Below are 288,358 nucleotides of genomic sequence, written 5' to 3'. Positions count from 1 at the left end.
TGAGACAAGTGGATCACGAGGTTAGGAGATCAACACCATCCTAGCCAACATGGTGAAACCCCGTCTCTACTAAAAATACAAAAATTAGCCGGCCATGGCGGCAGGTACCTGTAATCCCAGCTACTCAGGAGGCCGAGGCAGGAGCATTGCTTGAACCCAGGAGGCGGAGGCTGCAGTGAGCCGTGATCGCATCACTGCACTGCAGCCTGGGCGACAGAGCGAGACTCCATCTCAAAAAAAAAAAAAGATATTCAGCCTCATAAAATACGAATGCCAGTTAAACTACACTGAAACATCGCTTTCACCTATCAAATTGGCAAAAATCTAAGAGCTTGGTAACATATCCTGTCACTAAGGCCATCAAAAACAGACCCTCTCACACATTGTTGGTGGAAATGTAAATTGGTCAAATGCCTGTGGCAATTTAGCAGCATCTATCAAAATTATAATGCATGTACATTTGCTCCAGCAGTCCCACTGCTAGACATTGATTTTATGAATATTCCCACATAAGTGTGAAATGATCAGGGATAAAGTTATCTATTCCAATATTGTTTATTAGAGGGTATTTTGAGTATATTCAATATTTGATAAAGTAAATTTTAAAATAATTTAATAAAAACCGTTTTATTAAAATATTTTATTGTGGTAAGAACACTTAACATGAGCTCTACCTTCTTGACAAATGTTTTAAGTGCATTACGCATTATTGTTGACTAGAAGAAAACTCTGTTTCTGAAATAATAAAGGAAATAAATTGTTAGAAATACCCTAGAGAAAGATTCTGGAGTGAACCCTCAAAACACTGTCATTTTGTAACTCCGGCTCTCCATCTCGGTCTGCAGTTTTAAAATGCACTCCCCACAAAAGCCTGAGGGCTGAATGAGAAGCTACTTCTCCAAAAGCCCGTGTCCCTCAACAAACAAGCTCGTCCCCTGTGGCAAGGCACGCCCTCTGGTTTTACTGCTTATGCAGAGCTGTTGCTGAATTGACAGATGGTGCCGCTGTGAAAATACAGCCACGTGGGAGAGAAATAAATCAATAAGAAAGAAGACTGAAACACTCGCTCCAGATTCTTTTTTATTCTTGTGAATGCGAATCAGAATTTTCTAATAAAAATCAAATTTAAAAAATTTATGGCAGGTGTGCTACATATTGAGCAACGGTTTCAGGAAAATATCAGAACTGGCTGTGGCTAAAATGAAAAACATTTTACAGGCTGTTTGTAAAAGCTGATCACCCCCGAGCCTGGCCAACACAGTGAAACCCTGTCTCTACCAAAACAAACAAACAAACAAACAAACATTAGCCAGGCGTGGTGGTGCGCAGCCTGTAATCCCAGCTACTCAGGAGGCTGAGGCAGGAGAATCACTTCAACCTGGGAGGTGAGATTGCAGTGAGCCGAAGTGGCATCACTGCACTCCAGCCTGCTGGGTGACAAAGTGAGACTCCGTTTCCAAAAAAAAAAAAAAAAAAAAAGCTGGTCACCTCGATCTTTATCGCAATGAAGAAAAGACAAGACATTTTTTAACAGCCTTCATCCCCCTAATTAGCTTATTTTTTTATTAGGCAGTTAATTTGAAAGCTTTATTTAAACGTAAATTGAGTGGATCAGTGTGGAAAGGTAAGTCAATACACAGCAGATTAAAGATAACAAAAAGAAACAAGTGACCTATATTTTCAGAACATTTCCAGAATGATCGTTTGTTTTGTTTGATCAGTGCTAGAGAAAGAAGTGGCTGGAAGTTGGCGAAAGAACAAGCGGGAAACTGTAAAGCTGCCTGTCTGAAATCTGGGTTTTTTGTGGTTATTTGGGCCAGGCTGACTTCTGGTTGCCAGCACTTCTCACATCAAGCGCCCGGCCCACCACAAACATGCACATCTCGCCACATGCCAGTGACATCACATGCCCTGCGGTGGGTAAGCTTTCTTCACTTTGTCTAAATCTTTTGGAATCACAGCAACCAATTGACTGGATGTGACAGTTTCTGTAATTTTTCATCGAGCGACTGAAAAAAAAACCCCTGACGTTTGAAAAGAGCCACTTTTAAAAAGTTGTAAACAAGCGTGAAGAGGCTTTCCTGGGTCATTAGCTGATTTTTATTTTGCAAAATGCATTCCCTGGAGACTTTCTAAGAAACTACTGTGCTTAATACCAAACTCATAAAAAGCTAGAAATTAGCTTTGATTAAAAATGGCCATTTTTCAATCGTCTAAAGCCAGGATTGCTGTAATTTATGAAAATATCTGTATAAAGTATTTAAGATATTATGGAATAATACATGAAAATAATATATAGTTATAGATATACTAAGCTCAACAGTACCAACAGGCTAGCTCCAAATTTCCCCCAAAATCTAAAGTTTTCCTTTTTTCGTACAGGAAGTTGGAAAAGAAACTAAAAATAGAGCTTTATTTTACTGAAAGGCAACCAAGATTTTACTTACTATTTTTTTCTTACTTCTGGAATATTCCATTTAATATTGGCAAAATGCATATTTCATAACAAAAGGAGAAACAAAAGAAAATTATCATGAAAACAATGCCTACATGAAGTTAAAATGCTCCCTTCTAAAACACTTTGTACCTGTTTATTCCCTCTCATAATGCAAGCTTTATTTCAGGAAAACCACACTCAGCTCCATCTCTCTGTGCCTAGGAGGGCTGGGTTGTCAATGTCAGGGAGGAGAAGAAAACCCAAGACAGGTTGAGCTGAGGTCAGGTACTTGGAGATGCCAAAGCCTGGTACAAAGTAGAAAAGCAGATTTAAGGATGGCCTGAGGTCAGAAAATGAGTCAAGAGCCAGATACACCAAGTTCAAACCAGGACAAGCCAAAAACCAGAGCCTTTGTGACAAATCTAAGAACAAATGAGACAGGGATATATGAATAGGCAAGTTAAACGAGACTAAGAAGCACATCAAATGGGTGTAGCTAAATCTACACAGACACTTTGTTCAGTGGCAGGACCTCTTCCTCCACCCGCAGGCTTTCAGCAGTCTTAAAGGAGCAGTATTCTGAAAATATTATGGAAGGGACCAAAACAACTAATATAAGATGAAGACTTGGTTGTGCAAAAATGCACCACAAATCCCCAAAAGGACGGTCTACAAGGAGCACACAAGGTAAAGATTGCCATTGCTATTGTTAGAACAATAAATTATATGTGACTATTATTTAGCACCCTTGAACACACAAAATAAGACTGATGTAACATTTAGCCCATAATGTATTCATTCAAAATATTTATTGAGTACTTACAGCCAGGCGCTGTGCTGAAAGCTGGGGATAAAAAGTTAAACAAAATATAGACTGTGCTCTCAAGAAATTCACAGAGCAAGAGGAAAGAAGCGATTTCAATACAGTGTAATAAGTACATTGCAAGGGGGAAATCATGGGGTGTTAAGACAGAAGGACGATGAAAGTTTCCAAACGAGAGGAAATCTAAGCTGAGAACTGAAGGAGTGACGCAGAGGCGGCGGGAGAACTTCTCTCCTTTATGTTTAATTACTGTCCAGAGCCATGGAGAATTTAGAGACAACACAAAAGAGACAATTAAATGAATGAAGGCCTCAAAAATATGACCATCTGCAGGGAGTGAAAGCAGTAGCATGGTCTGATCTTGAGTACTGTTAAAAGTAGAATTTTCAAAATGTTAAACAACACGTATACAGAAGAGCATATGTCAAGGTTATTTTTAGCTCGTTAATGAGGGAACAAACAGAATGTCAAAATGATTCAAAGGCAGATACAAGAAACGAATGTACATATTTTCTATCAAAGAGAAGAAAGCTAGAATAAAATTATTAAATACTAAAACTCATCAGTGTTCTACAGAGCAATAAACTGTCATCTTTAGGGTTTTTTTCTCTGGTGAACAGAAATAATTGGCATTATTATTAGACAAAAATAATTTTTATTATATCAATTTATTACATATTAACATCTAACTTTTGTTGTAAAAATGCCTGGGCCCTATTCATTAGCTAATAGGAAGTTAAATCAAATTGTATTTGCCAAGAGAGTCAAGTGATCCTTACACAGGCTTGTTAGTGAACCCCTAGCCTAACAATAAAAGTCACACCACCATCTTTTTGGCTACCTTCTATGCGTTGGATCATTTTGTTTAGTAATCTCCAAAAATGTTTAGCCTCTGAAACGTACTTAGTATGAAGACATCCCACAAGGAGAGTTGTGACCTTCCTCAGTCTCCACAAACAAATAGACTAAACGTTATAGGAAAATAGATTTCTTCTATCTGATTCTAAGGTGTAAGGATGATAAGAACCACCCACATTCTGGCTGGGCGCGGTGGCTCACGCCTATTATCCCAGCACTTTGGGAGGCCGAGGCGGGTGGATCACCTGAGGTCAGGAGTTCGAGACCAGCCTGGCCAACATGGTGAAACCCCGTCTACTAAAAATGCAAAAAATTAGTTGGGCATGGTGCTGGGCGCCTGTAATCCCAGCTACTCGAGGGCTGATGCAGGAGAATCGCTTGAACCCGGGAGGCAGAGGTTGCAGTGAGCTGAGATTGCACCACTGCACTCCAGCCAGGGTGACAAGAGCGAAACTCCATCTCAAAAAAAAAAAAAGAAAGAAAGAAAGGAACACCCACATTCCAAGCAGTGTTGTTACACTGTTTTTCTCATTTAATCATCTCACCAATCCCATGCAGTAGGTGTGACCACATTGAATTTGCATACTTGAGGAAACAAAGGGTCACAGAAATTAAATAACTTGCCCAAATATAAATTTAAAAAGTTATTTGAAAGGGCAGGTTGGCAGTATCAATCCGAATTTAAAACATGCATATCCTCTGACCCAATTCATTCTTTAGAATCTATCCTAAAGAAAGGTTTACTACTGGGTACAGTGGCTCACGCCTGTGGTCCCTGGGAGGCTGAGGCCAAAGGATTGCTTGAGCCCAGAAGTTCAAGGCTGCAGTGAGCTAGGGTGGCGCCACTGTACTCCAGCCTCGGCAAGAAAGCAAAACCCTGTATTAGCAAAGGAATAGGAAAGAAGGAAGGAAGAAAGGGTGACAAATCTGAGTCATCATAAGAGGATATGGTTAAATAAATTAGAATATATCCACATTATGGGATATTAAGCCATATTAAAAATGAGTTAGATAAATCCATACTTACCTCCAAGATATACTGTTCAGCAAAAGAAGCAACTTTCATGATAATATGTACATGTAAACAAAAATATGCTCTAAAAGCTGGAAAGGATGTAGCTCAACTGTTAACCGTGGTTACCTCAGGCAAGGGGGGGAGGCGTGGGGGAAGCAGGGGAAGGTAAGGGTGGGAGGAGGAGAGGTTTGTATTTCACCCTATAGTCGTATATTTCTAGAACCATTTATGATGGCAATGTATTACTGACATAATTGTTTAAATAATGAATGATATGGGTTGCGGAAGGATAACTTGCTGGAGATTACCCAAGCGGTAAAAGCAATTTACATTGGGATTCAAACTCAGGTCTGACTAATTTTTTTTTTTTTTTTTCTGAGACGGAGTCTTGCTGTCACCCAGGCTGGAGTGCAGAGGCATGATCTCGGCTCACTACAATCTCCACCTCCCAGGTTCAGCCATTCTCCTGCCTCCAGCCTCCCGGTAGCTCATTCACGAAGCCATGCGCCTAAGCCGGCCCTAATTTTTTGTTAGTAGGAGACGGGGTTTCACCGTGTTAGCCAGGATGGTCTCGATCTCCTGTTTTCCGTGATCAGCCATGCCTCGGCCTCCCCAAGTGCTGGGATTACAGTGAGCCACGGCCTTTTTTTTTTTTTTTTCTGGGAGCCCAGGTCTTGCTGTCACCCAGGCTGGAGTGCAGGGGCATGATCTCCCGGCTCACTACAATCTCCACCTCCCAGGTTCAAGCAATTCCCCTGCCTCAGCCTCTCGAGTAGCTGGGATTATAGTGATTGCCACCACTGGCTAATTTTTCTTATTTTTTGGCTAGAGGTGGGAACTTACCCATCATTGGCCAGGCTGGTCTCAAACTCCTGACCTCGTGATCCACCCACCTCGGCCTCCCAAAGTGCTGGGATTATAGGCATGAGCCACCATGCCTGCCCAGGTCTGACTAATTTTTAAAACAGTAGCCTTTGCAAATTATCATTTACCTCACTAATCATCCAGAACTGCATTTGCTACACGAATGTTCTTGAGGACGTGTTTGCCACATCTGTCAGGAAGAAAATTTCTTTAGAGTTAAGGGTTGGGGACCTGCTTTGTTTCTCCTAAGACACTGGTATGGTTTGTTTGTTTGTCCCTCCAGGACAATGAGAATTCCATACCAAAATATACCTGCTTTTCATCTTGATCACCAAGAAACTCAGAGTCAAATCTACCACCTATCTCTTATAATCTGGTTTCACGGTAGGTCCTCAGCCTGAGGAACAAACTAGAAGTGAGTGAAAGTAAAGTCCAAGTCCACGTCAAGATATGACTGCCGAGTCAGGCTCAGCCTATTAGACCATATCTCCTCAATTGCCTCGGAAAATGTCAGGAGCCATACTAACAGCAAATTCTCAAGCTTGAGTACGCTTAAGAAACACCTGAGATTAATCATTGAAAATACAGATTCCTGGCCAGACACAGTGTCTCACGCCTATAATCCCAGAACTCTGGGAGGCTGAGGCGGGTGGATCACAAGGTCAAGAGATCGAGATCATCCTGGCCAATATGGTGAAACCCCATCTCTACTAAAAATACAAAAATTAGCCATTCATGGTGGTGTGCGCCTGTAGTCCCAGCTACTTGGGGAGGCTGAGGCAGGAGAATCGCTTGAACCTAGGAGATGGAGGTTGCAGTGAGCCAAGATCATGCCACTGCACTCCAGCCTGGTGACAGAGTGAGACTCTGTCCTAAAAAAAAAAAAATACAGATTCCCAAGATGTACCCCCACTAAAACACTTGGACATGAAAGTTCCTAATAGACAAAACAATGGAAAAACCCTAAATGTCCATCAAGAGATGAACAGACAAACTATGATACGGTCATAGAGTGGAATACTACAAAACAGAGCAACAATAAAATGGAAAAAACTACTGATACACACCCAACAACACAGATGAGTCTCACAAACATTGTGCCTCCCCATGATGGCTTTCCTACAGTGACAACTCTTATCTGGATGGCTAGGATCCTGTATGTGCCTGGCTCCCCATCCACCAGTGCTGACTTAGTTCCTGCTGCTGCTGAATGTCCAAACTGCCAGCCACAATGTGGCCCTACCCTTTGAAGAGACCAATCACTTTATAGCAGGTTGACTACATTAGACCCCTTTTATCCTGGGAAAGACAGAAATTCATCTTGCCTAGGTGACACAAATTCCAGACATGGATTTTTCTTTCCAGTCCTCTATGGCTTAGGGAAGCACTACTATTCTGAAATGAAATCTCTCATGACAAAGTAGAACCAAAGGTCCTACCTTACAGCAAAGAAGCTGTAGCGATGGTACATCACCTGAGATCCACTTACCAAAGGGGCTGCAGCAATGGTACATGACCTGAGACCCACTGGTCTCTCACAAACCACATCTCCTAGAAGCCACTGGCCTGATAAAGCAATAGAATGGCCTCTTAAAGATATGGCCATTTAAGAGCCTGTTTAATGGCCTCTGAAAGCAGTGGATGCTTTCTTCAAGCTGGGGCACCAGCTTGAAGATGACACCTTGCAAGGGTGGGACATCATCCTCCATGATGTGCTACATATCCTAAATCAACAAGCATTCTATGTTCCTGTGGTCTTGGTAGGTAGAATGCATGGTTCTAGGAACCAAGGAGCAAAAATAGGAGTGGCCCCACTTACCATCACCCCCAATCACCCACTTGAGGAATTTGTGCTTCCTACCCTACAAATTTAAGCATTGTGAATCTTGAAGTACCTATACCAGTGGTGGTAACACTTCTGCCTGGGGACACATTCAGAATTTCACTGAACTTTAAGCCATGGCTGCTGCCTGGTCGCTTTAGAGTCCTCGTGCTAAGAGATCAGCAGACAAGGAAAGGAGTCATCATATTAGCAGGGGAATTTGCCTCTGAGCATCAGTAGAAAGTAGGTAGGTAGGTAGGTCTGCTGCTACATACATGTGCCATATGTTTGGCACTCAGGTAATCCACCGGAACAGCTCTTGGCATACCCATGCCATGTTTTAAACGTAAATGGACAAGCAGAGAAGATACAGCCTGAGATAAGCAAGATAACCAGAGGCTTACACATTTCAGGGGTGAGCATGAGAATTACTTAACTGGGCAAGCCTCACAGAATGGCAGGAATGCTACTCGAGGCAAAGAGAAATCTAGAATGAGTAGCAGAGGAGGGGAAGGAGGAGTATCAGCTACAGCCTTGAGGTCAACTATAGCAGCAGGTACTCTAGTACATCCCACTAACACTTCCCTTGTAAGTTCTTCAGGGAACCGGACCAACCAGAATCCTAGATAAGCTGTTTCCAGATAAGACAAACTTCCTACTGTATAGGAAGTAAATGGAGCCAAGTCACTCAAGGGGTGGACTGTAGTGGACACTGTGGAGCTCACTCAGGTTCCCTCTGCAGGACCATGCATCTATCCTCTAGCTGCTTGAAATATAAGCTGCTAAAGTCTTCCAACTCTGTTCCTTATTGGGCATTGCTCTTAACCACAGGAAACTGCCTTGCTCAACATTGCTATCTCTTCTCAGGGCAGCCCATGCCAAGTGTGACTGGCTTATAGCTATTAGTCTTTTAAAAATTGAAAGCGGGCCAGGCGTGGTAGCTCACGCCTGTAATCCCAGCACTTTGGTAGCCAAGGCAGGCAGATCATGAGGTCAGGAAATCGAGACCATCCTGGCTAACAGGGTGAAACCCCATCCCTACTAAAAATACAAAAAAAATTAACCAGACATGGTGGTGAGTGCCTGTAGGCCCAGCTACTCGGGAGGCTGAGGCAGGAAAATGGCATGAACCTTGGAGGCGGAGCTTACAGTGAGCTGAGATCACACCACTGCACTGCAGCCTGGGCAACAGAGTGAGATTCTGTCTAAAAAAAAAAAAAAAAAAAAACTGAAAGTTTCTCTTCTTTAAAGAATTAAAAATAAATAAATAAATATTTAAAAAAAGGCCAGGCACAGTGGCTCACACCTATAATCCCAGCACTTTGGGAGGCCAAGGCAGGCAGATCACCTGAGGTCAGGAGTTTGAGACCAGCCTGACCAACATAGTGAAATCCCATCTCTATTAAAAATACAAAAAATTAGCCAGGCGTGGTGGCATGCACCTGTAATCCCAGCTACTCGGGAGGCTGAGGCAAGAGAATTGCTTGAATCCAGGAGGCAGAAGCTGTGGCAAGCCGAGATTGCGCCATCGCCCTGCAGCCTGGGCAACAAGAGCAAAACTCCGTCTGAAAAAAAAAAAGAAAAGAAAAAACCCTTCAAGCAGATTTCTGGGTAGACATTCTCAGGGTTTAACAAGGAAGTGGGCTAGTTAGTTGTTAATTAGTTGTGGTAGAGTAGAGTAGGGGATGTGGTTATCTCTGTACCCAAGTTTGACTTGAAAGGCCACACGGGCAGATGTTTCCAACTCTTGAAGATTCCCTCAATCCACCTCTGCAGATGCACACCCTCCACCCCAGTTCACCAGCCTTGCTGGTTTGGGTCCTCAAAACAAGACGTTCTGCCCTCTCTTCCTTTTCATCTCCTCATACCCAAGTCCTGGCTCTGAGGGATTTTGACCCTGACCTCATTTATTTGATCTTTCTCCTTATCTTAAACTTGGTAACTTGTAAAGTTAGAATCTCTGTTTGCTTGCTCTGTCTTCCAAAGCCTTTCTTCTTAGGGGTTAAACATCAAGTGGCTCCTAAATATACCTGGAGCTTACAGTCCTCCTCCCTCGCTGGAAGAGGGTTTTAGATGACAGTGATAAGGGGGATAGCATAGCTCTCAGCTGTGGCTGGCCTTCTTTTCAGCATATGTGTGGTCCAGCTCCCACAGGTGCACGGCCCTGAGTCTCAAAGTTACAGTGCTCATACCCAGTGTCTGATGAGGACGGACAATCTTAGAACTCTCTAAATGCCTTTTGCTTTTCCTGCAAATGACTGTTGAACTCAATCTATTGGCAGAACGTAGGAAACTGAAGAGCCTCAACCTCAGAGAGATAATTATTTAAAAGCTAGAGCTCATTCCATCCTTAGGGTATGATATGAGTCCCTTATCTTTGTAACTTAATTAGCTGGAATCTAATGAGCTTAATTGATATATTAGAAACAGAAAAATAATCACTAATATGATTTATTACAGCTTGAATTGAAAGCCTAACTCTGTTCCTTCTGAACTATAATTAATTTGGGTTTGTTGTTAAATATGAGTAGATTTTGAGTATATCAAAATACATTAGAGGCCAGGTGCGGTGGCTCACGCCTGTAATTCCAGCACTTTGGGAGGCTAAGGCAGGTGAATCACTTGAGGTCAGGAGTTTGGAACCAGCCTGGCCAACATGGCAAAATCCCATCTCTACTAAAAATACCAAAATTAGCCAGGCATGGTGGCATATGCCTGTAATCCCAGCTACTTAGGAGGCTGAGGCAGGAGAATTGCTTGAACCCAGGAGGTAGAGGTTGCAGTGAGACGAGATTATGCCATTGCACTCTAGCCTGGGCAACAGAGCAAGACTCCATCTCAAAAGCAAAAACAAACAAAAAGAAAACAAAATACACTAGAGATCTGAAGACAATGAGGTTGCAATTAGGTATGCCAGGGGGCGCTATGTCTCAAAGTTTACGTTTTACTCTTACTTCTGGCTTGGGACAAAATTTTGAATGAATTTTTTTTTACCATAAAATCGTGTTTTTTAAGGGTTTTACATTTTTGTTGCACTCTTCCCATTTTTTTCTTCATCTTCTGTTCATCATTGGCTCATCTTTTCCCACTCCTTTTCACTCTACACTACTTCTCTCTTTTTTTTAATGTTTCTCTTCCTCTTTCTTTAGTAGTTTCTCTCCTCATTTAACCTTTCCCTAAATCCAAGATGAAACTTTTCCTTTTTGAAATGACGTATATGCTAATTACTCTAAGGTAGGATATACCCAAGGTATCAAGAGAGCACATGTGCTGAAAATGATATCCATCAACATGCACAGAGACCACATTTTCTGAGCCAAAATTGGCATATGTGTTCCAATAAGTATGAGGCTGTTTTGGGGAGCAGCAGAATAAAATTTTTAAATTGAGACTTAATACAATAAAATTCAGTTCTCATAGTCTCGGTACCTGTATCATATGAAGAAGATCTCAAATGCAGCAGCTCGTGCACTTAAGAGACTCCTCATATAGCCCACCATGATGTTTCTTCACTTCTTGTACCTAAACCTCCTGACATGAGTGTCCTTCCTCTAGCTTATACAATGAAAATGAGTGCATTATATCTACAAAGCCCTTATTAAATTGAATATATTTACCTTGGTAAGAAGGGACCTCTCTTGGTTGCCTTATTGGTTCATTGGCATAAATTGGTTTACAGTGCTCTCTTTGGAGGCTCAATGAGCATATCCAGAATATGAAACTGATATATATTAACTGGGGAAACAGAGAAGATGGGGGTACACAGCAGCAGAGGACAAGGCAAGGCCAGTTGGGGTGCCTAACCATGAAACCAGGAGTGAGGAAAGGAAGATGACCTTGGGAGGGGACTGACCTGGCCCCAGAGACCATGTCACTGTTTGGCCAAGTTGCAGGAAGAAAGTTATTTGTTTTTCTTTTTTGCCCTCTCCATCTCTACCTTCATCTTTCTGTCCTCCTATCTCGTCTCTCTGTGCCTGATTTGTGTCTTAGAAAAAGAGGTCATAGATTTACAGAGTGATGGAGCTGGAAAGGGAACTCCAGAGTTATCTCCCCCAACCTCTTGAATGAACAAATAGTTAAGGAGCCTGGAACCCAGAGAAGTAACATAACTCACCCTGCTACAAAGCGGCAGAGGCTTATCTTGAAAGTAGCCCAACAGTCAAGGCGTTTTCACCAACACTGTGCTGCCTCTCTCTGGAAGAATTTTGAGGACAGTGAGAAAATAGTAACAAAACATTATACCCTGTCAGGAGAGACAAAAGGGAAGAAAATGAGTGGCTTATAGAAAAAAGAAGAGGGGGCCAGGTGTGGTGGCTCATGCCTGTAATCCCAGCACTTTGGGAGGCTGAGACAGGTGGATCATGAGGTCAGAAGTTCAAGACCAGCCTGGCCAACATGGTGAAACCCCGTCTCTACTAAAAATACAAAAAAAATTAGCCGGGCGTGGTGGCAGAAGCCTATAATCCCAGCTACTTGGGAGGCTGAAGCAGAGAATTGCTTGAACCCAGGAGGCGGAGGTTGCAGTGAGCTGAGATTGGGCCACTGCACTCCAGCCTGGGTGACAGAGCAAGACTCTGTCTAAAAAAAAAAAAGGGGGGGGTAATAGGAAGAAGAAAATAGAAAAGGAGAAAAACAAGATGGATGGAGAGGTAGAGGCATGATGCCACCTTCTAAAAAGCCTCTGCTAAACTATTTAAAATAATGCTGTGGATTCCACTCCTTAGGTATTTACCCCAGAGAAATGAAAACCTTACACTAAAATATTTGTATAGTTAGGTCCATAGGAACTTCATATATAATATTTAAAAACTGCAAATTGACCAAATGTCCATTAAAACGAAAATGAACAAATTATGATACATCCATACCATGGAATGCTGGCCAGAAATACTACCGATATAACCATGAACATGAATGAATCTCACAGACATTATGCTGAGCAAAGAAAATCAGACCCCAAAGAGTACATACTCTCTGGTTCTGATTATGCAAAGTTCTAGAACAGATGAAAGTAATACGTAGTGGAAAACAATCAGAGAACAGTAATTGTCTGGAGTAGGTGGAAGATGGTGATCCTGATAGGGATTCACTTGGAAAAGGCATGAGGAGAACTTTCTGGTGTGATGATAGTGTCCTGTATCTTGATATGGGTTTGGGTCATACACATGAATACATTTGTCAAAACTCATGGGAAAATACACTTAAGATCTGTATATTTCATTGTGTATACATTTTATCTCAAGAGAAAAAAAACCCACCAAAAAAACTAAACTCTAGTTAATGGTATGCGTGTCCAAGTGTTTAGAGCTGAAGCTACTTGCTTTGAAGTGCATCCAAAAAATAAGGTGGATTGATGGATGGAGAGATAGAAGATATGGGATAAATTAGGTATGTATATTAAAATGTTAGTTTTATAGTCTAAGTGGTGGGTATATGGGCATTCATTATAAAATTCTGTCCACTTTTCTGTACATTTGAAATATTTTATTTTAAAACGTTAACAAAAAACTTAATAGGACATAGTACATGATATGGTTACAAATCTCATGTCGAATTGTAATCCCCAGTGTTGAAGGTGGGGCCTGGTGGGAGGTGATTGAGTCATGGGGGCAGTTTCTCATGAATGGCTTAGCACCATTCCCCTAGTGCTGTTCTTGTGATAAAGTTCTCACGACATCTGGTTGTTTAAAAGTATGTAGCACCTCCCCCTTTTCTCTCTCTCCCTTTTTTTTTTTTTTTTTTTTGAGACAGAGTCTCACTCTGTTGCCCAGGCTGGAGTGCAGTGGCGCAATCTTGGCTCACTGCAGCCTCTGCCTCCTGGGTTCAAGCAATTCTTGTGCCTCAGCCTCCTAAGTAGCTGGGACTACAGGCATGCACCGCCACGCCTGGCTGATTAATTTTTGTATTTTTAGTAGAGATGGGGTTTCACCATGTTGGCCAGGCTGGTCTCAAACTCCTGACTTCAAGTGATCTGCCTGCCTCGGCCTCCCAAAGTGCTGGGATTACAGGCATGAGCCACCATGCCCGGCCCCCCTTTTCTCTCTTGCTCCTGCATCTGCCATGTAAGATGTGCCTGCTTCCCCTTCACCCTCTGCCATGATTGTAAGTTTCTTGAGGCCTCCCCAGAAGCCACTATGCTTCCTGTACAGTCTGCAGAACCATGAGCCAATGAAACCTCTTTTCTTTATAAATTACCCAGTCTCAGGTATTTCTTTATAGCAATGTAAGAACTGACTAATATGGTACATAAGAAGGAAAAAAGGTTAAAATGTCATGCATGAGGATTTTTAACTGGAATCGTCCCTTACCATAGGTGTGGAGAGAGATAATGAGGATAAGGAAGGGTGGGATATCAGAAGATCAGACACTTCCATCTCACCGTTTTATTTCAGTCTGCTCTGTTTGTCTTTTACAAATACACAAACAGTTGGAAGCTCTAGAACTATCACGTCAAGCCTCCTAAGCTCCTCCTCCAGTCTTTTTTGCATACCTTCCTACCTGCCTTTTCTGCCTTTCTCATATTCTCCGCTACTCACGGGCAAACTGTGATTGGTACAACCTTAATATTTTATCAATTGTCATGACCATGGATGATTCACTTTTCCAAGTGATCTGTTTGCTACGTGAACTTCTGCCCCAGTCAGACACTGAGTTCTAACAGCTAGTGTAGCAAACAGTTCAGCATGTGGATCTGAACCTGAGCTGCTCCTTGTTGAGTTCTGATGGGCAGAATTACCTCGTGGTTTGAGTTCTGGGACGTGGGACTTTCAGTGCGAAAACCAGAATGAGTTAGTCATCCTATCATTGGCAGCTGACAACTCGCATTCATAACAGTTCAAGTCTATTTCTAAACTAAGATAGTGAATTAATTCGATGTATTTTACATTTTACTTAGTGTCGTATATAATTTTTTTAATGTGTAAATATCTGATAATGTTTAAATCAAATTCTGTAGATAAAATGCCCTGAAACACAAAGTGTCTTACCAAAAATTGGCTGAAAACCCACATATTATTTATGATATAGTTCATGAGAACTAACAAGTGTAAATAAAGCACAAGAGTGTGGTCTGGCCTTAGGCGTGTGGTGTTCATTCGCAGGCGGCCCCAGGCCCCACATGGGATGCCTCAGGCTATGAGCCCAGACTCTACGCTTGGGCTGTTACTGTTCTGCACAGCTCTGCTAAAAAAGAAAATATACCTTTCCTTTGATTGGTATTTTTCTTTTTCATTATAAATTAAGGCAGCAGTACTGATTTCTAGGAATCAAATATAAAAAGCATTCTCTTCTCTTTAAAATCAAACTCATATAGCTAGTTATGTGTATTGTAAATATTCAGTAAATAATGACAGGGATGACAGAATTCAATGTAAGCAGATAATAGATCTTTCCATTAAATTCCTCTTTCGCCCAGGCTGGAGTGCAGTGGCATGGCCTCGGCTCATTGCAACCTCCGTGACCCCTCCGAGCCCCAACACCATTTCCAATGGTTCTCCTGCCTCAGCCTCCCGAGTAGCTGGGATTACAGGCACCCACCACCACACCCAGCACATTTTTGTATTTTTAGACAGTACTGGGTCTTGCCATGTTGGCCAGGCTGATCTCAAACTCCTGACCTCAGGTGATCCACCTGCCTCGGCCTCCCAAAATGCTGGGATTACAGGCATGAGCCACAGCGCCTGGCTGAAATGCCTATTTGAAACATACCCTACCTTCTAATGAAAAAGAATTACTAACTCCTTACTAATATTAGACACTTTTTCTGTGGATTATGGTAGCAAGTAGTACTCATGTAAAAATATCTGGTCTCCTGGCTTTATTTTTAATTTATTTTTTTTTAAGACAGGGCCTCACTCTGTCATCCAGGCTGGAACGTAGTGGTGCAATCACGGCTCACTGCAGCCTTGACTTCCTGAGCTCAAGTGATCCTCCCACCTCAGTCTCCCAGGTAGCTGGGACTATAAGCACACATCAGCACACTGTTAATTGTTGTATTTTTTGTAGAGACGAGGTGTCACTGTTTTGCCCAGGCTGGTCTCAAACTTCTGGGCTCAAGTGATCCAACTGCTTTGGCCTCCCAATGTGCTGGAATCACAGGCGTGAGCCACCACACCCGGCCATCTCCTGGCTTTAAATATGTTAAGCGAAATACACACTTTGAAGGAATCTGTAGATGCTCCTGTACTTTCCCCAAGCCTGGATGTCATGGATGGTTTCTTTCCAGTAGAAGACCGATAAAATACTCAGGGGTAAAGGACATAAGGCACCTGAATGCCTGGTGTGCCTAAGACATCCACCTGCCCTGACTCATTTCACATGGAACAGCAGGACTGGAATGTAAATGAGAATTGCATAGTGCCTGGCTTGTAGCTCTCCTGTGGAACTGCCCACATTTGGTTTCTCATCCATCACACCCTGAATGTGTGATGTTCCTTTATGCCTCTGAGTTTGTAGGTGCTGCACCTTCTTCTTAGAAACCTTGGCCACCCTTCATCTGCTGTGCAAATCCCTAGTCATCCTAAAGACTTACCTTAAACACCTCCTCCGTGAAGCCTCCTTAAAGTGTTCAGCTCGTGCAAGCAGAATGAGGTGCTTTCTCTTCTGCTCCTCCAAGTTTCTTGATCATTCTATTATAGCACATGAATAACACCAAAAGTATCTGTATACATGTCTTTCTCTGCACTAAACTGTAACTTCGTGAATGTGCACATGGTAGACATTATGGTCAGGAAGCTGCAGGAATGAATGATTATATCTATTTATGTTGGTCCTTTTTCTCCAGTTCCTAATTATATGCCTCAAGAATGTGGGTACAGGTTGTTCTTACTCATTTCCTACACCTTGCTAGTTATAACACATTATCTTGTACATAGGCAAAAATAAAGACTTGAATGAATGAGATGTCATAGCAATAACCATATCTGCAAAACTGACAAAACCTTATTTCAACTTCTCCTGTGCTATTTTAATCCAGAATCCATAGTATTTTTCACTCAAAAAGAAAAGTACCAAAGTTCTCAAAATAGAAGGAAAGAATAAAGAAAATAATAATAACATAAAAGAAATAAAAAGGAATAAATAACAATCACGAAAGAATTTTCCAGATTTATGTAAGATAAGAGGAGACTAAGATCCAGATCACTGATGGCTTTAAAAGTCACACACTCTGTACTGACATACTAGAGGTGTCCAGATTTTCAGGTCCTCAGGAACAATTTTGACACCCAGGCCTCTGGCCAGATTGAACGTAGGTGGAGCCTCTTTATGTTATCTCTTCTCCACATCCTGGCCTTTTTTTTTTTCCGCCCCCATTCCTTAGATATAGTGCTGAGGGTATAAACTGGCAGCCCAACCCACAAACCTGTTTACTCACACAGTGGTTTTATGTTTTTAAATTAGCTGCCAATATGGAAAGAGTGGGGAAGTTCGCATAAACATTCCCAACTTCAGATTGCCAACTTCCCTTAGAAAATCACATCTGGCAACGTGGTAGAGGCGCTTATTGCTCTAACCAACTGATGCATGCTTTCTCAGATATACCTACTGGATTAATTTATGGCAATAAAATTTTTTGTCTTTAAAAAAAAAGTAACCATTTTTAATGACACTGAGCCTTGCCCCCAAAGCCATAAGGAGGTCACCAGTGATCTCCTAAGTACCTAATGATCCCCTGTCTTTTCTCAGTTCTCACCTCTGAAAGCTACCAACATTCTATCCTTCTTGAAACCTTCTCCTTCACTGGCTTCCATCAATTTCTATTTTCTGGATGGCCTGCCCCTCTCTGACTACTCCTGTATTTTCTTCCTTTTTTCTTTACCAAATATAGAAATTCCCTAATGTTCAGTCCATCCTCAAACCTCTTTCCCATGGCTATTCTCTTTTCCAGGAAATGTACTCACTACCATGGCTTTAGTCACACAGCCTCTCTGCGGGTAACTTTTCTCTCTTGAGCTCAAAATCCACATTATCAATGAACTCTCACCATTTCTTCCCTGCACCCCATCCTTTACTCGATATTGGCATGTCCAAAAATATTAGGCTGGTGCAAAAGTAATTGCAGTTTTTGCCATTAAAAGTAACTGCCAGGAGAATCACTTGAACTCAGGAAGTGGAGGTTGCAGTAAGCTGAGATTGGGCCATTGCACTCCAGCCTGGGCAACAGGACGAGACTCTGTCTCAAAAAAAAAAAAAAAAAAAAAAAACACCTTTGCACCAGCCTAATAAAATATCCAAATGCAAACCCAATGAGGTGAATGTCAACTGTTTCTGTCTGCCCTGCATTTCTGTTTTCACTGGAGATCTACCAGACTGTCAAAATTTCCTACCTGGCCTAAATGGACGGAACACGAACCAAAGCTTCACCAGCAGTGGTACCCCCATCTTCCTGTCCGCAGTGATAGGGCCGAGGAGTAAGCACCTGCCCTAAGTGGGATTTGGCATCTGGAGATGAGAGGGAGTCATCTTAGATCACGAACTATGAAGATGCTGCGGCTGTCTTCCTGGCCACATGGAAGCTTCAGAGGGAAGGCATGGCACCCAAAGAGAAGCAAAGCAGAGCCTCTGAGTGCCTAGGACCAGGAGTGTCCAAAGCCAGACGCAAGACCCTGGGTCTCACAATTAGAGCAGTAACCAATTCCATTTGTTCATAAGCTAGTTTGATTGCATTTTTGTCAGTCATCAAAAGAGCCCTCTTGGCCAAGCATAGTAGTTCACACTGGTAATCCCAGCATTTTGTGAGGCTGAGGCAGGAGGATCGCTTGAGCCCAGGAGTTCAAGACCAACCTGAGCAACACAGTGAGACCTTGTCTCTACAAACAATTAAAAAATTATCCAGGTGTGGTGGTACGTATCTGTAGTCCCAGCTGCTCAGGAAGCTGAGGCAGGAGGATTGCTTGAGCCCAGGAAGTCGAAGCTACAGTGAGCTATGATTGTGCCACTGCACTCCAGCCTGGGCAACAGAGCAGGGTTCTGTCTCAAAACTTACAAACAAACAAACAAACAAACAAAAGAGCCTTCTTTTATTACCCCATTCTCCCAGTGTATTAGTCCATTTTCATGCTACTGATAAAGACATACCCAAAACTGGGAAGAAAAAGAGGTTTAATGGGATTTACAGTTCCACATGACTTGGGAGGCCTCAGAATCATGGCGGCAGGCGAAAGGCACTTCTTACAGGGCGGCAGCAAGAGAAAATGAGGAAGAACCAAAAGCAGAAACCCCTGATAAACCCATCAAATCTCATGAGACTTATTCACTATCATGAGGATAGCATGGGAAATATGACCGGCCCCCATGATTCACTTACCTCCCCCTGGGTCCCTCCCACAACACATGGGAATTCTGGGAGATACAATTCAAGTGGAGATTTGGGTGGGAACACAGCCAAACCATATCACCTAGTTAGCAGGTCATGAAAATTGAAGACATCTTTAACTCTCTCCTCTCCTTTCCTCCAATATTCAATTTGCAACCAAGTCTTCAAATTCCATTTCTATAATCATTGCCACAATCCTACTCTCTTCTCAACCTTATTGCTACTATCCAAGCTAACAGCCTCATATACCTTTCTAAAGACTTTTGCAGTAGTCTACTAACTGGTCTCCCACCTCCAGACTCTACCTACCCCTGAGACCACTGTTAGATCCATTTTCCTAAATCATAAGTCTAGTTACCTAATCCCCCTTTTAAAAAGTTTCCATGGGTATCCATTGCATCCAAAATAAGAAAAGATGTCTGTCTTCATTTGCTGGGGCTGCCATAACAAAGTACCACAGACTGGGTGACTTAAAAACAACAGAAATGGATTTTCTCACATTTCTGGAGGCTGAGACCAAGGGGTCTGCAGGGTTGGTTTCTTCTGTGGCCTCCATCCTTGGCTTGCAGATGGCTGTCTTCTCCCTATGTGTTTTCCTGGCCTTCCCTCTGTATCTGTCTGTGTCCCAATTTCCTCTTCTTAGAAAGATACCAGTCACATGGAATTATAGCCTATCCCCAATGGCCTCATTTTAACTTAATTACCTCCTTAAAGACCCCATCTCCCAATGCAGTCTCATTCTGAAGAATTGGGAGCTACAACTTTAGCACATGAATTTGGTGGGGCAATGGTGGAGAGACACAATTCGGCCCAAAACAATTCCTCATTCAGATTTCTTTCTTTTTTTTTGAGATGAAGTCTCACTCTGTTGCTCAGGCTGGATGGCAGTGGCATGATCTTGGCTCACTGCAACCTCCACCTCCTGGGTTCAAGTAATTCTCCCACCCCAGCCTCCTGAGTAGCTGGGATTACAGGCACCCACCATCATGCCTGGATAATTTTTGTATTTTTAATAGAGATGGGGTTTTACCATGTTGGCCAGGCTGGTCTTGAACTCCTGACCTCAAGTGATCTACCCACCTTGGCCTCCCAAAGTGCTGGGATTACAGGCACGAGCTGCCATGCCTAGCCTTCTCAGTTTTTCTTTTTTTCTTTTTTTTTTTTGTGTGTGTGAGATGGAGTCTCGTCCTGTCGCCCAGGCTGGAGTGCAATGGCACGATCTCGGCTCACTGCAACCTCCACTTCCCAGGTTCAAACGATTCTTCTGCCTCAGCCTCCCAAGTAGCTGGGATTACAGGCGCCCACCACCATGCCCAGCTAATTTTTGTATTTTTAGTAGAAACGGGGTTTCACCATGTTAGCCAAGCTGGTTTCGAACTCCTGACCTCATGATCTGCCCACCTTGGCCTCCCAGTGTTGGGATTATAGGCGTGAGTCACTGCAGCCAACCTCAGATTTCTTCATATGACTCCAAATGAACATTTTCAACCCTACCAAATTTATCTGCTTGGAATATGCATTCCCTTCCTATCTCCATCTCATATCTCTGTTCATCAGAACCCTTCCCATCCTTCAAAGTCCTTCACAAATGCCCTGTCCTCTAAGCTGTCCTACTTTCTGGATGGGACTTTCTCTTCCATTCCTTTTGAGCAGGACATCCTGCATCCTCACATTCCTTTGCCTTCCCCTGCCTTGGGAGTAAGACTTCTCTCCACTTTAGGTCTGGTGGAGCTGCCAGGTAGAGAACCCCTGGCCACAAGTGTGAACAAGCTCAGCCAATCATAGCCGATCTTCTGGAGATTTGCGCACACCAGACAGAAGGTGGTTGGAACTGAGTCATTTGATGGTGGCACCCTTGACGGCTCTTGCGTTCTTCTTGCTGCAATCCTCAGTGCTGCCTGGCTTCTGTCATTCTCAAAGCATCTGTTAAGCTCTGTTTTCTACTCAGTGAGTTACCCAGAAGGCTTTCAATAAACCCATTATTTTTTCTGACTTGAGTTAACCAGTATTCATTTCTTTCATGTGCAACCAAAGAACCCTATTAATATACTTTGAAGCCCCAGAGTACAATGTTTTTTCATCTCATAACACACCCTATTTCTGCCTTGTACGGAATAGCTTCCGTGATTTTTCCCCCACGTTACTTCTTTCCCCCTTGCTTTTTTCTACATTCAAGCAGCTGGTCCACTTTGTGTTCATTGCCTTAGGAGGATGTAAGACAGTAGAAAAGAGAGAAGAAGAAGTTTCCTAGTAACAGAAATACCCTACAGCACAGACAACAGATTTGGAAGCAAACATTATTTGTAATAGTAAGATTCTAGAACTCACCTGCCCAATCTTCCTAGACCAGAGGATTCTCAGAGTTAGAAGGAAGAAGGAAAGATGGAAGCAGATTCAGAGAGCTAAAATGCTCACTGGTCCTGAGAGAAGCAGCGTTTTCTCCTGCGCCCCTGGGAGAAGCTTAGGGGAGTAGCAAGACTCCATAAGGAAATGGATGAGTGCTGTGTTTATGCATGCTGCAAAGAGGCGCACTGGTTACGTGCAACCCAGAAAGGCCTAGAAGTAGCAGAGAGAATCAAAAGGTAGGTCCTGAAGGGACCTTGCAGAGGGAATGAGTGTGTCCCCATGACTGCCTGCACGAACACATAATACGCAACCACAGGGGCAGCGATGTCTCAGCAGATCGTGCTGACAGATGACATTGAGGACCAAAAAGCACCCCCTCCTGATGGCTTCAGATTATGTAAGCCCCTAGAATTAGTCATGACCCAAAAAATGGTGAGGACCCCAACTGAGCTTATTCCAACCTGGTAAAAAGTAGGGCTCAAAACAGATATTAAGTTGTTAAATAAATAGAGAGAGAAATTGTTCTTTGTTACCTGGGTTGAATACTAAGATTTTTTTCCCCCAACATATTTATTTATATACCAGTCTTGCCCTTCCTGTTAGATGACAACACAGCAAGGACTGTCGCTCTCTTGTCTTTGTATCCCCTACAACTGCTGTCACAGGAACTTATGCAAAGTATACATTCAATGACTATGTCTTTAAGTTGAATTGAATTGAATCAAGTAATGACTCAAACTTGAAGTTTACAACAGGGTTAGATTACCAGTATCGATGGGATGTTTATTCTTGGTTTATGGGAAGAGTGCTGGATATTTTGCATATTTTTATGAGAAAGTGAGAGTTGTATCCATGATCTGGAAACATCAATGGAATCTGCTTCTACAGCATAACGGGGGTTGTTTGGCCCTAGTGGTTAGAAGGGATTGGTGATGTCTCCCATTCATGGTCGGAGAGTGCTTACACATTGGCAAAACAGAACCACAGAATTTGAGAACTGGGCAGGATATTAGCCATCATGTAGCCAACAACTTGACTTATTAGTGGGGAAAAAACTGAAGCCCAGAGGTATGACAGTTTACCCAAAGTAACAGAATCAGTGAGAGAGGTGAGGCAAGTATTCTCCTCACTCTCCATTTTCCCCATCTGGCTGAGAGTCCATGTCCTGCCCTTCAGCCAGTCTCTTGCAGACCCTCAGCTCATTCTTGCTTCATTGTTTTCATTGTCCATCCTCCCCAGCCACCTGGCAACACCTCAACTCAGATCGAACCAAGGTCTCTGATCTTTTTGTACACCCGGGCTGCTGGGCTCTGCTTGAGAGTATCAGACAACCTCACAGACTGGTTCCACTAGAAATCCATGACTACCAGACTTGACTGGGCCCTCGATGCTGCCAGCAATCTATATCAGTCTTTCTCTGTCCGCGCTCTCCGAGTTTCCATTCTAGTTATTTCACAAATTTGTCTACTGTCCTCAAACTTCCGGTCCCACTCCATCGCCCCTTTTCACTCAATCCTACTAAGATGAAGTCCTCTGAGGGGAAAACACTCAGATCCCCACCACCAAGCCTACATGTATATCTGCATCCACACTCACAAGGAGCACGCTTCCCCTCGCAGTCTGAGGGAGGCCTTCACTCGCGCTCTGAATTCCGTCCCCGCCCAAAACCCCTTGCCTTGCATTGCCCCTCTCTCTGCTCCATCTTTTGCCTCTGAAGCACTTGCTTATCTGCAGACGTGAGTCGATGCACACAGATGGTTCCTATTTTAAAAATCAAACACACTTCCGCAGCCCTGTGTTCCCCGCTGTTCTCTTCCCACAGCCGCCTCACTTCTCCCCTCCTGAGTTATCCACTCTCGTCATCTCCATTTCCCACCACAGTCTGGCGGGTGCTTCTGGTCAGCTAGAGTTGCTCTCACCTGGGACCTCATTGTTGTCTATGGTGAGCGTGTCGGTCCTCACCTTGCTGACAGCATTTGACCCTGTTCAGTGGTCCTCTTCTTATTCTATTTATTTATTTATTTAGAGGCAGAGTCTCGCTCTGTTGTCCAGGCTGGAGTACAGTGGCATGAACACAGCTCGTTGCAGCCTCTATCTCTTGGGCTCAAACAATCCTCCCACCTCAGCCTCCCAAGGAGCTGGGAGCAGTCGTCCTCTTCTTGAAAACATTCTCTTATTGATTTCTGTGACTCCACATTCCTCTGATTTTCTCAAACTTCTCCAGCCACATTGTCAGCCTCTTTTTCAAGCTAATTTTCTAATATCCATTCCTTAAAGGTGTCCCTTGGTGTTGGTATCTTCTCTGATCACCCCCGATACTGTCCCTAGGCAATTTCATCCACTTCTTGGCTTCAATTACATTCATATTGAGGTCTCCCAAATCCATACCTGCCAGTCCTGGCCTGGGTCCTGAGTTCTACATCTGTAACTCTACTGGACATCTTCACATGGCATCCCCAATTCAACAATGCCTAAAACTAGACTCTTTATCTCCATGTCCCCCCACCAAAAAAAAAAAAAACCCAAAATCCTCCTCTTTTTCCTCCCAGTCAAAGGCAACATCACCCACCCAGTCATCCTCCTGAACACCTTCTACCCTCATGGCTCCCAAATGGAGTCAATCACTGGACGCTCTCAAGTCAACTGTAAATCTTCCTCAAATCAGCCTACCCCAGAGAGAAAACTGTAGGGAAATGGTTAAACTTGCAGTTAGACAACAGGGCTTCAAATCTGACCAGATCTGACCAGGCACAGTGGCTCATGCCTATAACCTCAATACTTTGGGAGGCCAAGGTGGGAGGACTGCTTGAGCCCAGAAGGTCAAGACCAGCCCGGGCAACATAGCGAGACCTAAATTAGCTTGGCATGGTGGCACGTACCTGTAGTCCCAGCTACTCAAGAGGCTGAGGTAGGAGGATCATTTGAGCCCAGGAGGTTGAGGCTGCAGTGAGCCATGTTCGTGCCACTGCACTCCAGCCTGGGCAACAGAGTGAGACCCTGCTCAAAAACAGACAAACAAACAAATCCCAGATCTACTTACTTGGCAATGCAAGCAACTTAGCCTCTCTTTGTTTCTCCATTTGTAAGATGTACATGGTGATAATAGAGCCTTCCTCGTGTGGACGCTATGAGGACTTACTGAGCTTGTGCATAGAAAGTACTTAGAAGAAAGCCAGGCACGGTGGCTCCCGCCTGTAATCCCAGCACTTTGGGAGGTCAAGGCGGGTGGATCACCTGAGGTCAGGAGTTCAAGACCAGCCTGGCTAACATGGTGAAACCCCGTCTCTACTAAAAACACAAAAATCAGCCAGGCATGGTGGCGGGCACCTGTAATCCCAGCTAGTCGGGAAGCTGAGACAGAAGAATCACTTGAACCCAGGAGAAGGAGATTGCAGTGAGCTGAGATCCGGCCACTGCGCTCCAGCCTGGGTGACAGAGCGAGACTCCATCTCAAAAAAAAACAAACAAAAAAAGAAACTCCCTTTCATATATTCATATGTCCTATAAGTTCTGTCCCTCTAGAGAACCCTGACTAATACAGATTTAGCCTCCCAACTTGGAGAATGCCCCATCCTCTCCCTGTCCATAACATTTGCCACTGGGCTTTGTCATTGTCTGTTTTGTGTGTTTCTCACTGCAGATGATGAGCTCTGCTTTTTTTTTTCTATCGCCCAGGCCGGAGTGCAGTGGCGTGATCTTGGCTCCCTGCAAGCTCCCCCTCCCGGGTTCACGCCATTCTCCTGCCTCAGCCTCCTGAGTAGCTGGGACTACAGGCGCCTGCCACCACACCCAGCTAATTTTTTTTTTCTTTTTTTTTTTAGCAGAGATGGGGTTTCACCATGTTAGCCAGGATGGGAGCTCTGCTATCTTTTATAATTGTTTTTATTGCCTGTCTCCACACTAGAGTCTGAGCTATTTGGGAGCAGGGACTTCATTTGGTTCCCATCACGTCCCAAGAAGCTATAAGCATGCCTGGCGCACTGAGTACCGCCTCAGTTAATATTTGTTAAATGAACTAAATGATGCCTAGGCTATTATTTTCCCAACACAGATGTCAGGTTTTTAGGTTGAAAAACATATATTACAATTCATTTTGGAAACTGAACGCCCAGCAAATCTTCTTAAAATAATATCATCTGTTCTTGTTCAGAGACCTCTCACCTTGAGAAACCTTGTACAATCTTCTCAGATGACTTCTCTGTACTTGATCATCTCTACTCTAATATATCTTCACGGAATAGGCTCCAGGGACCCCTAACCTTGAAGAAACCTTAGTTCATCTCTCTATAGAAAGATTTTTCTATCAGAAAGCCTGTGGGCTACTTTAACTTCAAATAATGACCTTAATCACATTTGACAATTCTTTCTACTTAAAATTATTTATGAGATTCAAGCGAGCAGTTAGGAAATTAATGACAGAGCTCACTTTAAATGGTCTTTCCTTCCTAATGCTTTTGCTATAATGACTTGCAACATAAGGTTGCCTTTGTTGGTTCTAGAAAGTAAGAAAAAGGCTTTCCTTCATTTAAAAATGTTATTTTAAAAATTTCTTTCCTTAAGCTAAAACAGATGAGATTCAGAAAGGGCATATGTCCCTAATTATTATGATTAAGCATTTATTCTTTTCACATTAACGTTTGGGCATCTTTTGGTCACCCAATCCTGTTCTATCTTCTTCTCTTTTTTCGCTTTCCTGCCTGCCACATCTCCTGATGGCAAAGAAAAAAAAATAATTCAAAAGAGAAAAGTACACAATATACACAGATATACATATGTAGAGAGAGGGATCTTGCAATATAATCATATATGGGGAAAGAAGGATTTGCAGCAATGTCAATATAATCTCTTAGTGTATATGTGTGTGTATATATGTATGTTTATATGTGTATGTGTGCATGTATGTGTATATATGTATATATAAAGACTCAGTTTCAACATGTATATCAATTTCCAGGGTCATCTTCATAAATGAGTAAAATTTTAATAGCTGCATATGAACACATGTGTGTATGTGTATATACACATGTATATACATGTATACATGTATAAATATATACACATATATTCCATATTATGTGCATATAATGCATGTATATATACATATGTATACCATATAATATACATGTATGAAATACACATGTATTTTATATACATATGTATACTATGTAATATATGTACATGAAATACATTTATTTTTTATATATATACTATGTATTATACATACATAAAATACACATATTATATACATATGTATAATATGTATACTATATACGCATACTGTATACTTTATAATACACATATATTATGTTGATATATGATATATATTTATATGTGTATTACATAGTATACATATGTATGTATACATGCATTATATATACATTTACAAATAACAAAGACACATTTACATATATACTGTATGTGTATACATATACACATATACATATACAAACAATATACTAATATATTCATATTATTTGTATATAGATGTGTGTATTATCTGTGTATATTATACATATATAATACGAATATGTGTGTGTATATAAACCCATATGTTCATATGCATCTACAAAAATGTCATCCACTTATGAAAATGACCCCGGAAATTAATAGATGTACTAAGTATTTCTGCCCCTTACAAAACTACACTGCCATACACATTTGTTTGAATTTTTAATGTTTAATAACTCCAACGTTTCTCCAAAGGAAATGTTAGTAACCTTTTTGTTTGGCCTAAATGTGATACTTTTCCTTTCTTCCCAAAAACTCTCATATTAAGCCAAAGTAAATTAAATGCCCTCCAGATTTGGGGCTAATTCCTTGACACCACCTGAAAAACCAGGAGACACCCCAGCATGCTTGAAGCAGCCCAGAATTCCTGCTGGGGTGCATCTTGCGCTTCTTACACGGTGTGCTCTCCACCTGAGCCGGACAGGTCTCCCCGCAACACTGCACTTCGTCCTTGTCCCAGGGGACATGCGGCCTTTTCAGAAGAAGCTAAGGCCTTTCTTACTTACCACGGTTGCGAGAAGAACTTGACAGCTTTCTTTTCTGTGAACTTCTGGGCTTCCCTGCTCTTCCAAAGATCGTTCTTTCGCCATGCCCAAGAGCTGGCACACTGTCCACCGTGAGCTGTGTGACACAATCTGCAGGAGGTGGGGAAGGCCATGCCGAGGCTCTGTCATTTTGATAGAGTTTTGGAAAAGACGTCTCTTGTCTCTGCTATTCTTGGGAACGTGATGTGTGAAATGAAAGCAGAACAGTATATCAGTAAAATAGGCACTCTCCACAGGGGTTTGACAGCCACCTTAGTAGATAATGTAATAACAATGTGGCTCACACTTGTAATCCCAGCAATTTGAGAGGCCAAGGTGGGCAGATCGCTTGAGTTCAAGATTAACCTGGGCAATATGGCAAGACGCTGTCTCGACAAAAAATTTAAAAATATTGGCCATGTGTGGTGGTGTTCACCTGTGGTCCCAGTTACTCAGGAAACTGAGGTGGGAGGGTCACCTAAGTCTGGAGGTAGAGGCTGCAGTGAGCTAAGATCATGCCACTGCACTCCAGCCTGGGCAACAGAGCAAGACTGTCTCAAAAAATAAAAATAAAAATAAATAGCTCTGCTAAGCATAGAAAGTGCTCCAGGGAGTACCCGGATTCAGTGTCGATAGAATGTCCATGCCACTACAAAAATAGGAGAGACAGTGATTACAGCACACACAGCACAGGAAGCAAGGAAAAGCACTTACATTTGCCTCTGTGGAAGGAACCAACAAGGCCGTGGGAAAATGCATAGCAGAAGGCAGACGCACAAACCCCTGGGAAACTGAGAGAGCAGCAGGATGACCTAAAGAAATCCAACAATGAGTATCAAGTGGTAATTTGACTTGAACAAATGTAATTTTTAAATAAATTAGCAAAACCAGAAAGAGAAAAAAAGAAGGAATGGAGAAGCCAGATATCTCCTCCCACTTGCTAATGCTCGACTGTCAACGGGCGGCCATCCCTCCACTCCCTGTTCCCCGTAAGGGCTGCCCTCCCGCTGAGTCCAGCTCTTCAGGAGGCAGAGTGGAGCTTTCAAGTGTTTCTGCAAACTAGAAAACCTGAGTTTCTACCACATTTTATTATTAATTAGACATGCTAATTAATCCAAAGCACATCACTTTCCTTCCCTGTACCTCAATTCCTCTCTGTCAACTAAGGAATTTGGACTAAATTATCTCTCAGATTCCTTTAGCTTGACTGTTGCATGCTAACTTTCTGAGTCACCTTTCATAAATGTGGAAATCTAAAGCCACTATTGTTCCAGTCTTGGATCCATGTAGTAAAAATGTTTGACCAGTTTAATTAAAGTATCTTTTCTACCAAACACAAACGTAGAAGTTTGGGAGAATCCAAAAGTAGATTTACCAGCAGTCAGTACTATGGAAAGGGAAGATCTTGCAAGCTAATATCCTAGTAACTAGATCTTAAGTGGATCTTAAGAAAAAGGAGGCCGGGCATGGTGGATCACGCCTGTAATCCCAGCACTTTGGGAGGCCGAGGCAGGTAGATCATGAGGTCAGGGGTTCAAGACCAGCCTGACCAAGATGGTGAAACCTCCTCTCTACTAAAAATACAAAAATTAGTCGGTTGTGGTGGCAAGCACCTGCAATCCCAGCTACTCGGGAGGCTGAGGCAGGGAATTGGTTGAACCTGGGAGGCAGAGGTTGCAGTGAGCCAAGAGCACACCACTGCACTCCAGCTTGGGCGACAGAGCGAGACTCAGTCTCCAAAAAAAAAAAAAAAGAAAAAGAAAAAGGAACCAGGAAGGGAGTTTGCAGAGCAGCTTATCTCACTTTAAGAGTTCTGGAAGCAACAGAAGTTACTATTAACAATCCCTTTTTCCTGGCACAGAGTTTGATTGTTAGGACATTCTGGGAGAGACTGGGAAGATGGATCATGGAAGACTCTTAATTCTGCGTGTGTGTGTGTGTGTGTGTGTGTGTTTATAATTATTTTTTTGAGATGGAATCTTGTTCTGTCACCCAGGCTGGAGTGCAGTGCTATGATCTTGGCTCACGGCAACCTCCGCCTCCCGGGTTCAAGTGATTTTCCTGCCTCAGCCTCCCGAGTAGCTGGGACTACAGGTGCATGCCACCACGCCCAGATAATTTTTGTATTTTTAGTAGAGACCGTTTTCACCATGGTGGCCAGGCTGGTCTCAAACTCCTGACCTCAGGTGATCTACCCACCTCAGCCTCCCAAAGTGCTGGGATTATAGGGGCAAACTACTGTGACCGGCCTGTGTATCTCTATGTGACTTAAGTCACATGTTATCATTGGATTCATTAAAATAAGTTCAATAAAATTGATGAAAGGTAAAATTTCCACAGTGAATGTTTATCAAACTTCTTTCGGGTTTATTTTGCTTAAGGGGGAGCTCTCTAGTGTAATCCTGTTGTAACCAAGCGAGTTATAGAGAAATGCCACACTTTGAGACAAATTATGGAGTCCTTTATTAGCTGGCGACCGAGAGGCAGCTAGCGCTCAAAATTCTATCGGCCCCGAAGAAGGTGCTAGATTCTCTTTTATACTATGGTCTAAATAGGAGAGGGGGGGTTAACTGAAGCAATTTTACAGAAGAAGAATAGGCAAAAAGTTAAAAAAAAAATTGGTTATAGAAGCAGTTACAAAATAAACAGTTCCAGGTGCAGGGGATTAAAGTATCAGTAAGACATAAATGCAGGGGCTTTAGGTACCTTCCACCGAGCCCATTCCCAGGAGCTGCTGGTACAGCCTGCCTCAGTCTCTTATCAGCAGGTGCATTCCTGGATGTGCGTGGAGTCAGCGTGCACTAGTTATTCCCTTAAGGGGGATAAAGGAGACTGCAAGTGAAGAAACTAAAATGGAGCCTATCCGGCTCTCTCTGCTAGGAGAGAGTCACTCAGGTTAAAACAAGGTAGGTTATCTCAATCCTGCACCTCTTCTCCCCTGTCCACTAAGAAGAAAGACAAGATCTTAAAGATCACAGCTCTATCCCACTCTGCCAAAAAGAGGGGAAAACCATAATTATTCCCTCAGGGAATTTTCTCAGTGTCTCCTCTGCATTTCCTTCAGTCAGCTTGCTTACTCCATGGAAATTTGCACTTCCCAGTGGTTGTCCAGAAAATAGCCATTATCTTACTAAGGTCAGAAATATGACAGAAGTTTTTGCCTAAGCAGAGTAAGAGTCAGAATGATAAACAAAAGGGATAATTGAAATTCGCTAACTAGTCTTTCAAAGAGAGCCTTAAATGAATTTGTCCTCCTCTGCCCTCTCGCTGATTTTTATAAATTGTTGGCAATCTTGCTTGCCACCAACTGTACTAAAGGGGAAGAGGGGAGGGAAGGACTTACCAGAGTTAATAGTACTAATATTTCTACTACCTGGCATAGCAGAAGCTACTAGAGATCTCTATTTTCTGTTTTCTATTATTACCCATTTTCTATAACAGAGGTCAGCCTGTGTGCCAAATCCAGCCCACCACCTGCTTTTGTAAATAAAGTTTTATTGACACTGATATGGTTTGGCTTTGTCCCCACCCACATCTCGTCTTGAATTGTAGCTCCCATAATTCCCATGTGTTGTGGGAGGGACCTGGTGGGAGATAATTGAATCATATGGGCTTTTTCCCCCACACTGTTCTCATGGTAGTGGGTAAGTCTCATGAGATCTGATGGTTTTATAAGGGGAAACCCCTTTCACTTGGCTCTCATTCTCTCATCTGCCATCATGTAAGATGTGCCTTTCACATTCCACCATGATTGTGCGGCCCCCCCCAACCATGTGGAATTGTGAGTCCATTCAACCTCTTTTTCTTTATAAATTACCCAGTCTTGGGTCTGTCTTTATCAGCCGCATGAAAAAGCACTCATACAGACACACAGCCACGAGCATTCATCTGTGTAGTGTCTATGGCTGCTGTCGTATGGTTAAATATGGCTGCCATCGCAGGGTTAAATAGTTGAGACAGAGGCCATGTGCCTCGCAAAGCCTGAAATATTTACTAACTGGCCTTTTTACAGGAAAACGATTGCCAATTCTTGTTCTATAATAATAGAACACACAACTTTAAGCAAGGTGCATGGCTGCCTAGAAGACAGGACTTACTTTTCCAGCCTCCTTGAAGCCCTGTCTTGTGTCTAAAGATTACCAATAAAACGTAAGTGGAAATTAAGGGCCAGGCGCGGTGGCTCATGCCTGTAATCCCAGCACTTTGGGAAGCTGAGGCAGGCGGATAACCTGAGGTCAGGAGTTCGAGACCAGCCTGGCCAACATAGTGAACCCTGTCTCTACTAAAAATACAAAAATTAGCTGGGCGTGGTGGCAGAAGCCTGTAATCCCAGTTACTCAGGATGCTGAGGCAGGAGAATCACTCAAACCTGGGAGGTGAAGATTGCAGTGAGCTGAGATCATGCTATTGCATTCCAGCCTGGGTGATAAGAGTGAAACTCTGTCTCAAAAAAATAAAAAATAAAGTAAGTGGAAATTGTGTGCAACTTCATCTTGAACCATAAGATGAGCTTGAGAATAGCAGTCATGCACAGCAGAGAAAAGGGGTGGGAACTGCTTGGTCCCCAACACCATGGAGCACCATGTTAGACTTGGACATTTTGCCAGGATTTCTAAATGGGAGGAAAATAAATTCTTATTTTGGATTTGAAATCTCTCACAACTAAATATAATCCTAATATGTTGGGCTATATCCATTTTTAACATAAAATGTAGCGTAAGCTAAAAATATTTTTTTATATATCTTCCTCAAACAAAAACACATGGCATCGGCATTCAAGTCAAAGAGACGTTACCAGAGCTATTCAAAATAATTCCAAATAAGTGACCTCCAGACCATTCAGTAAAAGCATCATTATAGAGAGGTGGGTGTGCTCCTCATTTGCGTCTTAAGTTTTGTTTCTACATGCTCTAATTTCTCAGTTTATCATCCTCATCCTTAATTGGGTGAGGACAGCATGTTATTTCTGGGAAGTATAATGACTATTAAAGTTGTCACGCCCTACGTAACTGGGAATGTCAAATTCAAAATGTGTGCTTTCCTAATGTGTCATGACAAATTAATAGGCATTCGTCAGGGGAGAATCAGGTCAGGTTGGCTATTGGTTGACTCTTCCTTCTTGCTGTTATTGTCTTTTTGCCTTCATTGGTGATTGGTAAAAACTGTTCTATCACAACAGGCGAGAAAGCTGTGCCTGGTGACACAGCAGGTGTGGGGCACATGTCTTAACAAAATGCCTTTTTATTAATTTAATTAGCACCTGTGATCACAGGCTGGTGATGCAAGAGCGAGAAGCCAACACATGGACTCCACAAAGGCTGCCTTCCGCCACAGCAACCATCACTCCAGGACTCATTCTTCTCTGTCTTCCTCCAGTGCAAAGTCAGGTGTCACTCACTCCTGTCGCCTGATCTCTATTACATTAAAAAGGTGCAAATATGGGCCTTTCTGGAAATGTGACAATTTGATGAAATATTTTGTTTTCACTTGATGAGGAATGTTTCATAATTTGAGAATAAATGTAATATAAATGTTTAGAGTAGAATCATAGAATTTAGAATGGTGGAAAATATCCTTGAAATCATTTAGCCTCAGCTCCTCACTCTCTGGAAAATAAAACTGGGGCTCAGAAAGGTGAGGTATTTGCCCAAAGTTATGGAAAGATCTGGATTAGAAAACAAATTTTTTATTTATAATCCAGGACTCTTTCCATGAATTGGGTATATTTCTCACTGTCACCCAGGCTGGAGTACACTGGTGTGATCTCAGCTCACCACAACCTCCACCTCCCAGGCTCAAGTGATTCTCTTGCCTCAGCCTCTCAAGTAGCTGGGATTACAGGCATGCGCCATCACACCTGGCAAATTTTTGTATTTTTAGTAGACACAGGGTTTTGCCATGTTGGCCAGACTGGTCTTGAACTCCTGATCTCAAGTGATCTGCCTGCCTAGGCTTCCCAAAGTGCTGGGATTACAGGCGTGAGCCACCCCACCTGGCCAATGCGTTGTTTTGTTTTGTTTTGTTTTGTTTTGTTTTGAGACAGTTTCACTGTTGTCCCCTAGGCTAGAGTGCAATGGCACCATCTCGGCTGACTGCTACCTCCACCTCCCATGTTCAAGTGATTCTCCTGCCTCAGCCTCCCAAGTAGCTGGGATTACAGGCACCCGCCACCACACCTGGCTAATTTTGGGTATTTTTAGTAGAGACGGGGTTTCGCCATGTTGAGCCAGCTGGTCTCAGATTCCTGACTTCAGGCGATCTACCCGCCTCGGCTTTCCAAAGTGCTGGGATTACAAGCATGAGCCACCACACCCGGCCTAAGGCGTATTCTTTTAGTGTCGAGCTTTTTCACTTTTTGAGGGAATGTGACACTGAGTCTGACTAGGTGTGTAACGAGTTTTGGACCACAGGGACTGTTTCCCAGAAAACATGTACTTCCTCCTCTCATAGCATGTTGGGCAAATTAGGATAGCCACAGTCTAAGCAAGGTTATCAATAAACAGATTAAATGTTCAAAGGTCGTGCTATCCCAAGGTAATCAGAAAGACCTAAAAATTCAGTAATTTTGCTAATACATGAATTTGGCTCTGCCAGGAAAATCTCTTAGATTACAATCACCCCAAGCATCCACCCATTATCAAACACAGCTTTGCTATTCTCTTATTGTAATTGAGTGCTCAGTAACAACCCTAGAGTGATTTTTAAAAATTGTTTTTATTGGCCAGGCACGGTGGCTCATGCCTGTAATCCCAGCACTTTGGGAGACCAAGGCGGGTGGATCACCTGAGGTCAGGAGTTCGAGACCAGCTTGGCCAACATGTTGAAACCCCATCTCTACTAAAAATACAAAAATTAGCTGGGCGTGATGGTGCATGCCTGTAGTCCCAGCTACTCAGGAGGCTGAGGCAAGAGTAAGACAAGAGAATTGCTTGAACCTGGGAGGCAGAGGTTGCAGTCAGCTGAGATCATGCCACTGTACTCCAGCCTGGGCAACACAGCGAGACTCCATCTCAAAAAAAAAAAAAAAGTTTTTATTGTGAAAAATTGCTTAGTTTCAAGTGGTAGTAACTTAGTTCAAATTGGCCCAGACCAAAAATAGGGTACAAATGATTGATTCATATAGCTGGAAGGTCTAAGGATATAATAGCTTCAGACAAGGTTAGGTCCAGGTGTTAAATGACGTCATTAAGAAGACGTTTCCGTCTTTCCACATTACCTCCTCTGTGTTAGTTTCCTTCTCAACGAGTCTCTCTGCTTGTGATGACAAAAAGACGATCATCACTCTGCCAGGCATGGTGGCTCACGCCTGTAATCCCAGCACTTTGGGAGGCCCAGGTGGGCGGATCACCTGAGGTCGGGAGTTAGAAACCAGCCTGGCCAGCATAGTGAAACCCTGTCCTTACTAAAAATACAAAAATTAGCCAGGTGTGGTGGTGCTGTAATCCCAGCTACTTGGAAGCTGAGGCAGGAGAATTGCTTGAACCTGGGAGGCAGAGGTTGCAGTGAGTCGAGATCGCGCCTCACTGCACTCCCGCCTGGGCCACAGAGTGAGACTGCGCCTCAAAACAATAAATAAATAAATAGTCTATCACCAGCTACAAACTTACATCCTACTCACTTAGCAAGCTCAAAGGGTTCATGTTCCCATTTGTGGAGCTGGAGCATGTGGTAAGAATACTTGAACCACACGAACTGAAATGGGTCCAGTGGGGAATGCCCAGTGGCATGCTGGTGAATGTTTAACAACCAGCTTTGGGGTTGGGGGTGGGGTCCTCATCTGTAATGTATGTTAATTTTCATGGTGGAAATGCTGTCACCGTGGCAGATTTCACACCACCAATGTGGTCCCTGAGCACTGGATTGGGAAGAGATGTGCAGGAGTAGCCATGAGGTAACATTTCTACCATATAGCTAAATGTATGGTCTCAAGATTGTCCATAATAATAAAATGTAGCAAAATAATCAGGAAGGGATGACTTTTGAGTATGTATTACCTTTGTTTTTAATATAATTTATTAAATCACAAGTTTATGAGCCAGGCACGATGGCTAACTGACGCCTGTAATCACAACACTTTGAGAGGCCTAGGCAGGACGATCACTTGAGGCCAGGAGTTGGAGACCAGCCAGAGCAACAAAACAAGACCCTGTCTCTATAAAAAAATTTAAAAACTAGCTGGGTGTGGTGGTGCGCAGCGGTGGTCCCAGCTACTCGGGAGGCTGAGGCAGGAGGATTGCTTGAGCCCAGGACGCGGAGGCTGCAGCGAACGATGATTGCACCACCGCACTCCAGTCTGAGCAACAGAGTGAGAACTTGTCTCAAAAAAAGAAAGGAGAAGTTTTTAGAATTTAATGTTAAATAATGACTATGTATGGCCAAATTCCTGAAATCTTAACAATTGGCTTTTATGAGCTGGTGTGAGCAGATCTATCATACTACTGGCAAATGCTCCAAAAGGAGGTTTCTGTTGTTAGAAAAAGGGAAAATGAATGCTGAGCCGGCAAAGAGAACGGAGGTCTCTGAATTTCTGTCATTTTTATTTATTTATTTATTTACTTACTTATTTTTAGACAAAGTCTGGCTCTGTCACCCAGGCTGAGGTGCAGTGTTACGATCTCGGCTCACTGCAACCTCCGCCTCCTGGATTCAAGTGATTCTCCTGCCTCAGTCTCCCTAGTAGCTGGGATTACAGGAGCCCACCACCACACCTGGTTAATTTTTTGTCTTTTTAAGTGGAGATGGAGTTTCTCCATGTTAGCCAGGCTGGACTTGAACTCCTGACCTCGGGTGATCCACCCGCCTCGGCCTCCCAAAGTGCTGGGATTACAGGTGTGAGCCACTGCGCCTGGCCTTGAATTTCTGTAATACTTAATCATGACATGTGTTACCCTATGGTTATACAGTCAGTCCTCTGTTATCTGTGGGTTTGGTGCCAGCAGATTCAACTAACCTCAGATCAAAAATATTTGAAAAAAATAAATGGTAATAATAATAAAACAATAAAAAAAAATAAATTTAAAAGCACAGTATAAAAACTATTTACATGACATTTACATTGTATTACGTATTATAAGTAATCTAGAAGTAATTTAAAGTATATGGGAGGATATGCACAGGTTATATGCAAATATCACAAAATTTTATATAAAGGACTTGAGCATCCATAGCTTTTCGTATCCCTGGGGATCTTATAACACATCCACTGCAGATACCAAGGGATTACTGTATACTCTTATTTTGTTATAAAAATATTTGTGGGTGAAAGTTTTATCCTGTGAAATGCATTATTGGCTCCTCGGTATTTATTTTTATCTCCAACAATACTGAACATAGTATTAAGCACGTAGAATGTATTCAATGAAAAAGTGTATTGACATGAAAGACTGGATATAGGGTAACACATTACTACCTACTAACAGAACTTATTTTATGAAAAGACAAGGGCGGGATAGTAAGTTACATTTAAATGATATTTCTAAATCCTTGAAAGTGCCTAAAAATGGTTTAATCATTTTGAAATCTTTTTTTTTTTTTTTTTTGAGACAGAGTCTCCTCTGTTGCCCAGGCTGGAGTGCACCAGCACAATCTCAGCTCACTGCAACCACCACCTCCCAGGTTCAAGCGATTCTCCTGTCTCAGCCTCCTGAGTAGCTGGGATTATAGGTGCCCACCACCACACCAGCTAATTTTTGTATTTTTAGTAGAAACGGGGTTTCGCCATGTTGGCCAGGCTGGTCTCAAACTCCTGACCTCAGGTGATCTGCCTGCCTCAGCCTCCCAAAGTGCTGGGATTACAGGTGTGAGCCACCACACTCGGCCTGAAATCTTATTGATAATGCAAATTTAATTTTAAAATGTTTTTTACAAAGACAGTATAATGGTAAGAAGTAAGTTAGACTCTGTCCAAATTAACTCAAATTTTATATTAATCAGGGCCAATATGTGAGATTTCACTATCAATAAGACTTTACAGTAACACCTGTCTTCATCAGTCCCTTAGTACCATTATCCACAGTAGGAAAGCTGACCAAACTTGATAAATTCACAGAATTATAAAAAGGACAACTTTAAATTACATGGCCTGACTGAGCCAATGCCTTATGTTGGCTGTTGGAAGACAGATCACCTGTTTCTTAGGACAGAGCCTAAGGTCGAACCTTAATTCCAAGTGAATTTCCAAGTTGAATGTGGAAGTTGGCACTGAAACTGTTGGCAACCATTTTACTTACCTTTAGAGGCAAAGACATTTTCCTGGTAAGAAAATGGAGACAATTATCATTTAATCATCTTAATTGTTCATACCACACATTAGAAAAAGTCATAGAGTCTCAAATGCTATAATTATAGTGTCTTATTCAGCCTTTCTACTACAGCTGTTCCATAGACACCCCCCCATCCCTCACTAAAATAGCTTCATAAAATTATGCTGTTCAGCTTTTGGTTAGAGTTTCCTAGTTTAAAGGAGATTTATACCATGTATCCGAAGTCATCTCCTTTTGATTTTTATTTCTCAGTCTTGTTGGGCCAGCTGCCTTACACAGATGGAAATTTGGTGCCTGAAATAGGCTGCGTCTGTCATGGTACCTGCCGGCACCATTTCTTCCTGTTTCATGTTGAATTGCATACATTTTTGCCTCTGGGCCTCTCTAGCCACACTTCAAATTATACCTAAATTTAATTTTAATTCCAAACACAATCTCTCAGAGCAGCAAATAAAAACAAGTAATTAGAAGTTTGCAAGTTTGTGATATAACAATAACATAGAGGAACAGAAAAATGATGTAAATGTGGAATTTAAGAAAGACTGCGCCAAATTCACAAATGCTAAACCTCCCTCCCCCCGACTCGAGAGAGAAACAATATTTTTAAGCCATTGTCAAATTGCCCTGATATCCCAAGGACTTACAGAATGTGATTTAGCATAGCTAACTTTCCAAAACAATTAAACTACTATGCCTTTAAGAATCAAAACCTTAAAAACCTAATCACTCTCATTTGAATGCTTTCCAAGATGTAATGTATTAAGTTTTTTGTTTGTTTGTTTTGTTTGCTTGTTTTTTGTGAGACGGAGTCTCACTCTGTCGCCCAGGCTGGAGTACAGTGGCACCATCTCGGCTCACTGCAACCTCCACCTCCCAGGTTCAAGCGATTCTCCTGCCTCAGTCTCCTGAGTAGCTGGGATTACAGGTGCCTGCCACCACACCTGGCTAATTTTTGTATTTTTAGTAGAGACAGAATTTCACCATGTTGGCCAGGCTGGTCTCAAACTCCTGATCTCAGGTGATCCACCCGTCTCAGCCTCCCAAAGTGCTGGGGTTACAAGCGTGAGCCACCGCGCCTGGCCTGTATTCAGTTTATAAATATAATTTAATCCACTTCTTAATGACTTGCAGTCATCCTTATGAACACTGTTCCTTGAACTGCATTGTAACAGCATGGAGAGACAAAAATAAGTCTTAAGAATTTCCATTCAATACTACACGTGTTTGTTTGCCCTCTCTGTGCTAGACATGGTCCTGGGTTCTAAGAATAGAGATGAATGAAACCTGGGCCCTGCATCCAGGGTTTCCCATTCTCACTAAAAGAACCTGAGCACAGGAAATGTACTGTGAGAGGTGGCAGATGACTGGCCTTGGACCGGTAAACGAGAATCAGATCATGAGTGACTCTGGATTTGACCCTGATCAGGTTCAAAGGATCCCCCTAAGGCAGTAGGAAGAATAAACAGGCAAGGGGCAAAACTGGAGACCATGGGGTAAGTTTGGACAAGGCTATTCTAGTCCAGACAAGAAAGGCCGCCAACCTGAGCCAAAGCCATAACAGATTTAAGAAGCAGAACTGACAGGATCTGTGTCCATCTTAATGGAATAAAAAAGAAGGAAGAATCTAGAGTGGTTTCTAAGACTCTTACTAGGTCAACTAGGTAGATGACACCATTAGCCAAAATGGGAAATTCAGAAAGAATGGGCACAGCAGGAAAGGTACTGAGTTTGGTTTTTCATTTATTTATGCAACAAGTATTGACTGGCTACCTGCTATGAGCCGGTCACAATGGTTAGCAAAAAGAGAGAAGATCCCCAACCTCCTGGAGCTCACAGGAGAGAACTGACTGAGTAATCACGTAACTATACGTATATACGTCCCCTGTGATGATCGCTAGCGAGAAGAACATGGTGCCGTGAAGGTTTGTCATTGCGGGATTTCACCTCCTTGAGGGTCAAGGGAGCTTCCTGAGGACTTAGTGTCAGAGGATCGGTGTCAGATGGGAAAGAGGAGCAGGAGTTAGCTAAGAGAAAGAGGGAAGAAAGACATTCACAAAGGAAACAATGTCCAAGGGCCCTATAGTGGGAGTGTGGCATTTTCAAGGAACTCAAAGAAAACCAGTGTGGCTGGAGCAGGGAGGCCAGGAGATAACGCCAGAGAGATGGACAGATGCCAGACCACAGAAGGCCTTGGAAGCAGGCCCAAGGGGCAGCCCATCTGCACCAACATGGTCGTCCTGTTGTTAAGACACCACACACATCCTACCAGTGAGTGAATAGCTGCTGCCCAGAGCTACCCCCATGTGTTCCTCCTAGTACTCCACACACGAATCCAGCTGCCCAGTCCCCGTCTGGACTTCCCCAAGATCTGGCAAGCAGAAGAGTACTATCTGGCATGATATGGGGGCAGGAGCCGTTCAGTGCTGCTCCAAGATGCTGGCATGTGTTCTGATGGATCAGTACCCGTGTGATATGCTTGTTCACTAATTTAACAAGAACAATGAGACATCCTTGAAGTAGGTGACATGATCAGATACATGTTTTGAAAATACGACTTCAGAGGCCTGGCGTGGTGGCTCACGCCTGTAATCCCAGCACTTTGGGAGGCCAAGGCAGGTGGATCAACTGAGGTCAGGAGTTTGAGACCAGCCTGGCCAAAATGGTGAAACCCCATCTCTACTAAATATACAAAAAAAAACTAGCTGGGCATGTTGGTGTGTGCCTATAATCCCAGCTACTCAGGAGGCTGAGGCAGGAGAATGCTTGAATCTGGGAGGCGGCTGTGTCAGTGAGCCTAGATCATGCCACTGCACTCCAGCCTGGGCGACAGAGCGAAACTCCATCTAAAAGAAAAAAAGAAAAAGAAAAAAGAAAATGCCACTTCAATTTATAGGTGAAGGACAGATGAGGGGCCAAAATGAAGGCAGATGGACCAGTCAGTGGACTATTGTTCATCTTGATTTCTATTAGGGTGGTGATCATGGTAGACATGGAGAGAAACAAACAGATCCAAGAGATAATTAGGGAGAAGAAATCTCAATTTTTTTTTGTTTGTTTTAGCGATGGGGTCTCACTATGTTGGCCAGGCTGGTGTCAAACTCCTGGCCGCAAGTGATCCTCCAACCTCAGTCTCTTGAGTAGCTGGGAATTACAGACACAAGCTACTGCACCTGGCCCCCAGCAGACTTTCTTAGAGAAAGTGGCAAGGTGATTCTAAAACTTATAAAGGAAGACAGAAGGTCTAGAATAGCCAAAGTTATTTTTAAAAAGAAAAAGCACATTGAAGGGCTTACACTAACTGATTGCAAAGACCAGTGGCTGCCAGGGGCCAGCAGGCAGGGAAGATGAATTGGAGCAGCACGGAGGATTTTTAGGGCAGTGGAGCTACTCCGTATGATACTCTAATGGTGCATGTGTGTTGTTATATATTTGTCCAAACCCACAGAATGTACAGCATCAAGAGTGAACCCTAATGTAAACTATGGACTTGGGGTGATAATGATGTGTCGATATTGTAACAAACATGTTGATAATAGGGAAGGCTATGCCTGTATTGGGGGGCAGGGAGTATGTGGAAACTGTACTTTCTGCTCAATTTTTCTGTGACCCTAAAACTTTTCTTAAAATTGTCTATTAAAAATAACAACGATAGAGTCTCTTTGTAGAAAAAAAAAAAAACAGTTTAGGTCATGTGAGACTATCCAAAATAAACAGAAATTCTTCTGCCCTCTCCTGCCCCAGCCTGGTCTCCAGAGAGAAGCAGTGTTTGCGTGGAGCAGCCTCCTTTCCCAAGCCTGTCACTGCAGAAACCAGTTCTGGCCGCAGCACACAGAGCTTTGTTTCCTGTAAAAATGCTCTCATACCACGTGCACTGCTCTGCAACTTGCTCTTCTTTCTCCACTTCGGACTGCCTACCTCCTCTTGCTCAGTCTTCTGAATCTCTGCCCAGGGTTTACACGCCCAGAGGTGGGTTCCGAGGCCACTGCCCAGGCTCACATTCCAGCCCTGTGGTGTTGGGGGCTGAACCTGCTCTGTCCTTCATCTCCAGGAACAGAGCAGATGCAATAGTCAGTGGTAGGGGGTGAGGGCCAGATTTCAGTTTTCTCTTCTACAAATAATGGTGGTGTGTGTGCATTTTTGTAAGAGTATTTTTGTAAAATAAATTCATTAAAACAGAGGAAAAATGATAAACTGGACTCCAATTTTTTTCTCTTCAATTGCCATTTTTAAGAAAATGAAATACAAACTGTGCACTCAGGAAATATTTGCAAAACATACAGTATCTGATACTTGTATCCAGAATATATAAGAACTTTTACAGCTCAATAGCAAACAGACAAACCAATTTTTTAAAATAGGCAAGATATCTGAACAGACACTTCTCCTCAGAAGATATACAAATGGCAAATAAGCAGATGAATAGATGCTCAATGCCATTTGTCATTAGAGAAATGCCATCCAAAACCATAATGAGATACCACGGCACAACTATCAGGATGCTAACATTTAAAAGACTGACCGCAAGTGTTGGTAAGGATACAGAACAGCTGGACTCTCACACATTGTCCATGGGATTGTAGAATGGTACAACTGCTTTGGAAAACAGTTTGGCAGTTTCACATACTCTTATGAATCATAAGACCCAGCAATTCCACTCACAAGATGCACTCAAGAGAAATGAAAACGTATGTCCACACAAAGACTTGTGGTTAGCTTTATTCATCATGGCCGCAGACTGAAAACAACCCAAATGTCCAACTAGTGAACAGATAAGCAAACTGTGGTATATCTCCACAATAGAACACCACTCAGCAATAAAAAGGAACGGACTGACATGTGCAACAACATGAATTTCAAAAGCATTATGCCAAGTAAAAGAAGCCAGCCACGAAAGACACATACTATGCCATTCTGTTTATTTGAAATTCTACCCAAAAAAAAAAAAAGTCAGTAGTTGCCAGAAGCAGCTGGGACGGGGGAGAAGAATGACTGAAAAGGGGCACAGGGGAACTTTTTGGAGTGATGGAAAGATGGAAAGATTATATATATATATACACAATTTTTTTTTTCGAGATGGAGTCTCGCTCTGTCACCCAGGCTGGAGTGCAGTGGCGTGTTCTCAACTCACTGCAACCTCCACCTCCTGGGTTCAAGCGATTCTCCTGCCTCAGCTTCCTGAGTAGCTGGGATTACAGATGCGTGCCACCATGCCTGACTAATTTTTGTGTTTTTAGTAGAGACAGGGTTTCACCATGTTGGCCAGGCTGGTCTCGAACTCCTGACCTCAAGTGATCCACCCACCTTGGCCTCCCAAAGTGCTGGGATTACAGGTGTGAGCGACCACCCCTGGCCCAGATTCTACATCTTGACTGTGGTAGTGGCTATGTAGCTGTGTACATTTGTCAAAATTCACTCAACTTTACACTTAAAATTGTTAAATTTTATTGCACCTAAATTATACTCCAAGAAAGCTGTCTTTTTTAGGTAAACAATACTTAAAGGTAAAATTTATGGGTTGGTAAATTCCTATAAAGTGATCTTACAGACGGGAGGGAACAAGAGTTGTTAAGCGACTGACTGAATGGCAAAACCAGGGGTTCAAATAATGAATTCTAAAGAACAGGATTTGTAGGATGAAATCATGAGTCTCCTCTGTGTCTGCTGAGTTTAGGAGCCTCTGAGATTCCTAAGAAGAACAATCAAGGCAAGTGCTTGGTACAATGGTCTAGAGCAAGCTTGTCCAATCCGCAGCCCACAGGCCACATGTGGCCCAGGACGGCTTTGAATGTGGCCTAACACAAATTTGTAAACTTTTCTTAAAACATTATGAGATATTATTTCTTTCTCTCTCTCTTTTTTTTTTTTTTTATATTTTATGAGATTTTTTTTTTTTTTTTTTCTTTTTTTTTTTTTTTTTTTTTTAGCTCATCAGCTATTGTTATTGTTAGTGTATTTTATGTATGACTCAAGACAATTCTTCTTCCACTGTGGCCCAGGAAAGCCAAAAGATGGGATACCCCTGGTTCAGAGCTTTGAAAAAGTCCTTAGGTTAATGATATAAGTTTGTGAGTCATCTGCATGTAATCGAAAGAACATAGGGTGAGAAAAGTGAAAGCCAAGACCAGGCCTTCTGAGAAACACCAACATTTAAAAGCCAGGGAAAAAAAGATGAGGCTACAAAGGAATGAAAGTGGCTGGCTGGCTCTTTTATCAGGATGGCAAAGCAAGAGAGCTTGAAACCCTTGGGGAACAACTGGGTGGAGATTCCAAGAAGACATTTAGAGATGTGAGTAGGAACTTGGAAGAGAAGCCAGTGGAAAAAAAGTAGATTCAAGACTCATTCACACATAGGTAGTGAGGTAAAGCCATGCTGGGAGCCCCTCAACAAGAGGGCAAACAGAAGAGACAATCCTGGAAAACACTAAGTTGTTTTTGCTGTTTTTGTCATTTTGAGACGGAGTTTCGCTCTTGTTGCCCAGGCTGGAGTGCAACAGCGCGATCTCAGCTCACTGCCACCTCTGTCTCCCGGGTCCAAGCAATTCTCCCACCTCAGCCTCCTGAGTAGCTGGGATTACAGATACGTGCCACCACGCCTGGCTAATTTTGTATTTATTTTTTTTTTTTTTGGGTTTCACCATGTTCGCTAGGCTGGTCTCGAGCTGACCTCAGGTGGCCTGCCTGCCTCGGCCTCCCAAAGTGTTCAGATTACAGGCGTGGGCCACCATGCCCAGCTGAAAACACTAAGTATTAAGGAGCAGTTGGAGGATATAGAGATTTGGGAAAGAATGGTGTTACCAAGATGAAGGGAATAAAGAATTTAAAGAAGGAGGCAAAGCGAAACTGAAAGGCTTCAGAAAGATCAGCTAGTGTTTGAACTGAGAAGTCTCCTCTGGGTAATTAAAATATTATGTTTACGTGTTATGGTGTGTTATGTATGTTATGTTATATATGTTATGTTATTGATATAATTTGGCTCTGTGTCCCCACCCAAATCTCATCTCAAATTGTAATATCCATATGTGTAGAAGGGACCTGGTAGGAGGTGATAGGATCATGGGTGTGGTTTCCCCCATGCTGTTCATGCCGTTCTCGTGATAGTGAGGGAGGTCTCGTGAGAGCTAATGGTTTTATAAGGGGCTTCCCCCTTTGCTTGCTCTCTCTCTCCTGCTGCCTTGTGAAGAAGGTGCTTGCTTCCCCTTCTGACATTGATTATAAGTTTCCTGAGGCCTCCCCAGCCATGAGGAACTGTGAGTCAAATAAACCTCTTTATAAATTACCCAGCCTCAGGTTTTTCTTTATAGCAGTGTGAAAATTGACTAATATAAATATGTTATGTTATGTCATGTCATGTCATGTCATGTCATTATTCGGGGGGACATTAGCAAGACCAGTTTTAGTGAAGTGATGGGGTAGAAACTGAACTCAGGAGGGTTGAGGAGTACATGGGAGACAGTGGCTCTGAAGCAGACAATAGCTAGGGAGAACACAGGGCCAAGGTAGGTTCTTCTATTTGTCTTTTTGGGCTTCTGACTTTTTGTTTATTTATTTATTTATAATTATTATTACTATTTTTTGAGACAGCATCTCATTCCATCGCCCACACTGGAGTGCAGTGGCACAGTCTTGGCTCACTTCAAACTCTCCCTCCTAGGTTCAAGCAATTCTCCTACCTCAGCCTCCCGAGTAGCTGGTGTTACAGGAATGCACCACCACACCCAGCTAACTTTTGTATTTTTAGTAGAGATGGAGTTTCACCATGTTGGCCAGACTGGTCTCGAACTCCTGACCTCAAATGATCCACCTACCTTGGCTGCCCAAAGTGCTGGGGATTACAGGCATGAGTCACCGCGCCTGGCAGACTTTTTGTTTATTTGTTTTTAAGACGGGGTACGTTTACACACATTTACGGAAAGGCAGAAACAACAGATAGCAAAAGGTTGATCACAGAAAATAGAGATGGGGATGTGGGTGGAATGGGAGCTGCAGGAAGATGAAAGAGAATGAGAGCTGGAGCCCAGATGGAGGAATTATCAGTGGACAGGAGACAGACATGTCTGAGGCAAGACTGGAAGCTTCAGTTTTCCCAAGGAAGTAGAAGGTCATCTACTGAGAGAAAAGTGGCAGGAGAGGAAGGCTGCTTTGAGAAGAGTAGCAGAGTTTGGACAGGCCACCCTGGAGAGGAGAAACTAGAGTAGTCCAAAGACACAGGGAGGGCAGGTGCCCACGATGCTCTGCCAAGTCCCCCAGATCCTTCACCATCTCAGTGTTCACGGCCCACAGCCACCACCTGCACCTATAAGCCCTGGGCCTGACCCCAGGCTATAGGAGCCCATTTGCCTGGAAAGCTGGAAGTGTGGAGGTATTTAAGAATCCCAAGGGGCAGAGGCAGACTGGAAAGGTGGTGATACGCTGAGAAACAAGTGAGAGTCAGAGTTTTGGTAATTCTTAATGGGACAGTGATTAAGAGTGTGAGCTCTGGAGTCAAACTGTCGGGTCCAAATCCTAGCTCCAACACTGACCCTGGCACAGTAGGTGACCTTCATCGGATCTTTGGCAAGATATTTAACCTCTCTGAGCCTTGATTTCCTCACTTGAAAACACTGGCAAAGTAGATTACCTTCATCGGATCTTTGGCAAGATACTTAACTTCTCTGAGCCTTGATTTCCTCACTTGAAAACACTGGCAAAGTAGATGACCTCCATTGGATCTTGGGCAAGATGTTTAGCCTCTCTGAGCCTTGATTTTCTCACCTGAAAAATGGGGATAATTTTTTATTGTGGTAAAATATGTAACATAAAATGTACCATTTCAGTTATTTTTAGATATACAGTTCAGTGGCATTAAGCACATTCACACTGTTGTTCAACCATCACCACCATCCATGTCCAGAACTGCTGCATCTTCCCACACTGAAACTTCATACTCATTAAATACTAACTCCCAATTCTCCCCCTTTCCCCAACCCCTGGCAACCACCATTCTATTCCTTTTTTTGTTTTGTTTTTAGACAGAGTCTCCCTCTGTTGCCCAGGCTGGAGTGCAGTGGTACCATCTCAACTCATTGCAACCTCCGCCTCCCAGTTTCAAGCGATCCTCCCACCTCAGCCTTCTGAGTAGCTGGGATTACAGGCGTACAGCACCACACCTGGCTAATTTTTGTATTTTTAGTAGAGGCGGGGTTTCACCATGTTGGCCAGGCTGATCTTGAACTCCTGACCTCAAGTGATCTGCCTGCCTCAGTCTCCCAAAATGCTGGGATTAGAGGTGTGAGCCACGGCGCCTGGCCCTCTATTTTCTGTGTCTATGAATTTGACTATTCTAGATACCTTGTATAAGTGAAATCATACTGTATTTGTCCTTTTGTATTTGGCTTATTTCATTTAACATAATATCCTAAACCTAAAGACTCATCTATGTTGTAGCACGCATCAGAATTTCCTTCCTTTGTAAGGCTGACTCATATTCCATTGTATAGATAGGCTGCATTTTGTTCATCCATTCAGCTGTTGACAGACACTTGGGTTGCTTTTTCTGTTGGCTGTTGTAAATTATGCTGCTTCTTGGAGGCACAAGTATCTGTTCAGATCCCAGCTTTCAGTTCTTTTGAGTAGGTACCCAGAAGAGAAATTGCTAGATCATATGGTCATTCTACGCCTAACCTTTTTGAGGAGGGAATAATTTTTCAAACTATTACAAACATATTACGTAGTAGAGTCATTGCTAGTGGTGATGGGATGTTGTAGGAATGAGGAATGGGATGGCTGGAAAGACAGGAAAGTTGTGATGAGAGGACCGAATCTTGCCTTTTAAACTTTCAGAGGAGGAAGACTTTTAGACAATGATGAAGAAAGGTTCAGAGTATGATCATAAGCGTAGAGGTAAAGTCACTGGAGCTGAGGCTGAGAGAAGCTCAGGACACTGCACAAGACGAGTCATCTTCATACACTCTGCAGTCCCCTAGGAAAATAGCAGGATGAAGAGAAATGTTGAGTTTTGGAAAGAAGCAAAAAATAATAGATGCAGTTAATAAATGTCAGTGGTAAGCGAGGAAGGTAGCATAATTCTTAAATGAAGAAGACATGAATGAGGGGCAAAGATGAATGCCTTGGAAATAACAACCCAAAATTAGGATGATACAGAAATCCTTCCTGTCCTGTGGCCAGCACAGCATAGGAGTTTGAAAACTCAGCTCTCAGAGAACAGTAGTGGAAGCAGTGTTCTTAGGGAAGACTTGGGTTTCAGTTAAAACAAGGAAGTATGAAGTGCCCTCTCCCAAGAAGATGAGCATGTGGGAAAAGAGGAAATCAGAAGGCCCCTCAGATAGAGTAAAGAGGCGTTGGTGGCATGGTGCTTGCTCTGCAAATGGAAGACAAGACAGCAGAGAGCCAGTTGGCTCTGCATTTTGAACTGTGAGCAATGGTAGGCATGGTAGCAGAAAAGTGGCCACTCAGAGATGTCCATGGCTGATCCCTGGACCTGGGAATATGTCACCTTACATGGCAAAAAGGACTTTGCAAATGTGATTAAGCTAAGGATCTTCACTCTTGAGGAGATTATTCCAGATTGCCTGGGTGGGCCCAAGTAATCATAAAGGTCCTTCTAAGTGGGAGGCAGGAGGGTGAGAGTCAACAAACATGTGATGCCGGAAGCAGAGGTCAGAGTGATGTAGGGCAGTGAGCCAAGGAGTGTGGGCAGCCTCTAGAAGCTAGAAAAGACAAGGAAATGGATTCTCCCATGAAGCTCCCAGAAAGACCATAGCCCTATAGATAGAGTACGGACTTCTGACCTCCAGAACAGTAAAATAATACAGTTGTGTTGTCTAAAGCCACTGCATACATGGTAATTTGTTACAGTAGCAGTAGGAAACTAATACAGTGGGGGAAGGGATCAGAGCCTTTCTTGGATTGGCTAGCCTCAAATCCTCCCTCCAGCCGTGACCCAGTTCCATGTGGTATTAGAAGTCTGATGAATTTTACAGTCCTGCCAGATATTCAAGTAGCATATTAATGGAAAGGTGTTTTACCCTGGGTGATCTTCTCCTGGTGGACACAGAAAAGATATTTGTTACTTCTAAGACTGTATTAGTTATCTATTGCTATGTAACAAATTACCCTAAAACTTGGTGGCTTAAAGCAGTAAACATTTATAATCTCATGTTTTCTGTGGGTTGGGAATTTGGACATGGCTGAGCTGAGTGGTTTTGGCTCAGAGTCTCTCTTACAGTTTTGGGCAGGAGGTCAGCAGGGGCTATAGTCATCTGAAGGCTTGACTGGGGCTGAAGAATCCACTTCTAATATGGCACCCTTGATGCAGGATTTTTTGCTCCTTAGTTCAGCTAAAATTCAGGTTCTTGTCTCACAACCACGAAAAATTAGGCATGTGGAACATCGAAGGTTGAGGAGGGCAGATTTATTAGGTGAAAAGAAAGCTCTCAGCAAAGAAACAGGATCCTGCCAACAGGCTGCCACATTACAGACTGAATACCAGGCCACCACGCTCGAGCTGGAGAGGCCAGGCTCCTCCCTCTGCATAAGCCATGAATTCCTGGTGGCTCCACCCCATTCCCCCAGTGCAAGTGGGCCTCCAGTCTGCTGTAGGAATGCCCTGGCAAGATCCTGTGCAGGTTCCCTTATCTGCCTCCTGAATCTATCACCCTCACATGACTGTAGGCCTTGGTTTCTCACCACATGGGGACCTCCTGACAACATGGCAGCTAACTTCCCTCGGAGAAAGAAATCCAAGGAAGAGTGAGCAAAAAAGAAACCATACTGCCTTTTGGCACTATGTTCTCCCAAGTGTCCAAGACTCACATCCCTGCTTCCATTTTATTCTGCTTACTTGAAGCAAGTCACTAAGTCTAGTGTACTTTCAAGGTAAGAGGAATTTGGTTCCACCTCTTAAATGGAGGAATATAAAAATATTGTGCAGCCTCGGCAACATGGCAAAAACCCATCTGTACCAAAAAAAAAAATACAAAATATTAGCTGGGCATGGTGCCATGTGCTTATGGTCCCAGCTACTTGGGAGGGGAGGATTGTTTCTTGAGCCCAGGAGGCAGAGGTTGCAGTGAGCCAAGATCACACCACCGCACTCCAGCCTGGGCATCAGAGTGAGACCCTGTCTTAAAAAAGAAAAATACTGTGTATATGTATTAAAGCCATCATAAAGAACATTAATTCCAAGGACTACTATAATTCAAAGATTGAAGTCTCCATTGGGTAGATGGAAGTGATATGCAGCAGATACAATATTATACAAGTTTGCATCTACAAATCATGTTTTTAAACGATAACACCTGATTTTGGCAGAGCCCACATCATCGCTGACATTAAAACTAGACAAATAAGCAAAACTCTTAGCATTCTTAGTTTTCTTGTCAATACAAATCATGATTTTTAAAAATCGATGGGTTTAGAAAATTCATCTCTTGGCTGGTCACAGTGGCTCACACCTGTAATCCCAGCACTTTTGGGAGACTGAGGCAGGCAGATCACCTGAGGTCAGGAGTTTGAGACCAGCCTGGCCAACATGGTGAAACCCCATCTCTACTAAAAATACAAAATTAGCCGGGCGTGGTGGCACATGCCTGTAATGCCAGCTACTTGGGAGGCTGAGGCAGGAGAGTCACTTGAACCCGGGAGGTGGAGGTTGCAGTGAGCCCAGACTGCGCCATTGTACTGCAAGGTACATTGTACTCCTTCATACTGGGTGAAAAGAGCAAAACTCTATCTCAAAAAAAAAAAAAATCATCTCTCAACAAAGTACTATTTTCAAGTAATCCTGTTGAAAATACTTTTAATATACCTTATGTAATGATTGTTAAAATCATCCTAAAATATTGAATATCAGATGGTATTTGCAATTTGGAGGGTTTCTTTTTACATTGTTCACTAGCACTTGAACATCCTGCCTATTAAATTTGTGTAAAATATAAATACTGGGAACTTTAAAGCTGGGCTAAAGTTGCCTCAGAAACTCAGAAATTCTTGAGAAACCTTTTCTGTAACTTTCTTTGTTTTCATTCTTCTTTGACATTAATATGAATCATCAGTTTCAAAAAATCGCTTGCTGAGATCTGATTTGACATCATGCTTTTATTACAATAATTATTCTATACTCAAATGTTTTGGCTAAAAACACTTGATTTAACCCTGTTCTTTCTCACACGTATATCCTTAACTATTTCATCTATCTAAACAGCTAGAAATCTTAATTAAATCATGTGAACACAGCAGTTTTTCTTCTATAATAATTCCATTATATTTAACCTCCCTTTGCTTGTTTTTAAAATAAAGTAGAGAGTTATTATTTTATTGCTCTTGGGAGTATACACGTTAAGGTCTTCTTAGTGCCTGGGTCCAGCGTTGTGCCAAGGGGATGGCCTCTGTCATTTGATTTCAGAAGAAATTCTCCACTATTCTGAATATTTGAAAGGTAATCAGGAGGAGTCATGGTCTTGCATTCCATAATTTGTCTTAAGGTTAAATAAAAGTAGTTACTCTTTTTTGGAACATAATACTGGTCCAAAACATTTGCTACGCATTATCTCATTTTGATCAGCACATCAAAACTGTCAGGTAGGATCATGACAATCATTCTCCTTTGAGGGCTCAATGGATAGTGACTTGACTAAGATGGCCTCGACAGTGTTGAAAATATCATTTAACAGTAGGGGACAGAAAAACCCTCTGGGTTTTTTATTCCAAAGTCCTAGATCTTTCCACTGTAACAGGATCATGTAATTCATACTAATATGTCGATCACAGTTCTCAGAGATGTGCTTGGGGCATTGCTGCATAGGTGACGAAAGGAGACCAAATATCCCAGGGACCCTAACAGATAACTGTGGGGGCTAACCAAGCCTAGCATTCTGCGTCCACTCAGGAGACAGAAGCAACACAATGGAGAAGAAGTGGAGCAAAATGGCCAAATAGAAACCTCTACTGATCATCCTCCCCACAGGAACACCAAATCAAACAGCTATCCACACAAAAAAAGCACCTTCATAAGAACCAAAAACCAGGTGAGTGATCACAGTACCTGGTTTGAACTTCACAGCCCTGAAAAAGGCACTGAAGAGGGTAGGAAAGAGAGCCTTGAATTGCTGACATCACTCTTCCCCACCCCCTGGCAGTGGCCACAGGGCATGGAGACACAATTCTGTGTTTGGGGGAGGGAGAGCACAGTGATTGTGGTACTTTGCATTGGAACTCGGTACAGCAGAAAGCAAGACAGGGCTGAACTCAGCTGGTGCTCGCAGAGGGAGCAGTTACGCCAGCCCTAGCCAGAAGGGAATTGCACATCCCAGCAGCTGGAACCTGAGTTCTGGCAAGTCCCACCACTGTAGGCAAAAGTGCTCTGGGGTTCTAAATAAACTTGAAAGGCAGTCTAGGCCACAAGAACTGCAATTTCTGGACAAGTCCCCATGCTGTGCTGGGCTTGGAGCCAGTAGACCTGGGGGTCATGCAACCTAGTAAGACGCCAGTTGAGACAAGCCAAGGGAGTGCTTGGCATTGCCCCTCCTGCAACCCCAGGCAGCGCAACTCACAGCTCCGAGAGGGACTCCTTCCTTCTGCTTGAGGAGGGGGAAGAGTAAAGAAGACTTTGTCTTGCAACTTGGAGACCAGCTCGGCAGGATAGGGCACTGGGCAGAGTCCTGAGGACCCCATTCCAGGTCCTAACTTCTGGATGACATTTGTAGACACACCCTGTACCACAAGGGAACCCACTGCCTTGAAGAATCACCTCAGAAGAGCAAATCTAACAGTTACTGGCCTTAAAAAGGAAGTAGAGAGATAGATAGGGGTTTATTCAAAGGCATAATATCAAAGAACTTCCCAAACCTAGAATCCTGCTCAGTCCTGGCAGGATTCATCAATTGCTGACCAAAGAGCTCTTGGGTCTCAAATAATCAGCAGTGAGGGTGAGATTCAGAGATACGCTGACTTCAGGTGTGATCCGGCATACACCCAGCTTTGCTGACTATGGGGACTCCTCATGCCTGAGAAAGGAGAGGGAAGACTAAAGGGGACTTTATCTTGCAGTTTAGGTACCAGCTCAGCCACAATGGGGTAGAGCACCAAGTGAGCTCTTGGGATCCCTAATTCCAGGCCTTAGCTTTTAGATGGCATTTGAGGAAACCATTGCCCTGAAGGGAGAGTCCCATGCCTGAGAGCAGCCCCCAAAGGCTAACTGAAGAGTCCTTGGACATTCAATGAAAATTGATAGTAGCCAGGCAGTACTCACCACAGGCCTCAGACAGGGGTGGCCATAAGGAGAGACTCCTCTGCTCGTGTAAAGAGGAGGGAAGAGTAGGAAGAACTCTGTCTTATTCTTTGGTGCCAGCTCAGCCACAGAATAGAACACCAAGTAGATTCCTGTTTCTGATGCCAGGCCCTGGCTCTAAGATGGCATCTCTGGACTCACCCAGGACTGAGAGGAACTTGCCACCTTGAAGGGAAGGACACAAGCCTGGCTGGCTTCACCACCTACTGATTGTAGAGCCGTACAGCCTTGGGCAAGCATAGTTGGTAGCCAGGCAGTGGATACTGCAGACCTTGGGAGAGACCCAGTCTGAACCAGCATAGTTCTAGGTTTTGAACATTGCAGCCATATCTGCATTAGGCTGGCCACAAGGGCACTGTGTCACCCCTCTGCCACCTCCAGCAGCTCAGCACAGAGTGAGGGACTCTATTTGTTTGGGATAAAGTAAGGGAAGAGAACAAGAGTCTCTGCCTGGTAATCCAGAGAATTTTTCCTGATCTTACCCAAGACCACCAAGGTGGTAGGTACCTCTACAAGTCTGCAAAAGCCTCAGCATTACTGGGCTTGGGGTGCCCCCTAATGCAGACATGGCTGCAGCGACCAAAAACTTAGATCACAATACCCAAGTCCCTTCAAATGTCTAGAAGGTCTTCCTGAGAAGGACAGGTACAAACAAGCCAAGACTGCAAAGACTACAATAAATACCTAACTCTTAAATGCCCAGACACTGATGAACATCCACAAGAATTAAGACCATCCAGGAAAACATGACCTTACCAAATGAATTAAATAAGGCACCAATGACCAATCATGGAGAGACATATATGTGACTTTTCAGATAAAGAATTCAAAATAGCTATTTTGAGGACACTCAGTGAGATTCAAGATAACACAAAGAAGAAATTCAGAATCCTATCCGATAAATTTAACAAAGAGGTTGAAATAATTCAAAAGAATCAAGCAGAAATTCTAGACTTGAAAAATGCGATTGACATATAAGGAATGCATCAGAGTCTCCTAGCAGCAGAATTGATCAAGCAGAAGAAAGAGGTAGTGAGCTTGAAGACAGGCTATTTGAAAATACACAGTCTAGGGCCAGGCAGGGCGGCTCACGCCTGCAATCCCAGCACTTTGGCAGGCTGAGGCAGGTGGATCACCTGATGTCAGGTGTTCAAGACCAGCCTGACTGACATGGTGAAACCCTGTCTCTACTAAAAATATGAAAAAATGAGCTGGGCGTGGTGGCACATGCCTGTAATCCCAGCTACTTGGGAGGCTGGGGCAGGAGAGTCACTTGAACCTGGGAGGCAGAGGTTGCAGTGAGCCAAGACTGATCATGCCATTGCACTCCAGCCCAGGGGACAAGAGCGAAAATCTGTCTCCAAAAAAAAAAGAGACAGAAAAAAGAAAAGAAAATACACTGCAAATAAGTCAAAAGAAAAAAGAATGAAGCATGCCTAGAAGAGATAGAAAATCACTTCAAAAGAGCAAACCTAAGAGTTATTGGCCTTCAAGAGGGAGTAGATAGATAGGGGTAGAAAGTTTATTCAAAGGGATAATATCAGAGAACTTCTCAAACCTAGAGAAAGAGCTCAATATTTAAGTATAAGAAGGTTATAGAACATCAAGAAGATTTAACCCAAATAAGACTACCTCAAGGCCTTTAATAATTAAACTCCCAAAGGTCAAGGATAAAGAAAGGAACCTGAGGCCGGGTGTGGTGGCTCATGCCTGTAATCCCAGCACTCTGGGAGGCCGACGTGGGTGGATCACCTGAGGTCAGGAGTTTGAGACCAGCCTGGTCAACATAATGAAATCCCGTCTCTACTAAAAATACAAAAAATTAGCCGGACGTGGTGCCAAGTGCCTGTAATTCTAGCTACTTGGGAGGCTGAGGCAGGAGAATTGCTTGAACCCGGAGGCAGAGGTTGCAGTGAGCTGAGATCATGCCATTGCACTCCAGTCTGAGCAACAAGAGTGAAATACCAACTCCAAAAAAAAAGGAAGGAAGGAAGGAAGGAGGGAGAAGAAAAAGAAAGAAAAGAAAAGAAAAGAGAAAGAAAGAAGGAAAGAAAGAAAGAAAGAAAGAGAGAGAAAGAAAGAAACCTAAAAGCAGCAAGAGAAAAGAAACAAGTAACAACAAATAACATACATATGGCCAGCAGCATACTTCTCAATGGAACATTACAGGCCAGGAGAGAGTGGCTTGACTGACTTACAGTGCTGAAAAATAAAATTTTCATCCTAGAAGAGTATATTGAGTGAAAATATCCTTCAAACATGAAGGAGAAGTAAATACCTTCCCAGAGAAACAAAAAGCTGAGGAATTTCAGCAACACCAGACCTGTCCTACAAGAAATGCTGAAGGAAGTTTTTTGGGTTTTTTGTTTGTTTGTTGTTGTGGGATTTTTTTGTTTTTTTGTTTGGTTGTGTTTTTTTTTGTTTGGTTGGTTTTTTGGGTTTTGTTGGGATTTTTTTTTGAGACTGAGTCTCATTCTGTCACCCAGGCTGGAGTGCAGTGGCGTGATCAACCTCTGTCCCCCAGGTTCAAGCAATTTTCCTGCCTTAGCCTCCCAAGTAGTTGGGATTAACCATGCCTGAGTAATTTTTGTAGTAGAGACAGGCTTTCACCACGTTAGCCAGGCTGGTCTCAAACTCCTGACCTTAGATGATCGGCCCATCTCGGTCTCCCAAAGTGCTGGGATTAAAGGCATGAGTCACCACGCCTAGCCAAGAAATGCTGAAGGAAGTTTTTCAATCTGAAAGAAAAGGACATTAATGAGCAATGAGAAATCATATGAAGGTACAAAACTCATTGGTGATAGTAAATACACAGAAGAACACAGAATACTATAACACTGTAACTGCAGTGTGTAAACTACTCATATCTTGAATAGAAAGACTAAAAGATGAACTGATCAAAAATAATAACTAAGTCATCTTTCCAAGGCATAGACAGTACAACAAGATAGAAATAGAAACAACAAAAAGTCAAAAAGCAGGAGAGCAAAGTTAGAGTTTTTATTAGTTTTCTCTTTGCTTGTTTTTTTTGTTCATGCAAATCAGTGTTAAGCTGTCATCAGTTTAAAATAAGAAGTTATAAGATGTTATTTGCAAGCTTCATGGTAAGGTAACCTCAAATCAAAAACATACAACCAATACACAAATACTAAAAACCAAAAAATTAATATATACCACCAGAGAAAATCACCTTCACTAACAGGAAACAGGAAGGAAGGAAAGAGGAAGAGAAGACCAGAAAACAAACAACAAAATGGCAGAAGAACATTCTTACTTATCAATAAAATTGAATGTGAAGGAACTAAACTGTCTAATCAAAAGACATAGAATGGCTGAATGGATAAAAAACAAAACCTAACAATCTGTTGCCTACAAGAAACACACTTCACCTGTGAAGACACATAGACTGAAAATAAAGAGATGGAAAAAGATATTCCATGCAAATGGAAACCAAAAAAGACCACGAGTAGCTATACTTATATCAGATAAAATAGATTTCAAGACAAAAATTATAAGAAGAGACAAAGAAGGTCACTATATAATGATACTGGGGTCAAATCAGCAAGAAGATGTAATAATTATAAATATATATGTACCCAACACTCAAACACGCACATATATAAGCAAATATTATTAAAGCTAAAGAGATAGACTTCAATACAATAATAGCTGGAGACTTCCAGAGAGAAAAACAACAAGGAAACTAATCTATGGTACAGACAAAATGATCCTAACAGATATTTACAGAACACTTCATCCAACAGCTGCAGAATACACATTCTCCTCAGCACATAGATCATTCTCAAGGACAGACCATATGTGAGGCCACAAAACAAGTCTTTAAAAATTCAAAAAGATTGAAATTACATCAAGTATCTTCTCTAACCACATACAATGTAATAAAACTAGAAATCAATAACAAGAGGAATTTTGAAAACTATACAAACACATAGAAATTAAACAATACGTTCCTGAATGACCAGTGGTTCAATTAAGAAATTAAGAAAGAAATAGAAAAATTTCTTGAAACAAATGAAAATGGATACACACATACCAAAACCTATGGGATATAGTAAAAGCAGTACTAAGAATAAGGTCTATAGCAACAAGCACCTACATCTTAAATGTAGAATATTAAATAAACAAGCTAACAATATATCTAAAATAACTAGAGGCTGGGTGCAGTGGCTCATGCCTGTAATCCCAGCATTTTAGGAGGCTGATACAGGAGGATCACTTGAGGCCAGGAGTTCAAGACCAGCCTGGCCAACAGGCAAAACCCCATTTGTACTAAAAATACAAAAGTTAGCCAGACATGGTGGCACATGCCTGCCATCTCAGCAACTCAGGAGGCTGAGGTGGGAGGATGGCTTGACCCCAGGAGGCAGAGGTCACAGTAAACTGAGATAGCACCACTACACTCCAGCCTGGGCAACAGAGCAAGACTCTTTCTCAAAAAAAAAGAAAAAAAATAGAAAAAGAACTAGAAAAACAAGAGCAAACCAAACCCCAAATTAGTAGAAGAAAAAAATAATAAATGTCAGAGCAGAAATAAAATAATACAAAAGATCAATGAAAGTTGGTTTTTTGAAAAGATAAACAAAATCAACAAATCTTTAGCCAGGCTGTCCAACAAAAAAGAAGAGAAGACCTAAATAAATAAAATCAGAGAGGAAAAAAGAGACATTACAACTGGTACTACAGAAATTGAAATCATCATTAGAGACTGTTGTGAGCAACTATATGCTAATAAACTGAACACATTTGAAGAAATGAATAAATTTCTAGATACATACAACCACCAAGATTGAACCATGAAGAAATCCAAAATCTGAACAGACTAATAATGAGTGACAAGATCAAAGCCATAATAAAAAGTCTCCCAGCAAAGAAAACCTTGGGACCTGATGGCTTCACTACTGAATTTTATCAAACATTTCAAAAAGAACTAATACCAATCCTACTCAAAATATTCCAAAAAAATAGAGGGGGATAGAATACTTCCAATGTCATTCTACAAGGCTAGTATTACCCTGATACCAAAATCAAAGACATATCAAAATAAGAAAACTCCAGGCCGATACTCCTAATGAATATTGATGCAAGAATCCTAACAAAATGCTAGCAAACCAAATTCAACAACACATTAAAAAGATCATTCATCATGACCAAGGGGGACTTATCCCAGGGATGCAAGGATGACTCTATATATGCAAATCAATCAATATGATACCTCACATCAATAGAATGAAGGACAAAAACCATAAGATCATTTCAACTGATGCTGAAAAAGCATTTCGTAAAATTCAACATCCCTTCATGACAAAAGCCCTAAAGAAAATTGGGTATAGAAAGAAAGAACATACCTCAACACAATAAAAGCCATATAAGACAAACCCACAGCTAGTATCATATTGAATGAGGAAATACTGAAAGCTTTTCCTCTAAGATCTGTAAGATGACAAAGATGCCCATTTTCACCTGTTCAACATAATACTGGAAGTCCTAGCTAGAGCAATCAGACAAGAGAAAGAAATAAAGGGTATTCAAATTAGAAAGGAAGAAGTCAAATTATTCTTGTTTGCAGATGATAAGATCTTACACTTGGAAAAAAAACCTAAAGATTCCACAAAAAAACCATTGGAAATGGTAAACAAATTCAGTAAAGTTAAAGGATACAAAATCAACATAAAAATCACTAGCATTTCTATATACTAGCAATGAATAATATGAAAAAGAGATCAAAGTAATCCCATTTACAATAGATACAAATAAAATAAAATACTTAGCCATTAACTTTACCAAAGAAGTTAAAGAGCTCTACAATGAAAACTATATAACATTGATGAAAGAAATTGAAGAGGACACACAAAAAAATGGAAAGATATTCTGTGTTCATGGATTGGAAGAATCAATATTGTTAAAATGTTCATACCACCCAAAGCAACCTACAGATTCAATGTAATCCCTATCCAAATACCAATGTCATTCTTCACAGAAATAGAAAACAACAATCCTAAAATTTATATGGAATCACAAAAGACCCAGACTAGCCGAAGCTATCCTGAGCAAAAAATAAAACTAGAGGAATAACATTACCTGACTTCCAACTATAGTACAGAACTATAGTAACCAAAACAGCATGGTACTGGCATAAAAACAGACACATACACCAATGGAGCAGCATAGATAACCCAGAAACACATCCAAACATCTACAGTGAACTCATTTTTGACAAAAGTGCCAAGAACATACTTTGGGGGACAGGGCAGACTCTTCAATAAATGGTGCAGGGAAAACTGGATGTCCATATTCAAAAGAATGAAACTAGAACCCTATCTCCTGCCATATATAAACATCAAACCAAAATGGATTAAAGACTTAAATCTAAGACTTCAAACTATGAAATTACTAAAAGAAAACATTGGGGAAACTCTCTAGGACATTGGACTGGGCAAGGATTTCTTGAGTAATACCCCCATAAACACAGATAATCAAAGCAAAAATAGACAAATGAGATCACATCAAGTTAAAAAGCTTCTGCACAGCAAAGGAACCAATCGACAAAGTGAAAGGACAACCCACAGAATAAGAGAAAATATTTGCCAACTACTACCTCACAAGGGATCAATAACGATAATATGTAAGAAACTCAACTCAATAAAAAAAAAATCTAATAATCCAATTAAAAAACTGGTAAAGATTTGAATAGACATTTCTCAAAAGAAGACATACAAATGGCAGATAGGTAAATTAAAAGGTGCTCAACACAACTGATTATCAGAGAAATGCAAATCAAAACTACAATGAGATATCATCTCACCCTAATTAAAATGTCTTTTACCCAAAAGACAGGCAATAACAAATCCTGGTGAGGATGTAGAGAAAAGGGAACCCTCATATGCTGTTGGTGGGAACGTAAATTAGTTCAACCACTATGGAGAACAGTTTGGAATTTCCTCAAAAAGCTAAAAATCGAGCTACCATATGATCTAACAATCCCACTGCTAGGTATATACTCAAAAGAAAGGAAATCAGTGTATCGAAGAGATATCTTCCTTCCCATGTTTATTGCAGCACTATTCACAATAGCCAAGATTTGGAAGCAACTGATCTGTCCATCAATAGACAAATAGATAAAGAAAACAAATGTGGTATATATAAATGATGGAGTACTATTCAGCCACAAAAAAGAATGCGAGCCTGTCATTTGCAACATGGATGGAACGTGGATGGTCATTATGTTAAGTAAAATAAGCTAGGCACAGAAAGATAGACTTTGCATGTTCTCACTTATTTGTGAGAGCTAAAAATTAAAACAATTGAATTCATAGAGGTAGAGACTAGGACAATGACTACTAGAGGTTGGGAAGGGTAGTAAGGGTAGAGGAAGTGGGGAATGGTTAATGGGTACAAACATATAATTAGATAGAACAAATAAGATCTAGTATTTGATAGCACAACAATAATTTATTGTACATTTTAAAATAACTAAAAGAGGGCCAGGCACAGTGGCTCATGTCTGTAATCCCAGCATTTTGGAAGGCCGAGGTGGGCGGATCACTTGAGGTCAGGAATTCGAGACCAGCCTGGCCAACATGGTGAAACCCCATCTCTACTCAAAATACAAAAATTAGCCGGGTGTGGTGATGCACGCCTGTAATCCCAGCCACTCAGGAGGCTGAGGCAGGAGAATCGCTTGAACCTGGGAGGTGGAGGCTGCAGTGAGCTGAGATTGCACCAATGCATTCCAGCTTGGGCGACAGAGAGAGACTCCATCTCAAACAATAAAATAAAATAACTTAAAAAGTATAATTGGATTGTCTGTAACACAAAGAAAGGGTAAATGCTTGAGGTGATGAATATTCCATTTACCCTGATGTGATTATTACGTATTGCATGCCTGTATCAAAATGTCTCACGGACCCTATATACACCTACTATGTACCTACAAAAATTAAGAATTAAAACAGCATAAAAAAAGAAACCACAGGGTAGGTTAAACAGGAAGTTGAATATAAAGAGTTATTAATTATTATGAAAGAGGCCAGGAACAGTGGCTCACACCTGTAACCCCAGTGCTTTGAGAGGCTGAGGAGAGGAGAGACGATCACTTGATGCCCAGAGTTCAATACCAGCCTGGGCAATGTAGCAAGACCCTGTCTCTATAAAAATTTAAATAATTAGCCAGGCATGGTGGTGCACACCTATAATCCCAGCTACTCGGGAGGCTGAGGTGGGAGGATCACTTGAGCCCAGGAGTTCGAAAGTGCAGTGAGCCGTGATCGTGCCACTGTACTGCAGCCTTGGCAACAGAGCAAGACTCCATCTCTAAAAAAAATTTAAAATTAAAATGATTTCTTAATTTAAAAAATTAAAGGTTGACTATAAGACAGAAGCAGACTCTATTTGTTACCTTAGGGCAAGGCAATATACCAAAGGCACTGCAAAAAGGAAAGCATATGTCTAATCCTCAAAGCACCTGGAATCTAGACACATAAATCAATGGAATAGAACAGCAAACCCAGAAATAGAAGACCACAAATATACTCCACTACTTTTACCTTTTTTTTTTGAGACAGAGTCTTGCTCTGTCGCCCAGGCTGGAGTGCAGTGGCATGATCTCAGCTCACTGCAACCTCTGCCTCCTGGGTTCAAATGATTCTCCTGCCTCAGCCTCCCAAGTAGCTGGGATTACAGGTGCCTGCCGCCACACCTAGCTAATTTTTGTATTTTTGGGAGAGATGGGGTTTCACCATGTTGATCAGGCTAGTCTCAAACTCCTGACCTCAAGTGATCCACCTGCCTCCCAAAGTGCTGGGATTACAGGCATGAGCCACCACACGCAGGCTTATGTACCACTATTTTTTGACAAAATTACAAAAAGAATCCAATGGAAGGAGAGTTTTTTCAGCAAACATTGCTGGAGCAATCGGATAGCCATAGGAAAAAAAAAAATGAAGCTAGACCTAAACCTTACACATCATGCAGAAACTACCTCAAAATGGATCCCACAGTTACATGTAAAACATAAAACTCTAAAACATTTAGAAAAACACGTAGAAGAAAACTTTCAGGACCTACCTAGAGCTGGGTGAAGAGTTCTCAGACTCGACAGCAAAAGCACAATGCATAAAGAGAAAAAGTGATGAATTGCACATTGTCAAAACTAAAACCTTTCACTCTGCAAAAGACCATATTAACAGGATGAAAAGACAGAGTCTAGAGTTTGGCACAGTGGAAATACAAACAAGAAGCCATGTGTATCAAAGAGGCCCAAGCAAACAACCATGAGCACACAAAGGAGAACGAGATTTATTTCAGCCCAAGGACTCTGCAAAGTCTCATGAGATGCGAACTGAAGTAGGATTTGAAAGTGAAGTAGGATTGCAATAGATGAACCCGGGAGTAAGAAGCACATCCAGTGGAGAATCAGCAAAAGCTACATGGAAGGAAAGTGTAAGGAACACGTATGCAGTGCAAAGGCCAGTACAGGTAAAGGAGTGAGAGAGGACAGGATGGGAAGTAAGCCTGGAAAGGTTCCTGGGGACAATGTGTGGGGACACAGCTCTGCTCCCAAATAGCTTGCAGGTACAAAATGATAATTACAATAAGAGATACAGGTAACTCTGGCAGGTTTGAACTCTAGGCTTTCAGAAGAATGAGATTGTTTAGCCAGGGGCTGTCCTGAAAGATTCCATCTACTCCTTTGGAAGAGCCTGGAGGCAGCAGGACGGAAAAGGCTGGACTGCCTCTGAGCCTGCGCTCTCCCTCTTCTGCCACCTGTCCAGGCACAGGCTGAGATACCTAAGTCAGTCTTTTTCCCGTGGGAGCCTCTCCCTTGCTTCTTCCCCCAGTCTTCCTCAGACTGACGGCAGAGCTGGAAAAAGCTCACCTGTAGCACAAATTCAATGGGATTATATCCTGCTCTGTGTAAGGTAGAGCCACCCTTCCTTCCCTTGTCTAATCTAAAAAGCTTTTTTCTCACTGCAGGGAAGAAAAACAAGAAGTAGGTCAGTTAGCAAGTAGTTTATGAAGTGCCCACTCAGGAAACACATCTCGGTAAATGCTTGACTATTTTTCAAGCGTGTATGTAACCTGGGATTTAAAAAATCACTGTATTTTGACCATTAGAGTTTTATATTCACTCTTTACATCGACTCACCTTATTCTATCAGGAAAACTTAAGTGTCTTAATCTTCTGTGGCTCCAAGTAAATTTCTGTCCGTTACCGGTTTCTTCCAGGTTGCCTTGCCGGTACCTCCAAAATACAAGAGCCCTTGCACTGTCCAAGGAGCCTTTCTTTCAAAGGCAATTAAGTTGGCTGTCGTAACATAACCAGGGACTAGATTACTGAATATTTACCCATTTCTAATCCTTTAGTAAAAGGTTAGAGCTGTCGGAAGGAAAGAGGTAGGGAAAAATAAAAGGAAATATCACTGACAAAAGAATCGAGAGCCGGGCGTGGTGGCTCACGCCTGTAATCCCAGCACTTTGGGAGGCGGAGGCAGGCAGATTACAAGGTCAGGAGATCGAGATCATCCTGGGCAACATGGTGAAACCCTGTCTCTACTAAAAATACCAAAATTAGCCCAGCGTAGTGGTGTACACCTGTAATCCCAGCTACTCGGGAGGCTGAGGCAGGAGAATCGCTTGAACCCGGGAGGTGGAGCTTGCAGTGAGCCAAGATTGTACCACTGCACTCCAGCCTCAGTTACAGAGTGAGACTCCGTCTAAAAAAAAAAAAAAAAAAGAAGAAGAAGAATGGGGAAGATGGATTGGCTTCCCAACCAGGAGCAAAATTTGAGTATTTCTCTTGAATATTTAGTTGCCAGCCTCCCACCTACATTGTCTCTCCTGCTCTCCTACCCAGTCATGCAAGAGGAATCTTTGAAATTCTTGTTTTCATGTTGGTATTTCTCTCTTGATTAACTGTTAAGGTCACAGAAACAGATTTGTAGGCTGATGGAGTCCTCAGAGGAGCCAAAACCAGAGGAGTTGTGGTTAATGGCACTGACTAAGTTTCTGGGACATTACCAGCAAAGATAACATACAGCTCTCATTGTTCAGTGAGAGTTTGATTTCTGAACTTACTGTCAGCAGAACTAGCCAGATTTCAACTGCAAATTAATCCAGATTTCAACTATAAATTAAACTTATATTCTTTAAGGTCAGGCACAGTGGCTCACACCTGTAATCCCAGAACTTTGAGAGGCCAAGGTGGGCAGGTCACCTGAGGTCAGGAGTTCAAGACCAGCCTGGTCAACATGGTGAAACCCCATCTCTACTAAAAACACAAAAATTAGCCAGGCATGGTAGTGAGCATCTGCAGTCCCAGCTACTCAGGAGGCTGAGGCAGGAGAACTGCTTAAACTGGAAGGCAGAGGTTGCAGCGAGCTGAGATTGCATCACTGCACTCTACCCTGGGTGACAGAATGAGACACCGTCTCAAGAAAAAACAAAAAACAAAAACACCTTTATTTTTTAAAAATGGTCAGAGAAATTAGGCAAATTCTAAAGAGGTCTCTTCCCTTGCCATCCCATAGACTAGCAAAAAAGTACCTTTTCCCATAGAATGGCGGTATAATATCTTTCTCGTTATTATCTGTTAATTGATGACATCAACCTGCCAGCTCCTTTAGCTCCATTTTTCCATTCCCAGAGTGAATATCAAGTCAAAAGCAACTGACCCTACAGACCAAGAAAACAAAGCTCTAAAGCCATTGAAATTTCTTAAATTCTCTGTGAACATTATCTAAATACTATCATTGTTCTTTAAAATACATCATATTAACAAATGGTGTTGACGGGCTATGCCATGTTCCTGGCATGAATGTAATATGACCTGGAAAACACACTTCATCATTCATGACTAGAACGTTCTCTCTGATTTACGCCAATAAAAACTTGGAATAATCCAAGATATACTTTACAAGTATTACATGAGAGCATGCATGCAAGAATCGTGACTCAAACACTTAAAACCCATTTTTGGCAATTGAAAAAAGAAAGTTCGGGAGGAGGAGTTTGTCAGACGCCTTTTGCTCAGTGTTTATTAAGAAACACCAGGATACAGTGAGGGCAAAGAGGCTGAGGAAACTTCAGAGAGAAGATGACATTGGATCAGGGACCTGGGGAATTATTGAGATTTCTTCAGAGAAAGAAAAAGGAAGGAGGACATTTCCAACAAAGGAAAACCAGGAGTACCCAAATGGCCTGGGGAGCATCTGCTAGTTTCAAGTGTCTGCAGCACAAGGTCTAGGAAGAGACGCGGCAAGAACAGACACGGAAAAGGGACTGAGGTCTCAATGTGAAGATGATTATTGAATGTCTTGTCCAGTATGTGAAACCATCAAAAGTTTGTTTTGTTTTTTTTGAGAGAGAATCTCACTTTGTCACCCAGGCTGGAGTGCAGTGGCACGATCTTGGCTCACTGCAACCTTCACCTCCCTCCCGGGTTCAAGCAATTCTCCTGCCTCATCCTGCCTCAGCCTCTGGAGTAGCTGGGATTACATGTGTGTGCCACCACACCCAGCTAATTTTTGTATTTTTCAAAGAAACGGGGTTTCACCATGTTGGCCAGGCTGGTCTCGAACACCTGACTTTAGGCAGTCCTCCCACGTTGGCCTCCCAAAGTGCTGGGATTACACACGAGACACTGTGCCTGGTCCCATCAAAAATTTTTGATAGGAAAGCTATATTAACAGTGATAATAACATACTAATGTTTTCTATGTATCAAATATCCAACACCAAGAAAAGCTATAATTTATTTGTTAAAATCTCCTGTGAAGTGTGAACTATTCCCTGTTTTTTGGTCTTGTTTTGTTTTTTTGAGACAGAGTCTCACTCTGTCACCCAGGCTGGAGTGCAGTGGCGCGATCTTGGCTCACCGCAACCTCTGCCTCCAGGGCTCAAACAATTCTCATGCCTCAGCCTCCCATTACAGGCCTCCGCCACCACGCCCAGCTAGTTTTGTTTTGTTTTGTTTTGTTCTGTATTTTTAGTAGAGACAAGTTTTCACCATGTTGCTCAGGCTGGTCTTGAACTCCTGAGCTCAGGCAATCTGCCTGCCTTGGCCTCCCAAAGTGCTGGGATTACAGTGTGAGCCACCGTGCCCGGCCAGTATTTCCATTTTATAAGTAGGAAACTGAGTCATAGATTAAATAACTTGTCGAAAGTCAAACAGGAAGTAAGCAGTACAGCCAAGATTTAAACCTGAGTGCTAGCTCCAGAGCCCATGCTGTCCTGCTTCTTGAGAAAGTCATTACCATATTTTAGAAAAATAGCTTCATGGCTATGTGGAGGATGAATTGGAGGAGACCAGAGGCAGGGAGACAGCGAGGAGGCCTTTCGGCAGTCCAAATGAAAGCAAATACAGATACAAACCCGATGGGATCTAATAAACAAATGGATATGGAGCGGGGACAGGGCAGAACAGGAAACAACTGAGCTGCTAACTTGAATAACTGGGCAGTCCTGTCATGACTGCAAGTTTCCTGAGGCCTGCCAGCCATGCGTACTATACAGCCGGTAGAACTGTGTGTCAATTAAACCTCTTTTCTTTATAAATTTCACAGTCTCAGGTATCTCTTTATAACAGCACAGGAACAATGATGTCAATATCAGAGACAGAAAAACAAAGGAAAATATATGAGATGGGTCAGGGGTAGAATAAGGAATAATGGTCCTTATTTGAGGCCAAATGGTTTGAAATATGAGGGACGTTCAAGTACAGGGGTCTGGCAAGCAGCTAGAAAATCAGACCTAAAGTGTGGGAGAGGTCAGGCTGAAGACAGAGATGGACCAGATACTCTTGAAGGTACCAAACATTAGCTTCAGCTCTCCTCACCAGCAGGGGGTCTTTCAAGCACCTGGCAAGGGCCTTAGCAATACATTCATGTTGTCATGTTTCTTTTTTGTAACAATTTCAAAAGTAGGTTATTTTTGCTGTGATTAAGACTAAGATTGTTACCTCTTTCCACCCTAACATCTTCTTCACACTTCCCGCCAGGTCAGGTGGCACTGGAGTCCTCTAGACATTGCGGGGGGGGCTGTTTAGGGGCAAGATAAGTTTGAGATACCATATAGGTTGGGCTTCATGGGATACATTTAGGGGAGTTCCATGTGTAACTAAGTTATTGCTAGCCATCCTAGCATAGACGTCTTCTTAAAGAGTACTCCTGTGTTAAATTACATAAACTTCAAGCACCATGAAACCTTGAAGTGTCCCTGAATAAAGTCAAAGATGATAACTTGACATAGATGACAAGTGAAACTGACAAGATCACACAAGAAGAAGATATAGCAAGAAAAGGTGGCCAAGAACGGAACCTTCAGGAACCCACATTTAAGAGGAGGGTGGAAGAGAGCCAGCTGCAGAAAGATTGATCAGCTAGAAGAGCCATGAGGGCACAGGAGTTTGGGAGTTAAAGGATGAGTGGTTTCCAGATGGAGGGGCAGGTAGAACAAACATCAAATGCAGGAGAGGAACTGTTGAACTTAGTAGGTGGGTAGAGATGGGCTGAGTCACTAGGAAGTAGGAAACTTGAGGCAATGAGTATAAATTACTTTTTTTTTGAGACAGAGTCTCACTGCATCACCCAGGCTGGAGTGCAGTGGTGTGATCTCGGCTCACTGTAACCTCCAACTTCCGGGTTGAAGCGATTCTCCTGCCTCAGCCTCCCGAGTAGCTGGAATTACAAGTGCATGCCACCACACCTGCCTAATTTTTGTATTTTTAGTAGAGATGGGGATTCACCATGTTGCCCAGGTTGGTCTTGAACTCCTAACTCAAGTGATCTGCCCACCTCAGCCTCCCAAAGTGCTGAGATTACAGGTGTGAGCCACTGTGCCCGGCCAAGTATAAATTACTTTTTAAAGAAATAAAATGCCATTTGCTACATCCAGGACATTCCACTTAGTTCTTGTGGTGTTTAATTTTATGCATCAAATTGGTTGGACCATGGTGCCTGGATATTTGGTCAATTATTCTGGATGTTTCTGTGAAGGTGTTTTTCGGATGAGATTAACAGTCATTGTTTTATTTGTTTGTTTTATTTATTTATTTTTGTTTGTTTTTTCTTTCTAAGACAGAGTCTCACTCTGTCATCCAGGCTAGAGTGCAATGGTACCATCTCAACTCACTGCAACCTCTGCCTTCTGACGCCTGGCTATTTTTGTATTTTTGTAGAGACAGGGTTTCACCGTGTTGGCCAATCTGATCTCAAACTCTTGACCTCAAGTGATCCACCCACCTCAGCCTCCCAAAGTGCTGGGATTACAGGCATGAGCCACCGTGCCTGGCCTCATTGGCGGACTTTGAATAAAGCAACTTGCTATCCATATGTGGGTGGGCCTCATCAAATTGGTTGAAGGCCTTAATAGAGCAAAAGACTGATATTTCTTGAGCAAGAAGAAATTCTGCCAGCCTGATGGCCTTCACACTTGAACTTCAACATTGGTTCTTCTGTGAGTGTACAGCTTGCCAACCTACCCTGCAGATTTTGGACTTGCCAGCCTCCATAATTTAATACAGTCCTGTAGGGATACAAACTTGTTCAAGTATGTCTTTAAGAAGCTTACCCAGTGCAAGGGGAGAAGTGGAATTCACATCGGGTAGAAGAGCAGGAAAGGTTTCACTAAAGAGACTGCATTTAAGGTAGGCCCAGAAGGATGGGTTATATTTGGGTAAGCAGTGACTGGAGAAGAGCAATTTCTGTGGAAGTTACAGTTGGATGAGGAAACGCATGGAGCCTAATCAGGCATTCATAAGAATCTAGTTTGGATCTGGTATGATATGTATAAGAAACCAGAGGGAATAATCCATTGGAGCCAAAGTGTAGAGAATGCTTCAATATTAGGAATGAGGTGTTTGAGATTCTTTTAGGAAGCAGAGAATTATGGAAGGTCTTTGAGAAGGAAAGTGGAATGACTGAATTTCATAGTACAAACAATCCCAATTAGTGCATGAGTTGGGTTCTAACCACTTTCAGTATACTATGTGTCACGCACTGTACTAAATGTTGTAGATATAGTGACAAAAGACACAGCACCTGAATTCAAGGAGCTCACAATCTGTGAGGGAGTAGGAGATAGAGAAGGGAAAAATTATAATGCAATATAATAACTACATGGTACAAAAGAATTACACAAGAAGGACAACTAATCCAGATGTAGACATGGGGTGGGTTGAGATATGAAGGGTCATAGAAAATTCCCTGGAAAAAGCAATTCTAGGCTGGGCTCAGGGGTGTATTGTAGTCCTCGCTACTCAGGAGGCTAACACGGGAGGGTCACTTGAGCCCAGGAGTTCGAGACCAGCCTGGGCAAAATAGCAAGTCTTGGTCTCAAAACAAAACAAAACACCACAACACACACACACACACACACAAACCCAGAAATACACAACAAGGAAAAAAAGTAACCTGGGCAACATTGCAGGAAAAAAAGAAAAAAGAAAAGCTGGGCATGGTGGCACACACCTGTGGTCCCAGCTACACAGGAGGCTGAGGTGGGAGGATTACTTGAGACCAGGATGTCAAGGCTGCAGTGAGCTGTGATCAACCACACTTCCAGCCTGGGTGACAGAGACAGACTCTGTTTAAAAAAAAAAAAAGAAGAAAGAAGAAGAAAGAAGAGGAAGAAGAGGAAGAAGAAGAAGAAGACGACGACGACGACAATATTTTAGAACACTTTTCTCTGAAAAATATCTCATAGAAACTAGGTTGAATCATTGGAAAATACATTGCTATTTCATCTGATCCAAATTGATACAATGTTACGATGGTGTTTAGGTCTCCCAGGTCAGACTCAAAAGCTTAATTCATGACTATCTTACACCAGTATTTTCTGGATTCCAAAATAAGAGGCCTAGAACTGGCAATATGCAAGATCTGAAATCAGACAGGTTAAATTGTTAAATCCTTCTTCTCCTTTTCTTCATTTTCTTCTTTAGATTAAGCCTCCTCCTCCCAGAACCTCTGGCCTAAGGCCTTCAGCCTTCCCTGAGGCACTCAGTGTTTTTCCAAAACTTGATTTGCCCCAACCTTTCTGTGTTTAGGTGCTACTGATCTGTGTTAAAAAGAAGGCGACCTGGCCAGATGAAGTATGGTAATCCCAGCACGTTGGGAGGTCGAGGCAGGAGGATTGCTTGAGCCCAGGAGTTCAAGATCAGCCTGGGCAACATAACAAGATCCCATTGTTTTAAAAATTTTTAAAAATTAGCCGGGGATGGTGCTATTCAGGAGGCTGAGATGGGAGGATTGTTTGTGTCCAGGAGGTCGAGGCTGCAGTGAGCTGTGATCATGTCACCGCATTCCAGCCTGGGCAACAGAGTGAAACCCATCTCAAAAACACACAAAAAATAGCAACCTGATTGAACTAGTAAATGCCAATGTGTGAACGACTATCAAACCCTCCTACCTCCTAGAGCTATTTGCATCTTTAAGAAATGATACTTAAGAATCTTTGGTGGAATTCCAGGCAATAAAAAGGCCTTTGTGTATTTGTTTAGATACGCAACTTATAAGTCAAGAGTTGAGAGGATGAGGTCTACCAATACTATGTTTCCCCTTCAGACAGTTTGTGACTTTGGTAAGTAAATTTCTGTATGATATTTTATATCTAGTTACCTCTATTATTAAAATCTTGTTTATTTGGCATTTGATGGACCAATATTAGCTATGAAATCCCTTCTAATGAAACCAAAGTAGGGGATTAGGCCAGGTTACAGTAATGCCTGTAATCCCAGTACTTTGGGAGGCTGAGGTGGGAGGATCACCTGAGTCCAAAACATTGAGGCTGCAGTGAGCCATGATCATGCCACTGCACTCCAGCCTCAGCGACAAAGTGAGACCAAGTCTCAAAAAAAAAAAAAAAAAAAAAACAAGAAGAAAGAAAGAAATTAAAGTAGGGGACTTAAACACCTGCTTCTTCAAAAAGAATTTAAAACTCTACAGAGAAGAAATTATTCAATTATTTCATCTCTTTCCTGCTTCCTTTGGATACTAATCTAGTTGAATTACTCTGTATAGTTATAGCATATATGTAACTACTTTTGTAAGCAGAACTAATGTTTTTTTAAGAATCACAAGTAATGTATATTTCATGATTTGGATTAAACAAACAAGTTTAACTGAAAAATTATCATTGTCATCATAGGTAATATTTATTAAGGATTTAATGTACAACAACCTTATATGAGATATTATTAATTTTTTGAGACAGAGTCTCACTCTGTCACCCTAGGCTGGAGTGCAGTGGCACAATCTCCGCTCACTGCAACCTCCGTCTCCAGGGTCCAAACAATTCTCTTGCCTCAGCCTCCTGAATAGCTGGGATTACAGGTGCATGCCACCACGCTCGGCTGATTTGTGTATTCTTAATAGAGACAGCGTTTCACCTTGTTGGCCAGGCTGGTCACCTCAAGTGATCCACATGCCTTGGCCTCCCAAAGTGCTGGGATTACAGGCATGAGCCACCACGCCCAGCCAAGGTACTATTATTATCATCCCTATGTCATAGATGAAGAAACTGAGGCACAGAGAGGTTAAGTAACTTGCTTAAAGTTCCCCAGATAATAAGTAGCGATGCCAGGATATAAACTCTGGCAGTTTCATGTTCCCTCCCTGCTGCTTCCCACCTACTTTTGATTCAGTAGATCTGGAGCGGAGCACTCGGAATTAGTAAAGTCCCCAGGTGATTCTAAAGCAAAGCCAGGTTTGAGAACCATCCTGTTCATTCACTTTGCACTGGATGGGTAGTTACTTACCTGTGTCTTAGAAATAGTAGTTCATATGGTTAGTCAAGTAACACCTGTACACTTTCATTTCAGTAGTAAGCAAATTTGCTTGGAATCTGCTTCAGTGTTCTTCGGGCACAATGCTGAGGGGGCAGGTGAACGTTAGGAAATTGTCTCTCACCCCACGGCACAGACCACCTAGTTTAAAGGCACATGTGAGCAGGCAAATCAGGGAGAGATCATAAAGCTTGGGTAGAAGGTGTAAGGTGGGCTTCCTGGGAGGGGGTGTGAGCTGGATCTTGAAACGTGAGCATGATTTGGAGATGGAGGAAAGAAGTGGGGAATGGTCTCTGCTAAGGGAACAACTGAAGCAGGCCTTCATAAATGGCGATTCACAGCTCATCTGTGGGCGAGTGAGTACAACCAACAGGACTGGATGGCATTGAGAGTTCCTTCTGGGAAGTGGCAGGAAATACATTTGGAAAAGCAAGTTAGGGCAAGATCTGGTAAACCTTAAGTGCCAGGTCCAAATTTGGATTGAACACTGTAAACAATATGGAACCACTGAAGCTTGAAAAGGCAAAATTATAATGATGAAGGTATCGGTTTAGAAGGAATCATCTGCCATCAGTCATGACACAAGGGGAAGGATACAGAAGAGATAAGAACCAGGAAAAACATTTGAAAGGTTAGAGGATCAACATAAGTGTGGGAGAATATCTTAGTAAAGGAGTGGATATACACAGAATTGGGAGTCAGTGGGTCAGGTTATGCCACTGCTCAGGCTGAGTGATTTGGAGCAAATTGCCTAACATCTCTGAGCCTTAGGTTTTCTCATTGAAAAATGAGTATGGTGATGGTAATGACTGACCCAAAATAGGCCAAGAATTTCTCTAGGGTGGTGACAGCTCTGGGATACAAGGTGAATGGGTTAGGATTTTGAGTCTGTTTCCAGGTCTATATGAACTAAAGAATGTGTTATGGGCCGGGCGCGGTGGCTCAAGCCTGTAATCCCAGCACTTTGGCAGGCCGAGACAGGCGGATCATGAGGAGATCGAGACCAGCCTGGCTAACATGGTGAAACCCCGTCTTTACTAAAAAAATACAAAAAACTAGCCGGGCGAGGTGGCAGGCACCTGTAGTCCCAGCTACTCGGGAGGCTGAGGCAGGAGAATGGCATAGACCCGGGAGGCGGAGCTTGCAGTGAGCTGAGATCTGGCCACTGCACTCCCCCGGGGGCGAAGGCCCAACGCGGCTTCCAAAAAAAAAAAAAAAAAAAAAGTGTTATGAATGGCAACAGAGACATCCACTTTGTGGAAGATGAGAAAGGGAGGGGAACTAATGGTTGGTGAATGTTCCACGAATTATGTGGGAATTACAAAGAAATTACTCTTCACACTCTTATGAAGTAGGTATTTTTATCTCAAATTAACAGTTGACCTTACTAGAGCAAAAGATAGTAATTTGAGTTACTGGATATGACTCAAATTTGAGTAGCTAGATACAAACCAAGGTTCGCTAAAATCTAAAACTTGGGCTTTTCCAACTACCACATCATACTGTTCTAGATTTGAAAGTTATATTTTATTTCTTTGCTTCTGGCTTAATGTAGTCTGTTGAGACTGTTTTGAACTTTGATTCTGACATCTATCAAATTAATTATCCCTCCAAACTTTGGGTCATCCAAGAGGGACATCAGTTTTGCTGAGCTGGGGGAGAAAGATGGAGGCAGGATGTTTTAAAGTAGAAAAGAGCGGCAGGTGGCCTTGACCTGTGAGGTAGGAGACAAGGTTATCTGAGCAAAGTAAATGCAATCTGGATGTTAAGTGGACATAAAAGTCGATGGAATAAATTTGCTGCTAAAAATGATCGTGTAGGCAGGTGGAGAGTAAAGAATAGAAAGGAGTTAAGAACCAGGAATGGAGGCAGTGAGAAGAGGGAGGGTGGTGTGGGTGGACCAAATACTGCTATTAAGGAAAAACAGAGGGTGGAGGAAACAAACAATAAAGGGAAGGTTGACCCACTCAGCCCTTCTATTCAGCTGGAGGAAGTCACAGAAAAGGAGGCCATATTGAATGGTAAGATTGGAGAAGACTGGTTAGGGAATAGGAAGCTTAAGTTGTTGTCTAAAAAACGCAGTTTCCAGTAAAAGGAAGAAATTGGGACTTTTTTTTAAAAAAACCCACATATGTACACTGGAAAACATGGGCCACAGGGATAAACCTTCCATTTTTACTTCCAACCTTACCATGTGCTCACAAAAAAAAAAAAGCGTTAAATACATCTAAGTTTTGACGAGGTTATTCAAAAGTGTAGGATGTAAACCAAGAATTGTTCACACCCCAACATCCCGCACAAATTAAGGGATTACATACCTGAGTGACAAGTACATACAAATGCATTACTTCTAGAGAGACTGAGATGTGGATAAAAGACATTTCAATAGAGGGGATCACATACACCAGTGGGATCTTTCTTCAGAGACAAACCCACGTTACGCAGGAAACAGTGTGGACTCTGGCGACGGCCCTCTGCTCTGGCTGAGGATTTCTGTCCCAGAGTGGTACAGGAATCTGTGTAGTGTTTTCGTTTGGAGAAAACAGGAAGTTACACTCATTACATCTTTTGCCCACATGATAGAGTTCGAAATCCCCCCGGGGTTGTTCATGGAATGAGCCGCTCTGTTATGCTGTGAGCCGTGGTATTAATAAGCCACCCCTCACTAGATGTGGGGGTTCCACAACGCTTCCTCCACCCGTCACCACAGCAGCGGATAGGATTTAGGTTGAATATTCCAAATAGCCAATTATGACAGTTAATTTCAAATGAGATGACTTCGAACTACACGTGAAAACAATACTACTTTATATCACGACTCATGCCATCCGTGTATGTAATCAAAGCCTTCTAAGTCTTGATTTGTCCTTACAAAGACGAAGGGTAGAGTGAATATCAACATTTGCCAAACAGGAGTTAGTGAAAGTCTGAAAGGGAAAGCCTAGTTAGGTTTTATCTTAGAAGTGATTTTTAAAAAGAGACACGCAGATAAGCTCGAGCTTTCTGGAGCCGATTCCTAAGGCCTTGCAGGTGTTAAGGGGATCGAGAATTGGCTGCAGGTTCCTCGGAAGTCTGCGCCGATTCGGAGGGCCACCTGGCCACCTCTGACTTTCTGATCTAGGGTGCATCCCCCAGTCCCGGTCGACAAAGGTAGGGAGTCAGGTTCGAGGCCAGCTGGGGGGGGGGGGGCGGTGTGCGCCCCGGGGGGGGGCGGGGGGACTGGGACCCCCTCTCCTTCGGGGTGCTTCAGGCCGTTTCTCCAGAGGCTGGTGGTGTCCCCGACCCAAGCAGCTCAGCCCCGCTCGCGAGGTCCGAAGTGGCGGGAAGGGGTCCTCCGCGGCGGCCCCAAGGCGAGGGAGGCTGTAAAACCTGGTGGAGAATCCGGCGCCCCGGGTCGGGGATGGCTTGGGTGTCCGGGGCAGGGGCCGCGGGCTCGCAGGTAGAAGCTCCCCACGCTAGCGGGGGCCTCGGCCGCGGAAGGGGCGCCCCCGGGGCCGCCGGCAGCGGCGGGCGGGCGGGAGGGAGCTTTCCGGGCCCCTCCCGCGCCTCGGGCTGGCGGGGCGATGGCGACGACGGTTTCCCGGCTCCCCCGCCCCGGACGCCGATGGCGGTGCGTTCCGGCCCTCCCCCAACAGCTTCTCCCCCGCGGTCGCCGGAGCCGGTGAGGCCGAAGAGGGCGGGGAGCCGCGGAGGGAAGGCGAGAGGGCGGAGGTTGCGTGGTGCAGGCGGCGGCGGCGGGAGGAGGAGGGCCGGGCGGGCAGGGGAGGAGGAGGAGGCGGGCGCCGTGTCGCACGCAGCTCCAGGCGGGGCAGCCCCGGTGGCTGAGGGACGCAGCCAGACCTTGGCGGGACGGGGCTTTCGCCGGGGCCCAGGCCCAGCGACCAGGCGGAGGCGTCGCGGGAGCCTTTGGGGCACCACAGAGATGCGGGTGAGTGTCGGCAGCCGCCGGGGCCGAGAGGAGGTGGCGGCGGCGGCGCAGGCCCGGCCCCGAGCCGCGGTGTCGCAGTGACTTGGGCCGCGGCGGCCGAGCCCAGGCGCCTGGCGAGGCCTGAGCAGCCGAAACGCGGCCGGGCGGAATGGCGGCCGGGCCGGGGGACTCGTGGGCGGAGGACGCCGAGGGCGGCAGGAGAGCAAGCGGGGCCGGGCCCTGAGTCACCCCGGACGGGCCGGGGAGGCCAGGCCTGGACTACGCACTGGGAAAAAGCCCGATTCATCGCGCCTGGAGGCGGCGGCCTGGTGGCGCCGGCACCTTTCCCCGCCGCGACCGGGCCGGGCCCTCGGAAGCTGGGCCGACGTGTGGCACGGGGCAGCTCGGACGTCCGCGCCTCGCCTCGTGAGGCGACCTCCGCGGGACGCCGGGACCCGTGCCCTTGCCCCCTCGCGCCCACGCTTCTCCCCAGCGCTGCTTTCCGGCCGACGCGTGCTCCCCTGTGAGCCCTGGGCTCGCGCGCAGGAGCAGCCGCCGAGCCGGGCTCTCTCGCTTTCCGGTTCCCTGCCCGCGGCTCTCGGGTTCCCTGCCTGCATTGTTGCGAACGTGCAGGGCGCTATTATTGGGTAACAGTCGCCCTTTTGCCCCGTTCTCCTGGGGCTATAGGCCGGGGCATGCGCGCAGGGATGCGAGCCCGGCGGCCGAACCGGACAGAGTGCCCCGGCGCCCGCCTAGCGCTCGCGAGTCGGGCCGGGCCCTGCGCCGCGGCGTCGGCGCGCCCCCGGCCCCAACGGGAGCGCGCGCCCTGACCCTGAGGGTAAACGTGTGCCCGCCAGGCTGCTGGGACTTGGGGTCCTCAGACTCGGGGGTCGTGCGCTTTTTTCCCCCCAAGATCTGAAAGGCCTCTGTTTCTGCCGCCCGTGCAATATTGTGTAGAGCAGACATAAGATAATTAAGAGAGAGAGGAATGCTTGTAGACATTCCTTGAAATGAATCCCCAAAGTTAAGGTTTTCTCTCTTCCTGGCTTTGCCAAAAAGAGGATTCTCTTTTCCGATTGGGTCACTCTTGGTTGCTTCTGGTTCGTAGTAGGGGTTAGTGGTAAGTGCGCAAATACTGAATTGCAGTCTACTTAAATATTTATTTGCCCAGTGTAATTGCTCTTTCTTGTAGTAGCATTAAAATCGTCAAAAGTTCTGAGTGGAGTAAACGATCACACTTTTTGGAATGCACTTAACGAAGCGGCAGAAGAGGAACTAGATTCCTTTTTTACTTCAAGCCTTGAGCTTCTAGGACCTAAGTATATCTTAACGCCTCGCAGAAGTGTGTGCAGTTTTAAGTTTAACACTTCATTTCATGGTGCACCCGAAAATGTACCCGATTTTCTGAAATCTTGTAGAGTGTATTATGTAGTAAAATATGTAATGATGTTTAAAATGTAAGACCAGTCATTGTGTTTGGAAAAAATATTTGGAGGTGAGATTTTTCTTTGTTTAAAGAAGGTTTTTGGATATTGAAAAATGTTTTACTTGAAGGTTCTATTTGTTGTTTTCCATGGTGAGTCGAAATAGTTGCGCTGCATTTCAAATTCCAAAGCATGCAAACACAAGACTGCCTCGCTTTAACTCTATTATGCCCATTTTTGGAGGTTTCAGGAGAGTGTTCCTTAAGCTTGAGAGGGATGGCTGAATTGCTTTCTAAATACGTTAAACTTCTTTTCTCATTGACTTTATCTTTTACAAACGGTTTTGTCAAAAAAACAAACTAACTTTAGGTATGCTAGGTTTTTCACCAATTTATGAAAGCCTCCCTCCCTGAGAGCCACATGCTCAGGTCCTTATAGGCAGCCCCACCCCCCACTCCTAATGTGTGTACCACATCAGAAGACAGACACGCATGCCTGAGCTGATTCTGCATGGTTTCCTTAGATATTGCAGTTCATTAGACTCTTGCCACTTACTGAAAGTTATCTTCTGGCTGTAATTAACTACAGTACAGCCTTATTTCCCATACATTTCCGATTGTGAATTCCTCCAGCGCAGGGGATATTCCTTATTTGTTTTTGCGTCCCGAGAGTAACAGAACTTGGTTATGGTGGTGCCTCAGTTGCTTTTTTTTTTGAATGAATTAGTTTTCTGGAATAATTCTAACTTACACTTAACGTTTGAAAACATGCCCTGATTTTTGGCTACAGAAAACACAGTCCTTGCACTTAAGGGGGTTAAGAATGCAAGCTTTATTGTACACTTCTCGAGTAAAATTGATCGTCTCTCTCATCCCTCCTTTTCTACCCCCCCCAAATCCACTTCCCTTCCCCCCGCAACACCCCAGTACCTAGTACAGGGCCCTAACAGAAATCTGCCCGGGTTTTCTATACCTATGGAAGTCCAGGAAAGTGCCAAGAAAACACGTTGTGAAACTTTAACGTTTTTTCTCCTTAAAACTAGTTTTAAGGTGTGGATTTTAAAAATTTTTGTGTTTGGTGCTTCTTTGGAAACTCGATCAGGTTTTTCCCCCCAGGCTGAGTATCCAGCCTTGCCTTTGAAATGAAGCAGTTTGGTAATTAAGGCTCCTCCTTGTAGATGAGGCAAGCCCCATGGTTGTGCTGGAGTGGGTTAGGAAGTTGCTGTGGGAGGAACCATCTCTGGGTCTCTGAGGGCCTTTCATCAGAATGTCATTCCCAGTATACCCAGAGGCGTCGTGTCCGTCTTTCAGCATGGAAAATTGACATGAATGTACTTTAAATTGAGGAGTTGTTGCTTGCCATTCTTCAAATTAAAAATATTAGGGCCTTAAAAACTTAAGAACTTGGTTTTTTGTTTGTTTTGCTGTTTCAGCCCTCCGTAGGTCCTAAAGCCATGACCTTGAGTCATTCTGGAATAAAATGTCTTTGAGGGACTGAGCTTCATTTTGAACTTGTCTTTTGGGTATGTCTGGGAAAAGGATGTTAACCATTTTAAGGGCCAATTCTAAGTTTGCCTTGCTTTTTAAAAACATTTGGTAGTTTATCAGTGTGTTTGTTTTGCTTCCAAATGAAGAAATGAGCATTAAATGAAAAATAGATCCAAAAAGCCTTATGTTTACTACTGAGGACATAATTTCCTGTTTGTAGGAAGTTTCCTGTTTATAATATGAACATTTAGTAAACACACTATAAACAGAATTATTATAACATTTAATGACTTAAGTTTTTTATTCACTTATGGAAGTGTTTCACTTCTAAAAATTCTGTGAGGGAGAGAGATTTAAGTCATTTATTTTTGCTTAGGTGTAGAACATGTTGCTTGGGAGAGAAGACATGGAGTCTAGTTCAAGCTTACCTTTGCAGGGCCTATATTTCCTCATTTGTAAAATGAGATGGTTTTTAATTGACACTGCTGATTTCCTCAGGCCCCGAAAGTTTGTGGATTCCGTGGGAATGCTACAACTTTCAACATTAACAGGATTTTGGAAAAACAGTCTTAAAGAACATCAAGTATTGTATTCGTGTTTGAAAAGTAGGGTTGTGAAGCCTCAGTTTGATAGTTAAATTTTTTCCCTTGGGAAACTTGGACCAAGTAAGCACTGTTCTGCTTTTCCTAGTGTTCCTCCATGCTTCAGCGCCATTGCAGTTCCATTCTGAATCTGACTCTGCCTTTTCTGTCACCTGACGGCACACACGTCACCATCTCTGGAAAGCTGGCCCTGATGTCCTGGTCTGGGTTAGGAGCCTTCCCTGGGTTCCCATGTCGTCCTGCCTATGTCGCGATCACAGTATTTAACCTTTTGATTATACTTGGTGGTTTCTCTCACCAAACTGACCTCTTTTGGGACAGGGACACTGTGATATGCATCTGTCCCCAGCGCCTAGCGTACTGCATGCGTCAACATTCACGTACATCCTTCCAGTGCCCTCTGAAGCATGGGTACTATGGTTTAACCCGCTTTACAGAATATAGGTGAAGGAGCTGAGACTTTGAGTGGTGAAGGTCAGGGCTAGGAAGGTCGTCAAGCCCGAGTTAAACAGGACAGGGTAGCTCCGGAGCTCAGGCTTTTAACCAAATGTTCCCAGAGTGTTTGACTAGTTTATATGAAGGTGGAAGAAGACTAGAAGAGATTAAAATGAAAATGCTTTAAGGACTGATATCTGATCATTATGGCAGAATTCATTATGCAGAACTGTGATCCACTACCAAGAATGAGCTTATTCTTCCTGGTCTTTTAGTAACATTGTGGGAGAGTGATTGGGCACTGATAGCATAGACACGAACAGTTCTGGAACTTTGGAGCTACTGTTAAATTGGGTGTGATGTTATGACTCATTGGCCTTGCAAAAATTTGTAAAACCATTCAAGACTGTTTAAATCTAACAAGCGGCAATTTTTTTAAAAGTCTGTGTCAGAAAATACTTTGGAAAATAGATTGTATGAAATGGGTGCAGCCATTAAAAATATGTATAAAATGTGTATGTATTAGTGAAGTTTTGTTCTTTTTTTTTTTTTTTTTTTTGAGACAGAGTCTCACTCTGTCGCCCCCGCTGGAGTGCAGTGGTGTGATCTCGTCTCACTTCAACCTGCGCCTCCCAAATTCAAGCGATTCTCCTGCCTCAGCCTCCCGAGTAGCTGGGATTACAGGCGCCTGCCACTATGCCCAGCTAATCTTTTGTATTTTTAGTAGAGACTGGGTTTCACCATGTTGGCCAGGCTGATCTTGAACTCCTGACCTCATGATTCACCCGCCTCAGCCTCCCAAAGTGCTAGGATTACAGGCATGAGCCACCGTGTCCGGCCGTGAGGATATTTAAAGTAGTAAAAATGGCTGTCATTTTAGGTGGGTAAACTTGGGTGCTTTTAAAATACTTTTTGAAGAAAAAATTTAAGAACCAAAAAATTAACAGCCTGGCGATCTCAAGATGGAGAAGACCTAGATATAACACCAAGTGTAGGAACTGTAAAGGAAAAGATTTGAGTACTTTAGAATAATAAAACTTCTCTGTGTTAAAATTCCATAAACAGAATTAAAAGGTGACTGGCAAACAGAAAAATATTGTAACTTACAAGCAAATTTACTTTCCTTACTGTAAAAAGACGGCATGTGAACACCACCAACAAAAGAGGCCTCGCCCCCACCCCCGTGGAAAAAAATGGGCAAACTGGTAATTTATAAAAAGAGGAGTAGGAAACATGAAAAAACTTTCAGCTTCACTATCTGTACTCCCAGAAATGCAAATCAGTGAGATACTGTTGGGTTTTTTGTAATTGGCATAGATTAAAAAATAAACTACTTATGGTGAGTGTATGGAGACAGGAGCTCACTCATACCTTGCTAGAAAGAGTGTAATTTAATATGATTTTTGGAGAGCAAAATATGTAACAAAAGCTTGTAAAATATGTGTGTGCTTTGAAATAGCTATTCCATTTCTAAGAATTTAGTCTAAGAAAATACAAAAGAATGATTAACAGATTAATATTCTGTCCAGGATATGCTGTTATTTAACTAATACCCTCTTAAGCTTTTGTTTTCGTTTTTTTGCTGCTGTTAAGGATGATTATTTCAGCATTTAGATCAATTTTTACTTTCCATAATACTGAATTTAACGAACATTTAGTCAGTATTAGTGATAAAATGTAACATAAAACAACATATGTAAGTAATATCTAAACTTTATTTTGGTGTGTGAATATATGCATTTTTTAAAAAGATGAAAACCAAAATGTTAACATTGATTATCTCTGAGCAGTGAAATTATTTTTAGTTTCTCTTAGCAGTAGGTTATTTTTAGGTTTTTTTTTTACTTTTTTAATTTTTTTCCTCCAACTTTCTACAGTGCACGTGTGTTTATAATACAGTGGATTAATTTATAAAATCAAATCCCAAAACAGAAGAAGCAGGGGAGCTACTTGCAAGGAAGACTTTTCTGCTTAGTTTAATGCTGAAATCACTTCGTGTTTGCTGTACTGGCAGCCCCTTTCCAGGTGTGTTGATGTGCAGGGTTAAATATCTGACTTTCGTTGGGCTGTATTTCCAGCGGTCAGGTTCTCCTTTGCTGGACTAATCTTCTCATTTATTTCCCCATATGTTAATCCTTCAGATACTTTAGTCCCCTCATTTAATGCCCTCCACGAAACTGTCCTAATCTCATGAAACTGATTTATGTTTTGATGGTTTATTATAACACTAGATTAGGTACTAATGAATTGTCTTCAGTGTGGAAGTTTCTTTGTTTTAGTAATAGTTTGAACTTTCTTTTTTTGCTTAGTTCACAACTCCTAGTGATACTAGATGCGTTTTAAATTAATGTTTAAACTTAATGTCATTATGCTTAAGAATAAGAATTTGCTAAAAATTAGAAAAAATATTTTGGTCTAGTTTGTGCCGTAGCTTGGAAAATTCAAAGGCTACTATCAATTTTTTAAGAAATGTATGCTAAATAATACAAATTAGGAATACTGTTGTGATTATGAGAAAATAGTTGTACAGAAATGTGTCACCTAACACTGCGAGGGGGTGCCTTTGCTATGTCGAAATTAATTAAATGCTAACTAAAATAGTGACGTGTGCATGATAGGCATCCGAAAGTCAGAATGGGGGAAAAAGGCAGACAGCTCAGACCGCCTTTTCTCAAGGCAGGAAGGAGACTTTGGTCAGACTGGAAGGAAAGGTTTGGAATCCTAGATGATGTCGATAAACCAGACTCTTTGATCCCAAGGGGAATTCAGGGAATAGACATGGAGACTAGGCCATTTCCCCCTCCCCAAACTTGAAGCTTTAGGAACTTGGAGACTTTGGTGTAGGGGGATGGTGGAGAAGGAAAATTCCAGACTGATTCTTCTGACTTCTCTCATCTTAAATATTTAAAATATTAGAAGGTTTACTTGCCATTTTATCTTACATACAATAATAACCCTTAGTCCAGGTTGAGCATCCCTAATTTGAAAATCCTAAATCATCCAAAATCTAAAACTTCCTTAGTTACCAACATGACGTAACAGGTAGATCATTTCACCCCTGACCTCATGTGATGGGCCACGGTCAACATGCAGGTGCACAACAGTTTATTCAGCGTCCCTGAGGGGAAAATAAAATTACCTTCAGGCTGTGTGTGTAAGGTGTATGCGAAACATCTGAATTCCCCAATTAGATTTGGATCCCATCCCCAAGCTACCTCAAATATTCCAAAATATGAAACAGTCTGAAATTCAAAAGACTTCTGGACCCAAGCATTTCAGATAAAGGGATACGCAACTTGTGTTCAGTGCTTGGTGTGAGCCAAAGACTGTGCCGAGCTTGCTTTGTGACTGCTTGCCCTCAGCTTTCTGCTGCTTGCAGATACCTCACATGGGACAGAAGGCTGTCTAATGCAGTCCTGGTTGAGGGTGGACTTTGACACACAGCATAGGAATATATTACATCAATCATCAAGTAGAGACTACTGAAATGAGAGTGTCTCCTATTTGATGAGTTGATGAAAAGCTACTTGGGCACTGCGTAGAGTAGGTCCTACCAACAAGGGACTCAGAACACACAAGGGAAGCAGGGTTAGGAATGCTGAAGACACATACTGGAATTGGCTCTTCAGTAGTGCTTTTGTTACATGTTCTGTGTATAGGGGACTTTGCCCTACACAGGGTTTGTGTGTTGCAGGGGCGGGGTGGGTGTTTAATGTCTGCAGTTTAGCTGGGGCATTACAGGTGAAACGTATGTGTTCTCTCTTTTGACACTATGAAGGTTTTGTTTGTTTGGGTCACTGTTGTTTTTATAATGGAGCTCTGCGTTACCACTCTACTTGTTAATGCATTTTCAGGATTTTTTTTTTATTTAGACCAATATTTGGCTATCCATGTTCTGTGATATGTAAGGAATGGGAATGGGAGGGAAGCTTTGTGAATAAACTTAGGAAATGCCAAGTGGCATATTGAAGGGCCTTTAAAATCTTAATGTGCATTGCTGCTGTTACAGAGAGGTATATCCAATAGGGTATGTGTATAGGTATACATACATACATTCATATATATTAAAAGGTACACTCCTAATTTAAGAAGAAATTTCCTTTGAAGGAAGAAAGCTCCCCTACCATATTACATGTTTTGTAGAACACATACTGATTTTAAAATCATGGAATGTGGAAAATTAGTTCCTTACAGTAGAGATTTGATATGGAGTGAATTGATGTGTTCATTTTTTTCTCTTGAAACGAGCACCTGGAAATATTCGTGGTTCTTTGTAGCACAGTGTGGGAAGTGCCATAGAGGCCAGGATCCTAATGAATATAGTTGTAAGTTTAGTGTCTAGGAATAATTTTTGCTTCACACTAGTCCTTGTTTAAATCCTAAATACTACGAGAGGAATTAGATTAAAATTTTAAGGCATATGGGAGACAACAAAATCAAAGCCTGTGTTATTTACATGTTATTGGTGGTGTCATATGTTGAGAACACTTTTAATTTTTTTAATAGTAATTTTGTTTTTTAAGTTCCAGGGTACACGTGCAGGCATGCAGGTTTGTTACGTAGGAAAACCTGTGCCATGGTGGTTTGCTGCACCGATCAGCCCATCACCTAGGTATTAAGCCCAGCATGCATTAGCTCTTTTCCCTGATACTGGTCCCCACACCTTCCCCGATAGGCCCCAGTGAGTGTTGTTCCCTTCCCTGTGTCCATGGAGAACACTTTTTAAACCTGTAAAGTAATGGTTTAACTACAAAGTTGTTTCACATTTTTTCTTTAAAAATCTAAAAACTTCCTGAGTTTTAAAAGCATCTCAATACTTGTCTTGAAGGCGCTCTTAGATTTGTACTTGATTCATTAGATTGGTTCTCTTGCATTTCCAATTCATGGTTTCCAGAGGGTGAACGCTGTTCTCAGGATGTCTTGCGTTAGATGAGTTTGGGAAACCACCAGGTTTCTTCTCCAGAGTGGCCCCTTCTGAGGAGAGGCCACATCGCCCATTTCCCAGACTTGTGGACCAGGTTGCCATTCTTTTTTCTTGGGTGACCTCTTGAGGTTAGGGTTCTGTGCAGAATCCTTGCTGTTCTAGTTCATCTTATCTTTTCTAACTCTTCATGAGCATTCAGGAGACAGCTTTAACTTGATCCTCTCTTCTAGTCTTTGTTGCTTTGGGGTTTCTCAGTTTCATTCAGGCCAAGCAGTTCTCAGCAACTTCAGCTGAGAGTCTTCCAGTCCAGCTAATAGCCTTCAGGGCTTTTTCATTTGACTAACCTGCCCTTTCTTCCAACTTGACTTGCCCCAAACTGATCTCTTTTGCTCCCTAGGCCATATCCGACATCTCTGTTTCTGGCGTTATGTCACAGACACAGATTTCCGACTTGACTTCTTTTGTTTATTCATATTCAGCAATCTACCAAATCTGTCTAGTTCCTCCTCCATAACGCTCCGTGTTTACACCTTCCTCTTTGGCCCTGCCGTCACCAGCTTCATTCTGCCCTCACGCCTGGTGATGCAGTGCGCTGCTAATGCTGCTTTGTTCAGGACTTGCCTGGCTTCCTTGACTACAGAGGCTCTCCAGGGCAGGTATCAGGCTGCCAGCACTTGATGGAGTGGGCTCTGCTCTTCATCTTTATCACCCCTTCGCCACAACCATCCTATCTCATCTTCATAAGCTTAAAAAAAATCCTTAAAGTCTAGCTATGTGTATCATGCTAACATGCTTTTTTAAAAAAACTGGCTCTGCTGCACTTCTCACTTGAAAGTAGCTCACTTGAAAGTAGAATGTGATTTCTAGTAACAACGTTTAGCAGAATTTCAACAAAGCAACCAGTTTGTGGAAGTTCTGTTAACTTTGAGGTTTTGCCGTAATAAATTATAAATGTTGGAATTTTTCTATTGATAAGGCTAACTTATGGAAAACTGATTAAATAATTCACTGATTGTAACCAGCAAACCATATATTACCATAAAGTTTTGTTTCAAAAATATGGATGTTGTGGAAGATGAGTATCCACGTCGCTTTTTATGGTAAACATATAGGTGAGCGTGTATGTGTGTAACTAGGGTGGTGATTCCCTTAATAGTTATAGGAAAAGTGATTCTAAAAAGTATTCTGATGCCTTTCTTGGCGGCAGTGAATGAAACTACAGGTTCACATTAAAAAGAGTACCTTCCCCACCAAAAATGCAGAGGAGGATTTGTTTTACTGACAGTTGAGTACAGGCTAAAGTGTGTATACGCACATACACACACTGTGCTGTGTGTGTGTGATGTGGCCAAAAGAAAAATAGTCCTAAAATGGGCATCTCTTTATTCCATTGTATTTATATTTTTCAGAAGTTTATGTATTTGCAGTTTTGATATGTACATTTTATTTTAGAAAATTGAAGTTTGTGAAGTTCAAGTCTTCTAAAGTAAGTTTATTATATATGAGTTCTTGACAATAACAAAACTGTGGGAAAAGCTGGATTTTGTGTTGTTAGTGTTCTTTACCTTTTTAAAAATATTAACTATATTTTCAACTGGGAACATGGATTTATGGTTTTCAAAATAAGCTACTTGAAGTATAAGCTTAAAAAGCTTGCTTGAGAAAATACACAAGTTAATGTAAATTGTATGGAATAAAAAATATGGACAGACTGTTGTTGAGACTTTCCACACGAAACTTAGGCTGGGCAGTGCAGACTATGGTACTGTCCCAGCCACAGCTAGGGTGGTGACAGAAATCAGTAGCAATCTTAACATGCAGGATTTTCTTTATGCCTATTTAAGGTATGGGTTTTGCCAGGCGTGGTGGCTCAGGCTTATAATCTCAGCACTTAGGAGGCCAAGATGGCTGAATCGCTTGAGCTCATGAGTTCGAGACCAGCCTGGGCAACATAGCGAAACCCCATCTGTACAAAAAATGAAAAGATTAGCTGGGTGTGGTGGCCCACACCTGTGGTCCCAGCTACTTGGGAGGCTGAGATGGGAGGATCACTTGAGCCCTAAGGGAGATGTTGCAGTGAGGCAAGATGGCGCCATTTCACTCCAGCCTGGGTGACAGAGTGAAAAATAAATAAGAAAAATATGGGTTTAAATTAATGTTAGCTCTTGTCTTCCAGGCTGGAGCGCAATGGTGTGATCTCAGCTCACTGCAACCCCCACCTCCCAGTTGGTTTTCAAGCAATTCTCCTGCCTCAGCTTCCCGAGTAGCTGGGATTAAAGGCGCTCACCACCACGCGCGGCTAATTTCTTTTGTATTTTTAGTAGAGACGGGTTTCACCATGTTGGTCAGGTTGGTCTCGAACTCCTGACCTCAGGTGATCTGCCTACCTCGGCCTCCCAAAGTGCTGGGATTACAGGCATGAGCCATTGCCCCCTGCCCACATTTTTCCCTTTATTATAGGTATGGCCAGATTGTTTTGAGACAGAGTGGGAAGCAAAATTTAAAAAGTCCCCTCCCCAAAAGAACCCTGCCTCTTATTGAAGGTTATCATCGAGTGGCAGATTTCTATGAGCTCAGAAGACATACTCAAATGATTGAGAAACTGTTTTTCCAAATTATTTATTCTTGGCTGATTTAAATGTACACTCCTGTGCATATATGTTTCTCCTCATACTCTCTCCCCAGTGTCTATAATTTCGGAAAATACTAAAAAGTTCTTAGTACTTGATGTTGTAATAGCTAGTAAGGAAATTTTCGACAAGATGCTTTTCAGCAAATGCAGCATTGAACATATGTGCAGAGAGTGGGGGTGCAAATCTGACAGGTGGAACCACAGGTGTGGTGGGTGACATCAGTCACTGTGAGCCTTGAGTGGTTCAGGGACCACCGGGGATGTGTGTCGGGAGCATCTTACCTGAAAGAGGTGTCGCTTAACTGTGCCCAGTTCCTTCAGGAGAGTGGATAAAGTGATAAATTGTCTTTAAAACAAAAAACATAAAAGCCCTAAATCAAATAAAGAGCATAGTAGCGCCGTTTCTCCTTTCGAACCAGTTTGTAGTAAAATGGGAAGTATATTTGAAAGTTTGCTCAGCTAGGGAAAGTTGCTGATCAGAATTTTTGACTCAGGATTAAATTATTTTAGTCAAAAGAAAAATAATGAAAAGGGGTGTGTTCTTGATGAACAGATTCGTGTGCACTTAGTGATACACTGGCTTCCAAAATCTGCTTATTGAGCAGATACTTATTCAAGGCCCCACACTCACCTGCAGGGCAGACGGTTCACCACACATGAGGGAAATTCGGAAATTAGTTGAAGAGGATTGTGGGAACTGTGAGTTGAGACTGTTCATCTCAATGGGAGTTAATAGCGTTTGTGGTTGACTAAGGGCATCTTTTACGGAAGTGGACCTCGTGTGCACGCCTCACTGGGAGAGGGAAAGACCCGCCAGGAGGTGCACATCTGGCCTTCCACGCTCAGTGGCCTGAGGATGTTTCTGTGGAGCACCACTGTCCACAGGCCCTCTAAAAGGAGGGCAGACTGGCTTGCTGTTTGTGTCTTTGTATTTGTGTTAGGCTGGGTTCTGAAAATACAGTGGTGCCAAGACAGAAAAGAAACTTTTTGGATGCTGATGTGCAGTGAAAGCTCTTCAGTAGCAGCTTCTCCAAAGTCAGTGGATTTCATACAAGAGCATCGCATTCATTCACTAGCAAGAGAGCTAGGAAGCCCTGTGAAGCTGGTGTTTTAAAATATTCTGTTAAACATGTATTTCATGGTAGAATGAAAGATTCATGTGAATTTTAAGATAGAGTGATATTTCAAGGAAAATTTAACTCTGTCGCAGCTTAGGCTGGATCCCCAGGTCTGTCCCCCGATCCAAAGGACTCCTCCACTCTCTGCTGAAAGTTACATTTTGGTGGGAATTTTGGAGAAGTGCCACCTCTGGTGTCATCGGTTATCAAAGGTATGGTGGAGTTTTCAAGCAACATTAATTTACTTCATTTTGACAAAAATAAGCATGGGTGGTTTAACATTTAAATACTATCTTAGGAATTTCATAGATATTAGAAACCCTTTATAGTAGTATTAACATGAATAGTAGCAAATGCTTACCGTGTGTCAGGGACTCTGCTAAGCATTTTATTTTCATAACTCACTTATTCCTCACAGCCACCTTATACAACAGGTGGTACTACAGTATTATTTCTAGTACAGATGATGAAATATGGGCACAGAAATTAAGGAATCTGACCAGGCTCACACTGCCAGTGACTTGTGGAGCCAGAGCTGTGAAGTTCCACAGACATCCCACACATTTCTATATTAGCTGTTTGAAATTTGTCACTGTGTACTGTCGATCAGCGCCTCTTGAATCGTTTCTTTAGTAAAATTTTTTTTGTGGGATAACCCAGCACCCAAACAGACATAACTGGGAAAAAAAGTACACTGAGTAATACTTAGCTTGTTGCATTCTGTGAGCTCTTTTTTTTTCTATTTGATTTTTTTTAAAAGTTCCAGTTCCCTTTAACTAAGTTGGTTTCATGATCTACACAATAATGAATTGCAGCCCTCAGTTTGAAAAGCATGTGTGGTGTAGATGATCATGATCAAATGCAATACTGTTTTTTCTTGTCTTAAAGTGAATGAAAATACTTGGAAACAAAATACACGCAAGTACCAATCTAGACCGTTGAGTAAGCATGATTTAATCAAGGTAATTGAATAAAACCATTGTGCTGAAACTAAGAACTGAAATTCAGTCCTCAGCAGTTAAAACTAGTTTATTTGGACAAACTGGGCAGTCTTTATAACACCTGTTAAATATAATGTGATTGTGATTTTCTGTAAGTTTTCAGGTTTTCTGGAGCAATTTATACCAGTGTGGCTTGTGGCATCTTACCTGGAAGTCATGTAGTAAAATAGGAAGAATATAGATGTTGACTTAATTAAGATTCATTTCTGAATTGAGCAATATTTAAGGCATTTAGTGCTTGAGTGTGGATTTTTTAGGATTTAAAAGGACCCTCCTCTATTGCTTATTCAGGTATCTAAGAGAAAAAAAAATGTTTTCTAATTCCTAAGATGTTCATAGAAGAAAATTCTGTACTTCTACTTAATATCTGAGAATTCTCATAATTATAAATTTGAAGGAATGAATTAGCATGTATGTGTATTTTATTTTATATATAGTTTTTGAGATGGAGTCTCATTCTGTCACCTAGGCTGGAGTACAGTGGCACGATCTCAGCTCACTGCAACCTCCACCTCCCGGGTTCAAGCGATTCTTCTGCCTCAGCCTCCCAAGTAGCTGTGACTACAGGTGTGTGCCACCACATCAGGCAAATTTTTGTATTTTTAGTAGAGACAGGATTTCACCATGTTGGCCAGGCTGGTCTCGAACTCCTGACCTCAGGTGACCAACCCACCTCGGCCTCCCAAAGTTGTGGGATTACAAGCGTGAGCCACCGCACCTGGCTGCATGTGTGTATATTTATATAATTAGAAGGACAAAGATTGATCACAATGAGAAGGCTGCTATGTCTATTTAGTAAAACTTTGAGGATCTACTAATTTATTCTTTATAGCAGTTTTGAGAAGTCGGTATTTTGGTGTTTAATTCCCACTCCCAGCTTTATTAAGGTATAATTGACAAATAAAACATAAAGCATACAACCTGATGTTTTGATACATGTATGCTGCACATCATGAAATGATTATGTCAAGTTAATTATATCCATCACCTCACATACTTAACATTTTTTTGTGGTAAGAACTTTTAAGATGTACTATAAGCAGTTTTTTCTCTTTTGTTTTGCTTTTAAGCAACTTTCAATTTTCAAAATACAGTACATTATTATTAACTGGAGTCACCATGCTGGGTGCTGGACCTCCTGAGCTTATTCCTCCTATCCAACTGAAACTTTGCACCTTTGACCAGTGTCTCCCCATCCCCCTCATTCGTGCTTAATTTTTTAAGGAAAACTTAAAAATGAATGAACAGAATTAGAATTGGCCTTATAGAAGGAGCCAATGTTCCTTCTAAGAGAATCTGAATAGCAGTGCTGGCTGGTTTGGAGTCTGTCTGTCTTCTCTGTAGTGATTGGTGTGGTATTTTCTCATTGCCATCTGGTGGTGATCTGATTGGAGGTCATCTTGTTGAGGTTGCCGGGGTACTCATTTTAGAGGGCAGTGGAAAGCGTGAACACACCTGGGCGGAACATGGTCATCTTTATACCAGACTTTGAATCAAAGGTTGCATGCAGCCAGCTGAGAGACGTGCACAGAAGTTCTATCGTGAGACTTCTGCTGTAAGTAAGTATCATTAGCTGTACTTGGTTTTTTGTTTGTTTTTGGTGTGTGAGACAGGGTCTTGCCGTGTCCCTCAGGATGGAATGTGGTCACATGATCACAGTCCACAGCAGCCTGGAACTCCTGGGCCCAAGCCCTCCTTCTCCCTCAGCCTCCCGAGTTGTACCTTATTTTTGAATAAGGTACGTGGTTTTGGAAGACATGATGTTTGCACGTCTGTTCATTTGCAAGTTTGTTGTAATTATGCTTGTATACTGGCTTTAGAATTTAAAAGGAAAATTCATGTCTCACTCCTGCCCGTCATTGTATCATGGTGAATGGTAATAAGTCATCACGTTCTCCAAGTCAGTCCTGAGGATCCTCTTGTGACAGTGATGTTGGGAGAGGCAGCTATCTGGTGATTTCTGCTAGTGACAGAGTCCACCATCCTCTTCCCACCGTCGTTTTGAGCAAGTCATTTCCGTTTCTGCTTGGCTGCAGCCAGGTTTCATTGCTTTCTACTCATTCGGAGCTATGTTCTTGAAGGCCGTGTCTCCTGGCAGTTACCACAGTCAATGACTTTTTCGTAATAGACCTTTTCCTTGATTTATCTTCAACCTTAACACTGTTGAGCTAGAAGTTTCGTGGATGAGCCTCCTTTGGCTTGCCTTCTGGCCTCCTGGTTCTCCTACTTATATATTCTGTCTCTTGCAAGTATTCTCTCTCCTTTTTTGGGAGGGGTGGGAGGCAAGGGACTACTTTGCCCACATCCTTTAAGCACAAAGTTTTAGTCCTCGTCTCTATTAAGTTCTTCACACTTTGAAGATTTTGCGCTGTTGTTTGCACTGAGGCCAACAATTTTACTTTTTTGTCAGTTACTAAATTTATTCCTTCAGGTGTGGTTTCCTTTGGGCTACAATTTTTAAACTGCCAGCCTTTAAAAAAAAATCACATTCAACTTATCTAAAATTAAGCTCTTCATCTTCTTTCTAGTTTCAGGCTGCTTCTCGTAACTTATCTATTTCTGTTAATCCTCACTTTCTTATATAGAGTTCTTCCTCTCTAACTCCCTTTACTCCTGGGGTTTCGCCAGCATGAGAATTTTTAAACTGAGTGTTCAATTTAGTGATATAAAGAATTTCATATAAATACATTATATGTCTGGATGATCATCCTGTAACCTAGAACTGCCATGATATTTCTTACTTGTGGAGTTCATATTTATTTACAATTATATTGTTGCTGGATAATTAGCTAAGACAGAGGCTATAATTGCTTGAGATCCTGTAGGCCACATATGGCTCCAAGATGTTCTTCTAGCTTTTACGGTACAACTTTTTTGCTTTTTTAAATCATAAAAAGTGTCAAAAGTGTAGCAAACATGTCCATTCCTGAGAATTCCACATGCTAACACATGCAGACATCTTCCTATATAAGATCTAGTAGTTATAGACTTCATATGTAACCAGTATAATTTCAAGGTGTTGATGAGCATAAATGATACTGGCAATGTCTAGCGTGGAATAATGAAAATCTTTGTGATTTCTTGCTGACAAAGTTGGACACTTTGTTAAAAGTACTGCATCTGTTGCCTGCATTCATAATCAAAGGAATTGTCAAATTTCCATCAAATGTTAGTGAAAATAAAGATGTAATTTTTTGCCCCATTTACATTGAGAAGCCCCCTGAAATCCACCCATGGACCCCACTGTAGTCTCACTTCCACCCGTCTCCCACACTGTTTTCTCCTTCCCCCATGGGTAACCATTTTTATTAGTGTTCAGTTTAGCCTCCCAAGTTTTCTTCTTGAAAAGAAAAATATATCTACACTTACATGTTAGTATTTACTCCCATCACACACAAAAGGTGCCTGTTTTCAGTTAAGTATCCGCTAAGAATTTACTTTCTTATCAGTATGTGGAGCTCCTTTCTTTTTTTCTTAATAGTTCCTGTCATTGCGCAGTGCTCATTGTCCTAACTTAGTCTTCCTGTCCCCTACTGATGGATTTGGGGTTGATTTCAAGTCTTTTGCAGTGACAGAACTTGAATTTACCACTTCTTGTGGTTTTGGCTGGCACATTTTGGGAATAGATTCCTGGAAGTGGATTGCTAGGTCAAAGGGTAAATGCATCTGTCGTGTTATTAGATCTGGCAAATTCCTATTCTTACCATGGAACATTTCTTGAGCGATAGCTGTCTTGTTTTGAATTTTGTTTTTCGTTTTGTTTTTTTTTTTTTTTTGAGATGGAGTCTTGCTCTGTCACCCAGGCTGGAGTGCAGTGGGGCGATCTCTGCTCACTGCAGCCGCCACCTCCAGGGTTCCAGCAATTCTGCCTCAGCCTCCCGGGTAGCTGGAATTACAGGCACACACCACCACACCTGACTTATTTTTATATTTTTAGTAGAGACAGGGTTTCACCACGTTGGCCAGGCTGGTCTCAAACTCCTGGCCTCAGTTGATCTGCCTGACTCAGCCTTCCAAAGTGCTAGGATTGCAGGCCACCATACCTGGCCTTGTTTTGAATTTTGAAAGTAGTGTCTGTCAAGTTCTTGAATCCAGAAATAAATTGTTGGAAGTTTGAAAGTACAAATTTGAGCCTTTGTTGTCCTGAATTCTTTCTTACCTGTGTCACCCCATCCGGTCTGACCAGTCACCACGATGACTGCTTTGTGTCGCCTGTGTCTTGGGTCTCTCTCTTTCCATTGTTGTTGGTCTAAGTTGAGCCTTTATGTCAGTGTCACTTGTCTTCTCCGAAACCTTCCATAACTCTGTCACCCTCACGGAATAAAGGCCTTGCATCCTCTTCCCACTGACCCAGCCGCCACCTCTCATGACTTGCCCAAATCCTTCACCGGGCTCCTGTGATCGGTTTTCTGCCTCATGCTTGTCTTCCCTTGGATATCAGCTTCCCTGTACCTCTACTGCTGTTCAAATCCTGCTCATCCTCTGAGAAACGCTCAAAGCACACATTCTGTAAAGGCTTCCTGATTTTCATAGCCTCAAATGGCTTCTTTCCCTTATTAACTTGTATTGCCATTTTTGTCTGTATCTTTAATATGGCAGCACATCATGCATGCCATATGACATCTCTTCCAATACCTGCAGGCAAAACTTTGACGTTTGTGTTTTCACCTGTTTATGTATTATTGCAGGAGAGTATAAATCCCTCTATTGGTAATGTCTTACATAGCATTTCTTAAAGCTAACTTTCTGGTAGAATACTCAGTAATTTGCTTTTAGTGCTGATGCCAAGACCCATATGTACACAGAACCTGGTCGTCTTGAAAGATGCATTCCTTTCTGTGAAGGAACTGAATTTGAACCATAAGATTTACAGCTAGCGTGCTTTAAGTCTGTTCTTTGTCTTTTCTTAACAGCTTTATTGAGGTTTAATGCACATGCTATAAAATTTGCTCATTTAAAATGTATAATTCAGTTATATTTAGTGAAGTTAGAGTTGTGTGGCCATCACTACAATGCAAGTTTAGGACATTTCCATCACCCTGGAAAGATCCTTTGTGTCTCTTTGCCGTCACTCCCCATTCCCACCCTCCTCCCAACCCCGGGCAACTACTAACCTACTTTGTCTCTATAGATTTGACTATTCTGGACATTTCATGTAATAAATGGAGTCATATGGTACGTGGTCTTTTGCATCTGGCATTCACTTAGTGTTAATGTTTTTGAGGTTCATCCATGCTGCATCAGTACTTGATTTTTTTTTTTTTTTTTGCCAAGTAGTCTGACTGTGTGGCGTTATTATATGGCTGCCTCACATTTTGCTTATCCTTTTACCTGTTGGTGGACATTTGGGTTGTTCCGCTTTGGGGCTATTATAAAGTGCTGTGAACATTCATGTACAAGTCTTTGGGTGGAAACTGTTTTTTTTTTTGTTTTTTGGGGGTAGATATCTGGTAGAATTAATGGAGCATATGACAGATTGATGTTGAGTGAACATGGACTTTTAATGCCCCAAATGTTTAATTATTAGCTTTGAGTAACAACATGAACAAGGCAATGCAAGCATATGTGATAAATTCATGTCTTGAGACTTTGATTTGGAATTAATTGTTTGAGAAGCAGAACCCATTTCTTATTTGGGTATGTGTTTATTTTATTTCTCTGACTTTAGAGCCAGTGAACTTAAAGGTTTAGAATGGCTTTAAGTAAGTATAGATAAAATTTAGCTACCATCTCTAGGAAGCTGTCTATTAGGGTGTTTGTTAATTGAAATTTTTTTATGCTGCTTGTCAACTTTAATCATTTGAGAGTTTCCATAGTTTTACATAGAAAGGGATGGCATAAATCTTCTAAGTAAGTACAAATTTTTCAAGCCTTGAAATTTCAGTAACAAACTCATGTAGTCTTATCTAATTAGTAAATGTCCTTCTTGGTAGATGTCCAAACACTGAATGCCCAAGTTCTTGGTCCGTATTTATGAGATATTAGTCCCTGTCCTGGCATCTTTAGTTAAAAATTTGTCTTGATTAAAAAATGTAGAATAATATAACATTCAAAATAGTAACCAGTGAAGATCCAAACAAAGTAGAGCTTTAAATAGCTTTGGGAGTGTAAATGTGAGTAAAAGTCAAGCTCATGAATTTGCTAGTTCTTCCCTGACCTATTCGTTGGCAGCAGTTTGGACCTGTCTTTACATATTCGTATCATGAAGCTTTCACCTGTCTTTTTGCATGCTTCCTTTTGAAGCCAGGTTGTAATGTCAGATGCAGGAGTAACTCTTGGTAGCACACTTCTTAAGGAGGTGGAATGAGAAACTCCTGCCTTCTAAGGAAACAGCATGGGTAACACCTCTGAGCCTGGGCTTCCTCATTTGTCAAATGTAGCTGGTGCTTGCGGAGAATATATTTACTGTGAGGAGTAAATCAGTGAAAGCATTAAAGCTGTTGCACAGAGTCTAGCATAGCAGCCCACAGTAAATATTAGTTCTTTCTTTATATAGTTAATAAGCTGACATGGAACAGTTGTACTCAGTGGACACTCTGGAGGTGCTATGGGTGTGGGTAAATAAAACGTAGCGTATAGAAAAAGGTCCCTGCAGTTCATTCAGTTAACAGAGTGAGTGCCTGTTTGTGTTTTAGAAATTGTGGGGCAGCAATATGGAGGATGGATTGGAGGGGATGCGACCAGTGAAGACCCTTTAGTCAGTGAGCTAGATGGGAGGTAATAATGCCTAGACTCTGGCAGTTGGGAGTGTAAAGAGAAGGAGGATAAGAAGGAGAGAGAATTCACAGAACTGATTTTTCATCGGGGGTAAGAATAGAGAGGAATCAAAGCTGATGGGAAATGCAGAAGGGGGAGTGAGTTTGAAGGGAGAGAGACCAGTCGAGAGGCTAAGCATGACCCTCAGTTGAAAGTCTTGGTAAAAGGAATGGGGAGGAAAAGTGAGATTGCACGCAACATGAGGAAAATAGATAGGATTAGATGTTTGGGCAGTTAGAAGAGAGGGCGGTGCTTTCAAAACTCCTAGGATTCCAAGCTGGGCAGCCGAGGCTTGTGACAACTAAGTTGGGAAGAAAGGCAGGGAGAGAGGAGTTCGGTGTTGAACATGTGAGTCTGTGGCCTTTGGAAGATCCAGCAGAAGGAGGAGGGAGAGCTGGAGTGAGGAACAGGTTGGAGTTGTCGTCGAGGGTTGGGCAAAGTAGAAGGTGCCACAACAGATCTGGTGGCTTGTTGCTGGTTTTTTACTCCTGAAATTATTAAGTTGAAACTGTACAAATGTATTATTTAAATCCTCAACAGAGCTTTCCGTAACATGTGTATATAGCCTAAAGCTTCAGTTTTCTTGCCTAGGCAGTTTTACCTAATCTTGGCTGTACACTTAAAACTCAGGTTGGCTGTATTAGCCTCTTTCTTTTTCAGCCATTCCATTCATTTAAAACTTAGAGAGAATTTAATAATTTCTAAAAATAAAAAAAATAAATAATTTCTTACGGAATTCAAAAATTTCTGAGCTTGCGCTTTCCAGTCTCAGTTCTGAGAGGCTTGGAATATCCTTTCACCTGCTAAATTGTTCCACAGTGTTTTAATTGCCTGCCCCTCACCCTAAATGCTTTTGCTTTTCTATTTTTACTTATGTTATATAGGTTTGCTGAGTTTTTTGTTAGCTTTTTATTATGGAAAGTAGAAACTGCAGTGTACCTATCTCTCAGCTTTTTTTTTCTCTGCAAAATTTTAAAGTAAATCCCAGCCATTATGTCATTTCAATCTCAAAAAATATGTATCTCTAGCTAGTATTATTTTTTTAACATAAGTACAATGAAACCACAGTAGCCACTGTTTTAAGCAGATAAGTGTGTGTGGGTCACTACGGTGCCTTCCATTCGTGTCGGGGAGAGCTAACTTCTCTTTTCATAGAAGTACTCTCTTAAAATTAATCTTAGATATAAAAATGATATACTGTATATATTACTTTGTCACTTTTTTTTTTTTTTTCCCACTCAAGACTCCTGAAATTCACCTGTGTTGAAGCCTGTAGCTGAAGTTGGCTCATTTTGTGTGGTCTGTTGTGTGACCGTCCTGCTTAGTTGTGAATTCTGTTGGTGGACATGTGGGTTGTTCCCAGGTTGGTTTGGTTTGCTCTTATAAACAGTGCAGCAAATGCATGTGTTTGCGTATTTTCTGGCATTCATATACGAGTGTCTCTAAGTCTAAATTGTTTTACTGTCAGTTTCGTATCTTTTTTTTTTTTTTTTTTTTGAGACGGAGTCTCGCTCTGTCGCCCGGGCTGGAGTGCAGTGGCGGGATCTCGGCTCACTGCAAGCTCCGCCCCCCGGGTTCCCGCCATTCTCCTGCCTCAGCCTCCCGAGCAGCTGGGACTACAGGCGCCCGCCACCTCGCCCAGCTAGTTTTTTGTATTTTTAGTAGAGACAGGGTTTCACCGTGTTAGCCAGGATGGTCTCGATCTCCTGACCTCGTGATCCGCCCGTCTCGGCCTCCCAAAGTGCTGGGATTACAGGCTTGAGCCACCGCGCCCGGCCAGTTTCGTATCTTATGTGCCACGCTGCAAGTAAAAGCTTACAATTCTTAAAGTTTTAAGAAGTTACATTCTGCTCTACTGTGTATTTAGGAGTTGTCAAAGGAGTAATAGATTAGGAGGATACATAAGGCGCAATTGGTTAGATAGGTGTTGAAGAAATGCTTGGCCCTGTCCAACCTCGGGGCCATGGCTGAATCTTGCAAAGCGGAAGCCCTTCCCTCCTGACGCTGGAGGTTTGAATCCCCAGTGGCTCTCCCTGTGGTCACAGACTGACACAGGCCATCAAGTCATCTTTCAGCCTTCTGCACTAACGAACACCCTCAGCTGCCTGCTACATCCTCTGATTGGGACTCCCCACTCCACTCCCCTCACTTCTTTACCCACCTCAGTTCTTCCTGGACCTCTCTCGAGTCCTCATCCATGAATGCGAAATTCCTCCATAGCCACTTCTCACACTGCTCCAACCCCATTTCTCTTCCATAAAGACCAAGACTGCCTAAAGCCCTCTCCCGGTGTGGCTGTTCCTGTCCTCCGCCATCCTGCAGGTCTGCAGGCTGCAGACGGGGGTCCGCCTCCTCCTCGTGTGGGTTGACAGCCGTTGACCCGGAGAAAGACTCAGGAGTTCCTCTGCACTAGCCATTTCTCTCCCTGCAGTGATCATCTGCTAACCACCAGAGTTCAGAAATTAATTGGACACTTTGGCACAGCCCAGAACCTTCCTCTCCACTCCTGAAACCTCTTATCAAAGGTGGTTGCAGGCCACCCCAGGCTTCAGCCTCGTTTCCTTGAGCTGTGTTTTGTTCCAGTCATTTGCAGGTGGGGCCCTGCTGAGTCTTCTCACCTGGACCGTGGCGCTCCCACAGTCCCCCTTGAGTGAGAACCCTCTTCCCAGCCAGAGGCAGGAAGAGGACGAGGCATGTGAGCCTGGTTGGCATCATGCCCTTTCCAGCTTTCTTACTCCTTCACAGCCCACATGCTCAAGGTCGTCTGTCTTTTTGTCCCTCCCCACCCGTTCCAGTTAGATTTCTACTAAAGTAATAGTTAGCATTTTTGAAACAGTGTTGGCTTATTTCATCCTTACCACAAACCCGTGAGGTGGGTTAAGAGAGATGAAAGAACTTAGAAGGTCACAGTTTTATGTAACCGCTGCTTTCTTCTCTTGGCTTCCAGGCTTGGGTTTCTTCTCTTTGTTTCTGGCTGTGACTTTGCAGTTACAAACTCTATGGGTTCTCCATCATCCAGTCAGTTTTTAAATGTTACTCGGGACTCAGTTTGGGCCGTCTCTCTGCCGTATTCCCCTGAGGAACTGTGGTTCCCAGGATCAGGTGGTGGACCCCAGAGATCAGCTGTCTAGGGCCACCTTCTCTTCTGTGCTATGGCCCTGTGTGTCCAGCTGCCTGGGGTGATTCACAAGGACCTCAGGTTCACATGTCCAAGGGCAACTGCCCTCCTGTAGACCTGTTCCTCCCTGATGTTTCCTGTCTTGGTAGACAGCATCATAGTCAGTATCATATTTGTCAGATCGTACATATAGGTATTTATCAATCACTCAAGTAAGCAAAAAGTAAATACGTATCAGGCTGCTTGTTGCAGTATTATAGTTGTTAAAAAGTAAATACTTGAAAGCTTTTTGTTAGGTATTATTATTGATGAATAACAGAATATATGACTCACCAAAAAAATGAGGTATATTTCATTAAGTGAAGTGAGGTATATCAGTTTTAAGTGAAAAAAGTTGCCGAACCAGTGTGTGATTGATCCCCAAAGAGCTAGAAGTCAGTAGGGGTCAGCACAGATCTTTTTTTTTTTTCTTTTTCTTTTTCTTTTTAAAGCCATGTTCCTTGAAATACTGGAGTTTTCTTGAAACACACTACTGGTCTCAAGATACGTTCAGGAAAAAATATTTCATGGCCAAGTAAGTTTGAGGGAATATGCTTTATACTGTTTTTCTGATGGAAATTCATAAGGCATGTTCACTTATCAAGACCTCCGAAGTCTTGCAGCAAACAAAGTATTTAACTTCACTAAAGCTAGTAATTCCCCAGTTCCCTTGATGTTCAGTTCAGTTGATGTTCCAATTAGTGTTTAGTGGAAGACTGTTGTAAGTGCTCTTTTTCAAAAGCCCTTTCAGTATGCATGGATGAAACTGAAATTACTAATATCAAAGAAGATATGTTTTTCAGGAGTTTTGCAGGTCATTTAGTTAGTTCACACTTCTGCTCAATGAAGGAATCTTATGCACCGTTAATCTTGAGAAACAGCCTCTTTGATTAGTTCACAGTTGGAATTGTTAGGGCGCTTGTTTCATATTGATTTGTTGGCTTTCATCTTCCTTTGGAATAACAGTCTTTTCTGTGAGACAAGTTCTTAAGTATATGACTGCCCTTCTCCTGTTAGACCTGTTTATTTTGACTGTTGTGTTCCATTATTTTCCAAGGGTTAGATGAAAGTGAAGTATAACTGTGGCGCGCGTGCGTGTGTGTCTGCGCGCGTGTGTGTCTGCGGTAAAAGCTCATGCGGGCTCCGGGAGCCAGCAGCTAGTGTGTGTGGAGGCACAGCTGGCTCTGCCATTGCTTCTTGTCCTTGACTAATTGCATCTTGTGCCTTGGTTTCCTGTCAAGAAAATGATAATCCCTCTCTGGGGATTAGCGAGAGCTTGTGAGCATGGTTTGGGCTGGCCGTCTAGAGAACAGTGAAGCTGTGAGGAGGGGCCCTGTGGCTGTCCCTGCTGTCAGCCTGCTTCACTCACCGGCCACCTGTGTGTCCAAGTCAGGAGGTGGCACATCTTCAGGGTACATGCCCGAAACTCGTGGACCACAATTAGTAACTCCTGAAACGCCAAGGATCTCCTGTACCTGAGTACTTTTGAAAACTACTTGATTTCCTAAGTACATTTTGGGTTTTTTTTGTTTGTTTGTTTTCCATATCTTTAGGTTTGGGGACCTCCTAGGTTTTCTAGCTATGAGACGTGATTTATGAGGAAAATATTTTTACCCCTTACCTAAAAATCACTTGAACCTCTCTGACTTTTATGAAATCTGCTTAAGAGTGACATTCTTTGATGGCCTGATTATAAGATGGTGGATATATAGTTTGTAAAGTAAAATTCAACATTAAGAGAGAAGCAAGTGTTTTGTGGGCACCTGTATTCTATTTTATTGTCCCAGCAGTTTAACAATCAGTTCAGTTCAACAGACACTTGAGTGATGCATCAATAGATTAAGCATGGGCATTCAGCACGTGCACACGCACACGCGCACACACTCGCACACATACGCACACACACATACACACACACACAAACACACACCCCTACCCCGCTAAACTGGAAAGCTTCATTACCCGAGCCTCTTGTATCCGTTGGAGCAGGCTGATAGATACACAGGTGACTCACCCAGATGCCCCTTCAAGGAAGGACTTGACTCCCCGTGTTAGCGCCATCGGGCCTCAGCTGCAGAGCTGCCTGGACCGGGCTGCGCCCTTCTCAGCCGGGTTGGGGTTAACGGCCTGACCTGCAGCCCGTGTGAGACCCTCTGGCAACAGTTGTTAGAGTTCCCTGTCGGGCTGATGCTGGCTTTGTAGGGCCTACATCACAGTTCATCTTTTCTCTGCCTCATCTGCTTCCTCTTTGTCATCTCGTGGGTGCCCATCTCTAAGAAGCATCTTCTACCCAAGCCAGGTCTCAGCATCAGCTCCAGAGGCCCCTGCCTGGGACCTGCCCACAGGTCTCTGTTGCTGCCCAGCATGCGTGTGACCTATCTGTCCTTTTAGACATTTTCGTGATGTGCTTACTTCTAACATTTCCTTGTAGACTTTGTTTTAGGTTTCTTTGCTGTATTAGTGATTAATATTTTACGTACATAAGTGAGGCTGTTTGGAGGGATATTAAAAATGTAAGATTAGGTCATCCTCTTTAAACCCGCCCACTTAAGTATGAATTTTTGAAAACCTCAGATCATCTATGCATGAATTTTAGATACTCAGTGGGAACAACTAGAAAAAAGGAATGGATAGAGAAGAATAAATCACATAGCGGCAAGAATAAAAGATTTTGCTAATTTTTCGCGTATTCGGAATATAAACTGAGGTGTGATGTGGCATAAAGTTCCCATGCGTAGACCTGGACACAAAAAGTGTACAGCAAGTAAACTTGACAGTCTGACATGTGAAGTTGTATTTGATCTCATAGATTATCAGTGAGTTTTAACAGAGTAAGATTCATAATTGGAATCAGAAATGTATACAAAGGATAGAGAATATGTAAAGAACATATTTGATGTGCTTATGCTGAGATAGGAGAATGGAGGTGTTATGAAAAATCCACATTGACCATTTTATTTGGTATATTTTAACTTTGCTAGAGGATTGCTGGTATCTTGACTTTATCTTTCAAATTGTCCTGATCGTTGCAGAGTTTATCTTAGTTTTTCAAACGTCAGGCTTTAAAAAAAAAAAAAAAAAAAAAAAAAAACAGTGGGCTTTCTTAAATTTCAAAATATTTGAGTAGATTTAATGCTGATGCAATTAGGACTGACTTTAAAGCTATCAGCTCTTGTAATTGGAGATGTTGAGGTTTCCTCATTTAACAAATAGGCAATTGGTTGTTTTTTCCTATGACTTACAGTAGTTTCACTGTTTCGACACCCTAAAAATGGAAGAACCTAAAATTCAGACTACAGTGTATTAGTTTGTGGTCCTGCTACTTTGTAGCATTAGGAGCTTGCCAAGTTTGATTGCTTCTTTGAATTAGTTTCTTCTACTGAAGAGGAGGGGTCAGAACTATCATTAAGGTTAACCTCTAATTGCCAGTGATTATATTTGGCTCTTAAGAACAAATGCTTTTGGTACACAAATGCATAGCACATAAAGTTTCTGATTTACAAGTAGGTTATATACCAAAAGTTATGTGTCAGCATCTTAGAAAGAAGTATACTTGGCTGGGCGCCCCATGGCTCACACCTGTAGTCCCAGCACTTTGGGAGGCTGAGGCAGGAGGATTGCTTGAGCTCAGGAGTTCAAGACCAGCCTGGGCAACATGGCGAAACCCCATCTCTACAAAAAAAAAAATTTTAAATAAATAATAAAAATTAGCCAGGCATGGTTGTCCTAACCTGTAGTCTCAGCTATTTGAGAGGCTGAGATGGGAGGATCACCTGAGCCCAGGGAGTTGAGGCTGCAGTGAGCTGTGATCATGCCACTGCACTCCAGACTGAGCAACAGAGTGATACCCTATTTAAAAATAAATAAATGAATAAGCACGCTTTATTCCGTCAGTGTAGCATTATGAGCGTAGACCATGTCTGTTTACCGTTAAGAGTAAATAATGCCTAGGACGGTGCCTGACATATGGTAGCTTCCTACTAAACATTAAAACTAAGTAGTCACTAAAATTCTGTGATTTTCATAAGCCTGTTTAAACACTGTGTTGGGATATGTATATATTTGCAATGACCAAAATAATGTAAAACATGACTAAATGAAACAGCAAGACATAAATTTTAGCCTGAAATCCAATATTTGAAGGAAAAAGTTTAGAAGAAACGAGATAGAATTTTGTAGAGATTCTAAAGAGGGATTTTGAGCAAGTTCAGATGCTTGATGATACTGGTCTTTTATTCCTAAATCTTCTTAAGACATATAGCTTTTCAATTCCCTAATTTATTCCTTCATTTATTTATGTAAAATATTTATTGAGTGGCATGCCAGGCTCCGTATGAGGTTCTCACGAGCCTGTGGGGCTTGCACCCCAGTGAAGTGAGGGAGTTACAGTACAGAAACCAGTGCAGGATTATGGCCCGAAGTAAGTGTTAAGAAGGGAAAATCCCATTTAAAGGCAAACCTGAACATCTTCTGGGACTTCCTAGTAAGGCTCCTTTGAAAGTGTGACTGGAAGGCAACTGGAAGAAGGGGAGGAACTTTCTAGAACTGTCTAGGCAGAGGCAGCAGCAGATGCAGAGATCCTCTGGTGGGGAAAGGAGACTGGCATGGCCAGGGAAGGGACATCCGTACGGCTGAACCTGAGGGGAGGGAGGGGGAGAGTTGAGGTTTTGTAAGAGGCAAATAAAGAGAGAGAAAAGGATCTGATAGTGCCATATTAAGGATTTCCCTTCTTCAAACTCTGCCTTGGCTTCCTGTTGCTCTTAGGGTGACAGCCTATTCAGAATTAGGATGACACCGTCTTAGGATGACAGGGATTTTAGACAGCTGACTGCCATGTCAAGAATGATACAAGCAGACACAAGGTATTCCAATCTAGTTTAGACAATTAAAATAGTGGCCCAGGTAAGAGATGGCGATGATTACTAGAGGAGGAAGTGGAGATGAGCGAATGGATTTGAAGTGAAGTTCGTAGCACTTGAGTGTGAAAGGTGAGGGCTGTGGCATCAGACTCATTCCCAGGTTTCTGACTTGTGGATACATGTGGTGTTGCCACTCACTGACACAGACAAGGCTGATGGAGAAAGGCATTTGGGGGGCAGAGTAGAACTTTTTTTTTCAGTTGCTGATAGCAATTATAAGACAAGTAAAAGGAAAAGGAGTAAAAGAGCATCTAGAGAGGTATGAGAAAGATCATCCAAGATGGAATTAACTGAACTATGAGTTTGGGGAATTTAAGTGATTATTTCCCCTTAGGAAAAAATTAAGTGATGAGGAAAGTAGGGTAGGTCCAAACAGTTGATGCTATCAGATGGCACCACCAGTCCAAAACATGCTTATTATTATTAAGTGTGCTATTGACCCTCCCAAAGTAGATGATGAAAGGAAAGCACATGGAAACTACACACAGGAAACATTTCCAGAGTGGTTGCTGAGTTGTCAGTTTCTTAAAACTTTAGGGAGTCCTTGTGTTAGATACTTTTATATTCCACATTTGAACATACCAATTTGAATGTAAGACATAAAATGCTTTCAGGATCAGGAATGGTGTTGTAGATTTATAAAATATTAAGACCCACAGCCCAGAATATAAATAAATTAATTAGAGAATGGGTTTCAGTGGTTCAGACTTACTCCTTAAGCATGACCTCACAGGGTCCCTAAATGTGCCTTAGATCACACAGAGCTCTGCAATGCCATTGAGGATATAGGATGAGCTGAATTACTTGACAAGGTAACTCAGACATAGGTTTGCAGGCTTCACTAACCTAGCCTCATTGTTCCAGATCTCGTTTACTTCCCAATAACATTTGTTTTATGAAACCATTAAAATAATTCAGTGTTTCTTCATTTACAATGGAAATACCTATTTAAAACCTTTACGTTTTGATGTGATACTCATAGGTAGTCCTTAAATTATGTCTGTGATGTTATGCATTGAGAAGTACTGGTTTGATACAATATTGAATACCTAAGTTACTTTACTTATGAGTCTAAGATGCTGAAGCATTATATATTGTATTTGGCATTAGCTTCGTATCCTTAGAAATAGTAGCCACTACCATGTGTTAAGCATTTACTCTGTGTTAAGTAGTTTCTTACACATTATCTTATTTACACTCTACAACATCCATTTGAAATGGTGGCCTCCATTTACAGACTAAAATTAAAAGCTTAGAAGTTAGAAATTCATCCAGTACTGCATGTACCTACCTAGTAGGTGTGGCACTGAGCTTCAAACTCAGGTCTCTCTGAATTCGGAGTACATTTTATTTTATTTTATTTTATTTTTTTATTTTATTTTATTTTATTTTTATTTTTTTTTATTATTATACTTTAAGTTCTAGGGTACATGTGCATAACATGCAGGTTTATTATATGTATGTCACCCACATTGCCATGTTGCTGTGCTGCACCCATCAAATGCGTCAGCACCCATCAACTGTCATTTACATCAGTATAACTCCCAATGCAATCCTCCCCCTCCCTCCCCATGATAGGCCCGGTGTGTGATGTTCCCTTCGAGTCCAGGTGATCTCATTGTTCAGTTCCACCTATGGTGAGAACATGTAGGTGTTTGGTTTTTGTTGTGATAGTTTGCTAGAATGATGGTTCAAACATCATGTCTACAAAGGACACAAACTCTCATCCTTTTTATGGCTGCATAGTATTTACATGAATTGTATATGTGCCATTTTTCTTAATCCAGTCTGTCACTGCTGATGGACACATTTGGGTTGATTCAAGTCTTTGCTATTGTGAATAGTGCACTTAGTAAACATGCGTGTTATGTGTCTTTATAGCAGCATGATTTATAATCCTTTGGGTATATACCCAGTATTAGGATGAAGCTGGGTCATATGGTACATCTAGTTCTAGATCCTTGAGGAGTCGCCATACTGTTTTCCATAATGGTTGAACTAGTTTGTAATCCCACCAACAAGTGCCAAAATGTTTGCTACCATCTCAGCACCACCTGTTGTTTCCTGACTTTTTTAATGATTGCCATTCTAACTGGTGTGAGATGGTATCTCATTGTAGTTTTTCATTTTGCATTTCTCTGATGGCAGTGATGATGAGCATTTTTCATGTGTCTGTTAGCTGTATAGATCTCTTCTTTTAGAAATATCTATTCTATATCAACTTACCAAATTTGCATTTTAAATAACAGACCATTCACTTGATTCCCTCCTTAAAAAGGGAGTGCTTATTTCCTTTCATTTTTCAGCCTCACCAACATTTGCATTCTCGCTGAATTCTAAGAGAAAAGTTACTAAAAGTCCTAGGTAACCCGTGAGATTGAATGATTTTTCCTATTTATTAGCTGTTTGTGTTCCTGGGAATTTCCTGAGCATATCCTTTGCCCTTTTTTCTTTGAGTTTGTCTTTCTAATTGTCATCTAGGTCAAATGATATATTTTTTTTGATAACTTTAGAAGGCAGAGAAAGGCAACAGAGTTAGTTGTGCTTGTGCAAATTTTTATGCAGCTTTTCTCTTGAGTGCTAATATCGTAATGATTTTGAACTAAATAAGCATATTTTTGTACACAGACCATATAATTAACATGAATGTGTTTCCACATAGAGAAATGGTCTCTGGATTAGACTGGGCCCTGCTAATGCCTGCAGACTGAGTGTTTCTGTCAGTGTGTTTCACCCTATTACAGTACCCCAGAGACAATCCACTAATTCTCTTTATTTCTTCCTCAGGTTTGCCTGCAATGAGATTTCATTCTCTACATTTAAAGGACATCCTTTCTGAGCTGCTGTGAATAAATTTGGAATGGTACTGTGTATTTTCATCTAATGGAGAACTAGCTGTACTTTGAATAAGGATTGCTGCACTGGACGACTTTAGAACATCCCTCACAATGTCGTCAACCCGGAGCCAGAACCCCCATGGCCTGAAGCAGATTGGCCTGGACCAGATCTGGGACGACCTCAGAGCCGGCATCCAGCAGGTGTACACGCGGCAGAGCATGGCCAAGTCCAGATATATGGAGCTCTACACGTATCCTCCTGCCTAGTGCAGGTTGATTTGCTTAGAGTTTTGATTATTTACTAGTAAGACTTATGAATTATTAGAATTTTATATTGTTTTCTCCTCCCTGTTCATCTTGTAAAATAATCACAGGGTTCATTTTTAACCTTAAGTTTTTGAACAGAGTAGAACTGGTTCATTTTTAGTCAAATGCACTGCTGGGCAGTACAGTCACCACTGGGCACACGTGGCTGTTTACATTTGAAATATTTTAAAGGTTCAGTTCCTTAGGCACACTAGCTGTGTGTTGAGTAAATAAAACATTTCTGTCATTGTAGAAGGTTCCGTTGGGCAACTCTGGTCCAAAGCAAGGTCCTGAGGTTCTCAGCAGATCGTTCGTTTTACTGTCCGTTTGTTTATATGTTGTCTATGACTGCTTTGTGTTATGAGAACAGAGTTAAGTAGTTGTGTCAGGAACAGTTTTGTCCATGAAGCCTAAAATATTTACTACCTGCCCTTTTACAGGAAAATTTCGTTGACCTGATGTATAGGGATAGAACATCGAGCAAAAGTTTTCCTGTTATGGCCCTATTTTTGTGTGTGTTTGAGACAAGGTCTCGCTCTGTCACCGAGGCTGGAGTGCAGTGGTGTGATCACAGCTCACTGCAACCTCAACTGCCTGGGCTCAACCAGTCCTCCCATCTCAGCCTCCCAAGTAGCTGGGACCACAGACACGTGCCACTACACCTGGCCAATTTTTTTTATCGTTTATAGAGACAGTCTTACTATGTTGCCCAGGCTATGGCCCTATTTTTTAAAGTACAATATCTAAAAAGAATTTTATTCCTTTTGTTTTTGGTCCATGATGTGCATGGGGGACTGTGCTGTGTGCTACAAAGGTGATGAGGGTGGAGGAGATGCAGCTCCCGCTATTCATGTGGTTGGAGATGCACCAGCTAATTTGGAGGTTTTCTTGATTCTATACAAATATGACATTGAAATTAGAGTTAAGCTTACTCAGGAGAGAGCAGATTGCCATTGTTTCTAGGACTTTAAAGTTGCTGATTCAACAGCTTCAGGTTTAAATTTTTAGAATATATCAGTTACTATCAAACTAGTTTTTGTGATATTCCAGTATGTTCTTACTTATGTTAATACTTCAGAATCCTAAAAAACAAGTAGATATAAAACTATGTCAATCTCGGAATTAGCATAAAATGTATTGTGTGTTTGCATATTTATATATGTATATACACTTACATATAGAATACTTTTAAAATAATAGCTTTATTGAGATATAATTACGTACCATAAAATTCAACCTTTTAAAAAGTATACAGTGCAGTGGTTTTTAGTATATTTACAGAGATTTGCACCTATCACCACTATCTAACTTTAGAACATTTTAATCACCCCAAAACGACACCTTGTACCATAGCAGTCACTCCTCATGCCCTCGTCCCCCCAGGCGCTGGCAACCATCATTTACTTTGTCTCTATGAAATTGCCCATTCTGTACATTTTGCATAAATGGGATCATACAATCTGTGGGCTGCCTATGTGACTTCTTTGACCTAGCATGCTTGGAGGCTTCATCCTTGTAGCACGTATCACTGTGTACGTCGTTCCTTTTTATGACTCAATTGTATAGCTAGTCTACATTTTGTTTGCCCATGGGTTTTTTCCACCTTTTGACTGTTACTAATACCACTGTAAACATTGTGTGAGAGTTTTTGAGTGGCTCTGTGACTTCTGGTCTCCAGGCTGTATACTCAGGAGTGGGATTGCAGGGTGCTGTGATGGGTAGGATGCTTTTAAAGAAGATAGAGTCTTTGCCAACTGAGAGGCTATTATGCCACCCAACTGCGTTCTGGCTTGCTAGGTATGGCATTTTCTTAATTCTTGTAAGAAAGCTGAAGGTTGGGGGTTCCACCGGTGAGGCAAGACACGGGTGGGATTTTTGATGTACAGAAAGCAGGAGAGCGCTGCTCCAGAGCCCAGGGAGGTGTCACTGCTGATCTGTCTCTGGAGAATTTCTTTTTAAAATCCACCTTATTGAGATATAATTAATACGCCTTATAAGTCATGGGTTTTTTTTGTTTTGTTTTTTTTTTTTGAGGCAGAGTCTCGCTCTGTCACCCAGACTAAGTGCAGTGGCACAATCTCAGCTCACTGCACCCTCTGCCTCCCAGGCTCAAACGATCCTCCCATCTCAGCCTTCAAGTGTTTGGGGCCACAGGCACACACCACCATGCCCGGCAAATTTTTTTTTTCCCCCTCCTAGAGACTGTCTCACCAAGTTACCCAGGCTGGTCTTGAACTTCTGGGCTCAAGCATTCCGCCTGCCTCGGCCTTCCAGAGTGCTGGGATTACAGGCATGAGCCACCACGCCCAGCCTTGGGAATTTCTTAATGTGTTCTTTCTTACTAAATCAGGTTGGTCCTTTTTCTGATGGGTTATTTTTGCTTATAAGACAGTGAGACTTTGTATATTAGCAGAAGTTACCGAATTCTTGTATTCTACAAGTAATTAAATTTGTATAATTTGTAGTTATTCTGGTACCTGCAACTTTAATTTTTTTCAGGACTGCCACTCAAATTGGGTAGTTTTTTTTTTCCAGTTTTGTCTGAGAAAGTAATAGCTCTATGTATTTACAAAAAATTGGAGAATCTAAACCAAGTCTAAAATATCTTTAATTCTTTGGACATTTTTATGAAATAATGGCTACAGTTTGAGTCCTGTGTGTCAGGCTTTGTGCTTCGAACCATCCACACCTCATTAAGCCTTATCTCACCGCGGGCTGGTGGCAGTCACCTTCCTCTGTGGATAAGCTTCAGGAACCTAGTTGTATAGCAGCAAGTAGGAGTGGTGAGGCGAGTCTTAAGATTCTCAGCAGTCTGAATCTAGAATCGCCTTTAGACCCTCTGTAGCCTTCAGCTACTATATTTGAATGGATCCCATTTCTCAGAGTATTACATTTCTGTATTTTCTTTGAGAAGTTGTGAAGTATTTTGATTAACTCTTCAATATATTAGGATAGAAGTGAAACAATAGAGTGTATACTTGCATTTATTAATTATTGAAAATCGTAAAATATGATTTTACCCCCTAACTCTTCACATATCTTTTCAGCATCACTGTGAGAACTGAAAGAATTTTGAGTTGTCTGTCATGTTTTTGTAGAGCCATCTTCACTTTAAGCCATTTACACATAGTACTTTTTGGAATTGCGTATATGTTGCCATTATTCCAGCCCCAGGTTGCATAACAGAGCAGTTTTTCAGAAGTTTTCTCTTACTGGTGTATATTTGGTCATTTTAAAATAATCTCCTAAAGGCTTGTTCACTGTGACGTGTAACACATACAGTTGTAAAAGGTTGCATTTCAGGGCAGGAGGTGCTTTGGAGTGGGGAAGAAGGAGCTGGCAGTGCCTCTCATCTGTTCTAGTATCACTCTGCAAAATTAGACATGCCTCATCAGCAGTTGGCAAAGGAAGTGGGTTAGAAAGGAAAACTGGTTGAGAGAAAAAGGAGGGATTCTTTTCCTTTCCCTAACTCTGGTTGGTAGTTAACAGCTAGATTTTTACCCATTGTGTATCCTGGAGAAGAAAATTGAGTGTTTTTTTAGAAAAAGCAACTGCTTCTTGCTGTAAAACAAATATTCTTGGAGCCTTTAGGAACCTGTGACATTTGTGGTTGCTGTAGCAGGGAGGTGGGTTATTCTACAGCATAAATATTTATCTTGACTTTTCAACTCAAAATGGTGAAAGAAGGGAATTTTGGAAAAGCCAAAACAAAAATAATAAAAAAATAAGAAAAGACAGAAAAGAAAATGGCCAGAGCATCTGCAGACAGAAAGATCCACTTTAGCTAACTTGGTTTTTAGCCGTTTCTCAAAGACTTGGTTTTTCTCCTAAAGTTTTAGCCTTGAGCCATCACTCTCCACTGTGAGTCTATCTGTGAAGTGCTTCCAACTATTCACTTCTAGTTTTCTATGATGTCTTCCATGTGTATAGTTACCATGCAGCAACTGTGTGTGTGTGTGTGTGTGTGTGTGTGTGAGAGAGAGAGAGAGTCAGAGAGAGAGTACTCGCTCTGTCAACCCAGGCTGGAGTGCATTCATGGGTTCATGGCTCATTACAGCCTCAAGCTGGGGTCAGGTGATCACCCCGCCTCAGCCTCCAAGTAACTGGGACCACAGGCGCACACCACTACATCTGTCTAATTTTTGTATTTTTTGTAGAGACAGGGTTTCCTGTCTCTACAAAATTTTTTGTCTCACCATGTGGCCCAGGCTGGTCTCGAACTCCTGGACTCAAGCTATCCGCCCACCTGGGCCTCCCAAAATGCTGAGATTACAGGTACGAGCCACCGCACCCGGCCTGTTTTTCTTTTACAATAAAATACACAGAATAAAATTCTATGCAGGTGGGTAAATACCAGGTTTCCTTCCTTTCGAATTTGAAATGGGTATTGGCATTTCTTATTCAATTTATTGACTCTAGTATGTTGCAGGTGTTGTGCTTAGGTTGGAAGACAGACATGGGTCCTGGCTAGAGAGGCATTTAAGGGGATGCGGTGAAGTATGCGGGTCCCGCCTAGCTTGTGCAGGTGTCGGGTCATGTGTTGGAGGTTTCCGTTCATTGTTCTGGGCCCCAGACCTACCTGTGTCTTGTTTCCAGGTCACGTACCTCAGATTCATAATTTTACCTTCTCTTGGCATCAGTTTAAACTTTCATATTGATGTCTTTCTTTTATTCTCTCTCTACCTGAATAAATTCTCATAAACTTTGAAGTTTCTATTTGTCTTCCTGTACAGTGCTGTGGCCTAAATCAGTTTGTTCTGTTCCTTAGCCTGCTTTTTCCAGTCTTCTTTTCCCCCACTAGCACCATAAGAATCTCTTTCATATTTGAGAATGAAATTGGTTGATTTGAGAATCATTCATTCATATTTGAGAATGAGAATGAGATTGATCTTGGTTGCTCTCAGTAAGTCATAACATAAGCACTTTCAGAATTCACATTTAATCATCTATTTTGATGTTTTGTGATAGGATTTGTGATTGCTGGGGATCGGGGCACTTTTTCACCCGAGTCAATCTCCTGAGCCCTTGGAGCCTGCGGCTGTGCTTTGCAGGGACACTGTGCCAGGACACACTGGTCCCTGCTGCAGCTCTGCACCTGCCAGTTGAGCAGTCCCGTCTTGGCTGCCGCCACCACTCTTTTCAGGTCCACACTCTGACCATCGCCTTCCCTTCCACAGGAGCTGCAGCTGCAGAGGAGGGCTCAGGTGGCGGCCGTCCTACTTCACCTGCTCACTGCAAAATTCTCTCCTTTATAGAAAACCAAAATTTCAAAGAACAGCAGATCAAACAGAAGGAATAACAAATTGTCTTCAAAGTAGATTAATGATGATCCCTGTCTGTTTTAGAATAACCATCCAGCCCAACAAATGTGTTTAGACACTTTTCATCTTGCACTCTTCATTTAGGAGTCTTACATTAATCTGATTCTGCTCACCTAATGAACATGGCTTACATCAAATGAACGTAAACATAGAAAGTTTTCATATTTTTTAGATGTAATCTTTCCTTCTCTTGTGTGTGTATAGATACGTGTTTATCCATAGTTTTAGCATAAGTCTGTAAAAGGACATACTGGTTCACGGAAAGAAAAAATGCAGATAGTAAGCATATGGAAAAATGTTCAACCTTGTAACTGTTAAAGAAATGAAGAATTAGGCCAGCCATGCTCACACCTTTAATTCCTAGAATTTGGGAGGCCAATGCAGGTGGATCACTTGAGCTCAGGAGTTTGAGACCAGTCTGGGCAACATAGCAAAACCTTGTCTCTTTAAAAAAGCAAATAGCCAGGTGTGGTGGTGCATACCTGTAGTCCCAACTACTTAGGAGGCTGAGGCAGGAGAATCACTTGCTCCTGGGAGGTCGAGGCTGCAGTGAGTCATGATCACACCACTGCACTCCAGCCTGAGCAGCAGAGTGAGACCCTATTTTTACCTATCATGTTGAAAAACATTGTTAAGAAATGACTATTACAGCCAGTGTTGGCAAGCTGTACAGTGCAGGCAGAAATGTTAGTTTGCTATGATCTTTCTGGAGGGAAATTTAGAAATAGATTTTTTTGTTTTGAGATAGCATCTTGCCCTTTCACCTAGGCTGGAGTACAATAGCACGATCATAGCTCAGTGCAGCCTGCAATTCCTGGACTCAAGTGATTCCACCACCCACCCCGCCTCAACCTCCTGAGTAGCTGGGACTGCAGGCGCACACCACCACACCTAATTTTTTATTTTTTGCAGACATGGAGTCTTGCTATATTGCCCAGGCTGGTCTTGAACTCCTGGCTTCAAGCAATCCTCCCACCTTGGCCTCCCAAAGTTGGGGGGTTACAAGCATGAACCACACAAGCCTGGCCTGGAAATATATTTCTAGAGACATAAAAATGTACTGTGGCCCAGCAATTTGTTTATTTTTTAACCTTTATCCTAAGGAAATAGTTGTATTCAGAATTGCATGTGCAAGGTTCTTCAGCGTATTTTAATAATAGGAAACAATGGAAAACAACCTCAATCTTCGGTATTAAGGATTTGATGTAACTATAAACTGCGTTTAAAAATGCAATGAAGACTATTGACATGCAATAATGTTCGTAATATATTGCTGTGGGAAAGCAGGATGTGAAGTGGTATGTGAGTTGTGAACCATCAGCACACACTCCTGCTTTTGAAAACCTTTATGTATACCATGTGGAAAGGAACTGTCCCTTATAAGATGGTGGGCTTATAGATGAGTTTTTAACAATTGCTCTTCTTTGCCTCCTAGATTTTCAGTATAAAGCATGCATTTTAAAGTACAGTTTATTCGTCTGCCCTTTGCAAATGTTAAGTCCTAGCTTGCAAAATTCTCGCTACCTTTTACTACTGACCTAGTACTATTAAAATGAGTCTTAGAATTGAGAAATTATATATCTGTCTTAAAGTAAGACCCTGTAGAAATTATGAGATTGCATACTTGTCACAAGTGATTTTTTTTTTTGGTTGGGGGCAGGGTTAGTATAAATATGGCATGTTCTTCAGCTATTTTTCAAAGTTTGATTCATGGTATATATACTCAGAGTACTTTGAACATTATGTAACACAGTTTTTAGTTCATTATAATCAATTGCAATTAGTTTTTGCTTTTGAAGTATGCTATTAGATGTGAATTTATTTGCTTCGTATGGGATATTTCTTTTCAGAAATGCACCTACCCACAGACTGGACAGGACTTTATTCTTTTATGACTACAGATGGATTATACAGAATAGTATGTGAGCCTGCTGTTTTGCCATTTGGTGCAGGTTAACTTGTTAATGTGTGAAGATAGGAAGTACTGTGTGTGTGTGTGTGTGTGTGTGTGTGTGTATGTGTATTTTTCAGAGGGTGTCTCACTCTGTTGCCCAGGCTGGAGTGCAGTGGTGTGATCTTGGCTGACTGCAACGTCCGCATCCTGGGTTCAAGCTGTTCTCGTACCTCAGCCTCCCGAGTGGCTGGGATTTCAGGTGCGCACCACCTTGCCTGGCTAATTTTTGTATTTTTAGTAGAGACTGGGTTTCATGCTAGCCAGGCTGGTCTTGAGCTGCTGACCTCAAGCGATCTATCTGCCTCGGCCTCCCAAAGTGCTGGGATTACAGGGGTGAGCCACCGCACCCGGCCTAGGAAGTACTGTATTTTTAATAAAACTTTTAGTGCAGAGTCTTTCCATGTGATTTTAATAGAAGTTACTTGTTTAAATTTCCACTTCTTAAGTCGCATTTGGGAAACAAGTGGTAGTAGGAAATGGTTCTCTTCTGTTTAGTTTTGCTTCTTTGATTGAATTCGCTTTTCTTTTAGCTAAGGAGAATGGTTGGAGTTTGGCAATAACTAAAAGTCAAGAATTGATTCCCCAGATGTGTTGACTTCAGAAATAAGGCGTGGTGCTGTGGGTAACAGAGACATTTGAGAACACTGGCTCCGTCACCTTGCTGCTCACTTTATATTACATTAGTAGTAGATGCTGAACTCCGGGAAGGCGGTCTGTTGGCGAGGCCTAAGTCACCCACATGGTGCCTGGCACTGGGCAGGTGCCCAGAGGGTGTCTGCTTGCTGAAAGGTGAAATGTGAAGCTTTCCATCTAATAGGACCCTTTCCCAGCGACTTGCTGCTGCCCATCAGTACAGAAGCATACCTTGGCAGACAACGTTTCACGGATGACAGAAGAGTTGTAGGACCTATGTGGAGGCTGAACCAGGCTCGGCTCTTGGACATAAACCCCTGTACCACGTTACACCATTTCCCCACCTGCCTGAGGAGGAGGCCCCAGATACCTGCTTACGTTCTCACCTGCTTTCTGGCCAAAGAAGCTCTCAGAGGACCTTCAGCAAAGAACCTCAGAGTTTGAAAAGTCAAACGTATGGGTTTGTTAGAGTCTATGGCTGCCTTAGTATAAAATACCTAATCTATTGTTTGCTGGATGAAACTTTTATTGCCTTGTAGGCTTTTAATTTTTTATCTCTGATGTTTTTGCTTTTTCTTATTTCATCTTAATTCCTATATTTAACTTTTCCTCATACTCCGTTTTAATTTTTTTCCTTTAAGAATAACTTCAGATGTGAGCATTTTTCTCCTAAAGATTAGTCATAGTTCATTTTTCTACTCTTGTAAATGATTTATGAACACTTAATTTGTGTGCATGTTGGGGCAACAGGTGGTGAGTGTGGCATTGTTGGGGCGGCGGGTTGGGGGAGCAGCAGGAGCCCACACCATAGAGAGCAGCCGGGAGGCTCTGGCCCTGTCCTTTCACGCAGGCGCCCTTCAGGGCTCATTCTTCAGGAAAATGGCACACCTGATAATTCAGAAATACATCCGTTTTACAGTCCTTCCTTGAACATGGGGAATTCACCCCTTCCAGATAACATACTTGAATTATCCCCAGAGCTGTTTTTCCTCAGGTCTCATACCAGTGGGGTCTGAGGAGGGGCTGGTGCCCTGGACAGGTCTCCCTCAGGCAGCTTCTGATCACATGAAGAACCTGCTCGTTCCATTTCTGATAACATTCCTCCATATAGTTCAGTTGATTTAAAGCTGAGATAAAAATACGATGAAGCTAAGACTGTGTGTCATCAGAGCTATATAAGATCTGCTTTCACTCCTGCCTCCGCTGACTCAGCCTGGATTCAAAGCACAGTTGATCCTGTTCTTTAGGCGAAGGTGCCCTAGACTGGGGGCACCTCTCGGGCTGCCATGTAAACTTCATGTTATATGCTCATTGACCATTCGTGTGTCATCTTTTGTAAAGTGTCCAAGTCTTTTGCCTCCTGTTTTTTCCATTTTTGGGATATTTTGCTTTTTGTTAGTTTTAGTTATTTATATGTCAAGGGTACCAGTGTTTTGTCAGATATATTTTGCTAATATTTTTTTCAAGTCTGAGGCTTGCTAATCATTTTCTTAATGGTGTCTTTGGGTGAGCAAATGTGTGTTTTGGGGAAACCTAATTTATTGGTTTTATTTTTTTTGCAGTTATTACCTCTGTGACATAAGAAACCTTTGCCTCAATCTCAAAGATATTTTGTGTTTTCCTCATAAGACTTTATGGTTTAGGCATTTACTGTTAGACCTGTGATCCACCTGGAGTTAACTTTTGTGTATGGTGTGCAGTAAGGCTTGAGGTTAAATTTCCCCTGTGTGGATATCCAATTATTCCAGTGTCATTTGTTGAAAAAGACTTTTCCTCAATGGGCTGGCAACTTCTTGTCAATTTCTACCCCAAAAGTTGATTGATTGGAATGGTATTGAATTTTTTTAATGGCTTTTTTTTTAATGGCTTTTTTTTTTTTTTTTTTTTGAGACAGAGTTTTGCTGTTTGCCCAGGCTGGAGTGCAATGGCGTGATCTTGGCTCACTGCAACCTCCACCTCACGGGTTCAAGCGATTCTCCTGCCTCAGCCTCCTGAGTAGCTAGGATTACAGGTGCATGCCACCACACCCAGCTAATTTTTTTGTATTTTTAGTAGAAAGAGGGTTTCACCTTGTTGGCCAGGCTGGTCTTGAACTCCTGACCTCCAGTAATCCACCTACCTCGGCCTCCCAAAGTGCTGGAATTACAGGTCTGAGCCACTGTGCCTGGCCTTAATGGCTTTGTTGAGATATAATTCACATAGCATACAGTGCACTCATTTAAAGTGTACATTTCATTAGTTTCTGGTATATTCACAGATAATGTTCATCTGTCACATTCAATTTTATAAGATTTTCATCATCTCAAAAAGAAACCCTGTGCCCTTTAGTTGTCGCTTCCTTCTTACCCCAGCCTTCTGCTAATGTACTTTCTGTCTCTATAAATTCACCTATTCTGAATATTTTGTATAAATATATGATATGTGGTGTTATGGACTTAATTGTGCCCTTCCTCCATTCATATCTTGAAACTCTAACCCCCAGTGTATTTGGATGGTATTTGGAGGTAAGGTTCTTTGGGGGAATAATTAAGGTTAAATAAGATCGTGAGGGTGGGGCCTTACCCTGATAGGATTGGTGTCCCTATGAGTAGAGGAAGAGACACCAGAGAGCTCTCTCTCCACATACACAGAGGAAAGGCCATGTGAGGACACAGCGAGAAGGCAACCGTCTGCAACCCTGGAAGAGAGCCCTCACCAGAAACCAACCCTGACAGTACCTTGAGCTTGGACCTCTAGTCTCCAGAACTGTGAGAAAATAAATTCCTGTTGTTTAAGCCATCTAGTCTGTGGTATTTTGTTATGGCAGCCTAAGCAGACTAATACATGTGGTCTTTTGTGACTGGCTTCCTTCCACTTAGTATAATGTTTTCAAACTCACCCATGTTGTAGCATATGTCAGTACTTCATTTTTATGATAAAATAAGATTCCATTCTGTGGATATACCACATTTTGTTTATTCATTCGTCAGGTGATGGACGGTTGGGTTATTTCCACCTTTTACTATTACAAATAGTGCTGCTGTAAATATTTGTGTACAGGTTTCTATGTAGACATATATTTTCATTTTTCTTAGATGCCTACAAGTGTAATTTCTGGGTCAGATGGTAACTCTGTGTTTAACCATTTGCAGAACTGCCAAATTATTTTCCAAAGTGGCTGCATTATTTTACTTTCCCACCAGCAGTGTTATGAGGGTTCCAGTTTCTCCATATTCTGGCCAACACTTGTTGTGTTGTGTTGTACTTATTTATTTATTTATTTTGAGACAGTCTTGCTGTCATTCAGGCTGGAGTGCGTGGCGAGATCTCAGCTCACTGCAACCTCTGCCTCTTAGGTTCAAGCGATTCTCCTGCCTCAGCCTCCCGAGTAGCTGGAACCACAGGTGCGCACCACCATGCCCAGCAATTTTGGTGTTTGTAGTAGAGACAGGGTTTCATCATTGTTGGCCAGGCTGGTCTCGAACTCCTGGCCTCAAGTGATTCTCCTACCTTGGCTTCCCAAAGTTCTGGGATCGCAGGCATGAGCCACCACATCCAGCTCAACACTTATTATTTTCTGACTTCTTGATTCTAGCCATCCTAGAGGGAAGGAAGTAGTATCTCATTGTGGTTTCAGTGTGCACCCTTATTGAAAATCAGGTGTCCGCAGACTCATGGGTTTATTACTGTCATTTTGTAGTCAGTTTTGAAATTGTGATGTTTGAGTCCTCCAACATTGTTCTTCTTGAAGATTATTTTGCCTCTTTTGAGTCTCTTGAAGTTCCATATGAATTTTGGAATCAGCTTGTTACTTCCTACAATGAAACCAACTGGGATTCTGATAGAGATGACATTGAATCTGTGGATCAGTTTGGGCAGTGTATTTGTCTGTTCTCATGCTGCTAATAAAGACATACCCGAGACTGGGTAATTTGTAAAGGAAAGAGGTTTAATGGACTCACAGTTCCACATGACTGGGGAGGCCTCACAATCATGGCAGAAGGCAAAGGAGAAGCAAAGGCACGTCTTACATGGCGGTAGGCAAGAGATCTTATGCAGGGAAACTCCCATTTATAAAAACTGTCAGATTCTGTGAGACTTACTCACTACCACGAGAACACTATCAGGGAAACTGCTTTGATGATTCAGTTATCTCCGCCTTGCCTTTGACACGTGGGGATTATTACAGTTCAAGGTGCTGTTTGGGTGGGGACACAGCCAAACCATGTCAGGGAGTATTGGCATTGTAATAATTCTTAAATCTTTCTACCTTTTCTGTTTTTTGTTTGTTTGTTTGTTTGTTTTTTGAGATGGAGTCTGTCACCCAGACTGGAGTGCAATGGCACGTTCTTGGCTCACTGCAGTCTCTGCCTCCCGGGTTCAAGTGATTCTCCTGCCTCAGCCTCCTGAGTAGCTGGGATTACAGACATGCACCACCATGCCCAGCTAATTTGTGTATTTTTAGTAGAGACTGGGTGTTTGACCATGTTGGCCAGGCTAGTCTCAAATTCTTGACCTCAAATGATCCACCTGCCTCGGCCTCCCAAAGTGCTGGGATTACAGGCATCAGCCATCATGCCCAACCCTTTCTACCTTTTTTGATATAAGTGTTTGAAAGTATAAATTTCCTTGTAAGGATTTTTAGCCTCATTCCACAAATTTTGATATATCTTATCTTCATTATCATTTAGTTCAAAACTCTTTGACCTTTGAATTACATAGAAAGATATTGTTTAGAAGTACTGGATTTTCCCGAGTAGCTTATTGTTACTACTTCCTAATTATAATTCCATTTTGATCAGAGAACATGCTGTATAATTTTAGTCCTTTTAAATGTATTGAAACGTGTTTAATGGCCCAGGAAAAGCCTATCTTGGTGAACATACCATGTGCTCTTAAAGAATGTGGGTTCTGCAGCTGTTGGCTATAGACAGTGATGTGCTGGAGCTGAATCAGATCAGCTTGCAGGAGATGATTGTGCCCATCTCTCCCCAGCTCCCTGTGTGTGATATTGTCCTGTTGGTAGTTTGCGTCTGCCATGGTGGGAACCTTACACAGTAGACATCTACAAAGGCTACGAATCAGGGCTTTTTGTTTTTTCTTTTCTCTTTTTCTCCCCGCTCAGAGAGCCAATTTACCAGTATACCACTGGGTGTAGAATGTTATACCTGCCCGTTAAGTTATGACTTAAGGTGATTGATAGTCTTAACAGATCATCCAAGTCGTGATTGATATTTTTCCTGTGGTCTGGTTGCTGACAGGAATGTTGAATCTTATCCTGTGATTGTGAAATTGTCTCCTTTACCCTTTAATTCTGTCAAATTTTCATATATTTTAGGCTGGGTGGCTCACACCTGTAATCCCAGCACTTTGGGAGGCCAAGGCGGGCAGATCACCTGAGGCCAGGAGTTCAAGACCAGCCTGGCCAACATGATGAAACCCTGTCTCTACTAAAAATACAAAAATTAGCTGGTCATGGTGGCAGGTGCCTGTAGTTATTCTGGAGGCTGAGGCAGGAGAGTCGCTTGAACCCAGGAGGCGGAGGTTGCAGTGAGCCGAGATGGCACCACTGCACTCCAGCCTAGGTGACAGAGTAAAACTCCATCTCAAAAAACAAATTTTTTTCACATATTTTGAAACTCTGTTGTTAGACAAAAATACATTTGCAAATATGTCTTTTAAGTACATTTTTTATGAAATGTGTCCCTTTTTATCCCTGGTAGTAATTTGTTGTCTTGATAGTTACAGCTTCTTTAGCCTCTTCCTATGCTTAGTGTTTGCATGATAATCTTTTTCCATCCATTTGCTTTCAACCTATATGTATTTTTATATTTAAATTGTGTCCCTCATGTCAACGTATAGCACGGTCTTGCTGCTTTGCCCCTTCTGACCATCTCTGTCTTTTAATTGTAGTTTTAGCCCATTAACATTTGTTGTAATTATTAATAGATTAATTTTAGGCCTACCATTTTGTTAGTTTTTTTCTCCCCTTAAAAATTTTCTTTGTTCTTGCTTTCACCCTTTAGGATTATTTGAAATTTTTTTATAGTTCCTTTTTAATATATTGGTTGGTTGTTTAGCTATACCTCTGCAGAGAGTGTGTGTGTGTGTGTGTGTGTGTGTGTATAGGAGAGAAGAAGGAAGAAGGAATAAAGAGATTGCTCTAGGGATATAATACACATTTTTCTTTCTTAACATTCTACTTAGAGTTAAGATTGTATTATATCATACAAAATGTAGAGGAATTGTAGTTGTATAGTTTCATTTACTACCCCATCCCTCTCCTTTATATTACTTCTACATATGTTTTTAAAGCCACAAGACGATATTATAAATTTTTGTTTTAAACCATCCTTTGTATTTTAAAGAATTAAGAAAAGTATATTTACCCAGATATTTACTATTTCTACTGCTCTTCAAAGATGCAGGATTCTATTGTAGTGTCAGTTTGCTTCCACCGAAAATGCAGGTCTGTACTATGAATTCCCTTAGTTTTATTTTACCTGAAAATAGCATTATTTTGCCTTCATCTTTGAAGGATATTTTCACTGGCTATAGAATTACATTGATTTCTTTTTTTCTTTCAGCATTTTTTTTTTCTTTCACCACTTAAACATGTTATTGCCCTGTCTCCTGACCTTTGTAGTTTTTGACGAGAAGTTACTGGTCATTTGAATTCTTTTTTTGTGTTAGGTTATTTTTCGCTGTCTGCTTTCAAGATTTTTCCCCCTTTGGTTTTCTAGCAGTTTTAATCTTTTTTTTTTCCTCTCAAGAGTTGATCATTTTTGTTGGTCTGTCTTCAAACCCATGACTTTTGTCTTTATTTTGCTGTCAAGACCATCCAATGAGTAATTTATTCTAGATTTCCTGGTACTGCAGTTCTAGAATTTTTATTTTGTTGTTTTTCATGGTTTCTATTTTTGTGCTGCAATTTTCATTGATTATGAACATATTTTTCTATATCGTTGACTATAACTGTGATAGTTGCTTTAGAGTCTTTGTCTCCTAATTCCAACATTTGGGTCAACTCCAGCTGGTGTCTGTTGATTGTCTTTTGTCTTGAGAGTGGATCTCATTTTCCTGTTTCTTTTACATCAACAATGTTGGACTATGCCGTTCCCTTCTTCCGACACTAGGCCGCCTTTCAGTATACGCCTCCTTTTGGCGGTTCTCCGGTGCCTTCAAGACCATTGTTTTAATATATTTTCCAGCGTTTATCGTTATTTGCCTGAAATATGGTTAGATACTTTGGTACTAAAATTGGAATCATGGTTTAAGTAATTGAAAGATTCAAAGGCTCTACAGTGGCTATTAGGATGAAGATGGAGTGGAGGTAGGGGGTAGAAAGGAGATGTGTTCTCTATTTGCAGGAAATCCATAATTTACACAAACGTTGATTGGTCAAAGAACAAAACAAGCATATGATTTAAAGACATGTACATATCCAGCTAAAAATGAAGAGCTAAGTCTAGAAACAGTAAAAGATGGTTCCCACTATGGGTGGGGAGGGTTGGATCATAACGCTCTGGCTTGTTCTTTAGCTATTTTGCTTGTTTCTTTTTTTTTTTTTTTTTTTTTTTTTTGAGACGGAGTCTCGCTCTGTCACCCAGGCTGGAGTGTGGTGGCCGGATCTCAGCTCACTGCAAGCTCCGCCTCCCGGGTTCACGCCATTCTCCTGCCTCAGCCTCCCGAGTAGCTGGGACTACAGGCGCCCGCCACCTCGCCCGGCTAGGTTTTTTTTTTTTGTATTTTTTAGTAGAGACGGGGTTTCACCATGTTAGCCAGGATGGTCTCGATGTCCTGACCTCGTGATCCACCCGTCTCGGCCTCCCAAAGTGCTGGGATTACAGGCTTGAGCCACCGCGCCCGGCCTGCTTGTTTCATCTCTTCAATTTAGACATAAGTTGAACCTAAATTGTCATAAGCAGGAAGTCTCCTAACCACTATCATCTAATGCTTTCCATTCCTGACTAGATAATGGTGAGGAGTGATGCTAATTTGAAAATGAATGTGGTGTTAAACTGAACAGAAACTTTAAAACAGCTTTTAAGAGGTGTTGGTTTTGTTTAAATTGTGCCTTTCAATCTGTTTTGTGAGGCCCCTTGCCTGTGTGTGTGTGTGAGGTCTCTGAGGGGTGGGCTTGGAGGAGGAAGTAATGGTGCAGAGGGGCAGTGTTCTGGGCACTGAGCTTTCCTCCACAAAGAACACTTGGTGAGAATGAAAGGATCCTGTGGGCACAAGTTTAAAACCCGTAGCCCTGCTCTCTAGAAGCAACTGCTACATTGATTCATTGATTCAAGTGCATCGCAAAGTCAGTGCACATAGTACAGTAGTTGGCCAGGTATCAGTGATGACCTAGTCATCATCACTGCATCAGTGCACACTTGAGTGCAGCCTTGTTGTTTCCGTCAGCAAATCATTTAAGGACCACTGCAAGAATCTGCCCTGAAAGAACAAACCTTTGGATATCAAGAAAGCTCAGGATCAGGCTTAGAAAGTGGATGGGCGCAGATCAGGAGAAAATCTGGAATTAGTCTTGGACTACTACTAAGAAGTGCTAACACATTCAGTGGCTCAGAGGACTACGTTATATGGAAAAACACAGACATCTTTAGTAAGAGTCATAATGATTCAGAATGGACTCTGTGTAAAAACATTTTGGCAATATCCTAGCCGATCTATTTAGCTTTTCTTTATCCACTTGCAAGGATATTAGGATAAATCTGTTTAAGTCTAAAACAGGTGATTCTTTAGTAAGTAAAAGTAAAAATTCCATGTGATGAAAGTGCATTCTAATTGGCAGCATTTTCTTTACTTAGTGATACTTAATGATACATGTTACGGTTGATGTCTTAGCTGAAATTTGATAAATATATTGCAGTCTTTTTCACCACCATCTATTCCATGACGTTGTTAAAAACTGCGTACTGTATCTGTCTTCAGATGGATCTGACAGTGGGTTTAACTAATTCTCTTTGTTTGACAAATACCTTGTTACAAGTTTTTTGCCATTAGGAACAATGCTGTGATAGTTTGCTAGCTAAGTATTTGTACACTTCCGTGATGATTTGCCTGTGATAAATGCTTATGAATACAATTGCTGTATCAAAAGGAATGCACTTATTGAAGGCTTTTGAATATTTCCAGATTTTACTTCAGAAACGGTGTAATTGTGTACACTCTTACCTCAAGCACATGGAAGCTCCCATTTTCCTGCACTTTAGCTGTCATTGGGTTTGTTTTTTAAAAAACCTTTGTTAATTTAGTAGCTGGGAAGCAATAGATTGCCAAGGAACAGAAGTCACGCTGAACTAAATAACCTAAAACATCCTGGCACCAAGTACCCAAAACTGGGTGCTGTGTGAAATACAGCAAAGTGTAATGATCTGCACAGAAGTCAGAGGGAATTCCCAGGCATCTGAAGAAGAGAAGAGAGCTAAAAATGAAGGCACTAACCATTGTGAGCCTCTGTGTGGCAGCATAAGGATTTGAGCAAGGTAGGCTGGCACATAGGGTCACACAGAAAAGGAAACAAAGCCTTATGCATGGCTGGGAGGGGCTGGGAGCTGACGTTTCCATGGAAACCTGGAAGACAGAAGCCTAAATACCCTTTAGTGTATAGGTGAACTGAAAAAAATAATAATCGACGTACTCTCCCAGGAAAGCAACTAGTAAAGGATTTAAGCTGCGCTCTGGATGTAAGGAGAGTGGGGAAAAGTCTGTCTTTAGAATAAAGGAACAAAACACTATGGAAAACAAGACAGGTTTTTAAAAGAGAAATTCTGTAAACGTAAAATGAAGCCATTAAAATTAAACAGTAAATCTGACACAACTGAAAGAGAATCACTTAACCAGATGGCAGATCAAGGAAAATTAGAAAATTTGAACAAAGATAAAGTGATAGAAGATCATTGAAGACTTTCAACCGAGGTATAGAAGGTAACATGAAAATATCTCACATACTCGTAATAGAAGAGCTAGGAGAAAATAGGGGACCAGAAATATTTGAAGAGGTAATAGAATCTTTCAGAATTGTAAGGCAAAGTGGGCATGTCATATTTTAAGGTAATTAACCATTTCGAGAATGTGTAACTCCAAAATAAAACAAGAGCTATAAGGGAACAAGTAAACTACCATTCCAGTAGAAGGGGAAAGGGAGGAAAACCAGAAACGTAGAAAAAGAGTTAAAATAGATAATACAAAATAGGATGGTAGAAATTAATCCAAATAACAGTATAAAACAGTTTACCTAAAACCAAACTCATCTATCAGATAATATTACTCAATTTTTAAAAAATTGACTTCAGTAATGAAGTCAATTATGCTGCGGTGGTTTACAGTAGACACACCAAAACACAGAAACAAAGGTTGAAAATAAAGGGCTGGAACAAAGACATTTAAGGAAAATTCTAACCGAAAGATAGGTATGATAATATCAGATACCATAAGTTTCTAAGGCAGTATCGTTAGGAATAAACATGGTTACTTCCTAGTGACAAAAGGTACAGGTTACCAGGAATGTAATTTCAAATATGTATATTAGTTAACACTGCCTCAAAATATGACAGATATTTTAGAGAATTATAAGATAAATTGATAAAACTATTGGGAGATTTCACTAAAAATTTCTTGGTAATTAATAAACAGACAAATCAGAAACAATATAGAAGATCTGAAAAACAGAGTTGACCAGCTCTAGTGGGTCCCCGTATCCAACAGAAGTGCGCATTCTTTTTAGGCACATGTGAAATAATGGCCTACGCTGTTCTGGCCCAGCAGAAATTACATACTTGGCAACAAGTCTCATCACATTTTAAAGAAACTATCAAAAAGATAACATTCTCATGTTTCTGCAATTTAATTTTAAAATAAAATAAAATTTTTTTGAAGGTAAAAGAATACATTTTGGAAATCTAAACTGTTTAACTCAGAACATTGGAAAAGAGAAAATATAACTGAATGATAAGGAAAATATATACACATAAGATTTATGTGATGCAGCCAAGTGGCATGTAGAAGAAACTCTAGTATAAGTTTTTCATATACTTTCCATGTAGTATGAACATTTTATATAAGTATTTTAAATGCTTATTTAAAACAAATTATAAAGTTAACCAAAACAAGGATTTGTAGAGAAAAAGCATATGTAAGGAAAGAAGTAGGCCAGGCATGGTGGCTCACGCCTATAATCCCAACACTGTGGGAGGCACAGGTGGGCAGATCACCTGAGGTCAGGAGTTCGAGACCAGCCTGACCAGTGTAGAGAAACCCCGTCTCTACTGAAAACATGAAAATTAGCCGGGCGTGGTGGTGTGCGCCTGTAATCCCCATTACTCAGGAGGCTAAGGCAGGAGAATCACTTGAACCCGGGAGACAGAGATTGCAATTAGCCGAGATTGCGCCACCACACTCCAGCCTGGGCAATGGAGCAAGACTCCATCTCAAAAAACAAAAAAAGGAAAGTGAAAAGGTACAGAAATGAAATAAAGATACAGTAATGAAAATTATTAAAACCCAAAATAGTTCTTAAAAAAACTAACAGACAAGCGTCTGGCAAAATTAATGATAAAAAGAATGGCTTTGAAGTGCCACACCCTGCACCCATCTAAAACAGCAAACTTAATCCATAAATGCGTGTGTCTGCTCCACCGACTGGCCATTTCCCCCTCTCTCTCTGGCCTCCCTACTCCCTGAGACACAACAACATTGAATTGAGGCCAATTGATAACCCCCACAATGGCTTCAAAGAGTGTTCAAGTGAAAGGAAGAGTTGCATGTCTCTCACTGTAGATCAAAAGCTAGCAACAATTAAGCTGAATGAGGAAGGCATGTTGAAAGCTGAGACAGGCCAAAAGCTAGGCCTCTTGTGCTAAAAGGTTAGCGAAATTGTGCATGCAAAGGAAAAGTTCTTGGAGGAAATTAAAAGCACTGCTCCAGTGAAAGCACAAATGATAAGAAAGCGAAACAGCCGTATTGCTGATAAGGAGAAAGTTGGAGTGGTCTGGATAGAAGATCAAACCAGCCACAGCGTTCCCTTAAGCCAGTGCCTAATCCAGAGCAACGCCCTAACTCTCTGCAATTCTGTGAAGGCTGAGAGAAGTGAGGAAGCTACAGAAGGAAAGCTAGAAGCTAGCAGAGGTTGGTTCATGCGATTAAAGAAAAGAAGCCATCTTTTATAACAGTGCAAGGTGAAGCAGCGAGTGCTGATGGAGGACAGCAAATTAGCCAGAAATCTAGGATCATTGATGAAGGTGGCTGCGTAAGCAACAGATTATTTATTTATTTAATTTTGAGACAGAGTGTCACTCTGTCACCCAGGCTGGAGTGTAGTGACATAATCTCAGCTCACTGCAAGCTCCGTCTCCCAGGTTCACACCATTCTCCTGCCTCAGCCTCCCAAGTAGCTGCGACTACAGGTGCCCGCCACCATGCCCAGCTATTATTATTATTATTATTTTTTTTTTGTATCTTTAGTAGAGACAGGGTTTCACCGTGTTAGCCAGGATGGTCTTGATCTCCTGGCCTCGTGATCCGCCTGCCTCGGCCTCCCAAAGTGCTGCCAATTCTTAAAATTTTGAGTCTTAAAATTTTGTGTCCTTGTAGCCTCAGCCTGGTGATAAGCCTTCCTTGGACCTCTTGACACAGAAACTAGAGCCTCTCACGTCCTGCACACTCTGGAGGCCTCTTGCCCCCAGGAGGGTCACACACTCAGCAGCAGCTCGCTCTGTAAGTCTCACCGTCCCCACACAGCCTGCACCCCCAAGGCCTTCTGCCCTGCTGGTGCCCCGACTCCCACTGCACGTCCTTCTATTGGAAGGAGATGCCACCTAGGACTTTTTTTTTTTTTTTTTTTTTAATTTAGGTTCTAGGGTATACGTGCACAACGTGCAGGTTTGTTACATAGGAATACATGTGCCATGTTGGTTTGCTGCACCCATTAACTCGCCATTTACATTAGATATTTCTCCTAATGCAATCCCTCCCCCAGCCCCCCACCCCATGACAGGCCCCGGTGTGTGATGTTCCCCGCCCTGTGTCCAAGTGTCCTCATTGTTCAATTCCCACCTGTGAGTGAGAACATGCAGTGTTTGGTTTTCTGTCCTTGTGATAGTTTGCTCAGAATGATGGTTTCCAGCTTCATCCATGTCCCTGCAAAGGACCTGAACTCATCCTTTTTTATGGCTGCATAGTATTCAATGCCACCTGGTACTTTCATGGCTAGAGAGAAGTTAATGCTTGTGTCAAAGCTTCAGAGGACAGGCTGACTCTCTTAGGGGTAAATGTAGCTGGTGACTTTGTTGAAAGGAGTGTTCACTTACCATTCTGAAAATCCTAAGGCCCTTAAAAGAACTGTGCTAAGTCAAGCCAATGTGGTGGCATGTGCCTGGATTTTCAGCTTCACAGGAGGCTAAGGTGGGAGATCACTTCAGACCAAGAGTTTGAGGCAGTAGCATGCTATGATCATGTCTGTGAATAGCCACTGCACTCCAGCCTGGGCAACATAGTGAGATCCTGTCTCTTAAAAAAAAAAAAAACAAACCTCTGCCTATGCCCTAGAAATGGATATTAAAACCATGATAAACCACAGTATGAATGCATGGCCAAGGTTGTAGTCAAGGAAAACTCATGCACTACAGGGTGCTGGACAGCCGCTTTGTAGCACCAAGTTGGCAACTCTTAATAAAGTTAAACCTACCACTTTGGGAGGCCGAAGCAGGAGGATTGCTTGAGCCCAGGAGTTTTGGACCAACCAGGGCAACATAGCAAGACCCCAACTCTACAAAAAAATTGTTTAAAAGGGCCTGACAAGGTGGCTCACATCTGTAATCCTAGCAATTTTGGGAGGTCGAGGCAGGTGGATTGCCTGAGCTCAGGAGTTCAAGACCAGCCTGGCCAATACAGTGAAATCCTGTCTCTACTAAAAATACAAAAATTAGCTGGGAATGGTGGCAGGTGCCTGTAATCCCAGCTACTCTGGAGGCTGAGGCAGGAGAATCGCTTGAACCTGGGAGGTTGCAATGAGCCAAGACCGCATCACTGCACTCCAGCCTGGGCAACAGAGTGAGACTCTGTCTCAAAAAAAAAAAAAAAAAGAATATACGTCTCTTGTCACTTAGTATTTATGTGCTCCAAGAAACTTGTACATGTATGCAAGGAGACCTGCTAGTTTTATTCTTTGCAGCTTTGTAAATACACACAAAAAAGGCACCTGCCAAAAGGACCATTATCAAGGTCCACCACCAAGAGAGTTGATAAAGTTTTGTAAATGTGTGTTACACAGTATATTACAGCTGTGGCTCTGTCAAATACCATCAAAAACAAATGACAGAGCAAATGTACATGTTATAGTTTGTGTAATTTAAAAATGTAAAACATGGCCAAGCACGGTGGCTCACACCTGTAATCCCAGCACTTTGGGAGGCTGAGGCGTGCGGATCATCTGAGATTGGGAGTTTGAGACCAGCCTGACCTACATGGAGAAACCTCATCTCTACTAAACATACAAAATTAGCCAGGTATGGTGGCGCCTGCCTGTAATCCCAGCTACTTGGGAGGCTGAGGCAGGAGAATCGCTTGAACCCGGGAGGCAGAGGTTGTAGTGAGCCAAGATCACACCATTGCACTCCAGCCTGGGCAACAAGAGTGAAACTCCATCTCAAAAAAAAACAAAACAAAATGTAGGACATGTGAAATATATTTGATATATATTTATCCAGCAAAATATAAAAACAGAAATTATACATACCCAAACATGGTGGTGTTTGCTAGGGTAAGAGGAAGGAGTGGGATGAAAGAAGAGAACATAGTACTTCACTTATAACCTGTAATATTTTATTTTCTCAAAAGTTGAGGGGGGCTGTAGGTGGAATATGAGACAAGTGTGGGAATGCAGTAAGATCTATCAAAACTGGGTCATGAGTATACAGTAGTTGCTTATTGTAATCTGTGATTCTCTGTACAATTGAAATAGTTAATAAAATTTTTCATTGTTTTAAAATATAGTTCTTTGATTACTACCTAGATTGGTGGAGTATTTTATTAGATTTGGGGGCATTAGTATGTATTTATTTACCTTTTAGATTTTCTGTGGTATATTTTGTTCATGTTTTCATAGAGGTTCTTTTTTTTTATTGCTTTAAATTACCTTAATTTATTACAGAAAGTTAGTTTAAGGTATTTCATCTTAATCTATAATTTTGAATCTGTTTGTTTGTTTGTTTGAGACAGAGTCTTGCTCTGTCGCCCAGGCTGGAGTGCAGTGGCGTGATCTCGGCTTCCTGCAACCTCCACCTCCTGGGTTCACGCCATTCTCCTGCCTCAGCCTCCCGAGTAGCTGGGACTACAGGTGCGCACCACCACGCCCGGCTAATTTTTTTGTGTGTTTTTAGTAGAGACATGTTGTGGGAAGTCAGGGACCCCAAATGGATGGGATTTCACTGTGTTAGCCAGGATGGTCTCGATCTCCTGACCTCGTGATTCCCCCATCTCGGCCTCCCAAAGTGCTGGGATTACAGGCGTGAGCCACCACGCCCAGCCTGAATTCATTTTTTTGTATGACCTTACTTAGAAACAGCCACTGCAACCTGAGAATAGATAAGTGTTCACATATATATTCTTGGTTTTACTGTTTTAGCTTGTATATTTTAAATCCTAATCCATTTGTAATGTATTTTGGAATATAACATGGAATATTTAGAAATATCTTGCCTCGTGCCATTTATTAGATAATCTTTTACCCACTGTCTTGAAGTATCTTTATATAGTAAATTCTTAATTATACCAGAATATTGTTTTGTTCTGTTTTGTTGATCTTTCTGAGTATAAGTATCTTTCCGTTCATTTTAGGCAATTAATAATACACACAGATAAGCTCATCATATTTAAAGGATACAACAGAACATGGTGGTTCTCTGCCCTGCCCGTCCCCATCTTCTCATTCTCTGCACTCCCCCTACAGATGCAGCTGTTTTGCAGTCAGCTGTGTCTGCTGTGGTTTATACATCTCTGTATTTCTCAGTAGTGTGTGGACACTGCTGCCATTGACTGATAAGTTTTAGACGTTCTACGACTATTGTAATATAAGGACTTGGCTCTCTAAGTCATTTTAAAATAAAGTTTGTGTTATTTCAGTATTTAGAATGTGTGCCTCTGAAAAAGTTACAGCTGAGCATCATAATAGACAGTGCTTGTTGTTAGCTGTTTGCTTTTCCAGGAGTCAGTGATTGCATTTTCCTTTTGGGACAGTTTTCCACAAGGTCAGTCACATTAGATAATGTAAAAGGTCCAGATTTTTTTATTGGCAGCCTCCCTCCTGGAATGTTCCCTTCTCCACCTTGGCGGCGTTGCTCTCAAGGCCTACCAAGAACCTTGTGAATGGGGCTTGTTGCCTTTAGCTTATGGATAGTGTGAATGGGATCTTTGTTCCACTCTAGTTTTTAACAGGTTTTGGTTGATACATTGGGAATGCACTGGTAATGAAATATAAGAAAATATGTTTATGTTAATGACCGTTAACGTCTGTGATATATGTTGGTTTCCTTAACTTCTCTCCAAGTCATGTTTATAACTACTGTACTAGTGTTCACCAGTCAAACCAAGCACGAGGAGCTGGAGTTCCTCCTTCTAAGTCGAAAAAGGGGCAGACACCTGGAGGAGCTCAGTTTGTTGGCCTGGAATTGTATAAACGACTTAAGGAATTTTTGAAGAATTACTTGACAAATCTTCTTAAGGTAAGATGTTTCACATATATACTGAGTATTCATAACAGGATATTTAAAAAAGGAGTGAAATAGTGGTTCTAACTTGTTAAATCTTTCACTGTCATCTGTTATGTTTTAGACACTAATGTGGGTGACAGTGTTTTGCTATTGCATAGTCTTTTACCTACTGTGAATATGAAATCATCATAAACTATATTCTGGGGTTTTGTTTTTTCGAGATGGAGATCTCACTATGTTGCCTAGGCTGGATTTTTGATCTCCTGGGCTCAAGTGATCCTTCCACTTCAGCTTCCTGAGTAGCTGAGACTCTGCAAATTCTTACCGCTGTGCCCAGCTCATTCTGTTTTTTAAAATTAGAAAGCTTTGATAACCTTTTAGCATAATAGTACCTTCCTTAAGTTACCAACCATTTTGGATTTGGTGGTTAGAAGTGATTAACTTTTTTATTTAAAGCAAATACATATTCATATTACCTGCATTTACTGTAAACCCAACGTGGGGTTCCCTGTCAGGTGTATAAATAATTGTAAGGTTATTCAGTCTTGGAAACCATGTTTTTCAAATGTGATCTTGCTCTTTACACATGGTTGTGAAGGTTTTTTTTTTTTATCTTTTCTTTTCCTTTTTTTTTTTTTTTTTTAAGACAGGGTCTTGTTCTGTCACCCAGGCTGGAGTGCAGTAGTCCAATCACAGGTCATTGCAGCCTCCAACTCCTGGGCTCAAACAATCCTCCCGCTTTAGCCTTCTGAGTAGCTAGGATTACTGGTATGTACCACCATACCCAGCTCCCAGCTAATTTTTAAATCTTTTGCAGAATCAGGGTCTCTTTATGTTGCCCAGGCTGGTCTCCAACTCCTGGGCTCAAGCAGTCCTCCTGCCTCCGTCTCCCGAAGTGTTGGGATTACAGGTGTGAGCCACAGTGCCTGGCCATGACGTGTATTTCAAAACTGCTGTGAAGTTGTGCTCGTGACTAGGATGAGTTTCACTGTGAATATCCATTTCCTTCTAGCATAGGTCCCTCCCACTCCAAGCCTTTGGTTGGGCAGTGGTGGAGTCTTTTCCCCTTCATCTCCCGCCTTTTTCTTCCTTGGTCTTCATCCTTTGTAGCAAAGGCAGTGTGACTCCTTGTATCTAGCCACAAGATGAGCAAGTGGGTCCTTCATCTGGTTCTACACTGTCACAGAGTGAAGACATCTATACTCTCAACCCAGGGAAATTTGCAGGAACTCTTCTGTGTATATATTTTAAATATTTTTGATTTACACGATGTGCAGAAATTTCTGCATGCTGCAAAATTGTTTTACCTAATTTATTTTTACAAGCTAATTGAAGACTTTAAAACATCATGCTAACAGACTGTATGTAGTTGGCTGGCCACAAGTTGTGACTAGTGTATTATTTTCGTCTTCCTCACATGGTGTTTCTAAGGTCTTGCTGAAGCCACTGTTCTTTTTATTCATAACACATTGTAAAGTGAATGTTCTAATTATTCTTTAGTACTAAAGTAAGAAACAGTGTATTGTGCTAAGTAATAATGTTGATGACCATGCCTTCAGTGATATTTTTGCATTTTAAAAAGGTCAGGTACCATCAACCAAAATAGCTTAGCTTTACATTTTAAAGTTCATTTCATATTACTTAAATTTAAATGAACAAAAAATTATGTGTGTCAAGAGATGATCAGGTTTTTACATGGCTTGTTCAGTCACTCATGTACCTTATACAGGTGGAGCTTCAAGTCTGTCGTAGCCATTTAGTTTTCACTGAAGACACTGAGGCTCAGAGAAGCCAGTGGGCTTGCCCCAGCCCTTCCTGCAGCCCTTCCGCCCCCACCTTCCTCTTTTGTGCTTCTCTGCTCCACACACCTAAATGGCAGTGCTGCCATACAGTGCCATTAACGTTTTTTTTTGTTGTTTTTTTTTGTTTGTTTGTTTGTTTTGAGACGGAGTCTTGCTCAGTCGCCCAGGCTGGGGTGCAGTGGCCAGATCTCAGCTCACTGCAAGCTCCACCTCCCGGGTTCACGCCGTTCTCCTGCCTCAGCCTCCCGTGTAGCTGGTACTACAGGCGCTCGCCACGGCGCCCGGCTAAGTTTTGTATTTTTAGTAGAGACGGGGTTTCACCGTGTTAGTCAGGATGGTCTCGATCTCCTGACCTCGTGATCCGCCCATCTCGGCCTCCCAAAGTGCTGGGATTATAGGCGTGAGCCACGGCGCCCGGCCGCCATTAACGTTTTTAAAGGGTAAAGCTTACTTTGTAGATGCCATTAATCCCTAAGAAAAAATTTCAAGTTAGTCTCCTTCAAATAAAAATTCGTGACTCGAGTTGTGGAAATCTGGATAAAAATAATTTTGGTAAATGCACATTTTCTTTATGAGGGCTTGTTAAAGAGGAAGTATTGTTATACTATCGTACTCACATTATTTTTACAGATTACCACAAAAAAGTGTTTTGATGGTTTTTAAGAAGGAAGAAGATACATTTAAAAATTGAATAGTATTAGCCTCGTTGTCTGAATTGCTGAGTAGGACATGTTGATTTGATTTCTTTTTTGCGGGGGAGGGGGAGCGGCAGAGTCTTGCTCTGTTGCCCAGGCTAGAGTGCAGTGGTAGGATCTTGGCTCACTGCAGCCTCCGTCTCCTGGGTTCAAGCGAGTCCCCTGCCTCAGCCTCCCGAATAGCTGGGACTACAGGCATGCACCATCACGGCCAGCTAACTTTTGTATTTTTAGTAGAGACAGGGTTTCACCATGTCGGCCAGGCTGGTCTTGAACTCCTGACCTCAAGTGATCTGCCCACCTTGGCCTCCCAAAGTGCTGGGATTACAGGTGTGAGCCACTGTACCTGGCCAATTTTTTTTTAAACAAAATATTAAAAATACAGATGATTTTGAGGTAAATTTCTTAATAAAAAGGAATTACCTGCATATCAAATGTTCAGGGTACTTTTTTTGAGTGTTTGTGGATATTTAATACCATGAAAAATGTTCCTGTTTAATTTGAGATGAAAGAATTGTTTTTACTATATTCTTGTGAGTTTATTAGCATGTTTTTGTATACAGAATAATTTAAAGAAGCCATCTAAAATCACATGTATCAATGTATTTTAATACAGTAGATGTTACTCACTTTTATTTTTAATTTATAATGTGACAAATTAGTCATCTTAAAGCTTTAGTTAACTTGTGTTTAGGATGGAGAAGATTTGATGGATGAGAGTGTACTGAAATTCTACACTCAACAATGGGAAGATTATCGATTTTCAAGCAAAGTACTGAATGGAATTTGTGCCTACCTCAATAGACATTGGGTTCGCCGTGAATGTGACGAAGGACGAAAAGGAATATATGAAATCTATTCAGTAAGAGTTTTGTTTTAAATGTGTTTTTTTAAAATGATAAATTGTCTTTTAGTAAGAGAATCTAGGCAAATATTAAGCTTTTTTCAGAGTAGTAAACTAATTTTCATTGTTTTATCAATAAATGTCCCTTAAATATTTTTTAGCAAGAAAGTAGAGGAATGGGTAAATTGGAGTTCTAAAATACAATTTGTCCACTTCTGCATTTGCTTTTTAAAAATTTCTTCTTTAATTACCTGACCCTACCATCACAATTTGCATGGAACTGCCTGAGTTTTCTCACTGAAAGTCCTGAGTCCTGGCAGTCCCAGGCAAATCAGGTGCCATACCTGAGGGCGAGCCCTGAGGATTAGCCCTCCCATGCTTTATAGTCTGGGAAACCCTGCTTCAGGGAGAGGACCCTGAATTAATTACTAAATCACTCTCATTAATATATGTTGCTTCAGTCAGCAAAAGGGGTTTTTTTGTCCATTGGCTTTCAAAGTATGGTCCTATATTTGTCTGTTTTCATAACTTCTGATAAAAAACTGCCTGAGACTGGGTAATTTATAAAGAAAAGTTTAATGGGCTCAACAGTTCCACGTGGCTGGGAAGGCCTCATAATCATGGCAGAAGGCACATCTTACATGGTGGCAGGCAAGACAGAATGAGAGCCAAGCGAAAGCAGAAACCCTTATAAAACCATCAGATCTTCGTGAGACTTATTCACTACCATGAGAACAGTGTGGGGGAACCACCCCCATGATTCAGTTCTCTCCCACTGAGTGCCTCCCGCAACATGTGGGAATTATGGGAGCTATAGTTCAAGGTGAGATTTGGGTGGGGGCATAGCCAAACCGTATCAGGTCCCCAAACCTGCTCTGTCAGCATCACCTGGGGACTTGTTAGAAATGCACATTCTTAGGCCTCATCCTAGACTTAAGGAGAAACTCTGGAGATGGGGCCCAGCAATGTTTTACTAAGCTCTCCAGACAATTCTGATGCATGCTCCAGTTTGAGGACCAGTGTTCTAGAGCAGTGGGGAGGACTCCGAAGCTCTCCAGACAATTCTGATGCATGCTCCAGTTTGAGGACCAGTGTTCTAGAGCAATTAAGGGAGGACTCAGAAGCTCTCCAGACAATTCTGATGCATGCTCCTGTTTGAGGACCAGTGTTCTAGAGCAATTAAGGGAGGACTCAGAAGCTCTCCAGACAATTCTGATGCATGCTCCAGTTTGAGGACCAGTGTTCTAGAGCAATTAAGGGAGGACTCAGAATAGTCTGTTCGTGATCAACACAGGCAATGCCCTTTAAAACTAGTTTTGTTAAAATGTCAGATTCTACATAAAGAAGTTAATCACCATATCCAAGAATGTTGCTATAATAGCAATACTTTGTAGCTTCACTTTTGACAAATTTAAAAGAAAAACATAATGCTGGTTGCAGTGGCTCATGCTTGTAATCCTAGCAGGTTGGGAGACCGAGACAGGAAACCAGCCTGGGCAGCATAATGAGACCTACAAAAAAATGTATCCAGGCATGGTGAGGCACCTATAGTCCCAGCCACACATGAGGCTGAGGTGGGAGGATCGCTTGAGCCCAGGAGGTGGAGGGTGCAGTTAGCCATGATCGTACCACTGGACAGAGTGAGATCCTGTCTAAAGAAAAAAAAGAAAAGAAAGAAAAGCATAATGTATCCCGGATGCATGACTTGTTTTTATTGTTTGTGTAGCTCCAGTTTCTATACCAAAATTGTTAATTGCTTCATAATGATACTTTGCTATGTAGTTAATCTGGTTCTAACAAAACTTTCTAGGTTTAGTTGTTTGATTTGGGGTTTTTGTGCTTCCCCTTTAACATTTTGTTTATTTTTTTAACTGACAAAAATGTGTACACCATGCCTTTTTGAAATATGTGCGTATTGTGGAATAGCTAATGGGATTTTTTTTCTTTTTCACATATAAATGCTTTCTTGAGACTCAAAAGTTGTTAGTATAGGAATCAGGATGATCTTGGTTCATTTCCTTTTGGAAACCTGCTTGACCTAAATGTGTACCCTACAGTAACATCACAGACTCCTAAAAATCATTACGGTTTTTAAACTTTTCCTATACTGTTTTCAACAACAGTTAAAGAAAATATAAATAAAGAAGTTGAGCTGACAAATGTCTGTGCTTGGATACCTCTTGAAGTTGTTGACTCTAGAGAGTGGCTTTCTGATTTCATCATGATAGCAGATTTTGACCAACTTGTAATCTAGAAATTTTGATGAAGTAATTTGAGATTTAGATTATTTCCTATGACTTCAATCTTGGAAAAACATAGTAAAAGTATAGATATTTTGTACTTTTTTTTCTCCAGCTTGCATTGGTGACTTGGAGAGACTGTCTGTTCAGGCCGCTGAATAAACAGGTACCTACTGGTGTAAGCGTGTGTGTGTGCGTGTTCCTTTTAAAATCCCTTCACAGTTTCGTTGCTTAGCCTTTGTCTGCTCACTCCTTTGGATTATCCCATCTTACATTGTTTAATGGCTGTGAATGTTTAAGGGATATGTAGTAATATATATCATATTCTATAACCTGTGTAATATTTTTCTACATCCTTTCTAAAGGTAACAAATGCTGTTTTAAAGCTGATTGAAAAGGAAAGGAATGGTGAAACCATCAATACAAGATTGATTAGTGGAGTTGTACAGTCTTACGGTAAATAATTTCCCTTTAGTTTATTCAAAGTTTCCACATCAAATGGCAATTATGACAATGCTCTAACAGATTTCACTTTAAAATATTTTCATATTATAAAGGACATTGTTAGCATTTACGAAGGTACTTCTCTTTCTTTTTAAGTCAGTGTGACTTTGTTTTTATCCATCATAAAAGCTGTTTGATCCGTGTGCCTTAAGGAAATTTTGATGAAATAGACATTTTAATTATTTTCTTTTCTGGTCTCGTAGTGGATTACTGGACATGTTAGAGTGTGAGCTCAATGATAACCAGAAATCTATATCAGCTTGAAAAATTGAGATTGAGAAACTGATAAAGTAATACAATGTCTTAAAAACTTGGGTAGCATTGTATTTCTTTGCAAATTTAAAATTAGTTATTTTTATTGCCTTTGGAAATATAAAAGTTCTCTAAAGGAACTTCATCATAATTTTGAAGCATACCTGGCCATGGGTCAGAATTACTTGCTTTTTATACATCTTGGATTTTTTTCCTTTTTTATTTTATTGAAAGAGTGTACTTTAATACTAGTGAGTAAGAGTTACTTATGTCCTGCCATTTCACATTTACCTTTTAAACATAACTTAAACTGAATGCTACACCTAAGTATATTCTGTGAAATATAACCAAAAAAATAGGGTAATTGAAATATAGCTCATATTCATTTCTAGTGGAATTGGGGCTGAATGAAGATGATGCATTTGCAAAGGGCCCTACGTTAACAGTGTATAAAGAATCCTTTGAATCTCAATTTTTGGCTGACACAGAGAGATTTTATACCAGAGAGAGTACTGAATTCTTGCAGCAGAACCCAGTTACTGAATATATGAAAAAGGTAAGCTTCAATATAGTACTTTAAGTAGACTTAAGTTAAAGTCATTGCTACTCAAGTGAGTTCTTTTTAGCATATACAGCTTTCTTTACAAGTCATTTGTTGGGCATTGTTTTTCTATAGTGTCTTCATCAGGTGCAAGTGCTTCTCCTAATTCTCCAAGGAGCTTCTGTAAATTAATTTGGTAATCATGACTAAGAGTTCTCCTTGCTGTTCTAAGGATATAACCATAATAGCTACATGACTTTTTTTAACTGTTTATCCTAGAATGTGGATTTGTATATAATGGGCATAACAGTCACGTCAATGAGAAAATTTTAAGAAACAAATATTCTTAGATTTGCAAACTTGAAGCTTCTCCTTTTTTGCTTCTAAAATACCCCTAAGAATCTGTTACATAGCTTTCAGGATTATATTAGATGAAAGGTTCTTCTGAAACTAGGATTTAAATTCTAATATGAGAGGATGGCTATCCTCCCACTTCAACCTCCAGAAGTAATGGGATTAGAGGCGTGAGCCACCACACTCAGCTAATTGTTTTATTTTTGTAGAGATAGGTTGCCCAGGTTGGTCTCAAACTCTTGGGCTCAAGTGATCCTGCCACCTGGGCCTCCCAAATTACTGGGATTACAGATGTGAGTAACCATGGCCCACTGATAATAAAGATCTAGCAGAATTACTACTCTTTGTTCTCTTTCTTAGAAATGTAGATATCCCGGCCGGGCGCAGTGGCTCACGCCTGTAATCCCAGCACTTTGGGAGGCCGAGGCAGGTGGATCACCTGAGGTCAGGAGTTTGAGACCAGCCTGACCAAGGTGGTGAAACCCCGTTTCTACTAAAAATACAAAAAAATTTAGCCGGGCGTGGTGGCGCATGCCTGTAGTCCCAGCTATTCAGGAGGCTGAGGCAGGTGAATCACTTGAACCTGGGAGGCGGAGGTTGTAGTGAGCCGAGATTGTGCCACTGCCCTCCAGCCTGGATGACAGAGTGAGACTCCGTCTCAAAAAAAAAAAAAAAAAAAAAAAAGAAATACAGACATCCTGGATTTAGACTCTAAGGAATGACATAGGTCTGGAGTCAGCAAACTTATCTTGTAAAGGGCTACATAGGAAATACTTTCGGCTTTGTGAGCTATGTGATCTCTTTTGCAGCTGTTCAACTCTGCCATTGCAGCACAAAGAAGCCAGTGGGATATGTACACCAATGAGTGTGGCCGGGTTCCAATAAAGCTTTATTTACAGAAAAAGGCAGGCAGGCCAAATTTGGCCTATGGACTACGGTTTGCTGACCCTTGACCTAGCTGTACTAGGACAGTGGTCCCCAACCCTTTTGGCATCACGGACGGCGGTGGGGGGAAGAAGGGGGATGGTTTGGGGATGAAACTGTTCCACCTCAGATCAAAGGAGCACACAACGTAGATCCCTCACATGCGTAGTTCACAACAGGGTTCGAGCTCCTATGAGAATCTAATGCTGCCCCTGATCTGACAGGAGGCAGAGCTCAGGTGGTAATACTCACTCATCTGCTGGTCACCTCCTGTTGTGCGGCCCAGTTCTTAACAAGCCACAGAGCCATACTGGCCCCCAGCCCAGCATTTGAGGACCCTTATACTAGGAGATCTCCAGGAGTCTGGATCTTTGCAAGCCTGACACCTGCTTGCCCTTTATTCCCTGTTCACTTGGAGCATGAATGGACTGCGGAATCTCTTTTCCATAAACTGAGATAGAAAGTCAATTAAAAGCAACAGCTCCGCTCTAACCTCATAGAGAAAGTTCTGTCTGGTTTGTTTGTGGTGACCTGAATGTGTTTTCCTATAGGAGATAGTGGTTATAAATGGGCTTAGAAGTTTGAAGTTGAAAGTCCTTGACAAATTTCTGCTATCTCAAAGTTTAACAAAAACGGAACTATTCAGAGTATTATACTGGGAATATTAATAGTTCCTTGTGTATAATGGTGGGCTAAATTGACTTTTGTATGCTGATCTGGAACCTAACCAGCTCACCCAGAGTTTCAAACAACTGCCTAACAAATGAACTTTTGAAACATAATCTGTTTTGAATGTTAGCATTGCCTGTAATTTCATTGTTTAATATGACAGTGTTGTATTCCTAAACACTTCTCTTATTAAACTCTGCTGTATGTGGTGATTCTTTTAAAACTTTATGTCCCTAAAGACCTCTTATCCAGATGCACATCCATGACAGTGGTGCGAGCCTGTTCTTTTTATGGGTTTATTAGAGGATTGTGGTCATCTCCTTTGTCCACACTGATGAAGTAGTAGTACTCTAGGGCAAGGAAACCAGTGTTTTAGGCTAGAACTACGGAAGCACTCCCAGAACAGGTAAATCTGTTTTGAACACCAGGCCTGACACCAAAGACAGTTGAGGAGCAAGGATTTCCAATGGCCTGGATGCGTCCAATCCAGCATGAGCCCTGCCTTCAAGGAAGCAATGTGCTTCCTACATCCTGGTTCCCATACAGGGGATTCATTTCTAGAGGAGTTAAAGGTTTGGCCCAAATCCACCTGGATCACACCAAACACTACTTCCATCACATTCTGAAAGTTGATAATGCAGAGAGTCTATAAGCGTAAGATTGGAATTTGACCATGTAATTCTGCTCTCATCCTATAGCCTTGCATCTCAAACTGTGCTATGAGTCTAGTTTTAAATCCCCACCCTACCATTTATTAGGGGGATGACCTTAATGCTTCTGTTCCTCAATTTCCTTAGCTGTAAAATGTGAATAATAATAATAGGTAATAATGCGGATTAAGTGAGCTTTAGTATTTACAAATTTTAACATGAGGTATTTATTTGTTAAAAGGTGCTTAGAATGGTGTGTGGCAAAGAGCAAGGCTAATGTATTTGGTATTACAAATATATATCCCACAAAACCTCCAGTGTATGCCTGGGAGGATGCAAAACCACAGGATAAAGGGTGGCAAATCTTACTTAATAACTTAGGGAGCAATTATGTTTACATTACAGCAAACATTCTATCAGGAAATAGAACAACATTGAGATAAAACGTGACCCTTCAAGAAATACTCTGCAAATTCTAGCCAGTTGAGAGCAGTTCAGATTCCCTGGGTTTGTGTTCACTTTTCTCTATTAGGAGTGTTTTAGAGGAAACATCTGGAATATTTGGCTTGTCTTTCCAAGGATGGCTTTGAAGAGTGAACCATGTTAGTGTTTCTGAAAGATTTGACTGTCTCATACAATTGAGACTGATCTGAGCTACAGAATCTCTGTATGACTAAGATTTCTAATGTCAATTTTTAAAAACTTTAAAAAAATACCATACTTCATTAATGTGCTTATCTTTTTTGGGTTTTCTTTTCCTTTTGTTTTTACTGAGAACAAATCCTCGTTGAATTAATAAAGACCATCTTTAATTACATATTTTATTTAGTCATTTGAATTTGACCTTGGTGTTCTAATACAACAGTCTGCCAAGTGCAGTGATGAGCAGGAGCCCCTTTGACTTGGAATCAATAGAGCACCTAAATGACTGTCCTTTCTGAAAGCTGATGACAATACCTACAGCCTTGGTTTCCTTGCCAATATATAAAATAAGCTAGTGTTGAGGCCCCTCGGCCATGAATGTTTCTGTAATCACCTAGGTACCTGTTCACTCTTCCTGCCCCTCAGCCCCTGCAGGAAGGGTCTGTAGACTAAGAGGTGGAGAGCTTTGCCTCTCAGAGGATGAATCAGCAATGGCATCAAAGCCTAATCTTTCATCTGGGAAGGGGTAAAAGTATGTTTTGCTGCCTGAGATGATTATGTTCTCCCGAGAAAGAGTTTTAACTTAAAACAGAAAAAGTGGTGCTGTTTGGTTTGCATGTTCTATATTCCACCAGCTTGAGGTTCTTGTTATCAGTGTTAGTGGAACATTAGATATGAAGCAGCATTTATTGTTTTAAAATAGCTTTATAATCAGAAAAACAAAATTACACATTAACTGTAGACTTTTTGGAAAATATAAATAACATAAACCTACAAGCCTGGGGCACTGTTGCTAATTATATAAACCACATTGGAATCATGGTATAGGTTTTTTGTATCTTGTTCACTAATGATTTGTTATTAGTAGTTGGTGTTTGTTTTAGTGGGTAATGATATTTCATTAACTGAACATACAATGACTCTGATTGGAAATGCAATAACTTCAAGCTTTTTTCTATTTCTTCACTTATGAGTTGTCTTCCTCATGTTTGTATTTGGAGGTACTCACTGCTTTGCTGGAGATCATTATATATTAAGAATATTGACCTTTTGATACATACTACAGATATTTTCCAAGTTTATTTTTCACATTTAGCTATTTAGAATGTGTAATAAGGTTCTGACTTAGGTGGTTTAAACAATTGTCCCATTATTATTAGTTCTTGATAGTACAAGTCCCACCCAATCATTTTTTCATTTTATGTTTTCTTGGCTCTTGAGTATTGATTCATTACCAGTTGAATTTTTCCAGATTTCTCCAAAATTATACTGAATTTGAAAATCTGGGCAAGGCACAGTAGCTGGACAGCCTATAATCCCAGAACTTTGGGAAGCCAAGGCAGGAGAATCGCTTGAAGCCAGGAGTTTGAGACCAACCTGAGCAACATAGTGAGACCTTGTCTCTAGAAAAAATTAAAAAGTTAGCTGGGTGTGGCGGCATGCACCTGTAGTCCCAGCTACAGAGGAGGCTGAGGCAGGAGGATCACTTGAGCCCAGGAGTTTGAAGCTGCAGTGAGCTGTGATTGTGCCACTACACTCCAGCCTGGGAGACAGGGCCAAGATCCTGTCTCTGAAAATAATATATTTTTTTAAAAAAATCATTTTGGGGAGTATTGGCATTTTTATAATTCAAAATATAATTCTCTTTATTCAGATCACCTGAATAATTTATTGAAATTTCTTCCTTGCTTTGATAATTTAGTAGTTTCTCTTTAAATTTTTGAGAAGTCTGATTTCTGATGATGATTTCCATGTAATCACTTCAGGGCTTATATTTGTGTGACTCTTGGCTTCAAGTAGTTTTTAATCTAAAGTAGCACATCTTAGTATCTGCACAGAAGATGCATTCATTTCTTAGAGTGGCAGAGACATTACCTCAAAAAGATGAAATACCACTGTCTGAGGGTTCAAATGGATGTAAAGACATTTGAACTGTTAATAATGATGATGTTGTTAGGGCACTTAAAAAGGAAATTTGGAATGGAAATACATATTGCAGAGAAAATGGCAGACATCAGTGGCTGTTTAAATATGGTTGTTTACTGTAAAATCAAAGAACTTTTTCCTTTTTCTTTCTTTCTGGTTTTTGAGAGAGTCTTGCTCTGTTGCCCAGGCTGAAATGCAGCAGCACAATCATAGCTCACTATATCCTTTAACTCCTAGGCTCAAGCCATCCTCCTGCCTCAGCCTCCTGAGTAGCTAGGAAGGACTACAGGTGCATGCCACACCTAGCTAATTTTTTTTTTTTTAGAGACAGGGTCGCACTGTGTTGCCCAGGCTGATCTCAAAATCCTGGCCTCAAGCAATCCTCCTGCCTCAGCTACGCAAAATGCTGGGATTTCAGGTGTGAGCCATCATGCCCAGCCCTCCCTTATTTTCTTAATCGTAGTTTATTAGAGCTGGCATGTGAATTTAATTTGCCATTATTCAATTTCCTTTAATTTACATATTAAAGAATTGTAACAGTTCTTTACCAATGAATCAAAACCATTCACTTGAATTAATTTTCTGCAGGCAGAGGCTCGTCTGCTTGAGGAACAACGAAGAGTTCAGGTTTACCTTCATGAAAGCACACAAGATGAATTAGCAAGGAAATGTGAACAAGTCCTCATCGAAAAACACTTGGAAATTTTCCACACAGAATTTCAGAATTTATTGGATGCTGACAAAAATGAAGGTGAGCCACAAGACTCATAAAACGTAGGTATTTATTATTATCTGCTGTTTTGATATTGCTTGAGATTCTAGACTCTCAAGTCAATGGTGTTACTTGCCCATGTCAGTCATTTTTAAAAAAGATGCATGTGTTTGTACGTCGTTATGTATCAATTTCAGACTTCTGCAGAGCATTTTGGTTTGACTTGAGGGAAGAGTGTATTTAGAGTATGACTTGCTGCATACACTTTAGCATTAAATGATGCTACCCTAAGTTTTTTCTTGACTGTTCTTCCTTTGAAAATTCTCTAAAATGAGGAGACCGTCATCTTATATTTCCCTTAACCACTCCCATGTTTTACCTGGGGCATGTTAGGAGCTCAATAAAAGGTTAAAGTTTGGGTTTTTCTTCTGTGGTCCTCACAAAGTAACCATATGCTATATACATGTCTTAAATGAAGAATTTAGGAGACCTTTTCTTAACTCATTTGTTTTTATAGTTGAGATAGAAATCCATATTCTCCTTAAATACATTCATTATTTTTAAACAAATATTTGAGTGCCTATTATGTGTCAGGCATAAATACTGTTTCAATCTTGAGAATTTTAGGAAGCATTAGAGATGTTTCTGATATATATATATATTTTTTTTGCTTATTCTTATGTTAGTGGTTTCTCATAGTAAGGAGGAAAATAAACTTACAATAGCATAATTTCATTGTTACTTTTAGCAAAATATACATATACCAAATAGAGAATATTTGGTTATAATTAAATGCTATTGGTTATTAAAGTCTAAAAACATGGTTATTGCAGAGTATTTTTCATCTCAGTATAAATACATAATTAGTAGAATGGATATGCAAAGTTTGTTTCAGTGCATAAAAGGGGTTTCTTCCTCTTTCAGATTTGGGACGCATGTATAATCTTGTATCTAGAATCCAGGATGGCCTAGGAGAATTGAAAAAACTGTTGGAGACACACATTCATAATCAGGGTCTTGCAGCCATTGAAAAGTGTGGAGAAGCCGCTTTAAATGTAAGTAAGATTTCACTGAAAATCAGTCACGCTGATTATTTCCACATGTGAACTGCAAGCATGTGTTATGCATCTCTACTTCCAAATCTAAGTGGTAACATTTTCATTAGAACTCTGAGAACCTTGCTTTGGCTTTATTTTTTTTCTTTGAAGCGGAGTCTCGCTCTGTCGCCCAGGCTGGAGTGCAGTGGCACCGTCTCGGCTCACTGCAAGCTTGGCCTCCTGGGTTCATGCCATTCTCCTGCCTCAGCCTCCCCAGTAGCTGGGACTATAGTCGCCCGCCACCATGCCTGGATAATTTTTGTTTTTTTAGTAGAGACGGGGTTTCACCATGTTGGCCAGGCTGGTCTCGAACTGCAGACCTCAGGTGATTTGCCCGCCTTGGCCTCCCAAAGTGCTGGGATTACAGGCTTGAATCATTACACCTGGCCGAGAAGAAAAGCTTCTAAAACACATTGGTTCTTACATCTGAATGCAGAAAGCTTCTCTTGTTTTGACTTTATTGTGCATAATGATTAATTATTTTTGATAGCATTATCAAAAATAGTGTTTTTTTAATCCTTCCTTTTCTGTTCTCTTTGGAAGGCTTCTTTTCCATGTTTAATATTGGAGTTGCTGCTGGCACTCAGTCGCCTCTAGGAATTATTAAAGGGTTGAGTATAAAGCTTTCCTTTAGGTTTTTAAAAACAATTTTATGCTGACAATATGGGAGGGAACTGGCTTAGCCGTGGATTTTGTGAAAAAGATCTCTAGGTTTTAGTAAAAACTTCAGTATGGAGTCCTCAGTGTCGGCACATACAGTGCCTTTACCGTGTGGGGATTCCAGAGCCTGGCCAGGCTGCCTGCACTCAGATCTCAGCTCCACCATCGACGGCTCTCTGACCCTTGGCGAGTTACTTCTGTCCCTGTCATTTCATTTTATTTTTATTTTTTTTAAATAGAGTGATAATATCCTCTCTCATAGGATATTTGTGAGTAAATAAAACATGTAAAGTGCTTAAATCAGGGCACTAATTGCTCAGCAGTGATGACTGCTACATGTTCTTATGAGTACACGCAATTTTTTTAATTTAAAAAACTCATTTAAAAATTACCCTTCAGTTTTTATGACTTTATTTCCAAGCTAAATGTTCCTTTAAAGGGCCTGATTCACACACACACACACCCCTCACCCCCTGTGATTCAAAAGGGGCCAATTTGGTGAAGACATTTTTTCAGTAATAGAAGATGCCTTCCCAATTGTTGATTCAGAACTCAATTTACCTATATGGGCAGCAGAGCCAAGTAAATTACTTGACTTTCCTTGAAATGAATTAAGTGGGAAGTCTGTTATTTCATCAGATAGATTAACGAAGCAGTTTTTGTTTTTTTCATGTAAATTGCTATATACTAGGTATGAGATTGGCCTTAGGGAACGCGTGTTCTATGTAAATATAGTTAGATTTAAAATAAACATGATAGCTGGGTGTAGTGGTGTGTACCTATAGTCCCAGCTACTCAGAAGCCTGAGGCAGGAGGGTCACTTGAGCCCAGGGGTTCGGGACCAGCCAGGGCAATGTAGTGAGACCCTGTCTCCTTTAAAAGGAAGAAAGGAAAAAAAAAAAGGCATTATAAATTACGTTTTCCGTTTTATAGGAAAGATGGGATATTAATTCTAATGTTCATCTTTTCCAAACCAAAGTAAGGTTCTAAATTGGAGAAATAATCAACTATGATTCTTATGTCCCATTGTTTTCTTTCTTGGATACAATCAGCTGCCTGATATTCTGGGCACTGAATAAATGCTGTCCGATTGACTTTGTCAGTGGGAGTCTTGAATCTGACATTTACCCAACTCGACCAGTTAAAGCAAAAGTATATACCTTCTATGTAAAATCATTTCTCTATTTGAGGAAGCTTCATCTGTCAGCAATGACAACACAAATAAACTGTCTTTACCAGCAGTTACATTTTATGAGAAATCAAGCTTTTAAACAATGCTTGTACTACTTAAATCTAAGCCACTTATTAACCTGAATTTAAGAACCAAAACAAGATTTTCCCCCATGAAGAAGAGTTATAGCTCAGTAAACCCATGTTGCATCCACCTTCACTCGCAAAAGTCATATATTAGTTTTTTTAGTAAGTTACTGATTCTATTTATTGTTTACATAAGAACTGTTTCTACACTGAACTCATGAAACTCTGGGTTTTTTAATTGTTGTGCTTATGAAGTAAAATGTTCAGGAAAGTAAATACTTTTCCAATTTTCTGCAAAAGGAATGTTTCCTGAAATCCACTTTTATTCTTATTTGTAAACTTGCCATTGGCTCCTCCTGTTGGAATGTTGTCTGACTGGTGTGTGGGTTCCTCGTGCCCTTCCCTGCTCTGGGCTCACGCTTGCTACCTCCATTCGCCATCTCTGGGAAAGCCCACAGAATTGAAGCTCAGAGGGAGCGTGGGTGCCTAGGCCATAGCCTGGCACACAGTAGGTGCTTGATTACTTACTGTAAGAAAGAAACACAGCTGCTAAAAAACAAATACTTTTAAATAGGTTTTAGTTTTTATCATTTATGCGGTAAATGTAGAAGACAGATTATAACCCAAACCATAATTATTTTCAAAAACCCACTGATTATGAAAAATCAGGAGAAAAAAAGGTTAGTAAAAGTTAGAATTATTGTACATGATTTTAAGTGGGATTGAATTACCTTGAGAACACAATTTTTAAAGTTTAAAAATTTTTGCCTAATTAAGTTGAATCATAGTGTACGAGAATCATTTGTAATTAGCATATTAAATGCCATAGAAGGCACTACGTAAGTGATTTTTTTAAGTGCAAAAAAGTGTAATATCAGTCCTGTGTCTTTCTCTGGACTAGAACACTATATATGTTACACTGAAGCTGTTATTGATGAAATAAACTCCTTTGAGAGGCCAAAAACAGTTTCTTATCTGGCTAGTCCTTTTATACCACTAATTTGGTTAGAAAACCGGTTTTACTGCTAATATCTGGCCTAGACTGAAATTCTTAGAGGTTTTCAGTTTATCATGTAAATCAAATATTTTTTGTGTTCGATGTTTTAGAACCTACTTACGAATTTTTCTTAAGGCATTTTGTTTTTTTCCTAGTTAAAACCAATTTAAAAATTAAAGGCTATTTCTGGAAAACTGGCTCAAAGGGAATTTCCCTCATGGCATCTCCCTCTCGCCACCTAAAAGCTGGCAGCCCTCAGTGAAGTGAAACTGAAGGGAGAGCCCTCCCAACCTGGGCGTCAGCGGGCGGGGACTGTCCATCAGGATTCCGCTCTGTTTGGAAGTGTCCTCTCCAGTCTTCAGAGAGCCTCATGATCAAGGGCATTTGTGCTCAACTGATATGTGAGGCAATCAGCCTATTGCTCTGGGGCGCCAGGAGGACTTTGGGAACTTTGCACACAAATATTCAAGGATGGGATTTAAAACTGGTTTCAAGCTGAGCAAGGAATAGGAGAAATGGCTTGTTTAATAGGCAGGTGACCCCATGCGTGATTGCTGGCCCAGGAACAGGTTGGGAATGTATCGAAAAATAATCTATATTAAAATACAGAAAGCGATGGCCCCCATCCACTTAGTGAGGCTTGAAGGGGAGCATCTTGAAAGCAGAGACCATTCCTTCCTGTGGTCATTTTACAAATAATTGAATGCCCACTGTGTGTGCCTGGCCCTGTGCTAGGCTCTTAATTTTTCTTAGTTGACCAAAGCAACTACAGTCTCCTACTTAGAATGGCTCACCTTAATGAGTTTTTTTACTTTAAAATGGCATAAAAGCAATAGGCATTTATGATACTCTCAATAAACTCATCATACATTGAAAATATTGTCACACACTGAGGTCCGGACGCAGTGGCTCACACCTGTAATCCCAGAATTTTGGGAGGCCAAGGCGGGCAGATCACCTGAGGTCAAGAGTTCAAGACCAGCCTGGCCAACATGGCGAAACCCCGTCTCTACTAAAAGTACAAAAATTAGCTGGGCGTGGTGGCGGGCATCTGTAATCCCAGCTACTCCAGAGGCTGAGGCAGGAGAATCATTTGAACCTGGGAAGCGGAGGTTGCAGTGAGCCAAGATTGCACTGCTGTACTCCAGCCTGGGCGACAGAGTGAGACTCTGTCTCAAAAAAAAAAAAACAAAAAACCACACATTCAGTATATGATGGGTTTATTGAAACATAATCCCAAATTGAGGAGTATTTTTAGCTGCATGATGTAGTCGGTGTTTCAACTCAAAGGGCAAACAAATTTTGCAGATCAAACCGAAATCGTCGTTTCATTTATTCAGCAAGCATTTAGGGCATTCCTGTAGTAGACGTGATGTCAAGAATTCTGAATTAGAATGCCTTGCCTTTGTCCTTGTCACATCTCCATGACCTCATCTGCCTAGTTTAGTGCCTACATTGCATGTCCATTTGAAACTCACCTCTTCATCCATTCCTTAGCACAGAGGTGGCAGCTGTGTAGCATGCATGAGTCACTCTGCCCTCATGCTTTGTTCATCGTAAGCATTACTAATCTAATAGGGTATAATTTCCCACAGGGTCTGGATGTGGCCTCAGAATCCTTCTCAAAGCAGTAAGCAGCCGGCCTGTCTCGATAGCGAGCTGTCTCCTCCTCTGTCTTCTGGATGAGTCAGTGGAGCATGGGAATTCCTCCTCCCTTGGCTCTTACTGTTTTCTGTGCATTTTCTCTGCAGTCCCAAGGCTACCATCTTAATCTGGGCTTCGTCTATCACTTCACTTCCCAAATGACCCCACACCTCTCCCATTCCCATTCATCCCTCATGATAATTAGCAGTTTCATCTTTCAGAAATACCACTTAATACGTTAATAATTTTACTCTGCATTCTTTTCATCCTTTGTTTTAAACAAAGCAGAATAAAGCTCTTCCTTGTGATAACATAAATCATAATATTACACTAAATCAAAATCCTCTAATGAGCCCACATTTTCATGAACCCTGTCTTCCAGTGAAACTATTATAATATCATTCCCCCACCCCGAAACCCTGGCTAATGTCTCTATTTGTAACACAGTCATTCTTACCTTCTGTTTGTCTTAGTCCTGCTTTTAAGGCCAGCTCAAATCCTCCCTTCTAGAAAGAGCTGACCTTAACTCTTCCATCCTAAACCCTATTTGTAAAACTCTCATCACAAGTGTACATGTGTTTATAACTTCCTGTGCTTCCTGTCACTGCACCATAGGTTGTACAGCCCTTGAGAGCGAAGCTCACGCCTCATTACAGTTTTATGCTCTGCGGTTTCGGGCCTAGCCTCTTACCCAGCAAGGATCTGTGGATGGTAATGGTGAAGGCCATCTGCTACAGGGCTGCCGTCTCGGCTCCACGACTCTTGACCCCGCTGCGCGTGTCATCTCAGCTGGAGCTCACCATTGCGTAAATTTGCCTCACTCTACCTTCCTAGTTTTTCTGTCTTCTCTTCTTAGACACAGTCCTTCTTTTTTCTACCTGTGAAATACCTATTTATCTCTCAACACCCAGCTGAAAAGTTTTCTCAATCACATTGGAATGGTAGCATCTCCCCCTCGAAATAATAGCACATTGGACTGTTGATGTGACATGTGTACTGCTTTATGCTTAAATGTCCGTGTGAATGTCCCTCTCTTGTAGCAGAGATGGCTCTATCCAGTTTTGTGTCCTCAGAGCTTAGCACGACACCGTATCCAGAGTAGGGTTTCAGTATACTTACATCTTAGTTATACTTCCCATTGCTCTGAAAAGGACTTGGGGCCGCTTACACAGTACGTGAAATAAAATAGGATAAATAAATCAGAGAGGAGCAAAATAAGGATATGAAGCACAAAATAAAGCTTAATATAATTCTCAAAGTGTGTGCAATGCAGTCCAGTACTCTGGTTAGAGTTAGTCATAATTTGCCCTGAAATCAATGTAGTCAGTACAGAGAGCTTGGCACTAAAGACAGCCAGCGCCGTGGGGTACAGTCAGCTAGTAACGCAGAATGATTTTTCTTGGTGGTCAGAGCTGAGGATACTTTCTCCAGTGGCTCATCCTAAAAAGCATGGTAGTGCCATGGACAGCATCATCAGCAGTACACGTACAAGGAAATAGGATGTCAAGTCCTCGGGTAGTTTGATAATTTTCCATGACACCAACTTATAGCATAATGTCAAAATAAAGTTCAGGAGAAGGGTCAAATAATGCAAGCTTGTAAGTTCTTGTTAATTAATGCTTGACTATACAGTTGATTCCATTTTGAATGTTTAACACATAATTGCTCAGCAATCTGGATGTTACTGTATTCCCCTACAAAGACAGTTTTATAAATAAACATAAATCAGGCTGTAAGAGAATATTTCCTTACTCTTGGTCCTCAGGGCAGAAGTAGCCACAAAAAAGCACCTCTTTGAAACCATATCTTGATTTAGTGTCCTCAGCCTAACAGGTATTGCAGTGTGGCCCAACAGAGATGGGTCTGTTAGATACTTCAACACCCAGCAGGGCTGCTGGCTCTAACACTGGGGTGTTGAGCTGCAGACACTAACTGAGGAGCAGTGTTGTGAAAGTTATTTGCGGTTCTGAGAGAATTGCTGTGTTGAAACAGGAGAAATTTTCAGAAGCTACTCTCAGTAGCTGGCTCCAGGATTGGGCTGATGGTATAACACTTATAAAAGGCAGCACGTCAGATAGAGAATTTGATAGGCAGAAATTAGGTAGCTCTGGCAAGTTATTTTTCAGTGGAAGACTAAGGGGTAAATCCTAGCACCTTAGCAGAAAAAGTTCTGTGATTTGGATTGGGAAGCCGAATTAGAAATAATTATAAAAGCCCAGTCATTTGTGAACTTAGACACAGTGAACAGACTAATTAGTGAACAGACTAATCTGCCAGGTACTTCTGGTAGATTTGAGTTTGGGTTTAGTTGGGCATCCAAGATCCCCTTTGTCTTCTGTAGTTAAGTACATGATTAAACAACTGAGTCTTGATACAAACATTCTGTGGATGGTAAGAGAAGAAAATTGTCCAGTCATTGATAACATTAGCTACAGAACCTTACATTTGGAGTGTATCCCGGCTTGGTTTGCTCAAAGGAGATGGGATACACATCGATAAAACCGGCTTACACACGTAGGAAGAGGGTCAGATGAGAAACTCCTGGACTCTTAGAGCCATAGCTATTCCTTAAAGCTGGCTAATGGGTTTATGGGGGTTGATTTTACTATTCTTTTCTCATTTTGAACATTTGAAAATTTTCTATATTAAAACATTTTTTAAGAAACCAAAGAAATGTGCCGGCTTTGATTAAGTGGATGTTGGAAAGGAGAAAGTGTCTTTAGGACAAAAGGAAGCATAGTTTTGTACAGTAAGTCGAACATTTAATTACACAAAGAACTGATATATGCTGATAATATACATTGATTCAGATAGCATGTATGCTGATCATATACACTGATTCAGATGGCATGTAGCTAAATTTGTGAATTATAGGTACATAACTTCAAAGAAACGAGGATGGTTTTTATTTATTTTATCTTGCCAAGGGATGAAAAGAATAATCATTTTCCCTAAAAGAAAATGTACACAGTTGTCATTTTGGAGTCTAACATAACCAGGCTTTGCTTTTTTTTTTTTTTTTTTGAGATGGAATCTCACTCCGTCACCCAGGCTGGAGTGCAATGGCATGATCTCGGCTCACTGCAACCTCCGCCTCCCGGGTTCAAGCGATTCTCCTGCCTCGGTCTCCTGAGTAGCTGGGATTATAGGCATATGCCACCACGCCTGGCTAATTTTTGTATTTTTAGTAGAGACAGGATTTCGCCATGTTGGCCAGGCAGGTCTCGAGCTCCTGACCTCAGCTGATCCACCCGCCTTGACCTCCCAAAGTGCCGGGATTAGAGGTGTGATCCACCACGCCTGGCCCAGGCTATCATTGTTATATCCAACATACACCCTCCTTTCTCTTAATTGTAGGGAAGACTTTAATCATTTCACAAGCAAATCCACTATGGATGCATGTCCCTACCCAAATTTGACTTTATACCCACATCAACTAAATTGTAGTTGAAATAAGGACTGAAGTAACCCTTGATTGGTTCAAGGCCAATTAGAGACCCTGCCCATGAACTTCTCTTTCCTGTCCATCCTCACTGAGTCAGGCAGCCCTACTACCCATCTTCCTATACACTACTTCTGCTTCTGAACTAACCTAATTATTCCTTTCTGAAACATCATTCTGCCTAGGGAATCTTTTCATTCTCTTCAGAGAAGTCAGTCTTTCCTGGCAAGTCTTAGTTCTACTTTCAAAGTTTAACATTTTCGTCTCTAAACATTCAGCCCCTGAATCTAGTCCACTTACAGCCTCCACATTTACAGAGTACATTCCAAAAGGCTGAAAACAAGGACTTCAGCCTCACCTTGAACTAAAGGAAAATGTAAGTGTCAGCCAGGACTAGGGGAACAACCAGGGGACGTAACAAAGGCCAGAATCAAAATGAAACCCACACAGTGATGGCACTGGGATCAGGAATGTGTAGATAGTAGATCAGAATCCAAAGGCAACAATGACATTAAAAATTTAAAAATTATGGTCTGAGGCGCAGAGCCATGATTCCAAGATAGATACAAATGATTGAAGCAAAAAGTAGCAGCAGGTAGGCCAGTTAAAATAATGAGAAAAGGTTGGGCATGGTGGCTCACGCCTGTAATCCCAGCACTTTGGGAGGCTGAGGTGGGCGGATTTGAGAAGAAAGTATATTCTGCTGTTGTTGGATGAAGTAGTCCATAGATGTCAGCCAGTGATTTGTTATTAATCCTGTGAGTCCCGGGGAACCCAGAGGAACTCCCTCTTCAAACAATGTTTTAGCTGAGTCTGCATGTGTTGGGGAGTTCTCCAAATTAACTCTCATGTAGTATATGATGTGTAGTAAAGGGAAGACTTAAAATGTGCTCATTCCAATGCTCCATGTATATGACTGAAATCCAGGAGCAACTGCAGCAACATTTTTGAATTTAGACCAATAGAGGCTTTGGGGGAGGAGCATTTTCTTGCTGGCATTCTTTAACATTGCCAGGGCATCACCACGAAAATAATGGTCAGGCACGGTGGGTGACACCTATAATCCCAGCATTTTGGGAGGCTCAGTCGAGTGGATCACCTGAGGTCAGGAGTTTGAGACCAGCCTGGCCAACATGGTGAAATCCCGTCTCTACTAAAAATAAAATTAGCTGGGTGTCATGGCATGCACCTGTAATCTCAGGTACTTGGGAGACTGAGGCAGAAGAGTTGCTTGAACCAGGGAGGCAGAGGTTGCAGTGAGCCAAGATCACACCACTGCCCTCCAGGCTGGGTGACAGAACGAGACCCTGTCCCAAAAAACAATAAATAAATAAAAGAATGAGAAAAGAGTACTTACTAAATTGTTAGTGTTTTTGTCTCAGTATTTTAAGTTTTAGACCACGCTCCATTTGAAAACTACACATGCCATTTAAGAGTGATATGAAAAGGCCTATTAAGAAAATGCAAGATTATTTCTAAATGATTTTTGAGGTCTAATGCATTTCGCCCTTATTAATATCGCACCAATGCTCCTGACGCATACAGACTGGCAGGTGGATACCAGAACCATGCCGCCGGTAATTCCAACAGAACCGCTCGGCTGCATACCGCCGGTATCCCATGCCGGGCGGTGGGACAATTCATGAACCATGCCGGGCGGTGGGGACACCACAGAACCATGCCGGGCGGTGGGGACACCACAGAACCATGCCGGGCGTGGGACCGGCGAACCGCGTCGGGCGGTATGCACGAACGGCGCCGGGCGGTGGGACACCACAGAACTATGCCGGGCGGTGGGGATCACCACAGGAACGGCGCCGGTGTGGACAATTAATGAACTTTCATGCCAGGCGGTGGGGGATACCCACCTGAGCACCTTCCCAGATAATGGCTACGCTTGCATCTGCAATACAAGTCTCTGTGGTTTTTTTTCTGAAACCTTTGCTTCTCTATGTTTTGCATGGAGATAATATTACTTGAAGACCAAGTGCTGATGCTAATGGGAAAAACGACACTGCCCCCAAACAACTGCACGATACGTTTTTGTTACTTAATGGGGCCTCATTTCTCTCCCCTTCTTAAGGAAAAATTATCTAGAGGTAAGACTGTGGACAGTGTCGAGCCAGGTCCTGGTGTCCTGAGGTTGAGCGTTGTTGTTGACTGCCTGTCCTCAGGGAACTCTCCTAAAGCTCTTGTAATTGATCTGCTCTCTTTAGCCCTTTGCTGGATGAAAGATGTGGAGGCTGAATGTACCCTCAGAGGTAGTGTAGGCAAGAGCAGCTTTCCACAGACTGTCAGATCTGTCCCCTCAGCCTGGAGAGCACCAGTTTATGTACGCGAAATGGTGAAGGAGGCCCCCCTCGAGCCTGTAGCACCCCAGTATTCCTCTTTAGCAATATTCTTGAATGGTGCTGGGTTATTAGGAAGTGTTCGAGTGTTAAAGTATCACTTGGGATCACAACTGACCCCCAGAAATTGTGTGGAAATATATACCAACTCTCCATGAGATGATGCCCTCCGACCTCTCTGTATGCCATATTTGGTTTACCTTTTTAAGAAAGAGTAGGATAAAAAGTTATGTGAGACTCTTAACGTGTATTTTCTCTTTGTGAAATTGGCTTTTAGAATTATCCTTTTAGTGGAAACGTATGGAATAAAAGGTTGTAATTCAGTTATCATTATTATTATGTTGCTGGTTCAGCCATTTAGGAGATGATTTGATGAATGCCACTTCACTAGGTACTTAGAAGTGTGGCAGTGGTCGCAGGCAGACATGGCCACAGTGGGCAGCACTGAGATGTGCCCAGCAAGAAAGGCCATTAGCAAGGAATTGGCAGGTGTGATTAGTGTTGGGATGGGGTTTGGGTAATCTAACAGCAGGGCAGCCTCGGCCTATCTTGGAAATTCAGAGAAAGCGTCCCTGAAAAAAGTGTTTGAGATGGAGAAAAGAGTTAAAGCTAGCTGGGCAAAGGGGGATCCCAGACAGAACAAAGCCCCTCAGTGGACGTACACACAGCCCATTCTAAGAATGAAGAAACCAGGTATGACCTGAGGTAGAAGGTAAGCATGAAGGCAGTATATGGGCTGGCCAGACCAGGAGAGACCTTGAAAGCCGTGTTGATGATAATTGGCTTAATCCTAAGGTCTAGAGGAAACCAATGGAGAGTGATACAGTCATGGAATCGACGGGATATATGTGCTTGCTGCCATGTAGAAAGTGGGTGAAAAGAAGAACAGTTGTTACAAGTTGTGATGGTTAATATTGAGTGTCAACTTGATTGGATTGAAGGATGCAAAGTGTTGTTCCTGGGCATGTCTGTGAGGGTGTTGCCAAAGGACATTAACATTGGAGTCGGTGGTCTGGGGAAGGCAGACCCACCCTCAGTCTGGGTGGGCACAATCTAATTAGCTTCCAGCGAATATAAGGCAGGCAGAAAAACGTGAAAAGGCAAGACTAGCCTAGCCTCCCAGCCTACATTTTTCTCCTATGCTGGATGCTTCCTGCCCTTGAACATCAGACTCCAGGTTCTTCAGTTTTGGGACTCGGACTGGCTGTCCTTGCTCCTCAGGCTTGCAGGTAGCCTATTGTAGGACCTTGTGATTGTGTAAGTTAATACTTAATAAACTCCCGTATATTTATCTCCTATTAGTTCTGTCCCTCTAGGGAACCTTGACTAACACACAAGTATGCCAGTTAGGTTAGTTAGGTTTGTTGTCATGGTTCAGGTAGTGATAATGGCCCACTGGAGACTGGGCTGGTCGTGGGGGAAATGGAGAGAAGAATGATGCAGAGACGCTGGCTTTGTAACCGACAGGTTTTGCGTTTTGACAGTTGTTAAAACTGGATGATGAGTACATGGGGTAAGTTTTACTGCTCTTTCTAATTGTGAATATATTTGAATTTTTTCCACAATAAAACGTTGAAAAGAAATGGACAGGTTATGTGGATCGAGTGGATTCACAGGAGTCATGAGTGGGAAAGCAGGAACTGAGTCCTGGGGCCCTGACAAGCTGCTGGGTGAGTGGTGGCACTTGCCAAGAAGAGCTCCAGAGAACACAGTACTGGGGAGCGGATCAGGCCATTCATGACATAAGGCTTTGGGAATCCCATGATGGCCCAGGGCAGGCCACATGGGCTCACCTAGGGGAAGTTTGGTGTAGACGTGAATGTGTCTGTCCTCAGTGTAACAACTGCAATCATGTAGGAGTTGAATGAGCCCTGAGGGACAAGCCTGGGAGATGTCCTGTTTCTTACATGTGAAAAGCTCCCGTGAATACATGGAGGGTCCTGAGTCAAACCCATTACTACTTATTTTTTTAAACCTCAAACATTCGTTCTTTGTTTTCTTGAAAAAAAAAACATCCATTTGATCCAGCTGATCTCTCTCCTTACAGTTTTATAACCTCTCTTCATCGTTTACCTCCCAAATGTTAAATCTACTCCCCTTTTGTACATGTTTTCTCTATTTCCTTAAAATTCTCTCCCCTATATTATTCTAGTGTGTTGTCTGCTCCTTGACCAGTTCCTAAATGGCTTTTCTCTGAACCTCAAATGCTAAATTCACATTTTCAAGGCCAGATTTTTTTTTTTTTTTTTTTTTTTTTAAAGAGTCTCACACTGTCACCCGGGCTGGAGTGCAGTGGTGCAATCTCGGCTCACTGCAACCACCGTCTCCTGGGTTCAAGCGATTCTCCTGCGTCAGCCTCCCAAGTAGCTGGGATTATAGGTGCCCGCCACCACCCCCAGCTGATTTTCTTATATTTTTAGTAGAGATGGGGTTTCCCCATGTTGGCCAGGCTGGTCTAGAACTCCTGACCCTCATGGTGCCCGCCTCGGCCTCCCAAAGTGCTGGGATTACAGGTATGAGCTACCGAGCCCAGCCAAGGCCAGTGTTTTGACACACTTCCCTTAGTAGGTTCCATGCGAGTCCTCCCATCTCACCAGCCAGACTGCTGTAGTTGAAAGCATTTTGGAATTGGAGTCTAAAGACTTCTTGACTCCTGGAGATGTGGCTTTCCATGTGAGAAGTTGTTCCTGGCATTCCTTGGGAAATTGGTATTTTTCCAAATTCCAAATCTGACGAAAAATGGCCAAAAAATTTTGAGAAAATTCGGAAAAGTATTATAATTCGGAAACATTATAGTCAACAGGGAGATGTCACTGGTTCAGAGGAGTCCACCAATGACAGATCGCAAGCAAGAGCGTGGAGTAAGTCGATGCTGGCGTTTTCGGGAAAGAGGGTGAAGGCATGTGGCAGGGAAGCCATGCAGGCTGAGTGGTCAGGCTGCCAGGTGGGCAAGGCCTTGTAAGATGGGTCTGTAGCCCCTCTGCTGCTAAGGGTGAAGTCATTCTTGCAAATAAAATAAGTATTAATATTTATATACATAACGTACTACACATAAATCCTGCGAGTGGTCTTCCAAAAAAATAGCAAGTTTTGGAAGCAAATTGAGTCCTTAAATTGGCAGTTTTGACACGCAGTTCTTTGTAGGGCTGTTAACTTGTTAAGAGATCCTGCATGTTACCGTATTTGAAAACTACCCAATAACATTTCTAGCACTTTCTAGTGTTTGAATCCTCGCTGTAGGCTGGAGCACTTTGTAAATACTGTAACAGAAGGAAGGCAGAGAGAAGTATATCTGAATGTTCTGGAATAATTTGATGTGAAATCTGAAAGTGATCTAAAATCTGAATTGGCAGAAGCAATATCTATTTCAGTGGCAAAACCACAATTAGGTCAAGCAGAAAATATTTTCATTGTTTAAAAGAAGCAAGCTTATTGAAATAAGATATGGCCCAACTTGGAGGTGCTTTTGGTTCACTCTGAAGATTAAGACCATCCAGGCAAAGTGGAAGAAGTTTCCCTACGTCTGGGATAGCCATGAAACAAAGAGCAAGGCTATCTGGAAGTGCAGTTAACGCTCTGTGTGTTTTAACATTTTTAGGATGGTAATTTTAAAATAGTAAATATCTGCAATACTGCCTTTGAATATTAAGTGATTTTTATTTGGCAATTATGTTGCATTAAGTTCCCTTTTAATGTTTTCTCTTATCAAATGTTTATGTCAGGTGGAGACCATATTTATATCTTATTGAACTTATCACAATATATTCATAATAATAATAAACCTTGCATTTATTGTATAGAGCTTTTTTTAACAGGAAACTTCTGACTCCTAGTGTAACCCTGTTGCAGAAAAATCATTCATCCTTACTTTTACACGTTATTTTTTAAAAACAAGTAAATCAATCAAATGTTATAAAAAATGCAGACTAGGTAGAATTGAGAATGCTGATTTCTGGCACCTGAGCCCTGCAGATTAATGGATCGGTGTTGTGGAAACACGGGCGTGCCCCAGCGCCTGGGTCTGTGCTTGGCTAGGGGTGGTCGGGAGCTCCCTTCCACCAACCTTCCCAGCCCGGCTCCCGCGCAGCCCGTCTCTGCCGCCAGTTCCTGGCAGTGTGCTTAGCTGTGACAGACAGTTCCTCATCTGTAGAATGGGGATGAAAACAGCACCTGCTTCCCAGCGTGGGCTGTCGCGGCCCCATAAAGGGTGGTGGTGGCGCGCACTGCATGCCCAGCAGCAGCGCTCTTTTTCTTGTTAGCACTTAGCTCAGTCTCCTTTGCTTTCCATTGTCGCTGCCTTCCTTTGGCCACAGCAGCCTCTGCGGCCAGCCTTCGCGTTGCATTTCCATGTTGTTCCTTGTTGCGGGGAGGCCCCTTTGCTGCCCTGCGCCGTGCTCTGCCCCTCTTCCCGTCCTGCGGTGAGGCCCTGACCCCTCGCAGCGCCACGCAGATCCACGCCTCTGGTTTGCAGTGGGTGGGGGACCAGTCAGACTTGCGCCCTGAGCCCCGCTTTTCCTCGCGTTGCCTGCGCAGCCGGGCTGATGACCGACCTGGGCGGCTAAAGGCCTTCTCCAGCTGAAACAGTCCAGACTGTTTAACAAGGAGAAATTGGCAAAGCAGAACTGTCGCTTGGAAAATGCTGTTTTCGTGATCTCTGAGTTTTCACTGTTTTTAATGCAAGCTCAAAATCAATATTTAGTTTTGAGTGTGGAGAATAGATTGTTTTTTATGTATGTAAACAAAATGTCCTATGTGTTTCAGTGATGGTACCAAAAGTATTTCTTGATCTTATTTCTTAACTTTGAAAAGGTATCTATAGCTTTTAGAATATTTTATATACTAGTACATGCATTGTATACATTAATACACAATTTAATCCCCAATAACCACCTTTTGTTTCTATTTCTGCCCCCATTTAAGGACCCCAAAATGTATGTGCAGACAGTGCTTGATGTTCATAAAAAATACAATGCTCTGGTAATGTCTGCATTCAACAATGATGCTGGCTTTGTGGCTGCTCTCGATAAGGTAGGTGTGTGACGGTTGTGACTTGCCTGTAGTATATGTGGATGGGGCGTTTGTCTCTAACTGTATTCTGTGTAACACAGGCTTGTGGTCGCTTCATAAACAACAATGCGGTTACCAAGATGGCCCAGTCATCCAGTAAATCCCCTGAGTTGCTGGCTCGATACTGTGACTCCTTGTTGAAGAAAAGGTATTAAATGACCCTATGTTTTCTTAGTCTGCCTGTTTAAAATCTCAGCTTTTATATGAGGAATTAAAACTTACATTACATTTTACATACATTAAATTGTAAATTTTGTGCCTCATGAGAAAATGCTTGAACGTAATCGTCTTTCCGGTTGAAAATCCACCTTCCCTCCCACTGGCTGTTTTGAAAACAGAAGGTGTCTCAGTGTATTGTGCGACTTTGGTTATTCTCCATCCAAGTACTAACCCGGCCCCACCCTGTTCGCTTCTGAGATCAGACGAGATCGGGCACGTTCAGTTCAGGGTGGTATGGCCGTAGATTACCTTTGTTGTTCTGTGTAGTTTTAAATTTGTTTTTGTTAGATGAGTTTCTGTTGCTGTTTCATATTCTTTACTTTTGAATCTCATTTCTCAATTGATATGTTTTCTAATCAGTGTATGTGTATTAAGATCTGGAAGCAAGATAATATATAGCTTTCTCCTCTGCGTTGTGTTTTGAAGTTCTCACTGATTGTTTTGTTTGTGTGTTCTGGTTTCTCTCAGCTTCTTTCACTTTAAGTTTCTTTCAGTTTAGAGATGCTCTACTCCAAATATCACAACAATACGTTTTAAAGATTTTAATGAAGGAAGCCAATCTCCTTCTGACTTTCTGTTGCAATAGTTTTCCCCACTCCCAAATTATACTGGTTTTGATATTAATAAATTATATTTGAAACAGCTCTTGAAGGCTAGCATAACCCCAATACAAAAGAGACCGAGAATACCCGCACATACCAGAATGAAAAGACTACAAACAAGTGTCACTTGAGAATAGAGTTGCAGAATTCTTAAGTAAAATATTAACAAGCCAGATTTACCTGTGAACTAAATAATAAGTCTTCAAAACATAGTATAGCTTTCTAGGAACGTCAGGATAACCCAGCAGTACCAAGTCTGATGTAGTTTACTACATTAACAGAGAGAACTGTGTAAAAACTATGTGGCCTTTTTGGTAAATGATGGGAGAACATTTGATGAAAGTCAATAGCTTTCTCTTAACCCAGTTTACCCAAGGCCAGTGAGAAACACTTGAGTGTTTGATATTTTTTTTTTCTTGTTTATTGCAATAAACAGGAATATTTATTCCTGGGTTAGTGTGTAATTTAACAAGTCGGATCCTCTCCAGAAATGAGAAGGGGCTTTAAATTGGAAGGCCTCTTATGACTTGGTTTCATTCTGGGGGGCTGCATATTGTGACTATGGAGATATTCTACTGGGTCTTCAGTTTGTTTGACAGAACACTTAGTATCGTGGGGTTTTTTTGGTTTGTTTTTTTGGTTTTTTGGTTTTTTTGAGACTTAGTCTCACTCTGTCACCCAGGCTGGAATGCCGTGGCATGATCTCGGCTCGCTGCAACCTCTGCCTCCTGAGTTTAAGCGAGTCTCATGCCTTAGCCTCCTGAGTAGCTGGGACTACAGGCATGCCACCACACCCAGCTAATTTTTTGTTTTTTTGTTTTTTCAGTAGAGACAGGGTTTCACCATGTTGGCCAGGCTCGTCTCCAACTCCTGACCTCAAGTGATCCACCCACCTCAGCCTCCCAAAGTGCTAGGATTACAGGTGTGAGCCACCTTGCCTGGCCTTAGGGTCCTTTTTATCCCTTGTCTTTTCATAAATGTCCCTGGTTAAGTCTACTGATTACTGGTTAAGGCCACTGATGCAGACAGAATGGCAGAGACATTTCCACAGCATCTATTTAACGAGTGTGTGTTGGGCGCGTGGAGTCAGGGAGGCACTAAGTTAAACTGCTCCAAGGGAAGAGGAACACCCCTAACCCAAGAGTGCCAAGAATAGGGCTGGCTTTTCTGAACCAACTGTTCTCCAGTTGGAGACACATCTTCAGAGTTTCTGTGGTGGCTGATTCGTTTTCTATGAATCAGGGGTGTTGTTTATAAAGCAGTCTTGTAGAAAAGACCTGTACAAAACTTCATCTACCTTTAAGTCACTTTTGAATTATTGTTTGTTCATAGAGTGAATCAGTTGTTAAAGGACAATCATCTCTTGTACATATAACTACAGAGGGCAGCAGTTTAGTAGGAATTTAAACCCGTTCATTATCTTTAATGACTGGGCCATGAAAGGGAATCTATGTGCCTTTTTATTTCTCCAAAGTTAAATTACAGCGGACTAGAAAGCAATTGGTAAAGTGAATTTCCTTTACTGAAGTTTAAGTGGATTATCTTAAAGGCAAACTTCTTCAGAATGTTTTTGGAAACGTTTTATAAATATCTCCTGTTGGTTTTCACCTTGGATATTCTAAATGACTATTTCATAATCTATTCTTCAATGATGAGGTTATGGTATGAGATTGCCAATTTGTAAGGAAAGTCAACCTTCCCTCTTCCTCTGCACTCATCTGATGAGAACTGATCTTTTGAATGCTTGAACCTGCTTTCTGGCTGAGTGGTGCTTGTTTAAATGTACTGATGTTTTAAAACATGGTATCTTTTTTAAATTTTCAGTTCCAAGAACCCAGAGGAGGCAGAACTAGAAGACACACTCAATCAAGTGGTAAGTGCTTCATGATCATACCCATTTCCAGTAGCTGTGTATTTCACAAGCTGTTTGTCATGTTATTTATAGAGGGCCTGTGAAATGTAAAAAGTAATAATCATCGATTTTATTTTGAATCTATGGTTTTACTTCCTAAATTGAGTTACTACTTTTAGCATTCAGATTTTTCTCAGTAATAGTCCAACTCACTGAATTAAGGGATTCACAAAACTTTCAAGACTCTGGGGTGGAGTTTTGCCATCATAAACGCTGGCGTACAGACCTGCCCAAAGCCAAGGGCACATCTTGGCTCCTGGCTTGTGGCCGGTGACAGTCGGCTCTGCACTGTCGGCTTGTGTGTGTGCTTATTAAGTGTGTTGTCTCGGTGGCTTTGCCAGATGGTTGTCTTCAAGTACATAGAAGACAAAGACGTATTTCAGAAGTTCTATGCGAAGATGCTCGCCAAGAGGCTCGTCCACCAGAATAGCGCGAGTGACGATGCCGAAGCCAGCATGATCTCCAAGTTAAAGGTGAGTTTCATCTTCCTGAAAAATCCCAGCTTCCGAGTCATTATTAAAACAGCTCTTAGTCTCTCCATGTTATGAGGCAGGCAGAAGAGTTTGTGCAGTGGTTTGTACAAGAAGCTCTGCCGCTGCTCTTCTGAAAGCCTCCCACAACTATCGCTCTCCTCTCGTTGGGCCCCAGTGCCTTCCTGACCCCTTCCCCCCAGTGCCCCCCCGTGGGGCTTCCATCCTACCCAGGCCTGGCTGGGCTCAGCTCACCATCTGTGGGGCCTCTCCTGCCTCCCACACCTTTGGCCTTGGAGCGCATTCACATTGTGCTGGCCTGGAGCTGAGTGGAGGTTTTGTTTGCTCTGGGCTTGGTTACTTTGCTGTCGGCAGCTCTTCTTCCGCCACCTCCTTTGCGCACCTGTTTGTCAGCGCTGTCGACTGCTCTTATCTGACTTGGAGCATATTTTACTGTGACCCGAAATTATGTGGGTATCTTTGTCAGCGTGGGCTGCCGTGAGAGAATACCATAGACCAGGTGATTTAAACAACAGAAATTGTTTCTCACAATTCTGGAGGCTGCAAGTCCGAGATCAGGGTGCCTGCTGATTCGGTTCCTGGTGCGAGCCCTCTTCGGCTGTGTAGGCAGCCACCTTCTTGCAGTGCCTCACGTGGCAGAGAGCGCAGAGCTCCTCTGCGTCTCTTACAAGCACACCAGTCCCGTTGTGAGGCCCCACGTTCAAGACCTCATCCCTCCACATAGCATCACATTGGAGGTTTGGGCTTCAACACAGGGATTTTGGGGGCACACAGTTCAGTTTCTGGTAAGAGATAGAGACAAATTATTTCATCACTGTATTCTACCATAGTGCCAGGACACCTTGCTCTTAGATGCTCATAAATTGTGCGTGAATTGTGTGTGCAAAGACTTCACTGTGCAACATAGAGTTGTGGGGTTTTCGACAGTGTATTAATATTAATCCATGCATATTTGTACTGTAAAATATAGCAAAATGTTACTAGCTTTGCTAGTAGTTCCATATAATTATATATTGTATACTCTGATTTCTCTGAGAGTCCCTTGTATACATTTATATTTTTATACAAATTAATAAGACAGTCACCTGGGTTCTTCTCAGCAAGCTTGCGGGTTCGAGTACACCTCTAAACTTCAGCGCATGTTTCAAGACATTGGCGTGAGCAAAGATCTGAACGAGCAGTTCAAAAAGCACTTGACAAATTCCGAACCCCTAGACTGTGAGTATCCGTGTGTCTGTCTGTTGTGTTTACGGCAAGTTCTTTGTAGCAAATGAAGAAATGACAAAGTATTAGGTGAAGATGGGAGGGACGTTGTCAGAAATTCAAGAACTAAGAATCAGGAGATTCTTCCCAAATGCCCAACCCTCCTCCCCCAACTCCCGTGTGACCTTAGGAGAGGACAGCCCCTGAAGTGGTGTCAGCTGTACTGGGGCGAGGTCACCACCTGTTGGGATCTGGGGAGGGACTCACAGGCGTGGTTTTGTCTTGTAGTAAACTTTAGCTTGAATCCATTCTAGCATTTATTTTAATGTTCCCTTGGCCTGCATAGGTAACAGTCAAGCTAAAGACCTGTGGCTTCAGACTGGGATTAGGGATCAGTACAGGCAGATACAGGTGATTCGGTTCTCCAGGAGAGGCAGCTGAGCTGGTATTTTAAGGCCTCGCATAGTAGTAGAATGGCAGATTTATGCTTATGTCATCTTTTGATCATCTGTGTCTTTTTAAATGAAAAATGGAGAGTTTTATTTTTCCCAAATCAGGATAACAATTCCTTTGTAAACCCGGACAGTTTTGCCAGTGGGCTTTTTAACTATCTGTGAAGATGAAATTACTGTTATAATTTATAGACCATGTGTGTCTTTTCACAGTAGTAACTGAAACACACACTGTACTGAAGTTAGCGGTTTTCTCCTGCTTGTAAGTTTCCATGAGTGTGGGGCTGTGATGATGCCGGGCCTGGCGAGCCCAGGCGTGGCTTGAGTGGACTCAGTGATTCAGGACTGAAAAGGAAAGCAAGGGAAGCAGGGCAGGCATGTGACAGCAGAATTCCGAGGTGGAAGCGAAATGAAGACTGTCACTCTTTGGAAGAAAAGAATATCTGGCTCTTGCGCTTTTTGCTAATTTTAATTGAATAAAATGTTCAATTCTTAATTTTATATTCAAGCAGGATTTTTATTTAATGTGCTTTTTAAATAAAGAGCAACCTACATTCATCTGAAATGATTGAATTTTTCAATTTATAAACGAATTAATGTATTCCAGAATGTTCACTCTCCCCTCTCTTCCGCCCCCCAGTGGACTTCAGCATTCAAGTGCTGAGCTCCGGGTCCTGGCCCTTCCAGCAGTCGTGTACGTTCGCCTTGCCGTCAGAGGTAAGGATGGGTTTATCTGCCGTCCCATTAGTGCTAGGCGGAGGGTGGGGCGGGGCAGCCTTCGCTGTGGAAGGGGATAGGCCTGCAGACGGCCTTCCTGCCGGCTGGCTGCGTCACAGTGAACCGTGGGGCAGCACTCAGGGAAGAGCCCTGTGCGGTGGGGCACGTCTGGATGTCTAAAGGTGGGCTGGCTGGCCCAACTCTACACACGTTTCTTTATTGTAATTAGAACCTAATTAGTTGTGTAATGAACACCTTGACGAACCTGCTGGTCTTGAAGTATGAACCTTTTTTAAGATCGTACCTTCCAGTGCTTAAAGCGCTTTACAAGAGAGGCAGACACCTGGCGTTTGTATTTTACTTTTATATAAGCACTGACTTTGTACTGTAGGCTTGGAACAGTGTGCTTTGCTTAGAAACGCTGCCTGTAGGACGTGGTGAGATCTGTATTCCATATAATGCTGTCCTTTTATCTAGTTGGAACGTAGTTATCAGCGATTCACAGCTTTCTACGCCAGCCGCCACAGTGGCCGAAAATTGACGTGGTTATATCAGTTGTCTAAAGGAGAATTGGTAACTAACTGCTTCAAAAACAGATATACTTTGCAGGTAAGATCACGTTTGTGTCTTAAAATGTTTCTGTTCTAAATGAGCATAAGGTAAATTATAGAAATCATTAGCAGTTGACTCAGCAGCAGAATCTAGAATTCAGCTTCTGGTGAAATAGTGGCAAGTTTAAAGCATGGAGTTGTAAGAATCAGAGGAGCCAAATTCCAATTCTTTCTGGCTGGGGAACAAGTTATTTAATGATTGTGAGCCTCAGTTTTCTCCTCCATTCATGGGATGTTAGTGCTTATACTTGGGAATTGATGTGAAAGTTAAATAAAGTATTTAGTTAAGTGTTTGGCACGGCTCCTGCCGGACACACATCAAGTGTTCAGGTAGTGACTTAAAACGCTGGAGTTGCGTGCATTTAATTATAACAGCTCTCCACTTTTGACAAAGCAGTTTCACATTAACAACAGTGCTTACAACGATATTGAGTATAACCTAGTTTATAACTGTGTAACTAAGAATATTTCCATTTTGTAGGTGAGAAAACTGAGGCTTGGGTTAATTGAAGTGAATTTCTCTGAATCCTAGCTTATCTGTAGCTGAGCCAAAATTTCAGTTAAAGTCTTTTAAAGTTCAGGCTTGGCTGATGTGGTGGCTCATGCTGGTAATCCTAACACTTTGGGAGGCTGAGGCCAGAGAATCGCTTGAGGCTAGAAGTTTGAGACAAGCCTGGACAACATAGCAAGACCCCATCTCTATAAATTTTTTAAAGTAAAAAGAAAAAAAAACTCCAGGCTCTTTCTACTTCCACTTTTGTACAGAGTGGGCTTCACAAGTAATGGCATAATTTAGTCTCTGAGAAGGTTTCACCAATAAACTTCTGAGAACAACTACAAGTCTATGTTTAAGTATTAAGAAACTTCAGAATGGGTTGTTCTGCAGGCTCAAGCTGCTCATTAATTTAAACTTTTCATAAATCTACTCTGACTTAAAATTGTTAAAATGCATAGTATTGTTACGCTGGCTCCAGAGGTCTTTATCAAGTTGAATGTTTCTTACTATATAATTGAAATTTTGTTTCATTTATCCCTAAATATTCGTAGAAGAATCCATGTGTTTGACTCTAGTACCTGGAATTTCAGTGTCCAGTTTTTGACAAGGCGGAGGCTTTGCCTAGGGTGTGTCTGCCATGTTAAGGCAGCCAGGAGCGGGCCCAATAGAAGACATTAGCAACACACTCATTCCCTTGTGTCTCTGTTCAAGGCCCTGGAAGCACTGTTGTCTGTGGGCCCCCCTGAAACAAGCATGTGGCATTTTTTGTTTGTTTCTCTTTTCATTGACTGAGGTCTTGGCTGGGCGAGCAGTGGCTGACAGTCATGGGTCATTACTTGTTGCTGTCGACTATGCAAGAAAAGAGGGAGAAGAGAGGAAGGAGTCTTCAGGGGCATTCATTCGCTCGCACACACTCAGCGATCAGGAACCAATGCGTGCTACCTGTCTTTAGAAGATACTTTAGGGCCGGGCACAGTGGCTCAGCCTGTAATCCTAGCACTTTGGGAGGCCGAGGCGGGCAGATCACAAGGTCAGGGATTGGAGACCAGTCTGGCCAGCATGGTGAAACCCTATCTCTACTAAAAATACAAAAATTAGCTGGGCGTGGTGGTGCTCGCCTATAGTCCCAGCTACTCGGGAGGCCGAGGCAGGAGAATCCCTTGAACCTGGGAGGCAGAGGTTGCAGTGAGCTGAGATTGTGCCACTGCACTCCAGCCTGGGTGACAGAGCAAGACTTTGTCTCAAAAAAAGAAAACCTTTAGTGCACTTGCCATTTCATACTTTACTTACTTTTTTCCTACTTTCATAGTAAAGTACTTAGGATTAGAAAACCAAATATAATTTGATATTTGTGTTGTTTTACATCAATAATGTGCCAAAAGATAATACTTCTTAGCTCATGTGCCAAAAACAGATTTGGAGATTGATGCTTAACATGTCCACATATACCAGGTGTGTGTATATGTGATTTTCGCTATAAACGAGTGGGGACATACATATCTATAGTATATATCCACATAGACAATACATTTTTTGAAAAAACCTCAAATTATTTTAATGTTTGAAAACATGGAAGATGAATGACTTTGGGAAGATGTTGCATTGTGGTGGCATTGCCACGTTTTATATTCCGTTTTAAATAGATCTGCGCTTTGTTTGTACTTGTTTAAAGAATTTGTTTCATAAATAAGTTCTTCAGACTTAGGCCATGTATTTTTGGAGGTGTTTCCATGCATTTAAGTTTTCCTTCTTTTTCTTTTCTATGGGGGGCCTCAAAGGCATCTACATTCCAGATGGCCATCCTGCTTCAGTACAACACGGAAGATGCCTATACCGTGCAGCAGCTGACCGACAGCACCCAGATTAAAATGGTATTCTCATCTCAGCCTCTTCCTTCTATCGAGTGGCCATTTCCTTGTTCTCGCGGATATTGTTAGGAAAGATAAGGGAGAGGATATGGGCATCTTTAATTTGAAATAGATGTTTGCCTCATGAATATGAATATGTTCTTATTCCAGGATTTTAATGCGCATTATGAAAGTCTTAATTTTAAAACTCAGTGTTGAGCCAGGCATGGTGGCACGTGCCTGTAGTCCCAGCTTCTTGGGAGGCTGAGGCGGGAGGATCACTTGAGCCTGGGAGGTCGAGGCTGCAGTGAGCTATGCTCATGCCACTGTACTCCAGCCTGGGTGACGGAGACCCTGTCTCTTAAAAATAAAACTCGGTGTAACACACACATACTCCTCATCCATGCATTTCCCTCATTCATTTAACCAGTTCTCAACTGTTTCTCCAGCTAGGCTTTTCTTACTAAGCTTAAATTTCCACCGTAGTATTATTTTTCCTGCTAGTCATATTTTTTATTGAGATATATTTCAGATAATAAAATTTCACATAACATAAAAGTCATTTTAAAGTGTACACAGTGGTTTTCAGTATATTCACAAGCTTAGAGAACTACCACCATTATCCAATTCCAGAAGGTTTTATCATCCCGAAAAGAAACCTGCATCCATTAGCAGTAACTACCGACTAGCTCCCAGCCCCTGACAACCATTAAGTTCCTATCAATTTGCCTGCTCCAGACATTTCATATAAATGGAATCATATAACACATGACTTTCTGTGCCTGTTTTCTTTCCCTTAGTGTATACTGTTTGCAGGGTTTGCCTATGTTATAGCGTGTGTTGGTACTTCATTTCTTTTTGTGGTCGAATAATCCAGTGTATAGCTGGACCACATTTTATTTGTTCATCAGTTGATGTACATTTGAGTTGTTTCCAATGATGAACAATGCTGCTGTGAATACATGTTTTCAGTTTTCTTGGGTGTATACCTAGGTATAGAATTGCTGAGTCCTGTAATCACTGTGAATGTTTTGAGGAACTGCCAGACTGTTCCATGGTGGCTGTGCCATTTCATATTCTCACCAACAGTGTATGAAGTTTTCAGTTACTCCATATCCTCTCCAACATTTGTTATTTTCTTTTTTAAAAAAAATTATAGCCATCCCAGGGTATGAAGTAGTATCTTGTGGTTTTTACTTGCATTTCTCTAACAACTAATGATGTTTAGAATCTTTTTTGTGTTTATTGGCCATTTGCATATCTTCTTTGGAGAAATGTTTGATCAGATTCTTTGCCCGTTTTTCAGTTGGGTTATTTGTCTTTTTGTTGTTGAGTTGTAAAAATTCTTTTTTTTTTTTTTTTTTTTTTTTGGTAAACAGACATGTTTAATGATAGCTTGCTCTTCACAGAGATGTGTACAGAGACTTTTAATCTATAATCCAGGAGAATATAACCATGCAACACAGACCAATTAACCAAATGCAAAATAAACTAGATTCTTACCACAACTACCCTATAAACACTGCATCTGTTCTTTCCAAAACGACCCTAATCTTATGTGAAAACACCTACTGTGGGGGAACCAGAAACCTAGCTATGTGGCCAAAAGGAAAAAATAGCAGTTCAGTGGTTAATTGGTGAAAGCAGGAAATTTGTGCCCTTTACTGTGCTGCTGTTGCTGCTGTTGCTGCTGCTGTTGCTGTTGTTGCTGCTGCGGCAGGTGCTGCTTTGGTCTTCTTAGTTTTGTTCTTTTTGTCTCTCTTCTTCAGCCCATCCATGTTAGCTCTCAGTAGGTTTGAATGAGCCATCTGAAACTTACTCACTTCCTTGGAGCTCACCACAGTGCTGATCTTCTTTTTCCCATCGGTAGCTCTTAACAGACACTTGTCTGCGGGCTCAAAGCCCTCCACAGTACCTTTCTTTGGAATGGGTTTGGTTCGACCGTCATACTTCTCCAAGGTGATATAGACGCTGCCCGACATCCGGCACTTCTGGAAAAGTCTGGTCAGCTCCATCAGGAACTGCTCGCTCTCCAACACCACCATCGCGACGACGCTGGCTCGACTTAAAAATTCTTTTAATATTCTGTATACTAGATCCTTATCAAATACGTAATTTGTAAATATTTTCTCCCATTCTGTGGGTTGTCTTCTTACTCTCTTTCTTATATACACATTTTTAATTTTAATGAAGCCTATTTTATCTATTTTTTCTTTTTGCTGTTTGTGATTTTGGTGTCATTTCTAAGGAGTCATTGCCTAGTCTGAGGCCAAGGACTGTTCTTTCCCTGTTGTTTGGTGCTGACAGACTTGTCAAAAGTCAGCTGGCCATGGGTATACATGGCTTTATTTCTGGATTCTCAATTCTTTTCCAGTGATCTCTATATCTATACTATGTCAGTATCATGCTGTCTGGACTACTATTGTTTTGCAGTAAATCTTGAAATGGAGACCCCTAACTTTGTTTTTTCACCCCAAGATTATATTGGCTATTGTGAGTCCCTTATGTTACCTTATGAATTTCAAGATCAGCTTGTCCATTTCTGCAAAAAGTGCAGTTGAGATTTTGATAAGGATTGCACTGAATCTATAGATTGCTTTGGGGAGTGTTGCTATCTCAACAGTATTTTAAGTCTCCCATTCCATGAACATTGGATGTCTTTTCATCTATTTAGGTTGTCTTTTCTTTCAACTGTGTCTCGTGGTTTTCAGTGTATGCATCTTGTATTACTGTCAATTTATTCCTAGTTTATTATTTTTGATGCTAATGTAAATGGAATTGGTTTTTAGTTTTTTAATTGAGACAGAGTCTTGCTCTGTCTCCCAGGCTGGAGTGCAGTGGTGCAATCTTGGCTCACTGCAACCTCTGCCTCCCGGGTTCCAACAATTCTCCCGCCTCAGCCTCCCAAGTAGCTGGGATTACAGGCACAAGCCACCATGCCTGGCTAATTTTTTGTTTTTAGTAGAGACAGGGTTTCACTGTGTTGGCCAGGCTGGTCTCGAACTCCTGACCTCAGGTGATCTGCCTGCCTCGGTCTCCCAAAGTGCTGGGACTACAGGCGTGAGCTATCGCGCCTGGTGGAATTGTTTTCTTAATTTCACTTTTTTCTGGTTTTTTTTGAAACCAGGTCTCACTCTTGCTCAGGATGGAGTGTAATAGTGCAGTCACAGCTCACTGCAGTATCAAATGATCCTCTCTCCTCAGCCGCCGGAGTAGCTGGCACTATGCCCAGCTGATTTTTGTATTTTTTGTAGAGATGGTGTTTCACTGTGTTGCCCAGATTGGTCTTGAACTCCTGGACTCAAGTGACGTTTTCACCTTGGCCTTCCAAAGTGCTGGGATTACACAGGCATGAGCTACCATGTCAGCCTGTTTCACTTTCTGATTGCTCACTGCAAATGTGTAGAAATACAACTCATTATATTTTGATTCTATAACATTGCTAAAGGTTTATTGGCTCTAATTTATTAGCTCAAATAGTTTTTGGGGGGATTCTTTAGCGTTTTTTGATATACAGCCATATTATCTATAAATACAGACAGTTTTGCTTCTTCCTTTTCCTATTTGGCTGCCTTTTATTTCTTGTGTGTTTGTCTTTTTTTTTTTTTTGCCTGATTCTTCTGGCTGGAATTTGTGGTACACTGTTGAATGGATGTGGTAAGAACAAGCATCCTTGTCTTGTTGCTGCCCTTACTGGGAAAGCTTCCAGTCTTTTACTGTTTAACTGCGATGCTAACCAGTGACGGTGTTAGCTGTGAGTTTTTACTAGATGTCCGTTATCAGACTAAAGAGGTTCCCTTTTATTCTTAGCTTATTGAATTTTGTATCATGAAAGAGTGTTGTAGTTTGTCAAACTGCTTTTTCTACTCTGGCGAAGTAACTGTGCTTTTTTTGTCTGTTAATGTGGTGTATTGCACGGATGTTGAACTACCCTGCTGTTTTCAGGGTGAATCCCACTTGGTCATGGTATCTAATCGTTTTTCTATGTTGTTGGGTTTAGCTTGCCGGTGTTTTCTCGAGTTTTGCATTTATATTCATAAGGGACATTGCTCTATTGTTTTCTCAAGATGTTCGTTTGGTTTTAGTGTCTGGCTAATACTGGCCTTACGGACTGAGTTAGGAAAGACATTTTGAATGACTATTTTGTAGTCATTCTTCAAATTACTGACAAATATATCTTCAAATTCTCATAACAAAATGAGTTTGTGCCTTTGTAGGTTGGAGGCTGGGTTGCCCCCTAGACTATGGGGAGGGCTGTGCAGACGGGCCCTGAGGACAGGGCTGACGGGGGTGACTGTCCAGTCGCAGACGGGCCCTGAGGACAAGGCTGACAGGGGTGACTGTCCTGTCTTCGCTTGGCTTCTTCTGATCAGGGTTCTCGGCCACTCTCCGGACTGGTTCTCAGTGTTAGAACTCCTTCAGGAGGCAGCAGCTGCTCTCTCCTTTCTGCCTACAGTAGATGTTGTCCAATCAGACCTGGCTCAGGAGGTGGGCACCCCCGCACCCTACTCTAGATGCAGCTGGCAGTATTGGAATGCCTGCTGTGCAGCTCTGGGTCAGTTACTAGACTAGAGAGAGGCCTCTCACTTTGACAGCTTTAACCACGTACCCTCAGACCAGAATGGGTACCCATTATGATGCCAGGACTCCACTCTCCATGGGTTGTAAGAGTCCGTGTGACTGTGTGAGTGCCCTCAGGCTGGTCCCCTTGGATTTCATAGGATCATAAAGCTGGGAGGCTGAAGGAGGGCTGGGAAGCGTTTACCACACCCAGCGTTCACAGATGAGGGGCCACACAACGTGCTTGAGTGCATCAAAGCCAAGCTGACGAGGTCGCCTGCCGCTGAGCCCCATCGTTCTCATGAGCAGGACATTATTTTCAGTCCTGCTGGGCAGCTCTTTAATATTTCTTTTGTGATGATCGGTGTCCAAGATGAGCTGTCAGGAGCTTAAGAAGTGAAGAGGTTCCTCAAGATTTCACTGTGCGTGGCTTCCAATACAGGTTCAACATCTCTAATCCAAAAATCCAGATTCCAGAATGCTCCAGAATCCGAACGTTTTTGAGCACCAACATGATGCTCCAAAAAAAAAAAAAAGTGCTCATGGTGCAGTTCAAATTTCGGATTTTCCAATCAGGGCTGCTGAATCTGTAAATCCAGTACAGTCTCCCGAATCCAAATATTTCCAGTCCGAGGCATTTCAGATAAGGGTTACTCAACCTGATTTAAGTATAACAGAATTGTTCATTTTTATTATTGGGTGGTCAAGGCCAGAAAGGGGTTGATTTCACTTCTAGGAGTCAGGGTGGAAGGAAGCAGTAAATTTAGCAAACTTCTAAGAAGTACCAACTTTTTTTTCCTTCCAGCATATTCTTCTTTTTGGGCGATTTTTTTTTTTTAATGGAAAATGGACCATGATGTTGCCTGTGGTGGTTATTGCAAAGAAAAATGCATTGTCCCTTTAACTTCCTCTTTTTCTCTTTAATTGCAGGACATTTTGGCGCAAGTCCTACAGATTTTATTAAAGTCAAAGTTACTGGTAGGTTTGTGCACTTTCTATCTTATGCTAGAAGAAAGCCTTTTCCTGAGATTATATAGTAACACTTGTTTTCTTACAGGTCTTGGAAGATGAAAATGCAAATGTTGATGAAGTGGAATTGAAGCCAGATACCTTAATAAAATTATATCTTGGTTATAAAAAGTAAGAAAAATCTAATAAATAGATGGCCCTAGACCATAGACGTGTCCCCCGGGAGCCCTAGCACAGATCTCAGTATTGTTGTGAACCGAGGGAGACGGGGACTCAGTATGAAGCGACAGGCACTAGGCTGGGAGTGTGAGGTAGGCCTTCGATTCCATTCAGCAAGCCTGATGTTTCTCCAACTCTGAGCTGCTGGGTTTTTTGTTTATGTATTTGGCACATAAGTCTCCTTAAATGGCTCATCAGGAAAGTTTGGACCTTTATGTCCAAGTGGCTTGATTTTATTTCACTTGACAAAATTTGGGAGAGCAGATTAAGGACCTGGATTTTCTGTAATGTGGATGTCCCTGTTAATGGCCAAGTAGGAAACTACGCTGTGATCGGACTCTGCCCAGTGCTGGGTAGAGGTGTTTTCACATAGAGCTCACAGAAATCAACGCTCCCCTCTGTCTGGGGAAGCAGGGGCACTGCTTAAAGGTTGACAAATAGAAAGCAGCCTTCATTGCCTACCTTTTAACATGATAGTGATCGGTTTCCTCCATTTTCTTGATAGTAAGAAATTAAGGGTTAACATCAATGTGCCAATGAAAACCGAACAGAAGCAGGAACAAGAAACCACACACAAAAATATCGAGGAAGACCGCAAACTACTGATTCAGGTGACTTCCTGTATGCCTGTGCCGGGTGTGCGGTCCCTCACGCAGGGATGGCTCGCAAGGACGGGCGGGAGCGGGGCTGACTCAGGAGTGATTGCCAGATGAATGGCTCTATGATGGCAGAAGGTGGCAAGGCCGAGAGCCAGGGCCTTGTTATCTGAATTAGTCCTTTATGTCACCAGGCAAAACAGGGCAGTCCTCTTGCTCTACATGTTGGAAAGCAGACATTGTGGCAGGCCCAGCTGAAACGAGGGGGAAGGAGAGTGCTTCAGCGGGGAGGATGGGCAGCTTCCGAGGCCTTGACTTAATTTTGTCTCCTTTTTTTAATGCTTTATGGTTGAGTTAAATTATTGAGGTCACATTGCTCAAAAGACCAAAACGTAATGTTTGCCACGTTAGAGTTGAAACATAGGCGAGTAGAATTGGTTGCCTCTCCCGTCTCACCGGCAGGACGCTTGTTGCCCATTAGGAAATGGTGATCCTGTGCGTAGCATTGGCAGCCTCCATGCGGCTTGCCCTTAACTGTCAATACTAAGTTGTTAACAGCTCTAAATGCACCTCTTTTTCCTTATCTGGTTGCATAGGCGGCCATCGTGAGAATCATGAAGATGAGGAAGGTTCTGAAACACCAGCAGTTACTTGGCGAGGTCCTCACTCAGCTGTCCTCCAGGTTCAAACCTCGGGTCCCTGTGATCAAGGTACAGGACTTACATAGCCGTCACATTCCTTCCTTAATTTAGAAGATAAAAGATGTAGCAAAAAGTGGATGGATTGCTGTAGCATGAGAAGAAGGGAGCTGGCTTCTTTGTATGTAGTAGATTTCTATAAAAGAAAGCTTCAGTGTAACGCTATTGAAACACACGTACAAAGAAGTGCACAGATGATGAAGTGGCAGCTTGATGACTTTCACAGTCAATACACTGTGTAACCGGCACCCAGGTAAGAATTAAAACATGACCAGCATCCCGGAAGCCCACCCATCCCAGCTAACCTGTGGTGCCATAGAAAATCACTGTCATGTCTTCTGACACCATAAAGCAGTTTTGCCTGCTTATGCGTGATACATAGATTCTAGAGCACACGCTCCCGTGCCTGGTAAGAATTTTCTCAGCAGTATCTTTGGGAGATTCATTGCGTTGCAGTATCGAGAAGCACTGGATTGTTTTTGTGACTTTTGTGGGTGTTCTGTTATGGGAACACACCTTCCTTTATGTAGCCTACTGTTGACATTTTGCTTATTTCTGATTGGGAAGCAGGACTTTCCTTTTCCGAAACCACTTGGGTAAGGCACAGCCAGTGGGGAGCCTCAGGGGTGGCATTGACAGGTGACTCCCTCAACAGGCAGGAGGCCCAGTGTCCCTCCTGGGTTACATTTGGCACAGGTGCCAGTTCGTTCGTGGCTGTTCAGGGGGTTCTCCACGGTCCCCTGTTGCCTGTTCATGGCCTCTTCTTGTGAGATTGAGTCCTGCCTCAGAGGCAAGCAGACTTTGGTGGTAGAAAGAGACTGGCCCATGGGGCTCCCAGAGCACCCGGCTCCAGTTCCTAGGGCGGGTGCAGGAGGGACTTGGAGTCCCCCTCAGCAAGTGTCAAGGAAATGGAAATTAAACGAACTCCATGCACAACGGCTTAGCTGCCCAGGAAGTGAAACTATGCTAAGAGATCTGGGGCGGGGGGCACTGCTCCCCACTGAGCTCCGCATGGGGAGATCTGTGGTGGGGGCAGCCTCTCTCTGTTCTGATGATAATTTGTGTTTTTCTTCTCTTTCACTACCTCTTCCTTTTTAAAAATAACACCCAGAAATGCATTGACATTCTAATTGAGAAAGAATATTTGGAGCGAGTTGATGGTGAAAAGGACACCTACAGTTACTTGGCTTAACCCTTCTGGAAGGGTCTGACTGTGTGACCCGCGGCAAATAGTTCATGTTGGAAAGAATGAAAACAACTCAAGTTCATAGCAGCCAGCCTGCCGCCATTGGACCTCCCTTTTTAAAACTGAGACCAAGACTCCCATCAGCTGGTCTCGGATTTACATCGGAACTGCTCAGGATTGATACATTTCAAGTCTGTAAATACGGACACCAACGCCATTTACCCTAATTTAAGAACAGCGGGGACTGACCCTCCATGCCGAGGGCTGCATGCTACCGCATCTACGTCAATACATGGGCTCCCCGATTCACAGCTGTCGCCTTGGCAGCACTTGTCACGTTGGCAGCACTTTGAGAGCAAGTGTGAATGGACCCACATGTAATCTGCTATGAAAACCATTTGTATAGTGTGTTTCATTTTTTAATGTGTGAAAATAAAGAAAATTAAAGGATTTCTGTACAAGTCGCATTTGGTTTTGTTTTAAGTTTTACTAATTTCTATATGTAAATAAAAGATATAATGATTGTGCAAATTTATATTCCTAGTGTCTTCCTGTAGTTTAAAAGGGCTGTATTCTTTGGATTGAAAATTTTTTAAGATCTTAAAATTTTAAGCCCCGGTGTAATCCTTTAAAAAAAATCTTGCTTATTTTTGTGACTTCTGTGGTGACTTGAATGCACTGTGTCACTGGATTCAGTGAGAGTCGCTGACCACACATTGGTTCTCTTTGACACTTGTAAGGACTAAATGAGTTACCCTGACAGCCTATGTGTGAAACAGTATCCTCCTTTTTGCAGGTGGGGAAACTGAGGCCAGATGAGGGAAGATGCCTCTAGTGAGTAGAGGAGGTAGGATTGAAGGTGAGTGGCGGGCTCCAGGATCCCTGGTCGCCACCAGCCTCTCCTGCGTGGAGAGCACAGGCACAGAACACGGCAGAGCCCGCTCGGCCACGCTTCTGTTCCAGTCGTGGGCTCGGGACACGGCAGAACCCGCTCGTCCACGCTTCTGTTCCAGTCGTGGGCTCGGGACACGTCAGAGCCTGCTCGTCCACGCTTCTGTTCCGGTTGCAGCAGGTGGTTATGAGTAGCTGACAGATGAAAACATTGGCTTTGGTGAAGCTCCCTGGACTCATCCTTGTGCCAGCACTATGTCAGGGAGCCAAGGTTCCCTTGCTTTTCAGGCACATGCTGGCAAATTGGACCGTGTTCTTTGCTGTTATTCCACTTTGGGAGGCCGAGGCAGGCAGATCACCTGAGGTCGGGAGTTCGAGACCAGCCTGACCAACATGGAGAAACCCCCTCTCTACTAAAAATACAAAAATTAGCCGGGCATGGTGGTGTGCGCCTGTAATCCCAGCTACTCAGGAGGCTGAGGCAGGAGAATGGTGTGAACCCAGGAGGCGGAGGTGGTGGTGAGCTAGGATCGTGCCACTGCGCTCCAGCCCGGGCAACGAGAGCGAAACTCTGTCTCAAAGAAAAAGGAGTTACTCCCTGAGAATGGAATGTTTGCCCCAGTGTGTCCCCAGGAGAGGAGGTCCTGGGCCGTGGGGATGCACACCCCACCCCTCCTCCCGGCACGGATGTAACCACATCCAGGTTCCCTTCAGGAACCCTACATGTCGCCTGCCTGCGCCTCAGTGTAGCTTCTTCCTTCTGTCTCATTTGCCGGGTCAGTCACTTCCCAGCCAGGGTCGGGGATGCTGCTTTGCTCCCAGTAACTTTGTTTTCCTCATAGAAGCTTCAGGTACCTCACAGGTTTTGTAAGTGATAAATCTCGAACATCCTTAGTATACCATACCTGTGCCCAAGTGCAAGTTAGGCAGGTGGAGGGAAGACACAGCTAACAAAATAAGTACAAGTTCCTCGGGTTTCTTAGGACAGTCAGACACTTGACGGGTTAGTTAAAAAAGTTACATAGGGGCTGGGCACGGTGGCTTATGCCTGTAATCCCAGCAATTTGGGAGGCTGAGGTGGGTGGATCACAATGTCAGGAGTTCAGGACCAGCCTTGCCAACATGGTGAAACCCCGTCTCTACTAAAAATACAAAAAATTAACCGGGCGTGGTGGCAGGCGCCTGTAATCCCAGCTACTCGGGAGGCTGAAGCAGGAGAATCACTTGAACGCGGGAGGCAGAGGTTGCAGTGAGCTGAGATCGCGCCACTGCACTCCAGCCTGGGCGGCAGGGCGAGACTCTGTCTCAAAACAATATATATGTATTACAGAGGGCCAGGCACAAGATAGCTCACGGCTGTAAGCCCAGCACTTGGAGAGAGCTCAGCCCTGTGCAACATAGGGAGCCTCCATCTCTACAAAAATTAGCCAGGCTTGGTGGCGCACATATGTGGTCCCAACCACTCACAAGGCTGAGGCAGGAGGATCGCTTGAGCCCAGGAGGCTGAGGCTACAGAGAGCCAAGACCACTGCACTCCAGCCTGGAAAACAAAGCAACCCTGTCACAAAAAAGTCACACAGGTTAAAAAGTAAAATGGTAATCAACTGAGCATTTAATGGTTTCCACACTTTTTTTTTTTTTTTTTTTTTTTTTAGCATATCCCCTTTTTCAAACAATCTAGTGAAGAGTCTCAGTATAGAAGCCAGGCAGGAAGCAGCTGGTGTTCCGAACTCCACCCCTCCCTCCACGGGACAGCCCGGAAACACCCCGGTCGTGCCGCACTGGGAGTGAAGCTCACCTCCTGCTTTTCCTCAAACCAGTCCATTGTTATGCCTGTGAGAAAAGCATGCTGCAAAGGACACCACAGACCTGCCTCAAGAGCTTGTGCATTTCAGTCCTGTGAATGATATTCCGGAAATATTGTCATGAGTTTGCTGGTCTCTTCAGTCCCTCCGGGATCAAGCAGGCGCTTGGGTAAGTACCTTGGTCCCGTGGAAATTCCTCACGGTAAGTGAAGGTGAGCTGAGAGATGGGCGAGTCGGGAGTTCACCCCACACCTTCAGATTCCCGGCCTTTACCTGCTCCCCTTCCACTGGCTAAGTGTACCGTATTGACTGGTGTGAAAGAAAAGGCAATTCAAGACCTGTGTTTAGGTCCAAATGTCCCTTATGTGTAGGTTGACTCCTTTTCTCTTGATAAGACATGGAAAGGGAGACATTCTCTGAGGAATTCCTTTTTCAGGACAACTTAATAAGTCGCTTAGAGGCAGAGTCCCAGGCTTCTGGAAACCCCCTGGTGTTCAGTCCCTACATGTGGGCAGCATGGTTAGAGCCCAGGAGGAAGGTCACATTCCTCCCAGTTCTCAAGCCCTCTTCTCAGACAAAATACTTGCGTGTGCACAATTGGCTTTTTGTTACTAGCTGTAATTGTGAAAATTGTGGCCAAGCACATTGGCTCACGCCTGTAATCCCAACACTTTGGGAGGCCGGGCAGGTGGATCACTTGAGGTCAGGAGTTCGAGACCAGCCTGGCCAACGTGGTGAAACCCCGTCTCTACTACAAATACAAAAATTAGCCAGTTGTGGTAGCGCACGCCTGTAGTCCCAGCCACTTGGGAGGCTGAGGCAGGGGGATCGCTTGAACCTCAGAGGCAGAGGTTGCAGTGAGCTGAGATCATGCCACTGCACTCCAGCCTGGGCGACAGAGCAAGACTCCGTCTCAAAAAAAGAAAAATGGTTTACAAAGAACCACCAAGCGCAGTATCACTGAACTAATCTAGCCCCAGAGTGCTCACATTGTCACTCTTACTTTTACCCTTTTTTGAAGTATAGGGGAGCCTCTCTCTAGAACACCAAAAACCTGGGGCTGTTATTTGCTGCCAAATCCTAGTGGGGGTCTACACAGCGTGGTTGTTACCCACTGAGACCAAGGCTGATTATCTTGGAATCATGGCCAAAGAGGTTGGAAACAATATCACAGCAACAAAGGTTTAATCTACTGACAACTTTAACTCATTTTATAAGATCAATATTTTACCCCCTGGGTTGTAGAAACATTCGTTGTGGTTTAATCAGAGCTGGGCTGTGTACTAAGACCAGATGCACAGGCTAAGTATGTACTGCTGCGGCCTGAGGGAACCAGAGAGGACCTTGATCTCAGCGCCTGCCTGGAAGGGTAAGTCTCCTGGTTGGGCTCTGTTAAGCATGGGGTATAGACTCAGACTGCTGGCCAGGCACGCCCCAACTCGGGAATCTGAAGATTGGCCCCAGCTAGTGGGTAAGACACAGTGATTATAGGACCAACAGGTGCTGTAATGTAACGTATCTTTACTGACAGCATTTTAAGATGCTGCTCCTTGATGAATATTGGTACCTAATTTTCCTTTGAAATTTAGAATTACCAGCCCAGCTGGAAAACATGCTTGCTGGCCTTCAGCTATGTGAATTGAATCCCCCTTCTAATGAAGACAACTTCTTGTTTGTAGGAATCAGTCACTTGGCTGCCCAGGTTCATTTTTTATACCCTCATCGCTCATCTGTCCAGTTCATGACCCTGTCCAGGGCCCAGCCCCAACAATGCCCTTGCCGTAACAGGTGAGTGTGGACCACTTCTAATACCAGGTATCCCTGTGTAGCCCTCACTGGAACTGTTTATATCAAGGGACTGAGCAGATAGGCAATTATTTCAACTAGTTCCATTAAGAATTATTTAACAGAATATGGTTTTCAAAATGTTTACACTTGGATCCAGTCTTGATGAGCTATCTACAAGCTTAAATGTGTGGGTTTACATTTGATTTGACTTTGGTAGAGTTGAACACCTTGGGCAGAAGCGGAAGTGAGGACGCGGCATGGAGACAGTGAAGACTGGAGATGGGATGAACCAGACATTAATGAAAACCTGGCACAGCTTCTGGGTGCCTCTAACCAACAGAAGTTAGTCTGTGGGTGAGGTGCTGCCTGTTGTATATGTCAAGCCTTGTATTAAGTAGCTGATGAGCTTTAAAAAAAAAAAAAAAAAAAAGCCATGCTGGGCGGAGCAGCTCACACCTGTAATCCCAGCACTTTGGGAGGCCGAGGTGGATCACTAGGGGGAGTTCAAGACCAGCCTGGCCAACATGGCGAAACCCCACCTCTACTAAAAACACAAAAATTAAACGGGTGGGGTGGCCTGTGCCTATAATCCCAGGTATTCAGGAGGCTGAGGCAGGAGAATCGCTTGAACCTGGGAGGCAGAGGTTGCAGTGAGCCAAGACTGCACCACTGTACTCCAGGCTGAGTAGTAACAGAGCAAAATACCCTGTCTTTTAAAAAAAAAAAAAAATTCACAAAAAACCTCAATGTTTTAAGACAGTTTACGAATTTGTGTTGGGCTGTATGCAACCGGCCGTCCACAGGCCAGACAAGCTTGATAGGTTCTATCAAATGGGTTATTATGTCAAGCATTTCTGTTCAGAAATCTGTGTTCATGGAAGTCAGTGAAGAGGCATTTACAGAAGCACATTTCAAATCATGGTACAAAAAGCTTGCTGTGCACTGAGAATACATCAGACAGGGCTCAAAAACCACTGCTTTCCATCACGCCCCTCTGTCTTTCCTATGCCTTTGGGGCTCTGGTACATCGTGCTCACTGGAGGCCTCAAGGATCCATTTCCCAGCTGTTCCTCTGAGGATGGGTTGAGGGCTGTGGCTGGAATGAGCCATGTCAACAGGTACTTTTGGGCCCAAGTAATCTTTGGGGTCTCATGAACAGGCCTACATGCAATGATGAGCAGATGGGCTCCATTTCGCCTGTGCCTAAGCAAGGCCATTGAGCCATCTAGAGAATGACCTAACCCAAATAATGAAGTAACTGCCTCAGGGTCCTGCTGAGTGCCAAGAGTGGAACATGAGGGCATCGAGGGCAACAAGCTCTTAAGTGGATGGTACCATTTTCTGGGTGAGAGTGGAGATAGTTATTTAGACATAAAATAGATCAGCACTGTCATTAAGAAACCATGGGACGAGGCTGAGGGAGGGTCTCCTCAATCCCAAATCAAGTGGCAAATTAACTTTAGGACTCAAGTTGCTGCGCCTGTGCACTGATGTGATGGAGACCTGATCTCGCAAATGTTGTGGAACTGGAAAGCAAGATGAGTCGATTTAATTAGGTTTCACATTAATCCTATCACATTGTAAATAAAATCTAACTGTAGAAAAGGCAACTGCCAAGTAACTGAGTGTGGTCTGGTTTGCAGCGGTTATGAGGGTTCCCATGATGCTGCTGGTGAATGTACCGGGGGAGGATGCAGAGAAATTCCCCCAAATTCTGAGACCGACCACATGGTAAGGCATGCAAGGCACATGTTGTTTCCTTGACACTTAGAGTTTGTGATTTTTACCTCTTCTTTGAGAAGATACAAAACTAGTTTGGTTATACCTGTCAGTAGGTAGGTAAGGAATCCCGACTTATATTGTATTTCTAAAGAACTCTATCTAGACTAACGGCATTTAGAACTAGGTGAGTTCTTAAAAATAACCTAAGTCTACTCTGTCAGTTTATATATGGGGAACAGACTTGGAGGTTAAATCACTTTCTCCAGTTTGCACAGCTGACTGGAACGTACCCACCCACCCTGGTCTTGTCTATAAAATCAAGCCCTTTACTGGGTCAGCCCTCAGGATGCACAGCAGTTCTTCATATATGAATGTCTTCCACATATTACCAGGCAGTATTAGTTAAAATCAAGATTCATACAAAGACAACTAAAAAACCCAAGGAGGTAAATTTAAAAGTTTTTTGTTGGGCAGTACTAAAAGCAGTTATTGACATGTTATGAGAGATGACTCAACAAGGACAAGTTCAAGTATTCTTTATTCAAAGTTGAAAAATGTACCATACTGCATTATTGCAAAAATTCACTGGTACAAAACACTTTGCAGCTGGTGAGAAGGCAATAAAAAGTTGATTTTTAAACTCATTACTATAAATTATTCTTACAGTACTTTGCAAATTTAGAATTTCAAACTGCATTTTCTTTTTCTAAATTGCCCACAGTACTCGAGGTTCCTGAAGCTAAGGCAGCTGTTTCAGAGAGGAGGGGGAGGAGGTAGCAGATGTCAAGGGATTTCCATTTCTCTTTCGATGCCGACATACTTCAGGGCATCAGCCTGGCTGTATCTGAAACAACAGGAAGAAGCAGATGTCCGCTGGATGACCACCCATCCAACATGTGCTGAGACTTAACACAACAAAGCCTGCTGAAGACAGTGGGTGCATTAAAATGTCTTAAAAAAAAAAAAAAAAAAAAAAACATCCAATTATACAGCTGCCTGCATGAGGGCACATTCGTAGAAGGCAATGCGTAGGTCTGCGTTGCTGGCCATCTAATTGAGACGCTGCCAAGTTCTGAACTGAACAAACCTGTCTACAAGCATTTCCAGAGCTTGCCCAGCCTCCCCTATGCCTCTGAAGCAAGTGGCCCCAGGAAGGCTGGTCCACATCATGATGTTTAGGCCCGACGGTGGAAAGGCAAAATAGAACCATGGTCTGGAAAAAAACGATGACCATGGCAAAGAGGGCCAAAGAGCAGCTCGCCAGTTGTTCCCCCAGGTGAAGAAAGAACTGGAGTACAGTGGACACCCAGAAATAGTGGGTGGGGCCACCAGGCCCTCCCAAGGAAACTGGGTGGCTTTGCCTCCAACCCCAGCTCCACCCCCCACTCTTCATTCAGAGCCGGCCTGGAATGAAGGCAGCGGCCCTCAGTAAAGTAGGCCTTTCACTCACCCTGTCTGCCTCACTGAGAGCTCTCGGCTATGCAACAGCCATTAAAGGCCAGCCTGAATATGCAAGAACTCAGTACTCAAAGACAGTTTCTGGATGGGATGTACACGGGACCACAGGAGTTCATTAACTAGACAGTCATCTGACTGCACCTAAATCTGTATTCAATGGATGACTTAAATGTATCCCACAGAGCTTGACTGTGTCAACTGGCAGCCTAATGCCTAACCACACAGATACCATCGGTGGCCCACATGTCCCAGGCATCCCCACAGGGTGACCAGACACTGATTTGCCAACAGCACCTTTTAAAATGGTAATGATACGTGTAATAAGTATTATAGCAAACAGTAAATCAAGTAGATCTAATCAGTAAAGATATACATAGTATATTGTCAAGTAAAACCATGTTGCAGAAAAATCTATAGGACAGTGTGATCACACTTATCTGGAAAAACGCTCCACAAGCAAGCATGCAGCATGCGGCATGATATGAGAAGGTCTAGGACTCACCCAGCTGTCAACAGCAGGGTGAGAAATGGGGCTTTCTGCATGGATTTGATTCTATTTTTAAAATAAGCATGACTTGTATAATAAATAAATGGATCATGAATACATAACAGGAAAGTATAACCTAATTCCCCACTAATGCTCAAGGCAAAGCGACCCGTCAAAAGAACTCACCCCCACCCCTCAGCACATCTAGCAAAGAACTAAAAAAATCCTTCGCCCAGCGTTCACAATCCAGTAGAAAAAGCCCTTAGAGATCATGTTAGAAATGTACTTTACCAACCTGTAATCAAAAAACAGCTCTTCACCAGTCTGGATGGCTCTCTTGGCAAAAATACCTATCCTGTGATCGCCGTTAACCATCATAACTGGAAAGAGACACACTGGTGTCAGTGAGCATGAAGACAGGCCATGGGAGGTTAACTGACTTGTTCACATAACAAACAACTATCCCAGAAGTATTCAAGTCCATCATCACAGGATTAAAAAGGGAGTTCCAATTCTGACGTCAAAGATACCTACCTTTTGCATAGCAGTTTGGATTTACCGAATGATTTGCAAAACGAATTTTGTTACCCTTGCGGGTTGCATCCACCACAAAATCTAAAAAGAAGAAAATAAGCCCAGTGAATAATTTCAGTTATAAGTAAATCAAGTTATTATGATTCTGTAAATGCAACCGGTTATAGTTCTTCAGGGTTTGCCTGCAAAAGCAAATCATTCAAGCAACTTCATTCAGTAAGAAATGATATTTGGAAGAACACACTATTGTTCCAGGTTAAAATTAATCACCTATAATTCAAGATGGTTATCTGACACAAAAGCTATTAATTATCAACTATAAACATACATTACTAAGCAAAATAAAAAAAAATTAAAAAGAATCTGACAAAATTCTTCTGAACATCAATTCATTTAACTTTAGTTTCTTTTATAATGTCTATAAAGCGTTCCTAGAAAAAATCTATTCTACTTGTTCCAACTAAGAGTTTCTCTGAATATCTTACATGTTAAGCCAACCTCCCACCAGAACAATCCCACCAGAAATATCCCTACAGACTTACATTCTACCCCAGAACATCAGCTATGAAAGCAGCTGCCTTTCCTCCCAGTCCTTTGAGAATATCCAGGGGAGTCTGGCTCCTCCCCTCCTTCCCAGCTCCAAGGCACCGACTGGAGGAGGTGTGCTGAGCTGCCTGAACACAAGAGGTGAGGGCAGCAAGAGCACAACATCCCCGTCACAGCCAGACACTGGTACAGTGCCACTCACAGATGGCCAGGGCTTCAGAGAGGCGGTTTCCTGCACACCTAGTCCATCTGCTCCCTGAGGAATTCCTTGCTCCAGTTCCTTTCAAGCAAGCAGCCCCCGATGCCTCTAAGGAGATCCTCCTTCCGGTCACCTCACTGACCTCCACCCTCGTTTCTGAACACTTGGCAGGCAGAAGGCTGCCACATGCAACTCAGAGGAACTCACTGCCTCCCAGCTCAGACACATACCATTGTTCAAGTTGAACAGAAAGCTGCACATGTATTTATCATATACTTTGCCTCTTCTGTCAGCTTCATCTTGAGAAATAATCTAAAAAGAAAGACACAAGAGAAAATTCTTTTGGATAAAGGTGATCAAGTCTGACAGCACATGCAAAAGCACACACAGTGAATACTGGACCTTCGGAAGAAAACAAAAAGGGTCACTACAGCCAAGTTCTCTTTCCCATTCAGTCTGCACACTGATAAATCTAAGAATAACTGTATATTAAGGACCCCAACTCAGAAATATTTCCACATCCTGAAGTAATTATCCTTGGAGAAAGTGAGGAACCAAAGTCTTCTCGCTGAGCTTAAAAAAAAAAACACACACACACACACACAAGTTGGCCGCAGTGGCTGACGCCTGTAATCCCAGCACTTTGGGAGGCTGAGGCAGGCAGATCACCTGAGGTCGGCAGTTCAGGACCAGCCTAACCAACATGGAGAAACCCCATCTCTACTAAAAACACAAAATCAGCTGAGTGTGGTGGCACATGCCTGTAATCCCAGCTACTCGGGAGGCTGAGGCAGGAGAATCGCTTGAACCTGGGAGGCGGAGGTTGCAGGGGGCCAAGATCGCACCATCGCACTCCATCCTGGGCAACAAGAGCGAAACTCCATCTCAAAAAAAAAAAATTTGGGTGAGTTGGTTCCAAATTGAAGCTAGCCCTATGATTTTTCAGTAACTCAACAATTTAAAAGGTGAATAACTAATGACACTGTTGTTTCTACATCCTTATCAACCAGGTTGTGGATTAAGCAGGACACTCTATGGTAAAGCTCTTGTTCTCCCTGCTGACCATAGATGAGAAAAGCTAAATGTGGCTAGAACCAAGCAATCCTGTTTTGTTTTGTTTTCCTCTGAGACAGGGTCTCACTTTGTTGCCCAGGCTGGAGAGCAGTGGCACAAATATGGCTCACTGCAGCCTCAACCTCCCAGGCTCAAGCGATCTTCCTCCCTCAGCTCCCAAGTAGCTGGGACTACAGGTATGTACCACCATGCCTGGCTAATTTTTGCATTTTTTGTAGCAATGGGGTCTCGCCATGTTGCCCATGCTGGTCTCCCAACTCCTGAGCTCAAGCAATCCACGTGCCTCAGCCTCCCAAAGTGCTGGGATTGCAGGAGTCAGCCACCGCGCCCAGCACAATCCAGTTACTAAGCATGCAAATCCACAAACATGCAGAAGTCCAGGCTTAAAAGGCAGTTTATGGCAATTCATTCCCAATCAAACCCACAGACTTACCTAATAAAATCAATCTAAAATAAAGAAAAGTTAGTATATACAATGCCACCTGAATATAGGTAACCAGTGCCTTACCTCTCCACAGTATTCTGAGATGAATTCATTTTTCTGCACAGGATCTTTGATAAAAATCCCCCAGCCTGCCACATCAGATGGTGCCAGCAATAGATGCTAGAGAATAAAACACAATTACAATCAAAAAAGAGGGTGAAGATGGACTGGGGACAAAGCAGACTACAGAATGAAAACAAAAGCTATCACTGTAAATCCTCAGACCTGTTCTAAGGCAGTAATGGAACACACAGCTTCAGTCAACGTGAAAGCTGCTGAGAATGGCTATGAACATTCTGTTTTTCTCATACAGCAGATAAGAATCTCTGTCTTACAGAAAACCCTTTGGTGGTGTTAGTCCTCTGCAATGACCATCATTCAGCAAGGTGCTCTAGGCCTGCTGCACTTTTGGCTTCCCTGTTTCTTCAGCCCTTGATTTCCTCGAATAATTTACTTTCAACCTGAATTTAAGGATACCACCAAATCACTCTTCTTCTCCATACCTTTCCCTCTACTTCCCCCAAGTGATTTCTATTAACATGATTCCATTTTCAGCCTCAGGACACCCCTGATTCTTCGCTGGTGCTGGTTCCCTCTGAAGCCCATGGCAACTTGGCTTTGGATTTGTTCTTCCGCCCCACCTCCTCAGGATAACACAAGAAACTATTGGGAGGGATTACCATGATCTTGTCAGTCCAGTAGTCTATTTTCAGCAGAAATGCCGAGATGATCATTGCTGTAAATTATGTATTTAGGGATGTGTTCCCAAACCTATGCCAATTTTTCTTCATGGCTCATTATTATGCTTTCATCCAAAATTTTCTTGTGACCTTTACAAAGGCTTCCCTGATCACCTAAGCTTCCAATCTATTCCTATTCTGGACCATCTTACCACTCACCTGTCAGGTGAACTTCCCAAATATCCTTCTGATCAGAAACTAAACAGCTAACTACTGCTGTGCAAATGAAACCCAACTGGTAAAAAGTATCTACATAGTTTAACATTTTTCAGAGTTAAAAAATGTCTTATAAAGAGGACATGTCAGTATGAATAGAAGTACCCACTTTCTGAACAAAGTCAGGAAGGAGTACAATGGTAAGCTGTTTGGGGGAGAAATTGAGATTTTTAGGTCTGAGCGGGTATGCCATCGGAAATTGAACCAGCGTCACTGTGATCCAGTGACCTAAATGGACATATAACTGCCTAGAGTAAAATGATCTAAATGTGTGATAGAAAAAAGTCACAGCTAAAAACAAAAAACCCACCACCCTGCACAGCTCTCTGCCATAAACACAGACGTTGGTTCAAAAACATACGGAAACAAAACCAAGAAAACTTCAGTGTTTTGCCTGGAGCACAATTTCTGGTAGAAGGGGACTTGCTGGTAGGAAGTGTGATCTCAATTATAAATAAATGGTCCAACAACAAAGATATGTCTACTCTACACCACACACACACACACACACACAGCATAAGGGCAGGTAATGGGAGCCTGGAGAATTTGATCTCCTGCTCCTTTACAAGTCTTGTGACTTTGGGTTTCCTTACCCGTAAAATGGGGTTAACACTTATTCCTCACTCACAGGGTTAGGAGGATCAATGAACGAATCCACTAAAGCACTTAGAACAGTGCCTGCTATTTTTACATGCTTAATAAATGTCAGCTATTATTATAAAAAGAACTGAAGAAAGACCTTATCTGCCTTTTAAAAAAAAAAAAAAAAGGATTCCCCAAACAGATGCTGCTGGAGTTTCTTTAGCTCAGTCATACTTCCGGGCTCAGAGAGTTAAACCATCTACATACAATTCCCCACACTAAAAATACAGAATTCCTAGCTGGATTTTTTTCAAGGTTTTTGTTTATTTCTTTGTTTTGTTTTCTGAGACAGAGTTTCGCTCTGTCCCCCAGGCTGGAGTGCAGTGGCCCGATCTCTGTTCACTTGCAAGCTCCGCCTCCTGGGTTCACACCATTCTCCTGCCTCAGCCTCCCGAGTAGCTAGGACTACAGGCGCCCGCCACCACGCCTGGCTAATTTTTTCGTATTTTTAGTAGAAACAGGGTTTCACCATGTTAGCCAGGATGGTCTCAATCTTCTGACCTCGTGATCAGCCCACCTCGGCCTTCCAAAGTGCTGGGATTACAGGCGTGAGCCACTGCGCCCGGCCTCAAAGTTATTAAACAAACAGGAAGTAAGTCTATAAAAACCTGCCATGGGAAATTTCATCTTTTACTCTACATAATAAGGAATCTATACTCTTTGATGAGAATGAGTCTATATTTTGATAGAAATCACCATTTATTTGCATTAAGGATACTAAACTACTAGTTTAACTAAAAGAGAAATTTCAAATAATCTATTAAACCGCTAGAAAAAATACATCTTATTCCAAATCTGATACCATGAATGGCTGCTTCTCAGAATTTGCTGGTTTCTCCTACTATCGGAGTACAGTGCTCTATAGAAAACTGAAGAGACTGCCCAAGGGTGCACTATCCAGCGAAAATTATCAACACTTTCTCATCAGTTGCACCTTTCAAGGATCACTTTTACTTTTTGCCCCAGCTAAATCATCTAAGACAATCCTGACATTTGCATCACTAAATAGCTAACTACTAACAATCTTCCAGAAGCGACTGTTACTCACCTTTTTGGAGCCCCGCTGAATACTGCAGTTCTTGCAGGACACATTTTTACTGTCCCAATGGTCAGCGGCTCCACAAGTAAGACAGAGGTCAGGGTCACACTCTCGGACGGCCAGGTAGCACGGGCACTGCTTGGTGTTGCACTGTGCTTTGCAGCGGCATCCCGGAAAGCGGTTTTGACCTTCAGAGAGAGGTTTGGAGGTTCTTCACTCATAACCACCATCACCATCATCACCATATGCAAAAACTTGCAGAAAGATACGTGGCAAGGGGTGTACTGAGCATCTGGCTGACTCTCAACCCTCACAACCACCTTATTGCCCTACTATACAGACAAGGAAATGGAAGTATTAACAGCGAAGTTAAAGCTGTTTGTATGAAAAAGACCACCACTGAGTTTTTCCATTTTTCATTTGTTAAACAGTGTATATATTTAAAGTCAGTGTGAATAAAGTAAGTGTGAAGAAACAATATCCATGGTCCTTGACCATTCTCACAGCCCCTAGAGTTCTAAACACTCCCTTAGTACTCAAGCTTCATGTGCAGTCTCATTAAACAATTATAAAAATCCACTACGTTTATGCTACATTCCTTTATTCTGAAGACTAAAACCCTCCTAACTCTGACAATTTCTGGTGTCCAAAAATTATCTGAGTAGCTCCTTCTAGATTCCTCTTACAATCTGTGCCGACTTTAATACAACTTAATTTAAATGATCAAAGAAGAAAAAAAATAAAATTCGGGTTCCTTTAATACAACTTTGCCTGCCTCACACACATAGACACACAACACCCAGGTGACTGACCAGCCAGTGGCACAGGGCCAGGTATGGGGCTCAATAAATACTTGTCAAATCCATGAGTTTCGTCAAGTAAACAAGGGAGTGCTCCCGTGTTCTTATTTTTGATTTTTTAAATTGCTAACCAAAGGCCTATTTAGTTCTCATGCAATTGCATCAAAGCAACAAATACTTACACTCTGAACTACATTGACAAAACTTTTCACAAAAATTTTGTGCTATCACACAAGGGCACGAACTGTCACAAGGCTGCCGTGGATGATCACAGGGTTGATAGTTGTAAACATGGTTAGAGGAGCCGTCTGAGTAAAGATAACATCATGCAGGCCAATGAATCCAGGGAGATGGAAACGATCATACACAATTAACACGAGTACATTCTTCCCTACTACCTGTGGAGGGTAGCTGGCCTGCCTTTACTGAATGCATAACGTTACACATATTCCGGTTTCCAAAACGATGGCAAAAATACTCTCCCACCCCCAGGTGCTTGTGAGTTCCATCTAGATACAGCGTGGCTACATCAAAGTCCCATCCCAAAGCACTTCTCCTTCAACCAACTTGGACTCATACCTTCCAGTCAGCCTCCACTTTACAGAAGAGAATTGACTGGGGATTCATCAATAGACATTCTCCATTCGAATTGGTTTAATGTAGAGAAGGCAATTACATTAGAATAACCCAAGCTCTAATCCAGTTACTATTCTAAAACAAATGAAAACAAAGCAGACATTGTTAAGCTAATAATGAGAGGAATAGAAAGATGCTAACCCTTTTTCAGCTGTATCTTTCGGCAGTGTGCAGCCCACAACCTGCAAAAACACAAAGAAAATGAAACCAAACTTCTGCAGGACGCTACAAATCCAACAGAGAGCTGCTTAACTGGATCTATCCGTGCCATGAATACAGCAGTGCGTTAAAGCCAAGAGTCATGCCCTGCCCAGTTTATATTTGCCATCAGTTTGAAGCAACTCAAACAGCTTGATGGCTCAGGCTGCCCCAGGTGTGGCAAGACGTCATTTCCTGTGTTCATCCATGACTCCTGGTCAGAACTCCTGAGCTCCCAATGCTGCACAAAGCAGCTGGTGTGTCTGCCTGTTGATTTATTCTGATGTGGATGACACTGATCACTTCCTCTAATTTCAGGCATCATAAACCAATCAAGTGAACTACATGGTCAGAAATAATTCAACCAAAATTTAAGAAGCATCTCCTGAAGCCTAAATTCCTATGGGAAAAAAAAACCTTGACTTTTAAAAAATTCTAAATTGGGTTGGCCCTACACTTATTTTTGTTAAAGTAACAAAATGTTAAGGTAACAAAATGTAACATGAGCCTGTACACAATTTTTGAAGCATAATCTAACTGCACCCTTACGTTTCTCAATTTTAAACATGTGAGGTGGAGGTATGGGGAGATTAGGGCAGATAGTCCATTTGTAAATTTTTCTGGCTCTACATTTACAAATCAAATCAACCTGAAAACATTTGCTAAGGTGACAGTAACATTCACAACAGGCTTATATTATAGTAGGGTACTCATTAGGAGTATCGAATGCAATACCACACAACTTAGAAATTCAAGCTCCTGGAGTAAAAGATACTTCTAAAAACTGGACCAGAGCTCACATCAGAAACACAGAACATTTCATGATGTTAAAGTAATTGTTTATAGCCTTTACTGAAAAAGCTACTAAATATGTTTTTCTTAACCCAAATTCCGTCTGGTAACTGTAATTTTTATGACTCTTAACATACCAAATATACCGAAGGCTGCTGTATTCTTATAGAAAAATACTAGCAACTCCCAGTGGAAATACGATTCCATAGTTCTGTTTTTGATGGCAGTTTAAGGTTTTTTTAAAATAGACTAAGTAGAAACCAACAACGGCCCATAGGAAGGGCCTTGTCTGCAGTGTCTATCTGTGTTGACTTCTCTAAGCAGCTTCATGGCAGACTCACCGGTGTTTCCTCTTCTTTTTCCTTGGAGGAGTGTCCACATCCTCAGCAGGAGCTGGAGCTATGATGCTAGATTCTTTGACTCTAAACTCATACACCTGACAAGAGGCACAGTCACAGAGCCATGAGGACAGTCTTATTTAGGCAAACCATTCTTATACTCATGCATACCAGAAAAATGTCTGTCTCTTCTGTGACACTGCTAGATGCTGGGGATATAACAGACATCGCTGTCCCTACCCTCACATTGGGGGTAGCTGTAATTATATTCTGGTCAAGACCTGTGATGCTAAATTTAAATTCTTACTAGCTTTTAAAATCTACTATCTAACCTTAAAAGTCTACAGTGGGGAAATTCTGTAACATACCTGGAGAATAATTTTCATTCAATTCCCTCTTGGGAAGAAAAAAAATTATTTTTAGGAGATGAATAGGAGCTTAGTAATAACCAAGAATTTTCTTTGTTTGGACAATGAGTACATTTTTATCTCTATATTTGAAGCTCTTTTAACAACATTTTTATCGGATATCTTACCTGTCTACATGTTTTGGTCCCAATTAACCTAGCAATGGCACAGAAATTGTCATAGTAAGTGCCAATGAGGACTCTAAACATTGAGGCTTCAGCACCACTCCACTCCACATTCTCAGGAGGTTCAATATTTGGCTTCATCTTTATTGGTGTTTGACACCGAGAATTTGCTTCTACAAAACCAAATGTAAGCACTGGTCAAGAAATTATTGGAAATAATATTAAGAAGTAAAATTCAGGGTGTGCTTAAGAAAAAAGCAAAAAGATAAGGACAACTAAAATCCAATTGGTAAAATACTAATTCATCAGTAGTTCACATTTTCTAACAAAACTATTCATAGAACATCAAGAATATTAAACCAAATGATCTGAATTTCATCATTCCCTACCTAAGATCGAAAAAGGAAAATGGCACAAAGAATGAGAATAAACTGCATCATCAACTTTCAAACAAACAAGCAGGGCAAACACAAGCCAGGGTAGGGGTGGAGGCAGGAAACACAAGCAACGCAGCTACACATTCTTGAGATAATGCTGGTCTTAAGACTCTAGTCTTTATACTGAAACTAACCAACTAAGAAAATTATTCAATACATTATACATCCTTAATCCTCACAATATGAACTTTCACAGAAGAGTAAATCCCAGTTATTAGATGTGTCTTACCAGAGGAGCTCGAAGTTTCGTCTTTCTTCTCTTCTTCTTCTTTATCATTGTTCTCTCCCCCCGTTTCAGTCCCTGCTTCCCTATCACTGTCTGTATCCTTTGATTCCAGCACATTAATGGTGGGGGTGCTGGGCCTGCTACTGTTATTGGGAAGCCGTCCTCTTCTGCGGCCTCCTGGGCGTTTTGGTGGGGTCTTTATCCGCTCAGCAGTGAGAGCAGCAGCGAACTCCTTTGCTCCCTCCTACGAAATGAAAAATGTCAACATGAGGGCAAAGTTCTAAAACTCATTTTGATGGAAGAGAAAAAAAATACTATATAAGCCAGGTTAGTCAAAAAATTTACCACATTATCCATTTATCACAAATAATCATTTGCATGTCTAATATACTTGTTTTTGATATGCTTTTGATAGTCTGAAAATTTCAGAAAGAGAAATATGGGTTCTATATATTCCTAGAATGGTACAAAAATCAGGCAAGACAGTTCTATATTGTGAATTTGTAAAATATATTAACTGGTTATAATTAAGTTAAAATATAAGAAGATAAAGTATGAAATATACTTCATGTAATAAAGGTAATTATCTCTATGGACATAGTCTATTTAAAAGTGAATCTTTACAAAAGAATCATATACCTAATGTGCACGGAGTCAGACTACCTATGCAGAGTTTAAGATAATGCATACCTCTTTGTGTTAATATTTAAAGTATACAAGAACACAAAACACAAACATGCTTGACTTTGTCACTTCCTGTCTTACTATTAAAACATCCAACATTTTTTTTTTCCTGTGAAAGATACACAGCCACAGGAAGACATGAAAGGAACTTCAGAATAAGACTCTGAGGGTTACATCTTGCATTATGAAGTACAATAATCCAGTCTCAAAGTATAAAACAATGGTAAGAGCATGGTTTATAGAGACCACAGAAACATTTTAGATGAGCCAAACAAAATTCTGCCTTGTAAAGATTATTATAAAACAAGTGCTCAAGAATTCCATTTTTTTTTTAGTGGAAATAGAAGGGAGAAGTTTGACAGCAGCCAACAGTTTTATACTTCATTCTACAAAAACCAAATTGCTTAAAAATAGGATACCTTCTGCAGGTGCCATTCAATGAATCTTCTGTCCAAAATCCAACAGGCAATATATACCCATTTAGTTCCTAGGTAGGAGTGGCTTGGTTCAAAGAGGGGAAATGGTAAAAATAAGAGAGTACCCGTAAAAAACAACTTTTCTACCTCATATTTTCCTAACCCCTTACCTTTTCTCCATCATTTAAAAAAAAAAAAAATCTGTGGAACCTATCAGCTGAAATGACAGTGCATCTAAAACTCAAGCAGAGGGATATGGCTATGAGAGGGGCTTAGGGTCTACTGCGTATGGTTACTGCATGCCTGCTTTCTAAGTGGACTATCTGTGCCTCGCAACTCTCATAGACTTTGTAGAAGGCATAAGAGTCCTTGATCCTAAAGGCCTTGAAATGTTGCTGAAGAGATAACACAGATTTTAAAAAGAATAATACCACATTAATGAAAGACTAAAATGTGCAGTACATGAGCTATGGAAGAAACAGCACGGGTGAGAAAGCTCTGTCTATCATATGGCCCATAACAGCACGGGTGCAGACAACATTAACGCTGACTTGATCACCTCCACCAAAGTGCAAAATTAAGTCCTCTCAAGTACCCTCTGCAATAATAAGGCACTAAGTCTTACCAAATGCTGGTAACACTGTGGTCCACAAGGTTTGTTGTCTAAAGCTGTTTCTGTGTTCTTCCGCTTATAAGTGTTGGGTGTTGCATGAAAAGCTGCAAAATAAATGAAACAAAGAATCTAATATAACTATAAAACACTTTTTCACTTTTCCAGTTCCACTGGAAAAGTCAATTAATGGATTATAATCTTGCTAATATATGGTTTACATTACTTTATATAACTTTCCTTCAAGCTCTTACTGAACGATCACAATGTATTTTCCATTCCTCCTCCTCCAACCATTAAGCAGGAAGGAAAAACAGTAAATTCTGGAATGATTCATAATTTCTCATTTTTCTCCTTGCAAGTAACACTGATGCACATAACTATGGTTATAGACATTTACTTAAATTGAATCTTACTATCTCTGTTTAAGCAGCTGATACTCCCGCTACAATTAAATCAGATTTCCTATTTTTAATTCTGACATACAGTTTCTTGATTTCTAAAGAAAGGTCAGCAATCAGCTTGTCACCAGTTGTAAAAACTCGTTTTTAATGGTAAAGAGGACAACCCCAGATTACTAACATTCAATTCCTGTGAATCATACCCAATCCAAGAACCTGGTGAGAGCTTACAGTGTCTTGCCACAGAAAATTACGATGTCAAAAAACAGATTTTAGATACACTGTTTGAAACCTAAAATTCCAAAATAACGTAACAGAAAGATTCAAATGCGGATACACTGCTACATGAAAACAGTGTGAACACTGACAGCAGTGCAAACTTCAGAGAATTTCTTGCAAAAACTTGCTTCCTCATATACAAAAGGGAAATGCTGGAAATGGACTATTCAAAATTACACAAAATGAAAATTAATCTGGAGAAAAACAAGTGACATTCCCACAAAACAAATCATCTTTTAAATATCTGTAAAAAGCCATAAAGACTGATGAGAAAAGGAAGGGGAAAAAAAGGGCAAAGTTGTGTTTTTAAAGAAGAAAAATTGGCCAGGTGCGGTGGCTCAAGCCTGTAATCCCAGCACTTTGGGAGGCCGAGATGGGCGGATCACGAGGTCAGGAGATCGAGACCATCCTGGCTAACACGGTGAAACTCCGTCTCTATGAAAAAATACAAAAAAAAAAACCTAGCCGGGCGAGGTGGCAGGCGCCTGTAGTCCCAGCTACTTGGGAGGCTGAGGCAGGAGAATGGCGTAAACCCAGAAGGCGGAGCTTGCAGTGAGCTGAGATCCGGCCCCTGCACTCCAGCCTGGGCAGCGAGATTCTGTCTCAAAAGAAAAAAAAAGAAGAAAAATTCAAGGCTTAGATTCTGTTGCAGTGTGTGAGCAATTAGGCTACAGAAAGCCTAACACCCAATACTAATCTGGTGCTGGATTACGTTCGCTTAGGCACGCTAATACAACTATTTTTCTCTTTATGAGTTAATCTAACATTGTAGCTTGTTCTCTGAAGAAAAAAAATACATAATTTAAAATATGTAAACCACTTCTTAAAAAAAAAGTGACAATGAAATACAGAGAAAACAAGAATATTAACAAAAATAAAACCACCATTAGAAAACACATAAACTTTATTCAACTTGGATGTAAAGAATAATTTTCTAAAACTCATTCAGAAGAGACAGAACATTTATCTCTATCTACCAGCACTACTACATTTTAAATTGTACTGAAAATACAAGCTGAAGTAGGTAGAAAAGACAGTTACAGCTCTTTTACAATTTGTCTTGCAGGCTTTCTGTTTTTGTTTTTTTTTATCAGAAAGCCTCCCCGCTCCCCGCCCCACCAAAAAATAAATAAATAAAGTATGTAGAAAAGAGAAAGAAGTTTCAGTTATACAGACTGGAAAGAAGGCAAAACCATTAATAACTACAGACAGTATAATTACACAGCTGGAAAACTCCTAAGAATGTACTGAGAAACTGATAAACACGAAGACAATGCAGTAAGGTAGCAGGGTACAAAACAGAAGACAAAATGTGGAAAAGGCCCAACAGCAATAAGTTTAATACCTAGAAATACTCGACAAAAAATGTACAAGAGTTATATAAAGAAAACTTGGGAGGTAATTAAAGGACACAAAAAGAGAGGTGATGGTATGGTTAGTGAGACTTAACCCTTATATTTTAAAAAGAAGTTAGGTAATTTATAAATTTAATGGGATTCCAATAAACATACTGCTAATTTTTTAAAAAAAGAACTAGACAAACAGATTTTGAAATGTATATAGGCTGGGTACAGTGGCTCATGCCTGTAATCCCAGCACTTTGGGAGCCCAAGGTAGGAGGATCACTTGAGTCCAGGAGTTTAAGACCAGCCTGGGCAACACAGTGAGACCCTATCTCTAAAAAAGAAAAGAAAAAAAGAAAAAGGAAACTAGCCAGCAATGGTGGTGCATGCTTGTAGTCCCAGCTACGCAGGAGGCTGAGATGGGAGAATAGCTTGAGCTCAGAAGGTCAAGGCTGCAGTGAGCCATGATTATGCCACTGCACCACTCCAGCCTGGGTGACAGAGCAAGACCCTGTCTATAAATAAATAAATTTATATACAAAAACAAGAATTGCCGGGAGATGTCTGAATACCGCCTCATGAATAGACTAAAGGAACACAATGTTGAGAAACCCAAATACATATGGCAATAGGCAATGAAGGAAATATTTCAAGGTAGTGAAAGATGAACTTTTCAGTAAATGAAACAACTAGGCAACTTTGGAAGTGAGAAGGAGGATCAGATTTATAATCTATATTATATTAAATTCCAAATGGATCAAAGATTTATATGTTTTTTAAAAAATGAAGCCTAAAACATACTAGAAAAAGTGAGAAACCCTTTATAATCTTGGAATGGGAAAGTTAACTGATAAATTCAACTACTTTTTAAAAAATATTTAAACTGACCAGGTGCAGTGGCTCACACCTGTAATCTCAGCACTTTTAGAAGCTGAGGCGGGTAGATCACTTGAGGTCAGGAGTTCAAGACCAGCCTGGCCAACATGGCAAAATCGCATCTCTACTAAAAATTCAAAAATTAGCTGGGTGTGGTAGCACATGCCTGTAGTCCCAGCTACTCCGGAGGCTGAGGCACAAGAATCACTTGACCCCAGGAGGCAAAGGCTGCAATAAGCCAAGATCACATCCAGCCTGGGTGACAGAGCAAGACTCTGTCTCCCCAAAAAAAAAAAAAAAAAAGTTTAAACTTTGCTTATGGGACTTTTATCAAATAAACCTGAAAAAAATTGCAACTCATATTTCAAAACACCTAATTTCCTGATTATATAAAAAGCTCCTAAGATTATCAAAAGACCTATAAGACCAAGAATAAAAACAGGCCAGGTGCGGTGGCTCACACCTGTAATCCTAGCACACAGCTGAGGTGGGTTATTACCTGAGGTCCGGAGTTTGAGACCAGCCTGGCCAACATGGTGAAACCCTGTCTCTACTAAAAATACAAATATGAGCCAGGCGAGGTGGTGCGCGCCTGTAATCCCAGCTACTCAGAAGGCTGACGCGGGAGAATCACTTGAACCCAGGAGGCAGAGGTTGCAGTGAGCCAAGATTGCACTCCAGCCTGGGCGACACAGCAAGACCCCTGTCTCACAAAAACAAAAAAAACAAAGAATAAAAATAGTTCACTCTTCAACATATAGGAAGATCCTACCCTCATTCAAAGGAATAAAACCCAGATATTAAAACAATGCTTATCACCTGTGGGAAGCAGAGATTAAAAAATAAAGAAAAACAAGAACTTAAAAATAATACTAAAAGCCATTTTTCACTTACAAAATCAACTTTAAAAATTAGTTTGGTAACACTTTCTATGGGCAGGGCTCTCTGACTTTGCTGGTAGGGTTTTAAGGTGCTGTATCCCTGTATGGCAGGTCATTTGGCAATACCTAAATAGAGTTTATCAGGTAAACTTAAACTTGTGTGAAATGGGTACAGATATCTGCAAGATAATTCACTGTAGCACTGTTACAGCATAAGGCTCAAAATAATCCAAATGGTCACCATTAGAGACCAGTCCAGTAAGTTCTGCAACCTCCTACAGCACAGGCTATGCAGCTATACAGATAAAGCTAATAGCTACAATATTAAATCCTATCCTTATCCCCAAAAAAGGGAAAAGCCTGAATGCTATGGCACCATTTAAATAAGATGGTCAGGAAAAAAAAGAGTATCTTTATACTTGTCAAAGAAACTGTAAAAAGAAAAATACAAGAGAACTAATAAAAGTGGTTAACTACTAATAAAAGTGGAAGGAGTGAGGTAAAAATTCGATGGATGGGGAACAGAAAATCATTGGGAGACTTCATTGTACACATTTTCATACTTTTTTTTTTTTTTTTTTTTTTTAAAGAGATGGGGTCTCACTCTGTCACCCAGCTGGAGTACAGTGGCATGATCATAGCTCACTGTAGCCTCAAACTTTTGGGCTCAAGCAATCCTTCCACCTCTGCCTCCCAAAGCACTGGGATTAAAAGGATGAGCCACTGCGCCCAGCACATCTTCATATTAATACTTTTTAGAAATGTAAACCATGTGAATGATGACCTATTTTAAAAATCACAACAGGTAACAAGAGTCAGGTATCATTTTAACTATTTTCCACATATTAATTCATCTAATCCTCACAACAGCTCTATAAAGGAAGTAGTATCATATCCCCAAGATAGAGACCAGAAAACTAAAGCACAAAACGCTACATTTAACATACAATCGACCAGGCGCAGTAGCTCACGCCTGTAATCCCAACGCTGTGGGAGGCCAGGGCAGGTGGATCACTTGAGGTCAGGAGTTCAAGACCAGCCTGGCCAACATGGTGAAACCCCATCTCTACTAAAAATACAAAAATTAGCTGGACGTGGTGGCGGGCGCCTGTAATCCCAGCTACTCAGGAGGCTGAGACAGGAGAATCCTTTGAATCCAGCAGGCGGAGGCTGCAGTGAGCTGAAATCGCACCACTGCACTCCAGCCTGAGCAACAGAATGAGACTTCATCTCAAAAAAAAAAAAAAAAAAAATACAGTTATGTACTGCATAACATCTGAGTCAATGATGGACCGTATATACAATAGTGGTACCATGAGATCATAATATTGTATTTTTACTGTACCTTTTCTATGTTTATTAATGATTTAAATATACAAATACTTGCCATTGTGTCACAACTGCCTCCAGTATCCAGTACAAGGAGTGACATGCTGCAGGGTGTGTGGCCTAGGTGTGTCATGGGCTGTACCATCTAGGTTTGTGTAAGTACACTCTCTTTACACAATGCCAAAATCACCTAACACCACATTTCTCAGAATGCATCTCCGTCCATAATGCACGATTGTATGTATTTAATGATTTAGTAACTTATTTTACCTAAGAAAAATATACCATGTGTGGTATTTTGTCAAAGTTAATGTAAAGCAATGAAGTTCCTATGGAACTCATTAGGATTGAATGATGAAGACATTGGCTCTACCGTAAAAAGAAGTAAAAGTGGCCTAGCAAAGTTGGACCCATGGTTACCAAATGCTACAAGGAGGCAGCCAGTTAGTCCCATGAAAGCCAACTTTATTAATAAAGTAAAATATTCCTCTCTTCTCCCCAGCTAGAATAATGAGATACGTAATAGGTTCAAGGTTCAAGTTAAAAAAAAAAAAAAATTACTCATCTCTGAATAGCACAATAAAAAAACTCTTGTAATGTTTAAAAGTAGTGTCCTACTTCTATGGTTCATTTTTACAGCAAAAATCTTTACTAAATGCTACATCTATAAACAAAAAATTGGAAGGACCTTTCAGCGACTCCAAAATAGTGCTTCTACTCAATTCTTTAGGCATAGTGATATCTGCATGCAATTTACAATATTCTTAATAAAAACTGGATGTAATTCATAAATTGATGGTGTGTAAAGGGGAATTAAAATGAAATTCAAGACAACTATTTCAAGGGCTTAACTGTCCAATGGCTGAAGCAACAAATGGATGACTTACTACGAATTTTTAAAACTACCAAATCAATTTAAACCAGAATAGAAGTTGAGAACAAGAGCAAGGAGGTTACGATATAATGATAATTCTAAAAATCTACTTCAAGTTTTTCTATTTTAAGACAACTAAACCACTAATATGTCACACACAAAAACAAAACTTAACATTTCCAGACCAATGTATACATCACGCAACACATTATCAGTTGCAGGAAAAATAAGCACAGCAAAAACTTAGGAGGAGGTGAGGTACAGTAGCTTGGGCAAGCTTAAAAAGACGTATCATTGGTGAATGAGGAGGAATAAATCTGTCAATGGTAGGCATAGGATCTCAAAACAAAGCAATGTGGGGCCATTTAGTACAGGAGAAAACGATTTTACAATGGGTCAAAGGCCCTAAAGAAGTTACCATAGACAGACATACTAAAATACAATATGGGAAAAACCGAACTATAATAAGCAAACTACTCTAGGAAAATTAGGAACTATTAAATACATTTTCAAAATATGTGCCTCAAAAGTAGTTGATGCTTTTAAACTGCGCTTAAAAGTTTCAATTACCAGGAAAATTTACTAAGAAACCACATTCCCTAGAAATGCCAGGGGAAAAAAGTATTTTTGTATATACCATACTTAAATTTTCACTAAGAACATGTTACGTTTTACTTGTATTCAAATGCAGGTATTTTTTTAAAAAAACAACTTACCCAGAGGGCAAAAAAAATTTACACTAAATCGACAAGCACTTACCTGAACATTTTTTTGGCCAATTTCTTATTTAACACAATTTGTTCATCAATATCAGCAATGTTGCTCTGGGCTATCAGTTAGTTCATAATAATAGTTTTATTGTAAAACAGCTGCTTAGTTAGCACTTACGGAAAAAAAAAAAATCACTGACCTGAATTCTGTATTAGTGGAAAATAGCAGTCCAAATGAAATACATACAAAAGATTTCAGAGCAATCCTCAAGCAACAAAGTAAAAATAATAATACTGAGATCTAAAGACTTTTGAAAGTAACTACAGGATTAACTGATAAATTCTAGTTGTAATAAATGATAGCACTCTCCAAGCTGGTTTTAAAACATAATTCCACAACAAAGATAGAAAATGAAAACGTACAATAATTGCACTTACGATGTAGGAAGCAGTCATATTTAAAACATCGCCTACAGAAAAGCGTATGAAAGGAGTGTAAGCTTTGCTCTCTCTGAACAGATTTAGCGTTTGGTCCATCTATGTTGGGGGTACATTCAGGAGGAAGTGCGCCTGGGAGCTGCTGTTCGGTGAGTTCTTTATATCTGACATTAACCAAGAAAAATTTAAGTAAACATGAAACAAAAATCACTTTTTTGAAAACAGTTTCTAAAAGGTTTCCATGTGTTACTTTTGATGTTCATCTTGCCTAAAACATATAGGAATGGCTCTAACCTACAACAATCTTTATTTAGATAAAGAGCCAACTAAATATTGTGCATGGTGTTACAAAGAATCAAATTCATTGATATGATTCAAATATATCATGGAAAAGGATATATCAGTTTTAACTAAACACCAAATTTTGCTATCAGTATCCAGATAATTTTCCTGTAAATCTACCACTGTAAATTTTATGTGCATATGTGTGTTTATGTGTAGATATAAATTATTTATTCTATCTACAGGAAATATTTTGTAATGCAGAGTACCACAGGTACATATGTTGCTTCAAGTATCTTGCAAACATTGTAAATAAAGTGTAGCGGCTCATCCACTACATTGATTCCATTTTAATAAACCAAGAGTTACATACCACACAGGGCAAGATTGCCTCAAAGGAACATATCTTACTTTTCCTTTAGTTCTTCTGCTGTGCCCTTATCTGGAAACATCGAGGAAATGGCTTCAAAAATTTTATCAGAAGGAAATTTCCGAGGTGGGCGGCTTTCTTTATCTAAACAGGAGAATATGAAAGGAAAAAAAGAATGGAAGTAAACAAGTTTTCGATCTTTAATTTTCTCCACCCAACTACGTCTCTGTAACAAAGTTGATTTTCTAAGAAATCATCTCAATTTTGTGTTTCACTTACTTCTGACATACTTTACATGTGTCTGTGGAATACCAGTCGGTCAAAAACAAAATTCAAATATGAAAAGCTTTAAGAACACTGGGAAGCAGAAAACCTAGGTTCCACTCCCAGCTCTGCTACTAACTGATTTTTGTGACAAAGAGTGATCACTTTACCTCTTGGGTCTGTTTACTCATCTGTAAAATGAAGGAGCAGAACTAGATGATCAATAAGGTACCTTTTTGTTATTTTCTCTTTTTCAAATATGCTTCTTAAGAAATTGCTATTTCACCCGCCAAATTATTCTATGCTGCTTTAACATGAGCTTTGCCAAGTAGAGAACACCAGCTATTGTCTCTGTTTCTTCCCAATAGTGTAATCTTATAAGTTACTTAACCTCTCTAAATCTATCCCCTCAAATAGAAAATGGATCTGATAATAACATCCACCTCATGAAGCCGTTATGAGGATTAAGTGAGCTGGTGCACATGAAGTGATTAGTACACAACTTGTACATAGTGAATATCAATATGTTATATATTATAATGATGCCCAGAGAAGCACACAAAAAATTATGTTCTTTGCTAGCCAAAGGAAACAGAGACACTCAAGTGAAGATAATGTTGCAAGTAATATGCTTTTTTCTTTTTTTCTTTTATCTTTTTTAAGGCAGGGTCTCACTCTGTCACCCAGCCAGATTGTGAAGTGGCACAATCACAGCTCATTGCAACCTACACACCTCCTGGGCTCAAGCAATCACCCTGCCTCATGTTTTTACTTTTTAGTAGAGATGGGGTCTCACTATGTTGCCCAGGCTGGTCTTGAACTCCTGGGCTCAAGCAATCTGCCCACCTTAGCCTCCCAAAATGCTAGGATTACAGGGTTAGTCACCTTGCCTGGCCATAATATGCTAATTTTGATTATACTGCTATCAGTGTGACATTCAGCGAAGAAAAAGAGAAAGAAGAAACTAAGCTCTACTTCTACTCTTTCTACTGTTTTTGAAAGAAAGCTGTAATGGCTACACAGAATCCTAATAACCAGGCATACCATCTCGGTGATCCTCCAGATCTTTCTGTTTTTCTTCTCTTTCTTCAGGATCGTCTCCATCATCATCATCATCATCATCATTATATTGACCAAGGGCATTGACCAACTCCACAAAAATTTCATCATTTATAAACCCACATTCTGAAATGCATCAAATGTCAGAAACACACAGGGGAAGTAGTAATGTCAAAAGTTTATGTATCCTTTTTCTACTTGGACAAAACAGGCATAGATAGCCTAGTAACTAGCACTAAAACATTATTATTGAAATGAGGGGAGGAAAAGATAAGATCATTTTCAAGACTGGCGTTAGGCAAAGTTAGGAAGGAAAATTATCTTTAATACCTGCTACTTTCTGTTGAATAGTCCCTCCCCAAAAGTTTCTAGTAGAAAACTGAATTCTCTAGGAACTGATTGTGGCTTTAGCCTCCTCCCAAACAATGGATCTGTCCTTTAACTGATGACTTCAGATCCTGCTTTCTGCTGATAATGACAATGGATGATGACATTACAAATATTATCCTTTCAGACACTTTAACAGGGCCTCCTGGACACAAAAAACTGAAACCATGACTCTAATGATTGAATTTCAGGTACTGTAGTCCCTAGAGGAACAGTATTTTTGAACAGTAGGGGCTGCTGGAGCCCCCACATGCCACAGCAGAGCCCCAATCCTAATTAATTTTATTACTAAAGAATCTTAAAATCTATATACACTCAATTTCTATTTAATTTACATGTTACTGCCATTATAATTTATGTTATAACCAACAGGTGGCAAACATGATCCTCCTAATTTTCCCAAAAATAGTTAGGGAAAATACTGAAAATCTCAGGCCTGGGCCCAGGTTCAGTCCCTTATAGTTCAGTGCAAAACTTAATTTTAATATTAAAATTTTTCTCATGCCCTATGCCTTATAAACAAAATTATCTCTCAATTCTTTAGCCCCTTTTTCCAAGAGAAGCAGCATATGGCTCACCTCTATCCCCGTGTACTTTTCCATCATAATTTTTTATTAGTTCTTCAATGAAAGTACCATCCTGGTCTAAAACTTCATCTCCCATATACGGAATGTTATGTAAAACAGTTTCATCTTCCACCTAAAAATAAGAAAAAACAAATTTAAAAAGCAGGTTTATTCTAAGTATCAAATGTGAAATAACTAAAATACAACCTTTTTTTCATATGTAGATGTCTTTACCCAGTTCTCCAGATTTAAAATACTAGTCAGAGAGCAAACTCTAAAATGTATCAAAGAATAAAAAGACTCCTCTCGCCAATAAGCATATCTGAGAAAACTGTTGACAGGAAAAAATTTTGATTCAAGAAAAAATACTGCACTTAGTCTGTCATCAATCATTAAAACTTACCATTATTTTACATACCTCTAAGAAAGAAAAAGATGCTCTAGATTATGAGAAGACATCATCCGTTTGTTTTTCTGTTTTTTGTTTTTAATTTGAGACAACTGTCTTACTATGCTGCCCAGGCTGGTCTCGAACTCCTGAGCTCAAGTGATCCGCCCGCCTTGGCTCCCAAAGTGCTGGGATGACAGGTGTCTGGCACCACGAGCCACCATGCCCAGCCATCATTGGTTTTAAGGCACACTTTAGATGTTAATACAGGATGATGAAATATGGTATTATCAAGATCCATATAGACCCATCCCAAAAACGACCATAAGACTCCCAAATTCCACTTGATGATCTGGTTATTAAAACAGCCATTAACTTGTAATAGTTTAAGGTAAAATGAAAAAAAAAAAAATTAAGACATCCAATATAATAAAATTCTAGGGATGTAGAGTATTGATAGTCCATTAAAGTTTATGCCAAAAGGATATGTACTTATATGTAAAATAAGAACATTTTACAAAAACATAAAATATTTCAATATTTAGATGAATGAGATGAATATCAAAGTTGACAGTGCTAGTAAAGATGACAGGTGAGTTTTTATCAAGCTTTGGAAGACAACAGAGAAGAGGAGCCAATCAAAGAAAAGTTAAGAGAGAACAGAATACTTAAGAATACAAGGGAAAGAAAGCTGACATTCATGGGAGGAAGAGCATTTCCAATGAAGAATAAAAATGACAGTAATCATAGATAAAGACTGGACAGTTCTGAAGCACACGTTTAAAAAGACTAATTCCAAGTGAAGACAAGTCTAAATCTTAAGAGGCCTTTGAAAAGGATATTGGTTAAAAACAGAATTTTAGAAAGATAATTCTGACAAGCAGAATTGGACTGGCTATGCCTGACTGGGAGGACACAGCAGCTCTTTAAAGAGTGAGATGGCGCAGGCTGGGCCCGGCACTGTGATCATGGCCCACAGGGAAGAACACGCTGGAAAAGGCCATACATGGGACTACTAGCAGGCAGGAAATGTGGGAAAAAATCTCAAATAATCCCTAGGTAACAAATTTAGGACAACTGGAGAGTTCATAAAGATAACAGTACCATAGACAGACAAGGAAAAGTGGGCTAAAAGGGTAATTAAAATGCAGATTTTAATGTACCCATATATTCAAATTCAAGATTATGTACACACTAGAGGCCTGTTTTCATCTCATTTCACTAATCTCATTTAAACTAGGGGTTGATTTCTTTATATCTAAGCCAAAATTAAGTGACACTTACATATTTTGTCTTTTCAATCATATCCACATCATCCTGCCCACCAAAACATATCCTAGTTATAATAAAGATTGTGTGCCTAATCTGCTTTGGTCAGCAAAATCAGACAGGGTCTGGCTCTGTCACCCAGGCTGGACCAGCAAAATCCATGGATGATTCATAAATTATATTTAATGAAAAATTTAAATACCATATTCTTCCAGAATTTCAGTCTGTGAAAACATGAAACTTCCCTCAAGGTCATGCAATGTAATTCTCAAACTACACTCAAATTTATACAACTACAGAAGAGGAACTGAAGTTGACAATCTTCTGTACAAAGTTACTAAAAAATTCCCTAAAGCAGTTCACCAAGGACTTCCATCAACATTTTATTAGCCTTTCCACTTTATATATTAATTAAGTAATACAACTATATATTTTTTATTTAGCAATGCAAGTCAAGAACACATGCTTCAGTTTCTCTTTAGCATTTTATTATAAAAGCTGCTGGGTCAGAGTTAGCAATGGAAATATATTTCAGCTCATGTTTTATAAGCCCTATGAAATTATATAATGTACATTATCACAATAAAATGCCACCTAAATTGTTTTAAACAGTAAGTTCTCAATTAACAAAAACCCAAAGTCAGATTTAGACTATAGGACACTGACTTTTTTAAGGATAAGAACTATAAGCTTCATTCCTTTTTTGTTTGTTTGTTTTTGAGACAGGGTCTGGCTGTCACCCAGGCTGGAGTGCAATGGCACAATCTCAGCTCACTACAACCTCCGCCTCCCTCAAGCCATCCTTCCACCTCAGCCTCCTGAGTAGCTTGTGACTACTGACATGCACCACACCCAGCTAATTTTTGGTGTTTTTTTTGAGGAGACAGCGTTTCGCCATATTGCCCAGGTGGATCTCCAATTCCCGGACTCAAGTGATCAGTCTGCCTCAGCCTCCCAAAGTGCTGGGATTATAGGCATGAGCCACAATGCCCAGTCCATCTTTTAAATCTTTTTAATCCTAGGTATGGTTACTGCTTAACACTTTTCCCTTGGAGAATACAGGAAAAGAGTAATACTGCACAGGCCTTAAAGAAACTATATTAATCAATTTTTAAAAATTACTTCAAGTGTTATTTTGATAGCTTTTCAGAATTTATACTGTCTTGATTCACCTTGACAGTAAAATTATCTATGCTTTTTTATTTCAAATAAGTTATCAAATAAGCAGAAGATATCTTATTTACATACCATAAAATTCTGCTGTAGGGGAGACCAAGAATACATTATGGGTACTGAAGCAACTGCATTCAGAGTCTTTAATGGGATGACTTGTGTTGGAAAATCCAAGTCACTGGTCACCGAACACTAAAACAGAAAAAATAAAATTGACTCTTAAAAGGACAACCTTAAGCTGTAGCCATCATATTGTAAAGAGATGCTGCCTACCTAAATATTTAATTTTGAAAAAAAAGTCCTTACCTAGGACAGTAAAGTGGTCATATAAACCAAATAGGATTCTCTCTTTTCTCTCTTTTACTTAGGGTGAAAAAATGCTTCAAATTTTCCAAATGTTCAAAACCTCCAACCCTTCCCATACTTACCAATATCAGTAAGAATCAAAAACTGTACTTATGTGAGATTCAGCAATCTGATTAACTGCTCCATGCTTTTGCTAGACATTTATTTCCTAGCTCATCCTTCATTTCTCTTACATTCCAACCACACAGAATAATAATATATATACCAAATAAACCACTTAAATCTTACTTAACAAGAATAAGAAAACCTGTTAGGTTATCTTCCTTATCTTTATCTTCCTTTTTTAAAATCTAAGTGTCAACTGCTGATATTATCAGATGATACATAAATATTAAGGGTAATGGGTTTGTGTTTCAATCACAACAAAGTAAATTCAAATCTATTCTGCAAAACTGTAATCTCTGAATTATAATATTAGCTAATTACTAAGTACTTTTTATGTGCTAGGCTATTTTAAACACATTACATGTCTTCTATTTAATCCTCATTATAACACTGTAAGATGGATACTATTCTTAGCCCCCATTTTACAGGTGAGAAAACTATAGAAAAGAAAGGATAAGTAGCTTGCCCAAGATTGCGCATGGTTCTCGGGCTAGAATGTAAACTCCAAAAGTCTGACTCTGGAGCCCCTGCTCTTCCCGCTCCTCACATTGCCATGATGCCGTACTGCTATAATGTGTCAGTGCACATAGTCCCTTGAAACACCATATTTCATACAATCTATGATGACAGCGATTTCAAGGTATACCATTGTGTTCTGTATCACTAAGAAAAAAGTGCTGCCAACTAAACAAAGATATAATCCGTTCTTATCACAGTGATTCTAAGATGCATGTTGGTTTTGAATGTTAAATGTGAAAAATTTTGCATCTTTGATTCTCTGAAATATGGCAAAACTCTGTGCCCAAATAACCACAGCACTTTTCACCCTGTCTACAAATCCGAGATTCCTTAAAGAGTACTACTGCCCAAGTGTAAGTCCTCCAGAGCCTTCTCAAAAATATCCTAGACATACATTCATAATCCACAATCAATGAAAATAGAGCAAAAAAGAAGTGTAGTAAAATGAAACTGAAAAATCATATATATATATACACACATACATATTAAATGTTTAAATTTTTTATTTAAAATGTCTTAAGAATAGCAGAACGAGGTGTGGTGAAATTCAGAGTAGAAATCTGGCATATGCGCCACACCTGACCCTCAGCATTGGGTTGCATCAGGCCAGTGGGATAATCTCTCAATCATCACAGTCACTGCAGCACAAAAATAATTCCTTCCTTAGTGAAAGTAAAGGTTTAAGGATGGAGTAGTTAGAAAGAACTGTGACAGTGATTCATCCATTAATTTGCTTTCCAAAAAGGCAAAGATAAAGATCATAATACTAATAAGGCTCATAACCCAAGTAAACAAGACGGTGTGAACAGTTTACTAACACTCCAGAGCCCATAATCTTTCCCCTTCCTGCTATTTGGCCTCTGATACAATCCTTCATCCATCCATCCATCCAATATTCCAATAAAAACAGCAGTTAACATTTATTGAGCACGTACTATGTTGCAGGCACTGTGCTAAGTGCTTATATACATTATCTTAATTATTCATTACAACCTTATGATATAGTTTTAGCATCAAAACTTCACAAATGAGGACACTGAGGTTCAGAGAAGTTATATAATTTGTCTAGGCAGAAAGGTAGCAAATTACAAAACCAGGATTAAAACCTGGATTTAAAGTCTGACTGCAACACCCGTGAGCTTAATTAATTACTGCACTGTAGTTCTTGCCCTTGCAATGCTCATGGGGTAAAATAACAATTACAGCCATGCAGTATTTACTATATAAAACAGAGACATGGCTGGGCACAGTGGCTCAAGTGTATAATCTCAGCACTTTGGCAGGCCAAGATGGGCAGATCACTTGAGCCTAGAAGTTCAAGACCAGCCTGGGCAACATGGGGAAACCCTGTCTCTACTAAAAACACAAAAAAATTAGCCCAGCAAGGTGGCACGTGCCTGTGTGGTCCCAGCTACTTGAGGGTCTGAGGTGGGAGGATCACTTGAGCCTGGGAGGCAAAGGCTGCAGTGAGCTGTGATCAGCACCACTGCACTCTAAGCCTGGGTGACAAGAGTGAGACCCTGCCTCAAAAAAAAAATAAAATAGAGACATATGACAATGTAATAGGAGCATTTCCTCCAACAACAACTTATTAGTACTACCAAGTCTTCTTTCCTTCCTTCTACTTAACTGGGAAAATTTGGGGGTGGAGGTGCTTATAATTACTGAATATAATGAATATAATTAGTGATACTGATAGTATCAAATACTATCCAGTGACTTAAAGTACAAAACAATTTTCATTTCTTAAAAAGAAAATTCTGATTTTTTTTACATTTGGCAGGAATGAATAAATTCTGTGGCTTCTGAAGGAAGAAGTGCTTTTAAAGCTTAAGGGGGAGTGGGCTGCCTCTCCAACTCTGACTTATTCACCTGCTTTAACACCTAATTCCAAAGTCGCACATAAGGGTTAGAGAATGAATATTGTTTTCAACTACGAGAAAGGAGCATTGACTTTGCTTCATCTATGGTTGTTCTAGTGATATAGCAAATACTCTGCAAATCCTGAATGAAGTCAGCTGATTTTTCCCATTAACAGAAAGAACTTATGGAAGCACAGAAAATATTAAGGCACAGGCTGCAGCACTACATACTACTTCCAATCCCATACCTCTGTCATACCCCAGTATCCCATCGCCTCAGTTCTGAGTCATGCGAGAGTCACTAAGAAACAAGAAATAAGCTCTCTGAGGGCAAAAGCAGCCGAGCCAAGTGTGGCTTCACCTCTATCTTGAAACGATACTCAGCACAGTGTCTCAAAAAAACAGTAGGCACTCAAAAAATGTTTCTGGAATGAACAGACTACATTTGATGACTTTCTCTAATGGAGACTTCAATTTCTGTTTAAAGCTAAGAGAGCACCTATTTAGAAAACTGATGGTCTACCCCCACCTCATTATATTTCTAGTATCTCTAGAAACCTATCCCATTCTTTAACTATTAACCGTGACTATTAACCATATTCCTTTCATTTATGAAATATTCAAATGCAAAAGCATTTGTTGGTAAAAACAAATGTGGGATTCTTATTTATTGACTTACAGAAAAATTACTCAAAAATCCCAGTTACTTACCAGCAACTTATTTTTCTTTGAAAATGTATCATCCTTGACAGTTTACATAATTAAGTCTCATGTCACTCAGAGTAGTGAAAAGAATTTTTACCTCATGGGTCTCCACATTTCAGCTGGTCAGAGCCATGTGTCCTGGACTCAGGAACTTACTAGGAGACCTTTATCAACAAATTAGATTCTCTAATTCCAGTTCCAACTTGAGGATCACACAAGGAAGTTAGAGATGATTCTTCATCAATGGTTTAAAAAAAAAGGGGGCAGGGGCTAGATTCATTACCAAGGATGCTACATTTTCAGAGAAACACAGTTTACTGGTAAGTAATCAGGTTCCTCTGAGGATGGATAGACTTACATCAACCAGCTGGTACAATAGGCGACTGTGTGGCTGGACCACTGGGAGCTGGAGAGGGAAGTCAAGCCAAAAATAGTAGTTGTAGGAGTACACAACCAAACTGAGACTCTTGGCAGAAGGCTGGTTCCAAGTAAAAACTGTGTTATGGAAAATCGTAGAGGGAAGAGCAGGTGAATGGCCTGCAGGGAAGGGAAAGAAATTAACACACCCTACTATGTGCCAAGCACTGTGCTAGAGACTTTACCAAAGTTAGCTTCTTTAAATTTCACAACTACCCTGTGAGGTAGGTATGACTCCCCATTTTACAGCAGGACATCCCAAAGATAACAGTCATGGCCATCCTGCCTCTGAATAACCTTTAACATGATAAGGGCTAAGTCCAACTTTCATATAGGGGAAAATACACAATCAGTTAGCCAAGTAAAAAATATTCTCGGATACTGGTTGGTCCATTTATTTCATGCCAGAGACACAGTGAACTGTTGACATTGTCTAACATCCTGTAGCCTTTCCATGTGACAACAGCGAGGAAGGTGCAGGAAGGTCGGCACTCCGGGAGAGGAAGAGTCAGAAGAAAGCATCAGCTGCCGCCAAGTCTAGAGAAAAGCTGGGGGTGATTTCTGAAACTACCCTATATTCTGCAGGATTTGAGGAAAGAAAAGATAATACACCCAAGTTTTAAATTAGCTAGCCCTTCTGGTGAAAATGACCATGTATATAATTTAAGTTCAGGCTACTTTTACGCAAAGGAAGCACTGAAGAAAAACTGCAATGAGATAAATAGCAAATTTGGATAAACAGAAGCTCAATAATGGAAGTGAATTCATAATCAGGTTGAGAAGGCAAAATAGGGGAAGGGTGACTGAAGAAGACACTTGAAAAGAAATGAGTGGCTCCTACAGGAGAAAGGCAGAAATAAAAATGGAAGAAAAAACCCTGTAAAGGTATCAACACAGATGTATTTAATGAAAGCAACTAATCGAGTGTTGGAGTTAAGGAATGAAAAAGAGTAATTCATATCAGATTGTAAATTATTTCAGTTTGTGTTGTTAAGTATTTGTTACAGACTGATTCCAGATTGGGTGAAGAACCTCTACCCTACAACACAAGGGTATTTGCTTCTCAGTTCACTTTTATCCTGTAAGTGACGGTTTCTACATTCCAAGGGGCAGGGGATGATAACGCAGCATTTAACATCGGATATTTGGAATACAATATCAGAAAGTTTAGACCCCTTTTATTTTTGAGACAGGGTCTAGCTCTGTTGCCAAGATTAGAGTGCAGTGGTGCAATCATGGCTCACTGCAGCCTCAAATTCCTGGGCTCAAGTGATTATCTCACCTCAGCCTCCCAAGTAGCTGGGACTACAGGTACGTGTCACCACATCTGGCTAATTTTTTTATTTTTTTTATTGAGATAGTATCTCACTATGTTGCCCAGGCTCAGAGGAAATTTAGATCCTTAAAGCTCTTCCTTGCATCCTACCTTCAGAAGCTGGGCCCTGAATGAAAGGAATAACAAACATGCAAACCTAGTTAATCCTAGGTTAAAACCCTGAAAGGCTGTTAAGGTAAATCATTCCCTCATCTGCAGCTTTGTGGAAAAACTCCAGTTTTGCTAAGTACTGGAGATCAGAAACAGAATAATCATCACAGGACATAGGCACTCAAAAAAGTACATGAAGCAGGTAACAAGAGCGATGTTCATCCATCACATGTAAACTCAAATTTCTAATTCAATAACACTCCTGTGAGTAGAAACAGAACAATTTCTGTCACTGGGGGAAAAATAACTGAAATGTAACAGAGAGTATTACATAAATCTATAGTTTATATAGGCTGTGGCAGTAAAATGGTTTTGAAGCCTTGCTAAAATCAGTGGATCTGGGCTTAATACTATAAAGTAGTAGAGGTTCGAGTTCAAGTGAGTGGGCAAGGCCAGGCGCAGTGGCTCAGGCCTGTAATCCCAGCACTCTGGGAGGCTGAAGTGGGCGGATCACTTGAGGTCAGGAGTTCAAGACCAGCCTGGCCAACATGGTGAAACCCTGTCTCTACTAAAAATACAAAACTTAGCCAGGTGTGGTGGTGCACGCCTGTAGTCCCAGCTGCTCCGGAGGCTGAGGCGCAAGAATAGTTTGAACCCAGGAGGCAGAGGTTGAGATGAGCCAACATGATACCACTGCACTCTAGCATGGGCAACAGAGCGAAACTCTGTCAAATTAAAAAAAAAAAAAAGAAAGAAAGAAAGAAAAAAAAGTGAGTGAGCAAGATGGCACAGGCTGTGGTTTCTGAAGGGAAACACTTCAGGTCTTGCTCGAGTGGTAAAACTGCCGAGGGAACCACCAACCAAGAAGGCTGATTCTGCTCATCTTCGAAAACGAATTTACAACTGCCCCTCACTATTCATTAATTTCTCAGTAAATAGTGTTGAAACAACCAGGAAACTAAAAAGAACAAAATTAAAAACCAAATCCCCTACTCATTCTTTACACCAAAGGAAATTCCTGATGGGTTAAATGATATTAGAATATAAAAATGAAAACAGAGAACTAAAGGAAAGATAGGTAGATAATTTATAATCTTGAAGTGAAGAAAGACTTTTGGAACCTTTAAGAAACACAAAACTTAAAAGAAAAAGAAGTGTATAACAAAGTTATACCAGAAACAATATCAAAATGGGGGTAAAAATCTGCAAAACATACGACAAAAAAACTATTTTTTGTTTTTCGCTTTTTGAGATTGAGTCTTGTGACAAGACTCAATCTCAAAACTCTGCCTCCTGGGTTCAAGGCATTCTCCTGCCTCAGCCTCACAAGTAGCTGGGACTACAGGTGCCTGCCACCACACCTAGCTAATTTTTTTGTATTTTTAGTAAAGATGGGCTTTCACCATGTTGGTAAGGCTGGTCTAGAATTCCTCATCTCAAATGGTCTGTCCACCTTGGCCTTCCAAAGTGCTGGGATTACAGGCGTGAGCCACTGCACCCAGTCAAAAACTAGTATTTGTAATATACAAAAAGTCCTTATGAATTGTAAGAAAAAGCCCAACCTAATTGTACAAGATCCAACACTGTAACAGCCAATTCACAAAAGAAATATAAACAAACAGTAATTGACACTTAACTTCACTAATAATTAAGACACGGTATAACAAATTCTAACAAAGTTTTACCTATTGGACTGAAGATTAAGATTGAAAACATTGTGTTGAGAATACAGGTAAACAGACATTCCATAAACAGCTGGTGGGGGTGTAATGTAAAACTTTTGAGGGTGCATTTGGTAATATCCGCTAAATTTTTAAATATGCATATCATTTTGATCTAATAATTATATTTCTAGGAACTTCTACAGAATTACTCAAAAGATGCAAGGATGTATATGAAGTTCACTACAGCAATGATTGCAAAAGTAAAAACTAAAAATCTAAATATCTATCAAGAATGGGGCAATAAGTTATGGTATATCCATAATGTCAAACATACACATTTTTTAAAAGAATGAAAATTCGACCAGAGGTTGTAAAGTGATATCCCAAAATGGAACGGATGTATTATCTGGCCAATAATTTTTAAAAATAAAATACATATTATTAACCTTGTAGTATATACAGAAAATGAAATCTGAAAGACTAAAAGCCAGAGCAGCTGGACTACAGGGACTTTTGCTTTCTGTTTTACCTATTTCTGTGTTACCTAAATTTTTACAATAATCATTTTACAATGATCTGTTCAGTGGAGAGAAAAACAAAAAACTTTTAAACTAGTTTCATTAGCCCGAAAGGTAGTCACATTAGCTAGTATAAAACTGCCTTGTCAGGTAGCTTGTGAAATGTGCCCAGCCTTCCCAAAATGTTACTTAAGTGATATTCTTTTATAAAATCTGCTAAGAGAAGGTAAGACAGAATCCTAAGGAGTAAATTTAAGTCAATCCCTATTATAAAGCTAAATTATGACAAAAGTCCTAGATCTAATGTAATTTTCTTGTTTCTTCGGAGATTAAAACAATTTCTAACCTTCCAGATTAAGCAAGCATTTTGTTTGTTTGGATTTGTTGTTTTATTTTTTAACAGTTGTCAGAACTCGGTTTTGCATTTGGGGATACATGACATTTATAACAATAATTTATAAAACACAAACTATATACACAATATTCTAGGAGAAAAACCACAAATGAAAGCAACTTCTGCTAGTTTTATTAGTTGCCTAAATTTGACTTTTTAAAATTCACCCTTTAAACTGAAGATACATAATCAAATTTAAAATATAAACATAATAAATGACATGTATTTAATATATAATGTTATATAAACTCAAATGTCCTTTTTTTTTTATCTAATCCTTTGGAAAAGCATAAAAAGCTTACATTAGCTTACGTTCAAAAGGGGAAAAAAAAAAAAACCCTTATATGATCATTTAAGAAATGTTACATCTATTTCGGCCTAAATCAAGCCAGAAAGAAAGCAAAGGCTGCATGGATTTACAAGTTATACAGGTGGGAACGACTGACAGTTAACCTAACAAGACTCAACTCTCCAAGTAAATACCAACAATAGTTAAAAAGAGGCAAGGAGTCACAGAAAGCAACTCAGAGACCGCTTCCTTGAGTCGATAAGAATGAGTGTATATGTTCAGACTAAGAGTAAGACACTTGAAGAGCCATCCACTTAATTCAAAGACATGAGAAAAGTGACGAGCTTTCTGCTATATTCGCTCAAAAGGCTCATGAGAATCTAAACCTATAGGGCCTATAATCCTGAAATACATAAAGAAACCATGCTACTACACTCGAATGTATCTGAGTAAAGTACACTAAATTATACATGAAATACACTAGGATACTATTTTTTCTTTGTAATCAGTAACTAAATTTTCATTTACAATTAACTGAAGGAACTTCATTACTAAATCAATAAAAAATGCAATCGAGTGCTGACATGTAAACCAGGTATTTTTCTTCTCCTTCAACAAAAATGTTAAGTCCAAACTGCCAACATACAAAAGAATTTGCACATTATTTTGATAGAAGCTTCTCCCCCCAAAAAACATCTGCTAATATCAAATGCTAAGCAATGAACTTACAATCATTTCAAATATTACTAAGAAGAGCAAATGTGTTAATATTTAAAAGTCCAAAAGTTTTTAAATTCTTCATATGAGGACCATGATCCCCTTCTGGTGCTGCCTCTATTTTAGACATTCTGAAGCCCCAAGAATATACACCAAATTCTCTCTATCCATTAGTAAACAAGATACAGAACTCTTACAAGAACATTATATTCTGGGAATCTAGAAATGCATATTAGCAAGATGGATTAAATTACTAAACTAATCATACCATTTGCCCAGAAGACAGGCATTATCTAAGCAAACCTCTCTTTAAGTCATAACACATATAGAAAACATTTCGATATGAAGTCAGTGAAGAAGTGTCTTGTGATTATCAGCAAGAAATGGGCAGATGTACGAAAAAGAAATACATTAATGAGAACCTCAAGAGTAACTCTTACACCAGTTTCTTCATTAAAACTCGAAAAAGAGACACACTGAAGAATACAACTACCAATATGAAGACCTACGGAACATAATTATTACTGGTTGACAAGACAAAGTTACGAAAGTCACCTAGAAACAATTCCTTGACCAACAGCGACATATTATGGGAATAAAATGTACATCCCTCGACCTATACGTATTGATTAATGACACTGTGAAGCTGGATGCTTTAACTTAAGAATAAAAGAAATAAATGTAAAACATGTATAATCACTGTCTTCAAAAAGTCAGAAGTGTTTTTTTTTAAAGTAAACACATTCTGTATTAAAATTCTATGAACAACACTGCTTAGATTCTGTAATCTCAATAACAAAAAAGAGTTACCCCAAAGTATCTTAAAAACACATTAAGGGACAGGTACGGTGACTCACACCTATAATCCCAGCACTTTGGGAGGCCAAGGCAGATGGATTGCTTGAGCCCAGGAGTTCGAGACCAGCCTGGAAAACATGGCATGACCCCGTCTCTACAAAAAAAAAATTAGCCCGATGTGTGTGGTGGCTCACACTTGTAATCCCAGCACTTTGGGAGGTCAAGGTGGGTGGATCACCTGAGGTCAGGAGTTTGAGACCAGCCTGACCACTATGATGAAACCCCATCTCTACTAAAAATACAAAAACTAGCCTGGCATGGTGGCATATGCCTGTAATCCCATCTACTCAGGAGGCTGAGGCAAGAGAATCGCTTGAACCCAGGAGGCAGAGGTTGCGGTGAGCCGAGATTGCACCACTGCACTCCAGCCTGGGCAATAAGAGCGAAACTCCATTAGATAGATAGATTAGATAGATAGATTAGATAGATAGATTAGATAGATTAGATAGATAGATAGATAGATAGATAGATAGATAGATAGATAGATAGAAAGAAATTAGCCCAATGTGGTGGTATGTGACTGTAGTACTAGCTACTCAGGAGGCTGAGGTAAGAGGATCGCCTGAGCCCAGAAGGTCAAGGCTGCAGTGAGCTGTGATTGTACCACTGCACTCCAGCCTAGGCAACAGAGAGAGAGACCCTGTCACAAAAACAAAACAAAACCACACATAGTAAGAAAACCACATACTAGAGATGTGGTCTTTGGGTTCAAATGCAGAGCTCCCTGACCTGAAGTCAGCATCTAAAGCACTCACTTCAGTAAACTTTTGTCAGACATTCTTTACTAAAATAACCTGGAGAAAATCAGTCATTTTCAAACTGAGTATATCCACTTCTACAACTACAAAAATGGTAGTGTAAGTTTAAGACCTGACAAAAGAACTAATGATTGTCATTGATTTGTCATGCTGCAGAGGACTTAAATTGAAGACACCAGCATTTACATATAATTAGCTTATAAAAGCAAGCAGTTAATTAAAACAATGCTATAATGGCACTTCAAATGTTGAATGCTATAGACTTAACGTGTTTGAATCAACACTGCAGTCTGAAATTCTGCCAAGCCTACCACTAGGAAAGTCTTTGCCAAACAAGACTCACTTTTATTTTCTCCTCCTGCCTGACCTACTTCAGACTAGAATCTTTCAAATATATAAAAGAAATAATATGTAGATGGAAATGCTTAAACCAAAGAAAAATAAACAGGGATATATTCTCATCTGAAAAGTCAGGAGGTTGGACCATGAGACCACTACGCTCCTTTTTAGCCCTAAAGCTTTATGATTTATTGTGATAACACCAAGAAGTTTACCACAAACAATATAAACTTTGGCTTCTAAAAGTCAGTGATGATGGTTTGAAAAGGGGGAAAGGGGAAATAATAGATGGATCATCTGAAGCAGGATCAGCTACCCATACCGGCGACAAAAAAAAAAAAAAACGAATGATCTTAATCAGGTCAGAGTTCTATGCAACAAAAACTGAATTCCTAAGGCTGGGGATTATTTTCCTCCTTTTCCCCCATATTCTGTGAAAATGTTTATTCTCAATCCGTGTGTGTGGTACTGTGGAAGTACTAAGTTTAGACAACAATTTTGTTTTATTAAAATGCTGATTTCTTCTCACAATTTTTCACATAAACTCACGAAAATTAGGTGTCTTTATATTCAGTGACTTGTCGCCATTTGACAAAATTAAAAGAAAATTTCAATTAGTAATATCCACTTGAACAAACAATACTCTTAAATTTAATGCCAAACATTATACTATGAGCAATTCAAGTTGTATGTAAATAATGTACTTCACTAATACTTCATGTGTCTGAGCAAAGTGTGCTCTTCTGGGCCCACATCAGATCATTAGAGCAGGCAAACTGACTAAATGCTTCTAAGGCTCAGTTTCCTTGCCTGGATTTAAAAAAAAAAAAAAAAGCATATTACTCCTTATCATGAAGATTAAATGAGATAATGTGTACAAAGTACCAAGCACAGTAACATATCATTACTGCTGCTGACTTTTATTATAAACCTAAGTTAAGTTAGGCTTTTGGTAGCATTCTGAGATTCATTATGGGTGGCAAAAATAAGTTTTCCATGTGAATCTATCTAATTTCTCCAAATTTCTAAGATTTATTCCTCCAGAGAAAATGAGGTTTTTCCTTCACGTCAACATTTCTAAAAGGTCACCAGATAAAAACTTTCAAAACAATTACTTAAAAGCCCCATCCTTATTCCCTTTAAGAACGTTTTGATGGGCATCAAAAAGAATCCCTTTCCCCCATGCCACTGACCTCTAACATCTAGGCTCTGGCCTGTACCAGATGTTGAGGAAAAGTGTCAGTGTATAATAAATATTTATACAATTACAAGTCAGAGCTTTACAGAGGTGTCACCTAACAAATGCATAAATGGCTAAGAATCATTCCAAGTGTCACCATCAAGACCACAAGAATATCACTGAAATCATCATTAGGATTATGTCTGCTGCTGCTGCTGGGATATCACTGGCAAGTATTTGAAGCATGTATGTCACACAATCTCCAGAAGGCCTCATACAACAGCAAATTGTTGCTTGTTAAATAATGTTATATTAAAAATGGCTACTCATTGAAAAATTATCTTAAATTCCATTGTTTAGGTGCTTCTCATATTTAGACATTCAGATAAACAATCTACTACATAGTGTAATTTTAATTCCAAATTACTCTTTCCCCTTTTGCTTCAACTCCCCTTTAAATATCCTATGCCATGTCTTTCTATACAACGCAGGCACTTAAAAACAGAAATGCCTAAGCTATTTAGGCTTTTGCCATTTTCTTCTCATCTTGCTGCAATCATGTTTTAACGGGATATTTAATTATAGATTCTACCATAGATTTACTGCCTTTCTTTGAAAATAGGAAACTCTTGGAGTAATTAAGAGCTACCTCGTTCAGAAAGTACAATAGAAAAAGAAATTCCAATCTCTCAACACGAAATTTAAAAATTCTTATAGAGAGGCTTAGCCTTTGAACAACATATATAATAAAAAGCTTTCCTGTTCATGAATATGAAAACATTTCTTACCACATGGCTAATTCAAATTGGGGTTACAACAGTGAGTCAGAAAACCTTGCTCTAAATAGTGATCTGATGAGGATATTAAAGAGTATTTGATTTAAAAGTTTTTTTTTAATCAACATTCTTATAAAATCTAGGCATCTACCTAGTTCAAAGTATATTCCAAACACTTAGAATTCTGTTATAGAAATAGCTAATAGTGTGATCTACAGCAGCCATTAACAGTTGCACATTAAAAAGAAATAGCAATAAAAAGATGGACACCCTGAGGTCAATGATTTCCTCCCAATAACCACACAAATGTTCCAAAAGCAAAAACCAAAAGGTGATGATAATTACTACAACATGTTATGTTAACCAACCTCCCTAGTCCCGCGCAATGAGCTCACAGAAGTCAGGATGTGCACAGGCTGTATCCTTCGCTGTTTCCATTCTTGGTTTAAGATTTCCGTTCTTTCCAAAATTTTCTGACGATTGGAACTAAACATACTCTTTAAAAAAAAATGAAGGAGAGGAGAGGAGAAATTGTTCATCGTTAGAAAATGTGTAACACCTCTAAAGCTGGTTAAAAATCTAGTGTATTCTCAAAAATATCAAGAACATTTTCTTAGGTGCATATAGATTTTACACTATAGTTTCCCACATTCAAATAATACAAAAACACCACATCTATTATTTTATTGCAAGTGGTTAGAGAACAGGAAACTATTGCAATGCTTTGTTGACTTTGTGTGTGTGTGTATTTTTTTTTTTTAATCACAATGACTTTAAAGACATAAAATCATGAAATGCATCCCTTTATATTTAGGTCCTGAGTCTGCACATGCAAATAAAAGTATACTAAACAAACAGTGATTAATGTGCATGGCATAATGTTAAGACAGATCAAGAACCTAAGCTTCCAAGTATTCACTTATCTTACTGTAAATACAAACTTAGCTAGAAATATATTATTTTAAATAAAAACGTATTGAACTTAGGAGAGGAAAAAAACCTATCCTTAATTGTATATTCATTTTTCACAAAAGATAAAATTATACCTTTACTTCATCAGCTCGTCTGAACCTCTTGAGCTGTCTCAGTCGCATGTACTCTGATTTTACACGCTTCCGCCAACAAACTGGTCCCTTCTCAGATTTCTTCCCAGTCTGGCCCATGATTATTCTAAAAGCAATGGTTTCATATTAAAATCACTAATCTAACCAGCCTGAATATGATCACCTGTGTTTTAATCAGCAGCAAACTAACAATCAGTGAAGAAATGACACATATTACACTGTTGGTATTTGCAGAAAGGTGCTCATTTGTGCTGCATGGTTAAATCCTTAAAACATTTCATTGAAAGTTTAAGTTTTTATTTAATACAACTTTTAAAATATACTTGTATTTACAAAAATTCTACACTAAATTGTAGCCATATTAAAGGAACATGATCCCATTACAGGAATTAGGTATATTATATCACAACCTAGTTTTTAACTCTATCAGATCCACATTTGTGGAGGGAAGAAAATATAAAGACATATCCTAAGTTTTTCATCATTAAATTAGCTGTTACAGGAGCAAGGCATAATGGAATATAACTGAAAAAGGTAAATCCAAGAAAAAGTAAAATTTACAAACAGTACTAAAAGTAGAAACCATATAGTTCACCATATAACAAATGTACAAAGGTACTCTCTCCCCACACACGGAACCATGCACCTTTCCTTAAACACTGTGATAAAGTCTGTATTTTTGCCTCTTGTGTCACCTTTATTAACACGAGGGGTTTCTGCTATCAAGCAAAAAGAGGAATGCAGGAAATGCAAAGTAAATTATTCTGCCTTATCTTTAGTTGCAGGCTCTAAGAACCAATTACGTTCAAATGCAGGGACAGCTTATAGTTCACCCGATGTCTAATTCGTACTGCAGAGTCCTCACCTTAAGTCTAAACAAGCATCTTTTTCTAGAACATTTTCTCCTAAAGTATTAAAATCATACTGTACCTTCAAATTATTAGCAGGACATTCTCTGTCAGGCTGTGCAACACTTTACAGGCCACACTAACAATTTGTGCTTTATCTTAAGAACAATGGAAGCCACTTTTAGTGTCTTAAGTAAAAGGGTGTGGGGTGAGGGAGTAAAAGAATAACTGCAACCAGGTTAGATGCTGCAGCACAGCATCCCGACAAGGGGTGACAGAGGCTTCTACACCGCACTGGCGATGACAGGGAAAAGTACATGAATTCAAGAGTTGGTTAGACCAGAACTTCCACCAAATGATGATTTAAATATGGAAAGTGAAGAAGAAGGTGACTTTCTGGCTTGAACAAATAATGAGTAGGGCAGGCTTCATCTATTTGTTTACATAAAAACCTCATGCACAGAGAAAACTGCCTAAGAAGAAGATTTAGAATAAGAGTCCTGAGGTCAGTGGGTAACTTTCTACAGAAATACTCAATCACCAACAGGTGACAGAGAAAGCAGATGGCTGTTTACTCAGAGCTGTAACAAAGGGGCAAAGAAATTCATTTTCTCAAGCATGTAATAAATAATTATGACCCAAGCAGTTTATACAAACTTGAATAAAATGAATATACAAATATTATTAAGTCCTCACCCCAGTGGAGCTGATATTCTACCTAAGATAGAGGGGAAAATATAGTATGAAATAGACAGATGTACTTTAGTATCCCTGGGAAATTGGTTCCAGGACACCCCTCGGAAACCAAAATCCACAGATGCTCAAAAGTCCCTGATATAAAGTGGTGTAATATTTGCATATCACCTATGCATAGCCTCCCATATACTTTTTTTTTTTACTTGGCTTCCTGGGATATGAGAGACTCCAATATACTTTAAATCACCTCTAGATTACTTATAATCCCTAATACAATGTAAATGCTATGTAAATAATTGTTATACTGTATTGTTTAGAAAAGAATGACAAGGAAAACAGTACAGACATGTTCAGTACAGATGCAACCATGCTTTATTTTTTTCTGAATATTTTTTATCTGCAGTTGGTTGAATCCATGAATTCAGGATCCATGGATTTGGAACTCACAGATGTGGAAGGCTGACTGTTCACACAAAAGCACTTTGGGGGAAAGAAAAGAATATTAGGAACTGCAGAAGGATGGCAGGAAAGGTAACAAGTGAACTCAATCTTAAAAGTTGAGCTGGATTTCAAAAGGCAAAGAAAGAACCTAAAGGAATCTTAGGTCTGAGCAAGAGAAAGCCGGACAGGGGGCAACTAAAGTCTGGCTGGCAGACATTTAACAAGGATGGACCTGGAGAGTAAAAGTCACAAATTAAAAGGACTGAGGACCTGAAGGGAATGAAGAGATAAGAATGGGCAGGAACGTGACTATGCTTGACATAAAGAAGGCTGATGAAACCACCAAGATAGAACTATTCCAAGTGAAAAGTTTCCAAGTGTGGCCTTGCCTGCGAGGTGCTAAAGTGGAGTAAAGCTGAGAGTCACTCAGATTGAGAAGACTAAACTCAAGATGACCCCAGCTTTGAGGTAAAGCAGAAAATGGTGTTAGGAAGGCAGTAAGGTGGGACCAAAGGACATCAAAGATGGGAAGAAACTGGAGCATTATTTTTTAAAAATAATTTCATAAAAATAGTTTTCTTCCTATCTGCTAGTTAACATGTGAACTTAATTAATTCTCTGCAAATTATTTAAGACCACTTAGCACTTCAAAGGCCTAGAAACTAGAAAGAAAAAGGAATCAGATAAAAAGGAATGATCTGTAGCCTCATTCGCTCATAAGCTAATCACCTCTAGTCCATCTATTGCCTAGACAAATTTCTCCTTGGAGGTATCACCCCTGTGCAATAAGCCCTAGGGTAGTAAACGTGTTTAGTTTTCACTGATGTATAATGTGGGTGTTATTACTTTTTTTTTTTTTTTTTTTGAGACCAGGTTGGAGTGCAGTGGTGCAATCTCCGCTCACTGCAAGCTCTGCCTCCCAGGTTCATGCCATTCTCCTGTCTCGGCCTCCCAAGTAGGTGGGACTACCAGTGCCTGCCACCATGCCCGGCTAATTTTTTGTACTCTCAGTAGAGAGGGGTTTCACCATGTTGGCCAGGATGGTCTCGATCTCCTGACCTCATGATCTGCCCGCCTCAGCCTCCCAAAGAGCTGGGAGTACAGGCGTGAGCCACTGCGCCCAGTATATAACTTATTTTTTAAGGTGTATATTTTATGTCTTGGTGAAGACATTAGATAGCATTTTGTTTTAGTACTAGAACTGTCCTTGTCTAATATTCTGGAAGACTTCCCATGCTGTTTCTAGCATTAATAACATACCGAATAAAGTATATCATGACAAACCTACAGTGTCCAGATAGTTCTTTGAAAGTGTAGGACTAAATAGGTAGATCTCTGAAAAAAAATTAAAATTTAAGGTACCAATTAAAAGCATGTTTTACACAAAACAAACTCCCACCATCACAGCATTTACAATATACTAAAATCATATTTTCATGTTTTTCACTCTACTCCCACTGTAAGTGCTTCAATAGCAAGAACCACTTTTACTCATTTGTAAAATCCCAGAGCCTGTGTGTGCCTGATAATTGTACAGTAGTCCCCACTTACCTCCCAAGACCGCCCCCCCAACCCCATAGCAGATGCCTAAAGCTGCAGATAGTACTAAACTCTACATATACCATGTTTTTTCCTATACATACACACCCATGAAGTTTAATTTATAACTAAGGCACAGTAAGAGACTGACAGCAATAACTCATGGTAAAATGAACAACTATAACAACATGTTGTAACAAAAGTTAGGTAGCTATAGTCTTCTCTCTCTCAAAATATCATAACATTTTCAGACTGTGGGGTTTGACTGAGTAACTAAAACCTCAGAAGGTGAAATTGTAGATTGGGGGTGGGGCGGCTATAGACTTAAAAACAAGCAAACAAACAGGTCTATTAACCCACACCAATAACGAGCAGCTTGTATCTTATCAGCATATCATTTGTAGAGTGTAGCTACGGGTATGAAAAGCAAGGGTGGCCTATCCATGCTTGAGCCAAAAAATGAGGTAAAGTGCACCCTATTATCAAGAAACCCCCTCAAAAGGAGATAAATCGCAGGGACAGTTAAGACCCTGTGGTTCAGTTGACCCTACCAGTCAGAGATCTTGAGCCTAAAACTTAGTTTCCAGAATTTCTTTTTAAAAAGGAAGCTGATACTGCCTTAAAGACCTTATCCATAAAACCTACCTCAAAGTCTGGCAACAAAAACCAAATATACATGCAAACACACTTAGTTCTGTGCCTGGCATATAGTGAGCCTTTAGTTGTTAGCTCCCCTGACTTCCTTCCCCCACAACAAACGACAGGCTCAAATCAGGTCTCTGACTCCATTTTCAGTGATCTTTTCACAACACCACAGCCAAGTAAGCATAGTATTAAAATACAGATTCAAGGCCAGGTACAGTCGCTCAAGCCTGTAAACCCAGCATTCTGAGAGGCCGAGGTTGGAGGATTGTTTGAGCTCAGGAGTTCAAGACCAGCCTAGGCAACATAGTGAGACTCCCATCTCAAATCAATAAATAAGCAAGCAAGCAAGTCAGGTGTAGTGGCACACACCGGTGGTCCCAACTACTCAGGAAGCTGAGGTGGGAGGATTTCTTGAGTCTGTGAGGTGGAGACTGCAGTGAGCTGTCTTCACACCACTGCACTCCAGGCTAGGTGACAGAGCGAGACTCTGTCTCAAAAAAAGTAAAATAATAAAATACAGCTCTAAATATTCATATATTGGCAGAAGCCTTTATTTAAACTACTTCTACTGAATGGACACAGTGTAAATACACATGGTTTTTAAATTTTTCAAAGATCTGTTTAGTTTCATAGGTGAAATCCCACTAGTATGAACTTTATCCAGAATACAAAAGCAGCTTTTCCTGTTCAAAACAGATTATACCTTTACTCATTAAAACAAGAGTCTACCTGTATACAGTGAAACCAAAACAACAACGGCTCTTTAATACAAAAGCCAAACCAGAACATGGCAGGAGCCCATCAAAGCTTTAGTAGAACGTAGTGACATCTCACAGATTTACATTTACATAGATTTAACTAAAATTAAGGGCAATTACAGTGTTCACAATCTATTTTATGAATCAAACCAAACTCAGAAACACCCTAAACACCATGCCTTACCATCTCACTTAATCCCACTAGAGTAGATGCTATGTTGTTTTTGCCACCCAGGGTCAATTCACCCTTCTCTTGGGAACTTCACACCAACTCTTCTCTGAGAACTACCAAGTACACTGGAGGAAGCTGACTCAAGCTGCTTGTGACCTTAGCCTAACCAAGGTACATCTCCCTAGACATATTGACCAGTACAGGGTTAGATACATGGCCACAATCAGTGCAGTGAAAATCTCAAGTTTCCTGCAATGCTAGGACAAGAATGCTCTCTCTCTTCTCCCCTTAGATCTAAACCTGGGAAAATGTTTGCCCAAGGACTTGTTGGAAGCCATCTTGCAACCACGAGAAGAGCCTACAAAGAACAGAGTCAACAACAACAAATAACAAAAGTCAAAGCCAAGAAAGAACTGTAGTCTCATCACCTAAGCCCTAAGTCAGGCAGGCCTCCCTAAACCAATTTCAGAACCATTCAGTTATATGAGGCAAGAAATTCCCCCCACCTTTTTTTTTTCTTAATACAGAGGGTATCTGATACATATTTATTACTGAGACCATATATACAGTTGTTCCTCCATATCCACGGAGGATTAATTCCAGGATCCGCAACAGATACCAAAATCCACAAAGGCTCAAGTCCCTGATATAAAACAGTACACTATTACATAACCTATACACATTCTCCCATATACTTTAAACCAGCAGTCTCCAATTTTTTTGGCACCAGGGACTGGTTTTGTGGAAGACAGTTTTTCCACAAAGTGGGGAGAGGGTAGATAGTTTCAGGATGAAACCGTTCCACCTCAGATCATCAGGCATTAGTCAGATTCTCATAAGGATGGCTGGGCGTGGTGGCTCATGCCTGTAATCCCAGCACTTTGGGAGGCCAAGGTGGGCAGATCACTTAAGGTCAGGAGTTCGAGACCAGTCTGGCCAACACGGTGAAACGCTGTCTCTACTAAAAATACAAAAATTAGCTGGGTGTGGAGGCAGGCACCTGTAATCCCAGCTACTTGGGAGGCTGAGGCAGGAAAATCACTTGAACCCAGGAGGCGGACGTTGAGGTGAGCCAGGATCATGCCACTGCACTCCAGTCTAGGCAACAGAGTGAGATGAGACTCCGTCTCCAAAAAAAAAAAAAAGATTATCTTAAGGAGTGCGCAATCTAGATTCCTCACATGTACAGCTCACAATAGGGTTCAAGTGCCTATGAGAATCTAATGCTGCCAACAATCTGACAGGAGGCGGAGCTCACCTCCAGCTGTACAGCCCAGTTCCTAACAGGCCACAGACGGGTACCAGTCCACAGCCTGGGGATTGGGGATCCCTGCTTTAAAACTGTCTCTAGATTACTAAATACCTAATACAATGTAAATACTATGTAAATAGTTGTTAAACTATTATGTTTAGGGAATAATGGCAAGAAAAGAGTATGTACATGTTCAGTACAGACACTTTTGTTTCTTTTCAAATATTTTTACCCACAGTTGGCTGAATCTTAAAATGCAGAATCTCATTTACAGAGGGCCAACTGTACAGGAACGTCTGAATTAATGGAAGATGGGCTCTCATAGCCTACTTTATTATCACCAACAGCATCATCAGAAAAAGTAGAGCTTCCTCCATCCTCTCAGGTTTACAGAGGCCCTAGGACATGGCCAAGACACACCTTCCTACCTACCTCTCAGGTGGCCAGGTCACACAAGTCCAAGGAATCAGCACTGTTCTCTACCAGATACGCCCCTACTCCACTTGTGAGAGGTCTTTACCTAAATCAGACATCCCCGTTCCTCCTTACCCAGCTGCCAATAACTGAGTAATTTGAAAAAAGTCCCATAGATATTGTCAGAGCCCTTAATGCTTCTTTAAAAATTCTACCTAAAGCATTTGCTAAATCAAGGGAATAATCACCTATTTGGTCTGGCCAAATAAATGTTTCTGTTTCTATTTGTCTAAAGAAAAAAATAAACTACATATACTATTTATCCTGCTCAACTAAATTAATAGCGGCAACTTTGACTCTTAATTGAATACCAGGCTAAGTAAGGTCAAATCCAAACCCAACGAGATGTAAGTAATATGATTACAATATTCTCAATGTCCCTCCCTTTTAAAAATGTTTACTTCACAGCAAGACTGCCAAAAAAATGCCAATTTTGATAACTCTCCAGTCTTCAATAGTGCCTATTTGTATAAATGCTTTGAAGGCAGCTGTTAGTCTCATTTGGCAATTTCATTTATTTTTAAAGTTACAATCCATGTTTCAATATACTGAAATTTAAATTAATGGTAAATGAGATTTTGTAGGTAAGGATAAGAAAAACAATATAAAGAGAACTCAGACATATAGATGTTAAACTATTGGTAAGTGACAAAAACTAATCACTTAGAAGCAGATCCTATGCCTGAGGGGGAATACAGAAAACCTGTCCCTGTGAAAAGGAAGACCATGAAAGAGGAATTCAGGAGAAGCAGGTACACAGTGCCATGCACCGGGCACGAGAATCAGGATTCAAAACAGAAAAGATCAGAGATGGCAAGGAGAGTTCATCTCGTACAACCACTTTGAGGGTTGTGTCCGTAAGGATTCTTGGCCTTAGGCCAGGCCATGTCCTAGCTCAGCAAAAAGAGTGCTGTCATGATTAATAATGCTTGTTACAGACATGGGGCAAAGAATTGGGGTAGCAGCACTCTCCATTTCAAATCAAATTCAAATAATAAACTAAACTAACAAGAGAACATTTAGTCCTATTAATTCTAAGTCCTATACACAGTATTAAACAAAAAGCAAGAGTTTTACTTCTCCCACTTAGCAGTTGTGACCAAGTTACTGAACAGCTTTGTGCCTCACTCTCCTCATGAAAAAAGGCTAATTCAAGAGTACCTACCTCAGAGACACTATGAGAAGTAAATGTATTTACGGTGCATAGACGGTGCCTGGCAGATGGTAAGCACTGTATCAGCATTAAAAAAGTAGTGGCTATCAGCCGGGCGCTGTGGTTCACGCCTGTAATCCCAGCACTTTGGGAGGCTGAGGCGGGTGGATCATGAGGTCAGGAGTTCAAGACCAGCCTGCCCAACATGGTAAAACCCCATCTCTACTAAACATACAAAAATTAGCCAGGCATGGTGGTGCGTGCCTGTAGTCCCAGCTACTCAGGAGGCTGAGGCAGGAGAATCGCTTGAACCTAGGAGGCGGATGTTGCAGTGAGCTGAGATCGCGCCACTGCACTCCAGCCTAGGTGACAGAGCGAGACTCCATCTCAAAAAAAAAAGAAAAAAAGAAAAAAAGTAGTGGCTATCAGCTACATAAATGGTCAATGAATGATATCAGGAATTATAACATTTATATTAAAAATTTAACTCAATATAAAGACTTTTAAAATGATAAACTGTATGCAAATAAAAACAAAACAGGATGTCAGGGGATCTCAGGATAGAATGCAAACTATACAGCAAGTCTAACAGTATTATAATTTTATGAGATAGTCTCATGGAAGGAGCAGGAGGTCGGGGGAAGCTAACCTACAGAACTTTGGACAATCTACACAGTACTCTAGCTGGTAAATTTGTTTCTCATAAGGGTACAGTCTGTAATTCTGAAAGTACTCTACATGTACACTAGGGTTAAACAAATAAGTAAATAAAGTGTAGATAATGTGAGCCAAGTTTCTCAATGTCACAGAAAGAAGTTACAAATAAGCAAAGGGTGGTAATGAATTAGTCAGATATATCAATATGAACTCACGCTTATTTCAAAATATATGCAGATAGATAAAGAAACCCAGGTATGTATGCACATGTAGGTTAGCTGAAATACATGCATTTCCAGGGTCTGTCCAACAGAGGGCCTGGAAGCAGTGATACCCCAGGAGCAATAAGCATACCCAGCACCCAAGACTTTTGTTTCTAAATACCACCCTCCAATAAATACAAGGAAGCAGGGTCTGGAGAAACAGCTGATTCTAGGGTTGGGACAGGGAAACTACAAGGCAAGCCAGTAGAAGGGAAATGCTCAAAAGATGAAAGGACAGGGATAGGTCCAAGACAGGAAGCAAACAGAAGAAACTCCAGTGGCCAAAGCTGGAATAATTTGAGCAGCAGAATAAGTCATAACAGTATTAAAACAGAACAAAATAATTATTCATAAGTCTATGATATAAATAAGTGATTAAATAAACAAATGGAGGAGAAGGAACAACTCTTCCTGACAAGAATTTCAACTGACACGAGTGTATGTCCCCATTCTGGGAGGTAGAATTCAATTTCCTTCCCCCTGAGCGTGTGCTAGATTCAGTGATTCACTTCCAAAGAAGAGTCTGGAAAGGGAAATGTTTCTGTGAAAAAATCCATAGCCATTAACATGAGCAATGATAAGTACTGCTGTTATTACGTACTCCCTGATGTGATGAAATGAGATGGGGATATCACCTCTGTGGTATCCTTCCCCCAAACCTCAACCCATAACCTCAGTCTAATCATAAGAAAACATCCAATAAGCCGAAATCAAAGGACATTCTTACAAAACATCTGACCAATACACTTTAAAACGATTAAGAGGTCATGAAAAATAAGGAAAGGCTGAGAACAACCACAGATCAGAAAAACTTAGAAGACATGATAACTAAATGAACTATGGTATCTTGGATTGGATCCTGAAACCAACCAACCAACCAAAGAAGGACATTAGTGGAATAACTGGAAAATCCAAATAAAGTCTTGAGTTTAGTTAATGACAACATACTGATACTGATTTCTTAGTTTTAACAAATATACCACGGCTATATAAATCCAAAATTATTCCAAAATTGGCCAGGCGCAGTGGCTCACGCTTGTAATCCTAGCACTTTGGGAGTCTTGCAGCAGGTGGATCACGGAAGTCAGGAGTTCAAGAGCAGCCTGGCCAATATGGTGAAATCCAGTCTCTACTAAAAATACAAAAATTAGCTGGGTGTGATGGCGGGCACCTGTTATCCTAGCTACTTGAGAGGCTCAGGCAGGAAAATTGCTTGAACCCAGGAGGCGGAGGCTGCAGTGAGCCGAGATCACACCTCTGAACTCCAGCCTGGGCGACACAGCGAGACTCTGTCTCAAATAAATAAATAAATATTCCAAAATAAAGTTATTTTTTGAAGTGAATTAGGTTACACAACAACCCAATGTAAAGGCATTCATTTTTTAAAATGACATTCACTTTTAGAAGTGATAACAGAAACAAATTTTAAAATCTAAAAATTTTACATAAAATGTTAAATATGAAAAACAAAAAATATGAACAGATGATTAGAATTATTTAAAAACATTAGTTAAAAAAAAAAAAAAAAAAAGGTAGTGGCCGGGCACAGTGGCTCACGCCTATAATCCCAGCACTTTGGGAGGCCAAGGCCGGCGGATCATGAGGTCAAGAGGTCATTAGCATCCTTGCTAATGTGGTGAAACCCCGCCTGTACTAAAAATACAAAAAATTAGCTGGGCATGGTGGCAGGCACCTGTAGTCCCAGCTACTTGGGAGGCTGAGGCAGGAGAATGGTGTGAACCCGGGAGGCAGAGCTTGCAGCAAGCTGAGATTGTGCCACTGCACTCCAGCCTGGGCGACAGAGCAAGACTCCGTCTCAAAAAAAAAAAAAAAAAAAAAAAAAAAGGCAGTAATTAAGAGAACTTGTACTTTTTATTAACTTTTTTTTTTTTTTTTTTTTTGAGGCAGGGCTTACTCTGTTGCCCAGGCTGGAGTTCAGTGGCCCAACCACAGCTCACTACAGCCTGGAACATCTGGGTCCAAATGACAATCCCAGCTTGGCCTCCCATACTTTTATAAATCTTAACTTCAAATGAATTTGAGGAAAAAACTCCCAAATATAATTCTACTTTTTCAATTTTTTTGGAAAGGACGAGGTGTCTCACTCTGTCTTCCAGGCTAGAGTGCAGTGATGCAATTTCAACTCACTGAAGCCTCAAATTCCTGGGCTCAGGCAATCTTTCTGCCTCAGCCTCTTGAGTAGCTGGGGACTACAGGTACACTCCACCACTCCCAGCTAATTTTTTTCAATTTACTTTTTGTAGAGAAAGTGTCTCACTACAGTGCCCAGGCTGGCAATTCCACTGTTTTAAAACAGAAAACGTTACGTGAACAATTTAAAAGAAAAAAAAAAGAAGATCTCCAGAGCAGCCTGTATGACACATCTATTGGAAGAGATAACGCACTTTTAGGCTTCTACAGAATCTGAATCAAGGGAAGTAACTGTGCCACTGACTGAACTTGTACTGATCAAACAACAAATCAAAAGGATTCTATACAATTCAGGCCAGTTTAGCTGTGTTTAAAACGAAGAGAAAAACTGTGGTCTTTACCCACAGTGGAAGCACACAACTCAGAAAAGAGCATTTGAGTTTGCAGTTGAATAAAGAAAAGGAGAAGGGTTAATATGCATTCATTAAGTCAACAAATATTTATTAAGCATCTAATACAAGCCAGGGACTACAATAGAAACTGAAGACTTAGCAATTAACATAACAGAAAAAAATATCTGTGACTTTATACAGCTTAAAATCTAGTCGGATAGAAACAGTCAAAAACAAAGTGCCAGGTGCAGTAGCTCACGACTGTGATCCCAGCACTTTGGGAAGCTGAGGCAAGTGGATGACCTGAGGCCAGGAGTTCAAGACCAGGCTGACCAACATGGTGAAACCCCGTCTCTACTAAAAATACAAAAATTAGACAGGAGCGGTGGTGCACACCTGTAGCCCCGGCTACTCAGGAGGCTGAGGCATGAGAAACACTTGAGCCCAGGAGGCAGGGGTTTCAGTGAGCCAAGAATGTGCTACTATACCAGCCTGGGCAACAGAGTAAGACTCTGTCTCAAAAAAACAACAACAACAAAGTAAAATGTTTACATGTAAAATGATGTTGAGTGCTATGGGAGAAAAAACAATACAGGTAAGCGAGTTAAGGCAAGGGTGGCACACAAAGGAATGTGAGCTGAAGCACTCAGAGTCCCTGCTGTGTGGCAAAGCCCATGGGACACAGAGATCCCACCAACCAAAGGCAGTTCACCAACAGCAAACCCAGGAGCAAACTAGGTAAGAACATGTTTTCTAGTAAAGATTCCAGAAATAATTAAATATCCACTTATGCAGATTTCAGTTCATCCACAACACCTCAGTGATCAACACAGCTTTAGAGAATTTTGACCAGGCATGAGAACTGGCATTCAAGAGCTGCTTGCTGGCCCCGTTCTGGTTAACTAGTAGGTCTCATTATCCTGAACAAAGACTAAAAGTTAACACCATTTTATAAAACATATTTATGCAAATAGCCATTCTCTGTTACTATTATCAAGCCAAATTTTAAAAACTGATTTATTATAAAGCTGATCCTCAGGCTATGTCATTCTATAAGCTCTAACATTGACTATTTGGTTCTAACAAAATCTCCTCCTTAAATATGTGTAGCTAATTTGATGGTCTATATTTAATTTGTAAATTTGCTTTGGTTTTATCATAAAGGAACTTATATGAAATCATATTCATAAAATGAAAGTCAAATTAACCCTGGGATTTCAAACAACACTCAAGTTTGAAAAACACCACATGAGAAATAAAAATGGAGTACTGAAGTAATTCAAGAATAAAATGATAAGGGCCCTGACTGGGTTGACAGCAGCAGGCATAGAAAAAAGACTTAATTTTAGAATTAAAAATTAAGTCTAAAATTAAAAAACCAGATGCAATCATATCAGAAGGAAGGACAGGTCAAAAGATAATTGAACCCTAAATGAGCCACTGCTACAACAGAGAAAACAGAACTTCATTGAGGTTAATTATTCACATAGTAATTAGCTAGCATAGAAAAACAAAAACAGTAGTTCAAAGGAAGAACACCATTAACACCATTCTTCAGCATTTTGGTCTCATGACCTGTTTAGTTTACATGTGTTATAGCTATTAACACTTAACAGAAATGAAAAACTAAGAGATTTTTTACAATTTACTTTTATTTATTTATTTTATTTATTTATTTATTTATTTTCTGAGACAAGGTCTCACTTGGGCTCTGGCTGAAGTGCAGTGGCACAATCACGGCTCACAGCAGCCTCACCTTCCTGGGCTTAGGTGATCCTCCCACCTTAACTTCCCAGGTAGCTAGGACCACAGGTGCACACTACCATGTCTGGCTATTTTTTTCTATTTTCAGCAGATACAGGGTTTTGCCATGTTGCCCAGGCTGGACTTGAATTCCTGGGCTCAAACTATCAGCCCGCCTTGGCCTCCCAAAGTGCTGGGACTACAGGTGTAAGCCACCACACCTGGCCCATTTTTTACTTTTATTAAAAACTGTAATAGCAAGCCCTCAGTATCCATGGGGGTCTGGGGGGCATTGGTTCCAGGAACTTCATGGATACCAAAATCCACAGATGATCATCTCTTATATAAAATGGCATAGTATTTGCATATAACCTATGCACATTCTCCCTTATACTTTAAATCATCTGGCTCTAGATTACTTATGATCATCTAATACAATGTAAATGTTACATAAATCGTTGTTATACTGTATTATTTGTATTTTTTTTTTTTTTTTTTTTTTGGAGACAGAGTCTCACTCTGTCACCCAAGTTGGAGTACAGTGGAGCAATCTCAGTTCACTGCAACCTCCTCCGGGTTCAAGCGATTCTCCTGTCTCAGCCTCCTGAGTAGCTGGGATTACAGGCGCACGCCACCACGCCCAGCTAATTTTTGTATTTTTAGTAGAGACAGGGTTTCACCATGTTGGCCAGGCTGGTCTCGAACTCCTGACTTCAGGGGATCCACCCACACTGTCCTCCCAAAGTGCTGGGATTACAGGCGTGAGCCACAGCGCCTGGCCTGTTTTACTATTTTATTGGCTATTTTCCCACAAGTATTTTTGATCTGCAGTTGTTGAATGCACAGAAGCCGAACATATGGAGGGTCAACTGTACCTATTAATATAAATAACACATTTTTAAAAAGAAACTATTTTCCTTAAAAAAAAAAAAAAATTAGTGAGTAAGGGCAAGCGTGGTTGCTCATGCCTGTAATCCTAGCACTTTGGGGGGCTGAGGCAGGAGGATCACTTGAGCCCAGGAGTTTCAGACCAGCCTGAGCAACATAGTCTTCTTTTATTTAAAAAAAAAAAAAAAAAATTAATTAGTAAGCAGTGTTTTACATTTTTGCCAATTTCTTTAATATCTGTCTAATAGGAGACAGATTATCCTAACCGTTTCTGCATTCAATCTGTTCCAACATGTTGTTCTGGTTCAAGTATATGAAGAAAATCCAAACTTAAACATACTTAGCTTAGAAAAAGGAGAGTTTGAATAGCCTTCTGAGGTCATTGTAGATCTCGTGCTTTGATACTACACCAAAACAGTTCTATTAAAAAGTGGCTAGTTCAGTTCCCAATTCAATCTCACGGGTGCTTTTCCTCAAAATAACCATCATACTTCAGTTAGCAGTGGTAATTTCTTACAAGATTAGATGCAACATGGAATCCGAAATTGTATCAGTGAACCTTTCCTACTCTACCACATTAACATTCATTAGTCTATTCACTTTAAATGAATCTTTAAACCCATGCACGATGTTATAAATCATCATTCCTCATCTAAAAAGTACTGGTCCACTGAGTTATGCAGATTTTCCAGAAGTTGGCATATTTCAAAAAATCATGTTTGTTAAACCCATTAATCTCATCAGAAAGTCTTTAAGTACTGGGAAGCTGTCATACTCACAGTAACAGACAAAAGTTTTCCAAAAATTTTAATTTTTGCTTGAAAGCCCAAATGTTCTCTCTGCCAACAAATATGGTCAGTTGTTTTCCGCGAAGTGACAGTCTCACTTCATTGATTTAAAAAAATGTCTGCCAAATACCTAAGGCTGAATAATCATGGTTTGTCAGACCCTCTTTTAAGTAAAAATGAAATTTCCATGAAAAAAGTGGCTAGTGGAGCTCACAACTTAATCACGTAAGTGCTTTTGCTCAAAATCCAACATACCTCAACATGCAGCAGAAGCACTTTACACACATTCCCATCTTGTTGCACAGAATGTTACAAGTGCATGCGTGCAAGGATCAAGATTCAACGAAACTGGCCGGGCACGGTGGCTCACGCCTGTAATCCCAGCACTTTGGGAGGCCGAGGCGGGCGGACCATGAGGTCAGGAGATCGAGACCATCCTGGCAAACATGGTGAAACCCCGTCTCTACTAAAAATGCAAAAAAAAATTAGCCGGGCATGGTGGCGGGCGCCTGTAGTCCCAGCTTCTCAGGAGGCTGAGGCAGGAGAATGGTGTGAACCTGGGAGGCGGCGGAGCTTGCAGTGAGCGGAGATCACGCCACTGCACTCCAGCCTGGGCAACAGAGCGAGACTCTATCTCAAAAAAAAAAAAAAAAGATTTAATGAAATTAATCATTTTTAGTACTTCATCAAAGACATTCTTAAGCAAAACTGGCTTTTTTAACTGCAAGTTCTAAGGTGCCAACAGTTTTTGCTCATTGCTTTTGCACCATGGGTACAAATGTCCAACACAGGTTTTTTTTTTTTTTTAAGCAAGTAACAACTCAGTATTATTATGAAAATAGTTTCCGGGAGGTTGAGACACGAGAATCACTTGAACCTGGGAGGCAGAGGTTGCAGTGGGCCAAGATGTCGCCACTGCAGTCCAGCCTGGGTGACAGAGCGAGACCCTGTCTCAAAAAGAAAAAAAAGAAAAGAAAAAATAGTTTTGATGCCATAGATCCCGGGCCACACTTTGAGAACAGCTCCCTTAAATATATCCAGACATCATATGAATCAGAAGTCATAATACCCTGCCTTTTCTTGCCTCATAGAGAACCTAAGAACAGTCAATACATTCAAATTATATATTTCTAAAATTTATAATGAAACCTAGAAATCACCACTCTTGCAACTAGAAAAAGGCAAACAAGAGTATATGTGAAAAATATTTAATGAAGGGTACTTTATTATACCTGTCAAACTACAGAATCTAAATTAAAATCTGTCATATGTCAGTGCCAAATTAAGAGACTAATACCTACTAAAAGTTGTTTAAATTGCTTCTGTTTTCACTTATCTTCTCCTTCACCACTGTAAGACATCATCAGTAGTTACAGTCACCCTTCTGACCCTCCTGCAACCTTAAGACAACCCCATCCTACCAACCAACTCCCTAAATACTCACACCTCACCCTATCACCATAAAAGATAAAATAAAAATATTGATCCAGGGACCTTTTTGCTTCCTTAAACGACTCTATTGTTTTAAAAAAAAAAAAAAAAAAAAAAAAGAGAGAGAATAACAAAAACATACAAGCTCATTACTGTGAGGGTCCCAAATATTCCATTCAACTGTCCTGCAAAGTGCTAGAAGAAACTTCTGTTGAAGGACTTGGGGAAAGGCAGGAACAAAGAGGTACTATCAAGCAGTCAATAATAATTTACTGAGCATTCCGAAAGTATGAAATCCTGTGAGAGATCTATCGAAATGTGGAAAATACAACAGGTTTCAGTGCCTTCACTACAGTGGATTACATGTACGTGCAACTACAGATGAGAAAGCATAATGAACAGCATTTGCGTTCAAAAAGTCTCATGATAGGGGAAGATAACAGAAAAAAGTAAAGAACATATTTGTAGTCCTGGTTTCTGTAGTGCTAAAAAGTTAAAAGGCAAAGGAAAGTTATACTAATTTAGCCATCTTAGCTGAATGATAGAAAATATTAACTTGACTGTTGGAGCAAAAGCAAGTAGATTCTGCAGTAATATGTTTTCCACAACAATAAGATCATTTTCTCCTTCCAGCAAGAGAGTAAACTAATGATTTCAAACTGAAGTCCATAGACCAGTATTCTGGTGTTTATCTGAAAGCACTGCTTAGAAAAGAAACGGCCATATAAATTTCAAGCAATTGAAGAACTGAACTATTTTAGGTGTTTTAAAGAATTTGCTTGAACAACAGATAAAACAGACTCACTAACTGAACTGACATCTGAAGGTTAAAGTTTTCAGCTAGGGGCCATGGCTCACACCTGTAATCCCAGCACTTCGGGAGGCTAAGGCAGGCAGATTGCCTGAGTCCAGGAGTTTGAGACCAGCCTGGGCAATATAGTGAAACCCTGTCTCTACTAAAAATACAAAACAATTAGCCAGGCGTGATGGCATACACCTATAGTCCCAGATACTCTGGAGGCTGAGGTGGGAGAATCAATCACCTGAGCCCAGGAGGCTGAGGCTGCAGTGAGCCAAGATCGTGCCACTATACTCCAGCCTGGGCAATCACAGTGAGACTGTCTCAAAAAAAAAAACAAAAGAAAGTTTAAGTTTTTCTTGAAAACTATACTAAATCGATTTTATAAATTAAATCTTCTCATTTCATTGAGTATGTACTCAGTTTACTGAAACACTGTTGGATTCGGAAAACGGAAAAAAGTATGTACCAGAGGCCAGGGCGAAGTGGCTCACGCCTATAATCCTAGCACTTTGGGAGGCCAAGGCGGGCGAATCACTTGAGGTCAGGAATTGGAGACCAGCCTGGCCAACATGGTGAAACCCTGTCTCTACTAAAAATACAAAAATTAGCCGGGCGTGGTGGCAGGGGCCTATAATCCCGGCTATTTGGGAGTCTGAGGCAGGAGAATCGCTTGAACCTGGGAGGCGGAGGATGCAGTAAGCCGAGATCACGCCACTGCTCTCCAGCCTGGGTGACAGAGACTTGTCTCCAAAAAAAAAAAGTACCAGAAACTAAAGCTATGATATGAAATTCATTATATTTCAAAGATGAGACATGAGATACCTGTTATTTCAACACTCCACTGAATACAAGCAAACAAAATGAAAGGGTAAGTCAATCTGATACCAGGTGTTCTTTTTGCTAAGAAGTCTATTTTAAATCTTACACCATGCATAAACCAACATTTAATTTACTTACACAAATGTAACATACATTGAGCAAAAATTTCAGAGAAAGCTCAATTTAGGTAAATACAAGGGTTCGACCCACCATTCCAGACGGTAAGCATACGCCTAAGTGAGCAAGAGAGAGGCGACATAAATCTGCTGTTCCCATAACCTGCTGGCCAAGTCTCTCAGACTGAGGGTATTTAGCCACTCAGGAGTGATTCTGATAGGGCTGCCCCTAAGTACAAACCAACAACTCTGTGCTCAACAGAAGAGCAACGATCTGTTCTCATTCTAGAGGAAAAACGGACTGGTCTTGAACCCAAAAAGAACGTACTGGTTTGTGGTAAGGCATCTTCCCACGAACTCTGCATGGGTAACTTTGCCTACATGCTATTTTGCCTTGTACATTAACTTTACATCCTAATCCCCAAATAAGATGCAATTTCTTCTATATTCTGAAGACAGAATCATAAAATGGACTAGGTGGTTCAAACTACTAATCCCAAAGCATTTACAAAACCTCTCATAATTTCCAGGCAACCTAAACCAAGTAACCATTATCTAGTAATTTCAGTTTTTTAGTTCTGAAGATGCCACAGCCAGTTCTTCCAAGGAAGTACCAATGTCTGCAAAGTGCCATTTCTTTATTCTATGGCTACCAACCGAACCCCTCACTGAAGCAGACTCTTCAGAAACTCCTCTGGCTCATGTTGGCCCCAAAGTTCATGATTTACCTAAGAACAGTAGTCGTTTAGGGAAAGACAGAAGTAAACGAGGTAGGGCAGTTATGAGCAGTAAGTCTTTCCATGATTTTCCTATACTTAAAATGTATCACAAATATAAACACAACGCTGGGGTACTACAAAATTTCAAACGCTTCAAGTACTATTTACTTAAAAACCGATGAGATTTGTCAGTATTTGTGCTATGGTCTGAAGGTGTCCCTCAAAAACTCAGGTGTTGTCAATGTAACAGTATTAAGAGGTAGGGCCTTTCAGAGGTGATTAGACCATGAATGTTCCTTCCTTGTGAATGCCCTTATACCAGAGTCTGACTGAGGGAGTTGTTTCCAGCTTGCCCTTCCATCTTCTGCTATATGAAGACACAGTAAGAAGGCCTTCATGAGATGCAGGCACCTTGATCTTAAACTTCCCAGCCCCCAAAACTGCGAGAAATATATATATATATATATAAATTTTTTTTTTTTTTTTTTTTTTTTTTTGCTTTTTTTCCTTTTGTGAGACAGGGTCTCACTCTGTTGCCTGGGCTACAGGGCAGTGGCATGATTTTGTCTCACTGCAAGCTCCACCTCCTGGGTTCAAGTGATTCTCCCACCTCAGCCTCCAAAGTAGCTGAGACCACAGGTGCACATCAACACACCCGGATAATTTTTGTATTTTTTGGTAGAGACGGGGGTTTCACCATATTGGTCAGGCTGGTCTCGAACTCCTAACCTCAAGCGATCCACCCGCCTCAGCCTCCCAAAGTGCTGGGATTACAGACATGAGCCACCGCACCTGGCCAACTTTTATTCTTTATAAATTACCCAGTCTTGGCCAGGTGCGGTGGCTCACGCCTGTAATCCCAGCACTTTGGGAAGCCAAGGCACGTAGATAACCTGAGAGCAGGAGCTCAAGACCAGCCTGGCCAACATGGTGAAACCCTGTCTCTACTAAAAATACAAAATTAGCTAGGCATGGTGGTGGGCACCCGTAATCCCAGCTACTCGGGAGGCTGACGCAGGAAAATCACTTGAACCCAGGAGGCGGAGGTTGCAGTGGGCTGAGATCATGCCACTGCAGTCCAGCCTGGGCAAAAAGAGCGAAACTCCATCTCAAAAATCAATCAATAAATAAATAATTTTAAAAATTACCCAGTCTCAGGCATTCTGTTATACCAGCACAAAACAGATGAAGACAATTTGTTTTACCAAAAGTTACCATCTACTGATTACTATAACATTACTTATCAAAAGCCCAGAGAAACTGGTTTTCTGAGTCTCCACTGACCTATGGAAATGATACAAAGAAATGACCAAGCACAGGGAAACTCATTATATAATTCCTACAGTTACCTTCCTGCTATTTGAGATTAATACCAAGGCTTTTAGGGGAGGAAAAAGAATTTTACCCCATGTATCATCCTCTTATGTAAATTTCTGCAGCCAGTTTGAATTTCTCCCCAGAAAATGAGATTTTTTTCTACCACATGGCAGGCTGCAAATTTTCTAAACTTTTATGTTCTGCTTCCCTTTTAAATATAAGTTCCAGTTTCAGGTCATTTATTTGCTTATAGGGCAAATGAGCACAAGCTGTTAAGAAGCAGCCAGGCCACATCTTGAACACATCGCTGGTTTCAGAAATTTCTTCCACCAGATACCCTAAACATCTCAATTTTAAAGTTCAACAGCTCCCTAGAGCAGGAGCACAATGCTGCCAGTATCTATACTAACACATAGCAAGAGTGACCTTTACTCCGGTTCCCCAATAAGTTCCTCATCTTCATCTGAGACTTCATCTGCCTGGCCATCTCTGTCCATATCACCATCAGCATTTTGGTCAAAACCATTCAACAAGTCTTTAGGAAGTTCCAAACATTCCCTTATCTTCCTGTCTTATTCTGAGACCTTCAAACTGTTCCAATCTCTGCCCATTACCCAGTCCAAAAGCTGCATCCACATTTTCAGGTATCTTTATTGCAATGCCCCACTTCTCTGCTATGAATTATGTATTAGTACATTCTCACATTGCTCTAAAGAGCTGAGGGTGGTTAATTTATAAAGAAAAGAGGTTTAATTTGTTTACAGTTCAGCAGTCTGTACAGGAAGCATGGCTGGGGAGGCCTCAGGAAACTTATCACAGTGGAAGGCAAAGGGGAAGCCAGTACATTATACATGGCTGGTGCTGGAGGAAGAGAGAGCGAACGGGGAGGTGCTACATACTTTTTAACAACCAGATCTCACGAGAACTCACTATCACAAGAACAGCAAGGGAAAAGTCTGCCCCCGTGATTCAATCACTTTCCACCAGACCCCTCCTCCAACTTTGGGGATTACAATTTGACACGTGATTTGGGTGGGGCCACAGAGCCAAACTATATCACCCCAGAACTTCCATATGGGAAAAGAAGAAAATGAGAGGGCCAGGATGAGTGGCTGACATTAAGACTCTACAGACTCGAGGGTAGAAAAACACTACTTTTTCTTTAGTGTCTAGATTTAAAAGTTGGCATTTCCATTAGTACAGAATGTCTCTTTCTAGAGAATAAGAGAGTATCTCACTCTTTATTTGAATAGCCCGAATGGGTAAAAGACTAAGGCACCCAATAAGAAATTTGAAGAAATTTTCTTTTCTAGAAAATGTGTATAGTACAGCTGGCCAGTTACATGCTATTTGTGAATAACAAATCATACCAGACAAATGGTAAAAAAGAATTATTTCTTTAACTACAAGGGTACATTCTATAAGAAAAATTGGGTAAATTTGAACACCAATTTACATTTGATTGTTTATAAAGGTAATTTATTCAGATACATCATAGTCCATTATAGTAAAAGCTTTTAGGTGCCATTATGCCCATAACGCAGAGACACAAACAAGGTAATAGGCTTATAATCAGCATTAGATGTTTTATGAATTGACTAACTTGATAAAGAATTTCAGAGAGATGCATATAACCACTGGATTAAATGCCAGCTAGGGAGAATCATACCACCACCTGTGATGGTAATCAAACTCTCCAGAGAAATAGTTTTACCTGGATAACAGAAACCAAGTGCTTAGAATCCTAGCATTTGCACTAAAAAGAACCCTACAGGCAGCAGTAGCCTATTTTTTTTTGGAGACACAGTCTCACTCTGTCACACAGGCTGGAATGCAGTGGTGCAAACATGGCTCACTGCAGCCTCTACCTTCCAGGCTCAAGTGACCCTCTCACCTCAACCTCCCATGTAGCTGGGACTACAGGCACATGCCACCACATGCGGCTAGTTTTTTGTAGACATGGGGCCTCACTTTGTTGTCCAGGCTGGTCTTGAACTCCTGGGCTCAAGCAATCCTCCCACCTCAGCCGCTCAAAGTGCTGGGATTACTGGCATGAGCCAATGCACTTGGCCATAAAAGCCTATTTTTTAAGGCCCCACTAGCTGAGGGAACCTAGGCAAGTTATTTACTAATTACTTCATCTGCAAAATGAAGACATCCTCTCTGCAGGCACACACATGGTAGATACTCAATAAACACAAGTTGTTCATTATTTGTTCATCTCATTCATCTTACTATGAAGAAGAGATCCACAATAGCTACTTGCCAAGGAAATACAACTATTGTAATGGCAGAGCCTCACCCAAAGTCTACCACTCTTTGTACACCATCAAGCTATTGGTGGGATGTAGTCCTTCAAAAATATCTTCTTGGTCTGGCCCAATGGTTCATGCCTATAATCCCTGCACTCTGGCAGGCCAAGGTGAAAGGGTCACTTGAGCCCAGGAGTTTGAGACCAGCCTAGGCAACGTGAGACCCTGTCTCTATTTTTCAAAAAGAATCTTTATAGCATAACTTGAGCTCTCTATTTCAGGCAAATATTCTCCAAAGAGGCAAAATTGCTTAAGGAATTAAGTGGGGCAATTCAACACTTTCTTCCTCTATGCCAGTTCAAGCAACATTTCCGCCATCTACAGGGCCTGCTCAATTACTCTACAAAAGTATTTCCCGGCCGGGCGCGGTGGCTCAAGCCTGTAATCCCAGCACTTTGGGAGGTCAGGAGATCGAGACCATCCTGGCTAACATGGTGAAACCCCGTCTCTACTAAAAAACACAAAAAACTAGCCGGGCGAGGTGGTGGGCACCTGTAGTCCCAGCTACTCGGGAGGCTAAGGCAGGAGAATGGCGTGAACCCGGGAGGCGGAGCTTACAGTGAGCTGAGATCTGGCCACTGCGCTCCAGCCTGGGCGACAGAGCGAGACTCCGTCTCAAAAAAAAAAAAAAAAAAGAAAAGTATTTCCCAACCTTTTCTGATCCATAAATAATTTTCAAAGTAGCCCAATATGGGGTTTACAAATAAATTTGCCAATTTTGCTTGCATTATTAAATAATGTTAATATAACACATTTTAGATCAGAATTTTATGAATAAGGATTGCAGTTTTCTCCTATCTAATGGTAGATCAGCATACTGTTTAAAAAGTATAAGGCCGGGCGCGGTGGCTCAAGCCTGTAATCCCAGCACTTTGGGAGGCCGAGACGGGCGGATCACGAGGTCAGGAGATCAAGACCATCCTGGCTAACACGGTGAAACCCCGTCTCTACTAAAAAATACAAAAAAAACTAGCCGGGCGAGGTGGCGGGCGCCTGTAGTCCCAGCTGCTCGGGAGGCTGAGGCAGGAGAATGGCGTGAACCTGGGAGGCGGAGCTTGCAGTGAGCTGAGATCCGGCCACTGCACTCCAGCCCGGGCGACAGAGCGAGACTCTGTCTCAAAAAAAAAATAAATAAATAAATAAATAAATAAATAAATAAATAAAAAGTATAAAATTCTGGCCAGATGCAGTGGCTCATGCCTGTAATCCCAGCACTTGGGGACTCCAAGGTGGGAGGTCACTTGAGCCCAGGAGTTCTAGACCAGCCCGGGCAACATGACAAAATCCCATCTCTACAAAAAACACAAAAATTAGCTGGGGGTGGTGGTGCATACCTGTAAGCCCAGATACTTGAGAGGCTGAGGTGGGAGGATCACTTGAGCCCAGGAGGTCAAGGCTGCAGCAAGCCATCATTGTGCCACTGCACCTAGGTGACAGAGTGGGACTCTGTCGCCAAAAAAAAAAGTATAAAGTTTATCTTATTATCAGCCCGGCCAACATGGTGAAATCCTGTCTCTACTAAAAATGCAAAAATTAGCCAGGTGTGGTGGTGCATACCTGTAATACCAGCTACTCGGGAGGCTGAGGCAGGAGAATCACTTGAACCCAGGAGGTGGAGGCTGCAGTAAGCCAAGACTGAGCCACTGCGTTCCAGCCTGGGTGACAAAGCGAGACCCTGTCTCAAAAGAGGAAAAAAAAAAGTTCACCCTATTAGAATCTTTTATAATATTCATAAGGACAAATTCTACTTTCCTATTTAACAAATGATGCATGGTATTAAGTTTTACATAATTAAAATGCATGATTTTCAATAAATTCAAAAGTAAAATATCTGGGGCCAATAAACATGAAGGATACTCAACATTGTTAATGCAAATCAAAACCACAATGAGATAGCACCTCACACCCATTATGTTGGCCACAACCAAAAAAACAGAAAATAACAAGTGTTGGCAAGAATGCAGAGACATCAAAACCTTTGTGCACTGTGGGTGGAACTGTAAAAATTGTGCAGCCATTATGGAAAACAATACTGAGGTTACTCAAAAAATTAAAATAGAACTACCATATGATCCAGCAATCGCAATTCTGGATATACGGTCGTCCCACAGCATATGCAGAAGACTGGTTCCAAAAAATAAAAGACGAATAATAAAAAAAAAAGAAGACGACGACGACGACAACGACTGATTCCAGGACCATCCGTATACATCCAAATTCACTCATACTCAAACTCCAAAATCTGATCTATGGAACCTGCATATACAAAAAGCCCACCCACCCTATACACAAGTTTCACATCCTACAAATAGTATATTTTCTTTTTTCTTTTTTTTTTTGAGCAGGGTCTTGTTCTGTTGCCCCTGGCTGGAGTGCAATGGCATGAATAACAGCTCACTGCAGCCTCGACCTCCCGGGCTCAAGCAATCCTCCTGCCTCAGCCTCCTGAGTAGCTGAAACTACAGGCGCATGCCACCACACCTAGCTAATTTTTGTATTTTTTGTAGCGACGAGGTCTCACTATGTTGTCCAGGCTGGTCTCAAACTCCTGGCCTCAAATGATCCTCCCACCCTGGCCTTCCAAGTGCTGGGATTACAGGTATCAACCACCACACCCAGCCAAATAGTATATTTTCTATCTATGGCTGGTTGAAAAAAATCCACTTATAGATGGATCCACACAGTTCAAACCTGTGTTGTTCAATGGGCAACCATATATCCAAAAGAATTCAAAGCAAGATCTCAAAGAGATATCTGTACACCAACATTTATTGCATATTACTCTTGGCTAACCATGAAAAGCGAATCATCAAATCACCAAGCAACCCAAATGTCCACCAACGATAAATGGATTTTAAAATGTGGTCTATACATACAACGAAATATATAGCCTTTAAAGAAAAGAAAAAAATTCTGTCACATGCTACAACATGGATGAACCTCAATGACATTATGCTAAGCAAAATAAGCTAATCACAAAGGGGCAAATACTGTTTAATCCCATGCATGTATCTAAAATAGTCAAAAATCATAGAAACAGAAAGTAGAAAGGTGGCTGCCAAGAATTTGGGGGAAGTGGGAAATGGGAATTAGTGCTCAATGGGTACAGAACTTCAGTTCTGCAAGATGAAAAAGTTCTGGAGATCTGTTGTGCAACAATGTGAATGTATTTTACACTACTGAACTTTACATGTTTAAATGGTAAACATGACAAATTTAATATGTGCTTTTTACAATCTTTTTAAAAAAGTAAAATGTTTTCATTTAGAAACTACATGTATATTAGGCACAGGGCAGGTTCTCGACAAATAGTAATTAGTTCTATTATGTGCAAATATATGGTAGGAACTCATATATCTACAAATAGAATATATGAAATTTCACTATAGGCTATGACATAAAAAATACAAAAGCTGCTTTAATTATGATTGAAATTCTTCCACTGTTTAAAAACAACTGACCGTCTATTTTCTTAGATTTTTGTGATTTGCTTAAAGCACTTCTTCAGTCTAGTCTTTAGTATCAAAAACTAAGGCACTAAAATAGATAAAGCAGTCATGACGTATTGTCTTTTTGATACCTTTTTTTTTTTAAACTTCCTGGAGACATCTTGATATACTATGTATGAATTTAGCCCATATAAATGCAGCTGAGGGATAGAGATCACTGGGATCTGATTCAAGCCTATAATCCCACAGCTTTGGGAGGACAAGGTGGCAGGACACCCTGGGCAACATGTAAGACCCCATCTCTATAAAAAATAAAAAATAAAAAAATCAGCCAGACATCGTGTCTCATGTCTATTATTCCTAGCTACTTGGGAGGCTGAGATGGGAGGATCCCTTGAACCCAGGAGACTGAGGATGCAGTGAGCTATGATCACGCCACTACACTCCAGCCTGGGCAAGAGTGAAACCCTGGGTACAAAAAAAAAGAAAAAGAAAAAAAGAAGCCAGGCATGGTGGCTCACGCCTGTAATCCTAGCACTTTGCAAGGCCAAGGCGGGCGGATCACCTGAGGTCAGGAGTTCGAGACTGGTCAACATGGTGAAACCCCATCTCTACTAAAAATACAAAAATCGGCCAGGCGTAGTGGCGTGTGCCTGTAATCTCAGCTACCTGGGAGGCTGAGGCAGAAGAACTGCTGGAACCTGGGAGACAGAGGCTGCAACGAGCTGAGATTGTGCCACTCCACTCCATCCTGGGTGACAGAGCGAGACTCTGTCTCAAAAAAAAAAAAAAAAAAAAAGAAAGATCATCATAAGATCAATTTGCAGAATAATTTCATGCTCTTCATTGTTTTTTTGTTGTTGTTTTTTGCCTCAGAGTTTCTCAAGCTTTCTGACTTTGATCAACAGTCTACCAAGGATATACATTAAAATTTTATAGTAATCAATATCATAACAGCAGCTAACATAGTACACTGGGTGAGGATGGTACTTAAATAATTATTTATTGAGTTGCTTACAGAAGAGAGGTCTCCCAAGTTCCAAATCAACTTCACAAATATTTTATTAGTACTTACAATGTACAAAAACCTTTTTCTAAGCTCTGCCCTACAGATAATAAAAAGGAGCTTAAAATGAAGGGAAGAAGGAGAGAGAAAAAGGTAAAAGATTAATACACATGTTATGGTACTTCTAAGCAGGAAAGAAGATGCTTAATTTGGCTGGGATGGGAGAGGGGTGGTTTCAAGCCACAAGCTAAACAGCATCTTGAGATGCTAAAACACGGAAGATATTCCAGAAAGAGGACAGGTACAGAATCTCCACGTTAAATTTCCTGTAGACTAATAAGAAAACAAAGTGAGATCAACAGGAGAAAAGTATAAGAAAACTACCAGAGCCAGGCACAGCGGCTCATGCCTGTAATCCCAGCACCTTGGGAGGCCAAGATGGGAGAATTGCTTGAGCTCAGGAGTCTGAGACCAACTTGGGCAACACGGTGAGAAACTCTGCCTCTAACAAAAATAAAAAAAATTAGCTGGGCATGGTGGCATGTGCCTGTGGTCCCAGCTACTCGGGAGACTGAGGTGGGAGGATTGTTTCAGCCCAGGTGGAGGTTGCAGTGAGCCAAGATTGTGCCACTGCAATCCAGGTTGGGTGACAGAGCAAAACCCTGCCTCAAAGAAAAAAAAAAGAAAACTATCAGAGATAATACTAATTCAGAGAGTTTGGGCTGTTCTACAAACTACCTACAATGCTACCTTCAGGAATTTCTTAACTTGAATCCACAGCCATGAGAAGGCTGAGGTGGGCAATGCCACAATCACCTACGGTGGTGGTAAACAACACCCAATGGAGGTCCGACAGCTTGCTTTATATATTTTTTTCTTTGTTAAACAGGAAAAGGAAAAGTTATGTATTACTTGTATATTGAAGAAAAACTAAAAATTTAATGTGGGGGCAATTTAGGTGTTGAGCAAAAGAACTGGTACTTTACAAAAACAAAATAGTGTACAGAAACCAAGTATATATACTCTGAAAAGCTTTCCTTTTCTATAATAAAAAAACGTACGAGAGGCTGAGGCAGAAGAATGGCGTGAACCTGGGAAGCAGAGCTTGCAGTGAGCCAAGATCACGCCACCGCACTCCAGCCTGGGCGACAGAGCAAGACTCCATCTCAAAAATAAAAATAAAAATAAAAATAATTTACTCGATTGTCAAAGTAGGCAGACTAAGTTTGGCAATCATCATTTCTACATACCACATTCTAAGATCAAGGTCACTTTTTACTTTTAATATTCTCATTTATCCTTTGAAGAAGAAGTTTAAGATTTAACTCACTAATAAAAAGGTTTGAATTATGCAAAATGAAGAGAAATGCTAAATACAATCATTTTCAAAACTAGTTTAATTCAAAAAAAATTATCATGGCATACACCTAACAGTATATGAATAACATCCTTTTAGTTTACATGTTTCTGCAAACGCATAACATTTTGTTACACTAAATGACTCGTGAATTAAGGAAAATTTGTTTCACATAATTTATCTGATTATGCTTCCCATATTAAAGTTTTAACTTGATCTTTATATTAAAAATACACAAAATCAAACAAAAATGAATAAAATATTTGCAACACAATCTGACAGATAATGTGACTATGTACCCAGAACATACAAAGACCTCTTACCACTCAACCAGACAAGCCAATTTTTTTAAGGGGCAAAAGGCTTGAACCAAAAAAAGTATACAAATAGCCAACAAGCATATGAAAAGATGTTCCGACATCATTGATCATCTGAGAAACACAAACCCACAATGAGATACTTAATAATCATTTGATGGCCAAAATTTAAGACTGGCAACAGGAAGTGTCAATGAAAATGTGAAGAAACTGTAACTCCTGCACAGTTACAACTGTAACTTTCAATGTAAAATGGCACAACTATTTTGGAAAAGAGTTTTAACAGTTTCTTACAAAGTAAAATCAATATTTACCACTAAAACATACCCAGGAAAGACATACAAATGGTCATAGCAGCTTTATCAATAGCTAACAACAGTCCTATGTGTCCATCCATGGGTAAATGAATTTAAAAACTGTAGTATGTGCCTACAATGGATTACTAATTCAGAGAGTTTACTACAAGTTGGCTGCCATGGCTCATGCCTGTAATCCCAACACTCTGGGAGGCCAAGGCAGAATCATTTGAGCCCAGGAGTTGGAGACCATCCTGGGTGACACAGGAGGATCCCATCTCTACAAAAAAATATTAATAATAATGTTAGCTGGGCATGGTGGTACATGTCTGTGGTCCTAGCTACTTGGTAGGCTGAGGTAAGAGGTTTGATTGAGCCCAGGAGGTCAAGGTTGCAGTGAGTCGAGATCTCGCCTAAAGCTACAAAAATTAGCTGGGTGTGGTGGCAGGTGCCCGTAATCCCAGCTACTCAGGAGACTGAGGCAGGAGAATTGCTTGAACCCAGGAGGCAGAGGTTGCAGTGAGCCGAGACCATGCCACTGCACTCCAGCCTGGGTGACAGAGCGAGACTCCATTTCGGGGGGCGGGGAAAAAAAAAGTTGAGGGAACGACTGTAAAGGAGCATGAAAGGACTCTGAGATGATGGCATCCGTTACAGATCTTGATCGAGGCAGCGGTGCAGGTGCATACATGTGTCAAAACTCCTCAAATCATACCCTTCAAATGTGTGCTTTTTATTGTATGTAAATTATACTTCATACAGTTGTTTTAACTAAAAATTAATATAATTTGACAACACCTATTAAAACTAGAAATGTTCATAATCTTGAAACAGCCAACTCTATAAAAAATTGTAACACAAATGCTCAAAGATACATAAGGATATTCACTTCTTTTCAGGAGAGAAAACAATGTCAATCACAATGGATTGGTTTGCTGCGTAATGCACATTCATAAACTGGAATACTATGCATCCCACTTACAAAAGAGGTACAGTCGGATGGCTTAGAGCAAGGCGCAGCAAACATTCTCTGCAAAGGGCCACATGGTAAGTATTTTAGGCTTGGCAAGCAGTATCAAATCTCCCTTATATATTCTTCAGGGAAGTGGGGTGATGCTGTTTTACAACTCTTTAAAATGTTAATGTTCTCAGCTTGCAGGCCTTACAAAAAATGATCCCTGACTGAGAGATCAGAACTTTGAAGCTAACGTGCCCAAATTAAAATCCTTCCTCTACCACTAACTAGTTGTTACCTAATCTCTCCACCTCTCTATATTATAGTATCTATATAATGACCAAGCATATAGTGAGCCCTAAAGGAATATCAATTATTTTTTAATAAAATAGATCTCTCTGTATTCACCTTAAAAAAAAAGTCATGTTAGAACCAAATAACTTGGTCCCATTTTTATAAAATATATGTAAAAATACACATTCATAAATTAATACATTTGAAAATTTGGGGAAGAATATACACCAAACTGTTAAAGGTAGGGAATGAAGTAACAGGGATCAATACGCTTTCATTTTATAAATGTCTACATTGTTTCAGTACTTTAAACTGAACACATTTAATCAACAGACATTTCTGAATTGAAATAGATAAAACATGTGTGGTATCATTTTTGTAACTTACCAGTCCTAAGCACATAATTTTAACTTGAGAAGTGTTTGGTTCCATTAATGAGAAAGTACATCAGCTCTTTAAAATAATATTGGCACAATAACTAAAATTCATTTATCGCTTTGTGCCAGGTACAGTTCTAAGGATTTCACATGTATCAATTCCTTTAATCTTCACAACCACCTTATCAGATGTTATCACTGTCCTCACCAATTTACAGACAGGGATGCTCAGACATCAAGAGGATAACACCCCAGACACAAACTGGTAGCTCAAGGATCGGAACCCAAGAAACTGTCTCCAAAGACCACTCCCTTAGAACTCTACTCTCCTCCCCTCTCAAATGCATACTATTACCACTTGAGCCGAGAAAGAAATTCTCAAAGTTAACCTTTGGTCTGTCTAGGGTTTCACACGGTACCTTCCATCGAACTACAATTACGTGCTTTTAAATGTAACTTTCTGAATGATTCAAATAAGCTCATTCTTCTTGCAGCTGACATATCGTTAATCATCCAGAAAGCCAGCAGATAACACAGAACAGATAATATGTGGAGTAGATAATATGGAGTCAAACAGAACTAAGTTTGGATCCCGACTGCAAATTTCCAACTGGATAATCCTGGGCAAATTCTTAACTCCTCCCCTGTAGACAGTTTCCTTCCGTTTCCTCATCTGTAAAGGTTTTCGGGGTGCGTTACTAAATTTTGTATTCTGGTAAGATATATAGATAGAGAGATAGATACAGATATATATAGTGTAAAATTTACCATTTGTAACCATTTTTAACTGTACAATTCTGTGGCATTAAGTATATTCAAAATACTGTTCAACCATCACTATTATCCACCTCCAGAATTTTTTCATCATTCCAAACAGAAATTCCATATTCATTAAATAATAACTCCCCATTCACCTCTCCCCTCACAGCCCTGGTAACCTCTATATCAGAATTTCAGTCTCCTTTTAGTTGTCTCTTCTAACTACCTTTTATGTTTTCATTGAGTTTATCATACCACATTTTGTTAATTCACCTGTTGATACGACACAGGGTGATTTTTAGCAAAAATTAAAAACAAGAGCTGGGTACGGTGGGTCACACCTACAATTCTGAAATATCAGAATTTCACTCCTTTTATGTCTTTCACTCCTTTTATGTTTTCATTGGTTTATATACCACATTTTGTTAATTCACCTGTTGATAGACACAGGGTGATTTTTACAAAAATTAAAAACAAGAGCTGGGTATGGTGCGTCACACCTACAATCCCAGCACTTCGGGAGGCTGAGGTACGCGGATCTCTTGAGTTCAGGAGTTCAAGACCAGCCTGAGCAACATGGCAAACCCTCTCTCTACAAAAAATACAAAAATTAGCCAGGCGTGGTGGCATGCACCTGTAGTCTCAGCTACTTGGGAGGCTGAGGTGGGAGGATCGCTTGAGCCCAGGAGGCAGAGGTTGCAGTGAGCTGAGATCATGCATCTGCACTCCAGCCTGGGTAACAACCAGACCCTATCTCCAAAAAAAATTTTTTTTAATTTAAAAATGTTTAAAAAGTATCCAGGCCGGGCGTACAGTGGCTCATGCCTGTAACCCCAGCACTCTGGAAGACGAAGGCAGGTGGATCATCTGAGGTCAGTTCGAGACCAGCCTGGCCAACATGGTGAAACCCTGTCTCAACTAAAAATACAAAAACTAGCTGGGTGTGGTGGTGCGTGCCTGTAATTTCAGCTACTCAGGAGGCTGAGGCAGGAGAATCGCTTGAACCCAGGAGGCAGAGGTTGCAGTGAGCGGAGACTGTACCACTGCACTCCACCCTAGGCAACAAGAGTGAGATTTCGTATCCAAAAAAAAAAAAAAAAAAACACACACACAGCAGGGTGCGGTGGCTCATGCCTATAATCCCACCACTTTGGGAGGACGAGGCAGGTGAATCACTTGAGGTCAGAAGTTCCAGACCATCCTCGCCAACATGGTGAAACCCAGTCTCTACTAAAAATATAAAAATTAGCTGAGGCTGGGCATAGTGGCTCACGCCTGTAATCCTAGTACTTTGGGAGGCCAGGGCAGGTGGATTACCCGAGGTCGGGAGTTAGAGACCAGCTGGCCAACATGGTGAAATCCCATCTCTACTAAAAATACAAAAACTAGCCAGGCGTGGTGGTGCATGCCTGTAATCCCAGCTACTTGGGAGGCTGAGGCAGGAGAATCGTTTGAACCCAGGAGGTGGAGGTTGCAGTGAGCCAAGATGGCGCCACTGCACTCCAGCCTGGGTGACAGAGTGAGACTTCGTCTCAAAAAAATGAAAAATAAATAAATAAATTAGCCAAGCGTGGTGGCACACGCTTGTAGTCCCAGCTACTCAGAAGGCTGAGGCACAAGAATCACTTTCGAGACTCTGTCTCAAAAAAAAAAAGTGTCTGGGTCAGACACAGTGGCTCAGCCTGTCATCCCCATACTTTAGGAAACCAAGGCAGAAGGATTGCCTGGGGCCAGGAGTTTGAGATCAACATGGGCAACGAAGCAGGATCCCATCTCTACAAAAAATAAAAAAATTAAATTAGCCAGCACAATGGTATGCACTGGTAGTACGTTACTCAGGAGGCTGAGACAGGAGGATCCCCGGAGCCCAGGAGTTCAAGGATGCAGTGAGCTATGATCTTGTTCTGTCTTGCTATTGTTAATGGAAAACAAGATCAATTATTAAGAAACTGCTAACCATATAATCTAAACACAAATTTGTCATATTTTCATACCAAGTAGTGGAACAGTGGCAAGATGTGGAATGGTGCAACCATCTTAGAAATATTACCAGCTGTAACTTTTGAGGTATCACTAAATTTGCTAATCCATATTTAAATCATTTTAAAAGAATGATGAAAAGCATCCCAATAAATGATTCAATTACACTGTCACATCCTTCAGTTTTAGCTCCAAAACCTACCTCAATTTACTCCAATAAAGAACTCATGAATTATAACAAAACAGCTTTTCAGTTAAAAGATCTACTACCCTCTCTCGCCCTTGCCCTTTCCCTTCCTTGTATTTTTGTAAAGGGATCATCAATATTAACATTAAATCAAATTAAGCCGATACTATTACTAAATATCCAGATGATTCATCAAGTTCTCTCCAGTTGCCGAGTGTAACAGTTGCATCTAAAAGATATCTAATTTTCAATACTACAGATTATAACTGGGAAAAACTTGGAACTTGTTCACCTTGACAATTATTTTTCTTTGTAATCATTCCCTATTAAAGAGGGAGAAAAACACCTCTCAAAGTTCCTCACATTAATACTAATATATCCTGTTCACTTTGCAAGTTCCTTAGTCAAATTATTTCCCTACATTTTTCATATTTCGTTAATTCATTCAACTATATTTAAAACCCCTATTCTCTAGCAACTACCAATGTAGGTGCTAGGTATACAAAGAAAAAAATAAGACAGAGCCTCTACCAGGAGGCACTTTGAGTGTAGGGAAGGGAGGGATGCATAAACAAGTGATTACAATACAATTGACTCATGCTACAATAAAATATGATCAAAGCCCTGTGGAAACACAAGAGTGTCTGGGAATTCAGGGAAGACCTCCAGAAGGTAAAGTATGTATCATCTGACCATGAACCTTTCTCTGAATTTAATGAATTGCTGCTCTTCACTTATGCTCTCCCCCGAAGATTTCACCTACTCGTATAGAATCTATCATGATTTACAGAAAATTTTTCATCTATACTGATATAAAGACTTCAAGGCTAATCCATAAATCATTGCTAATTAACCACAGAATACATTATATTGGAGGATTTGTCCTTGTTGGTTTTTAAAAAGCAGATCAACTTTCTCAATCACTGTTCATGTAAAGGGTAATACTGAAACAAATTCACAATCCTTGAGCACACTACCTCAAAAGCAGGAAGATATCCTGGGAAAATTCCAATAGGACTTGGAGAAATTTGCCTAAAATTTTTAAACGGCCAACATAAAGATATTCACTTATATGTATCTGTGCAAGGCAAAGCTAGGTATCAAAGTATCAGAACTTTTTCTAACTACACTAGATAAACAAGTGTGTGTTTTTTTTTAAGTCACTGCTACTTAAACTGACTAAATACATTCTGAGTTGTACCAGAAAATAATTTAAGATGAATTTTTAAACCAATTTCCCAAAGAGATGTTTTTCAAAATATCTCACGGCAAGTACAAAGAACAGTAATTATCAAATACAGAACACGCAAGGGCAAAGTTAGAAATTTTTATCCTAGGCTGGGCATGGTGGCTCACATCTGGATCAGCACTTTGGGAAGTGGAGGCGGGTAAATCACTTGAGGTCAGGAGTTCGAGATCAGCCTGGCCAATATGGTGAAACCCTGCCTCTGCTAAAAATAAAAAAATTAGCCGGGTGTCATGGTGCGTGCCTGTAGTTCCAGCTACTCGGGTGGTTGAGGCAGGGGAATTCCTTAAACCCAGGAGGCAGAGATTGTAGTGAGCCCAGATAAGGCCATTGCACTCCAGCCTGGACGACAGAGCAAGGCTCTGTCTCAAAAAAAAAAATTATCTTAAAATATCCGATTTTCTGCCAAATATCTGCATAACTAGCTCATCTCATAATGGACAAGATTATTAATAGGATTTTTTAATACAGAATTATTAGTAACTAATATAAACGTTATTTTTTTGTTATAATGTCTCAACACTTAGACCAGCACCTGGAATGCCTGTACAGTGGTGTCAACACTCTCCAAAATATATGTAATAAATTTATACTGCACTTATTTGTCTCCATTTTTACGAAACCATAAGTTAGTAGATGCACATTAGATCTTTATCACATAGGACAGTGCAACCAGAAGAACGCCTATGTTTTTCTAACTTGTTTTCCTGGAATATACTCACTTTCCACAAAAACGAGAATTTAAGATGCAATGTTCCTGTTTCCGGGAAACCTTAAATATTACATAACCCAACACATCTCCAAAAAGAGAGAACAACATGCTTTATATCTATGACTAGAATCCTACCTATTCCTAACTTTAGAGACCATGAATAGAACATTAAAATATATCTTAAATACTTCTGTTTTCTTGCAAATAAAATTTACAAATAAACAAGTTAGGATTACACACTTGATCCGTATTCTTAAATATGAATTAGTTGCTAATGCTTATGAAGAGTAATAGAAAATAAACTCCAAAACCCCTAAAAGTATTGACTACATTCAACCGTGACTACATTCGTGTTTTTCAAAGGTTTATTAAATGCTGTTTTATGGTGACATCAAAACTCCACAAAATTAAGCTAATAACTTCCTTGAACCCTAAAAAGCAAGCCTTTAAGTAAACATCAAAGATACATTTTTATTTCCAAATGAATTTAAATGTTACAGATACTGTGTGATAAACAAAGGAAGTTTAACTGTGGACAGCACACGTTAAATTTCTTAGGCAACAAACATTTCTGCATCCAGTCTTTTCTGAATCACCAAAGCTATTGTTCACAGAAAACGAGACCAATTACTAAGAAACTGCTAACCATATAATCTAAACACACATTTGTCATAGCCATTCTATTTTGATCACCTACTTCTACCACCTCATCCTCATTCAACCCGTCGGGATTTGGGAAATAATCTCTGGCTGAATGACAGTTGATTTCGTTAGCACCTGTCGCCATTCTCAGATGTATCACACAAGTTGGCCAAAACAGCTTGTAACGTTTAAGGATTACGATTCTTTAGAAAGTGGGAACTCACTAGGCGTTCACCAAGTTTTCCAAAAGATCGTGCTTCTCGATTCCTCCCGCTTTCAAAAAGTAACCCTGTGGCACAGATTTTTGGGGGGAGTGGAAGGGGATGTACACAATGAAGTGGGAATTCAACAGGAAGCCCTCCAAAAACACAATCAATAGAGAGCAGAACAGCTCGACTCTTCCCTCAAACTTAGCATAAAGCCAGACCAGGCGGCGAGGGCAGCCCGCGACCGCCGGAGCTCAGGGGGATTTCGGGGTGCGTCCTGGGGAAACGTCAGAGGCGAAGCTACTCCGAGTTCCCCGCCGCGAACGTCGTCCCGCGGTCGCCGCGGCCCCAGCCCGGGGTCAGCGCGCCCGGGATGGGGGCGTGCGCGGGGCTGGGGCCGAGCCCTGCCCACCCCGGCAGCGGCCCGCGCCTCCCCACGCCCCTCTCCCGCCCGCCGGCGGGCCCGGGTGTCATGCCCCTTCCCCTCGCGCCGAGCCCTCCGGAGACACAGTCCGTCCTTTGTCTGAGTGCAGACTCGGCGGCTGGGTCCCACCAACTTGTGTCTGTCCCGTCCCACCCGGGCGCTCCCGCCGCGGCCGCACCACACAAAGGAGACTTGAGGCTCGAGCTGCCACCCTGGACCGGGCACCGGAACGCCCCGACCCCGGCCCCGGCGCCCCGGCCAGGGCAGGCACCGGGAAAGCTGCCCCCCACACGCCCCCCGCCCCGCAGCTCCGGGGGTCCGCGCTGCCCCACTCGCAGGCTCCCGCTGGCCAGCCCCAAGCTCACAGCTCCTTCCGGGGAGGGGGGTCTCCCCTCACCCTCCACCCCCCGCACGCCTACAAACGCGGCGCCCGGGTGAGCCCCGTTCAGGCGATACCCGGGACCGGCACAGCAGCGGCGGGGAGGTTCTGCCGCCGCCGCCGTCGCCTGCTTCGCACTCCTGGAGCCCCACCGGCCGGGCCGCCCGCAGCGGCGCGTTACCTTCGTCCCGCGCGCCGGCTCGCGCTGTTCCCGCGCGTCGCCCCCGCGCGCCGCCGCCGCCGCCGGGGCTCCACTGCCTTCTGTGTCCCACCGGGTGTCGGACGCGACCGGACCGAGCGCCAAACGCGGCAGTCCAATCGCCATCGCTTTTATTTGGCCCCCCCAACCCAATCAAGCACCGCCCCGATTGGCGGGACGCTAGGCGGGCGCCCGTCCAATCACAGGGCCCGCCGGGCTCGGAGGCGCCGAGCCAGCCCCACGCAGAGTGCGCTCAGGGCTCGCGGGCGGGCGGTGGTGGCGCGTGCGCGCGCGGGCGGTGGCGGGGCTCGCTTGAAGCGACGCGACTGGCCTTGTGGAAGCGCTGCCGCCGTCTCTTTGTTCTTTCGCTGAACACACGGCGCCTCTCAGGAAGGCGGTGTGCAGGCAGGCGGGGACCGGGAGACATCGCGGGGGCCCGGAGCCCACCGCGAACGGGAGGCGGGGAGGATGGGTGGCGGGAACGGGCCGAAGGGCGGGACGACGCGCCGGCTGCTCTTGGCGGGAACCGGCGCCGCGGAGTTCCCGGGCGGGGGAGGGGCGGAGGAGGGGAGGGGCGAGGCGGGGACTGGAAGCCAAGTTTGAACCAGTTCAAAACTCGGGGGTGGTAACGGTTTTAACCGCCGCGCTCGTTTCCCCGCGCGCGGTGCCGAGGCCCGAGCTGGCCTCTCCTGGCGGTGCCCGGGGAGGGGAGGGCGCGGGCCCCGGAGGTCGGCTCTGCTGCGGCGCGGCCTTTGCGGGGAGACGCTCGCCCGCCCCGCGCGCTGCCGCCGGCCCCGTTACTACTTTTTTTTTTTTTCCCTCTGAGACGGAGTTTCGCTCTTGTTGCCCAGGCTGGAGTGCAATGGCGCGATCTCAACTCACCGCAACCTCCGCCTTCCGTGTTCAAGAGATTCTCCTGCCTCAGCCTCCCGGGTAGCGGGGATTACAAGCATGCGCCACTACGCCCGGCAATTTTGTATTTTTAGTAGAGACGGGGTTTCTCCGTGTTGGTCAGGCTGGTCTCGAACTCCTGACTGCAGGTGATCCGCCCGCCTCGGCCTCCCAAAGTGCTGGGATTACAGGCGTGAGCCACAGCGCCCGGCCCGGGTCCCGTTGATGTTGCCTGCTGCTGCCTCGGCCACTTCCCGCCCCCGCCGCTGGACTTTGGCTGAGCTCGCAGTGCTTATCGCCCTAGAAACCTGTGAAAGGGTGACATTACTGCCATTTCAGACCCTTCCAGTGTTTGTAGTGCCAAGCAAGTGTCAGTGTTAAAAATCGTTTATTAAGATGAGCGCTGTTCACTTGCCGCCTCTGCAAAGTGTAAGGATATTTGCAATATTTTTTAGTGATTAAACAATGATCTTAGTTATGGGGGAGTCAACCTGCCTCAACTCAGGAATTAGGGGGCTTCTGCTTAGGATACAATCTCTCCTATTGCTTCATGTGGCAATGCAGTTAAGAGTATTACGAATTTATTTTTACTAGGATGTACCTATGGGGTAAAATACCATTGTCCTGTAAACTGAGATTCCATATTGATAGTTCAGACTGGACACTGAAAAAAGGCCACCTATGAACTGTTGGGGTAAAAATCTGAAGAAATCTTTTTAATGATTTCAATAACTAGCCAGAATTTTTCTTTTTCTTTTTCTTTTTTCTTTTTTTTTTTTTTTTTTTGAGATGGTCTCACACTCGCCCAGGCTGGAGTACAGCAGCGCCACCTCAGCTCACTGCAAGTTCCGCCTCCCGGGTTCACACCATTCTCCTGCCTCAGCCTCCCAGGGTAGCTGGGACCACAGGCGCCCGCCACCACGCCCGGCTAATTTTTTGTGTTTTTAGTAGAGACGGGGTTTCACCATGTTAGCCAGGGTGGTCTCGATTTCCTGACCTTGTGATCCACGCATCTCAGCCTCCCAAAGTGCTGGGATTACAGGCGTGAGCCACCGCGCCCGGCCATAATTTTTCATCAGGTGATTTAGGCCATAATTTTCCCGCCTTTCCTAAATCACCATTCCATTCCTCACATATATTCTGAACCACGCCAATGTTGGAAAGTATATATGAAGGGAAGCTAAAAGATAAGGAGAAACAAGCAATCATGTGCTCAGATAAAAGCAAAATTATCTTGTGAATCAATGATAAGACTGCAAAAAGTAAGTTATGCAACTGAGATGTGACTGTAAAATAACGTAACGAATTATAGCTGTCATTACTTACAGTCACCAATACATTCATTTTCCAAGATAAAATGCATCTATCTAGGCCAGCAGTTTGCAATTTTTTAAAACCAGCAACTTAAACCTCAGAAATTAACTACTTATCCCTAAGTTGCTTATCAAATTACTGAACTTATCAGTCCTATAATATTAAATAGTAAAACGACATTTTTTAAGAGGAAGATCAATGAAATTAGAGACTACAATAAAGCAAATCAAAGCAGTATATAAATATATGCAACATGGTGTGAAATGTCATATAAATTGTTAGACGTTTAGAATCAAGGGATGGATGGATCAAGATGTTCCAGGCCAGGCTTAGTGGTTCACACCTGTAATCCCAGCAGTTTCGGAAGTCAAGGTGGGAAGCTCCAAGACCAGCCTGGGCAACATAGCAAGACCCCATCTCTACAAAAAAACTTTAAAAATAAATGGGTGTGGTGGCACGGAAGTACCTATGGTCCCAACTGCCCCCGAGGCCGAGGGAGGGGACTGCTTGAGCTCAGGATCTCAAGGTCACGGTGAGCTATGATGGCATCACTGCGCTCCAGCCTGAGCAACAGGATGAGACCCTGTCTCTTAAAAAAAAAGTGATTGGACAAAATATGATTATTGGCACCAAGTGAATGTTAGGAAAAAACAGAAACACGTAAAAAGAACTTTATAGAGCGACCATTCCCACCGAGAAGAGTGTGTCGGTTGGACTCTAACCATTAAAGAGCTAGGTGGGATGATATTAAATATATATATAACAGATTTAATGTAATACGAAGGCTAGGGTGAAAAGGGATGCCAGTGGATCACAGTATTTTCTTAATGATACTATCCATTTAAGCAAGGTAGTTTAGGCCACAGTAATGGCAGAAAAGGGATAATTTGAAAATAGTCCAGAAGGATTTCATTTTATGTGGGGTTTGTATGATGTCTTGCGACTCCTTTCCGTATATGACAAATACAGCAAAGTTAGGAGGGGGAAGAAGTATTTTGCTTTTGCTACCAAAAAAAAAAAAAAAGTCTGAAGATGTCTAACCCAGGAAAGCAAGAAAATATACAAGCCCATTGTACAGACCTCTATGACTATTTCAATGGGAAAAAAAAATTTTAATATGTGTAATGAATAGTAAACATGAGCAAGTGTGTGTGTAAATGCCAGTTACTCAAGGGGTGTAGATGAAGCAGAAAGCCAGGCTAAACGCAAAGGTGGACATGGAGGTTGAGGATCACCAAGCTTTTTCATTTCTGTGTAAAGATTGTTCTGCCTTGTGTGAACAACAAAAATTCAGTATTGAAGTTACAAGATGAAACCAAAAACACTTAAGCCCCAAAGTCAGGAAGTAGCACTACCTTTTTCACTGTTGTAACCCCAGGGCCTAGATCTCCCGGCACACAGCTGATCCTCAGGGTTGTCCTGGGGTAGCTGGAGAAGATGAAGTGCCACGTTAAGGCTGTTAACATCGCAGAACTTCCCTTTGCATCCCTTGACTTCTCAGAACCTCCCTTTCAACCCCAAAAATGGGATTTACTTTCCACACGTTATTCAGCACTCATTTGTGGAGTGCTTACTCTGAATGATAATTATACCGAACATGAGGTGGTAATAAAAATAAGGCAGGCCGGGCGCGGTGGCTCACGCCTGTAATCCCAGCATTTTGGGAGGCTGAGGCGGCTGGATCACTAGGTCAGGAGATCGAGACCACGGTGAAACCCCGTCTCTACTAAAAATACAAGAAATTAGCCGGGCGCGGTGGCGGGCGCCTGTAGTCCCAGCTACTCAGGAGGCTGAGGCAGGAAAATGGCGTGAACCCGGGAGGCGGAGCTTGCAGTGAGCCGAGATCGCGCCGCTGCACTCCAGAATGGGCGACAGCGCGAGACTCTGTCTCAAAAAAATAAATAAATAAATAAGAAGGCATGGGCGGCTGGGCACAGTGGCTCAGGCCTGTAATCCCAGCACTTTTGGAGGCCGAGGTGGGTGGATCACGAGGTCAGGAGATCGAGACCATCCTGGCTAACACGGTGAAACCCCATCTCTACTAAAAATAGAAAAACTTAGCCCGGCGTGGTGGCGGGCGCCTGTAGTCCCAGCTGCTCATGAGGCTGAGGCAGGAAAATGGCGTGAACCCGGGAGGTGGAGCTTGCAGTGAGCCGAGATCGCGTCACTGCACTCCAGCCTGGGCAACAGAGCAGACTCCGTCTCAAAAAAAAAAAGGCATGGGAAGAGGGAAGTTTTGGGTGCAAATGCTGTAATTTTAAAACAGCTTGGGGCTGAACGTGAGGTGGTTAACGCCTGTAATCCCAGCACTTTGGGGACTGAGATGGAGGATTACTTGAGTTCACAAGTTCTAGATCAGCCTGAGCGACATAGCGAAGCTTCATCTCTTCCAAAAAGACAAAACTTAGCCGGCCATAGTAGCAAGTGCCTATAGTCCCAGCTAGTCTGGAGGCTGAGGTGGGAGGATCGCTTGAGCCTGGGAGGTAGAGGTTGCAGTGAAATGGCACCACTGCACTCCAGCCTTGGAATAAAATAATTTTTTAAAAACCACTTGGTTAGGGAAGCCCTCATTTTGAAGGTGACATATGAAGAAAAATTTGAAGGAGCTGAGGGAGAATTTACTGAGAGAAGACTGTTCTAGGCAGAGAGAAGGGCCAGTCAGTGCCTGGGCCCGAGGCAGAAGCATGGCTGATGTGCTATAGGATGGGAAGGGGAAGAAAAGTAGGAAATGATGTTGAAGAATGTAGGAGGCACAAGCAGATTTTTCAGCTCCTTGTGGACCATAGTTAGGTCTTTATCTTTTACAAAATGAGAGGATTTTGAGCAAAAAGGTGATATGATCATTTAAACAAGATCATTTTAGCTCCTGTGTTGAAAGGAGCCTGAAGCGGAGCCGGGGCCAAATCAGAGAGGACAGTGATGAGTCCGTTGTAATAAGCCAGGGAAGAAATGATTGTGGCTGAGACCAAAGTGGTAACAGTGAGCTGGTGGGAAGTAGAGTCTGGATGTATTTTGAAGGTATAAGCAGTGGAATTTCCTGACAGATCGGATATAGGATACAAGAAAGATTGCATATAAGGAGTATCAATTCTCAACACAGGGAGCCTGAGAAGGGATGAGCTCTCATGAAGAACCAGAGTGGCATTGTACTACAGCCTGGAACACACCCCAGGATGGGGCCAGGAGATGTGTGGCATGTCGAGAAACCTTAATAAAGATAACATAATTTTTGGTTGTGATTGAAATTAACCTGATCCTTTTCAGAACAGGTTGAAATAGTCACCTCTAGAAAACCCAAGGAAGGTGTGGTAGCCAGCCTCTAAAATGTTCCTTTTTGGTTTTATTTTTATTTTTGTCTTAGAGAGAGAGTCTCACTCTGTTGGCCAGGCTGGAGTGTGATGGCGCGATCTTGGCTCACTGCAACCTCGGTCTCAAGCAGTTCTACCTCAGCCTCCTGAGTAGCTGGGATTACAGGCACGCGCCACCATGTCTGGCTCATTTTTGTAATTTTAGTAGAGATGGGGTTTCACCATGTTGGCCAGGCTGGTCTCAAACTCCTGACCTCAGGTGATCCACCTGCCTTGGCCTCCCAAAGTGCTGGGATTACAGGCGTGAGCCACCATACCCGGCCAGTACTTCCGTATTATTAATACCACCTCCTGGTATTCACTGCCATGTGTCATCTTCTCCCTTGTTGTGGGCTAGACCTAGTGACTTGCTTCTTTTTTTTTTCTTTTTTGAGACGGAGTCTCACTCTGTCACCCAGGCTGGAGTGCAGTGGCGCGATCTCGGCTCACTGCAAGCTCCGCCTCCCAGGTTCACGCCATTCTGCTACCTCAGCCTCCTGAGTAGCTGGGACTACAGGCGCCCACCACCGCGCCCGGCTAATTTTTTGTATTTTTAGTAGAGACGGGGTTTCACCGTGGTCTCGATCTCCTGACCTTGTGATCCACCTACCTCGGCCTCCCAAAGTGACTTGCTTCTAATAGGATATGGCCACAAAAGGAATGGGATGTCATCCCCAAAATTACATAATGAGGAGATCGTGACCTCCCAGCTCCCGTATCCCTTAATCTAGCTGTAACAAGATGCTATTTCAGCTTTATCTCATACTTCCACCACCATAAGTTCCAGCCATATCATATTATTCACTTTCCCAAACACAGTTTCAGCTAAACTGATCAAGATGTTACCATTTTAAGACTTTTGAGAAAGAAATTTGATCAAACAAAATGAGTGGACTAAAATAGATTTAGTCTTTAGACTACCTAGAAATTACCTGGCTGTTTTAAACAAATTCAAGTGTGAAACTGAGGAGTACTTGGCCAAAATATGCTTACAAACAACCCCTGGGTAGACTATCATTTTCCAGATGTGACACCTGTCTTGTAAAAGACTATTGAGGATTTGGGGAAGCAAAGAACTGATTAATCTTATCATTATTCTGGGCTATAACAAAGAAGAAGATAAATAAAGACTGAAAAATACTGTACAAAGAGAGGACGTAGAGGATCACTTGAGCCCAGGAGTGCTGAGCTGTAGTGGGCTGTGTTGATCAGGTGTCTGCACCAAGTTGAGCATCAGTATGGTGAACTTCCAGGAACTAGAGACCACGAGGTTGCCTAAAGAGGGGTGAATTGACTCAGGTTGGAAATGGACCAGGTCATAACTCCTGTACTGATCACTACCAGTGGGATTGTGCCTGTGAATAGCCACTACTCTTCAGTTTGGGCAACAAAACAAGACCCTACCTTTTTTATTTTAATTTTTTTTTTTTTTTTTTTTAAGTCTGGGCGTGGTGGGTCACGCCTGTAATCCCAGCACTTTGGGAGGCTGAGGTGGGCTGATTGCCTGAGCGCAGGAATTCAAGACCAGCCTGGGCAACGTGGTGAGACACTGTCTCTACTAAAACACAAAAATTAGCCAGGTGTGGTGGTGCATGCCTGTGGTCCCAGTTACTCAAGAGGTTGAGGTACGAGAAATTGCTTGAACTTGGGCAGCAGAGGTTGCAATGAACTGGGATCAAGCCAGTGCACTCTAGCCTAGGCAGAAGAGCAAGACGGCCTCCAAAAAAAAAAAAAAGGATAAGACTTGGAAACAAAACCACACAATTGTATAAATAATCTTCAAGTATTAGAATTAATGGAAGTTAACAAGGTGACTGGATACAAACCTAGTTTACAAAAAATCCATTTCTGTGTACTAACAGTAAAGAGGAAATTAAACTTTTAAAGTGATATGTACCATTTACCTTTGGGAAAATATCAAATATCTAGTCATCTGATGAAAGATGTGTAAGACCTATGCACAAAATATTACAAAACAATATTGAGGAAAATTAAAGCCCTAAATAGAATGTCATTTTTATGATTTGGAAGATGCACAGATTCACCACAATGCCAATCAAAATCCCAACAGGATTTGTGAATGCATTTGCATCTGTGTTGTGTGTGGAAATTGACAAGTTGATTCTAAAATACACGCAAAATGCAAAAGGCCGAAAAGAGCCAAGAGAATTAAGAATGAAACTGGGCAACTTTACTACCAAATATAAAAACCTGGCTTTTTATTTTATTTTAGAAATGGAGTTTCACTCTTGTTGCCCAGGCTGGAGTGCAATGGCATGGTCTTGGCTCACTGCAACCTGCGCCTCCTGGGTTCAAGCGTTTCTCCTGCCTCAGCCTCCCAGATAGGTGGCGCCTGCCACCACGCCCAGCTAATTTTTGTATTTTTAGTGAGACAGGGTTTCACCATGTTGGCCAGGCTGGTCTGGTACTCCTGACCTCAGGTGATTCGCCGCCTTGGCCTCCCAGAGTGCTGGGATTATAGGCGTGAGCCACCGTGCCCGGCCAAAACCTAGCTTTTTAAAGCTGTTGTGATTAAGACAGCAATACTGCCCCGAAGATCGACAAATAGACCAATGGGAAACAGAGTCCAGAAACAGACTCATACCTATATGGTTTATAACAAAGGTGGCTTTTCAGTGCAGTTGGGAAAGGATCACCTTTTCAATCATTGGTTTTGGGTCAACTAGCTATCCTTACGGTGGGGGGGCGGTGGGCGGGTGGTGGATCTTGACCCCTGCCTCAAACCAGATGAGCTGCTGATCTAAATGTGAAAGAAAACAAGGAATGATTTTGGAATAGTCAAAAAGTTCTTAAACAGAATCAAAACTGTGCTCACCATAAACGGCTGGGTGCAGTGGCTCACGCCTACAGTCTCAGCACTTTGGGAGGCCAAAGCGGATGGATTACCTGAGGTTGCGAGTTCAAGACCAGTCTGTCCAATGTGGTGAAACCTCGTCTCTACTAAAAATACAAAAATTAGCCAGGCGTGGTGGTGGGCACCTATAATCCCAGCTACTCGGGAGGCTGAAGTAGAAGAATCTCTTGAACCCGGGAGGCAGAGGTTGCAGTGAGCCTAGATCGCACCATGCACTCCAGCATGGGCAACAGGATAAGACACCATAAAGGAAATAAGTGATATCTTGACCAATTGGTCATATATTGATCTGTATTAAATTTAAGAACTTCTGTTTGTCAGAAGACACCATTAGGATATTCAAACGGCAGGTCAAAGAATAGGAAAATTCATAATACACTTACCTAACAAAACACTTGTCATCCAGATCATGTAAACCACAAGACGATTTGAAAAAGAAAATGCTAGGAAATGGCCAAAGGGGAGAGACCCTTAATAAACTGGCACCCAAAAAAGTGGATACATAGATGTCCAATAAACATAAAAAGGTGCCCAGTTTCATTAGTTATCAGAGACATGCAAATAAAACCATAATGGAATACCACTATATACCTACCCAATGGCTACAATGAAAAAATACAGAATATACCAAGTGTAGGTAAGGATATGAAGCAATGAAAATTTTTATGCACTGCTAATAGAAGTGCAAGTTGGTACAGCCACTTTGGAAATTTGAGAAGAGATAGTATCTATGAAACTTGAACAAATATGGAATACCCCATACCGTAGCCATTCTTCTAGGTGTAGCTCTAGCAAGTATATGTTTGTTTGTATATACATTTACCAAACAACATGTACAAAAAAGTTCATAATTCTCACAAACTGGAAACTATCCAAATGCCCATCAAAAGTAGAACGAATAAATTGTGGTTAATTTACATAATGGTATATTCTACAATTATGCAAAGAATCTACAGCTACATACAACAGTGTGAATGAATCTGATAAATAAAATGTTAAGTGAAAGAAGACAATATTTATCATATGATCTTGTTTATCTAAGTTTCTTAACAGTCCAGACGTGGTAGCTTGCACCTGTAATCCCAGCACTTTGGGAGGCTAAGGTGGGTAGGTCACCTGAGCTTAGGAGTTTGAGACCAGCATGGGCAACATGGTGAAACTCCATTTGTACAAAAAATATAAAAATTAGCAGGGCATGCTAGGCTGTGCCTGTAATACCAGCTGCGTGGGAGGCTGAGGTGGGAGGATAATTTGAGCCCAGGAGGTTGAGACTGCAGTGAGCCATGATCAAACTTCAAAAAAAAAAAAAAAAATTAGAGGTATCCACAAAAGTAAATACTACAAGCATGTTTGATCACTGCACCTAAAAAGATTGAGAGAGAGTGAGGTAGGAGTTAGGGAGGGAAAAGAGAAGAGATTCCATTAAATGAAGACAAGGGATTGATCTTTAGGCTGAAAACGCAAAGGTCAAGAAGTGAATGAAGTGTTCAGATTATCTGAAAATATATACAATCTGGATAAAATGAACCCAGTTTCTTTTTCACTGATTTCCAGTGTTTCAACTAAAAGCACTTCTTGCGTTCTCTGCAATGTCTACTGATAACAGTTCAGAATTACTTGACTTGGTAACTAGTTTAAAGAACTTATTATCCAAAAAAAAAAGTATAATTAGACAAAAGTAAAACAGTTTGAAATGTTTGCAAAAATGTTGAAAAGTCTAGGCCGTACCTGACCCTTCATTTATTCATTCAAAAGACATTTACTGTAATCCCAGCACTTTGGGAGGCTTCCAGGACGGTGGGATCATTTATGTCAGGAGATCGAGCCATCCTGGCTAACATGGTGAAACCCTCGCTCACTAAGAAATACAAAACTAGCCGGCTAGGTGGCGGCGCCTGTAGTCCCAGAAGCACGTGAGGCTGAGGCCGGAGAATGCATGCGGAACCCTCGGGAGGCGGAGCTGGCAGTGAGCTTGAGATCCCAAGCATTGCACTCCAGTCTGGGCGACAGAGCGCAGACTCACTCAAAGACATTTACTTAGTGCTTATTTTGTTTTATGCCCTGTAGTCCCAGCTACAGGAATAAAGATGGGGGGTTGGAGGTCATGGAATGTAGAGGATTCCTCAAGAAAGCAAGCAAGAGGAAAGCAAGGAAGGGATGTAGGATCTGGAGCAGAGGAATAGTTAACTATGCCAAGGTAAGAAGGTGGCCAGGTCAGTGACGGGACAACCTAGACCCGCTCCCAAGACCAGAGTGAGCTGGGTGCCTTCAGCAGCCCACTTCCATGATTGGCGGGGCAGTTAACTCCCTTACCCCTAGAGTCATCATTGCCTAGGACCTCAAGGCAGCATGTGTGACCTGGAACCTGAAACCAGGACAGAAATCAGATTTCTGACAGGCATTCCTGATGGGAATGGGGTTACTGGATAAAAGATCTTTCTGTCAACAAGATCCTGAACTTGATCTTATCCACTGTTCCCAATTCAGGGTGATGCCGTCCTCAAACTCTTGCATGTCCTTGGTGAGTTTGAGCTGCAAAGTTCTGTTGTCACCTTGTGTCCTAGACATGTGGGCCGGCAGGCAGAGTACTGTAGCACACACTCCCTGCTGATACCTGGCCTGTTGGCCCAAGACACCGACTGGAAAGACAAGGCAACTCTAGTTTTGTAAAACTTCCATGACAGCCTATTGACATGTTGCTTTACAATTCTTGGTATACTAATAATTGCTGGCTAAAGACATTCCTGACATTAAAAGAACATGTTCTGATTGAATATTTTACATATGAGAAACATCTCCAATTGCACAAATTCATTCCTAATTTGAGGAGAAAATATTTTCCCACTGATAAAATTTATCAAATTTGTATAGAATCTTCTGGGAAGAAAAACAGCAGTGATAAAACTTCAGCTGGGAGCCATATGTTTTTAAAAACAGCCATTTTAAACTAAGGACAATATATCAAGTGATAGAGCTGGTTGACTTTCAGTGTTGTCATACATGTGAAATTTTTGGAAAAAAAATCACTGAACTTAGAATATTGCACAGGAAATTGACCTTATAAACTTGTGAATACAGTCATACAAGGATTATCCTAGGATAATCTTAAAAGAATTATCAGTTGTCAATATTTTGTATCTTATGACTGATAAAATAGTGTATAATAGTTAATGAACTGGCAGAAACTTCTCAGTAAAAAGACATTCGTTTTGCCTATAGTTTTCTTATATGGCACACCTTATATTGTTTTACAAACCACTGTTCTTTTAAAGTAGGCTGGATCCTAGCAGGAAATAAATTATTAATTTTTTTCTAAAGTATTAAATCATATTTTCAAATTGTAATAATTATATGTGTTTTCATAACATATTAAAGGATCTACTCAAATGTCTATCCTGAATAAATGCTTTTTGTGTCCTGAAAGCCCAAGCTAGCATTACTTTGCGGTATAAACAAACCAGTTCTCCAATTCTAATTCAATGGCTAAATGCACAGGGACTTATTTGGTATCTTTCTCTTTCTCCCTTTCTCTCTTTTTTTTTTTTTATAACCACTGGTTTTTTTTTTTTTTTTTTTTTTTCGATAACATCTATGTTTGAATGTTAACATTCTTGTTTTTCATTAACTGTCCTTTTTTTCAGATTATAAAAGAAATGAAAATTGTTTACAGCCCATCTCCCAAGTAGAACCACTTTTACCATTTTGGTGTCTTTGCTTTCAGATTTGAAAAGTGACATTTCTGGCCGGGCGCGGTGGCTCAAGCCTGTAATCCCAGCACTTTGGAAGGCTGAGACGGGCGGATCACGAGGTCAGGAGATCGAGACCATCCTGGCTAACACGGTGAAACCCCGTCTCTACTAAGAAATACAAAAAAAAAAAAAAACTAGCCGGGCGAGGTGGCGGGCACCTGTAGTCCCAGCTACTCGGGAGGCTGAGGCCGGAGAATGGCGTGAACCCGGGAGGCGGAGCTTGCAGTGAGCTGAGATCCGGCCACTGCACTCCAGCCTGGGCTACAGAGCGAGACTCCGTCTCAAAAAAAAAAAAAAAAAAAGAAAAAAAAAAATGGACATTTCATGTGCATTTTTCAATCCTAGCTCCTCAGGAGATGGAGTCTCACTCTGTCACCCAGGCTGGAGTACAGTGGCGCCATCTCTGCTCACTGCAACCTCTGCCTTCCAGATTCAACCGATCCTCCTGCCTCAGCCTCCTGAGTAGCTAGGATTGCAGGCACGCACCATCATGCCCGGCTAATTTTTATATTTTTTGGTAGAGACAGGGTTTCACCACGTTGGCCAGGCTGGTTTCGAAGTCCTGATCTCAAGTGATCCGCCTGCCTCAGCCTCCCAAAGTGCTGGGATTACAGGCGTGAGCCACTGCACACAGCCTCCGTGTGATTTTAAAACATGTTTATAAAAGGAAGACATGCACATTCAAGAAATCTGACAAACGCACCTGATAAATTTGCTGTTTTTCAAGATATGATGTCAGCAAAATGCTAGGATCTGAGGAAACAGAACTCATCCATGTGGAGGGTGTAAAGTGACACGGTGTTTAGGAAGCCAGTTGGGCAGTGTTTGCTATTATTGAATTTGTGCGCGCACTCTGAGCTGGAGATTCCATGGCTAGATAACCTTTCCAACAAAACGTATCCTACATGCACATAAGGATAAGGATAGTCACTATATAAAACATTGTTTATAATAGAAAAAAACAGGAAAGGGCTTCATGTCCATCATTCGGGATGTAATTGATATCCATAATTCAGGATGTATATAAATTATGGTACAGCTGCCGGGCGCGGTGACTCACGCCTGTAATCCCAGCACTTTGAGAGGCTGAGGCGAGTGGATCACGAGGTCAGGAGATCAAGACTATCCTGGCTAATATGGTGAAACCCCGTCTCTACTAAAGAATACAAAAAATTAGCCGGGCGTGGTGGCAGGCACCTGTAGTCCCAGCTTCTTGGGAGCCTGAGGCAGGAGAATGGTGTGAACCCGGGAACCAGAGCTTGCAGTGAGCCAAGATTGCGCCATAGCACTCCAGCCTGGGTGACAGAGTGAGACTCCGTCTCAAAAAAAAAAAACATTATGGTACAGCTATATTATGTGTGTATATATATTTAGTAAATACTATGCAGCTATTGAGATTAAATGAATATTTTTTAAATTTTTGAACAAAAAGTATAAGGTAAATCTGTATATACTGATACTAAAAGATCTCTAAGATGTGGTATAAAATGGAAATTGTAATTTATAAAACAGTATATATAGTATTACCACATTTATTTAAATATAAGAAGGACACATGCACATATATACAAAGAAAAATACATAGAAAGGGACTGGAAGGATGTGCACAAAACCGTGTCACCTCTGGGCAGGGAAGCAAGAGGACAGTGAAGAGGGAACCTTCCCATTCAGCTCTGTGCCATTATGGCTTGCCCTGACTCTTACAATAAGAATGTGTGCATTGCTTCTATAATTTTTAAAAGTAAAACTGCACAATGTACTTGTTCATTAATTGTTACAGACCATAACATTTTAAAATGCCACATTTTAGGTTATAAAATGTGTATTTATTATAAAACATTTAGATAGCCAGGCATGGTGGCTCACGCCTGTAATCCCAGCACTTTGGGAGGCCAAGGCAGGTAGATCATTAGGTCAGGAGTTCAAGACCAGCCTGGCCAACATAGTGAAACCCCATCTCTACTAAAAATACAAAAAAAAAAAAAAAAGCCTGGCGTGGTGGTAGGCACCTGTAATCCCGCTACTCGGAGGCTGAGGCAGGAGAATCGCTTGAACCTGGGAGGCAGAGGTCACAGTGAGTGGAGATCGTGCCATTGCACTCCAGCCTGGGCAACAGTGTGAAACTCCATCTCAAAACAAAAACAAAAAACCATTTAGATAATACAAGAAAGTGTAATAAAGAAAAATCAGAGAAATCCTCTCTCTCCTTGGTGGAATTCTCTTACCATATTTACAAGACCTAGAGCCAGCCTACTTCCCAAGTCCTCTTTACTCAGCTCCATTTTGAGAGACCTTCTAAACTTGAAAATTCACTATGAAAAAAATACCCCAAGCATGGAGGGCAGAAGCAGCACTGAGACAGAGTGAGCTCAGGACAGTTCTGTTTCGGGAACCTGTTTCTGTTCGTATGGACTCCACTCATCTAGTGACCAACATGCAGAAGGCAAACAGCACGGTGCTCCTTACTGCTGGTTGTCAAACTGGGATATCTGGTTGTTCTTTCCAAATCGAACTCGTTCTCCTTTACAGTGTGATACTTATGCGCCTACCGCTGTAATAGTAACCTCCTTTTCTCACTAGGTTTAAGGTTCTCCAACTAAGTCAGACACTGCCACCTGACTTGACATTGCAATAAAATGATAGTCACTTCATGGAAGCCACCACTAAATATACCAATTACCAGTAAGTATGACAAAATAACAATGCACATTCTTGGTGGGGCGTGGTGGCTCATGCCTGTAATCCCAGCACTTTGGGAGGCCGATGCGGGCGGATCACGAGGTCAGGAGATCGAGATCATCCTGGCTAACAGTGAAACCCCATCCCTACTAAAAAACAAAATACAAAAAAATTAGGCGGGTGTGGTGGCAGGTGCCTGTAGTCCCAGCTACTAGGGAGGCTGAGGCAGGAGAAGAGCGTGAACCCGGGAGGCAGAGCTTGCAGTGAGCCGAGATCGTGCCACTGCACTCCAGCCTGGGCAACAGAGTGAGACTCCGTCTGAAAAAAAGAAAAAAAAAAAAAGTGCCTAACAGAAGTTTATAGCCAGAGCTGGGGTGATGGAGCTGGAAACCAGTTAGTGCTGGCACCAAAGGAAGGTCGACCCATCTAATGTTAAGGTGACACCAATACGGCCACACAGGCTGTTTATGACCAGTGTCCATTCTGAGTGGTCAGTGCTTGTGCTATTGTCAGTTACTCAAAAATTTGAATTCCCTCCCCTACCCACCCCAGCAGAGGCCTTGACAATCCTCCTATTTCTTTTTAAAATTTATTATTCTTTTGCTACTGTCAGGATCAACCAGGTATGCCCTCTCATTTTTATTAGCCATCCCCAAAGCACCCACAAAACCATACCACTCTTGTTAAAGAAGAAAAAAATCACATGCTAGTTGAATGAATAATTGTTGACTTGCTGGTACATGAAAACTCTTAGGTTAAATGGATGTGTTCTACTGTTACCATTTATATCAAAAGTATTTTTAAGAATACCCTTTTTGGCCGGGCGCAGTGGCTCAAGCCTGTAATCCCAGCACTTCGGGAGGCCGAAACGGGCGGATCACGAGGTCAGGAGATCGAGACCATCCTGGCTAACACGGTGAAACCCTGTCTCTACTAAAAATACAAAAAATTAGCCGGGCATGGTGGCGGGCGCCTGTAGTCCCAGCTACTCGGGAGGCTGAGGCAGGAGAATGGCGTGAACCCGGGAGGCGGAGCTTGCAGTGAGCTGAGATCAGGCCACTGCACTCCAGCCTGGGTGACAGAGTGAGACTCCGTCTCAAAAAAAAAAAAAAAGAATACCCCTTTTATTATTTTTTTAGTATACTTTAAGTTCTAGAGTACATGTGCACAATGTGCAGGTTTGTTACATATGTATACATGTGCCATGTTGGTGTGCTGCACCCATTAACTCGTCATTTACATTAGGTATATCTCCCAATGCTATCCCCCCCTCCCCTCACCCCACGACAGGCCCTGGTGTGTGATGTTCCCCTTCCTGTGTCCAAGTGTTCTCATTGTTCAATTCCCACCTATGAGTGAGAACATGCAATGTTTGGTTTTCTGTCCTTGCAATAGTTTGCTGAGAATGATGGTTTCCAGTTTCATCCATGTCCCTACAAAGGACATGAACTCATCCCTTTTTATGGCTGCATAGTATTCCATGGTGTATATGTGCCACATTTTCTTAATCCAGTCTATCATTGATGGACATTTGGGTTGGTTCCAAGTCTTTGCTAAGAATACCCTTTTTAAAGGAGTTAATTTTTATAGCTTAAAACAATTCAAAAAGACAATCATTCATGACTCTTGAAAACATTTAAAAACCTAGTGATTACTTTTGTTCAGTCAGATCCATGAGCAAACAAAGAGTGGGGCTGAAAGCTAAATGGTTAATTCTGGGTTTGAGTTCTGAGAAGTTTCTTCAAATGTTGCTCTGTGTGTTAACACCAGGTTTCAGAAAAGTAGGCAGAACATGATCAAGAATGAGAGAGGAAAAAAATAGACGTTTTAAAGCAGCAGTGGGGACTCAGCTGCCTATACACTCCTCTGTGGTCCTGAGCAACGGGGAAAGGGGTCCTGGGGCTGGGACCTGCCAAAACAGGGTGGCAGGGCACATGGAACAAGAGTTCAAATCACCGGTCCACCGTGGGCGTGGCTAGCCCAGGCCAGACTGGTTTGAGAAGCCAATGAGGCCAGTGATATTGCTAGCCCTGGTAAATAAGAGAGCTCAGAACCTTAGAAAATTAACATGTGTTCCATAAAATGCATTCTTCCAACAATCAACCAAGATCTGCAGGACAGAGTGCTCAGAATCAATCTAGATGGGCTGTTTTCTGTATTCCAACACTGAAAAAGAGTTGTAATAATGATTTTTTTTTTTTTAAGAGGCAGGGTCTGGCCCTCTCGCCCATGCTGGAGTGCAGTGATGTGATCATAACTCACTGCAGCCTGAAACTCCTGGGCTCAAGTGATCCTTCCACCTCAGCCTCCCAAATAGCTGGGACTACAGGTGTGATACGATACCCAATATGATAAAAGAGAGATGCATAACTTATTTTATTTTACAGCATGTATATTTCGTGGTCTCAGTTTGGTTGTGGTTTCATGTGCCAGATTGCACTAGAACAACAAAAGCATGGGCACTGTTTTCACGTAGGGGATACAAGAAGCAGTGTGTGTCCTATTAAGCATGTGGGTCCTAATCCGAAATTAGATGATCAAAATTCATTTTCTTTTTTTTTTTTTTTTTAAACAAAGATGAGGTCTTGCTATGTTTCCCAGGCTGGCCTCAAACTCCTGGGCTCAAGCAATCCTCCTGCCTGGGCCTCCAAAGTGCTGGGTTTACAAGCATGAGCCACCCAACCCACCCAAGATGAACTAAGTTTGAATCCTGACTGTTAAGTGATCTTTAGCGGGTTACTTAACCTAAGATTCAATTCATCTGTAAAACAGAAATAATATAATACATAATAATACATAATTCCTACTTCATAGAGTTGCTGTGAAGATTAATATGAGATACTGCATGTGAAGAACACTGCTGTTATTTTGGCTCCTAATTGTTAAAAATATTGATCATGGCGGAGTGCAGTGGCTCACGCCTGTAATCGCAACACTTTGGGAGGCCAAGGCAGGCGGATCACCTGAGGTCAGGAGATCAAGACAATCCTGTCTAACATGGTGAAACCCCATCTCTACTAAAAATACAAAAACTTAGCCAGGTGTGGTGGCACCTGTTGTCCCAGCTACTCAGGAGGCTGAGGCAGGTAATCACTTGAACCTGGGAGGCAGAGGTTGCAGTGAACCGAGATTGCGCCACTATACTCCAGCCTGGGTAACAGAGCGAGACTCCATCTCAAAAAAAAAAAAAAAAAAAAATTGGTCATTAACATACTGTGGCCGGGCGTGGTGGCTCACGCCTGTATTCCCAGTGCTTTAGGAGGCTGAGGCGGGTGGATCACCTGAGGTCAGGAGTTCGAGACCAGCCTGAACAACATGGAAAAACCCTGTCTCTACTAAAAATACAGAATTAGCCAGGCACAGTGGCACATGCTTGTAATCCCAGCTACTCAGGAGGCTGAGGCAGGAGAATCACTTGAACCTGGGAGGCAGAGGTTGCGGTGAGCCGAGATCGTGCCATTGCACTCTATCTTGGGCAATAAGAGCAAAAAACTCTGCCAAAAAAAAAAAAATACATGTATTTTGTAAAAACAATATCTGTACAATTCCAGCATACAGAAAGGCAAAACAACAAAGCAATGACAAAACAACTTTTTTATTACATAGAAATACTAGGCTCACTCTAGAAAGAGACGTGAGTACAATAGTAGTGAATGGTGATCTTTTTAAAAGCATTGTCAAGGTAATTCTTCTAAGCATTGCCTAAACATGTTCAGTATGAAGAATTTTATATTCTGTGGCAGGAGTACCAGGCATGTCTCTTTCCTTAGTTTCTTTAACTCTTAGCTCTGTCAGTTTCTAAAAACTGACTTGGAACACTGTCAGAAGCTGGCCTTTGTTACCAGTGTTTCTTCCCCCACACTGCATTCTAGTTTTCACCTGTTCTCCCTTGGATCTTCCTGTGAACGTGGCCGTGTAACTTTGCAGTCCCTCCCACCCAGCAGTCAGGTCTATTTCCTCACACTATGAATGCTGGGCTTGGCCGTATGACTCAGTTTAGCCAATGACATGTCAGGGGACGTGATACAAGCAAAGGCTTGAAATGCATCTGCACATTTGGCTTGTCCTCTTACCCTCTCACAGCCTTGCCATTGCCATAAGAAAAACAAGTCCCAGCCAGCTTGCTGGTCCAAGAAGAGTGAGACAGGCCTGGAACCAACCTTCAGTGTGGAGTCATGCCCAGTCAAGCCCAGGCTAGACCAACTGACCTGCAGTCATGAGTGATAACACCTTTGCTGTTTAAACTACTAAGTTTTGGAGGGGTTTGTTACACAGCAGTACTAACTGATAAATATCCAAACCTGTCACCTTTGGTATACTATAGATAAAGCTGTTTTTAAAAAAGTAATAATCTGGCTGGCCACAGTAACTCATGTCTGTAATCCCAGCACATTGGGAGACTGAGGTAGGAGGATCATTTGAGGTCAGGAGTTTGAGACCAGCCTGGGCAACATAGCAAGACCCCAGCCTCTAAAAAATGAAAGTAATAATCGACAAATATATACGTAAATGTTTATGAAGTAGTATGTAAATTTATAGAAATGCATGTAACTAAAATTTATTGGAGGAGAATATGCTAACTTAATTCAGTGGCTTTGTCCTTCCTCAATATTTTTAAGTGGTTTATCTTTGAATACAACAGAAGTTGATTTTAAAATTCCAAGTGGTTTACATGTCCAAATGGGCTTTTTTTTTTCTTTTTTGTTTTTCTCATAGAGGCAGGGTCTCGTTATGTTGCCCAGGCTGGTATCAAACTCCTGGCCTCAATCAATCCTCCCACCTCAGCCTCCCAAAGTGCTGGGATTACAGATGTCAGCCTCCATGCCCAGCCAACTTTTTTATAATACATAAAAAATATAATGCAAACAAAAAAAGTTATTTATTTTTATTTTTATTTTTGGAAACAGAGTCTTGCCCTGTTTCCCAGGCAGGAGTGCAGTGGCACAATCTCGGCTCGCTGCAACCTCTGCCTCGCAGGTTCAAGCGATTCTCCTGCCTTAGCCTCCCAAGCAGCTGGGACTATAGGCGTGCACTAATATGCCTGGCTAATTTTTGTATTTTTGGTAGAGATAGGTTTTCACCATGTTAGCCAGGCTGGCCTAGAACTCCTGACCTCAAGTGATCCACCCACCTTCGCCCCCCAAAGTGCTGGGATTACAGGTGTGAGCCACCGTGCCTGGCCAAAAAATTTAAAACCTAATAAATAGGTTGCTCTTTTATACCTGTTTGCAGGCAATATGATGAAATAGTACAAGAATGTTATCAAGTTATAAATGTTTGGTTACTAACCTGAGTGATAAAATAATCTGTACAAGAAACCGCCATGACACAAGTTTACCTATATAACAAACCTGCACCTGTGCCCCTGAACCGAAAATTAAAGCTTTCTTAAAAAAAGAAAAAGAAATGTTTGGAGCAGAAAAGCACAGAAACAATGTCCACGTCAGCTGGAAGTAGAGATGCAGTCTCTGCCTATATAACTATTTCCATTCATTGAGTTTTATAGACCAAAAATAAGACAAAATCCACTATTTTTTATATCAGGAGGAATACCATTTAAATGCAGATGATCGCTGTGTTCACTCCTGACCTTTCCCTTGCACTTCCTGCAGGCATAGTTAGAAGACGAGCAAAATAATGTAGTTCACAGAATTAATTGAAAACATCATCTAGTGGTCCCTTTTTAACAGAATCAATTTATTGTATTTTAAGCTGTAAAAGATTATTCACTGTATCCATTAAGACCCACATTGGGCTGCAAGTAGCAGAAACCCTCTAGTAACCATAGCTTAAGTCATAAGGATGGTTTACACTTTACCTAACAAGAAACTCAGAGAAAGTCCATATCAGGATTGGTCTGCGAGCTTCATAAGAACTCATTAGACTCAGGCTCTTTCTGTTTTCTCATTTTGCATATTGGCTTATCATCCCCATGCATGTGCTCATGGTTGCAAGGTGGCTGCTGTAGTTCCAAGTATCACATGCAAATTCAAGGCAGAAAGAAGGGGAAGGGACTGAGTCAGCCCCTCCTTTATCATGTATCAAGGAAGCAGAAGCTCTCCAGAAGCCTCCCTGAAGACTTCTCTGCATCTTATTGGCAGGAAATGCAACACATGTCCATGCAACACATGTCCATGCAACACATGTCCTAGCTTAAAGGGCAGCTGGGATATTTACAAGGAAAGAGAATGAGCTTTTCATGATTTGAAATGTCATGAATGATCTCAGGCTGGGCACACTGTTGCCCTGAGCAAAGTCAGGGTTCTGTTAGCAGAAAGAAGAGAGGAAATGACTCTAAGATATCCAAGCATCATCTGCACGTTGCCTTAGCTGACCTTAAACACTTTGCCTTCTCAATCTAATGGAAGCAGGAAAACAGACAACACAGAATTGTGATTTTACCTTTATGAGGGGAGTGGGGATACCTGAGCTTCTTTGAGCATCTGAGTAAGCAACAGACACTAATTCACCCCCAAATTTTCCCACAAGGAATTTTGGGGGATGTCCGGAGCTCCTAAAACCCATCTGTGGGTGACTGACTACATGAAGAAGGCCGACCTAAAGTCAGCTCAGTCTTTCAACCTGGACTTCCACAGTATGCAGCTCCTGAGTTCCGCTCTGCTTTTTCCAGTGAGTTGTGTTGTGAGTCTGTTGGTTGCGGACTCTGTATGTGGTAGTATAATTCCTTCTCTCTGTAACTGAGCTTGTAACTGAAAAAAATGACATGACAATGCCTAAAATCATACAACAAGAAAAATGGAATTTTCACTATGTTCATGGTTCATTATGTTGAAAATAAAAAGACCAAAAGTTAAAGACTGAGTTCCTATTTCAAAGCATTGTCAATGTCAAACATCTAATTGCAAAATACTATATACAGGAAACTGCAGGGGTCTGATTTCTACTGACAAAGAATTTATAATCTGAGACAATCTAGTGATAACCTCACAGGTTATCAAATGGGGACAGGGCAGCAGATAATATTAAGTTATTAAATAAGGTAAGATTACTTTTAGAAGTGTAAACTATTTTGAAAATGCAAAGTTCTGAAATAAGTCCAAACTCCATATTCTAACAAGTAAAATCAGAGATTGCCAATGTCTCAAATTATGTCTGCTAAACAGATAGTGTACATACTTTGATTATGAAATAATGACATTGATTCTGAGGCATGATTTGCAGAAATCTGTGTCCTTACACAAACACACTTGGTAATATGAGACAAATTTCTGGCAGCAGAATGATGATTCAAAATTCATTCTTAGGCAGAGAAAAAAGTATATAAAGGGAATAGAACAAAAATTGTGGGAAATATGTAAAAATAATTTTTTTGACTGGAGTAGGAGAATTTGCTTTTCCATTTTATTTCCTTGACAGTCCAGTAAAGCAGTATCACGTGCAATTTTGTGCTTTTTTAAATATCTAAGCTTCTGGTTCAACTCTTCACATTTCTTGTCTAACAACAGACATTCTCCATGGCTCCTTTTCTTGCTTTCTGCTGAATTCTGTACTTTGTACTATTAATAGTTTTGATTTTGTGAAGACCTGAATCATTCTGTAAGCAGTTATGAAATATCTCCCGTGGCTTTCTGGCCCGGGGCAGACGGGAAAATTAACTCAAAAGAGAAAAGAGCACCCTAAACTGCCTTTTCTCGGGCAGACAGCCATCGATGTGATTTCAGTGAAAACCATCAAGCTGAAACATCAATATTCCTCCACCCTTGGTCCACAGATCAGACAGGGCTCATTAACAAGCAGAACCTCAGCTGGGTTCCATCTTGGGAGGGTCTGGGCTAAGGTTTCAACCCAGAGGCTGTGAGATCCTATTTCCTCCATGGCTGAGCCCAGTTACCTAACCAGGTGCTTGTTGGAGGCTGCCTGCGATTGCAGCCCTTACTTTGGCCTCTTACTTCTGGCTCAGCCTCTAGCTCAACTCCAGCTGTCCTAGGTTGCTCCTGAGCACCAGTGGAATTGAGATAACCCCAACCTTTACAGGCCTTCTTCGTAGAATGGAGAAAGGTCTGGGTCCCTGGGAAAACAGTAAAAATTGCCCCCTAAACATAATCAAAACTACAGTAACTTCACATCTATTTTTTCTTTTTGTATTTCATCTATGCTTGCTTTTTTCCCTTTCGCGACACAAATTTATAGCAGAAACCTGACACTCTGGTAATCTAAAAGCTATTTTACTGTAGTATTAAAGATGTCCTATATAACAGAACTTGTAGTTCGTTTCATGAAAATTTATTTCCATACCTATGAACTAACAATTTCAAAAACTCCAACGCATATAAAATTAATAAACCTGAACACTGCTTCATAGCACAACCATGGTGAAATCTACAAATTGAAATCACTGTTGCAGCCCAGATATATGCACATTTTAAAGCCAGATGGCTTTCCTAACCAAATAAATGTCAGCCCTGTAGTGAGCGGTCTTGGTACAAGGGTGGGATGCACTGTAAGGACAAGTTCAGGCATTGTTAGGGTATCTGGGTTAAAACAACAGCAGAAGGTCCGTGGAACTATCCTGGCGGGACAGACCAGAGTGGGCAAGATTCAGAGTAACCAAAGACGGCTCAGGCAGGAGAGAACCCTGGAGAAAAGACAGAGGGGGAACCAGCAACTACTGAGCACTGGATCTATGCCAAGTGTTTACTGCTTGCTTTACATATATCAATTCTTTTTTTTTTTTCTTTTCTTTTTTTTTTTTTTTGAGACAGAGTCTCACTCTGTTGCCAAGGCTGGAGTGCATGGTGCAATCTCTGCTCACTACAACCTCCACCTCCCAGGTTCAAGCAATTCTCCTGCCTCAGCCTCCCGAGTAGCTGGGACTACAGGTGCGTGCCACCACGCCCAGCTAATTTTTATGTTTTAGTAAAGACGGGGTTTCACCATGTTGGCCAGACTGGTCTCAAACTCCTGACCTCAGGTGATCCGCCCACCTCAGCCTCCCAAAGTGCTGGGATCACAGGCCTGAGCCACCGCACCTGGCCTCAATTCATTTAATCTCATGTTTAGCATGTGAAGGAGGTAGGTCTCCCCTTTTACAGATGGAGAAACTGGGTTGTATGGGAACTCCTTGGTCAGAAGTCTCCGGCCTATGAGTCCTCCGATGGCATAGATCCTATTCTCCATTTTATTTCCATCGTTCTGCACTGTGCCTCATGCATTGAAGGCACTTAATAAATACTTGTTGCAATAAGCAGCCCTCCCTGACTGTCTTCCTGGTGAAACCTCCCCGTTGCAGCAGATGGTACTGGACTTTTACAAGACTGAAGTAATTAAGGGTGCTCTGTTTCCTTTGAATCTGGGGATCATTCATAAGTCCCCAGTGCCCTGATACAAATCAGGACCACATGCTCTGGCCACATCTGAGTCTGAGCCGGAGTATTAATATCACGGAGGGGCTCCTAAGGTCAGGATCCTGGTTCAGCAGTCCAGGCTCTACAGTTGGTATCTCAATCTCGCTTCATCCATTTTCTCTAAGCAAGGGAAGCACGTGACATCTGGTATCTTTTCTCCATCCGACTTACTGCCCTCCCCACTCCTGGTGTCTTAGCAATAATGCTGTGTCCTGTCTCGCCAGGAACGTTTGATAAGATCATTCAGAACAAATGCAGATCACCAAAGGGATTACAGTTCTATTAATTTTGATTTTACATCTACGTTAGTCAAATTAATTCCTTCTGGGCTGAGATTTATGTGCATTTCACAATCGCTGTAACAGAAAACAGATAATCTTTTAATTTTCTGCTGTGACTTATTCAATTATACCTCTTTGCATCTAGAAAAAGTGAAAAGATTGTTTCTCAAAACAACTGAGAAGTTGAGGTAACTGTCCACGATTATGTTGGGTGATTACCAATTTCCTTGGAGCTGATGCCATCAAATTTTTAGTGCTCCGGACCCATTTCCAACAGCAACACACACACACCCCCCACCTCCACCACCCCATTTCAGTCCTTAAATATATTAAACTAATTTTTGTTTTACTTTTCAGTTTTGAAAAAGTTCTAGACTGAGGAAAAAAGTTGGCAAAATAGTACAAAGAATTCCCATATATCCTTCACCCAGATTCCCCAATGTTAACATTTTACCACACTGGCTTTAGCATTCTTTCTCTCTCACCCTCTGTTTCTCCTTTTTTTTTTTTTTTTTTTTTTTTTTTTTGAGACAGTCTTACTCGGTCACCCAGGCTGAAGTGCAATGGCACCATCTCGGCTCACTGCAACCTCCGTCTCCCGGGTTCAAGCGAGTCTCCTGCCTCAGCCCCCCGAGTAGCTGGAACTATAGGCGTGCACCACCATGCCTGGCTAATTTTTGTATTTTTAGTAGAGACGGGGTTTTGCCATATTGATCAGGCTGGTCTTGAACTCCTGACCTCAAGCCATCCATCTGCCTGGGCCTCCCAAAGTGCTAGGATTACAGGTATGAGCCACCACGCCCGGCTGTGTGTGTGTATTTATAATATGCATGAATACACAGTATCAAAACACAAATAACTAGTCAGTTCAGCTAAAGGATAAACCAGTATTTCATGTTTCTACACACTAGGTGTATCACATCACAAAGCATCACACTAAATGCCAAGTCATACAAGAATTGTCTTGTATACAGGACATGGGACGAGAATGATTTGGTCCCTTCCCAGACCTTGGAAATAAGAGGAAACAGATGTCTCCCAAGAGGTAGACTGGGAAAATCAGGTGGATCAAAACAAGCCTCCTGCAGAGGACTCAGTCAGCACATACCCAGCAGCCTGCCTGGGGTCAACACCTGTGGGCTGCGAGTCCTCCTGTGTTCCCTGCTCTACTTGGTGACACCGCCACCATTTCCGGGACTCACCCTCACATTTTCTTGCATCTCCAGCTTCCAGTCAGTGACCCAATTCTGCTCATCTTAGGACCTATTTCTCAAATCCAAGACTGGGGGGCTAGAGACCACTCCGGAGATGACAGAGCAGTCCCAATGAGAGACACAATGAGGGCCTTTTATTTGGAGGGGCTTACTCAAAAGACACCCAAAGATTAGAATTTTTTTTTTTTTTTTTTTTTTTTTTGAGATGGAGTCTCGCTCTGTCGCCCAGGCTGGAGTGCAGTGGCCAGATCTCAGCTCACTGTAAGCTCCGCCTCCCGGGTTTACGCCATTAAGGAGACAAAATCCAGGAAGCTGCCCAGCTAAGGTCTCATGTGTGTGTGTGGTGTGGTTGTTTGCTGTTACACTGTGTCTTGTGAGATTAGTGCTAGCGAGTGTAATAGTTTGGTGTATAAGGAATTTGGGAAGTGGAATTCTAAATGGATAGCCTGCCACCACCATGAAAGCCCCTTAGAGGAACCACCCAAGTTCCCTGGCAGTTTGTCAGAGTGAAGGAAAAGACCCCAGAGAGCGGCACTGGGGAACAGCCAGCAGAACTCACCGACCAACCCCTAGGAATCTACCTACACTCATCTCCAAATTCCAAGCAATATCTACACATTTTGTTGCGTTAAGCGTGAGCATTTGGCACAGGTGTGTGGGATAATCATTGTTTGTAGACACTCTGAATAAGATCAAGCCTGAACCAGAAAGGAGTTGTGATGAGGATGAGAAGAGAGAAAGTCTAAACTCTAGAGATGAAATGGGCTGAACTCAGTGACTGAATGGGAGAAGGAGTAGGATGAGCAGAGGGAGGAAACCTGTCCTTGTTGAGCCTCTGCTATTCACCAGGTGCTTGTCAGGTACTTTCCATATTCAACAGTATTGACACAAGACAGCCATCATTCTCCCATTCTATGGATGAAATACTGAGTTTCAGAGAAGTTATTTTCCCAGGACCACATAGCTAACAAGAAATAGGACTGCTTGTTAACTTGTATCCTTATTCCTTTTTTTCTTTTTAAGTAGTATAATTTAGTTTTCGAATGAATTTTTAAACAAAAGACCAACATGAAAACAGATCAGCTCTGGTTGAAAAGTGGTGAGGGAAAAGGCAAAACTAAGGAGACAGTGAAAAGATCAGCAGGTAAAAGATCTGGGAGGAGGCAGGGGCAGAGTCCAGAGGATTTTTGAGGCAGTGAAACTACTGTTATGACTCCGACCAAGAGTGATCCCTAATGTAACCTATGGCCTGTGGGTGATAATGACATGTGATGTATCTTCATCAGTTGTAACAAATGCACCACTCTGATGAAGATGTTGATGGCGTAGG

The 288,358-nt window shown here is 41.5% G+C and overlaps 3 protein-coding genes, 1 long non-coding RNA gene and 1 pseudogene across 27 annotated transcripts; 3 read left to right on the top strand and 2 right to left on the bottom strand.

Moving 5' to 3' along the window:
• The first annotated feature begins 73,210 nt into the window (after positions 1 to 73,210).
• Positions 73,211 to 178,473, top strand: CUL1 (cullin 1). Of its 7 annotated transcripts, none has more exons than XM_009204112.4 (22): positions 73,211 to 75,007; positions 107,007 to 107,307; positions 131,805 to 131,979; positions 135,159 to 135,326; positions 137,664 to 137,714; positions 137,914 to 138,004; positions 138,697 to 138,860; positions 144,599 to 144,761; positions 145,647 to 145,777; positions 161,088 to 161,195; positions 161,276 to 161,382; positions 163,880 to 163,928; positions 164,309 to 164,440; positions 165,559 to 165,676; positions 166,754 to 166,830; positions 167,308 to 167,439; positions 169,716 to 169,808; positions 175,275 to 175,322; positions 175,402 to 175,484; positions 176,038 to 176,143; positions 176,725 to 176,838; positions 177,938 to 178,473. In XM_009204112.4, the coding sequence occupies exons 2-22, from the start codon at positions 107,168 to 107,170 to the stop codon at positions 178,016 to 178,018; spliced, it is 2,331 nt and encodes a 776-aa protein (XP_009202376.1). In that variant the 5' UTR covers positions 73,211 to 75,007; positions 107,007 to 107,167; the 3' UTR covers positions 178,019 to 178,473. The 7 variants fall into 7 exon arrangements, with proteins under 7 accessions (XP_009202376.1, XP_009202378.1, XP_009202379.1 ...); XM_009204114.3 differs by lacking the exon at positions 73,211 to 75,007 and adding an exon at positions 75,119 to 75,296; XM_009204115.3 differs by lacking the exon at positions 73,211 to 75,007 and adding an exon at positions 75,385 to 75,467.
• Positions 171,154 to 171,906, bottom strand: LOC103883331 (signal recognition particle 14 kDa protein). Its single transcript, XM_021936373.2, has one exon. It carries the CDS (start codon positions 171,827 to 171,829, stop codon positions 171,446 to 171,448), a length of 384 nt encoding a protein of 127 aa, XP_021792065.2. The 5' UTR covers positions 171,830 to 171,906; the 3' UTR covers positions 171,154 to 171,445.
• A 6,264-nt stretch (positions 178,474 to 184,737) lies between the features above and the next one.
• Positions 184,738 to 261,473, bottom strand: EZH2 (enhancer of zeste 2 polycomb repressive complex 2 subunit). Of its 17 annotated transcripts, none has more exons than XM_009204124.3 (21): positions 261,296 to 261,473; positions 224,135 to 224,258; positions 223,457 to 223,585; positions 214,111 to 214,247; positions 210,271 to 210,387; positions 207,378 to 207,498; positions 206,398 to 206,538; positions 205,131 to 205,233; positions 204,423 to 204,601; positions 197,322 to 197,413; positions 195,600 to 195,840; positions 194,937 to 195,106; positions 194,405 to 194,499; positions 193,215 to 193,255; positions 192,620 to 192,745; positions 191,647 to 191,825; positions 189,025 to 189,120; positions 187,673 to 187,754; positions 186,698 to 186,778; positions 186,459 to 186,543; positions 184,738 to 185,062 (listed from the first exon to the last, which is right to left on the bottom strand). In XM_009204124.3, exons 5-21 carry the CDS (start codon positions 210,304 to 210,306, stop codon positions 185,002 to 185,004), a joined length of 1,929 nt encoding a protein of 642 aa, XP_009202388.1. In that variant the 5' UTR covers positions 210,307 to 210,387; positions 214,111 to 214,247; positions 223,457 to 223,585; positions 224,135 to 224,258; positions 261,296 to 261,473; the 3' UTR covers positions 184,738 to 185,001. The 17 variants fall into 17 exon arrangements, with proteins under 17 accessions (XP_009202388.1, XP_009202382.1, XP_017812782.1 ...); XM_009204118.3 differs by having other exon boundaries at positions 214,111 to 214,289; positions 223,484 to 223,585; XM_017957293.2 differs by lacking the exon at positions 214,111 to 214,247.
• On the top strand, positions 199,019 to 199,089 carry LOC116274751 (annotated as a pseudogene).
• A 115-nt stretch (positions 261,474 to 261,588) lies between the features above and the next one.
• LOC103883332 lies at positions 261,589 to 282,984 on the top strand. 2 transcript variants are annotated; one of them, XR_004183090.1, is made up of 3 exons: positions 261,589 to 261,710; positions 276,070 to 276,171; positions 282,658 to 282,984. It is a non-coding gene; the product is annotated as an uncharacterized LOC103883332 (long non-coding RNA). The 2 variants fall into 2 exon arrangements; XR_001901315.3 differs by lacking the exon at positions 261,589 to 261,710 and having other exon boundaries at positions 275,603 to 276,171.
• Positions 282,985 to 288,358: the final 5,374 nt, after the last annotated feature.

The sequence above is a fragment of the Papio anubis genome, chromosome 4, assembly GCF_008728515.1.
Source record: "Papio anubis isolate 15944 chromosome 4, Panubis1.0, whole genome shotgun sequence".
Taxonomy (NCBI): domain Eukaryota; kingdom Metazoa; phylum Chordata; class Mammalia; order Primates; family Cercopithecidae; genus Papio; species Papio anubis.
The sequence above is the reverse complement of the archived record's forward strand: the minus strand, read 5'-3'. Positions and strand labels throughout refer to the sequence as shown.

Bases quoted from the DNA above. Each gene is read 5' to 3' on its own strand.
- CUL1 (XM_009204112.4), top strand. From the start codon at position 107,168: ATGTCGTCAACCCGGAGCCAGAACCCCCATGGCCTGAAGCAGATTGGC. The intron at 131,980-135,158 runs GTAAGATGTTTC...ACTTGTGTTTAG, and splicing joins ACTTGACAAATCTTCTTAAG to GATGGAGAAGATTTGATGGA. The intron at 138,861-144,598 runs GTAAGCTTCAAT...AATTTTCTGCAG, and splicing joins TTACTGAATATATGAAAAAG to GCAGAGGCTCGTCTGCTTGA.
- LOC103883331 (XM_021936373.2), bottom strand. From the start codon at position 171,829: ATGGTGGTGTTGGAGAGCGAGCAGTTCCTGATGGAGCTGACCAGACTT.
- EZH2 (XM_017957293.2), bottom strand. From the start codon at position 224,251: ATGGGCCAGACTGGGAAGAAATCTGAGAAGGGACCAGTTTGTTGGCGG. The intron at 206,539-207,377 runs GTGAGCCATATG...GATGCATTTCAG, and splicing joins AAAAGTACACGGGGATAGAG to AATGTGGGTTTATAAATGAT. The intron at 186,779-187,672 runs GTATGTGTCTGA...TCTTCTTTTTAG, and splicing joins TCTGTTCAACTTGAACAATG to ATTTTGTGGTGGATGCAACC.